Source organism: Schistocerca gregaria, chromosome 1 (genome assembly GCF_023897955.1).
Source record: "Schistocerca gregaria isolate iqSchGreg1 chromosome 1, iqSchGreg1.2, whole genome shotgun sequence".
In the NCBI taxonomy this organism is placed as follows: Eukaryota; Metazoa; Arthropoda; class Insecta; order Orthoptera; family Acrididae; genus Schistocerca; species Schistocerca gregaria.
In genome coordinates this window covers 344,246,042-344,534,399 of record NC_064920.1, presented here as the reverse complement: position 1 = coordinate 344,534,399, position 288,358 = coordinate 344,246,042, and the positions used below count along the sequence as shown (strand labels likewise).

Sequence of the window (288,358 nt, the reverse complement as noted above, 5' to 3'; positions counted from 1 at the left end):
CAGAAAATACAAGCCTAAAGACAGTGTGTGTGGATTTGTTATTCAAACAGACGGTCACTGGACAGCAAGTTATGCAGCTCAGGACCTGCATTATGTGGCTGGCAACTGTAGGACTCTCCTCAATAACTAAGAGGTGTTTTCGACAAAGGGAGCAGCTGCTCGGGTAGCACAGTACTTATGGAGTGCACATGGAGGTTTTTTGGCTAGGCAGTAGGTTGAGATTCTCTGTTGAACACTCGGCAGACGACTTGCAGATAGCTAGATCAGGCCGCGTTGGGAGTAAAGAAACTTACACTGTCGTCTATAAACTGTCGAAGTATTCGTAAAGTTCCAGGATTTATCTCCCTCCAGAACCTTCTCACTCTGAAATTCTTCTCGGGATGAAAATCTGGCTGAAACCCGAAGTAGGAAGTTCTGAGATACTTAGCGATTCATGGAACGTATATCTTTATGACGAAGTAGACACCACAGAAGGGGGTGGGTTCATTGGAGTTGACAAAAATATTGTCACTACTGAGGCCGAATTTGAGTGTGACAATTAAGTTATCTCGTCACGTACAACCGGTCTAGGTGAAATCAAGTTATTGTTTTTACCGGCCAAATACCGCTGTGACGGTTTTAGAGTCATTGATAGAAAGCCTACCGCAACAGTGCAGAAATAGATCATGCAATATTACTTGGAGGCAACTCCCTACCACTCCTCCACTCCCCCTCTCCCCATCTGGAGGTGGTGGGAAAAACACTTGGGATGTGATGAGCTGCTGGAGACCAAGGACATAGAGTGGTTTGTTTTCTTTATTTTGGGTGCTACCCTGTTGGTAGTTAGCAGGAAGAGCTCAGTGCATACCCTCCACCCTGCTCCCCGCTCCCCCAACCACTTTCTCACATAGTGGCTGGGGTGAGCGGTAATGTGGATTGTCCAAGTCTCCACAACCATGTACATAAATACCACTGTGACTATTCTCTCTTCACCTTGATTTCATCTCCAAAAATCTCCATTTAAAAATACAAGTCCTTGTCGCATGAGAAGAAGTTATTAAGATGTAGCTTGGCAGTTGAAAGAAAAGCTTGCGACTCTCACATATTATAATTTTACTTAATTGTTTGTTGTTGTTGTGGTCTTCAGTCCTGAGACTGGTTTGATGCAGCTCTCCATGCTACCCTATCCTGTGCAAGCTTCTTCATTTTCCAGTACCTACTGCAACCTACATTCTTCTGAATCTGTTTAGTGTTTTCATCTCTTGGTCTCCCTCTACGATTTTTACCCTCCACGCTGCCCTCCAATGATAAATTTGTGATCCCTTTATGCCTCACAACATGTCCTACCAACCGGTCCCTTCTCTTGTGAAGTTGTGCGACAAACACCTTTTCTGGCCAATTCTATTCAATACCTCCCAATTAGTTATGTAATCTACCCATCAAATCTCCAGCATTCTTCTGTAGCACCACAATTCGAAAGCTTCTATTCTCTTCTTGTCCAAACTATTTATCGTCCATGTTTCACTTCTATACATGGCTACACTCTATACAAATACTTTCAGAAACGACTTCCTGACACTTAAATCTATACTCGATGTTAACAAATTTCTCTTCTTCAGAGACGCTTTCCTTGCCATTGCCAGTCTACATTTAATATCCACTCTACTTCGACCATCATCAGTTATTTTGCTCCCCAAATAGCAAAACTCCTTTACTACTTTAAGTGCCTCGTTTCCTAATCTAATTCCCTTAGCATCACCCGACTTAATTCGACTACATTCCATTATCCTCGTTTTGCTTTTGTTGATGTTCATCTTATATCCTCCTTTCAAGACACTGTCCATTCCATTCAACTGCTCTTCCAAGTCCTTTGCTGTCTCTGATAGAATTACAATGTCATCGGCAAACCTCAAAGTTTTTATTTCTTCTCCATGGATTTTAATACCTATTCCGAATTATTCTTTTAGCCGGCCGGAGTGGCCGAGCGGTTCTAGGCGCTACAGTCTGGAACCGCGCGACCGCTACGATCGCAGATTCGAATCCTGCCTCGGGGATAGATGTGTGTGATGTCCTTAGGTTAGTTCGGTTTAAGTAGTTCTAAGTTCTAGGGGACTGATGACCTCAGATGTTAAGTCCCATAGTGCTCAGAGCAATTTAAAAAAAAAGTCTTTTTTTGTTTCCTTTACTGCTTGCTCAATATACAGATTTAATAATATCGGGGAGAGGCTACAACCCTGTCTCACTCCCTTCCCAACCACTGCTTCCCTTTCATACCCCTCGACTCTTTTAACTGCCATCTGGTTTCTCTACAAATTGTAAATAGCCTTTCGCTCCCTGTATTTTACCCCTGCCACCTTTAGAATTTGAAAGAGATTATTCCAGTCAACACTGTCAAAAGCTTTCTCAAAATCTACAAATGCTAGAAACGTAGGTTTGCCTTACCTTAATCTTTCTTCTAAGATACGTCGTAAGGTCAGTATTGCCTCAAGTGTTCCAATACTTCTACGGAATCCAAACCGAACTTCCACGAGGTCGGCTTCTACCAGTTTTTAAATTCGTTTGTAAAGAATTCGTGTTAGTATTTTGCAGCTGAGACTTATTAAACTGATAGTTCGGTAATTTTCACATCTGTCAACACCAGCTTTCTTTGGGATTGGAATTATTATATTCTTCTTGAAGTCTGAGGGTATTTTCTCTGTCTCATACATCTTGCTCACCAGATGGTAGAGTTTTGTCAGGACTGGCTCTCCCAAGGCCGTCAGTAGTTCTAATAGAATGTTGTCTACTCCCGGGGCCTTGTTAAGACTCAGGTCTATCTGTGCTCTGTCAAACTCTTCACGCAGTATCGTATCTCCCATTTCATCTTCATCTACATCCTGTTCCATTTCAATAATATTGTCCTTAAGTACATCGCCCTTTTATAGATCCTCTATATACTCCTTCCACCTTTCTGCTTTTCCTTTTTTGCTTAGAACTGAATTTCCATCTGTGCTCTTGATATTCATACAAATGGTTCTCTTTTCTCCAAAGGTCTCTTTAATTATCCTGTAGACAGTACCTATCTTACCCCTAGTGAGATAAGCCTCTACATCCTTACATTTGCCCTCTAGCCATCCCTGCTTAGCCATTTCGCACTTCCTGTCGATCTCATTTTTGAGACGTTTGTATTCCTTTTTCATTTATTGCATTTTTATATTTTCTCCTTTCATCAATTAAATTCAATATATCTTCTGTTACCCAAGGATTTCTACTAGTCTCGTCTTTTTACCTCCTTGATACTCTGCTGCCTTCACTACTTCATCCCTCAGAGCTACCCATTCTTCTTCTATTGTATTTCTTTCCCCCATTCCTGTCAATTGTTCCCTTATGCTCTCCCTGAAACGCTGTACAACCTCCGGATTAGTCAGTTTATCCAGGTCCCATCTCCTTAAATTCCCACCTTTTTGCAGTTTCTTCAGTTTTAATCTACAGTTCATAACCAATAGATTGTGGTCAGAGTCTACATCTGCCCCTGGAAATGTCTTATAATGTAAAACCTGGTTCCTAAATCTGTCCTATCATTATATAATCTATCTGATGCCTTCTAGTATCTCCAGGATTCTTCCATGTATACAACCTTCTTTTATGATTCTTGAACCAAGTGTTAGCTATGATTAAGTTATGCTCTGTGCAAAATTCTACCAGACAGCTTCCTCTTTCATTTCTTACCCCCAATCCATATTCACCTATTATGCTTCCTTCTCTCCCTTTTCCTACTCTCGAATTCCAGTCACCCCTGACTTAAATTTCCGTCTCCCTTCACTGCCTGAATAATTTCTTTTATCTTATCATACATTTCATCAATTTCTTTATCATCTGCAGAGCTAGTTGGCATATAAACTTGTACTACTGTGGTCGGCATGGGCGTCGTGTCTATCTTGTCCACAATAATGCGTTCACTATGCTGTTTATAGTAGCTTACCCGCACTCCTATTTTTTTTATTCATTATTAAACCTACTCCTACATTACCCCTATTTGATTTTGTATTTATGACCGTGTATTCACCTGACCAGAAGTCTTGTTCCTCCTGCCACCGAACTTCCCACTATACCTAAATTTAACCTATCCATTTCCCTTTTTAAATTTTCTTACCTAACTGCCCGAACAAGGGATTCTGACATTCCACGCTCCGATCCGTAGAACGCCACTTTTCTTTCTCCTGATAACGACGTCCTCTTGGGTAGTCCCCCCCCCCCCCCACCCCGGAGATCCGAATGGGGGACTATTTTAACTCTGGAATATTTTTCTCAAGAGGACGCCATCATCATTAAACCAACCAGTAAAGCTGCATGCCGTCGGGAAAAATTACGGCTGTAGTTTCCCCTTGCTGTCAGCCGTTCGCAATACCAGCACAGAAATGCCGTTTTGGTTAATGTTACAAGGCCAGATCAGTCAATCATCCAGACTGTTGCCCCTGCAACTACTGAAAAGGCTGCTGCCCCTCTTCAGAAACCACACGTTTGTCTGGCCTCTCAACCGTTAGTAGGGAGGCTTGCGTGCCTCCGCGATACAGATGGTCGTACCGTAGGTGTAACCACAACAGAGGGATATCTGTTGAGAGCTCAGACATACATGCAGTTCCTGAGGAGGGGCAGCGGCTTTTTCAGTACCTGCAGGAGCAACAGTCTGGATGATTGACTGATCTACCCTTGTAACATTAAGAAAAACGGCCTTGCTGTGCTGGTACTGCGAACGGCTGAAAGCAAGGGGAAACTATAGCCGTAATTTTTCCCGAGGGCATGCAGCTTTACTGTACGAATAAATGATGATGGCGTCCTCTTGGGTAAAATATTCCGGAGGTAAAATAGTCCCACATTCGGGGATTACTCAGGAGGACGTCGTTATCAGGAGAAAGGTGTATGGTACATGGTGGGGTGTATGTATTATATGAAGAGAATATACTTATATTGTACCCAAAGTGGACATATTGGTTTTATAATAAAAGGTCTTTTTTGAGTTGGTGCTGGGCATGTTCTGATAGCCGCGAATAGTAGTTATGAGGTACTTAGTGTTCAATCTGGGTACACCAGCAGCTTTACCTACCAGAAAACATACAAACACCATTTTTGTGAAATGTATGGTGCACTGTTTGTTTTCTTTAGGGTTCGGGTGAATTCTGCATTGTAACGTGATATTAAAAGTACGCTTTTTGCAGTCACATCTGGACACCTGGATTTCCATCCGCCAAAATGTGGTGGTACAAGCGGTGAGCGTGGTGACCGATTTAACCAGGAAATTCCACTGGTGGACCAAAGGAACAAAGCTAAACAGAGTGCTGCCGTATTACGTCATCACTGCTGGAGAGTAGACAAGGACTCTCTTGCAACAATACCAGACGATATGCCGTTGAATATTTTTTCAAATTTTCTTGTTGATCCACACAACAAATATCATCTCAAAAATAAGAAATAATCAACAAACGTCAACTTAGTTTTTGGGGTTTGTGAGACATAAAACATACATAAATAGAATCCTAAACAGCATACAACTCAATTTTTACATCATAAGGGGAGAAATTGCGATGCGGTCAGCTGTTGTGGCTGTGTGTTGACTGGAATGCGGCGAGATACTGACACAGTGTCGCATGCTGGTATCTACCAAAGACCGCGTACTCTTATTACTAACAAATCTTAAGAATTAGTTTAACGTACATTGTTCTGTAAAATAAGAGATTTTCTCGACTAAAGTGATATCTGTAAAGCGAGGGATTACGTTAAAACCTTTGTTATCTTCGATTCAGTTAGAAATTGCGCAGACCAAGGACAGAGATAAGCACAATTTTATCAACCCGCAGTATTCCTTGAGATAGAATTTACTTTTCTTAGAAGTGCCGACGAGAGATGTCGCGGTCAAAACTTTCGTCTCGGGAAAAGATATTGGTAGTGATGCTGTTACTGTAATAGAGGTTTCTGTGCTTTTTTACAAATTTCTTAGCAGCGGCACTGCCCTGGCTACTTCAACAGTGGTACATTTTTTCTCGCCGTATTCTCGTGAATAGTCGTTATCAGGACTGAACTTTTACGGATTTTTGCCAGATTATCCATACACGCTACATAACGTTTAATTAAGGAAGAAGCGGTATCGGATGTTATATAGAACATCCATTTCCGTTTTCGATACTTTCCCTCACAGTAAGCTGCCTCCAGAGTATAAATTCGTAACGTATTAGGGAATGAAAACTCACAGAACATCAAGCCAGTGTGTAGTTAAAACAATGGATTCGCGTTCAAGAGAAGTGTGGCTCAAACTTTCCATCACGTTCATCTTTATTCTAGCTTTCATGACTTTCGTAAATCACTTTTTGTGAATGCCGGTATGATTCCAATATTACGGATGATGCCTTTCCATTTTCCGAAGAACTGCTACGCGGTATTGAACCTTTACAAGATAAGATTCGTAGTGGATACCGGGAAAGTTCAAAGAAGGTCGGCTCGTTTCCTATTATCATGAAATATGTGAGGGGGTGTCACAGAAATAATATGAGGGTTTGGGCGACCGTCATCAAGACAAAGGCAGTTTTCGTTGTGACGACATCTTTTTACCAATTGCTATCACCGCCTTTCTCCTCCGAATGCCTACATATTTTGTTGATATAGACAGGAATGAAAGTTAGTGATGAAAGAAGGTAAATCAGTGCACCCACGGAAAAATTTAAGTTTCCATTTTCTCCAGGTGCTGTTCGGGAATGCAACAGCTGAGAAACAATCTGAAAGCGGCTCTATGAACCTTGTGATGAAACTTGATTGTGAACTGCAGAGTAACATAAACTTTTCTCTCTAAGAACCGCCTACGGTAAATAAGCATGTACGAACACAAATACTAAAGAAACAAAGTATCCGTTGGAAGACGAAAAGCTAGTGTAAAACTATTTCTCCTTTTGTCCTTTTGTCCAAAAGCTCTACACCAGTGTATTAACTGCTTATTAGTCCTGAATCGGTAAAAATCGGCAGACGTCGAAAAGGTTCGGACGACAGTAATTTCGTTTTTGGTCCTGTCAACACTGGGTAGCTGACATATTGTGTTAGGTAGCTACTGTCGTCTGCTTTGTTACTGTTTTGCATTTAACTGTTATGAGTGTTTTCTGTTGCGCAATACGTTGTCAATGTGACGCAGTTTCTGGCCCACCTCGTGAGTCGCCTAAAAACGGGAGGTGCCGCTACATCGCCTACCGGTAGACCTCCTGTTAGAAGGAAATCGGTGCTACGCTGCGATGCTCGCATAATTGTTCTGCGTGCGGCTGGATGCTGTGAAGTGGAGAGGGAGCGGAAAGAATTACTCCACCATACCCACGAATCTTATGTGAGAGTTGCTACATACACAGGACAAAACATGTGTAGCATTGAGAAGCACAGTTAACATCCCTGTGCACATGCTAGTATTCCAAAGTTTTGCAAACCCGAGTTAACAGTCTACGAATTCAATTACCACAAGAAAGTACTTTTAGCTCGACTAATCAATGCTGATGCCCTTCCTACGGTGGTAAAAAAAGATAGAAATGAATCTCTTTTGATTCCTGAATGCTAATTATTATGAAAGAGATATAATACATCCCTTTCACAATTACAACTTTCGCTGGTACAGGCGACCTTACCAACAGCACTTCAAGAGGGCCTTTTCACAGCATTAATACGGAGACATGACTATTTCACCTGTATATGAAGACAGCCTTTGGTATGGCGAGTAAGGTTAGAAAAGCACAAAACAATAAATCCACTCATAACTTCAGTTGTGGTGTCAACTAACTGACCGGTCAACTTCCCATCCAGTATCAAGTCAGTTGTTGGTCAGCTTCTGTTTGTGTAACAGCAAAGCCGGGGGGCTCAGTTACAGTTTCCCAATTCAAGACTTGTGTTGCCCATCTAATAAATAAAGACTGATGCAACACTAACTATCGGTCTAATAATGAACTAGCAGGATTTGGCAGGTGGCAGGAGGGTGTAGGTTGCAAGTGTGAGATGTTTGGCACAAGAAATGAATTCGTGGAGGGTCAGTCCAGTCAGAAGACTGATTCCGAAAAAAAGAGATTGTGGCTGTACTATTGGACATGGGAAGATTGCACTATAAATGAACTTGAATCCCTGAGTTCCATACGTGCTAAATCGTTGGAGCTGCCAGTTATTTTCACCATACCAAAAGATGGACTACCTCGAAGAAAGTAGCGACTGCTACCCGCTGCTTTGCTGAAGTTCCTAGCTGTAGCCCTAAAGCTGACAGTATATCATTCTCTAACAGGACACAGGCCATGAAAAGCACTGTTCCCCAATTTGACCTCGCCTTTTTACTATGTTTTTCCACCTTCGTACATAATATTTTAGACTGACTGCCTTTCGTCCGTGGACTCCACTGCCCAGGTGTCCAGTCCTCTGTTTTCCTACAGATACTGCAAGCAGCCCCCTCCGCTTTTACCTGAATGGCCCTCACCATTTCTTAGAACACCTTGTTCTTTATCTGCGAGATCCTGTTCACTTGCGTTTCTCCCTGAAATTCCAGTCCCCAGCATGTCACAGTTTGTTCTTTGGCAGAAGTCATCATAGTAGCATGCACAAGGTTAATTGCAGTACAGTTAATAAAATAAGATGTAATCACCCATAAAAATCATTTATCACTTTATCCAACACGAAAAATGTGTTCGCTCAATCTACATAAGTTTAATTACGTTGAATCAACTCTACCTGTCAACACAAATGAATTGTGACTAGCCGAAACGGCTTTTTAATAGTATTTTCAGGATATATTATGTAGACACTACAGACAAGCATTTAACATGCTTAGTAGCGGGCTTAATGGGAAGATTATAGGATAAAACAACAGCTTTACTGTTACCAGTCAATGTTTGGTTACATCCGCAACACGCTTCGAAGGTTTAAGCCTCCATCATCAGGTTGATTGACTTGTATTAGTACGACATGTGTGTGTTATGTTACGACTTTGGGATAACGTGTGGCACTGTCTACTGGAGAAATAAAGATGTTATTTCAGGACATGGTTTTGGGGAGGTTTTTGGCTAAAAACTAAACTTATATCTAAATGTGAAAATAAAAAGACTAAAATAGATTAACTCTGGTGCTCACAGGCTCCTTTATCTGACGTAATACATCACACATAAACTGTCATACTCTGTAAACAAAAATGGTGTCTGGAAAACTACTGGGTGCAAAGAACATACAGCCAGAGAGAAACATTATCTCAGAGTACAAAAAATATGTAGCAAAACAAAACTGTTATTTCAGAATAAGTTTTAAAGGATCTGTCTAGAAATTTTAAAGCATAGACAACGTAGTACTTGAACATTTACTTATTTATAACATGTCACAGACAAAATCTTAAGAACTGAGAAACTTTGCTCTCCCCCACTCACACGTTTCAACATTGGTATTTGAATCTCATTCTCTCTTGTCTCTCTCTCTCCCTCTCTCTTTACCTCCATCCCCTTTTTTTTTTGTTCCATTAAATCAATTATTTTATCCCATCCTCCCTCAGCCTTTTCATATTTTCCATGAATTAATTCAGTTATTTGGAAGTTTCCTTTATTTTTCCAAATGAGCAATAACTTGTCTAACTCACTCAACTCAATAGAGCCCCCGAAATGAAACAAACAGTTTGTACCCCATGACAGCCAGATGTTACACATATCTGTTTATATTGTTAAGAGTATATCTATATGTACATTTTCAACTCGATATCAACGTGTTACTACAGCATTTACTCAGCTCTAACACGTAACACCTGTAAGTTTAACAAACCTCCGTTTCTAACATATCCAAAACCTAACTCTATTTTTCGCAATCCTTTCAACATTAATTCTGAATCCCAGTCAAAAGTGTTATTTATGTATAATTTTACTACTGTTGGCAATATGTTTATTGTACTTAATGATTGCGACATGTCACGTGATTATGTAAACGAGTATGAGATTTAAGTGGTATAAATTTGATAGAAAGGGATTTGTATACCACTTGAAAAATTATTCTAATGCGTATATTCATCAACTTAACCAGAGATCTTCACAATCCTTTTAAAACTTATTCTGAAATAACAGTGTTTTTTTGCTAAATATTCTTTGTACTTTGTGAGAATGTCTCTGTCTGGCTATATGTTCTTTGCATCTAGTAGTTTGCAGACACCATCTTTGTTTACAAATTACGACAGTTTATGTGTGATGTATCACGTCAGAGAAAGGAGCCTGCGATCACCCGAGTTATTCTATTTTAGTTGTTTTCTTTTCATATTCAGGTATACGTTTACTTTTTAGTCAACAACCTCCCCAAAACCAAGTTCTGAAATAATGTTTTTGTTTCTCCCCTTGACAGTGCCACAGATTATCCCAATTTCGTAACATCACACACAAGTAGTACAACGCATGTAAATCCACCTGACGATGGAGATTAAAACCTCCGAAACACATTGTGGCTATAATTAACAGTTGACTGGTAACAGTAAATTTGTTTGATTCGATATCAGTGACAGTCACGGTAAAACCTAGCCTAAAATGTTCACAGTTAAAAGAAAGTATGTCACTTTTCACTTAGGAGGCGGCAACAAGTAAAAAGTAATTAAATTTTTTGCCATTATCAACAAAGGTAATAAAAAATCTACACAAACCAGAAACTTTTTGGAAGTACTTGAAGAATGGATATATAAAATTCCTAAGCCAAATATGAAGCTGTTAGTGGTTGACTTGAGCACTCAGTTGGGAAGGTAGAAGCCGGCTGCGGTGGTCTCGCGGTTCTAGGCGCGCAGTCCGGAACCGTGCGAATGCTACGGTCGCAGGTTCGAATCCTGCCTCGGGCATGGATGTGTGTGATGTCCTTAGGTTAGTTAGGTTTAAGTAGTTCTAAGTTCTAGGAGACTGATAACCACGGCAGTTGAGTCCCATAGTGCTCAGAGCCATTTGAACCATTTTTGGGAAGGTAGAAGAATTTCAGAGAAACTATAGATTACTCAGCACACATCTGCATTTGCAGCTATTCTCCTCAAGCCACTGTGAGGTGCATGGCAGAGGGTATGTCCCACTGTACCAGTTACTGGGATTTTTCCAGTTCCATTCAAATATGGACCACGAAGAATGATTGGTTAAATGCCCCGTGCGTGCTGTAATTAATCTAATCTTGTCCTCGCGATTCCTACGGGAGCGATATAGAGGCATTTGCAGTATATTCCTGTATCCATCATTTAAAGCCTATTGCTGAAACTTCTGATGCAAGACGCTTTACTTCTATATTCAAGAATCTGGCACTTAAGTTTCTCTGTGACACTCTCCTACGGACCAAACGTACCTGTGATCATTCGTGCTGCCCTTATCTGTCTACATTATTTGATCAAAAGTTTCCGGACACCTGGCTGGAAATGGCTTACAAGTTCGTGGAGCCCTCCATCGGTAATGCTGGAATTCAGTATGGTGTTACCTCACCCTTAGCCTTGATGGCAGCTTCCTCTCTCGCAGGCATAGGTTCATTCAGATGCTGGAAGGTTTCTTGGGGAATGGCACTCCATTCTTCACGGAGTGCTGCACTGAGGTTTCGATGTCGGTCGGTGAGGCCTGGCACGAAGTCGGCGTTCCAAAACATCCGAAAGATGTTCTACAGGATTCAGGTTAGGACTCTGCGCAGGCCAGTCCATTACAGGGATGTTATTGTTGTGTAACCACTCCGCCACAGGCCGTGCATACGTTCTACAGCAGCATGACCAGTGTCTCATTGTACGCCAGGGATCCACAGAGGACAACAGGGCTCATATGTTATGTATGTCATATCTTCCACAGGCACAGTCATTGAGACATACTGAGCTGGAACAGTTACCCGGTTTCAGCCACGTCACAGGAGTACGACATGAAAGCAGAGGTCCTTTAATGTGCACCTGGATTCAGTCACGTGGGCTGGCAAGAGCTGCACTTTTGCATGGACGATCTGTAGCGTACAGCTGTCGCAGATCTTTTCCACTATAATGCTGGAGTTACCTTGGGTAAAGGCATGTCCAGAGGCTTCTGATGCGCGAGAGATGTAAGAGGGAGAGGGAGGTATCAACAGAGAGCGACAGGCAGATGGAGAACTACAGACAGGGAGGTCGTTCAAGGTCAGGCCTCGCACAAGGAGTGGAAGTAGGTGCGGATACAGAGCAGCAGAGAGTATTATTCATTGTGAGGAAATAGCACTGAAAATAGTGATGACTGTGAAAACAATTTGCTCTCTGTATTAAAGAATGTAATTTGGTTAGAGTATCGTAGAGTTCAACGTTGAAGGACAGAAGTGGATAATTTACAAGGCCGCTGCTCCCAACAGAGGAGAATAGGTTTAATAGTTAGAAGGTTAAGACAGGAACCTAAGAATTAAATCAGAGAGTACTGAAATAACACTGTGGTTTTGTTCTTGACAGTTTAAACCAAGCCGGTGTGTGAGTAATGTAGCCAAGAATAGAGTAATAATTACACTGCTACTATTGCATATAAGGTAGAGAATTCTTAAGCAAATAGTTAGTGGCAGCAGAAGATAAAATTAATACTACAGTTTTGGGTAATATAAGTGTAATAAGCGAAGCCAGTATTATAAAGATTATTACAGAGATAGAATTATAAGAACAACAGGTGAAAGCAGAGATAAAAAGTTAGTATAATTTCAAAGTAACGTTTTAAGTTCAATGGGTGTTATACTAGGTTAGTATTAAGCCAATAGAAGATGTGTTAAGTTTTCTCTTTGGCTTGCGTAGTTTCACTTAATGTTGTTTAGTTCTGTCACATTTGTAAATGCCTTCTTTCAAACTGCGGTCTTGTGAATAACTCTACCATCCTGAGTCCACACATTCTAAAGGCCGAAATGAGGTACGACATTCTTCAGAATCATTAGTCGTTCCCGTGTACGATCATCTCTTCTCTTAAGCCCTGACCTTGCTAATTTTTGCTTGTGTAAAAGATCTCCGCCCGTTTTCGCTATGAGAACTTCACAATTATTGGACGAGGTTTAGTAGCACCTGATAATCTTCGTCCCACCCGATGGCTCCCCTCTATGTCCGCCTTACTTAATTCGGAGCCTAATTTTTTACGTGCAAGCCGTATAAGCAGGTTGACTATCTTCCGCCTGATCTTCTGCTTCGCCTCAGGCTATTTCGCCTACAATACGGTTCTATTTCGTCCGTCATAGCACGCAGTTCTCAACCTTGTGTCTTTCTCACACTCAAGACTTTTCTAGTAGTTTCTACAGTTTTCCCGAATTTTGGTTAAGACCGCTACTAAGTCTGCTAAAGTGCCACGTTATCGTTAAGTGCGGCACTAGCCTCGCTGTACCGGGAGCCGAGGCACCATTTCCAGCCACTAGGCATCTGCTGCTGCCCTGCTGTTGTTCTGCTTCCCGGTCAACGTTTTCCCAACGTGGGTGCAGATAGAGGACAGAAAAGGTAGCACTATTGCGAAGAGTACTGCTGTTTACGCGAGTTCCACTTCTACTGAACACATCTTCGACTGAAACTTTTAACCCGCAACTTAACTGGCTTTGTTACAAACATGACATATTTTGGATATTATAGACGAGAAAGAGTATAGTTTCAAGTCTGGATGATATAATACAAAATGTTACTATTAAAGTGCTTGAGAGGAAAACCATTAATTAACTGAGGATAAGAAGTAGTTGTCGTATACATCTACAACTACATCTATATCTACATGATCACCCTCCAATTCACAATCAAGTGCTTCACGGAAGGTGCATCGAACCACGTTTAAGCTACTTCTCTGCCGTTCCCCCACCGAATAGCGCCCGCATAATACGAACACTTAAATCTTTCCGTGCGAGCTCTCTTATCTTATTATGACGATCATTTGTCGCTACGTAGGTGGGCGCTAAGAAAATATTTTCACACTCTGAGGAGAGTATTGATGACTGAGATTTCATGAGAAGGTCCTGTCGCAGCGCAAAAAGGCTTTGTTTTAATGACTGACACCCCAGTCCGTGTATTACGTCCGTAGCACTCTCTCCTTTATTTCGTGGTAATGCAAAACGAGCTGCCCTTCTTTGGACTTCTTAGATGTCCTCCATCAGACCTGTCTGATGCGGGTCCCACAGCGCACAGTACTTCTCCAGAAGAGGGCGCACAGTCTCTTCAAAAGATCTTTACATTTTCTAAGTACACTGCGAGTAATCTGCAATCTGTGGTTTGCTTTCCCCATAACTTTTTCTGTGCGATCATTTTAGTTTAAGTTATTCGAAATTGTAACTTCTAATTATTTAGTTGAGATAACAAGCTTTAGATTTGTGTGATTTAACATGCAACTGAAATTTAGTAGACTTCTGTTAGTACTCATTTGGATTATTTAGAGTCACAAGCTGCGAAAAAACACAGTGACCCTGTATATGTAATAAGTTTCTTTAATTTACGTCTATGGTCACAATCTTTCTTGTTTCACAGATTACCGTTTTCGGTCTTTAATGACCGTCATCAGATCTGTTTCATAAAAACAAAGTCCTAATGTACTGCAGCCATAGTGGCATCGTCAAATGCTAAATGCGGAATCAGCACCAGCATCGAAGTGACATATAACTCACATCACATGACTCGTGACCATAGACGTAAATTTAAAAAACTTATTTAGAGTCAGTTACCTCTTTTTGCAACATTCACGTATTTTGTCTGAATCATTTTGCAATTCATTTTGATCACCTGAAGATTTTACATGACGGTAAATGACAGCACAGTTTGGAAATAAACTAAGAAGACTGCTCGAATTGTCTCCTAAATCGTTTATGTAGACCAGGAACGGGACGATAACACTTCCTTGGGGAACGCCAGGTATTATTTTTGTTTTACGCGATGACTTCCCGTCAGTTGTTACGAACTGTGAACTTACTTACAGTAAATCACGAATACACAACTGAGACGATACAGTTGTTAAATCTGAGAGCTGGTATGGATTGTATATTAAACGAAAGGGAGGACTGGAGGACATTAGAAAAGATAGAAATAAAAATGCTTCGAAACATTTTGGGACTCAAGACGAAAGGTGAGGATAAGATGCTTAGATCTGAAACAAAAAATTGTACCAGAGGACAGAGGGAATGATTACACTGATGAGAAACGAGACTACTGTTTTCTGACAGTTATTAAGAATGAACGATAAAAGTGTACTGAAAAGAACTTAAATGAAAACTGAGTGATAATGGTCTCAGGAAGTGCCTATTTCTCCATAAGAAAAGAAAAGCTCTTACTGCATAGAAGTTGATCTAAACAACGAGTGAACGTGTTCTCGGGCTTTCAGGGGAACAGGGAAGTTCCAGTAAATAAGAAAGATCTTACACGGGGGCGCAAATGCTACAAATCAGCGAAATGATGAAGATATATAAATGCCGTCAAATGTGGCCTATTCTGGCTAAGTACAGGGTGTTTATAAATGAATATCGGAGTTTTAACGGCGCACGGGGTTCCGGGTTCGATTCCCGGCGGGGTATTGTCTGTTCTTCATCATCATTTCATCGTCATTTACTCGCAAGTCGCCGAAGTGGCGTCAACTATAAAGGACTTGCAACATGGCGGACGAACTTCACCGCATGGGGCCTCCCGGCCAACAATGCCATACGATCATTTAATTTCATTTATTATATTAAACTTACACTTATAAATGATATGTCAAATGAAAGAGCAACTCAAACAGCTTTTTCCAAGTGAGCACACATCAAGTCTATAACCGAGTTCTTTCCAAAAGTTGATAAGTGTGTCTTCAGTGATTGTAGCAACAGCTGCTTCAATCAGGTTTCTTAATTCAGGGAGGTCTGCTGGTAGCGGAGGCACGTACACACCATCCTTGATGAAGCTCCAAAGGAAAAAATCGCATGGCGTTAGTGTGGGTGAACGTGGAGGCCATGCAAAGCAAGCCCTGCCATTGGGCTCCTTGCAGCCTATCAAGCTTTCGGCTATAGATTTGATGTGTGCCGTGTGACAAATGGTGCTCACATTGAACATTTATAAGGTTCTTGGTAAAACTGTTTGAGTTGCTTAGGACCGATACTGTTTACAACGTATTAGGCTGGGGCCTAGTCAGTCTAGCTGAAGGCGGGTGCGTGTTACACTGGAGTATCATCACTTCACGCAGTCTTTCTGGTCGTTGTTCTTCGACTAAGTCTGCAGGATGTCTCAGTTCTTGATCTTGAATGTCAGCAATGATTGTTACACCTCTGGGAAGTGATACGTCATACACTGTACCCTCGCTGTTCCACCAGAAGCATATCATTATCTTTTGTGGGCACACGCAGGTCTTTGTACAAGGAGTTAATGCTTTATCTGAACTCAATCATTCCTTTCTTTACCCTATGGTAGCACACAGACACCATCTGTCGCCACCAGTAACGATACAGGATAGGAATGGTCGGCGCTGTTCATGAGCCAATTAATGACATTGATGCTATATGGCCACCCGCTGATTTTTGTGATTTTGGTTTAGAGCATGCGGTATGCATACACCCGATTTCTGTATCCTCCCCATTGCATGCAAACGTCGCACGATGGTGGAATGATAATAGTTCATCGCATTTGCCAGCTCTCGAGTACACTGAAGTGGGACATTATGGATTAATTTATTTAAATAATTTTTATAAAACCTCTAAGGTCTTCGTGAACGCGGAGAGTCACTAACGCCCAAATTATCCTCTTTAAAACGAGAAAAACCAATGTCTTGCCTTGCTCTGTCCAGTGGCAATATCCCTATATACGGTGCAAACGCTTCTGACTGCCTCCGTTGCTGTCGTACCTCTATTGAACTAAAACCGAAGAATATGGAAGATGTTCCGATTTCTGCACTTGGCACTCAATTTTCTAGCGTCCACAGCTTCGCTCACTATCTTCTAATGACAAAACGTCTATATGTAAACTTAAATAATAACAGTGAAGTTCAGATAAAAAGTAAGTAAACCCATAGGAACCGGAATAATAACACACAAAACAAAAAGGCTACGAATTTATGCACCAACCTAATAGGTACACTGATGAGCCAAAACATTACGACTACCTGCCTAAAAGCGTACTGGTGCTATTTCAAACAGAATACAGCAACGGTGCTATTCGGCATGGATTCGCAAGTCCTCGGTAGGTATTCGGAGTATGCGACATCATACGAGGGATATTTGGATGGTAAGGAATGATATGTCGCGAAATGGAAACACAGTGAAAATCAAAACTGTTTGATTTGAAACAGTTAGCTACACCCTTCCAGCTACTTCTCTACACAGTCGCCGCTCAGGCTTGGACATCTGTCGTAGCATTGTAACAAATTTTCAATTCCCTCGTTACAGACGACAGTCGCCATTGCTTTTCGACCATTTTCTACTATGGACTGCGGCTCGTTGCGTGTGTCGAAATAATGTATTCATAACCAGCGGTTCATCTGAGCAAAGATGAACCTCAGATGTAGCCAATTACGGGCTGTATTTTGGGGGATTAAACACTTCCTATTGAAAACTCTACAGGAGCATCTTCATTGCCCCCGCACAGTGCGGTCGAGAAATGTCATGTAGAACGAACCACATGACAGTTATGTCATGTGAATTCAATAGCTTCAGGCGAAACCTTTCGCCAGGCCCTCATACTTGGCGCGAGACGCTAATTTCTAGCCATCTATACGTTCTCACTGTGAGCTCAGTTCTTCAAAGAGCGACATTATGCGATCGACAAGTGTACTAGACACAGTGCCGAACGCATCTGTGCAAAGCTTCATCAGATTTTCACTGTATTTTCCATTTCGCGACCGAATAACCCTCGTATGTCACCGCTCAGGTCAGGCACTTACCGTAATTTACGGGCCGGTGGTTTGAGTGCGCGCAGCTGGCGCCCGATATACACTCCTGGAAATTGAAATAAGAACACCGTGAATTCATTGTCCCAAGAAGGGGAAACTTTATTGACACATTCCTGGGGTCAGATACATCACATGATCACACTGACAGAACCACAGGCACATAGACACAGGCAACACAGCATGCACAATGTCGGCACTAGTACAGTGTGTATCCACCTTTCGCAGCAATGCAGGGTGCTATTCTCCCATGGAGACGATCGTCGAGATACTGGATGTAGTCCTGTGGAACGGCTTGCCATGCCATTTCCACCTGGCGCCTCAGTTGGACCAGCGTTCGTGCTGGACGTGCAGACCGCGTGAGACGACGCTTCATCCAGTCCCAAACATGCTCAATGGGGGACAGATCCGGAGATCTTGCTGGCCAGGGTAGTTGACTTACACCTTCTAGAGCACGTTGGGTGGCACGGGATACATGTCGACGTGCATTGTCCTGTTGGAACAGCAAGTTCCCTTGCCTGTCTAGGAATGGTAGAACGATGGGTTCGATGACGGTTTGGATGTACCGTGCGCTGTTCAGTGTCCCCTCGACGATCACCAGAGGTGTACGGCCAGTGTAGGAGATCGCTCCCCACACCATGATGCCGGGTGTTGGCCCTGTGTGCCTCGGTCATATGCAGTCCTGATTGTGGCGCTCACCTGCACGGCGCCAAACACGCATACGACCATGATTGGCACCAAGGCAGAAGCGACTATCATCGCTGAAGACGACACGTCTCCATTCGTCCCTCCATTCACGCCTGTCGCTACACCACTGGAGGCGGGCTGCACGATGTTGGGGCGTGAGCGGAAGACGGCCTAACGGTGTGCGGGACCGTAGCGGGACCGTAGCCCAGCTTCATGGAGACGGTTGCGAATGGTCCTCGCCGATACCCCCAGGAGCAACAGTGTCCCTAATTTGCTGGGAAGTGGCGGTGCGGTCCCCTACGGCACTGCGTAGGATCCTACGGTCTTGGCGTGCATCCGTGCGTCGCTGCGGTCCGGTCCCAGGTCGACGGGCACGTGCACCTTCCGCCGACCACTGGCGACAACATCGATGTACTGTGGAGACCTCACGCCCCACGTGTTGAGCAATTCGGCGGTACGTCCACCCGGCCTCCCGCATGCCCACTATACGCCCTCGCTCAAAGTCCGTCAACTGCACATACGGTTCATGTCCACGCTGTCGCGGCATGCTACCAGTGTTAAAGACTGCGATGGAGCTCCGTATGCCACGGCAAACTGGCTGACACTGACGGCGGCGGTGCACAAATGCTGCGCAGCTAGCGCCATTCGACGGCCAACACCGCGGTTCCTGGTGTGTCCGCTGTGCCGTGCGTGTGACCATTGCTTGTACAGCCCTCTCGCAGTGTCCGGAGCAAGTATGGTGGGTCTGACACACCGGTGTCAATGTGTTATTTTTTCCATTTCCAGGAGGGTATGTTCCAACGGGTACAGATTTTTCTGTCCAAGAACTCATTGTTAGTTCACTATCATGCTTTTCAAACTACTTAAGCACCATTCTGACCATGTGAGACGGACAGTTCACATCTACATCTACATTTATACTCCGCAAGCCACCCAACGGTGTGTGGCGGAGGACACTTTACGTGCCACTGTCATTACCTCTCTTTCACGTTCCAGTCTCGTATGGTTCGCGGGAAGAACGACTGTCGGAAAGCCTCCGTGCGCGCTCGAATCTCTCTAATTTTACATTCGTCATCTCCTCGGGAGGTATAAGTAGGGGGAAGCAAAATATTCGATACCATCCAGAAACGCATCCTCTCGAAACCTGGACAGAAAGCTGCACCGCGATGCAGAGCGCCTCTCTTGCAGAGTCTGCCACTTGAGTCTGCTAAACATCTCCGTAACGCTATCACGCTTACCAAATAACCCTGTGACGAAAGGCGCCGCTCTTCTTTGGATCTTCTCTATCTCCTCTGTCAACCCGACCTGGTACGGATCCCACAATGATGAGCAATACTCAAGTATATGTCGAATGAGTGTTTTGTAAGCCACATCCTTTGTTGATGGACTACATTTTCTAAGGACTCTCCCATGAATCTCAACCTGGCACTCTCCTTACCAACAGAACTTTATATGATCATTCCACTTCAAATCGTTCCGTACGCATACTCCCAGATGTTTTACAGAAGTAACTGCTACCAGTGTTTGTTCCACTATCATATAATCAAATAATAAAGGATCCTTCTTTTTATATATTCGCAATACATTACATTTGTCTATGTTAAGGGTCAGTTGCCACTCTCTGCACCAAGTGCCTATCCGCTGCAGATATTCCTGCATTTCACTGCAGTTTTCTATTGCTGCAACTTCTCTGTACACTACATCATAATCCGCGAAAAGGCGCATGAAACTTCCGACACTATCTACTAGGTCATTTATATATACTGTGAAAAGCAATGGTCCCATAACACTCCCATGTGGCACGCCAGAAGTTACTTTAACGTCTGTAGACGTCTCTCCATTGAGAACAACATGCTCTGTTCTGCTTGCTAAAAACTCTTCAGTCCAGCCACACATCTGGTCTGATATTCCGTAGGCTCCTAATTTGTTTATCATGCGACAGTGCGGAACTGTATCGAACGCCTTCCGGAAGTCAAGGAAAATGGCATCTACCCGGGAGCCTGTACCTAATATTTTCTGGGACTCATCAACAAATAAAGCGAGTTGGGTCTCACACGATCGCTGTTTGCGGAATCCGTGTTGATTCCTACGAAGTATATTTTGGGTTTCCAGAAATTACATGATACGCGAGCAGAAAAGATGTTCTAAAATTCTACGACAGATCAATGTCAGAGATATATGCCTATAAGTTTACGCATCTGCTCGACGACCCTTCTTGAAAACTGAAACTACCTGTACTCTTTTCCAATCATTTGAAGCCCTCCATTCCTCTAGAGACTTGCGGTAGACGGCTGTTAGAAGGGGGGCAAGTTCTTTTGGGTACTCTGTGCAGAATCGAATGTGTATCCCGTCAGGTCCAGTGGACTTTCCTCTGTTCGGTGATTTCAGTTGCTTTTATATTCCTTGGACACTTATTTCGATGTCAGATATTTTTTCGTTCGTGCGAAGATTTAGAGAAGGAACTGCAGCGCAGTCTTCCTCTGTGAAACAGCTTTGGAAAAAGGTGTTAGTATTTCAGCTTTACGCGTGTCATTCTCTGTTTCAATGCCATTATCATCCCAGTGTGTCTGGGTATGCTGTTTCGATCCACTTACTGGTTCGACGTAAGACCAGAACTTCTTAGGATTTTCTGTCAAGTCGGTACACAGAATTTTACTTTAGAATTCACTGAATGCTTCACTATAGCCCACCTTACGCTAACTTTGACATCGTTTAGGTTCTGTTTGTCTGAGAGGTTTTGGCTGCGTTTAAATTTGCAGTGAAGCTCTCTTTGCTTTCGCAGTAGCTTCCTAACTTTGTTGTTGAACCACGGTGGGTTTTTCCCGTCCCTCACAGTTTTACTCGGCACGTATCTGTCTGAAACGCATTTTACGATCGCAGTTCTTCAGATGGAAGATGTCATCGCCATAGGAGAAGACATCAATCACGAAGCGATACTGTTGCTCCTCAGAAACATTCACGTATTCGGCAGCTGCCTCGATGCCTTCGATTACTACCATAGGTCCCATGGAAGCCCAACTCATCGTACTGCATATCTGTGGCGCGGTGTATGTTCAGGTAGCCATTCGCCTGGATGTCAGCGTGTAACAACAAAAACATCGATCTGGTGTAACTTGATGCTGCGCCTATTGCAATCGTAATTGACGATGTCGTTGGGTCGACACGGGAACACGTAGGGGTCGTGTGCTGTGGAGCTCCATGTTGAAGAATTGCCTTTGAACGGTGTGCTCCGAAACACCATCACTGTATAGTGTCGTCACATGTGCCAAAGATCGCTGCTGTCCTGAATTACACAGCAAGCAACCCCCCGGTCTCCACGCTTTGTGATGAGGCGTGGATGTTTAATAACACATGCCCTAGTCGTTATTTCATAATCCACCAGTCACTTTCCGTAGATGCTCACGACAGTACTACGCGAACAACCGACTAGTTTCGCCGTTTCAGAGACCTTCGTCCCGGGTTGAGGGCCTCGCTTATACCAGTGGACTTCCGCATTTACGGGCCATATCTTCGCTGTAACGACTACCCATTCGTCTCTGTTCCGCTTATGTTCCTTCCTTATCGCGTCACGCTTCCGCAACACTACGAGAAGGCATTCAATCTCGCTGTGGGCAGCGATCTAATGCTCTTGCCTATCAACACAAATGATCTAGTATAAAGCGTCTGGAGCTCTTTGAGACTCCTCGCAGATGAGTTGATTGTCTATAAGAAAGTAAGACAGTATCTACTTGCAAAATGACCTTCACAGGATTGATGAATGGCGCAGGCTCTGTCAATTGATCGTGAACATAAATACACTACTGACCATTAAAATTGCTACACAAAGAAGAAACGCAGATGCTAAACGGGTATTCATTGGACAAATATATTATATTACAACTGACATGTGATTACATTTTCACGCAATTTCTGTGCATAGATTCTGAGGAATCAGTACCCAGAACACCACCTCTGGTCATAATAACGGCCTTGATACTCCTGGGCATTGAGTCAAACAGAGCTTGGATGGCGTGTACATTTACAGCTGCCCATGCAGCTTCAACACGATACCACAGTTCATCAAGAGTAGTGACTGGCGTATTGTGACGAGCCAGTTGCTCGGCTACCAATGACGAGACGTTTTCAATAGGTGAGAGATCTGGAGAATGTGCTGGCCAGGGCATCAGTCGAACATTTTCTGTATCCAGAAAGGCCTGTACAGGACGTGCAACATGCGGTCGTGCATTATCCTGCTGAACTGTAGTATTTCGCAGGGATCGAATGAAGGGTAGAGCCACGAGTCGTAATACATCTGACATGTAACGTCCACTGTTCAAAGTGCTGTCAATGCGAACAACAGGTGACCGAGACGTGTAACCAATGGCACACCATACCATCAAGCCGGGTGATACGCCAGTATGGCGATGACGAATACACACTTCCAATGTGCGTTTACCGCGATGTCGCCAAACACGGATGCGACCATCATGATGCTGTGAACAGAACCTGGATTCACCGGAAAAAGTGACGTTTTGCAATTTATGCACCAAGGTTCGTCGTTGAGTACACTATCGTAAGTGCTCCTGTCTGTGATGCAGCGTCAAGAGTAACCGCAGCCATGGTCTCCGAGCTGATAGTCCAAGCTGCTGCAAACGTCGTCGAACTGTTCGTGCAGATGGTTGTTGTCTTGCAAACATCCCCATCTGTCGACTCAAGGATCGAGACGTGGCTGCACGATCCGTTACAGCCATGCGGATAAGATGCCTGTCATCTCGACTGCTAGTGAAATGAGGCCGTTGGGATCCAGCACGGCGTTCCATATTACCCTCCTGAACCCACAGATTCCATATTTTGCTAACAGTCATTGGATCTCGACCAACGCGAGGAGCAATGTCGCGACACGATAAACCGCAATCGCGATAGGCTACAATCCGACCTTTATTAAAGTCGGAAACATGATGGTACGCATTTCTCCTCCTTATACGAGGCATCACAACAAATGGCTGGAAACAATATCTATCGTAAGATATGCAGGAGTAACTATCCAGAACGACCGTAAGTGGAACGACGATATAAAATAAAAAGCAGGAAAAGCAGATACCCGACTCAGATTCATAGGAAGAATCTTAAGGAGATGTAACTAGCTTACAAGGCGCTTGTTAGACCGATTCTTGAGTGTTGTTCATGAATGCAGGACCGTTACTAGAGTGGAATAGGGGCCGTAGCGAGGATCCTACGAAGGGAGACGTGTTTCGTCACAAGTTAGCGCAGAGCGTTTCAAAGATGCTTGATAAACTCCAGTGGCAGACATTACAAGAGAGGCGCTGTGCGTCGCGCAGTGTTTTGCTATTCAAATGTTGAGAGAGTACTTTTAGGGAAGAGTCGGACAACATATTGCTTACATCTCGCGAAATGATGCGACTAGAAAATTCGAGAAATTAGAGCTAATACAGGAGTTTACTGACGATCATTCTTCCCACGCACCATTTGCGAGCGGAACAGGTTAGTGGGGCGGGGGGGGGGGGGGGGGTCAGTTACTGGTACCAAATGTACCCTCCGCCTCACACAATTAAGTGGCTTCCACTGTATGATGTAGACGAATCTGTTTACGTAAACCATGCAAAACTTAATCCTGATCGTCCTGCGGGAATTTGAACACCGTTCTTCCATACAGCGAGGCCCTGTCTCAATCAGTGTTCCACTAGGCCTGGTTCTGAGTGAAGACATGCTCGTGTTTACACTTTGCGACTAATCCACAGTTACTAACCCCGGGGCATGTGTGAAACAGTATGTATCAAAGAATTTTTGTTGACTGTTACTATGTTGCAAAATTGCTCGGTTAGTAGAAATCCTGACCGATAATATTTATAAAGCAGTTTTAAAGAGAAGCGTTAGTGACTGCAGATGCTTTCAGTTGCTCTGGATGACACTTCCTGCACAAGGCGTCTAGAAATGTTTTGGAGGGCAGCAATACAGCACAGTTTTTGACAGCTGTGAAGATAATGCGAACAAATATTGCATCTAATGCTACAAATAAAAGTAGCTAAAAAGTACTACTCTAGGGCCACAAGAAATTTGCCTAGTAACGGCTATGGCGAACTGTGGGAATTAACACAACATGATACATGGATGGATAACTTCCAAAACAAATACTACTCGTTCGTTATAGTCTCTCGTCTAATGAAAACGGATGTAAATAATTCTGCAGTAGACTTACAAGCGTAGAGTTTATTGAGCGTGAAAACGAATTAGGGCTCAAATCACTTTTTAAGACAAATATTTAAATGGCTGTCTGTAAAAATAGTGATACACGCATATCTGTGAACAAACTTTTTCGAGCATGAAATTTAAGAAAATAAAAATTCTGATAAGGACATCGATTAAATACATCGAAAACTATATGCCAAAATTATCTGACCGTGGACATTTCATTGAATCGTATTATCCCTTTTAGACTATTGCTTGCATGCGAGTTTGAGTGTTTGCGAAGAAAAGCATGGTCAATTTTTCGTAACACTTTGTCCCGTCTGTCTGTCAGTCTAGGTGCAATCGTGCATTGGTACAAAGGAATTCCTACACACAGCATAGTGGAATGTAACCACACAAAGTAATAGATGGGGTGGTTTGGAATTGCTAGTACGCGGCAAGCGGGGGTTGAATTTGAGCTGCAGCTCTTTATTACTCATGCACTAACTTATTTGGCGGTAAATAAATACTAGGGTTCACCATTTGGTGGATAAAACAGTAATCAAGGTCTCAAATTCTATCCTAGCTGCTAAGCAGTATGACAGTCTATTACTATCGTAGTCAAATTTTACTAAAACCATAACTCGGCTTCATTTGTGGAATTTCTGAGTACATACATGTAGTTGTATGCCGCCCAGAAAACTAATCCAAACGTGTCTTCACTCTAGCGCTAAAAGCCTTCTATAAAAAAAAAATGTATGTGTGAACGCTGAATATCCAAAACTTTCTCCTTTTGTATAATCTACTTTAGATTTCGTGTTCAACCGATGAGCAGCTACGATTCTTAGTTGGCCGTGTGTTGCGCATGTGAACAGCGCTGTAAAAACCATTTAAGCTTAATGAAATGCAGGATTTGACAGAATTAAAATGAATTTAATTAAGTACCAAAAGAAACGAACTGTGTTCTGAACAAAAACTATATAACTGAAGCTCAGAACAGACGTACATTGTGAAAGCAGCGTGATACGACGTGCAATATTTGACCTGGAATAGCGACAAAAGTAAATTACTGCTCTACTTAGAAATAAAATAACTCTATGAAATTATCATCACTGTTCTCTGAAAATTGGTCTGCTTGCTTAGCACAACAGTTGATAATTCTGACCACATACTGTTTTCTCACAAGAAAGCAAGGTGACATCTGCTCTGAAATAAAAGTGACTCACCTACTGCTCAGCATGCTGTTTTGTGTCTGATGCATTGATGTTCTCGAAAGCGAATACAAGTCAGCGGATGCGGCAGCTAAAGAAAAATAATCTACTCTAATTTTTTTTTCTTGTCAGAAATAATCTGTTGCTTGAATGCACACACGACAAAATATTCAAAACTTTACAAATAATGGTGGGTTATACTTTAATAAAAATCGTTCCTGAGAAATTAAACTCTGGTTATTGACAAAAAGGACTGCACGACATAAAAAGACCCTAACAATTGCGAAATTCACTCACTGCTAAAATTACAGACATCCCATTCAACTGCGTAATTTGTGACCTAGTGAAAGCTAAGAGATCAAATTAACAGTAATCATAAACGTTGTTAGTTATTTGAAGGACAAAGATTTCCTTCAATTAATAATTCTGCCCAAAAAATTCTTATTCTCTCTCATGCAACTGTTACATTTAAAAATTCCAACCTAAAATGTTCTCCATTAAGTAAAATAACAGGTTTATGAAGAAGTTTTTATCTATATAAGAAAGTGTTTCAGATAGTTTCTCTCAGATTCACAAATAACATGTATCATCCTCTGAAAAGCCCAACTGTTCGCTACTGTGCTTCGACTAAGAACGCCCCAGCGCTGCACAGTCGGCTGACATTCAAATGAACCAAAGGTTAAACTAAACACAGAGTCAAGGATCTTATTCACTCCTCGTGCCATGCACTCCCAGTACAGTAAAGGTGAATTATTTACCATAGCAGAAAACATGTGAAAATCTCATAAAGCTACCCATATGCTAGTCACTTCCTCATCGATACCAAACCGTCCTCTCTCCGATACAGCTGCCCTCTGTGCTGTGCCACTCTCAGTGCGTTCGCTTCTCTCTGGCTGTAAGTTTCGCTGCATCCATCTAGCAGCTGGAGCTGTGGTTCCCAGCTTTTCGAGGTTATTGCCCCCTGAGTGCGATAAGATATTAGCTAGTACCCTCCTACCCGCTCCGCCAATGTCATCAATATTGACGCCTAGCTAAAGTTCAAAGCGAAAAACAGGTTTTAATATTTTTATTTTAAAAAATGACGATAGATAAATGGCATTTACTTGCAATTTTTTAGGTGTTTTATTAAATCATGAAATAATGAGTCACTGAGACAACTGAGTCTGCTTTTTTCTAACAACCTTTATTTCTGAAAGAAGCGGTTCTCAGTGCATTGCGAGTGCTGCCTACAACTCCTCAGAAAAGTCAGCTAACTATCCACACCGAAGATGAATACTGCTTACAAAATATGATTAATCTGCAACACTTATCTCCCTAGCGACACTTGTGTCACCCACACCCTGAATTCACATTTAAAACCAACCCAATTAGAATGCAAGTACTACACATATTTCTTGGAAATTAGCTTATTACTGGACTCGTTACCTCTGAACTGCTAGAAATTGGAACACTTAAGGCTACAAGTGCTTTCTGTCTCAGCACTACTAACAGTAACAATAACAATAATAGTAATAATAACAATAACAATTTAGAAAGCGTTATGTAGTTACTCTTGTACTGTGCAGCCAACTGGATGAATTATCTATTGCAAAATGAGTAATGAAGCACTTTGCGGTCCATTGCGGGTACAACCTACAACTCGGACAATGCATTTTGATGAGATATTAAGACCTATGTGATATCTACGTCTCAATTTTGATGCAACAGATGCGTGATACAAAGTAAAAAGTTTGTGCTTAGTGAGTGGATTGCGTTATTGTTAGTATTTGAAAAAGATCTGTAATGATTGGTAATGTATGTAATTAGCGTTAAAGTCTTAAGAAATAGTGGTAATCTTTAAAAATAGTTAAATTTCGTGACCGAAATACAATCGAATCCTCTTGTTTTCACCCCTTATATAACTTAATTTTACTGGTAAGAGAATAATTTCCCTCAAGTGTGGAACCAGTGAGCTACAGTCCGTAGTCAGTCGGTGGGTATAAGCTATATAAAATTTACAGCTCTCAAACCAACACGCCGATTTTAAACAATAAACAATCTTGGAGATTTGCGTTAATGCGCTGAACATATTTATATCAAACGTGACATTGCTATTTTAAGTATGTAGAACACAATTCCTTTTTCCCCCTTGGGTATAAAACAGTCATTGTCATTTAGACTGTTTGCCTTTTTCAAGCGTGTAGTCCTACCGATATCAGCTGATGGTTATATAAATAACAATGATGGGGTAATAACCAAAGTGGAAGACGGAATTGCCTTTCAAGAAATTTGTAGCTGGAGCACCTGACAAAATTTACCTAACTTTCACTTACAAGATATTTACGTTTTTCTGCAAATAGATCATCGATGGCAGTTTCTACAAAAATGATCCTAGAAACTTATATAATACATTGTTTCGCATCTGTTCATCAATGAATTTAATTTGGGAATTACCAGATTTTATTATCTTGGACCATTTGCTATTTAATCACTAAAATGTGACAGTTAAACTTAACACAAGTATTATTGCACATAATCCGACATACCTGTAGCCTCTACCGGATGAAGACCAATTTCTACAATGAGGAAGCAGCAGAGGAAACAAGAAGTGTCGCCTGCATAGCACTGCGGACGTTGGGTGTGGTTACCGGTAATGTGGTTGATAATCTGCTGCGATCCGGGAAGGTAACACGTAACTGTCGGTTACACGTCTACTTAGGCACATCTGTAGATAAGGCATGCAGTTTCGAAATCGATCATGCAATACAACTTTTAATACCATAATTGCAACCTGAGACTATTTTACACTCTCCAGTCACATTGCTGTGTCCACCTGTCAAAAACCAGAATAATCACGTTTTTCAGCGCAGTCCGCCACAGGAGTCAGTGAGGTTTCGGAAGGTACCGACGTGGATGTAGAGCCACGCCGACTGTAGTGCCGTAGCCAGCTGCGCAAGACCCGATAGAGATGGTCCCACAGATCTTTAATTGTATTTAAATCTGAGGAGTTTGGTGGCCGGGAGAGTTCGGTTAACTCATCCTGGCACTGATCGAAGCGCGCACGTACACTGCGACCTGTGTGACACGTATGCAGTCGTACAAGGGAGAAACAAACTGCATGTAAGGGTGGACGTGGTTCCCGAGGATCGAGGCACATCTGTGTCGTTCCACTGTGCCCTCCAGAATGACGAGATCGCCCGGGGAATGCCACGAAATCATTTCCCTGGACCATAAAGTTCCCTCCCCTGGCCTGGTCCCTTTCGACAGTTGTTGCAGGTTGTTTGCTTCCAGATGTTTACCGCTCTACACGCCAACGGCTATACTTCTGACTGAGTATGAAACGTGATTCACCTGAAACGTCCACCTGTCGCCACACAATGGGCATGTAGCTGCGATCATCATCATCATCATCATCATCTTGGACAGTTTCCAGCCTCTGGCCGCGTCTGTATGGAACATGGGCCTCTCCATCGTCTTCTGTCTTGCCACCATGTCTCCGTCTTCACCTTGGTCCAGTCGTCTCCTTTCTTCTGGACGCAATCCTCTACTCCTTTCAACCAACTGTCTCTCGGTCTTCCTCTTGGCCTCTTTCCTTCCAGTTTCATCTCATGTATCCTCCTGGCTATCCTCTTCTCCTCCATTCTCTTAATGTGTCCATACCATCTCAGCCTTGATTTCTATATCTCCTCCTTTAATCGTTCCACCTTCATTAACCCTCTGATCCTATCAATTCTTAATCTGTCTATCTTTGTCACTCCAATACTGTTCCTCAAGAATTTCATCTCACTAGCTTTGCTTTTCTCACTTCCTTTCATAACCCAGGTTTCTGATGCATATGTCAGGATCGGGGCATAGTATGACTGATATATAACCTTTTTACTGATTTGGGGTGCATCCTTGCTCCCTTTCAGACTTCTGACACTTTTCCGAAAGCTTCAGCTTTTCTCCCCCTCTCGTTTATTTCTCTGTCGTTTTTTCCATCTTCCTGTATTAGGCTTCCTAGGTAATTGAAACTCTCCATTCTCCTCAATCGTTTCCCACCAACTGTTATTCCCGTTGTTCCTCTCTCCTTCTTTCTTGTTGTGATAATCATCTCACTCTTACTTATTCTAAATTTCATCCCATATTCTTGTACTGTTCGTTCCCATATGTCCAACTGCTCTTGTACTTCCTCCTCCTTATTCCCCCAAATAATCCATCTGAAAACCTCATAGCTTTAATATTCCTTTCAGCAATTACTTGTGATACTGTCCTCATTATATCATCCATCACTACAATGAAGAGTAATGTTGAAAGAGCACTTCTCTGCCTCAAGTCATTCTTCTGTTCAGTCCAAGCTGATCTCTCTCCTCCAACTTTCACACAGCTCATACTTCCATGGTACATTTCCCTTATCCTCCAAATAATCTTTTTTACTACTCTTCTGTTCTCTAGGGCTTTCCACATTTTGCTTCTATGTACACTATCATAAGCTTTTTCAATGTCCAGGAAAGTCATTAGTGTAAGGGTATGGACGTTGAAGGAGGAAGAAAGCAGGTTACAGTATCTACAAGTATAAAGGAAAGCATTCCAAAGGATGAACCAAAAACGGTAAAAGAACTGCTGTACTCTCGTGAAAATTCTAGCCTTCATCGCCGGTGAAGAGCGTGGGTTGATGAACCAGGTGCCTGCTACGGAGACCTGTGTACAGCAACGTTAGCTGAACAGCCGTCGAGGAGACACTGTTGGCTGCCCCTTTCCTCATCTGGGCTGCCAGTTGGTTAACAGCAACACGTCTGTTCGTCGAACATAGGCGGTGGTCACGTTAATGTGATTGAGCCGCATCTGTATTGTTTAAAGCAATAAGAAATTTGGAGAAAGAATTAAAGTTCAGGGAGCGACAGCAAAAGCTATGATTTTTAGCAATGACTTTTCTGTGTGGCCCGATTAGCCCGTCAGGCTACAGATGACGTTGCTAGTCTGTCAGAGAGAACAAATAACTTGTAAGAGTAGCTGAATGGAACGGACAGTATTTTGGAAATCGGTTATAACATGAACACCAACAAATGTATAACAAGGATGGTGGAATGTAATCGAATTATATCAGGTGATTCCGAAGGAACAAGATTAGAAAATGAAACTCTAAGAGCAGAAGGAAAATAATTGACGATGGCTGAAGTAGAGAGAATGTAAAATGCAAACTGTCTATAGCATGGCTCTGAGCACTATAGGACTTAACTCCTGAGGTCATCAGTCCCTTAGAACTACTTAAACCTAACTAACCTAAGGACATCACACACATCCATGCCCGAGGCAGCATTCGAACCTGCGTCCGTAGTGGTCGGGCGGTTCCAGACTGTATGTCTATAGCATGCAAAATATTTCTGAAAAGAGGAATTTGTTAACATTTAATATAAATTTAAGTGTTAAGAAGTCTTCCCTGAAGGACTCTGTCTGTAACATTGTCCGGAAGTGAAACGTAGGCTGTAAATAGTTCAGATAACAATAGGAGCTTGCGGTGCTATCGAAGTATGCTCAAGATTCAAGATTCGACGGGTAGATCAAAAACTGCTGGGGAGGTAGTGAATCGAACGTCGAAAAAAGAAATTTGTGGCACAACTTGTCTAAAAGAGGGGATGTGTTGACAGGACGTGTCCTGAAGCACCAAGGAATCGTCGATTTGGTAACGCTGAGCAGTGTGGGGAGTAAAAATTGTAGAGGGATCTCAAGATGAGACACACGTCCAGATCATCCGCTCTCAAAACTCCGCCATCTCTCTCCCCACATCCACCACTGCTGGCGGCTCACCTCCAACTGTTCAATGCTACGCGCTGTTAACAGCCAACCACAATATCACCCAGTCACAGACTGCACACAGCACAGCCAGTGATTTTCATGCAGAGCGCTACGTGGCGGTGGCGTTACCAATATAAGATCCTAAGCAGCCTACTTACACGTCTTTCAGCTTTCCCTTTAGAAAAATGCCTACAGGAGTCAAATATGGAAAATGAGCCGACCAAGGTACAGGCCTTCTACGTCCAATCCAAAGATTTGGAAAGAATTCGTGAAGACATGGTGTAGTACATCGCGCACTACGCGTTAAAAAGCCATAATATTGGTACCACAGGTTCCTCCTTGTCTTCTAGCGTACATGGAAGATGTCCTGTTAGGAGCCTATGATATTTCTGCGCCTTCACTGTTCCATCTATGAAAAGAGGGCCTATCAGCTGATGGTTCACTATGAGACTCCACACGTTTACATGCCATGTATGCTGACGTTCTACCTGTCGAGGCCAACGGTTGGCGGTGAGATATGTGATAGGGATGGAACCTATGTCAGTGGAGAATGCATAGGACACTTGCTTGATTCATACCAATTCCTCGTGCGATTGTGTGGAAGCTAATGAGTGGACCATCTGCAACTGCAGCAAGAAGATTAATTTCCTCTCTTCGGTGATCACTTTTTTCCATCTGTTAAGTTGTCTAGGTTTTATACTGGTAATTTCATGTAACTGGTTGAAGAAATTGACAAATAACTGCCTAGATGGTGGATGTATATTGGGATATCTTGCCACATAAACCATACAAGAACGAAATGCATTCTTCCTGCACTCTCCATAAACCTTAAGCAAATCGGCAGTAGTAGGGAAAGACTATTTCCAGCAAAATGTATTAGTGCAGGTTTCCCGCATTCAGGGGCAAGTATACATTCAAGGGCAAACCTATTGTTCTTTTTTGACTGACAGGTCTCTAACCTAATGTTGTGCTAAGTCGATCATGACCCCTTGGGGATAATCTGTCCTTCTAAGAAACCTCCCCCTCAGAAAACTATCAACCTCCCTCCCCACCTCCCTCCCTTCCCTCCCTGATACAGTGAACTTTAAGGCCTGAGCTATTCGAATAGCCCTCTCCCACTCAATCAATTTCACTGACTAATTAAGTAAATTGATCAATTAATTAACCCCTTCCCCTCTGTTAAATCCCCATGCCCTCCCATCCCCTCCACTGCTCACCTCTTCCCCTCCCACATGGAAATTGGCCACTCTGTGCTCGAGAGGAGGGATCTCATGACAGGAAATTCGATTACACAGCAGATGGTACATTGTTTATTTATAAAAATTTTAATTTGTAGGTACTGCATGTCTCTTACCCACCATTCTCTGCTGTTTGGGAAGATGATGTTTTGTAAAATACTTCGAAGTAAGCAGTTAAATCGATTGATTTTTTATTTTGATCATGCAAGGAGTAGCACCATGAAACACTCATCAGACACAATTACACAGTTAAAACTCTTTACATTGAGAAGCATGTGTGCTTCTGCTGTGTCCCATCCACTGGCTTACACATAGTGCTGACCCAAACAACTGCACGTGCAGGCCTCTCGGGGTCCCGCAAAGCATTGTGTCCCTCAGCGGACCTGCCTTATGCCGGTGTCCAAGAGGTATCAGCTCGGACCCTGTGACTGAAGAGACCGGATGTTGTGCTAATCCCCGAAGAAAAGCGTCAGGTGGCGGCAAACCTTTGATATTTGATACCCAAGAAATTACTGTTGAAACACCTGTTCTCTTTCTCTCTTTTGTCCTGTAGTGTGCCAATGCAGATCGGATCGAACTGAAAACAAAGCAGAGATTACCTGACACCCCCAGCTGTGGATGTCTTCGAAATATTCCCCAATTCTATCACATTGATTGACTAAATAATTAAATCGATACACTTTGAGTGGGATAATTTTTCCTTCCTTCCTATTGGTGGATACTAGGATTGGAATATTTGGTGGGATTTGATCCAGCAATGACCCGGTTTCCAAACCCTATTGGATTCCTTTCCCCTTTCCTGCCAGTGGATAGCTACATAGTAAGGTCAATCGATAGGAAGTCCATCACATTGAAGGTAGCTGAAAATTTCCAATTTCAGCTGAGTTGCATGCTATGTCCTTAAACAATTTGCGTGAGGGGCAGGACAGATGCGTGCTCGCAATAAAAGTAGCAGAAACAATAAGTTGATCAATCGGGAAGTTGACGTTACGATTGGGTTTTTAAAGCATTACAGAATTCCTAAACGGATCGTCTCCACTACATTCAGAAGGAGGAGAAAGGTTCTACGAAGTGTTGTAAGAACAACCACAAATACCTCTGCAAGGGAGAGTTCTCAGCAACGTATTGAGAAGCACTAAACACAACATACTTAAACCACGTTGCAGTTCGTAGCAATAGATGCCACGGCTAGTTCTCAGAGATTGTTGAAACACTCACATATCCCATGCTCTCAAGTCCCGAGGTCCAGACGCAGTGCGCCACTGTCAGAGATCAATGAAAACTACCGCCGCGATCGCAGCCGCAGTTGTGGCTCCTCGTGTATGCCAGAGCGCACAGCCCCCGGCCATGGAGGGCGTCCAGGGATGATTGGAGCAGTAGGAATTGGCATGTTATCAATACGCCCATTTTGAATCTTCTCTCATGCAACTCACACATCTGCTTCTGTCGCGCTCGCACAACACACTGGTCACTTCGCCAATCCTCGCTGCCGTGGGCAAGATCAGACAGGTCAGCGCAATCTTTGTACCTAACCATACGTCACAGGCTGAGCTAATTCGTTACTCCCGGTTGCCAAAGCCGGCCGGTGTGGCCGTACGGTTCTAGGCGCTTCAGTCTGGAACCGCGTGACCGCTTCGGTCGCAGGCTCGAATCCTGCCTCGGGCATGGATGTGTGTGAAGTCCTTAGATTAGTTAGGTTAAAGTAGTTCTAATTTCTAGGGGACGGATGTTAAGTCCCATAGTGCCCAGAGCCATTTGAACCATTTGAACCAGTTGCCAAGTCCTTGTGACCGCCGCTGCAGCCAGCCACAGTGCACTGTGCTGCAGCTTGGATGTACACAGTAGTTTTAACCAACTCCATCCCGACATAAACCTCCCATTACAAAAGCCTACCTTACCCAATGCGAGACAACGAGGTTGTTGAACATACACCTCGAATTTCTCACACAAAATGTAGATTTATCCATTTTTGAACAAGACGGAAGAAATCAATGCATACACGCTTTTCACGTTGTTGAAGTATCGTTACTTGTTGTGAAGTTCTAGAAAATTAGTTGACGTTTAAGTCTTCCAGTCAGCGCTTCTAGAAGGTGCTGCGTTCTGTCAAAACTCTCTCAAACAAGTGTTGTAAAAGCAGAGGTGTCCGGCACTCCTGCGGATAAAAGGGTTGGAAATACATCACCGATACTGGTTGGTGTACCGTAATCAACGTCGCAGTCGATAGTGCAATACGGAACAAGTGAACTTATGCTTAGGGGAGCCGATGAGGGGACGTTCTATTTATCCACTTTGTTACAGCTATACTGCCTGTCCTGTTTGTACACTGTAACAGATCCAGTTGAACCGTCGCATTGCTATATTGAGCAGCTGTTTACGAAATGAAACTATCATTCCTTACGTTCGGATATACTCCTCAATGCGTTGAAATCACAATTCACCACGTCGAATCTGTCGTCCCCTTATTACTTGACATATCTAATTCTTTTACATCAATAGTAGTCGGATTATTTCCCACAAACTTCTACTGATATTTCGAAACATAAGCTACAGTATCTTTACGTTCAAGCAGCGTAACATTTCTGAATGCCATCTACAGGTGTATTAAAAAAATTAAAAAAAGATATGGTGACATTCGCACCAACTGGGTGTCGTTCTTGCACTGCACAGTAGGATTTCGATTGATTCCTCATAATGCGGTCATGTAGGCGATCACTCTTTCGGTGCTAGCTGTCCCTGGATTGCGTTACGCCCCACCAAGACCTTTTCTCCATCTGAAACAAGTAATGTCAATCATTATGTGGTAATCAACAGCATACCAGTGGACAGATGGGCTGGAAAAGATACTACCCGTGCACTGCAATAAGCAACACAATTGATAATGCAATAAATTTTAGCAATTTATCAGTTTTTTTGCGATGCCGACCAGTGACATGACAGCATGCTTCAAACACTATCCCAGACGTGGTATGCTGTGGATCTGCATCTCCGCATAACTCCAGATATTATACGTGACGGATCCACCTTCAATCCCTATTCAGACGCGCCATATTGTGGACCTGCATGTCAACATCGCTTTGGATATAGCGTGTGGTGGATCCACACTTGAATGGTAACTCGGGTGTACTCTGGGTCATGGGAGCCATCTGCAACGTAGACGTATAGAAAACAGAGCAAACCTACAGAATATGTGGTTGGAGGTAAGTGGATGCATTCGACTAGTGCTATACCACGCCGCCCACCCAGGAAAATAGTGTATTTGCGCTAGATGTTAACAGCTGTACTACACTTACAAGCAAGGTCAGAATATGGAACGAGAAGTGATGTCATGATCACATGGCTAGAAGTGACATAAAATCGATAAAATTATGAAAAAAATGACGGAAAATGCGTATAAATTGAAGGAAAATACGTCAAAATGCGGGGAAATTGAGGGAATACTTTGAAACGTCCCCTTAGAACAATTATACACACAATATTTTTAGCGCAACGCAATCTGACTTTCAATAATCCCTACAAAAGAATGACCCTGACTAACATTAACCTATACCTTTCACAAATCACTTACCTCACAAAAAATCTTCGTTACTCGAACTACTGCAATACAGCGAGCACCACTACTGCCAGCTAAATAGTCATAATATATATATATATATATATATATATATATATATATATATATATATATATCAGTTCATGACATCCATTCTTAAAACAAATTTCAAAACTCCGCCATCTCTCTCCCCACGTCCACCACTGCTGGCGGCTCACCTCCAACTGCGCAACGCTCTACGCGCTGTTAGCATCCAGCTGCCGCTGCCCAACACTACAATGGCAGCCAACAATGCAGACTAAACACAGACTGCACACGGCACAGCCAGTGATTTTTTCATACCGAGCGCTACCAACAAGAAAACCTAAGCAGCCTACTTACAACTTGCATGTCTTCTGCTTGGTGCAGAACAATTCTTGTACATGGGAACGAGTATGCAACAGCAAGAGGGATACTACAAAATATCGACTTGGACAAACCGTAACGAGGGAAACAGTCATCTTCTTAATCGAGGTAACATGCTGCTGTATGTCTACTGAGGTGATAGCGATACACAAGAGTTAATGCTTTGATGCTATCCTGGAAAGGAAACAATCTGTCTCTAAACTTACTTGTATCTGTGTTAAAGGCTGACCGAGAGTGGATGCAGTGATTTGTAAGGTATGGTTTAATGGTAGACTGATTATGCATTCAAGGGGAAGAGAGGGAGATGTTGCTGCAGGTCTTTCGACCACTTTTTCCACTATTCTGTCATGATGCATCACTTGTGTGACATAATCTGTGTTCAATACATACACAACTGCGTGTTCTGTGTGTGACTTAGAGCACTGTCTACTTGTGATCGTTAACATGTAAACAAGCAGGTGAACTCAGTCAAGTCTTGCTCTAGATATTTTTGCTTGCCATAAACAAGGTTGTCCATTACGTAACTCAACGTGTAAAGGTATCGGGCCTGGGTTCGATTCCCGGCGGTGTCAGGGATTTTCTCTGCCTCGTGATGACTGGGTGTTGTGTAATGTTCTTAGGTTAGTTAGGTTTAAGTAATTCTAAGTTCTAGGGGACTGATGACCATAGATGTCAAGTCCCATAGTGCTTAGAGCCATTTGAGCCATTTTGAACAGGTATGGGGAAAAAAGGCCACGTCCAAGCAGTTTGTTTGCAACAGCAGAAAAACGCCAATTTTGCTCACTCTAAGGAAAAACAGGCTCGTCCACATGCAGTGAACGTCGTGTTTTCAAAACCTACAGCAGGTTCTGACAACATTAAGATTATACTTGTGCCTTCTTCTCGCACTAGCTCTGTGCAACGACGTTCTAACAAACTATTTGTCTCATTACGAACTGCTGGCCGTCGTGTGAACTTCCAGTTGCACACGTGCCTGAGCAACTTTGCTTAATTGTGCCACGTACGAACAGTTAGGCTCATCACGCCTTTCTAAATCTAACAAGCACGTCACTGCTTAGAATGGACAGGAAATTGCAGTGTTTGGACAGTGTAGTTTGCCTGCCATAAACAAATCTCACACCAGGACAGTGTATTTTACGGTGTTGATATGAGACAGTGAGAACATTTTCCATTTGGATGCCTTTTATTTGTTTGGCCTTTGCATCTAAGAGCATGTACTTTCCATATCGGCTTTTCATCCGGAATTTACTGAATTATTTTCCGGCGAAATGGGAAAAGCCAATAATTTTGTAGCGTAAGTTCCATTGAAAGACAATGCACAGCCTAAGGTTTTGTGGGCTAGCCCCGTTACAATTGTTTTAAGATACAAAGTATTCAGTGAATTGAAAGAATTGCAAGATAATGGTGTAATTGCTCCCATTCAAGATAGTCTATGCGCTAGTTTTCTAGTATTATTGCCTAAGCCTTCTGGTCTAAGGAACTCATGGACAGGTTTGGTGCAGGACGTTACTTTTCTAAGATAGATTTGCGTGATGCCTATTTGCAAATTCCATTGGACGAAGAACCGCAGAAAGTGTTTGTTGTGAGTAGACATGGCCTGCACCTCAACAGGTATGGAAAGGGGAGGTTGGCAAAGCTTATAGGTGACAGCATAGGTGGGGGTGGTGGGATCACTCATGGGAAAATTCCGGTAGTTGTGGGTGTTAGAGCTGTACCTTTTTTTAGATTGAAGTCAACTGATAGGTATTCCTGCTTAAGGGAAGTCTCTCTAACAAAGAAACCACTTTCGACAAAGCTTAGGTATCCGATTAATGAGAGAATTAGTATATTTCATCAAAATATACGGGGAATTAGAGATAAAGTTAGTGAACTGCTTATAGATGTTGACTCTGAAATTATTTGTATATCTGAACACTTCTTAAAAAAGGAGATAATTCAGAGGCTTCCTTTACCAGGATACAGGTTGGCTGGCAGCTTTTCTAGGAGCTCTTTGCGGTGTGGGGGAGTAGCCATGTATGTGAAAAACGGTATCCCATTTGAGTCTATTAATGTTTCAAAGTACTGCACTGAAAAGGTGTTTGAATGTTGTGCAGGTGTGGTAAAATTTAGTGGAGCTAAATTTCTTACTGTTGTTATTTATAGATCCCCAGACTCCGATTTCACCACATTTTTGCTAAAGCTAGAGGAGGTTCTTGGTTCACTTTATAGGAAATACAAAAAGTTAGTTATATGTGGTGACTTCAATATTAATTTTATAAGTGATTGTGCAAGGAAAAGGATGCTCATAGACCACCTTAATTCATATAATCTTATGCAAACCGTATTCTTTCCAAAGAGAGTGCAAGGGAACAGTAGAACAACCATAGACAATATTTTTGTTCATTCCTCACTACTAGAAGGGCATTCTGTTAGCGAAAAGGTGAATGACCTTTCAGATCATGATGCACAAATTTTAAGTCTAAAAGATTTTTGTGCTGCAACACATGTTAAATATAGTTACCAACTTTTCAGGAAAGCTGATCCAGTTGCTGTAGAGACTTTTGTAAACCTTATCAAGGAACAAGAGTGGCAAGATGTTTATTGTGCTGATACAGTAGACGATAAATATAATGCTTTCCTCAAGACTTTTCTCGTGCTCTTTGAAAGTTGCTTTCCGTTAGAACGTTCAAAACAGGGTACTAGCACAAACAGGCAGCCTGGGTGGCTGACTAAAGGGATAAGAATATCTTGTAGAACAAAGTGGCAATTATATCAAAACGTTAGAAACAGTCACAATCTAAATGCAGCAGCCCATTACAAACAGTATTGTAAGATGCTTTAAAAAGTTATTAGGAAGGCAAAAAGTATGTGGTATGCAGATAGAATAGCTAAGTCTCAGGATAAAATTAAAACCATATGGTCAGTCGTAAAGGAAGTGGCTGGTCTGCAGAGACAGGTCGAGGATATAGAATCAGTGCGTAGTGGGAATGTCCATGTTACTGATAAGTCGCATATATGTACAGTATTTAATAATCACTTTCTGAATATAGCAGGTGAACTAAATAGGAACCTAGTTCCTACAGGGAATCATATAGCGCTCGTAGAAAAAAGTGTTCCGAGACTGTTACCTGAAATGCTCCTCCATGATACTGACAAGAGGGAGATTGAGTTAATAATTAAATCACTAAAGACCAAAAACTCTCATGGATATGATGAGGTATCTAGCAGAATAATGAAGTATTGTTCCATGTATGTTAGCCCAGTACTTAGCCATATCTGTAACTTTTCCTTTAGGAGTGGTCGGTTTCCTGACCGATTAAAGTACTTGGTAGTGAAGTCACTTTATAAAAAGGGAGACAGGGATAACATTGACAATTATAGACCTATTTCTATGCCATCGGTGTTTGCTAAAGTTATCGAGAGGGTTGTATACACAAGGTTACTGGAGCATTAAACTTCACATAATTTTCTGTCAAATGTACAGTTTGGTTTTATAAATGGCTTAACAACTGAAAATGCTATAGTCTCTTTTCTCTGTGAGGTTTTGGACGGATTAAATAAAAGGTTGCGAACGTTAGATGTTTTCTTTGATTTAACGAAGGCTTTTGACTGTGTTGACCACAAAATATTGCTGCATAAGTTGGACCATTATGGAGTAAGGGGAGTAGCTTACAATTGGTTCACCTCTTACTTTAAGAAAAGAAAGCACAAGGTAATTCTCCGCAATATTGAGAGTGGTAGTGATGTTCAGTCCCAGTGGGGCACTGTTAAATGGGGCGTTCCCCAAGGGTCGGTGCTGGGGCCGCTGTTGTTTCTTATTTATATGAAGGATATGCCTTCTAGTAATACAGGTGATTCAAAAATATTTATGTTTGCCGATGACGCCAGCTTGGTAGTGAAGGATCTTGTGTGTAATACTGAAACATTATCAAATAATGTAGTTCATGAAATAAGTTTGTGGCTTGTGGAAAATAATTTAATGCTAAATCACAGTAAGACTCAGTTTTTACAGTTTCTACCTCACAATTCAACAAGAACTGATATTTTAATCACACAGAATGGGCATATTATAAGCGAGACGGAACAGTTCAAGTTCCTAGGTGTTCGGATAGATAGTAAGCTGTTGTGGAAAGCCCATGTTCAGGATCTTGTTCAGAAACTAAATGCCGCTTTATTTACCATTAGAACAGTATCTGAAATAAGTGATATTTCAACACGAAAAATAGTCTACTTCGCACATTTTCATACGCTTATGTCATATGGTATTATTTTTGGGGTAATTCTTCTGATTCAAAAAGGGTATTTTTGGCTCAGAAACGGGCTGTTGGAGCTATGTGTGGTGTAAGTTCGAAAATCTCTTGTCACCCCTATTCAATAGTCTGGGAATTTTGACATTGCCCTCACAGTATATATTTTTTTTAATGTCGTTTGTTGTTAGCTTCTTCCCAAGAGTTAGCAGCTTTCACTCAGTTAATACTAGACAGAAATCAAATCTGCATGTGGAATGCACTTCCTTGACTCTTGTGCAGAAAGGAGTGCAGTATTCTGCTGCATCCATTTTCAATAAACTACCACAAGAACTCAAAAATCTTAGTAGTAGCCCAAACACTTTTAAGTCTAAACTGAAGAGTTTCCTCATGGATCACTCCTTCTATTCTGTCGAGGAGCTCCTGGAAGAGCTAAAAAATTAAGCAAATTCCAGTGTTACATTCTTGGTTTTCTTTATTTAAACTAACGACTGTCGCCTGAATATGTTTCTTATATTTCATTTTATCTGTTTCTACAATCGTGTTATAATTTCATGTATTGACTCGTTCCATGACCATGGAGACTTCTCCTTAATGTGGTCTCGCGGAACAATAAATAAATAAAATATAAAAATAAATACACACTTAGGACTGTTCAAGTATTTATGTTTGCCTTGCAACAGTGGTTGCGCACCCGCTATTTTTCAACGTTACTTGGGACAGTTGACTACAAAAGTGACATTGTGTTCAAATTACGTTGACAATATTGTTGTCTCAGGTCGTACACCAGAGGAGCACGTTGCCAATTTGCGTACTCTCGTTACAATGCTGTCAGAAGTAGGACTCAAATGTCGTCTCGAAAAGTGAGTTTTTTCAAACTGAACTACGAAACTTACGTCATAAACAGTCAGGGTGTGTAACCCCACCAAACTCATTTGTTTGCAATCCGTGACCTACCTGTTCCTCGCAATGTGTCTGAACTGCAGTTAGTAGTTATCAAGGCGACGTATTACATTCGGTTCATTCCGAATGCCGCTCAGATCGCAGCTCCATTGCATCGCTTGCGTCGCAAAAATTTGCCTTTTGTGTGGTCTAAAGATTGTTAAGACGCAAAAATGCTTTGCTTACTGACAGATGTTTAGTGCGTTTCGACCCTGCCAAGCCAGTAGTTGCGCAAGTCGAAGCTTCTGCCTACTTAAGCGACGCTGTGCTGTCGCACAGAATTGGTGCACAAGACAGACCTGTTGGTTTTGCCTCAAAGTTGTTAATTCAAACTCAATGCAATTATTCTCAGTTAGAAAAAGAGGAATATTCCATCATTATTTATATGGTCGTTAGTTCTATTTAGTGACAGATCACAAGCTTTTGTAGCCCTGGTTTCATCCGTCAAGCCTTCCGGAGTGGCCGAGCGGTTCTAGGCGCTACAGTCTGGAACCGCGCGACCGCTACGGTTTCAGGTTCGAATCCTGCCTCGGGCATGGATATGTGTGATGTCCTTAGGTTAGTTAGGTTTAAGTAGTTCTAAGTTCTAGGGGACTGATGACCTCAGAAGGTAAGTCCCATAGTGCGCAAAGCCATTTTTTTCATCCGTCAAAGCCGGATCCTACGTGCAGTACTCAAAAATTGTAATGCTGGGCTTTGTTGCTTTCGCAGTATCAGTATGAAATTTTGTACAGACCTACGGCAAAGCAAGGCAATGGAGATGTTCTATCTCGCCTTCCGATTTGCCACGACACTGATTTTGAGTCATCTGTCGCATGTTGTTGCTAAATCACCCGGAATTGCTGGAAACTTTACCCTTGCACTATAGCAAAAATTGCACAGGCCACGGAAGCAGATTTTGTAGCATTGCATTCGTACGTCTTGGCCTCGTTTATTGAACAGAATACAGAATCCAGAACTCAGTTGTGGACCAGTATTTTGCTCCTTGGCATAGCGTTTCAATTCAACAGGGTGTGATACTTGTTCAAAATGAGTGGACAGCTCGTGTGCCTGTTGCAAACGTGTTACAAAAGGACGTGTTGCGATTGCTCCACCAAGGACAATGAGGCATTGTTCTCACTAAATAGTTAGCGCGCCGGCACTGTACTTGGCAGGGCATGGACGTCAACATTGACCAGATGACGGAACAGTGTCGCGTGTGCGTGGAGAACCATTCTATTCCGCCAGAGACATTTGCAACTTGGCGTAAGACTAAATCGTCAAGGGAACGAGTGCACATAGACTTTGCAGGACCATTTTGGAACATTTGTTAGCTCATAGTGGCAGACCTTTTAACAAGCTTCCATTTGCGGTGCCTATGGCTTTTAGCACGTGATGTAGCACCATTCAAGCACTGTCTTCAGTATTTTGCATAGGTTTTCCAGACGTAGTTGTGTCAGACAACGGACCACAGTTCACTTGACTGTGAACAGTTTTATGAATGCAGCGGCTTTCGTCATCTTACAAGTGCTTCGCTTCACCCGCACTCCTAAGGAGAAGCAGAACGCTTTGTATGCAATTTCAAGCAACAGATGGGCAGGCTTCGCGCAACCCATATGTGGAAACAGGAGTTGCAACTCTTTCCCGCTTCCTATCGCTTCCACCCACGAGACGAACCTCACTGGCGGAACCCCTGCATCCACCATCGGATGCCGCTACACTTCCTCCACCCACCGCACATCCGGCGCCGCCAACGGTCCGCAAGTATCGCTTTGCGCTGCACGATCTTTTCTTTTCATGCTTTATGGCAACCGTGGGCGGTGGGAAAGAGATATAATCCAGGAGCGCGTTGGCTCTTATACAGTGTGTTACAAAAGGTACGGCCAAACTTTCAGGAAACATTTCTCACACACAAATAAAGAAAAGATGTTATGTGGACATGTGTCCGGAAAAGCTGACTTTCCATGTTAGAGCTCATTTTAGTTTCGTCGGTATGTACTGTACTTTGTCGATTCAGCTCCAGTTGTCCCAATTGAAGGAAGGTAATGTTGACTTCGGTGCTTGTGTTGAAATGCGACTCATTGCTCTACAGTACTAGCATCAAGCACATTAGTACGTAGCATCAACAGGTTAGTGTTTATCACGAACGTGGTTTTGCAGTCAGTGCAATGTTTACAAATGCGGAGTTGGCAGATGCCCATTTGATGTATGGATTAGCACGGGGCAATAGCCGTGGCGCGGTACGTTTGTATCGAGACAGATTTCCAGAACGAAGGTGTCCCGACAGGAAGACGTTCGAAGCAATTGATAGGCGTCTTAGGGAGCACGGAACATTCCAGCCTATGACTCGCGACTGGGGAAGACCTAGAACGACGAGGACACCTGCAATTCTTCGTGCAATTGACGATAACCCTAATGTCAGCTTCAGAGAAGTTGGTGCTGTACAAGGTAACGTTGACCACGTCACTGTATGGAGAGTGCTACGAGAGAACCAGTTTTTTCCGTACCATGTACAGCGTGTGCAGGCACTATCAGCAGCTGACTGGCCTCCACGGGTACACTTCTGCGAATGGTTCATCCAACAATGTGTTAATCCTCATTTCAGTGCAAATGTTCTCTTTACGGATGAGGCTTCATTCCAATGTGATCAAATTGTAAATTTTCACAATCAACATGTGTAGGCTTACGAGAATGCGCACACAATTTGTCATCAACACAGATTTTCTGTGAACGTTTGGGCAGGCATTGTTGGTGGTGTCTTGATTGGGCCCCATGTTCTACCACCTACGCTCAATGGAGCACGTTATCATGATTTCATACGAGATACTCTACCTGTGCTGCTAGAACATGTGCCTTTACAAGTACGACTCAACATGTGGTTCATGCGCGATGGAGCTCCTGCACATTTCAGTCGAAGTGTTCGTACGCTTCTCAACAACAGATTCGGTGACCGATGGATTGGTAGAGGCGGACCAATTCCATAGCCTCCACGCTCTCCAGACCTCACTATCTTGACTTTTATTTATGGGAGCATTGAAAGCTCTTGTCTACGCAACCCCGGTATCAAATGTAGAGACTCTTCGTGCTCGTATTGTGGACGGCTGTGATACAATACGCCACTCTCCAGGGCTGCATCAGCGCATCAGGGATTCCATGCGACGGAGGGTGGATGCATGTATCCTCGCTAACGGAGGACGTTTTGAACATTTCCTGTAACAAAGTATTTGAAGTCACGCTGGTACGTTCTGTTGCTGTGTATTTCCACTCCATGATTAATGTGATTTGAAGAGAAGTAATAAAATGAGCTTTCACATGAAAAGTAAGCGTTTCCGGACAGATTTTCCTTCTTTGTGTGTGAGGAATGTTCCCAGAAAGTTTGGCCGTACTTTTTTGTAACACCCTGTATGTACTTAACTGCAGGTCCGGATGGTTTTGCACTGCCACCACCAGGACCAAATTCGCACACGTGCTTGCCCCGTGATTTTGCTGCTTTTCGTCCCCCAGATTCAAGGCTTCATGAGTCCGCGCGGCCTTCCCGGACACCCCAAGAGGAGCGGGTGGTCGGTGGGAGCCGCCCCCGCTGTCTCCACTCGCCGATCCCATGGACCTGGACCCGCCTTCACCGTCGCCGTCACCATCATCGCCCCAGCACACACACTCAGGCCTGGACATGAGCCCTGGCAGAAAACTTTCCGGAGCATTTTTCTGTTGCCTGGCAAGCCAGATGGCAGGGTACAGTCAAGAGCCCAGTCACGGCTTCCGTCCCATCATGACATCCAGTGTGCTGCCTCCCTCCCCATTGTCGTTCGTAGCCTCACTACACAAGTGCCGCATTTCCAGGGGGAGGAATATGCGGCCGTACGATGGTGCCAGCACACCATGCACCATAGAGGTTACGAGAGTATCGATAGAGACCAATGACAAGACTCCCTGGAAACATGCTGCCAGCATCCCCACAGCCGCCAGTATTTAGGATCAGTCCTAAGTGTGTACTCGCAACAAACACTTTCTATGGTTCTTCGTCCAATGGAATTTGCAAATATGCATCACGCAAATCTTACCCAGACGCATGGATAACATCACAGCCCGCATCCTGTGACTCCTGATTCAAAAACTAACATGTTTCACGGAGGTGACAGCAGAACGTTTGGTTTGGTCACCACGTTGGTGTGGGCTTGGAGGGGCCCCATCCAGTAGTGAGGTTGATTGTTTCACTGTCACTCGTGCTTCTCTTTCGCGTGCGTGTTGCCAGTTTAGATAAAAAACGGAGCATTCAGCTGTATGAAGCACAATCGGTAGCGCCAGTGGCGGCTAACGAAAGAGTCCGTTAGAGCAAGATGGGGAATTGCCTGTTAAGCACAGATTCAGAATTGTAACTGTAACTTTTCTCTTGCACTAAGAATTTCATAGTATTGAATACACATCTTTTTATTGTTTCAGAGCATATTCACCAACACCAGATCTTCAATGACATGAATGCAGTGGTGCAACAGCAGAGACAGTGGCACCAGATGCTGCTGCTGCAGCAGCAGCAGGCAATGTCTAGGACGTTGTACTTTTTTATGTTATTCATTCTCTTTTCTACAGCGGTTGTGTCAGGAGAACAATCCTCGCAATACGCTGTGGATCTCGTACCGGGCGTGGCGTAGCCTAGGACATCAAGATGAGGTCCTGTGTTTTACGCTTCACCAGTAAGGGCGCCACTACGAGTACTCAACACGCAGAAGCTGCTTCTGTCGCCGCCGCCACTCACGTCGCCACCCCCACACCAACTCTGGCGTCCACGGGCGTCCTCTGGCAAACGGGTCAGGAATGCAGCAGCAGGGCTACTCGCATTGGTCCGAGTCCACAGCGTCTCCTCCTCCTGCTCCTCCACCATCACGTCCTCGCCAATCTCGAGAGGTATGGCACATGTCTCTCAACACATCACTGCCAGCAGTTTCGTCACCTAGATATAGTTATAGAACTAGTAATAGTAAAGATACTGTGGCTAGCAACAGTTTCCTCTCCCGTCCTCATAGGACATCAGGTCAGTGGCACCGTACCACGTTTAGAATACTCGATGACTGCACATGCTTCTGAGCAGCGAATCTCTTACACAAGGATTAAGAATCCAGCAGGAGGGTACCGAGACCTTGATGGCTTTCTAAGGGCATGCCTTCCTGTCATGGAAATGGAGCTCCTCATGGTAGTCAATGATCTGCGGCGTCCTGCTGTTAAATGACGTGCAGTGCTCTGCACCGAGCTGTCGCATCCCCCTCCCCTCCCCCAAAGGTGCCTCTGGTATTGAAGAGACAAGGCTTCATTATATTTGAGGGGGGGGGGGGGCAGCATGATAACACAGCACGTCAATCGCCGATTAGTTTCCTGAATCCATCTTGAGTGCTCTAACAGACCGGTTTTCCGAGATGGAAGTTATGGGGTCAGCTAAAGCACTCAACCTAATACCATGCCTGGACATCAGTACACATGTCTATGATGTGGTAAGTGGAGGGTCTTATATCAAGTTCCCTACGGATATAACTAATACGAAGGCATGGATTAATGTCGAAAATAGAAATGATCAGGCTTGTTTTGCTTGGTCAATACTGGCTTCTGAGAGAAATTACAATTACAGAGATCGTACTGAGCGTCCCAGTACATACAATGTAGGTGATAATACTCGTGTGTGGTATGACTTTGACGGCATCGAGTTACTGCCAGGGCCCAGGACTTACCTAAACTTGAGGTGCAGAATGCCGCAACATCGGTTCATATTTATGCCATGAAGAAGAAAAGCAGTCAGGTGAGTATGACAGGCATATTGTCATCGGCAGCCTCCATTTCTCAAAGTTTTCAGGTAAGCGTGAGATGCATCTAACCATGCCGCTTTTCTCTGAAATTATGTTTGGATGAAAGACATGTCCCGACTCCTTTCTGTCCAACTGAGCAAACATGCACGTAAACAGCATATTTGCCTAAAATGCCTCAATGCCTTCTCCTCAGGTAAGTTATTAGCAGAGCATCTAGCAGGTTGTGCTTCTGAGGACCCGATACGATTAGCCCTACTGAGGAAGACAAATCCATAATTTAAAAATTCTCACTGCCAGGAGCGATGCCCGCCTGTAGCGTACGCTGACTTTGAATGCCTCCTCGCTCCTGTGACCCACGGTGAAGGTGTCCCCATGACCTCAAATACCACCTTTACAGAAAAACGTGTACCATATACGGCAGTGTACCAAACTGTATCGTCTATGATTTAAGTTTTAACCACAACAACTCTTATGTTGGGAATAATCCTGCGGTTTGGCTGTTGACTGCGCTCGAAAAACTTTCAAGGGTGGTTGATAAACTTTTCAGAAACAATATTCCCATGACCAGATCTAAGTAGAAAGAAGGTTTGCGCAATAAAGCAGTTGACTGTCATATTTGTGGGCTGCTGTCAAAATAGCGGAAACTACTCTTACGGATCACTGTCATCTAACAGGGATGTTCCGTGGCACAGCTCACGGCAATTTGAAGTACCAGCTACCAAGGCACACACCCACTTTCTTCCATAATTTATGCGGGTATGACGCTCACTTTCTAGTTGAGCACTTGGCTGATTACTGTTGAGAGAGAAATAGGGTCAGTGTCCCACCTGAGAGCAGCGAGAATTACATTTCATTCTCCAAATGGACGACACCAAGAATTAGTTCCACTTCCTTGACACGCTACATTTTATGTAGGCGCCACTCTACCTCGGAGGAACATATCATTCGAACTGCATTTGCTGATGAGGACTAGGAAAGGGGTTTTCCCATACAAGTATGGGAACAGTATTGCAAAAGTCAATGAAACCAGGCTACCCGACGTAACTGCACTCTCCAGCACCTCACAGGCTATGTCACACTGGATGCAGAGTATAAGCATGCTGCGAATGCACTTGTTTGCTGAAGTTATAGAGAAATTCCGGAGTATATTCATGACCACAAATTCTCTGGATCCCGCCGTTTATTACATGGCACCTGGGGTCTTGGGATGCAATGCTCAATCGAATTATTGACCGAAGCTGACATGCTTCTTTTCTTTGAGGTCAACGCATCCCTTGAATCAAGTTACGTAATGTACTTTGATGTAAATAATTTATACGGGCACACCATGCAAGAATCACTGCCGATTGGTGAGTTTATATGTGTGCCAAAAGACGAATGCAAGAGATTAGGTGGAAAAAACATGGGGGGGGGGGGGGAGGGGTATGGTACCTGAATCTGATGTAGGGCATGTGGTGGAGGCAGAATTAACATTTTCAAATAGTTCTCATGATGCAGAAAACGATTTGTCACTGTATTCAGAGCAACTACTTCCGCGAGGATACTCCACCCCAAAACTGATGACAAATCTGGGCAGTAAGCAGAGATACATTATTCACTGTCATAATCTCCGGCCATATATCAGCTTAGGGAGGAACTGGTGAGAATTACCCGGGCTACCTCCATCAGTAGTCTCTCTGGTTGAAGGAGTACACTGATTCGAATGCAAGACAGCTTCCACGACAAGTGACTTGGAGAAAGATTCAATTTTTGGAAAAACAATGGAGAATTTGAGAGAACAACAGAAAATTTTTAATAGAACCGAATGGGATGGACGTTATGGCGTAAGAAAATGCATTGCCTGACCAAATTTTGAGCGAGTCACCATATTTAATAAAAACTTTGTTGCTGTGGAGATGGAAAAGACTGTGGTAGAGTTTACGAAACCTATTTATGTGAGGATCTGCTCACTAGACCTATCCAATCTCCACATGTACCGCTTTCATTATGTTTTCGAAAGCTCATTTGGCAGATCCTAAATTACTTTATATGGGTACAGATAGCTTCATCTACTGCGTGAAGAACTGCAATCCATATACAGTACTGAGGTACCACGGTAATGAATTCGACAGGTTCTCATACACTGCCAATAATTCTTACGATAGTGTTCCTCTGAACAAGAATGTTATCTGCCTTGTGAAAGGCGAGGCGGATGGATTGCCGAGAGTGGAGTTTGTAAATCTGCAATCAAAAATGCATGCGTATCGCAAAGGCTATTTACGATGCATGTATAGCGGTGTTCGCGATGCTGCGCCACTACCTCCACATACGGTACAGAAAACTAGTATTCGATCGAGAGTACGCGAGGTGTACACTGTTTTCCAGTCTAAAATCGGCCTGTTGCCTCATGACGATAAAGAGTCATTTGTGATGACGGGATTGAAACTGTGCCGTACTCATACTACCCACTTGTAGCGAGAGAAGCGTTGGGGTACTGAGTGAGAGGGAGAGGGTGAAAGCGAGTGCGTGTGTGTGTGTGTGTGTGTGTGTGTGTGTGTGTGTGTGTGTGTGTGAGAGAGAGAGAGAGAGAGAGAGCAGGTGTTTCGACAGGAATTTCTTGGGTATCAAATATCAGTTGTTGCCACTAACTGACGCTTTTGTTTGGGGATCTGGTTTGTCGTGGGGCCGAGACGACACCTCTTGGACACCGGGGTGGGAGTGGAGGGGACGAGAGAGGAGGGGAGGGGAAAGGTGAGGAGGGGAAGGGAGGTGACAAATGAAATATATTATCAATGTGAATAAAATTCACCAACAGCCTTGTACTTTAAGATATTATGCCTGCGATTGTGGAAGCTGTCATCAAGTCTAAGGGTGGGCCAACACCATATCGAAATCCAGCATTGCCGATGGAGGGTGCCACGAACTTGTAAGTCATATTCAGCTAGGTGTCCGGATACTTTAGATCATATAGTGTATGTTTATATTAGTCTGGGAACAAAGAAACTAAAACAGGAAATACCTTCGTCTCTTTTTCTGGGCTGCCGATTTCAACGTGTGTGGTGTACAGTTACCGAGTTCTTCCAAACAACTGTCAAATGTCCCGACCATAAGAAAAGTTCAATTTTAACGCAGTATTTTCTCTGCTTCTTCACAACCGAACACCGATATTCTTCTGCTAGAAACATAACCATTGTCAATTTTCAAAAAGCTTCTACTTCCCAGCCGACCGGAGTGCGGTTCTAGGCGCTGCAGTCTGGAACCGAGCGACCGCTACGGTCGCAGGTTCGAATCCTGCCTCGGGCATGGATGTGTGTGATGTCCTTAGGTTAGTTGGATTTAATTAGTTCTAAGTTCTAGGCGACTGATGACCTCAGAAGATAAGTCGCATAGTGCTCAGAGCCATTTGAGCCATTTCTACTTGCAGTTAGTTCCAAAATGTATTCATTCAGCTGAATCTCCAAGCTACAGAACTACTTCTAGGGTTCAGAGTCATCATAATGGCTTCCCTAATTGCTTCTCGCAATACTGTGTTAGAATTCTCATAACTTGACATCTTTTCGTCGTAATCTAAATCCTTATCATTCGAACGCTGAAATTCCTGTTTAAAACCTGGAAAACAGGCACTATCTTACCTTCGTGGACTCTTTTCTTGTGGTTATACATTCGTTTCTTAATCAGTATATTTGCTTCGTCTTACTTTTCATCCATGATTCTGCCAAACGTAATTCTGAAATGGGAGTGGCATTTAACCAGTTTAGAATTTATGCACAGTCATTTACATTCTCGTCACATTTTCTGTACTCCCAGTAGCGATGACAATCCTTGAGAAGACATTGTTTTACTTTCGTTATTGTAATTATTTCCAGTAGTCACAGAGGATAGAACTCAAGTAACTTAGGCATAAGAGGCGATATTGAAACAAAGGCTGTCAGCGAGGACACTGCCTTACTGATAGTGACAAAACATCTGCTACAGCTGAAGGACTGGTGTAAATCAGCAGCTGAGGAGCCTCTGGCTGAAAAATCCACGGTGCTTGCTTGGCTGGAAATCCCATGGTACCTGCAGAATCTAAAAAAGACTCATATAGCGTCTACACAGGCGTGACAACGCCGGCACAGATTGTTCAAGGGTTAGTAGTGGCCTGATAATAGCTGGGGAACAGAATGCCATGACAGGGAAACAAACTAACTGTACGTTTCGGTCTACAGGAAGCAGAGAGTCGGAGCTCAAATTGAGACGTGTAGAGGAAGAACTCAGCATGTGGCTGATGTAGACAGCTAACGACTAACTACTCAGTACAACACGTAACACTATTCGTTCGGTGTGCTGCATACAAGAAAACATCTCTACCAGTAGGTCTGATCATACCACATGTCGCATGCACCCTCCATGGCAGGTTTCTACTCTCCCTTGCTATGCTACCCACGACAGCTTATCTGCCTCCACCGTTAAGTCTACTGCTGGGGATACTTAGTCCGAAAATGACCAGGCTTGGGTGAAGACCCCTGGAGCACAGCTGCAGAGGCCCCTGGAGAACCAGACATCAGGCCAACCACTAAAGAACGCAACACCAGAGCCGATGACTCCACTGGAAGGGTTGAAGGGCATGGAGGCTGCAGCAATGGGAGATTCACTGGCGGCAGTGTAGACGATGCCATCTCCATCAGCCAGGAGGGCAGGCGGAAAAGGAGGAGGGTGGATCAAAATCCAGAGTTAGAAGCCAGGTGAAACTGAGTGTTAAGCACAGGCTAGGTTCTACTGGAAACTCAAAAGGCCTCAAACAATTGTGACAAAAACGATCGTCCATTATGAGACGCAGGGTGCTGTGACATCGTTCAATGCAAAATAACTGGCAATGCACAAACCACAGGTGTCGATGATGTGGAGGACAGCTTGCCTCTGTATGAGGAACTGGAGAATGCATGGACTACCAATAACCACATGCTGCACAAAAAGGGACCAGCGAAGTCAAAGTACACCCGTTTCCAAGGATGCGCCGGTATGGGTGCAGGAGAGAACTGGCATGGCAATGCAGCTTGGTTCTGTGCATAAGCTACACAAGAAGGCACGAGATGTTCGATGTCATGATCAATCGCCAGCTGGTAGATGTGTCATCGCACCAAGGCCTTTAGATGAATCATACCCTAGTGCGACGCAAGCAGCAACTGGAGTATGCGAAGACACAAAACCAGGGAAATGATCCCATGACAGTATTTCTCCTCTGTGGCAAGCGTGAGTACCCCCCTTGACGACGTTGAGCCTGAGCATTTAGGAGGAAACACCTACTCCACACCTGATATACAACCAAAGAGACATGATCCAGCCAACCCATCTGGATAACTGAAACGATATTATGAAAAATCGGGTCAGCAACTGTGGTGGTCTTCACGTGCCATCAGTGGAAGGTGTGACAGAGTTTGCTGCAAGACATCATTGAACACAATCGCGAGAGCTTCCTGCTGATCGAACTTGGGATCAAGCCACAACTGTAGTCTCAATAGTGCAGCAGCATTAGTATGCTGAGTGGATTAGTGGTAATGACAGTCATGAAAGTATTTACTGAGAAAGAGGGCCCACCACAGCAACTGGTGGACAGTCTCGTTCAGCAGCTTAGAACAAGGGCCAAATTCGGAAAACAACAACTTGTGCTTGGTGAAATGCATCCTGGAACTTTATAACATCAAAAATAACAGCTAGTACCTTCTTTTCCACCAGTGAATAATTACACCGCAGAGAGAAAAGCGTCTTTGATGTGCAAACGATGGGCTATTTGATGCTGTCTCAGTTCTAATGAGACAGTACGGCATCAGTGCCATATTGGGACTATCATAGGGCAGGGTTAAAGGTTTACCCAGCGTAAAGGAAGGCGGATAGGGGGAAAAGCACAAACAGTCACTGACACAGCCCACAAACCAGGCAAACGTAACGCCCGTCTAGTGAAGTTTGTTAAAAGGATTGCAGATGTGTGTGGCCTGGGAAGTGAAATCATAATACGAAATCTTAATTGAAAAAGCCTGGAGCTCCTTCAGATTCTTGGGCGCCTTGACGTAGTCGTCCGTGAAGGAAAGACCATCTTTACTAAGCATATTGCCAAAAAACTGCGGCTTTGAGGAGAAAAAACTGCACTTCTCCATGTTGCAGTGATGGCCACTCTCCGGGAGGCTTGGAAAAACGGCTGAAGTTCACGTAATGCTCCTCTTGAGTTGCGCTCGTGATCCAGAAGTCATCAAGATAACTTACGCAATATTTGAATCCTCTGCTCCAAATACCATTGGTAAACGCCCAGACGAGATTGTAAAAGGCAATCGACTAAACTAGTAAAGCCCAAACGAGGTGTTTAAGGCCAGGAAAGTCCAAGAAATCGCATCCAGAGGAATCGGCAGGTAAGAAATGCGAAAGTCGGTGCTGGAAAAATACTGGACACTCTACAACTTGGCCAACAGTTCTGCCTTTTGTGGAATGGAATACGAATCTGCGACATACTGGTCGTTGACCGTCTGTTTAAAATCGCCACAAAGGCGCAAGGGGCCGTCGGGTTTCTGAATCACCACCAAAGTTGTTGCGACCCACTAACCGGAAGAAATAGGAGAAACAAGGCCTTGATGCTACCAACGCTGTTAGCGTTTGATTTTTCACACATGGCGAAGGGAATGGGGAGGGGACGATATAATTTAGGTATCGGCGATGGCTTATGAAAAAGAGAGGCATGGAAATTTTCTGGTCAGCCCAAGACATATTCAAGCAGCAGGCTATAGGACCACAGTAACGAATCCAGGTCGTGAAGATGAACGGACTGAGACACTAAATGCACTTCCTCAACGACATGGAAGCCAGAATTAGAAAATGCGCCGAGCCCAAAGATATTTTGCGCCAAAAGAGAAGTGACCACTGTTGCCGTTCGACATTCTTATAAAGTGCATAGATGTAGAATTGGCCCCACAAAGGAACGCGCCCTTTTCTATAAGACACATCCTGACGAAATGGCCGTTGCAGTTCCTGTCACCTCAAGAGACTGCACGTGTCTAAGATAATGAGGGTAATCGTCTCTCCAGTGTCTATATGAATTTCGACAGGCCATCCGTCACCTACCAACATCAGCAAAATACGCCTGGGCGACATGCGCTGGAGACAGCCCTAGAGTGCAATGAGAAGTCTGGATGTCTGATGAGTGACTCAAGGGCTGATAACTTTGCCAAACAGCTGGAAAATGACCTACTCTTTGTCACACCTTACACCCGGAATCCAGATGTGTTCAGTCGCTCCAAATAAATGACAACTTGGGCAGAACCACTGGCTCGTCCAAAGAGCGGAGGGAGAACGACGACCCGAAAAACGCTGCTGCTTGGAATTACGACAGCGCTAACGGCGCGAAACTGCCAAGCTCGGCGTAGTCGACGATGTACAGCGCCGCGACACCACTGCACCGGAATCGTCAACAACGCAAACAGGCAGCAACTCCGCGGAAGGCGAGGCCTTCTGGGGTATCCTGTGGAGCACCAGGGGCTGTTCACCACCCAGACCCAATGTACCCAATCGTCAGTTATCAGAAAGGATTTCGCAACCGTAAGCTCTTGCATTTCTGCTGTTAGGGCAAGGCTAAATAAGCATCAGACACGGACAATCCCCTAGTCTGAACCTCGTGATGGGGAAGTAGTCTCACAACCACGTCCAGACTTAGCGAGTCTGCGTCAAATGTTGCACGCTTGAGACACTCATAACGACACTTGTACGAGGGGACCTACAAATCGGCGATCCAGACCGCATACGACTGCCCAGGGCGCTCGTGGTTTTGGTTAAGCTACATAAACAACAGAGAAAGCTTATCAAAGGGAAGTTTTTCGGCCTCAATGGAGGACTTCAACTTCTTAGAAACCTGCGCTGCTTCAACAACAAGGCAGCGTTATCGGCTGAATCTGTGATACGCCTTACTTGGCCGTGCTCCAAAAACCGGAACAGGTAGTTCTCCCACCTTCGGTCGACTCATGGAACCGGCAAACGGCGTCGGTGGTGGGGGTGGAAGCGAAAAACGGAACACCATCTGCTATATTCTCGTAATCAACTGGTACTACTTCTTCCAGTCTGGATAGGTTGTCAGCCACACTATTTTCTTTTCCGGAAAAGTGTCTGGTATCTGTCGTAAATTGTGATACCAACTATAGGTGACGCAATTGCATAGGAGTTGCTTCATTGTTTCGTTGTTTAAAGGAATGTGTCAAAAGACCATGGTCAATATACACTGCAAATGAACGTCCTTCAAGGAGGTACTTGTAACACGGTTGGTTGTTAGAAAGCTAGTGATACTGCCTGCACCCCGTCCAGCCCCGCAATATAAGAACAAAAAACATTTTGCTGTTAATTATAATCTGTAATGACCTAAATATGTTTGTTGTAACATCCTTAACATCGTTGATGTAGTATATATGCGGTTTAGTGGATGAAGTATCCCACTCCTCTAGCAACAAGTAACTCAGAAAAAAAATTACTGGATTTAGATCGTTATTTAACAACACAGTTCCCTCGTCGTTAACAGATTGCCATTTAAGGACGTCGTACCCACAAGCCATTTTGGCTCATTAAACAGACATGTATCTTCAACTACTATTGACCACGTGTCAACGGTTCAGATTCTTTTCAACATGTAACAGTACGACAGAAAATCTCTGTTTTTCCTTTTCAGCAGATTGTCGGACACATATTAAACTGCTGTAACTATTCTGAAAGTAACCATTACATCACGTTAATATATTTACTCCATAGGATATAGATAAATTTTTCAAGTTATTATTAAGTATGATGAGAAATAATAATTATTATATTTCTCTTATCACATAGTTCAAAGGAAGCAACGTTTTTTCTCCCGTAAGGTGGTTATGTAAGCCTAAATTTCTCACTATGGGGAAAATCTGAGGTTGTCAGTCGCACGTGCAGCTTCTAGGTACTTATCCTGGTACTGAGGTGGGAAACGGCAGCGTTCTCATCAGGCAGTGTTAAAAGTATTTGTCGCGGATTATCTCAACAATAGTATCTGCAGATTATCGCGTTATATCAGCGCTCAGTGTATCTGAGATTATAGGGATAACACACAGACGGCCGGCAAACGGCAAAGGACAAAGATTTTATCTACCTCAGATTTTATCATGCTGAATTACGACAAGAATTCTTTACGTATGTTTTTGACACACCGAGGAGAAAAATAAATACATAATCGCTGTGCGGTAACGTGATATCATCAGGCACTTCTGTTTCACCTCTTACCATTTCAATAACAGGAGAGGCCCTACCTAGGTATCTCTCCCATGTCAGATCATTATAGTGTGTACATTATGTAACACTCCTATAGCGATGGAATGAATGTAGACAGTTACCAAGAAGGATTAATCCTGCCAGTAGTGTGACATTACCTCGTGCTCTGTTTTCGAAATACAAAATAACAAAAAATTCTGTGCTACATGTTCTAAGCGTTCCATGACTATTCCCCCTTTGTACAGCTACGAGTATGTCTACTGTATACTCTGCAATCCATATGAAGTGCGTCGTAGACGCTACTTACCATTGTACCGCTTATTAGCGTGTCTTCCCTTTTCAGACACCTATAGACCGAGTGAAGAATGACTGTCTAAACAGCTCTGTGTGCTTCACTGACCCTATGAAAAGGATGCTTATGGGATCACGGTATATTCTTAGGTTCCCCGCGTGAAACTTTGTAAGATTTCACGGGAGTTAGTCAACAATGAAGCGTCTGTCAGTGCATTTTAATAAGGATCTCAGTGGCTCTCTCTAATGGGTCAAAGAAATATGTGAGGCTTCGTGCTGTCATCTTTCGTATCCGTTCGACATCTTCTGTACGCCCTACACTGAGGTAACAGAAGTCATCGGATTACAACATGCACATAAACAGATGACAGTAGTATTGGTTACACTAGGTACAAAAGGGAAGTGCATTGGTGGATCTGTTATTTGTTCTCAGGTGATTCATTTGAAAATGTTTCCGACGTGATTATGCTGCACGACGGGATTTAACAGACTTAGATTCCGAATGGCAGTTGGAGCTAGACGCATGGGACACTGATTTCGGGAATCGTTAGGAATTCAATATTCCGGGAGTGTTAAGAGAGTGTAAAGGATACCAAATGTCAGGTATTACCTCTCAACACGGACAACGCAGTGGGCGAAGGCAAAAAGTTAACGACGGAGAGCACCGGCGTTTGCGGAGTTTTCAGTGCTAACACGAAAGCAACACTGCATGAAATAACCGCAGAAATCAATATGGGACGTACGGCAAACGTATTGTCACGACAGTGCGGTAAAATCTGAAGTGAATTTGCTATGGCAGCAGACGACCGACGCGAGAGCCTTTGCGAACAGTACGACATGGCTTCCAGCGCCTCTCCTGAGCACGTGACCCTATCGACTGGACCCTACGAACGGTAGCTTTCAGAAATTTCAGAAGGGACTGGACCAGGAGCTTATAAACCTTCATTCACCTTTTTATTACACAGCTTTATTGACCATTAAATTTAAAAATTCACTCAAGGATTAAATATCTGTGGTGGAATGGCCACCAAACAATTTTACAATATTAAGAAATATGAACAGAGAGTTTGCGTGCCGTAAGTAAATAAACAATGAATTAACACGAAAGACACTTAAGTCTCCAAGAAAACAAACCCAATTAGTTAACTATAGTTATAGTATTAATTTAATCTTAGACAAGAACCTGAAACAAAATTTTATCATAAAAACAAATCTTAAGGCTAGAACCCAATTACGGAATAAAGCAAGGTCTAAACGTACAATAGCATAAGCACCAAGGCGGAAAAATGTCCGGTATACAAAGATTCAGCAGTACATGAATATTACATTGCCATTAATTAGCACGATAATAAGGTCGACAATACAGCTCCCACAAAGGGAATTTTAACACAAAAGTAAATAGTGGCCTAGTTGTTTATTGATCTCTTGATACGTTAGGGCTAGCAAATTCTTGGGGTGCTTGGACAACAGTGCCCAATGCCGAAATATATGAAAAAGATCCGGTTCGTAACTAACTACTATGCCGGAACAGCCGGGCTATATGGCTGTTTCAGTCCCAAGCTGTGCTACAGAACACTGGGCCACGGAATCTCTGGCGCGCGGACGAGTCGTCCCCGTACTAAGTAAATTCCATACGGGCTGCGACGAAAGACCAAACAGGAAACGAAGTGCATAAAGCTGGTCACGCGATGGCAACCACCAGCCCGGACTAGGACCAATGTAATCGTGAGACGGCTACGTGGCGATTCAGTACTTTGAAATAGTAAGGTTAAAGACAGCATACAAAGGTCAGATGTAGCAAATAAGAAATTCTAGACACTTTATCATAGGATTCATACTATGACCAACTGGTATTCAAAATGAAACCTCAGAAGAAATATGTGCTTACACTTGAACACACAAGAACCGTATTATAGTTAATAACAAGGCCTGCTTCCACGCTAAAGCGAACGAAATAAAATATTAAGTATAACCACAGGTTGATCTAGTAAAGTGCAAATTAGCAGTCATTTAAAAATACAAAAATAAATTTAAGACCCAACTTTGAAACACTTAAATGATCACATTTCATTATTATCCTGGTTACTGTAGAATCACGCGAATGTCAAGATTTATGAACTTTAAGTAATTGGATCCATACAGCACTTAAACTTTTTAGATGTTATATACGATAATTGTCCACAAGGGGAGAGAGCATAGTCAAATATTTTAAGCTTCTGGGTAGGAGAAACAGACTAACAAATATGTCATCTCTTTCTCGGCACACAAAATAGCCTGCAACGGACTAACTCAAGTCTACAGAAAAAAAACTAACAAACAAATTCGTAAAATATAATATGTAAATGGCAGCAAACAACGAAAAAATTTAATTGCTCGACATATCACTTGACGTCACTGTTCGGGAACAGGCTAACGGACCAATCACTTCCTTTTCCCGTCGCAAGATACGAGTAACGGTCTATACAGAATGTTGCGATTATGTTAAGAGATATGTCCAATGCGGTTGTATTATGGAAGTGAGAATATGTGTCACTAGAAACAGAAGCAATCACCATCACCTAAACATATGACATCGGCTCCACATGAGGCAATCTTAATCGAAACAACAGCATTTCTTCAGTGACGTAAGGCACCAACCGCAGAAGATACCATGCTCAACTCCAGGCAAACAAGCAGCTCCGCTTCCTCTCTCCCCTCTCTTAAACACGGCGATCAACTTCACTTCCGTGCCGATTGCCAACTCTTCTTCATCACGACGAGGCCCAACTCTTAGCCCCCCCCCCCCCCCTCTCCAAATTCCAGACAGGGTGCCCCAACACCCGTCTAACACGCCCTCATGGACGAACCATCCTCTTAAGTAAAGAGTCGACAACTAGACAGTGGGAATGACTCACCCTAGAAGACTGTAAAACTGTGATATGGTCAGATAAGTTCCGATTTCAGTTGGTAATAGCTGATGGTAGAGCTTGAGTGTGCCGCAGACGTAGAGAAGCCTTGGACCCTACTCGTCAACAAGGCACTGTGCAACATGGTGGTGGCTCCAGAATGGTGTGGGCTGTGTTAACATGGAATGAACTGGGTCCCCAGGCCCAAATGAACCATCATGAAGGGTAATGGTTATGTTCGCCTACTTGGAGAAAATTTGCAGCCATTCATGAATATATATATAGTTAAGGCTCACCGGCCAGTTGACCATCTTCTTCTGTGCAGATGCACAAACAGTACCCGAACTCTTACGGGAATCGGCAGTAAAGCCCCGAGTAACGAGTATGATAGGCAGGGGCACTATGAATATAGTGCGGGACAATAAGTTTCGAATGTGGGTCTCACGGGAGAGTGCCAGAGATACGTCCCTGCAGCCACACTATTCTCTGTGTCCCCGGTGACTCAGATGAATAGAGCGTCTGCCATGTAAACAGGAGATCCTGGGTTTTGGTTCTGGTCGGGGTACACATTTTCAGCTGTCCCCATTGACACATCAACGTCTGTATGCAGCCAGGGCTTCATTGTAATTTCATTCATGAACATCATGTTCCAAAGTAACAATGGAATTTTTATCTATGAGTATGTGCCATGTCACCGGGCCACAATTGTTCGCTATTGATCTGAAGAATATACTGAACAGCCGGCCGCTGTGTTCGAGCGATTCTAGGGGCTTCAGTCCGGAACCGCTACGGTCGCAGGTTCGAATTCTGCCTTGGTCATGGATGTGTGTGATGTCCTTAGGTTAGTTAGGTTTAAGTAGTTCTGAGTCTAGGGGAATGATGACCTCAGACGGTAAGTCCCATAGAGCTTGGACCCATTTTAACAATTTTTTTTATACTGAACAGTTCTAGCAAATGATTTGGTCACCCAGATCGCCCGACGTCAATGCTATCGAATGTTTATGGGATGTGGTCGAGAGGTCAGTTTATGAACAAAATTCTGCACCACTAACATATTCGCAATTGTGGACGGATAGAGAGGCAGCGATGCTCTTTGTTGCTGCAGGGGACCTCCAACGACACGTTGAGTGATGCCACGATGAGTTGTTGCACTGCGATGGACAAAAGGAGGTCCGAAACGATATTAGGAGATACCCAATGACTTTCGCTCCTCAGTGTGTTTTGTACAGCTTCCATACACTTGAGCAACGTTCTAGAATGGATCGCAAGAGTCTTTTGCAAGCAAATTCCTTTACATACTGACTGCCTTGTCCTGGTGTTCTGCCAGTGACCTTAGTGTCTGAGAACCTACAAAAAATCCCATCTTTCTGTACTGATTCTCACCATAAATTAACAACATTTTGTTACTGATATCTGCAAGTGCATAACGAGATTCCGCTCGTGTAGTTTCTTGTCTATATCCTGCTAACTGATTTCCCGTGCAGCAAATACATTTCAGTGATGACCTTATAAAATGTATTAATAAAATTTTGGCATGCAACAAAATAGTACTTCGTTTCATATATTTTTCAGGAGAATCAAATTCTTAACGTTGCTTCAGATTTGCAAATAAGAACTGTACTGAAAATTCTACTGTAACTTTTACTCCGTAAGCCACACTATCCACCCAGCATCTGATCGAGATATTGGTTTCAGTATAACGCCACATCTTATCTCGTCTGTGGTCGAAGATCTAAAACATTTCCATTATTTAGCTAGGTAGGTATTACCAGTGGTCGAAATTAAGCGACATGAAGCCGTACATGTTTATTTCGTCTGAGATGTTTCAAAAATGGCTCTGAGCACTATGGGACTTAACATCTATGGTCGTCAGTCCCCTAGAACTTAGAACTACTTAAACCTAGCTAACCTAAGGACATCACACAACACCCAGTCATCACGAGGCAGAGACGTCTGAGACGTTCATCACCTTGGTGAGGCCTCAGCACATCATAATATCATGTATCAGGATATCACACTATTCGTGAAAGCGTATAAGACTAAACATCGGATAGCGAAGCACGTTGTAGCTCTGTGATGTCCTAGTAGGCTAAACCCTGTGACTGGTCCCGTCCTGCCATACAGTCATGTACATAATATGAGAAGCTTTAGCCTCGTGATGACTGGGTGTTGTGTGGTGTCCTTAGGTTAGTTAGGTTTAAGTAGTTCTAAGTTCTAGGGGACTGATGACCACAGATGTTAAGTCCCATAGTGCTCAGAGCCACTTGAACTTTTTTTTTTTGAGAAGCTTTAGTCGGCGCAGCCGCAACGTGTAGAAAGGAAACAAAAATGGTTCAAATGGCTGTGAGCACTATGGGACTTAACAACTAAGGTCATCTGTCCCCCAGAACTTAGAACTACTTAAACCTAACTAACCTAATGACATCAAACACATCCATGCTCGAGGCAGGAGTCGAACCTGTGACCGTAGCAGTCGCGCGGTTCCGGACTGAAACGCCTAGAACCGCTCTACCACAGCGGCCGGCAGAAAGGAAACAATTAGGACCATCTTGTAAAGGTAAAGGCAGGAGAAGACCATTCCTAAACTGACGGTTGGTTGTAAAAAGAGGATGTTATCTACAGAGTGCCATCATGACGTTTCTGAATTAAGCAATTAGCATAGTAAAGTACGTTGTTACCGATTTTCTGTCGCATATAGTGAAGAAATTAGTAACTCAGTGTACTAAAAATAGTTGACAATAATAGAAATCCCAACAGGCCTTGAAGGTTCCACGTCACCGACCGAGTGCCGTGTCATCGTCAGCCCGTAGGCGTCGCTGGATGCGGACATGGAGGAGCATGTGGTCAGCACACCGCTCTCCCTCTCGTTGTCAGTTTCCGTGACAGGAAAATAATAGTAACGCTTATTTAAAAAATTGGAAATCAAGAGACTAACACTAGGTAGCAACACTTTAATACTGGGTTACAGTGTTTTTTGCAACTTATTTTTACAGTGTGCGTCAGAAAGTAAATATAAACTTCAACAGAACGGGAAGTTTAGGCTGGGTACATGCATAATCGATGTGATTGGCATGCAAAAGAGAAAAAGTTAGAGAGCAGCGATAAATCAACTGGCACACCATCAGCTGCAAAAGACATAGCATATTTTTTGTCGCATGTTCCACAACACTATAGGAACGAGTAATTTAAATAAGTATAAAAACTGACAATACAGATAACAGACGATCCCACAAGCAAGGATGATATTTGCATTAAAAGTAGTTTTTCTAGAATTCGCGTGCATAGTTTGTTCCCTATTACAATGATTGATGAGGTTTTACAAACTTGAATTATAATTTTTTTAAAAAAATTAAAACATTTTGGTACTGTTTCCATGAATTGACGTTGTGCATCTTTCAGATTCAACGAATTTGTCAAATGTTTCCTTCTAGCTAATGAACTCTGTTCGTCATTCCACTACCATGAAGAAGGCTGGAGAATTTACAGGTAAACATGTTGTCTACTAACGCTCATCACTAAGGCTAAGAGCAAATATTTTCATCAAGTCATGACTATGAGCTATTTGATAAGGAATACTGCAAACGGATGTATTCTAACTCTTCCTCATAGTGCCACTGTTTCCGATAGCGTTGGATACATCAAATTCTAACACGTAAGACAAAACAGTTGAACGCTAACATGCCATCTAATCTTATAAACAAAAACTAAAGAACGATTCTTCAGTGGTAAACATCCATTATGATATTAAAAATTCGCAGTGGTCATGAATTTCTAGAATTTCCGGAGAAAATCATATTGCGTTGAATACGTTCTTCCAGGTAAGAAGGTAAAGAAAAGAAACTTTGCAAGAGCCAGACGGAAATCAAAATGAAATTATGTTATCAAACCATAAGGAAATGCTCAAGACAGTTTTTGTCGGAGCCAAAAGAACTTTGTGCAGACATGATCATCTAAGCGACAAATATTACTAAACAAAAAGATTTTAAAAACATAACATTGTCTTAGGCAAAAAGATTAGTAAGTTAACTTGCTTCAAGTAGCAATTTTAGTGCAATGTGAATGGAATTTCGATGGAGATTTATTTAGCGCCCTCTGTTGGTAAATCTGAGAATTGAGGCAGGGCTGTTATGTTGGCAATGTACAAGCATAAAATTAGCATCTTCCCGTTATAGGCCTATGACATGATTCTTTTATCGTCTAGTGAACAGATTTTTAAATACATTCCTCGCCAATTTGAGACAGCGTAAGTTACAATCACTTGCTTTCTGTGCTTCTTGGTTTCCTAAATTATTGCATGCCGGTGCCCAGGCCGTTCCTTAAAAAGAGCAGAGCGACTGCTTTGCAACTGAGCTAGTGGCCATCGTCCTGTAACTGAGACGTTGGCATTTTTAACTTTGACATGCAGAACCGAATGCACTCATCAATTCTTCATTATCTCATACGAACATATGACAAACTGAAAGACATGTTGAAGACTCCGTCTTTCCATGCCCTCCTTGACGTTGAACTCTAAGATGATACCTAACCGTCTGGAGCAGCTGGTTCATATAGTTGATGGTTGAACGTAAGGCGTGGTATACAGGGTGATTTTTTCCACCGTGCGAAAACTCTAGGGATTGATCGATGGGAGGATTCGGAATAAAAAAAGCTCTAATGAACTTATGTCCGGAAATGCACGGTTTCCATGCTAGAGACCATTTATTCAATCACCCTTTGTTACAAAGACTGCGGTCTAATAAGCGCTGTATCATGCAGCCTGTTACAGTACTCATGGTTTCCTCCTAGCGTGAGGTACTGTTCCTCGTACGTCATGCCCTAGCGCTCTCTACTGTCATAATAACTGGTAATGTTGTGTCCGATTCACTTCTCTTGCTGACTCACCTTGTAATGGATATGATACAGCGTTCAACACAGTGGTTCTGTATTCGAATCGAGAGCTTGCCGATATGACATTTACATACGGGAAGGCAAATGGTAATGAGAAGCGGGCAGCAAGGTTGTATCAGGAGACTTATCCCCACAGACAACAACCACAGCATTCAATGTTTGAAACAGTGTTTCGCTGTTTGTCTCGTTTCAGGAATCAGGAAATAATGAAGGACGTACCCGAAATATTCGGACACCAGACTTGGAGGAAAATGTGATCAAAGCAATGGAAGGCGACCGCCATGTCCGTACTTCGCAGTTGGCCCATCAGTACAGGGTAAGCCAGGCGGCCGTGTGGAACATTCTCCATGACAATTGTTACTATCCTTATCATTTACAGCGTGTGCAGGGCTTACTAGCGACAGACTTTCCACATCGGGAGCAGTTTTGTCACTGGTTTCTTCACCAGGCAACCACGATTCCGGGATGTGTGTCATCCATCCTATTTGCAGATGAGCCCACCTTCACGTGGATTAGTATCTTCAACTTCCATAACAGTCAACTGTAGGATAGCATCAGAACCCCCGTGGTATGATGACAGGAAATCATCAGCATCGGTGCAACCGGAATGCGAGGACCGTATTTTGGGACCAACCTTCCTTCCAATCACCTAACATTCAGGAAGTATCGGTGTTTCTTCTGGGTGACTTTGCCTCCCCTGCTAGAAGAAGTGCCATTGATGATTCGAAGGTTTATGTGGCTGTAACATTATGGTGCTCCGACCCAATTCGCCGTTAACTCCGGACGCATCTTAATCGTGTCTACAGTGGTCGATGGATCGGACTAGGGGGTACAGTTGCATGGCTTGCTCGATCACCGTATCTCAACCCGTGCGATTTCTAGTTATGGGGCCATCTGAAAACTATCGTGTATGCAGAGTCCATTCCAGTTCTGGAGACACTGGAGCAGCTAATTCATGCTGCCTTTGATACTGATCGAATGCAGCCTGGCCGATGTGAGCCTTTGAGACACCAACGGCGCATACACTCATGGGTAGAGGCACGGGGAAACCACTTTTAACACATACTGTAACTACGGCTGCATGATACAGCGTGAATTAGACCGCAGTCTCTGTAAAAATGTATGACTGAATTTCCGGATATAAGTGCGTAAGACAGTTGTTGTTTTGTATCCTCTCATCGATCAATCCCTATAGTTTGTACACGGCGAAAAAATCACCCTGTAGTGATTCGCATTCGCTCCACTACGACTCATATGTTGCCGTAAAGACGGTGCCAATCACATTTTTATTTGCCTGTCCTAACAGATGTGATACTACAAGTCTGTTATAACAATGTTCGATCGACATGGACTGCCCCCTGCTGCCGGCCGGGGTGGCCGAGCGGTTCTAGGCGCTACAGTCTGGAACCGCGAGACCGCTACGGTCGCAGGTTCGAATACTGCCTCGGGCATGGATGTGTGTGATGTCCTTAGGTTAGTTAGGTTTAAGTAGTTCTAAGTTCTAGGGGACTGATGACCACAGCAGTTAAGTCCCGTAGTGCTCAGAGCCATTTGCCCCCTGCTGACTTCTGTAATAGCGCTACTCTGCATGAAAGCATTTAGAGTATGTCTCCTGGTACATTTTAAAAAATTAACGTAACGTAAATGGATTGGTATGTGCATTCTGTATGCATTGAAGAGCCAAAGAAACTGGTACACCTGCCTAATATCGTGAAGGGCCCCCGCGAGCACGCAGAAATTCCGCAACACGTCTTGGCCTGAACTCACCTAATGCATGAGGTAGTGCTGAAGGGAATTGACACCATGTATCCTGCAGGGCTGTCCATAAATCCGTAAGAGTATGAAGGGGTCGAGATTTCTTCTGAAAAGCACGTTGCAAGGCATCGCAGATATGCTCAATAATGTCCATCACTGGGGAGTTTGGTGACCAGCGGAAGTGTTTAAACACAGAAGAGTGTTCCTGCAGCTGCTCTGTAGCAAGTATGGACGTGTGGGATGTCGCATTGTCCTGCTGGAATTGCCGCAATGCACAATGGACATGAATGGATGCACGTGATCAAATAGGATGCTTACGTACGTGGCACCTATCAGACTCGTATCTAGACTTATCATGGGTCCCATAGCACTTCAATTGCACACGCCGCTTACCATTACAGTCTCCACCAGCTTGAACAGTTCCCTGCCGACATCCAGGATCTATGGATTGATGAGGTTATCTTCTCACCTGTAAACTTCATCCGCTCGATACAATTTGAAACGAGACTCGTCCAACCAGGCAACATTTTTACAGGCATCAACAATTCAATGTCGGTGTTGACGGGCCCAGGTGAGGCGTAAGGCTTTGTGTCATGTAGTCATCAAGAGTACATGAATTGACATTAGGCTCCGAAAGCCCTTGTCGATTCTGTTTCGTTGAATGGTTTGCACGCTGACATTTGTTGATGGTCCAACATTGAAATTTGCAGCAATTTGCAGAAGGGTTGCGCTTCTGTCACATTGAACGATTCTCCCTCGGTTGTCGGTGGTTCCGTTCTTGCAGGATGTTTTTCCGGCCGCAGCGATGTCCGAAATTTGATGTTTTACCGGAGTCATGATATTCACGGTACACTCGTGAAATGGTCGTACGGGAAAATCCTCATTTCTTCGCTACCTCGGAGATACTGTGTCCCATCATTCGTGCGCCAACTACAACACCACGTTCAGACTAACTTCATGGCTACCTCGGAGATGCTGTGTCCCGTCCTTCGTGCGCCAACTATTATTCCACGTTTAAACTCACTAAGTCTTGATAACTTGTCATTGTAACAGCGGTAACCGATCTAACAAGTGCGCCAGGCACTTGTTGTGTTATATAGGCGTTGCCGACCGTAGCGCCGTATTCTGCCTGTTTACATATCTCTGTATTTGAGTACGCATGTGTAAAGCAGTTTCTTAGCGCTTCAGTGTATATTGTTTCAAGTTCATGTACAGTACGTCGATGACTGAGTCAGTCTCTGTTCAGATGCCATATATTTACTCTTTAACTTCATAAACTTGTATAACGTTTCACGTTCCTGAAGTAGAAGATATTAGGAAAGATTATATTGATTTTCAAATTTTAGAAAGAAAGATTATTTTTACGTCCACAAACAATAAATTTGATTGGGCCACTATGGGGAAAGGAACCATCCGTGGCCTTCGACAAGAAACCATCCAGATAATTGTCTCAAGTAAGTTCAGTGCCATATTCATAGGTCAACCTCACACAGTGTTTAAATATTTATGTAAAGATAAACGTGGAATATGGTAAATAATTTCTTTTTTAATGTTACTGATATTCTGTTATCGTTAAAATCTGCAGAAATATTCTCAAATCACCTTCTTCGTCCAGTAAGCTGAATCGATTTCTCATGTGTTCGAAAAGTAGTTAGCGGATGTTAGTGAAATCTCAAGCTTAAGTTACGCCGATTTTTCGAGGTTCCACGGGACAATAACCGGTAACTTTTTAAAGAAACGCATAAGGTAAGACTACTGTGACTATATAATCCAATGAAGCTACCGAGCGAGGTGGTGCAGTGATTAGCTCACTGGACTCGCATTCGGAAGGACGACGGTTCAATTAAGCGTCCGGCCATCCTGATTTACGTTTTCCGTTCAAAAATGGCTCTGAGCGCTATGGGGCTTAACATATTAGGTCATCAGTCCCCTAGAACGTAAAACTACTTAAACCTTGTAACACCATAGCTCTAATGCCGTACGGATTTATTTTGCTTTTGTTTCATTTAATGTTGCCTCATTGAGCTTCTGTAAGTGTGTTTGATAGAATAGATAGCACAAAATTGTATACTCCTTTCTTTGTAAGAACTCTGATGTCTTGATTTGAGTCTATGCAATGTAGTATATATGTCATTTAAATTCTTTGTCCCATTTGGAGGGAACAAAACTTACTATATATAAAAGTAATTTCTGAATGAATAATTTTTTGTAGAAATTTCAATATGTGCAAATGTTCTGTTTTATTTAATGTATTTGGTTACTGTTATGTAAACCGCTGATCCTCACTTAGGGTTTTTAGTTATTCTGTATGTAAAAGTTGTTGTGGTTCCCCTCGGGAACGGAACTGTGTAGCGCGCGCAAATTGTGGTTGGCCTAGGTAGAAAAGGTGGAACAAGAGTCAGTCGGGGACGAGCTACCAGTCAGGGACGAACTACCAAACTGTGCACTACCATGTAAATGTTGCATATTGTGATGGTCCCGACAGGGGATTTTTCTGCTCCTTTCCAGTGCCTCGGATGGATGGATAAATAGCTGGAACTATTCTGGAATTCGTATCTATCATCGCCACCAAGAAATGACAGAGTCCAGCAATTCCACCTACCAACATGCAATCGCCACCACATTGCGCAATCACTGTAATGGAGCACCATAGTAATGTACAGTGAAGGATCAGCTTAATGGATGTGTTAGTGTGCTCAAATATAAGGTAATTCATATCTGAATTTATGTACCTACCTTGATTTTTCTCCTTATCATAACACCTCTCAGGTTCCTCTGCGTTTGAACTAAAGTGATTACCGAGTGTCCCTACTGAAATAACATTAAAGACCAGTGTTTTTGCTAATTAATGCCTCTTGAACATAGTAAAAAGAAAATTAAAGTTAATGATGCTTGCTAAAAATAATTTTCCTAGTAAAACTGTTTATTAATGTGTTGTTGCCAACTTCAAATTAAGGGTTCGTAAGACTGAGGCTTATAAAGTTTTGCTTCGTAAATGATCTCATTACTGCCTGTTGTAAATCACAGAATGTGAGTCAGTATCTTACATATATGTTAATTTTGTCTCTCAATGTAGTAAGAGTGAAAACTGCGGTATGAAACTTTATATACTCATGTTTGCTAAGTGTTTGTCTCTCTTGTGTATTGGAAGTGCATATTAATAATATAACAGGATCCACAGTTTGCCGATTGTGTTAATGCTAGGTAACAAGTAATGGGAAAACCACTAATTATGAAAAACATTATTTCTTTATTCAAATGATAGTGAGAAGCAACCTGTTAGTGGATTCCAATTAACTTTCATTTTAAATAGTAAAGTATTTAACTGAGAGAGACTTAACCTGTATCCAATTAATGATTCTGCAGTGAATAGTAATAATAACGTTATAAAGACCATTCAGTTGGTGTAAGCCCTGAAAGTAATAGTGTGTTTCGGTATCTGTTATAATTTTGCAAATAGTTTGTGCTGCTCTAACTGTTAGTTTCAATCATATAAACATATGTATGTGTCAAGAGTTCACTGCACTCGCGTGTAACAAAGTATAGGTTGTGTTTATCCATTCAAGTTACTAATAACTATTTTCTTGAACGAGAATGTTAATCATTCTCTTGCCTAGTTAGGCTGTCGACCGTTTTCGTTATCCGTTGAACAGTGCAGATAGGCAAAATTTTTATTGTTACTGTTCAAATATTTACGTAATTCTGACTTTCATTTCCGATAAGCCACCTCCGTTATGTACAACACGATCAACATAACAAAATTCCTCTCAGAGGGTAACACTGCTCTGTTGCTTTAAAACATAACTGCTTCAACAAGATTGTTTTATTTCAGGACCTTCTTTCAACTTTAAGGTTATGGTATAGCAGTAGCAGACAGACAGAAGTGTTATAACCTAACTAACCTAAGGACATCACACACATCCATGCCCGAGACAGGATTCGAACTTGCGACCGTAGCAGTCCCGCGGTTCCGGACTGAAACGCCTAGAACCGCACCCCCAACGGGGCCTGCAGGTTTTCCGTGATTTCCCTAAATCGCTCCAGGCAAATACCGGGCTCTTTCCTTTGAAAGGGCAAGGCTGACTTCCTTCCCCGTCCTTTCCTAATCCGATGAGACCGATGAACTTTCTGTCTGATCCCCTCCCCCAAAAACAACCCCAACCCCCAAGGAAGTTATAGCGACTTTCAGCATCGACTGTTTTGCATTGTTACTGTGCTTTAATAGCTCGCAGGGATTCGCAAGTTATTGCCTATAGAATCTCAGACAGGTAAAATAATTGCTATTTTCCACGATAACAGTCGAAGCCTACGAAGCTATGAGCCGAATGGGCAGGCAATGGATCCGACGGAATCGTATGGAGCAGGACCTAGATACGACAATCCAGATATATGAGTTTCACGCTCTCCCTAACACATTTAACGGGTATGCCAGCGTGGTTGCTCAACCAGGCTGTAATTCATTCCTACCACAAACCTCGTTCATCCGTACTCCACTCTTAAATTAGCTGGCATCTGACTTGTAAGGTCCAAATGTGCGAAGCTGTCGAAAGCAGCTGCCGCAATTCCACAGCACCGCGCTCTTCGTGACCACTGAAAATCGCTTTACCTGTAAAAAATTTGATATACACATATGGCATAAATCTCGTGTCGAAAAATTTCTTTTGATTTTTCCTTAGGACAGAGATTTTTTTAAGGATTATGTACCTCAATCGATAAAAACGAAACCCATCTAGGGTCACTTTGTGTCTATCTGTCAGTCTGTCCGAAAGACCCCATTTTCTCAGGAACACGCGTAGATATCAACTTGATATTTACGATAATAGTAAATGTAAATGTCGTGCACCCAGGGCCTCCCGGTGGGTAGACCGTTCGCCGGGTGCACGTCTTTAGATTTGACGCCAATTCGGTGACTTGCACGTCGATTGGAATGAAATGATGATGATTAAGACAACACAACACCCCGTCCCTGAGAGGAGAAAATCTCCGACCCAGCTGGTAATCGAACCCGTGCCCTTACGACTTACATTCTGTCGCGCTGACTACTCAGCTACTGGAGGCAGACGATATTTACGTTAGGTACTAAGGTCTACGATCCCTTGGCGTTGTGAAAAATTTAAGCTTAAAATTGTAAATTTGTGGTAAGTTCCCATGGGACCAAACTGCTGAGGTCATCGTTGCCTAGGCTTACACGCTACTTAATTTAACTTAAACTAACTTACGCTAAGGACAACACACACACACACACACACACACACACACACACACACACACACACACACACACACACACACACACCGTACCCGAGGAAGGATTCGAACCTCCGATGGGGGAAGCCGTGGCAAGGCGCCTCAGACTGCGCGGCTAAGTCACTGTGACCGAAAGATACGGGGATATACGTTACATCTATTGACACTCATAAACTCTTTCATTAAAATCTATAGAAGAACTATCTACATCGGGTGCGCTAAAGCTTATGCCTGGCAGCCTAGAGCTCTTGGGGTCGAATTTACAGATATTTTTCTCTTATTACAAGTATATAAAGACAAAGAAGACGGCGACATATAAGCAGATTTACCAAAGTCTTTATTAGCAAGTTCTGCTATATGGTAGGTTCGAAAGGCAATAATGTCTCTATCAACAAAACTTTCAAGTCCACCAACATTAGGTACTCCTGTACGTCCACGTACAATAGCTACTGTAAACTATCCGTTACCATGACCAAATGAATCATTAATATCTAAACTAGAATTAAGACGACAACCATAAAAAACAGACGGTCCGTCCAGCAACGCTTGAGCAGCAACAGATTTGACTGGTATACTGGTATTCGTTTCAAACTAGCCTTCAGTTCTCCTCGATGTGAGAAGTCGCCAAAAACAACACGCGCTTATTCCACGTTAAACTGTAGGTACTCTTTTCCCGGTTTGTTAACTGGTGAGTCGCCGAAGTTGTGGGCACCAGGCTGATGAGTCACGCGAAATTATTATCCGTATTCATTATCGAGTTTCTACAGGACCGGCAGAGCACAAGCACCATTCGCCCTCGTCAGGCTTTTATTTAACAGGTTTAACTTATTACGCCATGTTTTGAAAATTATAGCACTCTCAGAAATACACTGACGGAAAAAAATCACAACGTCACAAAAGCATTAACGCAGAGTAATGAAATTTCGGGATTTTATTTATCTAGGTAACATATTTAAGCGATTAACGTTGCAAGATCGCAGGGCAATCTAAACGGTACATTAATAACCGGTATAACCGCAGAATGTTGAATGCAAGAGCGGTGTTCTAGAGGTATCAGATGTAAGTTTGGAAGGGGGGGGGGGGGGGGGAGGGTGGAGTTCAAGTCTGTTGCACTTGGTCGGTCAGTACAGAATGGATGACGCTTGAGTTCTCATCTGACGGTGTCCAATATGTGCTCTACTGGAGACAAATCTACTCATGGAGCAGGCCAACGTAACATGCCAACAATGTGTAGAGGATGTCAGGTTACAACAACGGTTTGTGGACGAGCGTCATCTCATTGGGAAACACCCCCTGGAACTCTGTTCGTGCATGGTGACCCAACAGATCGAATCACCAGACTTACGCACAAATTTGCAGTCAGAGTGCGTGGGACACCCAGACAGTGCTCAAATACACCAGGCAAAGCAACAGATCTTCACCCTGCCCTCGAACGAGCTCTTGCTTGACACCACTGTCGTCGCCAATGGAGGTCGTTTGGGATCAGTGGAACGCACGCTGCTAGGTGTCTGGCTCGGAGCTGTCCTTGAAGAAACCGATCTGTATCAGTTGTGACTGCGGTGCCACCTGCTGCTCAAATTGCTGCTGCAGATGCAGTACGGTGCGCCAAAGCAATACGCCGATCACGGCGGCCTTCCCCCTCTGTAGTGTCATGTGGCCATCCGGAGTCCGGTCTTCTTGCCACCATAGACTTTCGTGTTCACCGCTGCCAGAAATCATGTACAGTGGTTATATTCCTGTCAAGTGTTTCTGCAGTATTGCAGAGGGAACGTTAAACTTATCGTAAACCCTATTACACGACCTCATTCATACTCAGTGTGGTGTTGATAATGGCGCCTTAAAGATATTCTCGACTAACATCAACTAACCACGTCCAATCTCAAGAATAACTAACGCTCTGGACCGTTACAGCGTGTATTTGAAGTAAGCCTGATCTGTATCCTCCTAGCAGCGCCACTATTGAACAGACGTCATATTTAAGATTTAGAAAACACTAGCCAACTTTCGTTTATGTCACACAACCACTCCTTGGTGTTGCGACTTTCTTTCCACTAGTGTGCTATTCATTGTTGATTGTAAAAACACCTTATTTGGCAATGTGTCTTTTCAAAGTAATGAATTGCATTGCATTTGACACGTACCAACGGCTACGATGGCGTTTTTACGGCAGTTTTGTCAAATGGTTCAAATGGCTCTGAGCACTATGGGACTTAACATCTGAGGTCATCAGTCCTAAAAATGTTCAAATGTGTCTGACATCTTATGGGACTTAACTGCTAAGGTCACCAGTCCCTAAGCTTACACACTACTTAACCCAAATTATGCTAAGGACGAACACACACACTCATGCCCGAGGGAGGACTCGAACCTCCGCCAGGACCAGCCGCTCATGAGTCTCCTAGAACTTAGAACTACTTAAACCTACCTAACCTAAGAACATCACACACATCCATGCCCGAGGCAGGATTCAAACCTGCGACCGTAGCGGTCGCGCGGTTCCAGACTGATACGCTTACAACCGCTCGGCCACACCGGCCAGTGCAGTTTTGTCAATAATTTACTCGTAACAAGTATTAAGTGCAAAGCCTCATGGATCGCTATAGTGTCTCCTTTATGCCACCCCTACGACTATTTCTCTTGTAGGTTTTAAGCGACTAAATGTCCCACAATAATATGAAAACTTTTAAGAATTCACAAAAGCATTCTTAGAAAAGTGCCTGTCTGAGTAAAAGCTAAAGGACATACCACGTCTTGGAAACCTACAAAAAATAGTGTGACTATCTACACAATGGATTCAATATTTGGATCAACTATCTGATGATACCAGTATGATAGACACTTTATGGAAAAATTATCAGTGAGCAAAAGGTGTTACTTGCTATAAAGTAACAGAAAAATTGATTATCTTATGAAAAAAAGTGGTAGAAATTGCTAGATGGGATGTAGATAATTATGGATATGGTTTCAAAAGAATGAAGGTAGTTATAATAGGACACATATAAATAGAATGGGATCTAGTAGAAACAGCAGGGGTATTGGGGCTTTCAGAGGAGGTCGACTATTGAGAGCCACCGTTGGAGAAGCAGAAATAATGCTGGAAGATCCGGACACAAAATATAGCTGAGTTAGCAAAGGGCAGAAGAAAATAATGACATAGTCATCCTGAAAAAAAAAGGGATAGCAAACCATCTGTCCAGGTGCTGTGGTCAAATAGAAAGGTGTGTTCAGAAAAACGTGGAAGATTTTTAAATTTTGAATCTAAATTGGATATCAAGTCACCCAAACCATTTTCTGTCAAACCTTACCCAATACCAGTTTCTTGCAGAGAGGCAGTAGCAATGGAACTTGACAGAATGAAGCAGTGGGATGTGACAGAGAGGTTTGAGAATTACTATAATCCGCATACAGTATTGAAGAAACAAGATGGTCGGGTAATGGTGGTCATACATGATAGGACACTGGGCATCACTGTCAAAGGACAAACAGATAGGCCTGAAAATACCCCACCTCGACTTGACTTACCTTCTGGCTACTGGCAGGTTCCCTTAGCTAGAATATGGAAAATACACAGCTTCTCTTTTTCGATAAGTGGCAAGCACCATGTCCTACACGCTGGAAGGAGCCGACAAGGCCCTTACATCTCCCACAGGAGATTTGGTGGAGAGAGCAGGCAACCCCGTTAGGGGCCGAATGCGGGCTATCGGACTATAGAAGCCCGCCTTCAGTCGACCGAAGTCGATTTCGCTGAGACGATAAATTCTAAGCCATGAAGCCCACCATGTCGTCCATCGTTACATCATAACAGCTTTTAACTAAGTGAAATGCACGTTACAGGTAGTTGAACCTTTGGCCCCACGTTGTCCTACCTTGGTGTTCCTCAAGACACGTGCCGCTACTAACGAGTTTCCAATGGCTGGCAGATAAGAGTCACAGTATCGGCGCACGCAATATAAGCGGGCAGCGACCGCAGATCCCTCAGTGCGAACTCCACGATGGCCCCACAGACGACTCTGCTGCTGGCACTGCTGCTCGCCACGGCTGGCCACGCCTCCCCAGTGCCTCGTGCAGGTACGGTGCTCCCCTACACGTGCCACACCTCGTCCCTCAAACCACACGTTTGCGTTGTCCACTTATCTTTGCCATAATTCCAATCTGATAATATACGCTCACTGTAAACTTGCATTTTAGAACCCGGTTTCGCTTAACCGATTTTGTTTCACTTGAGCCCCACTCATGTTCTACATGTAAATTTGCATCTGTACCCCACAAGCGACCGTATCGAGTACGGCGGGGGGTACTTTGTGTACCACTACCCCTTCCCCTTTCCTGTTACAGTCTCAGATAGTACGCGGGAAGAACAATAATTCTTGGTAAGCTTTAGTGTGAGGTTCGATGCCTCTAATTTTATTTTCATGGCCTTTTTTTGTAATATGAGTAGGAAGAAGTAATACATAGTATGGGGTAGTACAGTTTCCCATGTCATCTTAAATGAAGAAATGTGCTGTCTGTTAACTTAACTTTCCGTTTTATTTTATTCGTATTTCGCATTGTCTTCATACTTCATATAGCCTTAAATTCTTTCTGTTATTAAATTGTCATTTTATTTTCTCGTTTTCACAGAGACTTTTCATAAAAGTTCTGTTTAATTCAATATGTAGTATCGAGTTCCTATTATTGTAAGCTCGCCATATTCCTGCCTCCTCCTTTAATAGCTACATCATTACATTCAAGATAATAATTATTTTTACTTTCTTGGTAATTACAACGTTTGGCTACTTCCAATGAAGTAGTTATCCCGTTCTTCTGTCAGTACATACTTCAGTCCCAAATATGCGGAGCTTCTTGCTTAGTTTGTTCTCGTATACTTCCCTACACTTAATGGGGGTAGGGCGTCAAACGGGCCGACTTGGAACAGGAGAGCCATCACAGGACATTTTAGTATCCAGTGTCTATAATTTTACAAATAAATTCATGAAACTTTGTCAGAAACACCAGGAAGGATTCAGGATTCACACTCATTGCAGTGGAAGTTCGAAAACATAATAAAATAATTTTTTTACGTGCGTAATTTCATCATTTTTTCACTTACTAATGGCTGCATTTGTTGCTATAGGTACAGTTTTCTTCATAAGTTAGAGAGATTCTTCGATGAATTTTGCACAGCACTCATATCATACTCACAGGTGTATGAAACTCTACAATTAATTTATTAAATTTATGAAAAAAAACGAATGAACTGCTATATTTTAAACTCCATGTTTAGAAAAACAGCAATTTTATAGTTAATTACTTCAATTATTATCACAGTTTTTAATAGATTTAAAAAATTCTACAGTTTCATACACCTTTAAGTATGGTTTGTGTGCTGTGCAAAATTCATCGAAGAATCTCTCTTACTTATGAAGAAAAGTGTACCTATAGCAACAAATACTGCCATTAGTAAGTGAAAAAAATTATGAATTTCACATGCAAAAAAAATCATTTCGTTATGTTTTCGAACTTCCACTCCTATGAGTGTGAATTGTGAATCCTTCCTGGTCATGCTGACAAAGTTTTATGAATGTATTTGTAAAAGTATAGACAGTGGAAGTTAAATTGTCCTGTGGTGCCTCTCCTGTTCCAAGTCGGCTCGTTTGACATCCTACCCCCCTTAAACAAATAGTCTAAATATCTGGTTTGGTATGTTATGAATATTTATTTATTGCATCGTGCACTATATCTTTATTAATCTATTATTTTTATACATTTTTCTGTTATTTCTCCATAAACTATTTCTCATTTAGTACATTTAATTATTGAGTCTGGTCTTCAAAGAGAGAGTTTTTGTAGAACTGTGGAGTGACGCGTAGACTTAAGGTGTATTCTGAGCATTTTGTGTACTAGTCTTCCAGGTGAAGTCTGCCCCCTTTAATTAGCTCATCACTGAAGTCCTTCCTCAGACGGATGAGTAGTAGCATGCACTAGAGAAGTGGCGGTTACACCATAAAATCACATGTCACATTTTACCAGACATAAACGTTTTGCATGACAGATTCGGAAAGCGATGTACGCTGTTTTCCTTGATGTGGCAATCATTCAGAATTGATGATGAGTACCAGTAGCTTATATGTAACAGTGTAAAAAGCACAGATTCACGTGGAAGGTTTTGCGAGAGAGCCTGCAAATCGTCCCCCAGTCTTGCTAGTACAGCAATAACCACAAAAGATGATTTGTGTATGAAAAATAGCCAGATTTATTTGCCCCTATTTCTAACTTACTTTAAATAAAATATGTGAACTTTCATGTTCACGAATATTTACATTTCAGAAATGATACATGGATTAAAAATAATGATGACATGTCTAAACATTATGGAATAAGGCACCAGTATTGTGACTAATATTGCATTTATCCACTTAATTTGAAGATCAACAAAAAATATTAACCTAACTAAAGCAGTCAACGGTAATACTTGGTCCCAAGAAACTCCTTGCACGTCAGTGTCCAAAGCAGAAATGTAATTATCTGCTTTTGTTGGTAGAACAATTGGTACCAACATTTACCATCTATTACATTTAGTCTTTCTATATTATAGGTCCTAGACGTCACAGGAAAGTAAAATTATAGTGATGAAGCAAAACAGCTTGATTAATTACTGAAAAAGTTCAATGATTCGATTCTAAGTTTACAATGCGTGAAAAAAGTACACTAATTGTTAAAGAAACTATGAAAGAACTTTCGGCCTTCCATTGTTAGCTTCTAAGTCACTGTCTTTTTAGTTTTCAGGGTCTTATTTCTGGTTTTCATCTTCTTCATTTCTGATGTTATTTACTCCATTTACACCTTCCACTATGTTTGTCCTGGGTCCGTGTGGTTTCATGCTCAAGCCCTTAAGCCATATATTTCTTGATATTTGTTAAATCAGATAAACGCATTTGGACTTAGATTACCTGTTACCTCATAAGACCCTTCATAAACATTAAAGAATTTGGAACTGTCTTTTCCATCGTGGCTGTTTCCTAGCTATGCCATTCTTATTTCATATCGTTCTTATTTCTAATTCGTCTTCAGATTTCATGTCTGTCTTTGGAAGGTAGGAAATAACCTCTCCAATTAAACTCTGAGTTTTCCAGTGCAACATTATTTCACATGGCGTAAACTTAGTGGTTTCATTTGTAACACTGATAAGCACATCTGTATTTTATACAACTTTTATCCGCAAGCTATGCTTCTTATAAGAATATGTTGTACATAGGTGCCCTGTCTTGCGCATATTTCTGAGATATTTTAAGAGTAATAAGGTTTATTATATATCAGATTTACCCCAAGTGTGTCCATACCTTCTCTCCATACTTAAGATACAATCTGAGGATCATTGTCTATAACGTGCTATTTGGTTTTCGATGTTTCACAAAAAAATGTCCCAGTTTGTAAATATTGCACTCCCAGTTGCATTTCGCAATGAGTACAACTTACATATTTTAAGAAACACATGATTAAAATTTGCCTTGGACTTAGGTAAAGGTACACTGACATATACTGACAACAGTTCCATGAATTCAGTAGGTTTCACAATTTGCACAGATAGACAGCAGGTCTTATTGATAACTATAGCCTTTTGACACTTCTCACTAGTCCATTTTCTATTTTGTACTTTAGCGGCCTTATTATCGAAACACACACTTTCTTTAAGTTTTTTTACACATTTTTTATCCCTACATAGCCATAACTCAAGTGAACATAGTCAAAGATTTGAACGGTGTGCTCTTTCGGCCAAAACGCTCTCCAAACGTCTACAATTTCGTCAGTTCTCCTAAACAGTACCCCATCATGTACCACATCGTATTAGGATATTTATTGTTTCCCCTCTTCCCCAGGTTTGCCTTGACTTCTTTCCAGACTTCATCTACACCTACTCCCAGCACATAATCTTACAGATCATTCTGAATTCTCTTTCCTCTTCTACTTCTTTTATGTCAAGATTTTCAGACTTGCATCCCTATATTTTAAATCACTATTTGATTGTTCTCCAGTTGATAATCTCGGCAAAGCATCTAGTACAATATTTTCTACCCCTTTCACATATTTTATGTCAAATTCAAATTGCTGGGAGAACAGAGCCCAAGTAGTTAGTCTACTATGTAGCAGTCAACACTTTTTCGGGAAAGTAAATGCCTGAAAGTCAGTGTAAACGACAGTATAGTGCCGCCATAGATAATTTTTGAATTTCTGAAACAACCAGACAATAGCAAGCGCTTCCTTTTCTTTTATTCCATAGGTGTTTTCATATTTACTGAGGGCCCTACTTGCAAAAGCAATGTTCTATGCTCACTGTTGATCACTCCCAAGAACTAAAATATTGCAGTGCTAAGTTCATACTAGCTACAGCCAGTCTTTTGGATCTGACTCACTTACCCATTTAAAATCCTCCTTTGATTTGAATAAAATTATTGAACAACGAATATTAAAACGCTGCCCGTGAAAAATTTGTAATGAAACCCACATCATTCCAAAAATGACTTCAGTCATTTTTATTTCCAGGAGGTGGACAATTTTGAATAGCTTAAATCTTCTCTGGTTCCTTAAGTTCATAGGGTGTGTCCCGAAACTGTGAGTTCTGTCTTTACAAATTCAGATTTCTTTAACGTGAGAGAAATGTCCATTTATTGAAAGCTAAATACATCATTCAACAACTGAAAATGTTCCTCCCAGTTTTCAGTTGCAGTTAATATCCACTTAGACTTACTTTAGAGCTCAGTTCTGCTCCCAGTGCCTGATTTGAGGCTCGTATGACTACCGAGGCTGAAATATTCAGCTCAAACTTCACTACTTTGTACTAATATCTTCAACTACCTGTAACGTGAATTTCACTTAGGTAAAAGCTGTTATGATATAACGACAGAAGCTATGGTGGGCTTCATGGCTTAGAATTTGTCGACTTCGGCTGACTGAAGGCGGGCTTCTATAGTCCGATAGCTCGCATTTGGTCACTAATGGGGTTGCCTGCTCTCTCCACCAACTCTCCTGTGGGATATGTAAAGGCCTTGTCGGCTCCTTCCAGCGTGTAGGTGCTTGCCACTTATCTTAAAAGAGAAGCTGTGTATTTTCCATACTCTAGCTAAGGGAACCTGCCAGTAGCCAGAAGGTAAGTCAAGTCAAGGTGGGGTATTTTCAGGCCTATCTGTTTGTCCTTTGACAGTGATGCCCAGTGTCCTATCATGTATGACCACCATTACCCGACCATCTTGTTTCTTCAATACTGTATGAGGATTATAGTAATTCTCAAACCTCTCTGTAACATCACATTGTTTCATTCTGTCAAGTTCCATTGCTACTGCCTCTCTGCAAGAAACTGGTATTGGGTAAGGTTTGACAGAAAATGGTTTGGGTGACTTGATATCCAATTTGGATTCAAAATTTAAAAATCTTCCAGGTTTTTCTGAAAACGTCTTTCTATTCGACCTGGTCAGATGGTTTGTTATCCCTTTTTTTCAGGATTGCCAAATCATTATTTTCTCCTGCTATTTGCTGGGTCAGCTATATTTTGTGTCTGGATCTTCCAGCATTATTTCTGCATCTCCAAAGATGGTTCTGTCATCATGCCAATGGCTCATCTTCAATCAATTTTTTGAAATTTTTCTTTTACAATTCCCCCTTCAATTTTTAATTAAAATAACATCTCTCACAGCTGATCTCTGCTTTATATTCAATTGACCAATTCAATCCAAGAATAATTTTCATACACAGGCTAATAAGCACCTAAAAATCTCTTTTTTCTTGCGTTCCTGTTATGGAAAACTGCCACCACTTGCTTACTAATGGGTGTATTCAGCTTTCTCAAAGCTCCAGTATAGTCAAACTTGAAACAGAGATCTTTGATATTCTTTAACCAAATAAACTTCTACAAAAGCACTGATTAGGTATCTAGTGTCCATCAAAGCTTCCAATTTTTCCCTATACATATGCACCCATACTAATGGTTGTCCAATAAATCAATTTCCTTCATCACCCTCTTCCTGCAGTAGGTTATTTTCTATAGCTTCTTGGGTCTATTCACCATCTTCCCCACTTTGTACATGTGAATCTTCAGCCTTCTTCACCATAGTATTCAGTTCTTTTAATTTTAATTCACTATTTTTTCTTTCTTCCTGCTCTCCTACTACATTATCCTTTTCCACAACTATAAAAACGTCAACTTTATTCTCCTCTCTTAACAATTATTATTTGAGAGATGGAATATTTTAGCAATGCTCTAATTCTTCTCTGGCGCTTTATTATTTATCTCCTCTTCAGCCACACTCTCTTGGATCATAGGTTCATTCCACCCATGTGATCCAGTCTCTACTTTGTAACCTTTGTAATTATTTTCTTTGTCACTATCATCATCACTAACCTCACGTCTACCCTGCCTCCTCTCTTCATTATTCATCATATTTTCTTCCTCTTCATCTGCATTATTTACCCTTCCTTTTACTTTGCCTTCATTTTCTTCCATTCATTTTTTTTATTCTACCTTCTTTCAACCCCTCACAGCTGTCAGCTAATTCTATAATACATTCTTTTCTGACCTTTGTTCCTTCCATTTCACGACAACTCCTGTGTTTTCTCATACCTCAGAATACATATGTGCCTTCACATCTTCCTCAACTAGGTCTTCTGTTTTTCACTTGCACTCATTGACTGTTCCTTTTTATATAATTTGAATTTGAATCATATCACAGCTGGGTCCTCTATGCTGATCTGCTTACCTAAGGACCCTTAGTGAAAAGTAGAGCCTCATTTCCTTCTCTCAGTTCCTGCATTTGCTGTGGCATCATCCTCTGAAAGACCCAAGACCTCTGCTATTTTAACCTGTATAGTTACTAGATCCCATTCTATTTATATGTCTCCTATTATAAGTACCTTCATTCTTCTTAAAATCATAACTATAATTATCTACATCTCATCTATCAATTTTTATCACTTTTTTCAGAAAATAATCAATTTTTTCTGTTACTTTATAGCAAGTAACACCTTTTGTTCACTGATAATTCTTCCATAAAATTGTCTATAATACTGGTATTATCAAACCGTTCATCCAAATATTGAATTCATTGTCTAGATATTCACAATATTTTTTTTTTGTAGGTTTCCAAGCCTGCCTATTATAACGTGGTATGCCCTTTAGCTTTTACTCAGACAGGTACTTTTCTAAGAATGCTTTTGTGAATTCATAAAAGTTTTCATATTTTCCCAGTAGATATCAAATCCACTCAAAACTGTCATCTTTTAATAAAGCACTTGAAATTTCATGTCATGAATTTTTACATATAAGAAATGATATATAGATTATCAATAATGATGATCTGTATTATATTTATACACCTAATTTCAAGGAAAACAATGTTAATCCAAACTGAACATTTAACAGTAGTGTTTGGTCCTAAAAAGTTCCTTTTAGGTCAGCATCCACAGCAAAAATACAGCTACCTACTTTCGTTGGTAGAACAACTGGTGGTGTGTAACGTTTACTACTACTAGGTTTTGTCTTTATGATTTACAAGTCCTTTCACATCACTAAAAATACAATTTTAGTAATCTAGCAAAACAACTTGACTGTTGTTGTTGTGGTCTTCAATACAGAGACTGTTTTGATGCAGCTCTCCATGCTACTTTATCCTTCTAACTAGTGAGAAGTTTAGTAATTCAATTCTAAGTTCAGCCCGAGACTGTGGAGACACCGGAAGATAAGAATCATCAATAGTTTTGGCGTTAGAATAATAGGTGATAGCAGTGTTGTCTATATTCAGCAGCTCTATCATCAGTTTAAAAGACAATCGAAAACTGTTACTCAAGCCACTGAGCAAGAACTAAGTTAGTGGATGCTTAACATAAATAACTGACGATTATCAATGCCAGGGACCCTCCTGCTTCCTCATAACAGTACCACTCCTTCACTCTGTATGTATACTACACAATTCAGCATACAGTAAGTGGAACTACCTGTAGCTCAGCTGACTGCACATTTCTCTCTCTCTCTCTCTCTCTCTCTCTCTCTCTCTCTGTGTGTGTGTGTGTGTGTGTGTGTGTGTGTGTGTGTGTGTGTGTGTTACAGTAGGCATTCTCCTCCCGTGATTAACATTTAACAACGACCCTTCAATATACGTACAAGTAGGAAAACTGGAAACAGTTTCAGTTCCCAATAGACAAAAAATTATAACGAAATCTTATGCACTGAGACAGCACTTACTTTTTGTACTGCCCTAAGACTTGAGAGAACAATTACAAATACTTCATACAGAATAATAAACTAACATATACCCTTTCTGAAAAATCAGTTCACTGCTGGAAAGTTGGTCCACACTTGATATATGACGTGACGCATACCGAATTTTTCCCAGGCAAAAAGGCGAATTCATCAAGAATTATCTCCAGGTTTCTCTGAATTTAATCGAATCGCATTATTGGATTCTTTTTCTTAGATTTTCTGCACATTTATTCCCAGCCAAAATATCCGAGCAAAGTAATTACATTACTAGTAGCTAGCCACAAACATCCACTGGAACATAATTACTTTTTATACCATATCAATACAGTTCGGCTGTATGTACCGCCCAAAACTACAGACTTGTCTCCTTTGAAAGTGTTCTTTCTTGGAACAATGTTTGTGTATAATTAATTTATTAGAATACAGTTGGGGATCATAGTTTATACGACAGTACAGTGACATTTACAACTGACCTTTACAAGTATTAGAAATACTTAAACAGGAAATTTTCATATTTGAGTAATTTTCATACAACAGTAACACATGCTAACAACGCTGCGACACGGATAATCCTCATACAGTACTAAAATTTACTTCTCAAGCAACCCTTACACATGAAACTAACATTAACTGTAATTTGTCAGTACAGATGACGGTGGCAAATAGCTTAAGGGCATTCCATTCTGTTAATCTTACCGAAAAACAAAATAAATCTTGACTGCTAGATATGTTACGAAATGTACAGTGCCTATGAGACTTCTGCTTGCCAACGCGGTATCCGAGAAACATCGTTCCTTCAGCTTTGTCTTCCTCTACAATTTTTCCCGCGTCTACCGCCTGTTCCAGAGTCACATTTACGATTGCTAGAGGCCTCAGCAGCTGCCCCGTTAATCTGTGCCTTCTTATGGTTTAGAGTTGTTCGTAGACATCTTTCCTCACTGTTCTCACTGATCTTGCTTTGTACTCCATCTCGTACTTGGCTGTGCAGTTTATTTAACATTCTTCGATATACATATCACATGCCTGCAATTCCCATAGTCTACATTTGATTCACACGCTACTGCGTTTTACGCAACTTTCGCCTCAGTTTTTTTATTAACAGATGCGTTCTTCACTTATGACCATCTACTTCTGATATCTTCCTTACTTCGGGCATCCTGACTTCATACGCAGGATTTTCAGTTAAATACTTCTACTCATTCCATCAGCACACCTGTTAATGGTGGAACTGCTGTCCGCCGAAGTATCACGGAATCTTGACGATCGGATCCGGCAGTAGACCCGGGAACCGTAGAGGCAGACTGTAAGCCAGGAAAGCCTTAGATCACATAACGAATAATATTCTTGTGAACTTTAATACTGATGGGCTGCAACCTTTTCTTAGTCCATTACGAAATTCACTTACACAGGTTTTACAGCTTACTGAATCGTCTTCAATAGATTATGCTAAACATAAACCTTCACCAAAGGTGTATGGGTCTCGCTATGATGTTGTCATCTGTATCAACCTTAATCAGCATTTCGTATAGAAACTGGCACATCTTTACATACAGATTTTACAGCCTTCTAAGTAAATCACCAACAGATTTTAGGCATATCTTAAAGTTTTTATTCAGGACAATCACAGAAAGGAGCACTGGAGAATGTGTCACTAACAGTTCTTAATTCACTGTATTTACAGTAATCTGCTATATACACTACTTAAGATTTTTACCGATTTCCCCTAGCTATATTAACTGATTTTTCCAATTACGATTTAAAGTTATGTGATGAATAACATTCATCATTGGTATTGTGCTTAGGCAAATAATAAATGATATACCTACGTAGTAACGCATGGAAAATCAGGTATATCCTTGCTTCAAACAAGATAATTCATTTCACATTAGTTATTTCGGTTCCGATTACATCCTCACGAACCTGAGATCTACGTACGCTAAGAATAAGATAGGCAGCACCAGCGTCACTACTTCATATGGATTATAGAAGTGCTTTGACGTTTGCTAATTCAAACCATTAACTCATGGATATTATATTGACAAAATGTCACTCCTAGTTTCAGTCATCCCCCCTTTGACCTTCGAATTTTATCAAAGACGGGTGCAGCTGTTACAGTTTTGCTTCAGATATTTCCAAATTATTAATTACTGGAGTGTGAGAGTGTACATCCCGGAAATGGCTACGAGAAACAGCGTCAATAGACGCGACCGTTCGCGTACGCAGTAGCAGCTCAATTAGTGAATACGATGACAGACAAGAGAACATGTTTTGCCTGCTGGGGGAAGGGGAGGAGGGTGGGGGGGGGGGTGGGGGGGGGGGGGGGGGGAAGCGGCGGGCAAGCAGAGGCAGGCGATCCTTACGGCTTTCTCAATATGTGGAGGGACCTTTGACGCATGGCAATTAGACCTCAAAGTATGAGAAGTCCTGAGTACTGGTGAGGTAGCCGGAGACACGGAGCGTGTGGCGGGAAAAACCCGATCGTTTGAATGGACTTGCCAACAAGGGCAAGTTGACTGAACGAAGAAAATACGAAATAAGTAAAACTATAAATAAAAACTAAACCAAACCAGTGACAGAGAAGCCATTCACACAGTTTTAAAGACTGAAAGTAGGTAAGCGTTCAAAAGAACGCACTCTCACTACGAGATGTAGTTTTCAAATTAGTTAATGTTAAATGTTTTGTATTTAAAACGATCTTTAAAAGTAAATAGCTTACTAAATCATTTAGCGATTTATACAAATGTAGTATCAATGGATAGGTCTCAGTGGGCATTATAGAACTGTTTTGGTAGATTTTTTAGTGAGTAGTACGTATTTTAAATTATAGACCAGTAAGTATATTCCACACCTAAAAATGTGAATTCCCTTGTAAATAAAACACAAAATGGAGAATGTAGTGACAGCATTAGTAAATAGACGAAATAAACGATGTATGATTAATTAGTTCCATTGTTTAATATTTACTATTTTAAGAAAAACCATGAAAATTACACGAAAACTACGAATAACATTGAAAACCTGTTGCTTTCAAATACATGTGCAGTATGTGTATATAACATTAAATTTATAGTTTATGTATGCTTTAGGAAGTTGAAAGTGCTTGGTCTTGTTTCATCAGTGCGAGATCATTTTCGTGCAGACGACTGGCTGTCCAGCAGGCAGTTGGGGCAGAGTTCGTCAAAAGATACTACGTATGTGTGGCTGGACGTTACCTCATTTGTGCAACGGAAACATTTTCTAAGTACTCGATCGTGTAATTGTACAAATTTTACGTATGACGAGCATAAGAACTCTGAAATATTTCTAACTCAGACGGATGTAGGAAAATTAGCATCGGGTTACACGAACATTTAGTATTTTTCTTGTGACGGTTTCAAAGACGGAAGAAAATAGCAGATAGTAAAGCCATGTCATTCTGTACAAAAATAATAGATCACGGAGTGGGTGTCCCGTTCAGAAATGGCTCGACACTTCAGGACGTCATGTATCTTGAGCGAAGAAATGGCCTTGTTTACACCAAGAGCAGTACCAACATGGGCAGTGCGACGCCGACTAGAGCACCACGGACCGTCAGCGTTGTGGCGTTTGTGGTAGCCAATTGTCACTGTGAACGAAATTCACCAATAACCGTGTAACTTAAGATGTTATTTTATTTTTTTGAAGGCTATCAGTTTCAGCATTTCACTATGCCATCTGCAGGCCCCATATGCATCTCCCCAAATAAACGAAAATGTCATAAACACCTATAAATCTCTGGAGGTCGTGAATTTCTGGCTCTAAATGACATTTTCGTTTATTTGGAGAGACAAATATGGGGCATGAAGATGGCATAGTGAAATACTGAAACTGGTAGCCTTCTAAATGAAATATAATCTTAAGTTACACGGCTGTTGGTGAACTTCAGTAACATTGACAATTAAATAACCAGATGACGTCCCTGTCCATGATGGATTAACAGTGATTGTGGTAACTTTCCTCGACGAGACATTGATGCGCCCAGCCACGATACTAGACAAACAAGTGGCTCAAATGTAAGTCTGCAGGCTTTCGTGGCCAAATAACCCGGAAGATTTTAACTTTCCTCGACGAGACATTGATGCGCCCAGCCACGATACTGGACAAACAAGTGGCTCAAATGTAAGTCTGCAGGCTTTCGTGGCCAAATAACCCGGAAGATTTTAACTTAAGTGGCTCAAAGTCGTATTTTCAGAAGAGTCCTTGTTCTGTGTATAGTATCATCAAGGATGTATCCATATATAGGCACTCCGAGGAGAATGGAAGTTGCCATATATAACTTGTCATTATCGTTCAGTTCTAACTCCTGGGTAACGGTTTGAGGTGCCGTTGGGTACACATCACGATCGTCTCTGGTTCGCATAGCCATTAACTTGAGCGACTGACATGTTCGCCGAAGGCGTCACAGGATGAAACATCTAGGCAGAAAATGAGTATGAAAATAATTGTACACAAATAAACAGTGTTCTCCGAGGGGAATTAGAGTCGAACATAATAATTTAAAACAAATAACTTCTAGAATATTTAATGAACAACAGAAATAACAGATGGCCGAAGTCCTGTAACTGACTACGACATAAGCTGGTGTGTCACAGTGACTGAACACAAATCCCTTCTTGCAGAACATAGGAACAAGGAGAAGATTTACAAGCTGAAACTGTCACATCATACTGAATTGCGGAACTTATTCATCACTAAGCGCACCATCAACAAAGTCTGTAGGATATGTGCCCAAGTTAAATTCGTGAGAGACTCAACAAACGTTAAGACCCCAATGGACATGCAGAAGTCGAAGTCCGCTGTAGTACCAACGAATAACAGTAGAACCATTACGGAGTCCAAGTGCTGGTCACTGCTTTGGTGATCACGTTCCTTTGGTGTAAGGCCAAGCTGGAGGGGGACGGTTGACACCGACGGCGACGTCATCGTGGTGGTGGCTCCAGAAAAAGATTATGATTGTGGGATACTTTTTGAATTGATGTCTCGCCCAGGAAGCTCAGGGTGGACTGGTCCACCTGGCCTGAATGCCAGCTTAAATACTGGATCCGCACCAGGACACTGCTGGTAGTATTTTTGGTCACACGGCCGACGGAGGGGAAACGTCCTTGTTGGGACCAGCGACCTCTGGCGACGCCTGGGCTGCCGCCTGGTGGCAGGGCGAAATGCGGCCCTCTCGTATGTGTCGTCATCAGAGCGGTCCATTGCCTTCATAGCCTTTATGTGTTGTTGGATGCTGGCTAAGGAGGAACACGGCCTCGTCACAGCACAGCCGTCAATTATCTGACATGTTATAGCTGGTGGCTGTGTCATATCCTCCTCGACTCAGTGACGTTATCTTTCAACAAGATACTGTAAGACCGCACGTCAGCTGTGCAGTCCTGATCTACTTAGGCGTGGACGGTGGTCGACTGTTGCCCTGGGCAGCACATTCTCCAGATTTCACTCCCACTGAAAACTTCTGACTGTCGGTTTCTGAAGGGCGAGCATGTAAGACTCCAAGACTGATAACCTCTGGTACAGAGATGAAGCAGCAAGAAATAATGTACCTCAATTTGCCATCCAAGCTCAGTTTCACTCGATGCTGAGCTGGGATGGAGCCTGTTGTATTAACCAAATGCTCTTCATGCCAAACATAAACATAGGACAGGAAGAGAACTCCTTGTCACCAAAAGTAGCTGCAGTTACCAGGTGGCTTGCTTGGCATGGAGCAGCTATACAGCGTCGTCACACGGACAAACATGGATGTAATAATAATGGACAACGTATAGAATGGCAACAATTCACAATAATTTTTTTGTAGATGCCATACGTTACTTAACTGTAGTATGTACGTGATACGTGGCGATACATAAATAAATGTTTGCTTGCACTGATATGTCATTACCTCAGATCTAGTCCTGAATCTCGTGATCAATAACAATAACTTATGTGATGTACACCTTGTTCTTCTTGGCGACGACCACAGACACAGTCCTCTTGCTGCTTCGAGGTACTGTTGACACTGTTCTATGATACTATTGATGCTGAGTGGAGCCATCCATCGGCTTATTTCCATATTTGACCGATAGACGTCCTGATGAGGACTATTTGAGTAACGTATAGTGGAAGCATAAAATAGGCCTTGTCGAGTGGTGTCCTCTCTGGATGCTGGCGTTAACTCTGTTGCACCTGAGTACTAGACAACTTGGCGTTCTTCTCTGTAGTGCTATGTACCGTATCTTGCAGAGGTCACAACAGAGCTTTTTTTGCTCTCAGACGTGGCAGCTCTGTGTACTATACTTCGCACCCTGCAGATTCCGAGACACAAACCAGTATAATGAAGCGTTCTTCCTACTAGGCTAATTACGTACTGTAAGTTAAAATTCCTTTTATTTTGTATCCTGCAAAGTGTTCTAACTGCAAAGGTCAGCAGTGTATTACTCTCTGTTTGAATGTTGTTTTTGTGGTCTTCAGTCCAGTGACTGGTTTGATGCAGCTCTCCATGCAAGCTCTCCTGTGCAAGCTTCTTCATCTTCTAGTACCTACTGCAACCTACATCGTTCTGAATCTGTTTAGTGTATTCATCTCTTGGTCTCCCTCTACGGTTTTTAGCCTCCGCGCTGCCCTCTAATACTAATTTTGTGATCCCTTGATGCCTCAGAATATGTCCTACGAAGCGATAGCTACTTCTAGTCAAGTTGTGCCACAAATTTCTCTTCTCCCCAATCCTATTCAATACCTCGCAATTAGTTATGTGATCTACCCATCTAACCTTCAGCATTCTTCTGTACCACCACATTTCGAAAGATTCTATTCTCTTCTTGACCAAACTATTTATCGTCCATGTTTCACTTCCATACATGGCTACATTCCATACAAATACTTTCAGAAAAGACTTCCTGACACTTAAATCTATACTCGATGTTAACAAATTTCTCTTCTTCAGAAACGCTTTCCTTGCCATTGCCAGTCTACATTTTATATCTTCTCTACTTCGACCATCCTCAGTTATTTTGCTCCCCAAACAGCAAAACTCGTTTACTAGTTTTAGTGTCTCATTTCCTAATCTTCCCTCAGCATGACCCGACTACATTCCATTATCCTCGTTTTGCTTTTGTAGATGTTCAACTTATATCCTCCTTTCAAGACACTGCCCATTCCGTTCAGCTGCTCTTCCAAGTCTTTTGCTGTCTCTGAGAGAATTATAATGTCATTGGCGAACCTCAAAGTTTTTATTTCTTCTCCATGGATTTTAATACCTACTCCGAATTGTTCTTTTGTTTCCTTTACTGCTTGCTCAATATACACATTGAATAACATCGGGGAGAGGCTACAACACTGTCTCACTGCCTTCCCAACCTTTCATACCCCTCGACTCTTATAACTGCCATCTGATTTCTGTACAAACTGTAAATAGCCTTTCGCTCCCTGTATTTTACCCCTGCCAAATTCAGAATTTGAAAGAGAGTATTCCAATCAACATTGTCAAAAGCTTTCTTTAAGTCTACAAATGCTAGAAACGTAGGTTTGCTATCGTGTGCAAGCTTCTTCATCTCCCACTACTTACTGCAAACCACATCCTTCTGAATCTGCTTAGTGTATTCATCTCTTGGTATCCCTCTACGATTTTTACCCTCCACGTTGCCCTCCAACGCTAAATTTGTGATCCCTTGATGCCTCAGAACACGACCTACTAACCGGTCCCTTCTTTTTGTCAAGTTGTGCCACATACTCCTCTTCTCCCCAATTCTATTCAATACTTCATCATTAGTTATCTGATCTACCGTTGCCATTGCCAGTCTACATTTTATATCTTTTCTACTCCGGCCATCGTCAGCTATTTTGCTTCCCACATAGAAAACCTCCTTTACTACTTTAAGTGTCTCATTTCCTAATCTAATTCCCTCAGCATCACCCGATTTATTTCGACTACATTCCATTATCACGTTTTGCTTTTGTTGATGTTCATCTTATATCCTGCTTTCAAGACACTGTCCATTCCGTTCAACTGCTCTTCCAAGTCCTTTGCTGTCTATGACACAATTACAGTGTCATCGGCGAACCTCAGAGCTTTAATTTCCTCTCCATGGATCTTAATTCCTACTCCGAATTTTTCTTTTGTTTCCTTTACTGCTTGCTCAGTATACAGACTGAATAACATATTTCCCTCTCTCTCTCTCCACAGGATAAAAATTTTTGTAATTGCAGATGAAACAACACCAGACTGTTGCTCTGACTGATACTAATCTATAGTAAATGGATACTTATCGCTGATAACATTTCACACGCCGGCCGCGGTGGTCTCGCGGTTCTAGGCGATAAGTCCGGAACCGCGCGACTGCTACGGTCACAGGTTCGAATCCTGCTTCGGGCATGGATGTGTGTGATGTCCTTAGGTTAGTTATGTTTAATTAGTTCTAAGTTCTAGGCGACTAGTGACCACAGATGTTAAGTCGCATAGTGCTCAGAGCCATTTGAACCAACATTTCAGACTTGTGAATTATTTGTGTGTAAACATTTTGACAGTGTTGTTTATTGCAGTCTGTTGCGAAAGTAACGTCTCAGTGCAATCAGTGCGAATTGTTTATTCAAATTTGCAGGTTGCTCGGTGGACGTGAACGGGTCCAAGATGCCTGACCCACAGCCGCTGCTGTTGAAGCCCGGCGGCAGCAAAGACGTGCACGGCTTCGTGACGCCGGACTCCTCGGGGGTGATCTCGCTCGCCCAGAACGAGCAGATCATCGTCGCTTGTCCCGACAACAGCCTCCAGGTCACCGGGCAGTCGCAAGTGACGGCCTCCTGCGTGTCTGGTTCCACCTTCTCGATCAACGGGCAGTCGTACGACTTCGCTGACCTCAGATGCAGGTCCCAGCCGAAGCCGTCAGGCGTGAAGACAGGCGGCTCGTGTGGTGGCAGCGGACAGTACCAGGTGGTCCAGCTGGGCTTCCAGGTCGGCTCCGACTTCTACACGCTCATCGACGCCTGCTTCGACGATCGGTCCTACAACACGGTGTACGACCACTTCACGATGGTCGCCGAAATGGGGGGCAAGCAGAGCGGCTTCGACCGACCCGACTGGCTGGACGGCGGCTTCTACGGCAACATCGACATGGATAAGCAGTACAAACGCGCCACGCAGATCCAGACAGTAGGCGCACTGCTGGGGTCCAGCGAGCTGGGCTCCAAGTACATTTCCGAGACCAACGACTACTTCCTTTCCAAGGGACACCTCGCTGCTAAGTCTGATTTCATGCTCGGCGCGCAGGAGTACGCCACGTTTTTGTATGTGAACGCTGCGCCGCAGTGGCAGACGTTCAACGGTGCCAACTGGAACACCATGGAGAACAATGTGCGTTCGTACGCTGCGAACAACCGGGTCGAACTCGAAATCTACACGGGTACACAAGGCATCACGACGCTGCCCAACGTCAACAACGTCGAGACGGAGCTGTACCTTTATGCTGATGGCAGCAAGTATATTCCAGTTCCGAAGATCTTCTGGAAAATCGTGTATAACGCTAACACTAAGGCAGCCGTTGTGTTCGTGGGCGTCAACAATCCGTACATCGCGAACCCCGGATCTGACTACAATGTGTGCACAGACATATGTAGCAAGATCAGTTGGATATCCTGGAAGGCCACGGATCAGGTGAAGGGCTACTCGTACTGTTGCGAGTATGCAGACTTCAAGAACTCCGTGGCCGACGCACCCAGCCTCAGCGTTAACTCTTTGCTTACCTAATCTCCCAGATGGGAAATACTTTTGTCTGAAGATATCAGGTGGAAGCCACACCAGACGAACACATTACTCAGCACTTACAGTGAATCCAATAAGAAATCTAGAACGTTCATACATTTGTAACTCTGAATACCAGATACACCATAGTCCAGTAAATTGAAATCCATATTTGAACTGTATCGTTTTTGTTCCTTCTTTGTACATCTATGCTTTAAGTGATTATACTGGCTTTTGATTGACGCAGTCTACCTCTATCTGAAAGTTATTTCTACCAATAACAGTAAACCTGTCCAATGCGTTTATTCCACTTGCGACATTTATTTCACATGAATCTGGTGATTATATGACATCACTGGACTACTTAAAACCTGCCTATATGCGATATCAAACACAAGTAATTTCACACTTTTGTCCAGTCTTAGTTGTGTCTGGGCTACAGTCGGACTTTTGAATGCTCGGTATGAAAGTCTAAAACGCTTAAACCACGATTTCTCAGAAAAATTCGGTTCTTTTCTAATATTCTAAATTATATTGGAACATTGCAAGACAATGAGTAAATAAAACAGGGTGAATTGATGCACACGCATATTTTAAAGACATTGAGGCTCTGAGAACTACGAGAGCCTAAAACACACTGTCATCAATTTTGAGATTCTGGCATGTATGTATGCTCCTGATATCTGTTGATCTTATGATGAAATAACGTTATCTATATCTGCAGTCCCACATCATACAGGGTGAGTCACCTAACATTACCGCTGGATATATTTCGTAAACCACATCAAATACTTCCACAGACCGAACGTGAGGAGAGTGGCTAGTGTAATTGGTTAATACAAACCATACAAAAATGGACGGAAGTATGTTTTTTAACGCAAACCTACGTTTTTTTAAAAAATGGAACCACGTTAATTTTGTTAGCACATCTGAACATAAAAACAAATACGTAATCAGTGCCATTTGTTGCATTGTAAAATGTTAAATTACATCCGGAGATATTGTAACCTAAAGTTGACGCTTGAGTACCACTCCTCCACTGTCCGATCGTGTGCATCGGAGAGCACCGAATTACGTAGGGATCCAAAGGGAACGGTGATGGACCTTAGGTACAGAAGAGACTGGAACAGCACTTTACGTCCACATGCTAACACCTTTTTACTGGTCTTTTTCACTGACGCACATGTACATTACCATGAGGGGTGAGGTATACATACACACGTGGTTTCCGTCTTCAATTACGGAGTGGAATAGAGTGTGTCCCGACATGTCAGGACAATAGATGTTCAATGTGGTGGTCATCATTTGCTGCACACAATTGCAATCTCTGGCGTAACGAATGTCGTACACGCCGCAGTAAATCTGGTGTAGTGTCGCTGCAGGTTGCCACAATACGTTGTTTCATATCCTCTGGGGTTGTAGGCACATCACGGTACACATTCTCCTTTAACGTACACCACAGAAAAAAGTCCAGAGGTGTAAGATCAGGAGAACGGGCTGGCCAATTTATGCGTCCTCCGTGGCCTGTGTTTGTTACAACACGCAACTCAACGTCGGAGGTTTCAAGCGTCAACTTTAGGTTACAATATCTCCGGATGTAATTAACATTTTACAATGCAACAAACGGCACTGATTACGTATTTGTTTATATGTTCAGATGCGCTAGCAAAACTAAAGTGGTTCCATTAAAAAAAAAAAACGTAGACTTGTGTTAAAAAACATACTTCCGTGCATTTTTGTATGGTTTGTATTAAACAATTACACTAGCCCCTCTCCTCACGTTCGGTCTGTGGAATCGGTTCGTCAGTATTTGATGTGGTTTACGAAATATATCCAGCGGTAACGTTAGGTGACTCACCCTGTAAATGCGAACGTTCACAAAAAGGTATCTCCCAAGATTTTTAGATTAATTTCCACATGGGTCCAAAGCACACAGGATAATTTTGTTGCTCTGCACTGTTTAATTGTTATCTTGGGTCGGCAACATAATTTAGTGTCTACACTAAGTACGTAGTACTAATACTTCGTAATCCGAGGTACATCAGTAGTTTTATATGGACCTCAAGGCGCAAAATGTGTTCAAAGAAAATGATGATAACGGGGACAATGAAGTGTTGGAATCAGTCATAACTGTGTGTTTAGAGCCTATACTATCTGTCCTTTATGTTCTGGTTCTTGTATCACATTAATTACAAAATTTACAACAGCCAAAAGACACTATTGTCACTAATCTATACATGGAAATTTTGTGGCTTAGCATTGATAATAGGTATAATCTTAAATTTTAATTAATATTTCGTAACATAGTGTGTACAATATTTTTTCATAGGACGTTTGCTGAGCTTTGATTTTTAAAAAAAGTTCAGGCCCGTGTGACATGTAGTTTGTCTATATACTTGGCTTTTAAAAACCCCTATTCGTCTCCAAACATTTTTCCTGTGCTTTGGACTCTTATGGTTCTCTATGCCTCATTTATTCTGTGCATCTTCAAGTTCTTCAAAGTATCCTCATAGCGTGTCAGTCCCAGAGACTAAGTCTCTCTTCTGCGTGTAGAACAAACTGTATAGCGATTGGGTAAAAGAAAATAATGTGATATTTGCGGCAGTCTTCGATTTACTCTTCCATAGGGAGATCACCTACGTGGCGAGAGATTACGTGATACAGTGCTGTGAGTGAAATAGGAAACAAACGCTGACATTTAGTGCCACGAATTGTCAAACGTACAAGATGTATTCAGTAGGATAGTTGTCGCAGTATTGCGAAACGCTGCAGTCCCTGATATTTCTGCGATTTCTTAAAAGTATTTTACTCTTCTTACGGAAAAATGCATGTAGACGTGGACAGTTACAAACATTCTGAAACTAGACAGCGATTAAATACTTAGTAGCGCCCTATATGTCAACGGGCCACCGACCAGTGTTGCCTAGAATACAAAGTTCTTCCTACTCAGGCGTCAAACTACTTTAATATTCACTAAAATATCTCCCAACCACTCATATCGATCATATCAGGCAAGGACCTAGCGTATTTCCAACCGTCTGCTTGTGTTTTGAAACGAAGATAGCAGTATAGTAATAACACCGCTAAAAGAATTTGTGGCATCTCTCGTTAACTTTTGAACAAACTACTGAAAACGTGTAAAATATTCGTTAATTTGTTCTTCTTCAGGGACATTTCAGGAGTTCCTGTAATGAAACTGTTAAAACTTCCTGGAGTTATCCAGTTGTTTACTAAAGGATCTGCCTTGCCACTGTAGCTGTTCTAATCTTTTTTCATGTACCTTTCTTCGCAATTTTGGTGTCCCATGCTCTGTATTTTGGTGTCCCATGTTCTGTGCCAGTCTTCTATGATTCTTTCCGAAAATTTTACCATCGAAAATGTTTTAAAGTTTGTAATATACTTTATAATATGTCCGAAGAGGAATAATTTTCTTCAACCGTTGGTTTTGAGAATTTTTTTTGTTTTCCCCCTTCCGTTTAATACCGCTGAATTTATCTTCCTTTCCGTCCAACTGGATTGATCATCAGCCTTCATAACCTCATTTCCAACGCTGCTAGATATTTTACATCATCCTTTAAGAGTTTCCAGCTTTGGAAGCCGTATAATGCCCTATTCCAGGTTTATATTACGACAAAAATCTTCCTTAAGGTTATATCATCTAGGTTGTAAGCCCTCTTCAGTCTCGACCCTTCTCCTTGTAGCTTCTTCAGTATCTTCCGGTGTCCTCGGTTAGATGAACACTGTCAGAGACCAGTTTCATGTTCACTTACAAAAATAATAAGTGGGGTTATGAGTGACATTTTTCGGGCTACTATTAAAGGACCATCGTGATTGAATACGTAGCGAAATATGCAGTGCAATAGAAGGAAAATCTTTATCAAAGTACCGCAGACGTGGCATCCTCGTAATTGCCTGTCTTGCTTGCGCACTGTAGCCGCGTTATTTACTTCCTTGATGGCGGGAAGCCACGAAGCAGGAAGCCTTCAGCCGTCTTATCTATTCAAATTACTTTTGTTCCTACTAGCCTCAGCCGTTCTCCGACTTCCTTCTATAAACGTTGCTTTCCTTGGCCATCACGCGTACGTTGTTGAAACATATATCTTGGGAGCAATTCTTCTGAATTTCCGTTACCGCAGATTTTACACCTTGTTATAACTGCGCGTAGCTTTCGTGCTGTTTAATACTTTCTTCTACACATCTTCCAGCTTCTCATATCTATGGATTATATGGCTACGATTGAACTTTTTTTTAAATATAAAGGAGAATTTTACGAACAATTTGATGGTGCTGCTATGGGTTTACCTCTGTTGCGAAGAGCAGCTGACTTTTTATGGAATATATTGAGTAACAGGCATTTAGTAGTGTGCCACCAGCGCCTCCTTGTTTGTTCCGCTATGTGGATGACACGTTCGTTGTATGGCTGCAAGTAAAGAAGAGCTTCATATTTTCCACAATATCGTAAATGATATTCATCCCAAAATCAGCAGACTTAGAGTGACGTTTGTGTCCCTCTCCTAGAAGTGTTAGTCTATAGAAGGTTTGACAGACCTCTAGGACGCAAAGCGTCTAGAAAGCTAACAAACGCAAATAGGTATTTAGATGCCTCTTCGCACCGCCATACAGCCGCAGACGCAAGCAATGCTCAACACATTATCTTCCTGTGCCTTTGTTATCAACAACAATAAGCCGGCCGGAGTGGCCGAGCGGTTCTAGGCGCTAAAGTCTGGAACCGCGCTACCGCTACGGTCGCAGATTCGAATCCTGCCTCGGGCATGGATGTGTATGATGTCCTTAGGTTAGTTAGGTTTAAGTAGTTCTGAGTTCTAGGGGACTGATGACCTCAGAACTTACGTCCCATAGTGCTCAGAGCCATTTGAACCATTTGGGCCATCAGCAACAATACTAGCTTGGTATCGGAGTTGAATTTCTTAAAGGAGACATTGAAGAACAATTGATAGGATGGTTTGTCCATAGATATGGTTTTCAAACGAAGTGGTATTAATTGTGACAGTAAGATCGACGAGGAACCGTGTTATCACTTTTGTAGATCACCTTTTGTTTTAGAGTCACAGACTGCATAAGCAAAATATATGGAAAAAGCGGTGTGAAACACACTATTTTCAGTCGGAGCAAAGTGAGACTTTTCCATCCTGATCACCTCGGCACTACGGGAATCTATGAAGTTAACTGTGGATGTAACAAAGTGTATGTTGGCTGCCTATGCAATGACGACGGCTGAATAGTAGCAGTTGGAAGAAATTCACCCTACAACCCCACCTCTTCGAAAGAAGCGTGGGAAATCCATTTTATAAGTGAGTGCGACACGCGTCTTTGACAATGTTCATTGTGACCCGGGACATCAGAACATTCTGAAGATGATCCCACCAGAGGGGTGAGAATGTCGATTGTATAAGAAAAAACTGAAAGGAACATGAGGCGTCCCAACTAAGAAGATTCGACCTTCAATGGCAACAACCGAGAAAACCAGCAATATTCGATAAAATTCTTCCTATTCTCGTTGTTGGAAACTGTTAAAAGCTGACGGCAAATGCTCCTACAGCTGAAGCAGTCCCTCCTATTTCTACGGAGCAGCTGCTATCTTCTGTATTGACCTAACTTATAAGAGATCTTATTGATCGGCTTTGTTTGTTCTCCCAATTGTAGCATGTGCTATTCGATTTTGTTTCATAAAGACTACGATATTAGTATTGTTCACATTAATTAAATACCAAAAAGCTTCTGAAGAATCTGTTGGTTCTATATACCCTCATTCGCAGTGTATGTCATTCGAAGGTTTGTTTTGAACTTTGATAATGAGGCTGAATAAGTATTCTGATCAGGAACATCCTTGCCTTACTCCTTTCCCGTGGGTTCCCGGGTTCGATTCCCGGCGGGGTCAGGGATTTTCTCTGCCTCGTGATGGCTGGGTGTTGTGTGCTGTCCTTAGGTTAGTTAGGTTTAAGTAGTTCTAAGTTCTAGGGGACTGATGATCATAGATGTTAAGTCCCATAGCGCTCAGAGCCATTTGAACCATTTGAACCATCCTTTCCCGACAACTTTAAAAATATAGCGCCGAGGAAGTAGTGGGTGCATGTAGTGTTTAATGTTTTGTTTTCGGTGGTGTTGAGAGAAGAAGCATGACGACGGCACATTACACCCTGCTTTCTAACAACTTACGATTGCGTCCAGTGAATGGATCATCATTTTTACTTTTTAAATCACCAGTCTTTTGAGCAGTTGATGAACCCCTTCACGAATTCCTCTCTTTGGTCGACCTATTCATCTCAGAGTACTTGCGCACTTGCGCACTACGACCTCAGTTGTTTGTTGGATATATTTCGATCTATGTATGTTTTACCCTACAGTTCTTATTCCTACAGTTTTTATCCTCTACAGCTCCATCTAGTGCCACAGAAGCTATTCCTTGATGTCTTAACACGTCGCCTATCATCGTGTTCCTCCTATCTCATCAGTGTTTTCCACGTGTGGTTGCTAGAAGAGTTAAGGTTATCATAAACAGCATCCATTTTCTCTACCAGGTTTTTGAACTCACAGACCAAGTATATCTGAAATTTCCAGAATGAAATTTTCGCTATGCAACGGAGTGCGCGCTGATACTTTCTAAAACTTCCTGGCAAATTGAAACTGTGTGCAAACCAGGATTCGATCACGGGACCTCTGCCTTCCCGGGCGCACGGGCTCTACCGACTGAAGCTACCGAAGCACAACTCACGAACCTTCCTCACACTTTTACTTCCCCCAACACTTCATTTAGCTTCCATATTTGACAGAACCTCATCTGGGATCCTAGCAAGACCAGCGCTCTCTACAGAGTCGGAGCTTGTTCTCTTCCTTGAGGAAATACTGAATATTTTACCAGCCTAAAGGAATACGTAAGCAAAAACGATATCTTCCTACAGATCAGCCCATCCCTTTTTGCAACGGGGGAACCATATGGTCTGAAATTCACCTGAAGATACAGTACCCCTTATAGAAACAACACGTCGTGCGTGCAAATGCACACCTATGACAGATGACAATGGCTTAGACGCAGGATAATGAGTTACAGATCCCCTCAAACAATAATCTTAGACCATTGGCACACTTAGATAGCGCGTGCCCGTATCTCTGTCGCGCTAAACTTTCGAACAGACTTCAAAGTCACATGACACGGAGTAAGACGGCGTCCCTGACATCAGGTGCTGTGCCAAGTAGAGCAGACGCTATGATGTACAGCTGGAACATGGAACTGGTATAACGCCTGTCCTATTTACTGTATAATTACCCTACTGGCCATTAAAATTGCTACACGAAAAAGAAATGTAGATGATAAACAGGTATTCATTGGACAAATATATTATACTAGAACTGACATGTGAGTACATTTTCACGCAATTTGGATGCATAGGTAAGGAGAAAACAGCACACAGAACAACCACCTCTGGCCGTAATAACGCCCTTGATACGCCTGGGCATTGAGTCTAACAGAGCTTGGATGGCGTGTACAGGCACAGCTGCCCATGCAGCTTCAACACAATACCACAGTTTATCAAGACTAGTGACTGGCGTATTGTGACGGCCCAGTTGCTCGGCCACCATTGACCAGACGTTTTCAATTGGTGAGAGATTTGGAGACTATGCTCGCCAGGACAGCAGTCAAACATTTTCTGTATCCAGAAAGGCCCGTACAGGACCTGCAACATGCTGTCGTGCATTATTCTGCTGAAATGTAGGGTTTCGTAGGGATCGAATGAAGGGTAGAGCAACGGGTCGTACCACATCTCAAAAGTAACGTCCACTGTTGTAAGTGCCGTCAATGCGAACAAGAGGTTTGGACACAAACTAATACGTGTTCTCGACTCTGTTAAAACAGAATATGAACAGTGTAGCAAAAATTGAAATTCAGCGGAGGAAAAAGAAATCAGATGCATGTTTCACATGAAACCAACTGTCAATAGGTTTCAATATTTTATAGAATTCTTTTACTTGATATATGTTAACACAATATCCAGCTCTAAATTATCTTGCAAACGTAATACGCTACTGGCCATTAAAATTGCTACACCACGAAGATGATGTGGTACAGACGCGAAATTTAACCAACAGGAAGAAGATGCTGTGTTATGCAAATTATTAGCTTTTCAGGGCATTCACACAAGGCTGGCGACGGTGGCGACACCTACAACGTGCTGACATGAGGAAAGTCTCCAACCGATTTCTCATACACAAACAGCAGTTGATCGGCGTTGCCTGGTGAAACATTGTTGTGATGCCTCGTGTAATGAGGAGAAATGTGTACTATCACGTTACCGACTTTGATAAAGGTCGGACTGTAGCCTATCGCGATTGCGGTTTATCGTATCGCGACATTGCTGCTCGCGTTGGTCGAGATCCAATGACTGTTAGCAGAATACGGAATCGGTGGGTCCAGGAGGCTAATACGGAACGCCTGCTGGATCCCAACGGCCTCGTATCACTAGCAGTCGAAATGACAGGCATCTTACTCGCATGGCTGTAACGGACCGTGCAGCCACGTCTCGATCCTTGAGTCGACAGATGGGGATGTTTGCAAAACAACAACCATCTGCACGAACAGTTCGACGACGTTTGCAGCAGCATGGACTATCAGCTCGGAGACCATGGCTGCGGTTACCCTTGACGCTGTATCACAGACTGGAGCGCCTGCGATGGTGTACTCAACGACGAACCTCGGTGCACGATTGGCAAAACGTCATTTTTTCGGATGAATCCTGGTTCTCTTTACAGCATCATGATGGTCGCATCCGTGTTTGGCGACATCGCAGTGAACGCACATTGGAAGCGTGTATTCGTCATTGCCATACTGGCGTATCACCCAGTGTGATGGTATGGGGTGCAATTGGTTACACGTTTCGGTCACCTCTTGTTCATATTGACGGCACTTTGAACAGTGGACATTACATTTCAGATGTATTACGACCCGTGACTCTACCTTTCATTCGATCCCTGCGAATCCCTACATTTCAGCAGGATAATGCACTACCGCATGTTGCAGGTCCTGTACGGGCCTTTCTGGATACAGAAAATGTTCGACTACTACCCTGGCGAGCACATTCTCCAGATCTCTTACCAATTGAAAACGTCTGGTCAATGGTGGCCGAGCAACTGGCTCGTCACAATACGTCAGTCACTACTCTTGATGAACTGTGGTATCGTGTTGAAGTTGCATGGTCAGCTGTACCTATACATGCCATCCAAGCTCTGTTTGACGCAATGCCCAGGCGTATCAGGGCCGTTATTAAGACCAGAGGTGGTTGTTCTGGCTACTGATTTCTGAGGATCTATGCACCCAAATTAAATGAAAATGTAATGACATGTCGGTTGTTGTATAATATATTTGTCCAATGAATACCCGATTATCATTTCTTCTTGGTGTAGCAATTGTAATGGCCAATAGTGTATATCTGCTGCACATTCTTGTATGGTTGTTTGACTTAAATACTTTTCCTTTTTAAGGAAAGGCTGAAGACCTTTCTTTATAGATCTGTGAGAAAACATTACAATTACGATAAACACGTAAAAAACTTACGACTAACCTCCGCACATACGATCTACGATTGTAACAATATTCATACCAATATAAGCATATCAGTATTAATACAATTCCTGTTATCGTGGTAATGAAAGCACTCATTGGCTTCAGTAAATACCATTCAGTGACGAATTAAGAATTTGCTAACAATTTTTTAATGTTTTAGGACCAATTGTAGAACGAAATTCTACTTTATTTGATATACTTTCATTACAATGAAATTCTGAACATCATTCACAAACAGTCAAGATCTCTGTACTGAAAACACTACTAAAACATTTACTTCAGAAACCACCGGCAACCAACCTACACCGAGCAGCTGATAGAGTTATTGGTTTCAACATAATGCCATTCTTTATCATTTACGTTTCACTGGGTAAGCCATCACTGATCTGGAGTTCAGCGTTCGACTTGGTGTATGCATTTCAAACGCTACTTCCTGTGGCGCGAGGTAAGTGATATGCACTTGTATATGTTTGCTAGTCTGGGACATACTTCCCTTCTTGAGGTCTCAGCACATTATACAGGGAGCTCCACTGATCGTGACCGGGCCAAATATCTCTTGAAATAAGCGTCAAACCGAAAAACTACAAAGAACGAAACTCGTCTAGCTTGAAGAGGGAAACCAGATGGCGCAACGGTTAGCCCGCTAGATGGCGCTGCCATACGTCAAACGGATAACACCTGTTTTTTTTAAGTAGTAACTCCCATTTTTTATTACATATTCGTGTAGTACGTGGAGAAATATGAATGTTTTAGTTAGACCACTTTTTCCGCTTTGTGATGGATGGTGCTGTAATAGTCACAAACATATGGCTCACAGTTTTAGACGAATAGTTGGTAACAGGTAGGTTTTTAAAATTAAAATACAGAACGTTGGTACGTTTGAACATTTTATTTCGGTTGTTCCAATTTGATACATGTACCTTTATGAAGTTATCATTTCTGAGAACGCATGCTGTTACAGCGTGATTATCTGTAAATTCCACATTAATGCAATAAATGCTCAAAATTATGTCCGTCAACCTCAATGCATTTGACAATACCTGTAGCGGCATCCCTGTCAACAGCGATTAGTTCGCCTTCCGTAACGTTCGCACATGCATTGACAATGCGCTGACGCATGTTGTGAGGCGTTGTCGGTGGATTATGATAGCAAATATCCTTCCCCACAGAAAGAAATCCCGGGGCGTCAGATCGGATGAACGTGTGGGCCATGGTATGGTGCTTCGTCGACCATTCCACCTGTCATAAAATACGCTATTCAATACCGCTTTAACCGCACGCGAACTATGTGCCAGACATCCCTCATGTTGGAAGTACATCACCATTCTGTCATGCAGTGAAACATCTTGTAGTAACATCGGTAGATCATTACGTAGGAAATCAGCATACATTGTACCATTTAGATTGCCATCGATAAAATGGAGGCCAATTATCCTTCCTCTCATAATGCTGCACCATACATTAACCCGCCAAGGTCGCTGATGTTCCACTTGTCGCAGCCATCGTGGATTTTGCGTTGCCCAATAGTGCATGTAATGCCGGTTTACGTTACCGCTGTTGGCGAATGACGCTTCGTCGCTAAATAGAACGCGTCCAAAATACCTGTCATCGTCGCTTAATTTCTCTTGTGCCCAGTGGCAGATCTGTACACGACGTTCAGAGTCGTCGCCATGCAATTCCTGGTGCATAGAAATATGGTACGGGTGCAGTCGATGTTGATGTAGCATTCTCAACACCTACGTTTTTGAGATTCCCGTTTCTGTCGCAATCTGTCTGCTACTGATGTGCGGATTAGCCGCAACAGCAGCTAAAACACCTACTTGGGCATCATCGTTTGTTGCAGGTCGTGGTTGACGTTTCACATGTGGCTGAACACTTCCTGCTTCCTTAAATAATGTAACTATCCGGCGAACAGTCCGGAAATTTGGATGATGTCGTCCAGCATACATAACACACGCCCGTTGGACATTTTGATCACAATAGCCCTACATAAACACGATGTCGACCTTTTCCGCAATTGGTAAACGGTCCATTTTAACACGAAGCAAATAGCGTCCGCACTGGCGGAATGTTACGTGTTACCACGTACTTATACGTTTGTGACTATTACAGCGCCATCTGTGACAAAGTGAAAAAAGTGGTTCAACTAAAACATTCATATTTCTTTACGTACTACACGAATATGTAATAAAAATAGGGGTTCTCATTTTAAAAAACGCAGTTGATATCCCTTTGACCTATGACAGCACCATGTAGCGGGCCAACCATAGCGCCATCTGGTTTCCCCCTTCATACTAGACGAGTTGCGTTCTTTGTAGTTTTTTCGTTTGATGCTTATTTCGTGAGATGGACCACCCTGTAGTATTACTCTTACACTTGCCACAGCAAGATCAGATTCTGTTCCTGAAAGCGCGTAACACTAAACATCAGATAACGATGCACGCTGTAGCTCTGTGAAGCCCTCGTAGGCCAAACCCTATGATTGTTCCTGTCGTGTCGTACAGCATGCTCTCAAAATATTAGAAACTTTAGTCGGCACAGCTGTGAGGTATAGAAAGGAAGCAAGTAGGACCATCATGAGGGTGAAGGTAGGATCAGAGCTGTCCTAAGGGGAAGTTATCTATAAAATACCTTCATAAAATTCGTGAACCTAGCTATTAGCAAAGTAAAGCACATTATTACCTATTTTCTGAGGTATAGTGAAGAAATTAGTAATTTAATGTGCTGAAAGCAGTTAATAAGAACAATAATGCCGAGAAATGAAAAATCGGGAATGAGCAACTCGAGTTAGAGATTGCGTAACACAGGCTTACAGCTTTTGGCAATTCGTCGAATTTTTAATTGTTCGCTTAGCAAATGAAATCTTTTCGTCATTCCATTACCGTCAAACATGGTTGGCGAAGTTACAGGTAAAGCTATGATTATCATTGAGACTAAGACCAATATTTTTATCAGTTCATACCCACGAGGTCGTATGTAAGGAATTCCGCAAAAAGGGTACGTTCTGAAGCCTCCAAATGGTGGACCACTGAGTTCATGATATTTTGAAACATACCGCAAAGTATTTGAGAATCCTAACAAGCCATCTAACCTTAGAGAATTACAACCTTTGTGAAAGTACACTGGTGTCCAAAATTAAAGGAACAAAAGGAAATTTTGCAAGGATGCGTTTATTTTGCGACAAAACAGTACAAACAGGTGTTAGTAAAGGAGAAAATGTAGAAGTACAGAACGTAAACAACTGGAACATGCGTACCGGTAGACAAAAATGTTCTTCGTTTTTTCCCAGCTTAACGGATTTGTACACACATTCCGACATCTTGTTAATGTGCTCAGTATGGGGTTTGACCAGCTCTGGCAGCAATACAGCCCTCACAACGACGGGGCACGGTGTGAACGATGTCATCAGTCTCACGTTGCGGCAGTAACGCCCATTCTGCTTGCAATCTTTGGAGTGTGGTGGGTGAATGCTGACGTGATTCAAGCCGTCGCCCTAGTGCATCCCAGATGTGTTCTAGGGGATTCAAATCTTGCCGATTCACCCACATAATTTCATGAAGAGGAGTTAGGGTGGTAAACATAATCCCCTCCCTCACCTTTAGGGATCCTCCTCGATATCGGTCTCTTTCCACAACGTTTGGGCCATGAATTCGTTTTCCACTTCCCTCCAGATGCGAATTCATCGAGAATCACTCTCCAGACTAAATCGGGACTCGCAATTGACATACTGTCCGACAGTCCGGGTGGCGTTCTAGATGTTCCCTTCTACGAAGACGCGTCAGAGGTAGACGTACAGCAGGTCTCCAACAATAAAGACCACTACGACGAAGCCTTCTGCGCACCGTTTGCCTCGATACAACACGTCAAGGACATGCTGCGAGCTCACATGCAAAGTTGCCGTGCAGCACTGAGGCGGTAATGTGATGCTCATGCAGCCAAATAGCGGTCCTCTCTTCTGAAGTCGTAGTCGGCACTGCCCTGGTCTTCGGGATGCACTTTCGTTTTCTATAAACAACAGAACGACTCACATTAAGCCATCGAGTCAAAACAGTTTGCTACTGTTCCGCTTCCTTTCTTTCTATAGCCGTTCACTGCAGAGAGTCTGGTAGGCATCTTATCTATGCCATACTGCACAGTATGTGACCGCGTACACAGTGGTTGTGGATATATGGCTCCTTAGCAAACAGTACCTCATTTCATAGTTTTTTTACCGTATGGCATACCATCAGCACATATATAAAGTTGTCATTAGAATGCAAAGGAATATACACTCCTGGAAATTGAAATAAGAACACCGTGAATTCATTGTCCCAGGAAGGGGAAACTTTATTGACACATTCCTGGGGTCAGATACATCACATGATCACACTGACAGAACCACAGGCACATAGACACAGGCAACAGAACATGCACAATGTCGGCACTAGTACAGTGTATATCCACCTTTCGTAGCAATGCAGGCTGCTATTCTCCCATGGAGACGATCGTAGAGATGCTGGATGTAGTCCTGTGGAACGGCTTGCCATGCCATTTCCATCTGGCGCCTCAGTTGGACCAGCGTTCGTGCTGGACGTGCAGACCGCGTGAGACGACGCTTCATCCAGTCCCAAACATGCTCAATGGGGGACAGATCCGGAGATCTTGCTGGCCAGGGTAGTTGACTTACACCTTCTAGAGCACGTTGGGTGGCACGGGGTATATGCGGACGTGCATTGTCGTGTTGGAACAGCAAGTTCTCTTGCCGGTCTAGGAATGGTAGAACGATGGGTTCGATGACGGTTTGGATGTACCGTGCACTATTCAGTGTCCCCTCGACGATCACCAGAGGTGTACGGCCAGTGTAGGAGATCGCTCCCCACACCATGATGCCGGGTGTTGGCCCTGTGTGCCTCGGTCGTATGCAGTCCTGATTGTGGCGCTCACCTGCACGGCGCCAAACACGCATACGACCATCATTGGCACCAAGGCAGAAGCGACTCTCATCGCTGAAGACGACACGTCTCCATTCGTCCCTCCATTCACGCCTGTCGCGACACCACTGGAGGCGGGCTGCACGATGTTGGGGCGTGAGCGGAAGACGGCCTAACGGTGTGCGGGACCGTAGCCCAGCTTCATGGAGACGGTTGCGAATGGTCCTCGCCGATACCCCAGGAGCAACAGTGTCCCTAATTTGCTGGGAAGTGGCGGTGCGCTCCCCTACGGCACTGCGTAGGATCCTACGGTCTTGGCGTGCATCCGTGCGTCGCTGTGGTCCGGTCCCAGGTCGACGGGCACGTGCACTTTCCGCCGACCACTGGCGATGTACTGTGGAGACCGCACGCCCCACGTGTTGAGCAATTCGGCGGTACGTCCACCCGGCCTCCCGCATGCCCACTATACGCCCTCGCTCAAAGTCCGTCAACTGCACATACGGTTCACGTCCACGCTGTCGCGGCATGCTACCAGTGTTAAAGACTGCGATGGAGCTCCGTATGCCACGGCAAATTGGCTGACACTGACGGCGGCGGTGCACAAATGCTGCGCAGCTAGCGCCATTCGACGGCCAACACCGCGGTTCCTGGTGTGTCCGCTGTGCTGTGCGTGTGATCATTGCTTGTACAGCCCTCTCGCAGTGTCCGGAGCAAGTATGGTGGGTCTGACACACCGGTGTCAATGTGTTCTTTTTTCCATTTCCAGGAGTGTATATACAAATATATTTAAAATAATGAATTAGTGGATAAAATATTTCTTATACCTGTGAATGTAATATACAGAAATATGCCATGTATCGTGAGAGACTAGAAGCTATTGGTTACACATCGATGTCCAGATCTTGGAACCAACTCATAGCTCATTGCGTGGCTTCGATGAAGTCCTCTTCTAATCCACTGAATTTCCTAGTAGGGCACACTTTTGTAATGTCATCCAGGGTTTGCTCAGGCGCTCCACAGTCACAGCTTGGGTTATCTACGAATCCCCATTTATAGAGCGTGGCCTTGCATCTACTGTGGCCACTTCGGATAGGGTTTAGCTAAACGCAATCTTTTCTAGCAAAGTCAAATCCTTGTAGCGCTTTTGAGGGGTCAGTTATAAGGTGATAGTTACTGGTTGAGTTCTCCCATTCCTTTTTCCAAGCGTGTGTATGGTTGAAGCTATCCTCTCCTCTTAATTAGCTGTTACTCCATGTCGGGTTTCGTGACTTCAGTCGGTGATTTGGTAAATTTCTAATGACGTCTTGAATAGGTAAGGATTTTACGTCTTCTATTTGTGTGGTATTGGGATAGATTTTAAGCTCCCACTGTGTAAGGCATTTAGCTGGTGTACAGGCTGAATAGTAGTGGTGCTATTACTGAACCTTGAGGTAGACCATTCTTGATCTTAAAAGAGTTACTGACGTCTATTCCGCTTCTCACTTTAAAGTTGCGATTGGTGAGCATGTTATTCAAGAGAGACGTGAGCCGAAGGCATGGGATCGCTTTCTTCGGCTTTAGCATGAGTCCATCCAGCCAAACAGTATCGTAGGCCGCTGTTAAGTCTACGAATGCCACTGATGTTTTCAGTCCTCTTTGAAAGCCAGCTTCTTTGTATGATGTCAAAGCCAGTACTATCTCGCAGTAGCCACGGTTATTGCGGAAGCCTGCTTGGAATGGTGGTATGACTTCATCTTTAGCCTTATACGGTTGCATAAGAGTCGTTCGAGCATTTTGTAGCTTACACTCAGTAATGCTACCCGGTGATAGCTTGCTGGATCTTTGGGTGGTTTACCTGGTTTGAGTATTGCTGTAGTGTGAGCTATTTTAAACTGTTGTGGGATCTTCCCGGTGTTGAGGACGTTGTTGTAGGAAGCTCTTAGCCAAGTTGTGCTGTTCGTCCTTAGGTACTTGACGAATTCTGGTAAAACCCCTTCCGTGCCAGCGGCTTTCCTATTTTTGAGGTTCCTAACAGCTTCTTTTATTTCTAGCTCTGCGAAGGTGTTCGAGTAATCGGGGTGAGGTTGCAGATATTTGACAATTTCGTCTAACTCTTTCTTTACTTCATCTGCAGTTGTTCTGTCCAGAGGAACATTTTCAGCTCGTTGTTTAATGTGCTGCGCTATCTGTGAGGCCCGTAAGGTTGGATCACTAATGGTTTTAGAAGAATCTGAGCCCAATTACGTTACTAGTGATCATGCCTTTCTGCTGGAGTGGTAAAGTTCAGCTCTGATGTTAATGTTTTTCATCCTTGTTTCCGTTTTTGGTTTAACGATTCTAGTGTTTGTTTTACTTTTCGTTATCAACGCTCTCGCTTTGATCTTGGTATAAAATTTTCAAATGTGTGTGAAATCTTATGGGACTTAACTGCTAAGGTCATCAGTCCCTAAGCTTACACACTACTTAACCAAAATTATCCTTAGGACAAACACACACACCCATGCCCGAGGGAGGACTCGAACTTCCGTCGGGACCAGCCGCACAGTCCATGACTGCAGCGCCTAAGACCGCTTGGATCTTGGTATAGCTTTTCAGTTACTTCATCCCAGCAAGTTATATATTCCTTATGATGGCCTCGAGATATGTTTCTCTTAGCAGGACTGATTATCATCCCGATAAATCGTTTATAGTTTTCTACTTTAGGTTTGTGCCATTGAATATTGTCTTCGCTTTCTTTGGTATACTGCGGCCAGTTTGCTGTTTTTAGTTCCATAGTGGCTTCCTGATGCTGTTTGATAGGGAGAATTCTATACCCATGGTGACTAACGTAGGCCTGTGTTGACTGTCTGGGAAGTTCTTTAATACTTCCTTTGTATGGGGTAGGGGGACGTTATTAATATCCTTGCTAAACGTACACAAGTATGTATTGGTATTTGTGTTCCATCTTGCGGATCGGAATGTTTTCAAGTCCTTGGCATCGTAGTTCACATATGTATCTTCTTTTCCTATCCACTAGGCTAACTTTTCACCGTTTTCAGCAGTGTTGCTGTATCCCCAATTAGTGTGACGGCTGTTAAAGTCTACTACATATATGCAAGGGTGAGGGAAGGTGGGAAATACAGAATTTACCCATGTTGTTTAGGGTGGTTTGTAAGTAGTCATGATAGTTACACCGTTAACTCCGATGGCAATTGTTTCAACGTCATGTTGCTGTTCTTGTTCAATTATTCTATAGAGACTGAGAGCGTTCCTGATATACACAGTTGACCCATGGTTAGCAGATGGTATGTGTGCTACCAGCTTATATTCTGTAATGTAAATTCTGCTTCAGGAGCTTCTGGTGGGTGGTGAGTTTCTTGAAGAGCCATTACGTCGATGGCATTATCAGGTGCCAATCTGCTTAGGTATTCGCATTAGTCTCTGGAGATTCCTTCTACATTGATTTGCAAGATATTTCATTTGGGGCCAAAGTGCCTTGTCAGTTGGCTTTTATAAATGCCATTTTTGTTTTGTTCTCTCTGCTGCCGGTTGTGACCGTGAGAGACAGCAGATCCAATAGGGTCGTCGTATGTATAGACTTTTCGCCGTCATTTTCTTGAAGTACGTCGCCCGGGTTGCACCATCTTGGTCATCTACACGTCGCACCCTGTTTCATAGGTGTCCTAACGTCATTGCTGGCATGGTTGTCCGTTGACCGGAATGCAATCTTCCGTGCAGAACACGATCGTACGGACATCTGTTTGACAGTTTGTATGATTATATCGTGAATTGGACACCTAACGGCGAAACATCGGTTTTTGCTTTAATTTTGGAAATCAAAGTATGATAAAAAGCTAAGAAACGGGTCTTAGTGGAAAACATCGAATATGGTACTAAAAATGCCAGTGAACATGCCTTACTAAAATTTTCAGAGATACATTTTGTCTTAATACAAAAGAATAAACTGGAAATGAAATTGTGTTATTAAACGATAGGCAAATTACTCTAGATGTGACTATCAAAAACCACTTGAGATTTGCAAGTAAGCATATACTAATCTGTACGAATGAACAGCTTCAACACCTAAGAAATAAGGCACAAGCATCATGCCGTCGAACATTGCGAAGCACAAAATGCACCAATAGTACAAACTCAGGCAATAGGAAACAAAGTTTTATACGTAAAACAGAATCAAAGCTGAGTATAAAAGCTTTTCTGAAACATTCGGCCAACACATGTACATCTAGCACAGTCAGAAAATAAAAATAGCCCAGAAAAGCTAGGTCGTTTCATGAAAAAAGTAGTTACCGTATACAACATAATGGAATAAGGAAACTGAAACGATATTTCTTCGCATACTGAGGTGCAGTGACAACCGACGAGTGTACAATATGGCGCACTAGCCGTCTCTGTTGCACGCCCAGCTTACACGAAATATACAGTGACGACGCAGTGAGCAAGTTCTCCCCCGGGCGAAGAGGTTGACCCAAGAGAGGAAGTTATGCCTGGTCGCATGAGATCAGTCAGGAGCCTGATGACACAAGAAATGTAAAAATACGTAAACTGCAACTAGCCATTTACTGAATAAAACTAATGTTCAAGAAATTTCTATGGTTTGTGAAAACATAACATCGCATCATTTAAAACAATTAGCTTAAAATAACAATTTTAATATGATTCCAACAAAATTTCAAGGATGTTTTGTTTAGCACCCGCTGCAGGTAAGCCTGAAAAGTGTTCTGTCGACATATGTACACTATGTGATCAAAAGTATCCGGGCTCCTGACTGAAAATTACTTACAAGTTCGTGGCGCCCTCCATCGGTAATGCTGGAATTCAGTATGGTGTTGGCCCACCCTTAGCCTTGATGATAGTTTCCACTCTCGCAGGCATACTTTCAATCTGGTGCTGGAAGGTTTCTTGGGGAATGGCAACCCATTTTTCACGGAGTGCTGCACTGAGGCGAGGTATCGATGTCGGTCGGTGAAGCTTGGCACGAAGTCGGCGTTCCAAATCATCCCAAAGGTGTTCTATAGGATTCAGGTCTGGACTCTGTGCAGGCCAGTCCATTACGGGAATGTTATTGTCGTGCAACCACTCCGCCACAGGCCGTGCATTATGAACAGGTGCTCGATCGTGTTGAAAATTGCAATAGCCATCTCCTAATTGCTCTTCAACATGGGAAGCAATAAGGTGCTTAAAACATCAATGTAAGCCTGTGCTGTGATAGTGCGTCGCAAAACAACACGGGGTGAAAGACCCCACCATTAAAAACACGACCACACCATAACACCACCGCCTCCGGTTACTGTCGGCACTACAGACGCTGGCAGACGACGTTCACCGAGCATTCGCCATACCCACACCCTGCCATAGGATCGCCACAGTGTGTACCATGATTCGTCACTCCGCCCAAAGTTTTTCCACTGTTCAATCGTCCATTGTTTACTCTCCTTACTCCAAGCGAGGCGTCGCTTGGCATTTACCGGTGTGATGTGTGGTTTATGAACAGTCACTCGACCATGAAATTCAAGTTTTGTCCCATCCCACCTAACTGTCATAGTACATGCAGTGGTTCCTGCTGTAGTTTCGTATTCCTGTGTGATTGTCTGGATAGATGTCTGCCTACTGCAAATTACGACCCTCTTCAACTGCTGGCAGTCTCTGTCAGTCAACAGATGAGATCGGCCTGAACGCTTTTGTGCTGTACATGTCCCTTCACGTTTCCAATTCACTATCACATCGTAAGTAGTGGACCTAGGGATGTTTAGCAGTGTGGAAATTCCTGGTACAGACGTGTGACACAAGTGACACCCAATCACCTGACCACATTCGAAGTCCGTGAGTTCCCCGAGCTCTCTCTCTCACGATGTCTAATGATATGGAGTACCTGGCAGTAGGTGGCAGCACAATGCACCTCATATGAAAAACGTATGTTTTTGGGTGTGTCCGGATACTTTTTATCACACAGTGTATTTACATAAAATAACATCTAGCCATTTTATATTATGGGCGGAAGTACTCAAAATAAATCGCACACCCATTTAGGATGTATCAAGTTTCAAGTCACTTGCTTTACGTGATTCTTCGTTTCCTAAATCATTGCAGGTGAATGTCTGGATGGCCACGGCGTCTTCTTTCTAACTGAGATAGTAGTGCCCAGTGTCTAAGAATTAAGACGTTGACGAGATTTTATATTTTTTCCTGCGAAATGAAATGCACTCGTGACTCTCTTCATCACGTCAAACAAATCTAAAACAAACTGAAAGACCTGTTGAAAACTCCGCATTTCCATGTCTATAGTGGTGTTCAACTAGGGGATGCCATCTAACGGATGAGATGGACTAACAGATGTTCCCTGTAGGAGCCGTGTTTGAATGTAAGGCGCATTGTAGTGTAACATTTTACAGTGGCTCCTTCGTATCAGAAAAGAATGTGCAAATCATATATTGTTTGGCCACCTGAACAGATACGATACTAAAAGTCAGTTACAACATCTGATTGACATGGGCTGCCATCTGCAGACTTCTATAAACATGCTGCTGTGCCTAAAAGAATATAGAATATTCCCTGCACTATCCTTATTTTTAATTTAAGTGCACATCATAGTTTAGCGTAACACAAATTGGTTGTATGCATTGTTTCAAGTAATTGTATGTTGATGGCTGCATCAGTCCCTGTTTAAATGCCATATGTAAACTTTTGCTCTTGGAAACTTCTATAATGTTCCAAGTTCCTTAAGAAGAACATAATTTATTAACAAAGACTTCATTGATTTAGAAATTTAGAATGAACAATTGGTTTTGCAGGTCGCGTCCACAAACAAAACATTTGACTAAACCAAGAGGAAAATGAAATAGGCGGTAGTCTTTAGGAAGGGACCACACTGCTAGTTAAGTAAGTCCAATGCCATACACATTGCGTAATCTCGCTCTGCTTTTAATATTTATCTAAAGATAAACGTGAAATATGGTAAATTGTTGCTTTCTCATGGTACTGACATTTTTACTTCGACAAAATCTGCGCGCGTTATTAGAAACGTGCTTATTTGTCGAATACATTCAACTGATTTTTCGTTGTGTTGGAAAATGGGCTAAGGGCAGTTAGTGAATTCTCAAGCCTAAGTCCAACGGCTGATTTTAGAGGACCCGGAAGATAAAAAACCGGTAACCGATTCAAGAAACGCGTCAGTTAAGTCTCCAGTGACCATATTACCTGATGGAGTTACGGGAGCCGTCGACGTTCAGCTTCGGCAGTTTTTTACGTTTGTACTATGTTGTAAAAGCTCACCACACTTCAGTATTAGCATAGTAGAGAGTCTCCATAAAATGATGTCCCAGTTTCAATGGTATATTGTAACACTCTAATTTAGGCTATTTCAAACGAATCATACATCAAATTGAAGGTAAACTAACCTAGTCTTTGTTAGGTTATATGGCGCACATCCAACGTAAAATCGAAATCTTGCCACAGTTTGGTTTAACGAGTCCTGAGTAATGGTAGTGGCGGAACATACCACAGTCTTTTATAAAGTCTGTGTCGTATTGACCATTATGAAAATCCAACGTCAGGGACATCGACGTTCAACCACTCTCGTACAAAGGGATGTCAATGGTGAAGCACTTCATATTATGGCCAAATAACGTTGTCAGGTACACCATTCAATTGGGGAAATAGCCATCCTTGCGTCGTAACCAGATAAGTCACCCTTGTTACGGTTGCTTCAGCGAAAAAAAATTGTCCATAAGTTGACATTAGGACACAGCGCAGAAAACGTTGGTTTTAAAGAACCTCTGTTATTGTACAAGTTCATAAAGACCTGAAACGTAAGCACTTAAAGTTGCTTGCCATGCGTCGGGCCCCGAAACCACTTAGGGCAAGCCTGATTCGTTGCTCAACACACTTGTCTTCTAAGCAACGAGTGGAGGATACACACCCCGAGGCACAAAAAACCATGATAGCCTGATGAACAGAGAAGTAAGAAACGAGTAAAAATTTAAGTCTCAGATGACACGCTGGCAGCGTAGACAACACAGTTGTGATAAGTCACTAAAAAATAATGTAACTGGCCAAGGCAACCACCCACACTTACACCTAATTGTAAAGAAGTTCAATAGTCAACTGAGGTTCAGCTTCAAATCACCACCGAGAGACAAACGAAAAATACTTAACCGTTGCGTGTGACGGAAAGTAGGGGGCACGGAGAAGCGAACGGCTATGTTAAATTCAAACTTGGCTTGGAACTATAACCCACCAAAATACATGCAACAAGATTTGCCCTCATAAGGGACATGAGCTTGCAGGTTCCAAGCAACTTGGCGATTTTGTACGCAATGTACCAGGGCAAAAAAAGCCCACAGTACTTAGGAATGAAGCGTCGTCTTGACATCGAACTAAAAGTAGCTCATCGAGCACCCGAAGCCGCTATCCAGTGACAAACCGTGGGCAGTGAAAAAACATGCAGTCCCCAGCATATATGTATGATAATGTCCCACCACCAACCTCAAGATCTGGTCAGCCAAAGAATAATGTTTAGACCTATTCTGGTGCACATCCCTTATGTACGGAAAACGCTCACCCAGACAAACTTTGAAATCACACGGGTGGTAGAGCAGCCAGCCCGTTGCCCCACAGACCTGCACTGGCTGTGCTGCTTCACTCTTCCTGGAGAACAGCCTCAATTCAACTTGCGGCAAACGTGCCTCCCCCTTTCACCACGCAAAAAAATTATGTTCCAGGAGGCGTGGCGCGATCGTGCAATGATTCAGCTTCTCACCCCCCCCCCCCCAAAAAAAAAAAGAAAGACAGGAATTCCTGGGAGGGGGGCAGGGCTCAAAAGGGAGACTTCATTAACGCTACCTCTCTTAACTTGACTAAGTGACACCCACAACTCACTTCCACTCTCTTCCTAATGGAGTGTAAGCGTGTTTGGAGTGGGTAGCTCCCATACCTTATAAAGGGTCCTAAAGCGGGGTGACAGTTTTCCTGATGCCTTACTTGCAGAGTCTCTACTTCCAAAATTTCTCACGAAGACTAAATTCCTGACCTGAATGTTCCCCGAACATTAGCCTTGGATATACCGCGTTGCTCCCGTGTCACGGGCGCTTTGAATATTTGTCCTGATTATACAACTGTTATCCTTGATTAACTCAGGACTAATATCATTGTGCAACAAATTATGTATGGACCAGATATTTGATGAAGGGGCATTAAAGGAATAGGCAAACATGAGAGAAGCAAGGGTAGCTCCATGTGCCTCATTTTTGCAGTATTAAAGGCGAGGTTCAGGTATGGTAAAGAAAGAGCCCATTTAGTTTTAACCTCAGAGTGGAAAACAATCAGAGAGGACTTCTGGTTACGATTAACCCACTCTAAAACCGAAGGTTTGGGTAGTAAGGTGTCGTACTGACGTGTTTAACTCTTGATCGGAAACAGAAGTTCCCAACCACTCTCGAAGAGAAACAAAGCACATTATCACTGACAATGATCTCCGGGGGACGAACCAAGAGAAAATCATACTCAAATGCCTAATACTTTGTCCAGCTGTAATATCACTAATGGAGAGCAACCAGCTGATCCGAGTAAAACCATAAATTACTACGAACATATAGCGCTTCCCACCTTAGGTCTATGGGAGAGGACCGATATAATCAATAAAAAGACTCTGCCTGAGTGGAATGAAGCAACCCCGTACGCCCATCTTGTATTCCCGACACTACTTTTTGACATCGCAATACAGGGTAGACAAGGTTAGGGACCCGTGGATCTTGTGAATGGTTTCATATTCCCCAGATGACCCCCAACAACAGAATTATGATAATATTTAAAGACAGCCAGGACAAATGCTGCAGGCAGACAGATTTTAAGCTCTTCATCCTGATGCCTGTTGCAGCAGAGAATGTCCTTCCGCAATTCATCCTTTGGAACTTGCTGGCCGGCTCTCAACTATCCCCTAATGGAACCCATTTTGGGGTCATATTCTTGTTGTTGCGCGAGGTCATCAAACAATATCTGAATCTCGGTAAGTACTGAATTAACATGACCTACCACCTCTTAAGTCTCAGATGACACGCTGGATGCGTAAACAACACAGTCCCTCTTAGCACATTTTGCTCAAAGTATCCGGTACGACGTTATCGCTCCTCCTAATGTGCTGCACATTGAAGCAGAAGGCAGAAATTCGGATAGCCCACGTGATAACACACCTAGTATTATGTGGGCAACCCCGAACTCAACTATTGGCCTGGTTTTCCACTTCCAGTGTGAATTCGGACAAAAAATTCCTCGACGCAAAGAGGACAGCCAGCGCCTGAAACACGTATTTCTTTTTAGCTGGAGACAGGTACCTAGCGGCGTAAGCTAAGGGCTTGTGCTCATCATCTTGCTCCTGAAACAATGCTGTGGCAGCCGCTGAGTTTGAGGCAACGGTCTGGACCGTAAAGGGTTGACTGAAGTCAGGAATGGCCAGAACAGGGGCGTTACTTAAAACAATCACAAGAACATCAAACGCAGCCTCCTGGCATTCGGTCCAGACAAATGGCTCGCCCTTCTTTCACAACAGGTCTAATGGAGCCACTAGCTCAGCAAACTACGGAACTAACTTTCGGAGGAAGTTAGGCATTCCAACGAAACTGGCTACCTCTTTCTTAGTCTTAGGAGAGCGGAAACTGTAAATATCTTGTGTCGTAGGCTGATCAATCCTGACCCCCTGAGCCAAGACTAGATGCCCGAGAAAAGATCTCACGCTGAGCTAATGTAATTTTAGATAGTTTGAGAGTCCTGCTTGTCTCAGATGCTCCAAAACCAGTCACAAATGCTCCAAACGCTCGGAGTAGGTGGCACTGTAAATGACAACAAGGTCCACGTAGGTAAACACACACTTCAACTTAGGATCTCCAAGTAAGAAATCGAATAACCTAGGAATAACTGCCACTACAGTAGAAAGGTCAAAGAGCACCTTGTTAAATTCATATAAGTTCTAGTCAGTGCAAAATGCAGTGGCCTCCTTGGATTCTTCACCAAAGGGGAATGTGGTAATATGCCTGATTAAGATGGAAAACGAAATAATCGTGGGCCCCATGAAAAATGCCCACGTAGGTCAGGAAGAAGGAGAGACTCCAAGATTACTTTATGATTAAGGAAGCCGTAGCCGACAACAGGTCTGAATTCGATCCACTTCAAGTTATTCACTGGCGCCAGAAATATCTGATGCATACGGCGAGGTGGACAGCCTTATAACTCGCTCAGAGAGCATTTTAACTCACGCAATACCTTCATCATAGGTGGAGATAGCCAGCAGGGTGATTGCCTGCCTGGAAGATGGTCAGAAAAATATCTGATGTTCAGTACAATTAGTCATTCCTGTCAATACTTCCAGTAAATCACGCAATACCTGAAGGAGAGCTCAGCCTGATCAGGAGGTAAGTGCACAACATAGGACTCTGCCACAGAGATCTGCCCTAGGAGGTCTCTGTAAGTGAAGTTTCACCTTAGGCACAAATCTAAAATAAAAGTTTCTGAGGATATAATCCAAATTAATCCCGTTTTACTAATAAAATGATACCCAAAGAGAAGATCGGTGCTTAAACCCACCACCACCAACATCTCCATGGGTCAAAAATTCACTGGCGTGGCAAGAAAACAGCATGGATTCAATCAAAGGAAGAGCTTGACCATTAATAATTCTACAACTACGCAATGGCTTTAAATTCGGAAAATTACAAAGAATCCAGTATCTGGAGAATCACCTAAGACTCAAGGAAAGACTGCTGCCCACAAACTGAAGAGAATTATGGGTCACCCCTTTTACGTTATTACTTGTACTCAGCAACTTGAAAAGGTGACCCGTCGTCCCTGCTTATGACATCAGCTGTCCAAACCCCTTTTTCCATTGACTTCGCACTTGCGAATAAAACGCCCGTGTCGACCACAGCGACAAAACCTGCCATGGGAGAACCTCATCCTGCTAGCGGAAACCGCGCCCGAAACGGATTTGGTGTAGGCTTGAGATGACGCCTTTGCGCTGTGGCCAGCTCGCTTTGATGCCGTTTGTTCTCTGGCATTTTGCCACAATTGAGTGGCGTCTTATTTCTCCCTGAGTTACTACCATAACAAGTTGCTGATTTGGCTCTGTCAGTGGCAGAAGCAATGCTTATCGATACTAGTACTGCTGTACCATCTTTGGTGTGACCGCTATATTTCCGTGTGGTGGTGTGTTTGACAGTCGGTCGGTTGGGACAGAGCAGCGAGGAAGTCTCTGCAGCATGAGGTCAGGCTGGGACCGCTGGCCGTATGCATGTGCGGTCAGATTGTGAGGCACTAGCTGCGAGAGCTACAAAATTCGTTGCCCACCGAACCTGGACACTGAAGTTGAGTGATCAGTTAACCTTTTATGAAACTGCTGTGCTGCTGTGACATCTCTTGCTGCTGTGCAGCGCCTTCTGGATGATAGCATATCTGAGAGGTGCGAGTTCAAGTTTCTGCTGTCTTTAGTTAACCCTTTTCCTTTTTGTTGTGACCCAACAACTACATAATGAGTACGTCGGATTAAACATTAGTTACATTGCTTTAGTGAAAGAATACCGTGGACATAATGTCACACAAAATGAAACAAAGTGATTTCCATTATTGCGAGAAACAAAATTGAAATCGTGCATTTGGAAGAGAGTTGGTTACGTATTTAATCATAAGGGGAAAATCACAGATACAGTGACTTGTTCTGTAGGTAAAAAAGATTGTTCTTACACTGGACAAAAATCTGGGACTTCAAAAGTATTAAAAACATACTTATGAAGCTGGAGAAAGTAGTGTCATTAAGTTTTTAAATACTGAGAGAGACGTAAAGTTCCTGAAGTGGCACCGAATTTGAATGTAGCCATGACATAAAATCATCAGTCTTGCCAGCAAAAACAACTGGACTTCTCGAGAGGGCACAGTTCCTCATTGCTGTGTTGTGAGTTCCAAGGAATTGCTACCTTACCCAAACACCATAGTGCGAAATTTGAGGGAAACTGCCGATCGTCTGCGAGAAGCTGTTTCGAAAGAGATGAGAAATGTTTTAGTGATGTAGGTGCGGCAGTAACAAGTCAATCTATGGTGAGATTCATTAAAAAAAATACATTGGGGGTGACTGCACATTATAGTAAAAATGAGGAAGGAAAACTCGATGATTCAAAAATGGTTCAAATGGCTCGGAGCAGTATGCGACTTAACTTCTGAGGTCATCAGTCGCCTAGAACTTAGAACTAGTTAAACCTAACTAACCTAAGGACATCACACACATCCATTCCCGAGGCAGGATTGGAACCTGTGACCGTAGCGGTCGCTCGGCTGCAGACTGGAGCGCCTAGAACCGCACGGCCACTCCGGCCGGCTGAAAACTTCATGATCGAGTGTTGCGCACCAGAGAATTCGAGTGTGATTTATGCAGCACTGTACAAAACGTCGTTTTTGCCACCGACAAAGGTCCAACAATTGTAGCAGAACTTCGTCGTGCAATGGTGATTGACACACAGCGCACATACTCAGTACTGGGCTGAAGCGCACTGCCAGAGCCGATATCATTGATGATAAGAGCAATTAACAGAGGTTCACGAACCCTTATCGAGTTAACACAATTTTTTGTTAAGATCTGGCCTTCGGAATCGCCTGCAGGACTCACTGAAAGGTGATGTGCACACATGATGGAAGAGCAAACTAGACAGTCCCTTCTGCCCTCACCCCCCACCTCTTCGCCCTCTGGCTGGAAAGGCCAATAGTCCCTTTTGCATTCATGTATTAATTTGTTTTTCTTTTCGTAATTCAACATGTAAATAGGTCATAATTTACCATTTCATTTCTGTTATAGAATCGGTGATTGGTACCTGCATATCTGGGGAATTTCATCGGTGAGGGGATGGATTTCTTTTCTCAGTACTAGGTTTCGTCGGCTTTAAGTAGACCCGCGAGTGCGGCCTTCCCAGAAAGGAGGGAGGACAATACGCAAAAGCGACAAATGACCTGACAGTCACAATGCGTCTTTATGTTGCCGCTTCGTTGACCCGACTGGTGGCCGACCAAATCGTTTTACAGCTTGCTGTCTGTGTTACTGGTTGCTTTGTTTTGTTTCCGCACGGCAGACTGCAGGGCTTGGTATCTTAGAAGTCACAGAAATTGCACTCTGGTCCTGTGAGACGCCTGCTGGAATGGCACTACACGTGGACCGGCAAATTTAAACTTGGCAGGGCCTGTGATTGGTGTGTTGATTGTGACATCTGTCTACATTGAAAGCCACTTTTTGCATTTGGCGGGATACCTTCAGATTGGTGCAGGGTGTTTTTCTGTTTTTGCAGTGGGAGCAGAGGAGCGCCTGTTTGGTGGTTGTGACTGGTGCGAATTTTGTTGCTGTGTGAGGAGTGCCAATTTTCGAGTGCAACGGGATGAGTGTCAGTGGTGCGAAAAACAGAAAATATGGCTCTCGCCTCTGGACGAATGTACAGTAAAGTCGTTTTATTTCTTCTGTATCCACAGAGACTAGCTCGAAAATTAACTTTTCTCGCAGCCGCGAATTAATCGTACTCCACTCCGCAGTTAAGTAGATGGGGCGCGGGCACCTGACGGCTCTTGCATCTACGACATCGCCACTGTTCATATGTTGACTGTCCATCATGCATCTGCGGCTTAGGTGAAATGCCACAGCATTGGCAGACGGGGAATTCTGAGCTACGTTACCGCCACGTGCTACCTCGTCTTTTCTATGTGTGGTCAATCACCACTTTGAGCTAGCCAAGTTCTACGTTGCGACCAACGGTTCTCCTCTAAGAGTAGAGTTCATAGCACGTTTGCTGTAGTCAAACTAAGAATAGAGGCGTGTATTGTCAGCAGTCCATCAACAATTCTTGCTCCTGTTCGTGATTTTTGTACAATCTGCCATTCTAATCTTCTGTCTCAAGATCCATGTTTTAATTTTTCGTCACAGAAATAAATCTGTTTGTTACAGGTTGGCAAATTGTCTTCTTGGCTAGTGATTCCTTTCCCAGCTCTCGTACTTAGGCTAGATTATCACGTAATTTCTTTAGCAATTGTATACATGAGAAATTAGCCATCTCATTACTACACGTACAAGAAAAAAAGTAAATTAGCGTTCGGTAACCCTTGCGCCACAGTATCAATGTGGATCCTTTTGAGAGTGGTGTGCATCAAAATACTTCCCTTTTCATATTGACGAATATAAATCAGTCAACTTAAATAGGACCCAGCTAACTACGATACTGGCGATCCTTGCTCTAGGATGGAACGCCTCTCGGTATCTTCTAATACCTGTTACATTTAATCACGCTTAGGAGTTTTGTCTTTCCTTTTAGTTTTGCGGTTGTATTTTAGAACAGGCAGGTATTTTTTTTATTATCTCTTCGTCTAACACATAAAGCTTCATCCCATTCTACATTTCTAGCATGTTGTTGATTTTTGTTTGTGTCTTGGTATTGTGAGCTCTGAACCACATCCATGAATTTGGACACCGGCGTTGTTATCATCGTTGCAAACATTTGTTGTTGGAGTGGTTTAATGGAGTGTTAATGCTTAGTCAGTGTAGTGCGGAAGCTGTCCAGGTGAAATTCCTTGCAATTTTTTCCCCTGTCTTGAGATGCCAGTAATGCATGAATGCTGCCAAGAAATAGAACAAGGCTGCTGCAAAGACTAGGCCAAGCAGAATCTTGCAGCAACATGGAGCACGTAAATGACGTAGACGAGGACTTTTCTGGGGATGAATCGGCTTGTTTTCCCACCGGCCAGCCTGGAACTTGTTATAACCAATCGATGATGACGATCGGCCTACAACAGAAGAGAGGAGGCCCACCATGGCGACGATAGTAGGCATGGTGGAGGTGTTGTTAGAATCAAAAATCTAGAAAAAGAGACAGAAGGTGGATCAACAATACGACTTCAGTGATGTAGCACCAATTACAGGCACGCTTCACGAACAGCAACCTGATCCAGTGTTCGCCCATCTCGCTCCGCTAAAGAAGCAGATTGGGGAAGCCGAAAAGACACGTACCCATGACGCAGATGAATCAGAAAAGAAACAGCTGGGTGAGATGAAACAATTAATGAAAGAAATCACCCAATGCAGGGATGAGTTTCGGGGAGAAGGTTGCATAAGTACGAAGAGTTAGTGCACTGGTAAACAAACAAGCACGTCTCGCGCCGAATAGAAGCAGCATGGCTAAGAAAATCGATGTTTTAAGCAGAAAGTCGCGCAGATCTGTCGAGGTTCACGGCAGACAAGTGCTTCAAAGCCTCCCCACAGGGACAGAGAGGGTGGATTCGACAGCCACAGGAGGTATGAGATGTCCCGTCACGTGGAATAAATACGTATGACGGACTCAGTAAGAAGTACAACCGTGAGGGACGAACCGACATTTGAGCAGATACATTTTCTCTCAATATTTAAGTTTCAAAATTTTAGAGAGAATAGCAACAAGCTCGAGCTTCAAATTTGAACAGGGCTTTTCAGTCGGTTGTTACCTTCTTCACTTCCTATCAACACAAAGCTGAGTTTATCTGTGGGCTCATACAAGGGTAGGCCGCAGAAAATATAAGGGACCTCGCAGTTCACTGCACAAATTTCGAAGAATTTAAAGAAGCATTTCTCGGTATCTACTGGATATGAGAAAAGCAAAACCGCATGAAACAAGAGTTTTGATGTAGGCAGAACTCGAACCAAGGAATCACTTAAGATGTTTGAGGCTCTCATCAAATAGAATTAGTTCCTGGATGTGCCACATAGCCCATATGGGATAATCCGTCTCTGTTTCTCTAAGCTCCCGCTGTTGTACCAGGAGACGCTCTTGGGAAGGTCCGGAGAATGTATGCAGGCCTTTAACAGTTATCTCTATGAGTTAGTATTGATATATGAGAAACAAGGAACAAATGGTAACAGAAGAAACAATGAGGGGAACAGTCAGCAACCCCATAAGAATAATGAGAGACCGACCAAAATGAGCAAAATGGCTGGATCCCCACCCGACACCGGAAATTAGGATAACTAATTTTTTTTTTTTTTTTTTTTGCAACCTACGTCCTAAATTATTAGCTGGATGTATCCCAATCTCTCTCTTCCTCTACATTTTCTGCCTTCTACAGCTCTCTCTCGTACCATGGAAGTCATTCCATTCCCTGATGTCTTAACAGATGTCCTGTCATCCCGTTCCTTCTCCTTCTCAGTGTTTTCCACATATTCCTTTCCACACCGTTTCTGCAAAGCGTCTCCTCATGCGTCACCTTATTAGTCTATTAGTTCTATTAGACTACCTGAATGTTCAACATTCGTGTGTAGCACCACATCTCAAATGTTTTGATTCTCTACTGTTCCAGTTTCCCAACAGCCCATGTCTCACTGCTATACTATACTGTGCCTCCAAACGTACATTCTCAGAAATTTCTTCCTCAAATTAAGAACTATGTTAGCTTGCTCCCCCCCCCCCCCGCCGTCACAGGTCATCAGCCCTGATGTTACTTTCGTCTTTCTTCGATTTACTCTCCATCCGTATTCTGCACCCATTAGACTCTTCATTCCATTCAGCAGTTCATGTAATTCTTCTTCACTTCCAATCAGGACGGCAATGTCATCGGCGAATCATTGATATCCTTTCACCTTGAATTCCAGAGATAGAGTCTTTAGTCTTTTGTGTTGAATTTCAAAGCCTTTACATACGCTATACATACCTTTTAAAGCAGTTTGAATAATATTATATACTTTTACAGCCTTCATTCCTTCTTTTGAGTCGGTGTCTTCTCTATACGGATTAGGGATATGTAAAATTTCAGCGTATGTTTGTTTTTATTTAGGTAGGTGCTTTTCAGGTCTTGAAGTTTGGAAGAATATTAGGTCTAGTAAACCTGGCGTTCTCTCAATTTTCGGATTCTCAACCTCTGCTGCATCCTTAGTTAAATGTATAGGATGGGCAGCTAACATATATAGTGGCTCATCGTTGCTGAGCCCAGACTGGGTATCTAACGTACTGTCACCATGTTTGTTAATGTAATGTTTGCTTGTTCTTCAACCCTTCTGCCTTCATCCGCAGTTTGTGAGAGCCTCTCCAGAGTCTCATTTACTGATTTAAACGTTCCTGAGAAATATTTGACCTGGTAGACTGTCCTAATTTTAGGATATTGTAATGTTCCTCAAGTAGTCTTCCACAACTTGATAACTTTATGCTTTGTCGCTGACATCACATTCTATGCTATACAGTTTTCTGCGTATGACTTATGTGTACTGTCAAGCTACTGGTGGTGATGGGATACAACATGCATATCTATTTCCTGGGTAAATCTGAGCATCTATTTAAGTCTTCTATTGGCTTCTTCAATTCTGTCATTCAGCATCTCACCTTTTGTAGCTAATCCCTTGATAATGCCTTCCAGTAACATTAACTTTGCACTGTGTAAGGTGTCAGGCAAATCCAACACCTTCCATGAAAACCCTGACAGTAGTATGTCACATAGTTTCGAATAAATCGTGACATTAAATTAACCAAAGTAATACGAGTAACGAGTGAGCAAATGGAATACCACAGACTAACACAAGAATGCCTAAATGCATGTGGTACCTTCCCACCGTGAGACAGGCGCAGTTCCGAGGGGAGAAACGAGAACAGAAGCCGATCGCAGAACCGTGTTAAGCTAGAAGACCCTACGATAAGGGGCGGACTGGACGTCCACGTCGCCAGCTAACCACTAGGACAACGCCAGCTGTAAGTTTTAGCATGAGACTTTTTCGCGTTTCTGTTATGTCAAGGACCATCCCCCAGCCCATGTTAAAAGCTAGAGCCCTCCAGAAAAACAGTATAGATCTTACGATAACACAAATAGGGCCACACCACCCGCAAGTTCTCGCATGAGCCTTTTTCGCGTCTCTGTTACGTTAGGACCCCCCCCCCCCCCCAGCCCATGGAAAAGATAGAGCCCTCTAGAAGAACAGTATAGATCTTACGATAACGCTAAAAGACCACACTAGCTGCAAGTTTTAGCGTGAGACTTTTTCGCGTCTGTGTTACGTTGCAAACTTTAAAAACATTGCACCACCACGAAAAGTATAACGTTTCTCATTGGATAGACAGAATTTTTGTAGGCGGAGCTTAAGGTTAACATTGAGACCCTGATTGGTCAGATGAAAACACAGCCAGACAGTTTGTTTTTTAAACCAACTTCGGTAAACTGTAGTAAAGAGAAGTTCGGAGAAGTTAGTTAGTTCTGAGACGGCGGGCTGGATGGCTGCTGCGCCGGTCGCTGCCCCCCTGAAGCTGTCTAACCAACGACAAGGTACTGAACGCACGCGAGTCCGCATATCAGCGCATAAAGCTTCACTCAGAACTGCAGAAGTCTCACCTGTTACACCCCCTTTTTGTATAATACTAGTGACGATCGTAAATTAAAGCTCATGGTGTTCACATTTGCCACTTGAAGTAAAAATATGAAACACGATGATTTCTCTGTTACATAATTATTGAGAAGCCACACCAGCCATTGTAATTTACGACAAGTAATTAAAGATATTTGAGGGTCACTGTAAACCATTTTCATAGTTTTCTCTTTTGCGAAACTTAATTTAAACCTAGATTATAGATGTGATATGGCATAGGTCATCCTTCGATCCATTGTAGAACTTGGAAACCCATTCAGGGAATATTCGTTCACATTTTTGTTGAACGCAGTTTTTACCATCCTGTATTAAAACACTTCCTTTTATCAATAGTGCAATTTATAAACAATGTTTTGTGAGTAGAATATAAATCCAATGGTAAACTTGACTGCTTTTTTCGGCGTTATTTTACCAGCTAACTAAAAATAGGAAAGCCTTGAACCCCTTCCACTAAATTTAGTTAGTATTAAGATTCTTTTACAGGGAGTGCAGTGACGCTGACGCTGAGATCATTACGAATTGGTTATATCATCTCTAGTCTCACTGAACTCTTCTGAATTCTACATGTCATGTGTGGTCTGGCGTCTCCTTACCAGCAACAGGTCCCAGGTTCAAGCTAGTCAATTCCCTAAAAAACACGCTCAGAGCGTCGTTGCGCGAAAGTGGTAGGGAGACACGATATAGAACAAACAGACACCACCCAGAATGTTAGAACTGGTTGCCTCCGTTTTCTGCCAATGTATAGGGGCATGTGCTTCATACCGCCTGACTGAATGTATGACACGTATGTAAATTTGTCCATTGTCTACAGGTTGTTGATTTAGTTTCATTTGCTACATGGTATTTAAAGAGAATCTTCGTCTATTTTGAGCTTGGTACAGTTTCCTTTTAATGATAACTCTGAGTCCAGCAGTCCCCATATGCTCTGACAAATTCACTGAACATCATTTCCATTCATTCATGTGCTCGGTAGATATGTTTTAAATACATATGGTCTTGTTAGAATGTGATAATCAGGTATGCATTATCCATAACAACTGCTTTGGAATCTATTTTGTATTCAAGAAATCTGTTTTCAGATAATGGACAAAACAAAAGTATTTGCCTACCTGATTTTCGTGTTCCACTACGACATTATAAAATGTGAGAAAACTGCTTCGCGTTACTTTCTCAGGTTGTTGAATATCGCTGTTTTCGCTAAATACGTGGTATGTTACTCATCAACACTGTGCAAGATCTCCTATAATATCTGGTATTTGAGCTGATAATAGGGTTTATGAAAATGCGTATAAGTTCTCGAAGTGAATCCCTTGAGGGTGTGGTAACGGTAATAGAACGAGGTTAGTCTCCCACAATGAAAATGTCCTATATTAAAAACATGTATATTGCCAAGAGGTAGCGAATATTCCTCTTTTTCTCCCATTTTCAGTGTCATTGTATGACCAATCAGCTATGAGAAGGCTGTTGTCATGCTGGTGCTTCATCCACTAGCACGGTAATAACTACAGAATTACAGCAGCAGGCAGCAAATTTTTATCGCTATATTTATTTATTTATAAACACTTAAATATAACAAGGTATATGAAGATAACTAAGATAGTAGTTCTAAGCCTACATTTAGTTCACCCATTTTCTTCTTCTTGCGCGATCAGTGAGGAGTTTTGCACGCTTCCATTAGTTCCTGCCACAATCTGTTGTAGAATCGATAGACATATGGTTCCCAGGGTACCAGTCGTGTGTAGCATCTTGAACTGCATCACTGGAGTACGCTAAATTCTTAAAAGGGTGCTCCTATAGATGACTGCACTCTCTCTCATTAAATAGGCTCTCTGAGTACTATGGGACTTAACATCTATGGTCATCAGTCCCCTAGAACTACTTAAAACTAACTAACCTAAGGACATCACACAACACCCAGCCATTACGAGGCAGAGAAAATCCCTGACCCCCCGGGAATCGAACCCGGGAACCCGGGCGTGGGAAGCGAGAACGCTACCGCAAGACCACGAGATGCGGGCGTCTCATTAAATAGTTTAATTGCTAGTCGGTAGTCTCTTATTCTGTTAGTATGATCATCTAGTACCACTAATGGGGAAAGAATACTTCTGTGGAATAAAACAAAAAACTGCTTTGAGACAATACAAAGAGGTTTCCGCTCATGTAGGGATAATATTACTTTGACTTCACTACGTCATGGATTTTAGAAATACACCAATGGGTAAAACTCGCAGTCCAATATCACTCTAGCACTGACAGATTTACAGGCGCCCTCGTTTAAGCTGTAACTTACTGTAAACAGCATTATTTGTGATGACATGGTTAGCCTTTGAAAGTTTCCACATGAATATGTGTACGATTTATCAATAACTGATAATAAATACCTAGTAACTTAATTATAATTTTGATCACCTTTTTATTATTAATATAGAATAATTTTTTCTTCTCACTGAAGCTGATACACACTCAACACAAATTCCTGGTGTGCTGCGACACCTGGACCAGGGGCACCTAGGGAAGATGTACAGTGCAGCAGTCTTATGCCTACCCTGCCTTGTGCCACACATGTATTTTGCTGACAGGCACGTGTCGGATATCACACACGTGTCATGGCTGTCAGGCGCCAACTGCCACTCTATGCATGCAGTTCTCATCTCGGTATGTTTGAGCTAGTAGTGTGAAATATACATATATGCACATAATTATGTTGGATGTGTTTGGATATTTACTATTCATTATGAGTTTTGGGTGGTGCTTTTACACATGTCATATGCCATTTCTTGGCATATTATTGTGGAGGTGTTTGAATACATCCCACACATTATGCATTTTAAGTGGCGTATTTACACACGTCATTTTTTATTCATTGACATATTTACACATTGTATGCTGCTGGTCGACATATTACTATGGAGGAGTTTGAACATATGTTATTAGTTACACATTTTTAGTTCGTGTATTTACACAAGTCACTTTGGACGTTACGTTACCATGACAACGGCGTCCTATTCAGTGCACATTTGTATGATATGACGGCGGCCACCTTAACCTTCACGTTGCCTAGGCAACGGCGTCGTTTTTAAATTCATACCAGGGAGCACTAATTATACAACGGCGTGTATGCGTTTTAATGGTCATGTATTTTAATGTAATTTTACCTCTCATTATCTCTTGATGTAATAACTGTGTGCATATAATTATCATTCTCTCGTTTATTCGTATCTACGAAACATTAGTAAGAACGATGTGTTTGTCTTTCACACCAGTGTAAATAGGTTGCACTGATTGTTTTGTTGTTTTGTTTCTTTATTTTATTTTAACGTAAATTATGCTTGATAATGTGCTAACATTTTATGTACGCGTATGTGGGCTACGAGAACTTACTGTGCAAATTTCGTACAGCTCTTGTGAAGTGTTTAAACTGTGACTCCACAGGCATCAGTCAGTGCATGACTGTGGTATCACAAGACAACTGAGGAGCAGCCAGCTCCAGCCATAGGGGTAAACGCTATAACGCTTCTCTGCTTTTTAATACAACGGTACTGTTTGTAATTTTCACTACAGCCTTTCTCTAACTTAATTTAAAGCCATATATAATAATACTATTTTTAACTTTGCTGTCCCTACCCCTGCAGGGCCAAGAACTCTGAAGATGGCTTTTACATAAGCCGAAACCAGTAAATAAACAGATATTATTGAGGTCTTGAATGTTCATTCTAACTTAAATACCGACAAGAAGACAGTTGGCTGCTGAAATTGCATTTTCGAAAGCTATAAAGGTATCCCAGGAACAAACACTTCAAAAAGCATGACTGAATTTACCAAATCCCATCACCACTCACGGACGACTGTACATAGTCTTTCCAAAGGTACCTAAATCACGTAACAAGTCTGTATCCTTAAAGAAAACTAAAAACAAAAGATACACTAAGATTACATTCTTACGTGAAATATCGTTTAGATCTGGTATTGTAGGGCTCTGTAAGTAGTTTTGCTGAAAATTATGTGCGTGGAAATGTAAAATTATAGAAGGATGTACTATAAATTCGTGATTATTATTTCATGGTGTTCGGTTCATTTTTAAAGTCGGTTTCTGTTCATTCCCACAACTTCCGTTACTCCAGCTACTACACTTATTTAAAATATTGTCATTATTTAAAACTATAAAAGTGTGAATGTTCCCTACAGGTCCCCCGACTGACAAAATTTTCGAACATTTCCCGGCGAAAGGATTTGCTGCGCTTAGGGCTGCGGGTGAAAACAATACAAAACATAGTAAGCATTAAAGTTATACACTTTATTGCTAGTTACAGACCGCAACTTCTAGTTGTTCGATGAAAATTGTAGCATTTGGAAAACATGGTGTAGGTTCCCGTAGTCATGTCCTAGTTCATGAACCACGGGCAACGTATGAGTGGCAAAGTAAGTGGTCCCGACTGTCGGGATACCAGTTACTTTGGAATAAGGCTGGGCATCTCGGACATATTCTGAGTCGTGGTCACCTTTGTGCTCATACGGCAAAGACAATCAAATCCACCGGTTAGTCGCTCAACCGTTAGGGGTAAAACCCAATGGGACTCGGGGCAAGTAAGGCTAGCAACCTGCTTCCCTGGCACTTTAAATATGATGCTGGCAACATTCAGAGCAAAATGCCTCGGATCTTTGGAGGTGACGGAGTCCCACCTCTAACTGACAAATCAGGGACTCCTAAGATACGACTTGGCAAACAATTGGTAATGAGATGGGGAGCTATTTAAATCAATGGGGGCTACTCTGGGAAGAAGGTAGAGCTGGCAGAGGCTGCAAGTAAGATGGGGCTGGACGTTTTAGCCGTCAGTGACATTCGGGTAAGGGGTGAGAAAGAAGAGGAAGTGGGAAAATACAAGGTCTACCTGTCAGGAGTCAAAGCAGGAATAGCACAGTGGAGTGTAGGGCTTTACATCAGGAAAGAAATGGAATCCAGCGTAGTTGCAATAAGGTATGTAAACGAACGAATGATGTGGATAGATTTGACTGTGTCTAGCAAGAAAAATAAGATTGTGTCAGTATATTCGCATTGTGAAGGGACAGATCAAGATAAGATGGATAGTTTTTATGCGGCACTCAGTGATGTAGTTGTTAGAGTAAAGGACAAGGACAGTGTTCTGCTCATGGGTGATTTTAACGCCAGGATTGGAAATCGAACAGAAGGGTATGAAAAGGTTATGGGTAAATTTGGAGAGGATATGGAGGCCAACAGGAACGGTAAACAACTCTTGGATTTCTGTGCCAGTATGGGCTTAGTAATCACAAACTCTTTTTTTTAAAATAAGAACATTCACCGGTATACTTGGGAAAGCAGGGGAACCAGATGTCATTGACTACATAATAACAGATCAGGAATTCAGGAAGGCTGTGAGGGACACACGTGTATTCAGGGGATTCTTTGATGACATTGATCATTATTTAATCTGCAGTGAAATTGAGATTGTGAGGCCGAAAGTGCAGGAGGTCAGGTCCATATGTAGCAGTATAAGAGTGGAGAAACTTCAGGATAAGGAAATCAGGCACAAGTACATAACAGCGATCTCAGAAAGGTACCAGTTAGTTGAATGTAGTCAATTACAGTAATTGAAAAATGAATGGACAAGGTACAGGGACACAGTACCTTTTTTTTGGTCATCAGTCTACTGACTGGTTTGATGCGGCCCGCCACGAATTCCTTTCCTGTGCTAACCTCTTCATCTCAGAGTAGCACTTGCAACCTACGTCCTCAATTATTTGCTTGGCGTATTCCAATCTCTGTCTTCCTCTACAGTTTTTGCCCTCTACAGCTCCCTCTAGTACCATGGAAGTCATTCCCTCATGTCTTAGCAGATGTCCTAGCATCCTGTCCCTTCTCCTTATCAGTGTTTTCCACATATTCCTTTCTTCTCCGATTCTGCGTAGAACCTCCTCATTCCTTACCTTATCAGTCCACCTAATTTTCAACATTCGTCTATAGCACCACATCTCAAATGCTTCGATTCTCTTCTGTTCCGGTTTTCCCACAGTCCATGTTTCACTACCATACAATGCTGTACTCCAGACGTACATCTTCAGAAATTTCTTCCTCAAATTAAGGCCGGTATTTGATATTAGTAGACTTCTCTTGGGCAGAATTGCCTTTTTTGCCATAGCGAGTCTGCTTTTGATGTCCTCCTTGCTCCGTCCGTCATTGGTTATTTTACTGCCTAGGTAGCAGAATTCCTTAACTTCATTGACTTCGTGACCATCAATCCTGATGTTAAGTTTCTCGCTGTTCTCATTTCTACTACTTCTCATTACCTTCGTCTCTCTCCGATTTACTCTCAAACCATACTGTTCATTCCGTTCAGCAGATCATTTAATTCTTCTTCACTTTCGCTCAGGATAGCAATGTCATCAGCGAATCGTATCATTGATATCCTTTCATCTTGTATTTTAATTCCACTCCTGGACCTTTCTTTTATTTCCATCATTGCTTCCTTGATCTACAGATTGAAGAGTAGGGGCGAAAGGTTACAGCCTTGTCTTACTCCCTTCTTAATACGAGCACTTCGTTCTTGATCGTCCACTCTTATTATTCCCTCTTGGTTGTTGTACATATTGTATATGACCCGTCTCTCCCTATAGCTTACCCCTACTTTTTTCAGAATCTTGAAGAGCTTGCACCATTTTATATTGACGAACGCTTTTTCCAGGTCGACAAATCCTATGAACGTGTCTTGATTTTTCTTTAGCCTTTCTTCCATTATTAGCCGTAACGTCAGAATTGCCTCTCTCGTGCCTTTACTTTTCCTAAAGCCAAACTGATCGTCATCTAGCGCATTCTTAATTTTCTTTTCCATTTTTCTGTATATTATTCTTGTAAGCAGCTTCGATGCATGAGCTGTTAAGCTGATTGTGCGATAATTCTCGCACTTGTCAGCTCTTGCCGTCTTCGGAATTGTGTGGATGATGCTTTTCCGTAAGTCAGATGGTATGTCGCCAGACTCATATATTCTACACACTAACGTGAATTGTCGTTTTGTTGCCACTTCCCCTAACGATTTTAGAAATTCTGATGGAATGTTATCTATCCCTTCTGCCTTATTTGACCGTAAGTCCTCCAAAGCTCTTTTAAATTCCGATTCTAATACTGGATCCCCTATCTCTTCTAAATTGACTTCTGTTTCTTCCTTTATCACATCAGACAAATCTTCACCCTCATAGAGGCTTTCAATGTATTCTTTCCACCTATCTGCTCTCTCCTCTGCATTTAACCGTGGAATTCCCGTTGCACTCTTAATGTTACCACCGTTGCTTTTAATGTCACCAAAGGTTGTTTTGACTTTCCTGTATGCTGAGTCTGTCCTTCCGACAATTATATCTTTTTCGATGTCTTCACATTTTTCCTGCAGCCATTTCGTCTTCGCTTCTCTGAACTTCCTATTTATTTCATTCCTCAGCGACTTGTATTTCTGTATTCCTGATTTTCCCGGAACATGTTTGTACTTCCTCCTTTCATCAATCAACTGAAGTATTTCTTCTGTTACCCATGGTTTCTTCGCAGCTACCTTCTTTGTACCTATGTTTTCCTTCCCAACTTCTGTGATGGCCCATTTCAGAGACGTCCATTCCTCTTCAACTGTGTTGCCTACTGCGCGATTCCTTATTGATGTATCTATAGCGTCAGAGAACTTCAAACGTACCTCATCATTCCTTAGAACTTCCGTATTCCACTTCTTAGCGTATTGATTCTTCCTGACTAATGTCTTGAACTTCAGCTTACTCTTCATTACTACTATATTGTGATCTGAGTCTATATCTGCCCCTGGGTACGCCTTACAATCCAGTATCTGATTTCGGAATCTCTGTCTGACCATTATGTGATCTAATTGAAATCTTCCCGTAACTCCCGGCCTTTTCCAAGTATGACATTCCACTGTATTTGATGAGTTCCGACTTAATTTCATCCACCCCAGCTGCTTTATTGCACTGCAATCTATTGACTATTTTCGCAAATGTGATCCTATTTCCATCATCATTCCTATCCCATTCTACCTCGAAATCTGAAACATTACTGATCGTATTTTCACCTACATTGAGCAACTCTTCAATATACTCCCTCCATCTGCCCAAGGAACCCACAGGATTTACCAACAGTACTAGAAGTGGCTAAAGAGTGCCTTAGAATAGTAGTGTGTAAAAGCAGGATGAAGCAAACAGCTTGGTGGAATGACACAGTCAAGGCAGCCTGTAAAACGAAAAAGAAGGCGTATCAAAAATGGCTACATACTAGAACTCAGATAGACAGAGAAAGTTATTTTGAAGAAAGAAACAAAGCCAAACAGATAATTGCAGCATCCAAAAAGAAATCTTGGGAAGACTTTGGAAACAGGTTGGAGACTGTGGGTCAAGCTGATGGAAAACCATTCTGGAGTGTAATTAGCAGTCTTCGAAAGGGAGGTAAGAAGGAAATGACAAGTATTTCGGACAGGTCAGAAAAACTGTTGGTGTTTCCTGTGGATGCCTTGGGCAGATGGAGGTAATATATTGAAGAGTTGCTCAATGTAGGTGAAAATACGATCAGTAATGTTGCAGATTTCGAGGTAGAATGGGATATGAATGATGATGGAAATAGGATCACATTTGAGGAAGTGGAGAAAATGGTCAATATATTGCAGTGCAATAAAGCTGCTGGGGTGGATGAAATTAAGTCGGAACTCATCAAATACAGTGGAATGTTAGGTCTTAAATGGCTACACAGGATAATTGAAATGGCCTGGGAGTCGGGACAGATTCCATCAGACTGGACAAAAGCAGTAATCACACCAATCTTTAAACATGGAAACAGAAAAGATTGTAACAACTACAGAGGGATCTCTTTAATCAGCGTTGTGGGTAAAATCTTCTCAGGTATTGTTGAAAGGAAAGTGCGAGTATTAGTTGAGGACCAATCGGATGAAAATCAGTGTGGGTTTAAGCCTTTTAGAGGTTGTCAGGACCAGATCTTTAGCTTCCGGCAAATAATGGAGAATTGTTATGAGTGGAACAGGGAAATGTATCTATGTTTTATAGGTCTAGAAAAGGCATATGACTGGGTTCCTAGGAGCTAGTTATTGTCTGTTCTACGAGATTATGGAATAGGAGGCAAACTTTTGCAAGCAATTAAAGGTCTTTACATGGATAGTCAGGCAGCAGTTAGAGTTGACGGTAAAATGAGTTCATGGTTCAGAGTAGTTTCAGGGGTAAGACAAGGTTGCAACCTGTCTCCACTGTTGTTCATATTATTTATGGATCATATGTTTAAAACAATAGACTGGCTGGGTGAGAATAAGATATGTGAACACAAAATAAGCAGTCTTGCATATGCGGATGACTTAGTTGTGATGGCAGGTTCGATTGAATGTTTGCAAAGTAATATTGCAGAGCTAGATCAGAAATGTAAGGACTATGTATGGTATGAAGATTAGCATCTCCAAAACGAAAGTAATGTCTGTGGGAAAGAAATATAAACGGATTGAGTGCCAAATAGGAGAAACAAAGTTAGAACAGGTGGACGGTTTCAAGTACTTAGGATGTATATTCTCACAGGATGGCAACATAGTGAAAGAACTGGAAGCGAGGTATAGCAAAGCTAATGCAGTGAGCGCTCAGCTACGATCTACTCTCTTCTGCAAGAAGGAAGTCAGTACCAAGACTAAGTTATCTGTGCACCGTTCAATCCTTAAACCAACTTTGTTGTATGGGAGCGAAAGCTGGGTGGATTCAGGTTACCTTATCAACAAGGTTGAGGTTACGGATATGAAAGTAGCTAGGATGATTGCGGGTACTAGTGGATGGGAACAATGGCAGGAGGGTGTGCACAATGAGGAAATCAAAGAAAAACTGGGAATGAACTCTATAGATGTAGCAGTCAGGGCGAACAGGTTTAGATGGTAGGGTCATGTTACACGCATAGGAGAAGCAAGGTTACCCAAGAGACACATGTGTTCAGCAGTAGAGTGTAGGAGGAGTCGGGGTAGACCAAGGAGAAGGTACCTGGATTCGGTTAAGAATGATTTTGAAGTAATAGGTTTAACATCAGAAGAGGCACCAATGTTAGCACTGAATAGGGGATCTTGGAGGAATTTTATAAGGGGGCTATGCTCCAGACTGAACGCTGAAAGGCATAATCAGTCTTAAATGATGATGATGATGATTGGCAAACTTCTGCTTTTACCACATCGGCACTCAAATTGTTTCTAGCGTGAGACCATAAGTGTTTCATTTGACTGAAGACTCTTTTCACACAGACATTGTTACATGAGGCCGCATTTTGTTGTAAAACTTTATTTTGTATACGAATCTATTTCTACGAACTATGTTTATCAATTTTGGTTTGGTGCTTTTTAAATATGCAGGACCTACATTCCATACATCCATATAACTGCAGATCTTAAAAGAAGAGTTTTCGCAGTTAAACCAGTTTTTAAGATAAATTTTGGCTCTTTGTTAGGTTACAAGAGCTTCATTCTTGAATTTGTTTCGCTCAATCTCATTTTGTTTTTTCATTTCTTGATTAGCTTTGGCTCCAAAGAAACAATGTTCATACTTGGATCAATAACCTCTTTTAATTTAATCATAATATTACACTATTCTACAGGATGTAGTGTTTGGATAACAGAACTTCAATACGTTTCTGAAATAACTTTAATAAATAATGTACAAAATAAACGCAGACTCTGGCACTCCACTTTTCTCACTAGCGACAAAAGACCAAATAAGCCTATGGCACTAATTACACCTTCTTGGCAGAAATACATTTTGATCACTTTCCAGCTCTTTCCACAGTTGGCAGTAAAGTTGCGCACCTGACTGTTATATGGCGAAGAACGGCATGATATCTTGATTAACAAAAGCAAAGTGTTCTATAATCGCCTCCACCCTATCAGCATTCAATGAAAATTCACCAAAGATCTTTAGCACGAGACTTTCAACATCCAAAGACAATAATTTCACACAGTATATCACTGTATTATGCGAGACATGACAACTGTAGTTAGCTTTAAGGATATTTCAATTCAGGTTTTGCAACTTCTGAAACACGGAGCAGGTGTGACCATAACTGACCAAAGCACTGAGAGAAGTATATGCAACAACATTAATTAGCTCCAAACGCAATATTTCAAATGTTTTGATAGTAATATTCGTATCAGACTCTGATGTGTCATCCAGTTCTTCAAAAAATTGTAATAGGTAATTTGCTGTTCCATCTTCGTCATCACAGAGAGTTACTACAAGTGGGAAGTATTTTATATTCCATTTTTTGTAGGCATCAGTATGTACCCAAAATAGACTGTTTGGATTTTTTATTTTTGTACAGCTGTTTCTATAGAATATGGCGCCAAAACATTACTCAGCCTCCAGCATTGTTCCACCTAACAGCTCGTTCGAAGAGGACTGCCATTATAGAGTACGGAATCTAATTTATTGCCACAGTCAAAGGAATTGAAATTGTGTCCGTGTTGTAATACCCAAAAACCTGATGCCGATCACTTGCGCTGTCCATTGTTTCAGTTGGCCTGTTAAGAACAGGGTCGGTATTTCCATCGTTTTTTTCTTTCCTTTCACAGTTTACCTTATTTCTTCTGTGTCACTGAGTATGTTTTCCGGAACAGAATGTTAACAAACCACTACTGGTTTTGAAAATATATGGTATTTTCCAAAAAGTGTAGATAGTGTGTACGGAGATCATACCGTTATAGACACTCACAAGAAAAAAGTCAGCGTCTACGTCATCCCGCTTGGGATGCAGGATTTCAAGTTTTCTGTAGTTTCTACATATTTTTATTTGATGTAAACTATTACTTCAATCTTCTCTTAAGAAATGCTAACAAGCTGCACAAAAAATTTTTCAATATCCTTGAGAATTGATGGTTACCCACTTAGTAAATAAAATTTCTCAGTCCAGATTCCAGACGCGGCGTTGGAAGGGGAGAAAATTGTTCGCTCTTGCCCCACACATATATAGATGTTTGCGCCAGTCTCTTCGAGTTTGTAAATCTTGACAATTAAGCGGGTAATAAATGGAATTTTTACTCTCGTCTGTTACTAGAAAGATTTGCACAGCACAAATCGCTTTGACAATTTCTGGGTTTAAAATAATTTGCGTTCTTTGATAAAAAGTGTATACGTCCGGAAATTTTCAAACATGTTTTAAACACTGTATTTTGCGTTGTTTGACCCCTTAAAAAGGTTAGGACTTCATAAATGTGTATTTTAAGGGGTCAAACAATGCAAAATCGAAGGTTTTAAATACGTTTAAAAATTTTGGAACTTATATACACACGTTTTCAATACTAACGCAAATTCTTCTAAGCCCATAAATTTTCAGAGCGGTTTGTGCTCTCCAGAATATTTTAGTAACAGAGGAGAGTAGGAATTCCATTTATGCTCCACTTGGCACGCTTGATTGTCAAGATTTACGAACTCAAAGAGTATAGGTCAAACACACATGGATGGAAACATATATACAACATGAACTCGGAAACATACATAACTGACCACAATCAGCCAAGGAAGAGCGAAATGAATTTACAGATTATTTTACCTCACAATATGGAGGACCGGAAAGGCGGAATTTCAGATGATTTATTATGTGGCTGTAAACATAAATACATTTGTAAAATTAAGCATTTTCGGTGAACATTAATTCTACTTCACTCATCCAGTTTTCGTCTCTTTCCCTTGGTGTGTAGTCGTGAAACATAAGTATAATGGAATCAAATAAATCCCATTTAGCTCTATGCACATCATCTGCACTTTGTATAGTTTTCCGTTTCAACACTTTTTCAGTTGCCTGGAGATACTGAGTAGCAAATTGTGAATTTTTTTACCTGTTTCCGGATGTGTGGTTTCAAACTCCACAGCAATATTTTACAATGTGTCGTGTTCTTAATCCTACTTCTGAAAACCATGCATTGTGTGTTTCACACAGTATATGGATGGATTAACCACTACGTTTCTTCACTGGTCCACACGTGCTACAATACTGGAAGTACGTGGAGTCCACACAAAACTTCTGCAAGTGTCTCAAAAACTTGCAGCAACAAGGAACTAGGAACCGTTTTGTCTAACTTGCGAAAGCTGCTTCTACAATGTGACGAAATTTGAGGAAGTCAGCTTCCGTGGGTCCTTCCAGGTCCACTCAGCATCCAGAAGTGGTTTCTTCAGGCCACTTGCGGAAATTTTACCCGACAGCAGGCACGCGCCGCAATATAAGCGGGTGGCGACGGGTGGCCTCTCCAGTCCGAAGAACTCCACGATGGCCGCCCTGCTGCTGCTGGCACTTCTCGCCATGGCTGGACACGCCTCCCCGCAGACACACGCAGGTACAGTGCTGACCCCAACATTTTCCATTACCGTCCGTGTCTATATGCCTTAAGTCCAAACTGGGAACCGAAGCTCAATGTAAACTTACTTTTGAAACACCAGTTTAGATTACTCTTCCATTTTTTTCTCCTGTCCATCTATTCCTCATTTACATCTACATTTGCGGTTGTACTCCAGAAGCTACCTTATGGTGTACGGCGCTGGTACTTTGTGTACCATTAACTCTTCCCGCTTTCCTGTTGTAGTCGCAAATAGTAAGCGGGAAGAACGATTGTTACCAAGCTTCCGTGTGAGTTTGGATGCCTCTAACTCGATATTCAAGCCATTTTCGAGTGATACAGGTAGCAAGAAGTAGTACGTAGGTTGACTCTTCTAAGAAACTGTTGTTGTTGTTGTTGTGGTCTTCAGTCCAGAGACTGGTTTGATGCAGCTCTCCATGCTACTCAATCCTGTGCAAGCTTTTTCATCTCCCAGTACCTACTGCAACCTACATTCTTCTGAATCTGTTTAGTTTATTCATCTCTTGGTCTCCATCTACGATTTTTACCATCTACGCTGCCCTCCAATACGAAATTGGTTATCCCTTGATGCCTCAGAAAATGTCCTACCAACCGATCCCTTCTTCTAGTCAAGTTGTGCCACAAATTTCTCTTCTCCACAATTCTATTCACTACCTCCTCACTAGTTATGTGATCTACCAATCTAATCCTCAGCATTCTTTTGTAGCACCACATTTAGAAAGCTTCACTTCCATACATGGCTACACTCCATACAAATACTTTCGAAAACGACTTCCTGACACTTAAATTTATACCCGATGTTAACAAATTTCTCTTCTTCAGAAATGCGTTCCTTACCATTGCCAGTCTAAAATTTATATCCTCTCTACTTCGACCATCATCAGTTATTTTGCTTCCCAAATAGCAAAAGTCATCTCCCACTTTAAGTGTCTCATTTCCTAATCTAATTCCCTCAGCAGACCTGCGTAGGATCGTTACTTGGTACGGGGACTGGCAGTTGATCCTCAACGTAAACAAATGTAAAGTAATGAGCATTATTATCAGATTACAAGACTGCCTAACACGCGTTGGAAGCAGTCACATCCAACCAATGTCTAGGAAGATACGAATCAGGTTAAAGTGTAACAACCACATGAAACTAATCTAGGTAAGGTAGATACCACACTGACACATTGGGCTACGTCTAGGAGCTGTGGTTCCGCCAGGAAGGAAGTTATTTACTTGACTGACACTTCAATATTTCTCGACACTGTGGGACCCAGCACATGTACAGTATGACAGTAATACAGAGAACACCTACAGAAGAGCAGTGCTTTTCGTAACAGATTCGTTTAACAATCGCAATGAATCGCGGAGATGTTCAACTACAGCGGCTGTAACTAAGACAAAGCCTAGCATGGATTACTGTTGAAATTACGTGAGCGTAGTTTCTTGGCTAGAGCACAGATGTAAGGATGTAGAGGCATAAATCACTAGGGGTAAGATAGGTACTGCCTACAGCAAAATTAAAGAGACCTTTGGAGAAAAGAGAGCCACTTGTCTGAATATCAAGAGCTCAGATGGAAACCCAAAAGCATAGTAAAGTAAGCAGAAAGGTGGAAGGAATATATAAAGAGTCTATACAAGGGTGATGTACTTGAGGACAATATTATGGAGATGGAAGAGGATGTAGATGAAAATGAAGTGAGAGATATGATACTGCGTGAAGAGTTTGACAGAGTACTGAAAGACCTAAGTCGAAACACGGCCCCGGAAGTAGACAAAATTCCATTAGAACTACTGATAGTCGCGGGAGAGCTAGACCTCTCAAAACTCTTGCATCTGGTGAGCAAGATGTATGAGACAGGCTGTATGAGACAGGCGAAATATCCCCAGACGGCAAGAAGAATATAATAGTTCCAATCCCAAAGGAAGCAGGTGTTGAGAAATGTGAAAATTACCGAACTATCAGTTTAATAAGTCACGGCTGCAAATTACTAACACAAATTCTATACAGACGAATGGAAAAGCTGGCAGAAGCCGAACTTGGGAAAGATCAGTTTGGATTCCATTTCAAACTGCGAATTACTCTGTGCAAATACTTTGACAGCATTGTACGAGTATATTGTAATCTTTTTCCAGCCTGTTGTGAAGCTAACTTATCAGTGCAATTAAAATGACATTTCTATTCAAATTACAGGCTGTTCGGTGGACGTAAAGAACTCCAAGATGCCCTACCCTCAGCCGCTGCTGCTCAAGCCCGGAGGCAGCAAAGACGTGCATGGCTTCGTGACGCCGGACTCCTCGGGGAAGATCTTGCTCAGAAAGAACCAGCAGATCATCGTCGCATGTCCCGACAGCGTCATCGAGAACAGGAAACAGCGGCTGGCGACAGCGACCTGCTTCTCCGGCACCACCTTCACCATCGGCGGTACGGCCTTCAACTTCAGTGATTTAGGATGCGTGTCCCAGCCGATGCCATCGGAGAGGAATCCGGAAAGATCGTGCGGCAGCAGAAGTCAGTATCAGGAGATCCAGCTGGGCTTTCAGGTCGGCCCCGACTTCTACACGCTCATCGACGCCTGCTTCGACACTCGCTCCTACAGGACGGTGTACGACCACTTCACGATGGTCCGCGAAATAGGGGGCAGCCAGGCCGGTTTCCCCAGGCCAAAAAAGTGGTTGAACGGCAGGTTCTTCGGCACTATTGACATGGACAAACAGTACGAAAGAGCGACGCAGATGGTGACGGTCGGCAAACTGCTGGGGGACCCTAAGCTGGGGTCCGAGTACATTTCTCGAAACACCGACTACTTCCTTTCCAAAGGACACCTCGCTGCTAAATCTGATTTTTCTCTCGGCGCGCAGGAGTACGCCACGTTTTTGTATGTGAACGCTGCGCCGCAGTGGCAGACGTTCAACGGTGGCAACTGGAACACCATGGAGGGAGATGTACGTTCCTATGCTGCAACAAACAGCGTCAACCTGGAAATATACACGGGTACGCACGGCATCACAACGCTGCCCAACGTGAACAAAGTCGAGACTTATTTATATCTTTATACTAAAGGCAGAAACTACATCCCAGTACCGAAGCTCTTCTGGAAGATTGTGTACAGAGAGGACACTAAGAGAGCTGTTGTGTTCCTGGGTGTAAACAATCCGTACATTGAGAGGCCTGGCTCTGACTACTACATCTGCAGAGACGTATGCTCCAGGATCAGCTGGATAAGCTGGACGGCCAATGACCGGAGGGACAAAAAGAAGGGTTACTCCTACTGTTGCCAGTATGCGGACTTCAAGAACGCTGTGGCCGACGCACCCAGCCTCAACGTTACCTCTCTCCTTACTTAACAGTCTCAACCGAAAAGCAGATCGAATTACCTGCAGTAATCCCAAGGAAGCCACAGCAAACGAAAACCGTATTCGGAACTTTTACGGGATCGAGCAAGGAATGTAAATACTTTTGTAGTTCTTTATTTTCTTTAGTTCATAGTCTTTCAACTTTTTTGATATTCATATTTCATTTGCAGCGTCTTTGTGCCTTCTTTGCGCATATAAGTCTAAAGTTAAGAGATGATGGTGGCGTTTGGTTTACACATTCCGAGTCTCTCTCTGGAAGTTACAATAAATCTATCCAGTACAAGCAATTTCATTCCATTTCTGAAATATTTATTTTACAGTAAGTACGACTAATAGGTGACAACATGGGCACATTAGAAATTATGCATCCATCATAGATGGAACATACTTAATTTCACACTTTCATACTTTATGTCATAGGCGTATAATTACAGGACAAGGTTAGAGTGGAAAAACATGATGAATGTAAATAACAACAAAATCCAATGTAACATATTTCCTAGCTTAAATACACTCCTGGAAATTGAAATAAGAACACCGTGAATTCATTGTCCCAGGAAGGGGAAACTTTATTGACACATTCCTGGGGTCAGATACATCACATGATCACACTGACAGAACCACAGGCACATAGACACAGGCAACAGAGCATGCACAATGTCGGCACTAGTACAGTGTATATCCACCTTTCGCAGCAATGCAGGCTGCTATTCTCCCATGGAGACGATCGTAGAGATGCTGGATGTAGTCCTGCGGAACGGCTTGCCATGCCATTTCCACCTGGCGCCTCAGTTGGACCAGCGTTCGTGCTGGACGTGCAGACCGCGTGAGACGACGCTTCATCCAGTCCCAAACATGCTCAATGGGGGACAGATCCGGAGATCTTGCTAGCAAGGGTAGTTGACTTACACCTTCTAGAGCACGTTCGGTGGCACGGGATACATGCGGACGTGCATTGTCCTGTTGGAACAGCAAGTTCCCTTGCCGGTCTAGGAATGGTAGAACGATGGATTCAATGACGGTTTGGATGTACCGTGCACTATTCAGTGCCCCCTCGACGATCACCAGAGGTGTACGGCCAGTGTAGGAGATCGCTCCCGACACCATGATGCCGGGTATTGGCTCTGTGTGCGTCGGTCGTATGCAGTCCTGATTGTGGCGCTCACCTGCACGGCGCCAAACACGCATACGATCATCACTGGCACCAAGGCAGAAGCGACTCTCATCGCTGAAGACGACACGTCTCCATTCGTCCCTCCATTCACGCCTGTCGCGACACCACTGGAGGCGGGCTGCACGATGTTGGGGCGTGAGCGGAAGACGGCCTAACGATGTGCGGGACCGTAGCCCAGCTTCATGGAGACGGTTGTGAATGGTCCTCGCCGATACCCCAGGAGCAACAGTGTCCCTAATTTGCTGGGAAGTGGCGGTGCGGTCCCCTACGGCACTGCGTAGGATCCTACGGTCTTGGCGTGCATCCGTGCGTCGCTGCGGTCCGGTCCCAGGTCGACGGGCAGGTGCACCTTCCGCCGACCACTGGCGACAACATTGATGTACTGTGGAGACCTCACGCCCCACGTGTTGAGCAATTCGGCGGTACGTCCACCCGGCCTCCCGCATGCCCACTATACGCCCTCGCTCAAAGTCCGTCAACTTCACATACGGTTCACGTCCACGCTGTCGCGGCATGCTACCAGTGTTAAAGACTGCGATGGAGCTCCGTATGCCACGGCAAACTGGCTGACACTGACGGCGGCGGTGCACAAATGCTACGCAGCTAGCGCCATTCGACGGCCAACACCGCGGTTCCTGGTGTGTCCGCTGTGTCTTGCGTGTGATCATTGCTTGTACAGCCCTCTCGCAGTGTCCGGAGCAAGTATGGTGGGTCTGACACACCAGTGTCAATGTGTTCTTTTTTCCATTTCCAGGAGTGTATAATCTGTATGTATACATTTATGAAAAATAAAAGAAAATCCACTTAGGATGCCACAACTCTGATGAAACATATTTGTGTGTAAAAACAATATTTTGTGCTCAGAACTACAACATGAATGAAAAGATATGGATTTTTTCAGTTTTGAATTTAAATCATTAAGTTAATTAAAGTACTTTCGTTAGACGTCAGTCCTTGGCACTAAGCGTTTCTTCCGCGTACAGAACTAATTGTACAGCGTCTTGGTAAGAGAAAATTCAGTGACATTTGAGACTGAATCATCCATTTACTCCCTCTCTTAGGGAAAGCGGTTGCAAGGAGAAAGATTACGCGAGAATGTGCTATAGATGGAACAAGGAACAAATAGAGCCAGTTTGTGCCTGGAATTATTAAGCCCACACGACTTCTTGAATAGGAGAGTTGGCGCAGTCTTGTGAAATGTTGCTGCGCTTCGTATTTCTGAGATTTTTTTATATCTTACTCTTATGAAGCCAAAACGCATATACATGTTACTAATGAACGTCATCCTGAAAATCAACAGCGGTTACATACTCTGTAGCGTCCTGTGTGCTCAATTTAGTAAGTTGGCAATCCACCAATTCGTTCTACTTACAAAGGCGTTAGAATCCTCAGTAATTCACTAATACTTTTTTCCATATGCCTAGGTCTATGATACCAAGCATCGACTTAGCGTAGTAAGTATTGCGCGTTTTTTGTGTTTTAAAGTTGCTGTTTTGCCTTAGAATGAGGCCGAAAAGGGATAATTACTTCCTGTGCTGATTTTGAGATGATTTTTCTGTGTACTTTCCCTTTTAATGCTACCTAATTTGTTTTCGTTTCTGTCCCTCTGGTTTGGTCACCCTCCCTCAGATGCACATTTTCTTTGCTTCTAAACGTTTGACATCATCTGTTAAGAGTTTATAGCTTTGACAGTCAAACAGTAACCAAGTCTAGATTTATATTTCTAAAAATTCTCTCCGTAGGTGGATATTCTTTAAGGACCTATGGTGCTCAAGTTTAGCTGAACACTGCCGATGACCAGTGTCGCTTTCACTTATATAAGGGGACGTTTACTGCGCTTGTTCTCAAGAAGTAGGATTATTAGATGAAATTTTTTCGGCTACTATTAGAGGGTCATCGCCAATAGACAGATAACAAAACAGCCAGCTCAAGAGAGGAGACATGTTTATCAAAATACCACATACATGAACTCCTCATATTTGTTTGTATTTCTCACATACCGTTGCCGCGTATCTACTTCCTTTCTGGTGGGAAACAACGAAGCTGGAAGCCCATTGATGTCATCTATATTAACAATTGATTTCTAAATACTCGTAAAATTTAAGGTTGCAAAGGGGTATAGACATGAGTTTTGTAAATTTGTCATATATACCGACTGAGAACTAATAATTGTAATTAACTAACGCAAAAAGTATAAATTATGAATTATGAATTCGTATGAATTTCTATACAACATTTTGAATAACAAACAGTTTGCATTGCGCCACCAACACCTTCTTGTTTGCTCCGCCATGTGTATGAGAGGTATGTTTATTATACCGCTGCACAATAAACAGGAGCGTCATGTATTCCATAAGGTCTTATATGGCATTAATTCGAAATCAGTTTCACCTCAGGGTAGAAGATAACGTTTGTTTCCCGTTCCTACATCTGTTGATCTGTAGAACGTCTGACAGTACTCTAGGAAGCAAAAATGTATAGAAAACCGACAACCGCAAACTGGTAATTAGATGCCACTTCGCACCACCTTCCAGCTCCAGAAGCAAGCAGTGCTCAACACTCTGCCTCCGCGTGCCATTCATACCAATGACAGTAACAGCTTGGAATCGTAGGTGAATTTTTTTAAGGAAATGCTGAAGGGCGAAGGATGTGATGGTTTGCCTATAGATACCGTTTTCAAACGATGTAGTATTAAAGAGAAGGACTAGAAACCATCATTTCACTTAGCCAAGTCACCGTTTGTTTCTAGCCTTACAGGCTGAATAAGTAGTAAATTTCGATAAAATGGTAAGAACACAGCATCTTTCAGTCAGAACAAAATAAAACTTTTTCCGACGCTCCTGATCACATCGGCATTGTGTGAGTCTACGAAATGGCGTGAGACTGTAGCAAAGCGGATATCGGCAACCTATTCAAGGTAATGGTTGGGAAAATTTCAACTAATAACACTGGTCGTTGAGGTAACCCGGGACACCAGTACATCCTGATGATGATCCCAACAGACGGGTAGAAATGTCGACTGCATAAAGAAAAACTGAAGACAAACATGAGGTGGCCAAAGAAGGTTTGGCCTCTAGCGACAAAGGCCAGCAGTCTTCCATAAACTTCTTCCAATTCTCGTTGTTAGAAACTCCATTAAAAGCTGTCAGCAAATGCTCCTACAGCCGAAGCAGTTCCTCCTATTTTTACGGAGCAGCTGCTGCCATTAATATCGATTTAACTTGGGTAGAAGTAGTTGATGGTGTGCTTTACTTTGTTTCTTTCAATAGTAACATGTGTTGCTACTTCTTGTTTTTCTTTCGTAAGTACAGTGGTATTAGTGTTCTGAACATTAATAAGTAATGGCTACTCCTCCGAGATATTTGACATGTTATTAAATGTTTTCCGCATGTTGTTTTCGGTGTTAGCAATGCCAAATGTCAAACACAAAATTGATGCACTGTAAGTTGGTTATATTGACCCTTCTTTGTGATTCAGGGTTTTGTATTGCACTTAAAATATATAAGGCTGATTAAGTATGGCGGTCAGGAACATCCTTGACGTTTCCCTCTCCTGATATTTGCTTTGCTTATGCTTCCAGAAGATTCCGTAGTTTTTGCTTGGTGCATGAATAAGTTTAATAGCACTCTCCTTTCTTTCGAATCACTGCGAATAACCTCAGTGCTTTAGAAGGTTTTTTCCACTGAATGTTACCATATGTTTTATTTAGATCAACACTTCCATTCTATTCTATTTCACATTCTACTTCATCTCTTACATAGTCGTGATTTACGGTTTTCAACGTCGACTGCAAGCTGAAGCCTTCTACGTACACTATTTTTTGTTTGTACACCAAAAGGCTGCAAATGTCGTAGAGTGTTAACAGTTTGTATACCTTGGCATTGCATATTCATAGCAAGTCTATATTTGCTTTGCACTGTTCCACTGGCAGCAATACCAGCCAATATCTTCAGCCAAAGGAAATATTCTAATCAAAAATACATCAACCATTTACACTGATTTAGAAGTATAGCTCCAAAGACGTAATACTGACGGGTGCATGTAGTGTGCAGTGTTTTGTTGCAGGTGATGTTGAGAGAAGATGAGACCTGATGCCGCGACATTATACCCTGTTTTCGAACAGCACTAAAGAGTTACCGAACTTACCATTCCATTCAACGATTGGATCATCATTTTTATTTTGGCAATCTTCAATCTTCTGAAAGGTTGATGAGATCCGCCATGAATTTCTCTCTTTATTTCAGAATAGCACTTGTACCCTGCGTCCACAACTATTTGTTGGGTATATTCCAGTTTTCTTAACACTTGGAATATTAGCTTGTTCCCTAACAGTCACCAGTATTTTCCATGTATTGGTCTTTTTGTGCTGAAAACCTCGTCGTCCTTATTATATACCCATCTTATGTTGTATCCATAGAATATTTCATGCGAACTCACACTTGGCCATATTGTTTGGATTTTGGCTTTGGACACTGGAATAAAGCTCGATAGTCAGGAACATTACACAACACATTTTTTCTTCATTTTCCGGACAAATATTCCTTATCAGTAAGATATTAACCGTTCATTTCCAAAGCGAGGGTCACCACACGTAGCGTAAAAAAAGCATAATAACTATATTTTGAGTATTCTGTATCAGCATTGCTTTGTTCCACACTTCTGTTCCGACAGTCTTGGCTATAATTAACACTTGAACTAAATATCGTGCTTCGTGAACGTTACTTCAATTTCATTACGTCGATCAGTGTTTAGAATGTGCACTATAACGATAAAAACTTGTGGGCAGTTCAAGGAATATCTCTTATGAATTCCCAAATTCAGCACCGTAAAGTATTTCCAGTATTTATTTAATTTGTGGAGAGTAAAATTGTTTAGTGAAATCGCCGCAGAAACCACTTCATTGAGCCGCGCGGAGAGGCCGCGTGGTTTAGGGCGTCATGTCACGAACTGCGTGGCCCTCCCGCCGGAGATTAGATTCCTCCCTCGGGCATAGGTGTGTGTGTTGTTCCTAGCATAAGTTAGTTTAAGTCGTTTGTAAGCCTAGGGACCGATGACATAAGCAGGTTGGTCCCTTAGGAATTCACGCAGATTTGAACATTTGAACCTTTTTTTAAAAAATCTCTGAAATTTTCTTCACAATACTATGCAACGTTTCCGAACGACATACGGTAAGTGTAAGACGTAATTTACAAGACAAACATTTTAATATTGGTTTTTGTGCGTACGCTCCTCTATGATATGTTTGGAGGGTTTTCAGCTGGATCCCAAAACCAATTTTACTCAATATTTCGCCTCTTCAAATCATCAACATCTTCAGATGCGAAGCTCAATTGCTGAGACCTCTGAAACATCACCCTTATATGGATCACAGGACATCCACAGCTCGTACACCTGAAGCCGCCCATGGTGGCCTTGGTACGTAGTAAAACGGGGTCCCACGTCTTGCCTCACAATGCTAGTGGCGCAGTCGGAGCGGCCTGAGAGACAGTCGTCTCGAATGCGGTATGTCGCTTTTCCAGGTTTCACCAGCGGAGGCGCTGCTTGTGTATTCGACTACGGGCAACCAAAATGAGTACGCTACAAATGGCGTTCAGCTGGGTCAACAGTCCAAACGCTACAAATGAGTTTGTTACCACAACTTTGGCTTTCCACTCGCAAACAAATTATCATGTCTCAACCTAACCTTGACCTCGGACTATGCTACGAACCAGTCTGTCACCACAACCGAATCGATCGATTTTAGCCAAACGCCAGTCATCCCGTACTTACTTTAGCTACTCATGAACCTGCTAAGGGGCAACGCCTACGGCTTCTGGACCACTCGTCATGGTTATTGTGCGGCCTACATGGGGCGACCAGTCTGTCTTCTCAGAGGTTCAGCTGCGAGGTGCAGGGGCTAGCAGTGTATTTTCTTCTAGAATCTTCATATGGAAATGATGCTCTAAGTCCCCCCCCCCCCTTTTTCTAACTCCGACTTTTGCTGTTGCACATGGATTAAGAAGAAACGCGAGCTGACTTAGAGCATCATTTCCATATGAAGATTCTAGAAGAAAATACACTGCTAGCCCCTGCAAGTGGAGTAGAAAACAGTTTGGCACCTGCCATAATTTAATGTGATAGAAATTAATTTGATAAACGAAAGTTTCATTACCGTAGTGGGAAATGAAAGGGTTGCTTTACCGATCGGCAGAATAAAAGTTCTGTCGAAAATAACAATTTGATTTATTATGACTAAACTCAAAGTAATAAACAAAACACATGAAACATTAACAATACGTCAAATTGGATACTCAGATAAATGCTGTGAAGGTGAAGTTGTCTATAAACTAGATTGTGACATTTATGACCAAGTGGTATGTGGAGCCAATTCCTTGCAACTCAAATCTTAAGAGAAACACCCAGCCAACCCAACATTCATTGCTGCTACAGTAGTGAGAACTCAGACAATGAACACCCAAGACAGAACCATGTTAGAAAAGACGGGAACAGGCGCGCTCTGCTGAGCTCTGATTGTCACAAAGCAATTTCCCTGACTTGCCAGTGCTCCAGACATACATTACCAAGCTAGACTTCCTAGCAACACAAATACGCCTCTGAGGGAGACGAAGAAGGCTCGCTACGCAATCACTGACGGTACAGTGATTGATTTTAACAAGCGAAGTCACACAGTAACTCCGATACAGTCGACTTTAGCCAAAAATGCTCAAGATGGACAACATAGGCCGTTTGTACGCAGAACGCTCAATTGTCAACTGTACTTGGAAAGTTACGTTGAAGTCGAAACTTCACCAGCTTCGTCAAACAGTTACAATTAAATGAAAGTAGACAGCCAATGGAAGGCAGGCTGTCCAGAGCAGCGAGAGCTCAGTCTTGTAACCTACCCCGACCGAAAGGCGAGAGCCGACTCCTTCAAGAGCACACGTACAAGCCGAACACAGAACATTCCCGCCCCCCATGACAGTGGCCGTGGTTAAACCTTCCAATCAGCAACTCGAAAACCGGCGGAAAATTCCACTCTATTGCCGACGCACTACTACTCCACCAATGGAGATACTTGACGCCAATTTCTGCGCCGATTTTGCTACGTCACAGAGCTATCCCCTGAGCAAGCCAATCACAGTTATGATTTTACAGAAAACGCGGGAATTTTCCCGCCAAGACTGCCTGGGAACACAAGTCATGCCCACGCCTCGCTGGTAGCCCACCAGAAAGTGTTTTCACTAAGTTTCTGCGAAGTAACGGAATCTCTAGCCCAGCCGCTTCGTCAGGCCCCTGTGGGCGTTTCGCCCCTACTCTTATGACAATGTCGGCGTCTGGAAAGCATCCACTCGATTCCCTCACACCCGTCGGCTTAACCCTTTCAAGATCAGCAGAACCCGCTTGTCACCGGACCACCCGGGTGACTAGAGACGCTGCGTGGGAAGTCTGCGTGTGAAGGAATAGCAACTTTTCACCGCATGCAATTAGAGAGGAAAATCGAATTACTCAGAGTCAGATAGAAATATGAGAGGGGGCTCATGCCACCTCTATCAGCTTCGCACCTGAAGGTGGCCACCAATTGCAAAGTCGAAGTACTGCTTAAGTTTGATTACAGGATCCGACTGCACATCCGACAAACATACCAAGGAATGATAAGCTTGAGATGACTGCATGAATGAAACTGACATGCGCCTGTTGTTCGGACGACTTTATTGCAATCCCCATAGGCATACAATGTAGTCACATGACATGGTTCCATCCATTGAGACGTAACCGCTTACCCTATGACGTCCGCAGTCCCTATCATCAATGGGTCTTCGTCCATGTCAAAAGGGATACAGTTTCATTCAAACATGGAATATAAGCGTAATTAATACATCTTAAAGCAAAAAATCACTTTCATCTGTTACTAATAGACTTTTGGTAGAGGGCTGTCCTTGGCTGTAGCTTGTACTCGTAATTTACCAAAATAGTTTTTAACAGTATGCTGTCTTCTGTTAGAATTCTTACTTTTAACCGTATATTAGTTGTATCTGTTAGACAGATGAGGAGGATGCTCGCTAATCGCCATATAATAATTTAAGTTACACATGCATATTCACGCTACCGACATATAGAGCAAAGAGTCGGTGAAAGGTTACAGAAACACACAGAATTTTCTTCGAAGACGCTTATCACACACTCTCAATACTCCTTTGGAAATAGTGCGACTAATGAAAGGTTCCTATTAAATTTTAGCAATCACAAAGTCTCAGCGAGTTTCGGAAATGATAGTTAAGTGACTCTGCCTGAGTCGAAGATATACAGCCTAATACTTTAGCACACTTTATTTGAAGAAGTATTGTATCTGTCTGTGCCTACAGACAGGATGTTAACAACTGAGTCGCCAAGTCTTTAATTATGAAATGTACACTATTGGTCATTAAAATTGCTACACCAAGAAGAAATGCAGATGCTAAACGGGTATTCACTGGACAAATATACTATACTAGAACTGACATGTGATTACATTTTCACTCAATTTGGGTGCGTAGATCCTGAGAAATCAGTACCCAGAACAACCACCTCTGGCCGTAATAACGGCCTTGATACGCCTGGGCATTGAGTCAAGCAGAGCTTGGATGGCATGTATAGGTATAGCTGCCCATGCAGCTTCAACACGATACCACAGTTCATCAAGAGTAGTGACCGGCGTATTGTGACGAACCAGTTGCTCGGTCACCATTGACCAGACGTTTTCAATTGGTGAGAGATCTGGAGAATGTGCTGGCCAGGACAGCAGTCGAACATTTTCTGCATCCAGAAAGGCCCGTACAAGACCTGCAACATGCGGTCGTGCGTTATCCTGCTGAAATTTAGGGTTTCGCAGGGATCGAATGAAGGGTAGAGCCATGGGTAGTAACACATCTGAAATGTAACGTCCACTGTTCAAAGTGCCGTCAATGTGAACAAGAAGTGACCGAGACGTGTAACCAATGGCACCACATATCATCACGCCGGGTGATACGCCAGTGTGGCGATAACGAATACACGTGGCCAATATGCGTTCAACACGATGTCATCAAATACGGATGCGACCATCATGATGCTGTAAACAGAACCTGGATTCTTCCGAGAAAATGACGTTTTTCCATTCGAACACCCAGGTTCGTCGTTGAGTACGCCATCGCAAACGCTCCTGTTTGTGATGCAGCGTCAAGGGTAACCACAACGATAGTCTCCGAGCTGATACTCCATGCTGCTGAAAACGTTGTCGGCTGGCCGGCGTGGTCTCGCGGTTCTAGGCGCGCAGTCCGGAACCGTGCGACTGCTACGGTCGCAGGTTCGAATCCTGCCTCGGGCATGGATATGTGTGATGTCCTTAGTTAGGTTTAAATAGTTCTAAGTTCTAGGGGACTGGTGACCACAGCAGTTGAGTCCCATAGTGCTCAGAGCCATTTGAACCACTTTTGAAAACGTTGTGGAAATGTTCTTGCAGATGGTGGTTGTTTTGCAAACGTCCCCATCTGTTGACTCATGGATCGAGACGTGGCTAGATAGCATTAACAAGGCTAGTGGCGACCCGTCAAGACAAATAAAAATTCACCTATAACGAGGAAGCGGTTGACTGAAGCCATACTGTGTGACGTAGAAGAGACACGGTGGGGAGAGTAATATAAAAGCATTTTTGAGAAAGAACTCTCTCCTCTTTCAGTGGGCCACACCTATGTGTGGAAAAATAGCGAAGACGTTGAGACCTTTACGTCTGCGAAGTGAGGGCGATACACTTCACATATTGTGGCAACAGATATAAAGCGGTAGTTCATATTCCTATGCGAATTTTTGCGGGCAGAGCATTGTGCACGTCGCTCCATCCCTTGGCGAGTGGGCAATAGCCATTATTTGGACTAGGGGTCCGCAGCTCGTGATCGTGCGGTAGCATTCTCGCTTTCCACGCCCGAGTTCCCGGGTTCAGTTCCCGGCGGAGTCAGGGATTCTCTCTGCCTCGTGATGACTGCGTGTTGAATGATGTCCTTAGGTTATTTAGGTTTAAGTAGTTCTAAGGTCTAGGGGACTGATAACCATAGCTGTTAAGTCCCATAGTGCTCAGAGCCATTTGATGGTTCAAATGGCTCTGAGCACTATGGGACTTAACTTCTAAGGTCATCAGTCCCCTAGAACTTAGAACTACTTAAACCTAACTAACCTAAGGACATCACACACATCCATGCCCGAGGCAGGATTCGAACCTGCGACCGTAGCGGTCACGCGGTTCCGGACTGTAGCGCCTAGAACCGCTCGGCCACACCGGCCAGCAGAGCCATTTGAACCTTTTTTCTTTTTTGGACTAGGGAAAATGAACGTTCTACGGAACGCAGGAAAGTTGAAACTGAATGACTGAGTCAAGGCCAGAGTAGGAAATTAGCGTTTCAGATCCAGCACGGAAACAATGCCGCTGCAGTTCCTGATTGGTATTGTACCAACGCGCATTAGACGACATTAAATTTTGAGTCGAGAGTTTGCTCACTCCAACCTGCATACACTTTGAATATAGAATTTCAAGAGTGAATACTAACATACCCTCCATTGAGTACATGTGAGTTTGATTAGTTTAAAAGATAAAATTTCATTCTGCACCAACTTAGTCCATCGAACAGCTATGATAATGTAGATGTAAATTTCACTCATGATGATTTAATTGTTTTGCTAGTTACAACATTCTCATATATGGAGATAAAGGTTTAATAATCACATATGCAATGTCTAAATGTTAATTATTTTGTTGAGAGTTTAAAGTAATTGAACTTGTTTGTTATGAATCAAAAATAGTTCAAATGGCTCTGAGCACTATGGGACTTAACATCTGAGGTCATCAGTCCCCTAGAACTTAGAACTATTTAAACCTAACTAACCTAATGACATCAAACACATCCATGCTCGAGGCAGGAGTCGAACCTGTGACCGTAGCGGTCGCGCGGTTCCAGACTGAAGTGCCTAGAACCGCTCGGCCACGGAGGCCGGCTTGTTATGTATCACTAGAACCATGAAAGCCGGCTGTGGGGGGCGTGCGGTTCTAGGCGCTTCAGTCCAGAAACGCGATGCTGCTACGGTCGCACGTCTGAATCCTGCCTCGGGCATGGATGCGTGATGTCCTTAGGTTAATTAGGTTTAAGTAGTTCTAAGTTCTAGGGGACTGATGACCTCAGATGTTCATCTAAGTCCCATAGTGCTCAGAGCCATTTGAACCATTTTGAGCCCGGAAAGCAATGATAAATTAAATGTTTCATTCTACATTTAATTTATCACTGCTTTCAGGGCTCAAAATGGTTCAACAGGAGACAAACTACCTCTGTAACTCTCCATAGCCCAAATCTCTCGAGTAAGGACATTGCGTGACACTTGTTTAGCGATGGAATAAACACGGACAGTTACCACGAAAGACTAACGCTGTCAGCAGTCTGCTATGAACTCGTGCTTTTCTCGAACTGCATAAACCACTAAAATTTTGTGGTACATGTTCTCCTGAGCGTTCCATGACTGTCTGTTCCACCTTTGTGCAGCTACGGTATATTCTACAATCCCTGTGAAGTGCTTCGTGGAGGGTACTTCCCTTTGTATCGGTTGTAAGAGCTTCTTCCCGTTCCATTCACGTGTGGACCGCTTGAATAATGACTGCTTAAACAGCTCTGTGCGCAGTGCCTTTTCTAATCATAGCTTCTCTTCGCCATCGCTATGAAAAGGATGCGTATTGGATCACAGAATCTTCCTAGAGTCCTTCCATGAAATTTTGTAAGCTTTCACGGAATTGCATCAGTCCTCAGGCATCTGTCAGTACTGTTTATTCAGCTTCTCCGTTACTTTCTATTATGGGTTTAACAAGCATGTGACCTTAGGTGCTGTCTTCCTTTGTATATCTTCAATATTCCCTGTAAGCCCTCATTTGCACAGGTTCCACGCACTATAGTTTTAGAATGGATCGCACGAGTGATTTGCAAACAATTTCGTTTCTGTGCTGATTACATTATACCAGTCTTCTGCCAACGAAATGACACCTGCGACCTGATTACATATGACAGAACCTGTGAATATTCTGTTTCACATCCCTGCAAACCGTTCCACGCAGGTGCTTGTATTAATCGTTTGAGTTCTGATGTATCTTATTGTAATTTTATGTGTGCAACTTTTTTCGCACAGTACTTCATTATAAATATCTGCTTCACGTTCGGAAAGTTTGAAGTTACTATTAATAATGTCAGTCAGGTCATTAATACACAAAATTACTGTACGACATACTTTCATGGGTATGCCTAAAGTTAGTTGTATATCAGCCGATGACTGTCCATCAAGGTTAACATGCTGCGTTCTCCCTGCCAAGAAATTTTCAAACCAGTCGAATTCCTCTTGATGCCCAATATTGTCGTACTTTCAGTAATAAGCTTAGGTGTGGTACTGAGTCAAATGCTCACCAGAAATAAAGAAATGCCACACTAAATTGCATGGATCCATGGCTTTCAGGAAATTATGATAGATAAACAAGAGTTGGATTTCACATGGTCGATGTTTCTGGAATCAGTGCTGGTTGGCATGGAGGAGGTCATTCTGTTCGAGATACATTATTACGTTTGAGCTTAGAATATGTTATAAGATTTTACAAGAAATGGGTGTTTGGAATACTGAACAGTATTTTAGTGTATCACTTCTGCTACACTACTTGTAAATGGATGTGACCTGTGCTTTCTTGTAACTAGTGGAGACAGTTCTTTGTTTCCAGAAATTTTATTTCATCCTATCGCAACCAGACTACCCACGTAGCCGCCTCCTGTTTGTAGGTGGACTCCTGACGTATTAAGCGCAACGTGGAAACCCGCCACTCAATGGCGCAAGTCAAGGAATCTGCAGCCTACACGGTCACAGAACCGTCTGAGCCTCTAATTCAGATCCTCCACTCGGATCTGCACCGTAGGACCACAGTCGGTTCTATAGACGATGCTGCAGATGGTGAACTCCTCCTTAATCTCACAAGCAAGACTGGCAGTCTTTGCCACTTCCGCTAGACGCCCAAAACCAGATAGAATCTCCTCCGATTCAAAGTGATACACATCATTGGTACCGACATAAGTCACCACCTGCAGGTGGCTGCACCCTATACTCATCATAGCATCTGGAAGTAGCCTTTCCACTTCCGGAATGACTTCCCCTAGTACGCACGTTATGAAGTGCACGCTGGCTTCCCTCCCCTCCTTGGCAGCCATGTTCCTAAGGAGCTTAAGTTGGAGCTCCCAACTGCCATCAAACCACCCTCTGTGAAAGACCAGACCCTGTGGACTAAGAAGCTTCCTCTGGAACAGAGTGGACGGCTGTTTCTGGCATAGAGCCATTGTCAGCCACAGATAACACACGAAAACTGTTCCTCAAACGAACCGGGGATGCCCTACAATCGGCCCCTCGGAAAGTTTTTCGTCGCCTGATAGATTGTAGAATGATCTCCCTCTCGATCGTGGGTGAGGGGTCAACCTCAGTGTAGGCAGTGTCTGGAACAGCAGAAGCAGTGGGACATGTAGGACGTGCCCGAAGTCCCTCGCATCCCCGTGTCCAACCCCCCAGAAAGATGCCCCTGGGCAGTATCTTCAAGCTTTGTGACGGAAACTAACACAGCCTGGAACTGTGAGCAAAGGGGCGCCAACTCATATCGCAACTGTTCACAGCAATCACATTTCCTATCCGTTACTACAGTCACTCCTGTTTGAAGCTCATAAAAATATGTAACAAACGAACGGTGTACTCAGCTTATTAGCAGCAAGAACTCGAAGTGCTCCTTCACTGGTGGTCCAACCGACACTGAGCTACATTAACCCAAACAAACAAAAGCCTGTGTGATATGAGGGTCAATAACAACGGTGGTATGTAAGCTATGCTGTTTCTAAAATAAAAGGTTGTGCCTAATAAGGATTGGAACATACAAGAAATTACAAAAATAACCGCTCCTGTTGAAGGCTCTTAAAAATATATAACAAACGAACGGTGTAGTCACCTTATTAGTAGCAGGAACATAAAACGCTCTGCCTCTGACGGTCTATCCGACAATGAGCAACACTAACCAGAACTAACAAACGCCTATACGGCATGAGGGTCAATAACAATGGCGGTATTGTTCAACCACCACCTCTTCGCTGGAATTGGCGGGAAAATGAGTCAGCCTGTGCTGGGCTGCTGGGTAGGATAGATGGAAATCTTCTGCATGCAGTGTTTATTTAAACAATTTGAAGTGTCGTAAGCAGTAGCTCTATTCAGTGTGTTCACCATAAGGTCCAGAGTCCAACTGACATAATACACAGTACAGCAACCAGAGGGTGCTCTCATCCAATCGTAGTCTGGGGAAAAATGGTGAAAAGAGAACCCTGTGTCCAGCTGCTGGAGAGAGGAAGGAGTGTACTTTTATTTATTTTTTCAGTGGGATGCTGGAACTATTTGCTAAGGGATGGATTTCACATAGTATATTTATTACACTGAAACAGAACATTCGCCCTGCCGTGTTCGGGGTGGCAGTAAATTGCCTACAAACCTGCAAACGACTCGTAAATCACCTATTTAAAATTATAATCAGAAAGCACCCTCTAAATATCAAGTTACAATTTATTCAGAAGCAGAAAGAACGAATTTTTGACAGTATGAGCTTTTGGGCTGAGAACCTTGCCGCTTCCATTTGACACGCCCGTAATCACGACCGCTCACAACGACCTCTGAAAGACTACACTGCTGCAAATCTGTAACAGGGTTACTTTAAACTAAAATTTTTAAGAACTCACACAAGCACATAAACTATGCACCCCGTAGAAGGGATGGAAATGGTACAAAACACTAACATCAAAAGATTAACTTGCCACCGAACGTGCAACTTGATTTTTTTTTAAATCTTACGGTGGAAGGGTGGCAACTTAATATACTAAAATGACCGTTTAAATAAAAACCCTTGAAATGCAGTCTTACATAAAATATACAAGGTTGGCCAAACATGCTCTGCATTACATATATACCGCCGCTCAAGATGAAAGGCAAGATAAAAACATATTTCAGGAATTCGGCGGTTACACTTCAAGCAATAAATTCGTTAACACTGAATCCGACAAACATGACAGAAGCAGCTTTTAATGTACGGCAGACAGACAGACAGACACTAACTGTCTAAAAAATGCGGAAGAGAGACAGGCGAGCAAGTTGGGAACAAGAGACGGACCAAGAAAACAAGTAGAAAGTAAATGAAACAACATATCACGAATTACTTCTAATAAACTGCGATATCTGGCGAAAACCTGGCGCAGCACCCCAAAACGCTCTCCCGAATCGTCCGCTGCCACTCGCTTCAACGGACGCAGGAAGGCGCGCCGATCTCCCGTCTCACGGCGTCGCAGCACGTACCGGCCAGACCGATGTCGTGGGTTGACTCCTTTTGCTCTCGTGTCGGCCACGAAGCTACTACCCCTCGATATACGGCGTGGCCCACAGGTACTGACGTGGTGACCTCACATGCGCCGACGCTCAAGGCGGACAAGTCATCTTGTGTCCCATTTCGCGACCGCCAACCGACCGATCCAACCGCCAATGCCCATTGCCTGAACAAACTCGAGCAGACTGGCGGCCTAACACATACTAGCACTCCGGACGACAGACAGACACTGACTGCCCCACACTGACCCGGGTGACCAACTGACCAGACTCGCCTGGCGAGCTCATAGCGCCCCTTAAATGCACGTTAACAGGCAACCTTTCCCCTTTTCCACCAGAGGGAGACACCGAAGCTGTGACTGCCAAAGCGGCGCCACCGCCAGAAACGGAGGGCGACTGCTTCACACAACGCGCTGCGGCGCGCTCTTCAAAATAGCAGTTATTCCACGGCTCAGTATAGACTGGTAATTATTTCTCTAGAAACCTGAAACTTTAGCGAGGTGCAGCGGGCTGTAAACGGCTGAGTTAATAGAAACTTATCCAGTCTGTGAAGATCTTTAAGTGACAACTCGAAAAAAGAAACTGTATTTCCAGTCGCGAATACCGATGTCGGTGATAAAACAATTTCCAAACTATCCCTACAATTTACAAAGTCAACTTAGGTGCTTCTCATGAGTAGAGAACCAGCAAACGTGTCTTCCACACATCTTTCCCCTGCTACATTCACACACCACAGTCGATCTTCTCTCAACCAGATAAAGATGGGAAACGTGCACAAGCAGTCCATCGGACGATTTACGTGGGAGGGAATAATGGCCCAGCGCAAGCACACGTCAGTAGTCAATTTCTGAAATTTCCTTGGGCAACACACAATATCACGAAGACTGTCCAACGCATACTGAGTATTAGTTCGCCATTCAGCCGTCTAGAAGACGACACGGCTAGGCCAGGTACATTCCTGGACCCCAACAGACCTTTCCATTCAGACAGCTCCTGCTCTTAGCCGGAAATGTGAATCATTCCCGCCAAAGGGCACCGCCGCTGCGCGCCACGCATCCCCAGACAGATTTCAGAGAACTTGAGGGTTCAAGTGCAGATAGTGATGAGGATCAGTGGACAAAGTTCAAAACCATCGTACAATATGAATTAGATCAGTATGTGACAAGCAAGATGATAAGAGATGGAAAAGAGCCACCGCGGTACAACAAACGAGTTAGAAAACTGCTGCAGAAGCAAAGGAACTTCACAGCAAACATAAAAATAGCCAAAACCTTGCAGACAAACAAAAATTACACGAAGCGAAATGTAGTGTGAGAAGGGCTATACGAGAGGCGTTCAACGAATTCGAAAGTCAACTCCTATGTACTGACTTGGCAGAAAATCCTAAGAAATTTTGGTCTTATGCCAAAGTGGTAGGTGGATCAAAACAAAATGTCCAGACACTCTGTGGCCAAAGTGGTACTGAAACAGAGGATGACAGACTAAAGGCCGAAATACTAAATGTCTTTTTCCAAAGCTGTTTCACAGAGGAAGACTGCACTGTAGTTCCTTCTCTAGATTGTAGCACAGATGACAAAATGGTAGATGCCGAAATAGATGACAGAGGGATAGAAAAACAATTAAAATCGCTCAAAAGAGGAAAGGCCGCTGGACCTGATGGGATACCAGTTCGATTTTACACAGAGTACACGAAGGAACTTGCCCCCCCCCCCCCCCCTTCTTGCAGCGGTGTACCGTAGGTCTCTAGAAGAGCGTAGCGTTCCAAAGGATTGGAAAAGGGCACAGTTCATCCCCGTTTTCAAGAAGGGACGTCGAACAGATGTGCAGAACTATAGACCTATATCTCTAACGTAGATCAGTTGTAGAATTTATTATTATTATTTTCGAGTATAATAACTTTTCTGGAGACTAGAAATCTACTCTGTAGGAATCAGCATCGGTTTCGAGAAAGACGATCGTGTGAAACCGCGCTCGCGCTATCTTATGCATCAATGGGAAGAGGAGTGGCTGGCAGTTTCTGACAATAAGCTGCGTCTGGTAAAGGCCACTACGCGACCATGGCGTACGTCCTACCAGTCATACAGGCGGGATGAGGTTCTCCTCACTCGCCTCTGCATTGGGCACAGTCCCTTAACGCATGGTTTTTTACTCCGGCGGGAGGACCCCCCAATCTGCAGTGCTTGTGGCGTCCAGATTACTGTCCGCCACATTTTACTTGACTGTCTTTTATTCTCTGACCAGAGGGCGGTGGTTTCTTTGCCACCGGATTTGCCCTCTATTTTGCAAGACAACGCAGCGACTGTGGTTAAGGTCTTACGGTTTTGTGTCCTGTCCAATCTGTTGCCTCGGATTTTAGGGAGAGGGTTTTAATGTGCTGCTGGGTGACTGGCTCACCCAGGTTTTAGGTAAGAGGTCCGCCAGTCACGATTACCTCCTTGTTTCCCTTCGGTATCTGTTCTCTTTTCCTTGTGTTTCCTTTCCTTTTTACTGTGTTTCTTCTCCTCTTGTTTTGCCTCTGTATGTGAGCATTTGGAACTGCGTCAGGCCTGTGTCTTTTAGCCGTTCTCTTGTTTGGTGTCCGTCTTCGTGCCTTCACCGCATGTGTTCCTGTTTCTATGCGTTTGGGTGCTGATGACCACGCTGTTTAGGGCCCGTAAACCTCAAACACACACACACACACACACACGCACACACACACACACACACACACACACACACACTCGCGCTATTCGTCCACGAGACTCAGAGGGCCATAGACACGGGTTCCAAGGTAGATGCCGTATTTCTTGACTTCCGCAAGGCGTTTGATACAGTTCCCCACAGTCGTTTAATGAACAAAGTAAGAGCATATGGACTATCAGACAAATTGTGTGATTGGATTGAAGAGTTCCTAGATAACAGAACGCAGCATGTCATTCTCAATGGAGAGAAGTCTTCCGAAGTAAGAGTGATTTCAGGTGTGCCGCAGGGGAGTGTCGTAGGACCGTTGCTATTCACAATATATATAAATGACCTTGTGGATGACATCGGAAGTTCACTGAGGCTTTTTGCGGATGATGCTGTAGTATATCGAGAGGTTTTAACAATGGAAAATTGTACTGAAATGTGGGAGGATCTGCAACGAATTGACGCATGGTGCAGGGAATGTCACTTGAACCTCAATGATGACAAGTGTAATGTGCTGCGAATTCACAGAAAGAGATACCCTTTATCATTTAACTACAATATAGCAGGTCAGCAACTGGGAGCAGTTAATTCCATAAATTATCTGGGAGAAGGCATTAGGAGTGATTTAAAATGGAATGACCATATAAAATTAATCGTCGGTAAAGCAGATGCCAGACTGAGATTCATTGCACGAATCCTAAGTAAATACAGTCTGAAAACAAAGGAAGTAGGTTACAGTACACTTGTTCATCCACTGCTTGAATGGGTGTAGGATCCGTACCAAATCAAATGGCTCTGAGCACTATGGTACTTAACATCTGAGGTCATCAGTCCCCTAGAACTTAGAACTACTTAAACCTAACTAACTTAAGGACATCACACACATCCATGCCCGAGGCAGGATTCGAACCTGCGACCGTAGCGGTCGCGTGGTTCCATACTGTAGCACCTAGAAGCGCTCGGCCACACAGGCCGGAGGATCCGTACCAGATATGGTTGGTAGAAGAAGTAGAGAAGATCCAACGAAGAGCAGCGCGCTTCGTTACAAGATCATTTAGTAATCGCGAAAGTGTTACGGAGATGATAGATCAACTGCAGTGGAAGACTCTGCAGGAGAGTCGCTCAGTAGCTCGATACGGGCTTTTGTTGAAGTTTCGAGAAAATACATTCACCGAGGAGTCAAGGAGTATATTGCTCCCTCCTACGTGTATCTCGCGAAGAGACCATGAGGATAAAATCGGAGAGATTAGAGCCCACGCAGAGGCATACCGACAATCTTTCTTTCCACAAACAATACGGGACTGGAATAGAAGGGAGAACCTATAGAGGTACTCAAGGTATCCGCCGCCACACACCGTCCGATGGCTAGCGGAGTATGGACGTAGATGTAGATTTGGATGTATAATCTTCCTAGGAAACCAGTCATATATATCTTATCACTGTACTTACAATTGAATATTACGATCGCGCTATCAATTGGACGACATTCCACACTGAGCAAAGTATCAGAAATACCCCCTGCTGATGGCGGTGGCTGTGGAAATAGAAATATCTGTACTATTCTTATGACTGGACGTACTTTTCCAATTAAAAAAAAAGTCTTTCATTCCCTTTGCGGCTACCGCAGTATTCCAAATCAAATCCATACCTTCCTTACGACTGGACATAGTCATTTTCTTTGCACATGTCGGAATGCACACACACTTTATCAGCCTGATCCTCCAGGCGATCCTATCACGTATCCCCTAATACTAAGTATAAAACTTCATCAATAACTGATTGCTAGCGATACGTAACAATACTGAACGAAAATCAGGGCTCGGTGGACGTGTCTCATAAGTTTTTCTTGCGAGTGGTACCACAGGAAGAGAAATGTAACCGCCAGATGTTAAAAACACGATCGCATTGACTGTATTACTGTCACAAGCTGCGTTCGTTCTACAGGTCCTCACAAGTATCGCTGACGATATCCACGTTAAAAATTATAGAAGCCTCATAAACACAGGTTGACATTACCTCCGAATGAAGTGGTTTTTCCGTACAAATACCGTGACACTGAATATAGACAGTGATCGCCGGAGTGTGCTATATTAACAGACCGAAAGTGCGGTTACACATCGCGGACGGTGTAAGCCCGTTATAAAATCATCGAATTTAGAAAGTGATTCGGCTGAGAAACGTGGTATATGAAGCCGGTATTTGCAACTCCCTCATGCTGTCGCTAGATATTTTTCCAGCACTTGTAACGCATTTGCCTCGACGCCACATCGGAGGTTCTGGGATATATCAACTGCGTTATAGGCGATGGTTGATTGAAAATGAACACATACAGTATATGATATGCTGATTGAGGTTGTAAGAAATGTGCACTAGCTTTTCAGATCTCTAGTGTGAGGTTTTCCTGTAGAAATGCTGTCTGCGATTTAGAATCAAGTCTTTCCATTCAACCACATACCGACGTTGAATCCTATGGAGAAATCCTTTTTAATGGGAAAAAGCACACCAGGAGATTGTCTGACACAGATTTTTTTTGGATTCTCCTTGGGTGGGCAGAATTATTTAGAATTTAATCAAACTTTGACATCATTCATTCATATTTCGAACAGTTACGCTGTGTCCTCTGAAGCTTATGAGTATATTTCTCCAATTGCGTGCAGTGTAGCCATTTCGATTTTCATTTGAAATAAAAAAGGTTTTGATTTTACATTAATAACTTATTTTCTAAGAATACGAATCTCAGTGCAGTTGGAACTAATGAAAATTAAAATTGTTGCAGGCGTTGGAACAATGTACTTCGATTTTCACGATTTTTTCTTTAATTATGCAAAGAAAAATGCCCTTAAAATCTGGTTCATATAATTCGTAAAATTTTAAATAATCACACTATCTATTTTCAAAACGATCGATTCTATACTTTTTGAGTTTGACTACAGGAAAAAGTAAAAAAAATGTCATTTCGAGATAAACGCGTTTGTAAAATAAATTCTTGGAAACTAGAAATTCAAGGACGTTAACAGTAATGTAAAACGCTTACGGCGTAATCTGCGATTCCCGCACTATACAGCACTATCTTCCTTATAGGCTCCGTTTTGCGCTTGCAGTAGTGCTTTCGAAGCTTTCCGACCTTCCTTCGATTTCAATGAACTACGTCGATTCTGCCGGCTCACGCTCTTTTATCCATTTGTTCGGCATAATTGAAGCTTTGCGTGCCTACTACAATCCCTGGCTCATTCATGACAATCAGAAGGTATGAATTTCCGTCATTGAACAAGCCCACTTCTAAATAGACGACAGAACAACGATTTTTAATCCGGAGCGCAAGTGTTTAGGAGCTAATCGCCAAATAGTGGAATTAAAACTTTCATTCGCATTTTGTTTGTGGCCACTTAAACATCTCTCCAGTTATTGATCCCTTCATAAATCTTCATAAAATGAAAGAATTTTCTTCTATAAACTCGGTTCTATGCTCATGAAATCTAAACGAATGCAAATTTCGCTTTGAAATTTTGACAGCGTTTTATTGAATATTTAAGCTAACGATTTATTGGATTTTATGAACCTCCTACTGTGGTTCCCGCCCTTAATGATTACATCCACTAGTAAATCATATTTCTTGTACTCTCATATATCGAAACGAGTCACCTTTTTCGAACCTTTCTGTTACAGTCAGATTCCAACGTGGTTTTAGAGAGTCCCTATGCATCCTGTAACTGCTCTGCCATCCCTGCAGCCTTTGCTCATGTGATCGTCCCAATTTAAGACGGAAATGAACAGAAGTCGGAGAGAGCAATATCTACCACATTCTGCAACCCGTGTAGAAACAGGCTGAGCTGAGTTACTGCGACAGGACCGTGTTTTGACCATTCGATGGAATTTGGACCATATTGTCCACCAACTGTGTACGTTGTGTAAAGTCAGTGCCAAACGAGGCCCGTTCCAGCAACACGAGATAGTATAGAGACAGTACAAACAGTTATGGTGGTGTTTCTTATCAGGAAATTAGAGGTACGGCAGTTCGAAGCAGATCCCTATCCCTCAGTATCAAATCACATCTATAACCCCAACATTCTATCGTCGTTATTATGTACCATCCAACAAAGAAAAATTATGAACTATAAAAGCTCCGCTAACTTCACCCGACAGAGAACTCGATAGGATTTTTACCGTATCTCCCTCTTTCCATATATCGAAAACAATAACCGTCTCTGTGCCGGCATCCAGCACATGTGGCCATCCTGCTAAATATACAGGTATTGATCCATTGCACGGACCAGTGTAAAGTTTAATTACCTGTACTATAGGAAGATGATCGCATCTCACAGACTGTACTATCAGTCGCACGAGAGGCTCCTTGTGACCATGTGTCATTGTTTGAAACATTGATTTTTTTTCTGCTGTAAGATGCTTTGTACACTGCCATACAATTTGTTTTCTCCGCCGTGACTTTGAGGACTGTGTCAGACTCTAAACTGACATTAAAATGTTCTGATCCATTGCCTCTTGCAGAAAACTAGACGTCGCACAGTGTAAATTATGTTGTTGCTGCTGATACCATAACACACACACACACACACACACACACACACACACACACACACACGATGATATTAAATAAAAGACAATCACAACATAATCAAACTGGAAGAGTTTTGCGGCGTTGTGGAGCGTTTCCAAACTGCTGTTCGAAGGTGACTGATTGCCTCTACACTCACGAATCATCTGTCACAGTGATGGAATAACTGAAATCACAGTGTTCCATTTTGATTGATTCCTCATTTTGCAGTCATGTACGGCAGCGATCTACATATTTCTTGCACCTCAAGCATAGTGTGTAATTTACGATCTTTCTCTATGCTGATCGGAGTCACAGAGCATTCTCGCATTCTTAGGATAAAGTCAGAGACTGAAAGATCCCCTCGCACTGTCTTTGAACAACCCGCCCTGCAGCACCGTTACCGCTTTATTCTGCAGCTGACCAGGAATAGACCACTACATTCCGCGTGTCGTGAATGAATGGAGCTTGTTGCACCCATGCAAGTCCATAAGATTTTTCCAGACGCGCGCATGTCAAGGAGGTTACCACTCCTTATCAGTGTATAGTAGTAGATTTGAAAGTGTTGTGATGTAATAGCAGACGGTTAAGAAAAGTAAGAAGGGGTGGTTTTTATGCATGATGGAGCTCCAGACAGATGGAGCTCAGGGCACTTTATGTGAATCAACTACGCTATCAATTCAAAAGCATTGTTCTAGTGTCTGCGATCAGTATCATGAAGGTATTGGTAAGAAAGAACATAAACACACGCACTCCTAAGGCTACACGGTTATGTACATAAAACAGGCTATATTGTTACATCGCAGCAGTTTCCGATCTATTAGTCATGTGGAATGCAATACTGTCAATATTCCAATGAAACACATATATTTCCAGAGCATCTCATACAACCTTCTTGCAGGTTTCTCTACGATAAACTATGGTAACAAATTGTAAAATAATAAAAAAAACTACTTCCTTAAAACATCGATTCTGTGTGATACATGCACAATATAGCTTTCCAGAGGTGTATGGCGTGCACTGTTCACATCTGATCACGGTTCAGAAATTATACTATGAACCCATCAGTCCCTTATAAAATGGTCGTTAATGGAGAATACATCTTAGAAGGAAACAGATACAGGCGTAGCAGCGGCGTTTGACATGTGAATCTACACGTCATGCCGCTACTACCTCTGTAAACAGGACATCTGTAAAGCAGCTGTATACACTGGCGTTGCAGTGTCTCACGAAGACACTAAGAGAAATAATTTCCAGCCTATATCTTCGGAATTATACTGTGAAAGCGATCGGTAGCACATTGCTATGTGCTTCATATCAAGAAGTATCCCTTAAATGGTATGATATTCTGGCAAACCATGTGAAAATACGTGTGCTCTTTTAATCCCAGAGTGTGGAGAGGGGTGCAGAAAGCAAGCAAGCAAGGTGGTCGGGACCAGAAACAGTAACGCCTATGTGTCGAGGGGAACCGACACAGCCTTTGCACAACAGCTTGGAGACTGATCTCAGTTCACTGAGGGTGTTCTGGTCACGCATCGGGCCAGTGTGTGTGCGAGGCAGATGGCTTGTGACCGTCGGCTGCTGTGGATGACGGACCGACCTCGCGGGAAATACACAGTATCCGTACACCCCGAAATTCATACTTTTTCATATTAGGTGCAGTGTGCTGCCACCTACTGCCAGGTACTCCATATTAGCGACCTCAGTTGTCATTAGACATCGTGAGAGAGCAAAATGGGGCTCTCCGTGGAACTCACGGTCTTCGAACGTGGTCAGATGATTGGGTATCACTTCTGTCATACGTCTGTACGCGAGATTTCCACACTCCTAAACATCCCTAGGTGCACTGTTTCCTATGCGATAGTGAAGTGGAAACATGAAGGGACATGTACAGCACAAAATAATTCAGACCGACCTTGTCTGATGGCTGTCAGAGACCGCCAACAGTGGAAGAGAGTTGTAATGTGTAATAGGCAGACATCTATCCAGACAATCACACAGAAATTCCAAACCGAATCAGGATCCACTGCATGTACTATGACAGCTAGGCGGGAGGTGAGAAAACTTGGATTTCATGGTCGAACCGCTGCTCATAAACCACACATCACACCGATAAATGCCAAACGACTCCTCGCTTGGAGTAAGGAGCGTAAACAATGGACGATTGAACAAAGGAAAAACGTTGTGGTGTGCAGTGAAGAATCACGGTACCCATTGTGGCGTTCCGATAGCAGGGTGTGGGTATGGTGAAAGCCCAGTGAACGTTATCTGTCAATGTGTATAGTGCCAACAGTAAAATCCTGAATTCTGAGTCCGTGGTTTTATCGTATGGTCGTGTGTTTCACGGGGCGGAGGGGGGGGGGGGGGGGGAGTTCAAAAAGATTCAGATGGGTCTGAGCACTATGGGACTTAACTTCTGAGGCAGGATTCGAACCTGCGACAGTAGCGGTCGCGCGGTTCCGGACTGTAGCGCCTAGAACCGCTCGGCCACTCCGCGGCTCAGAGGGGGGGGGGGGGGTCTTGCATCCCTTGTTGTTTTGCGTGGGACTATCACAGGACAGGCCTACGTTACTGTTTCAAGCAAATAAGCAAATTGCCCATAAGGCCCCCCCCCCCCCCCCCCTCAAGCAAATTCTTGCTTCCCACTATTGAAGAGCAATTTTGGAACGGCGATTGCCTCTTTCAGCACAATCGAGCACCTGGCCATAATGCACGGCCTGTGGTGTAGTGGTTACACGACAATAACATCCCTGTAATGGACTGGCCTGCGCAGAGCCCTGACCTGAATCGTATAGAACATCTTTGGGATACTGTTTTCAACAATTTATTTAGGTATGGATTTCACATTTTATACAGGCTGTTTATAAATGAATATCGGGTTTTAACGCTTTATAATATATATTACATTAAACTTACAGTTATAAATGATATGTAAAATGAAAGAGCAACTCAAACAGTCATGTTTTGTCACCAGTGAACATGCGCAGTGCGCAGTATTTCCACCGCAATCCATGCCAACTTCGGTAGTAGCGACGATGGCGACTAGCGAACAGAAAGCGTTCTGTGTTTTGCAGTTTGCAAAGACCGAATCTGTAGTTACTGTCCAACGTGTGTTCCGGCTGAAGTTCGGCTGTGATCCTCCAAAGTGATAATAACATTCGTAGATGGTATCATCAGTTTGAAGATACCGGCTGCCTTTGTAAAGGGAAGAGCACAGGACGACCAAGAGTTAGTGAAGAGTCTGTTGAGAGAGTCGTTCACTCATAGCCCAAAGAAATCAGTCCAGGAAGCTAGTCGTGAATTACAAGTTCCCGTGTCGACTGTTTGCAAAGTTTTAAGAAAACGTGTACCACTACGTCCTTACTGTTTACAGTTATTACAGGCTCTAAAGCCGGCACACAATTGATTACATCCCAACTTCGCAAACGAAATGTTGTTTCATGACGATGAAGATTTTCTGGCTCATGTTGTCTTCAGTGGTAGAGCACTTGCCCGCGAAAGGCAAAGGTCCCGAGTTCGAGTCTCGGTCGGGCACACAGTTTTAATCTGCCAGGAAGTCTCATATCAGCGCACACTCCGCTGCAGAGTGAAAATCTCATTCTAGATAACCAAATGGTTACAATGTCGGCTGTCGCCTTTCTCACTCAGTTTTACACTTACTGAAAAGGTAAAATTAATTTGATGCTACCTGACCTGAAGGGTACTATTAATTGTTCTGCTTACACTTAGCATTCTACTACACTCAACGTCCCGAAGATTCTACACTTTATGCAAGCTTAAGGCAAAACGTCAATTTGATGAACATGCGATGGATCCGAGCAAACGTTAATCTATTACAATTTCACAAACACACTATCCAAAGAGTGAACCTATACTCAACTTAGGGCAATACGAAATCTTCTGCCTAAATCAAGCCTCTCGTTGAATGGAATAGAGAAATCGCGCGTTAACAGGGTCCGGACGGCCCTGAATTCAAATCCTTAAATTTCCGTCACACTGCGAGCTTGCGGGGCGAGATTTGCTCGCGTCGACCACTATACACGTTTCTGAAAACAGGAAAACATGAGCGGCATGCACACCGTAGTATATACAAGTTACACAAATATATATATAGAAAAGCAATAGCGTAATATAAACATAAACATATTACAAGTTAACCAATGAACAGAACTAAGGAGCTTAGTTTCCTTTGATAATATATATATATACTACGTGAAAAATGTGTCAGTCCACACCCAATGACTTAAGGTCCACCTTACAAGATAATCTGTCTTTGCTGAATGGCTGACACAACATAAATCAAACGTGCAGTACCTAACATGACAATCGACCTTCAGATAGGTATTTGAAATTGCAATAGAAAATTAATGTCACGTCAATAGGTCGCTAATGCAACAAGCACGGCCCCTAAGGCCACAGACCAAAATACACACATCCTCTATCCGACCATAAAACACAACGTGACCTATATTTATCATGGCCACCTGCCTTCCATACACATAAGACATTATTAAGAAACTAATTCATAAAACCAGAAAATAGCCTACAGACCTGAAAACTACTCGTAAATCACCGCCATCTTGGATCCGTCATTTTGAATAAGTTTGGTAAGTTTGGTAGCAATGAAGAGTGGGATGACACAAAGGTAATCCCACTAACGTCGGGGAGCTTCCCATAAGCAAGCGAGGGTAATACGTGACTGCGACAGAAGATCTCACAGCCTTCTAATTTGCCGCCGCATTAGCCTGGTTCTGTCCCAGGCATATAGCTTTACCGATTGCTTTCTGCGTCGCTGGAAGTCTTGTTTTGTTTCTATATGGCAGAGAGGTGGGTTGCTGTGCTGGGACCGCTTGGTGTGTTAGAACTCACAGAAATTGCCCTCTAGGGGTGCGGGATATGTGTTGGATTGGCATCGTATATAGACCAGCAGGTTTACATGTGTTGTGTACATACACTCCTGGAAATGGAAAACAGAACACATTGACACCGGTGTGTCTGACCCACAATACTTGCTCCGGACACTGCGAGAGGGCTGTAAAAGCAATGATCACACGCACGGCACAGCGGTCACACCAGGAACCGCGGTGTTGGCCGTCGAATGGCGCTAGCTGCGCAGCATTTGTGCACCGCCGCCGTCAGTGTCAGCCAGTTTGCCGTGGCATACGGAGCTCCATCGCAGTCTTTAACACTGGTAGCATGCCGCGACAGCGTGGACGTGAACCGTATGTGCAGTTGACGGACTTTGAGCGAGGGCGTATAGTGGGCATGCGGGAGGCCGGGTGGACGTACCGCCGAATTGCTCAACACGTGGGGCGTGAGGTCTCCACAGTACATCGATGTTGTCGCCAGTGGTCGGCGGAAGGTGCACGTGCCCGTCGACCTGGGACCGGACCGCAGCGACGCACGGATGCACGCCAAGACCGTAGGATCCTACGCATTGCCGTAGGGGACCGCACCGCCACTTCCCAGCAAATTAGGGACACTGTTGCTCCTGGGGTATCGGCGAGGACCATTCGCAACCGTCTCCATGAAGCTGGGCTACGGTCCCGCACACCGTTAGGCCGTCTTCCGCTCACGCCCCAACATCGTGCAGCCCGCCTCCAGTGGTGTCGCGACAGGCGTGAATGGAGGGACGAATGGAGACGTGTCGTCTTCAGCGATGAGAGTCGCTTCTGCCTTGGTGCCAATGATGGTCGTATGCGTGTTTGGCGCCGTGCAGGTGAGCGCCACAATCAGGACTGCATACGACCGAGGCACACAGGGCCAACACCCGGCATCATGGTGTGGGGAGCGATCTCCTACACTGGCCGTACACCTCTGGTGATCGTCGAGGGGACACTGAATAGTGCACGGTACATCCAAACCGTCATCGAACCCATCATTCTACCATTCCTAGACCGGCAAGGGAACTTGCTGTTCCAACAGGACAATGCACGTCCGCATGTATCCCGTGGCACCCAACGTGCTCTAGAAGGTGTAAGTCAACTACCCTGGCCAGCAAGATCTTCGGATCTGTCCCCCATTGAGCATGTTTGGGACTGGATGAAGCGTCGTCTCACGCGGTCTGCACGTCCAGCACGAACGCTGGTCCAACTGAGGCGCCAGGTGGAAATGGCATGGCAAGCCGTTCCACAGGACTACATCCGGCATCTCTACGATCGTCTCCATGGGAGAATAGCAGCCTGCATTGCTGCGAAAGGTGAATATACACTGTACTAGTGCCGAAATTGTACATGCTCTGTTGCCTGTGTCTATGTGCCTGTGGTTCTGTCAGTGTGATCATGTGATGTATCCGACCCCAGGAATGTGTCAATAAAGTTTCCCCTTCCTGGGAGAATGAATTCATGGTGTTCTTATTTCAATTTCCAGGAGTGTAGTTCCACGTAGTCAGCGCGTACACAAGTTTCCCACTAGAGCACGCCCCGCTAAGCACAACAGCGCAGGCGCAGCGCTCGTCCGTCTCCACACTACGTGATGGCGCTGTCTTAGAGACGGACGAAATTCTGCTTCCGCCAATCCAAGTATTAATATGTAACGCAGCCAATGACATTGCTGGTAACTTATAAACCTTTTCTCCTCACGCATCACACTCGCGCTGTGATACCTGAATGCTCGAGGTATTACAATGAGTGTACAGACCTCCGATTAGTCAATCTGCGTTTGTCTGTACCAGTCTATAGTCAAGTTTCAGTCTGCGCCTAATAATATTATCATATTCCTGTACATAGCCATGAAGAGAAATGTATAGACATTTTGTCAAGTATCAGAGATACGTGAGAATAAGATTAACGTACCAAGACCAAAGGAACTTCAGATTGCCATTTGTAAACAGCATCCAGAACCAAGTTAAGTATTTTTATGCTTGTTATTATTTTAATAAATGTGTGTGAAAATTAATCAAGTTCTGTTTATAGTTGGTCACCGTCAATCTGCTACTCTAAGCGTGCAAGTGGCATTTCTATCGTCTGACCTAAGATAAACACGCCACGATAAGGCCACGAGACATATTGCTGACACTCGCCTACTTTGTTAGAGCGCCAAGTCAAATAATCTTATGGTGTGTGTACCGAAGGTCTCACAGTACGCACACCACAACATGTTTGGTCATTGCATTCCACGCCTGAGTTGCCATGCATGTGGACTTGGGGGTACCTCTAATTGCTGGGCAGACTGAAACGTCTGCCTATGTTCAGAGCTGCCTTTTAGTTTGGAAGGATGCCTTCAGATTCGCGCTGGACATTTTTCTGTTTTTGTGGTGGAAGCAGAGAGCATCTGGTTCAGGGTCATGATTGGTGCCTGTTTTGTTGCCATGCCTAGATTGTCAATTTTCGAGAGGAACTGGATGGACCTCCATGTTGTTGTGCAAAAGATAGAAAATCGGGCACTCGCCTCTGGACGGTCGTAGAGTAACGTCGTTTAATTTCTTCCATATCCAGAGACATTCACGCAGTTTTGTACTTCTACTTGGACACCCTGCTGCTCTCCGGAGTATGCCAAATGGGAGGCCAGGCAGCTGACAACACTTGGATCTTCGACATCGACCTGTCTGCTTCCGTCATATGTCTATGGCTTTGGTAAAATGCCGCAGAACTAGGACAAAGAACTCTGAGCTGCACTACTACCACGTGTTATCTTGTTGTCATCTGCAGCACCCACAATCAGCGACACTCTGTTTGCACGGAAAGACACATCTTTTGTGTGTGGTCAATCACCATTTTGAGTTATTGAAGTTCTACCTTAGTATTAACAGTCCTCCACTCACAGTGCAGTCCACAGCATGTTTGTTGTAGTCAAACTAGGCATACAGGTGTGTACTGTTAGCAATCCAGCAGCACTTCTTGCTCATGTTCGTCATTTTTGTACAGTCTACCATTCCAATGTTATGTGCCAAGATCCCTGCCTTAATTTTGCTCTTACGGAAATAGCTTAGCACATTGTTTTGTTGACGTATGATGGTAACTCAACTTCTTTTCGCAACTCACGTAATTTCTTTAGCGATTGTGTTTACGAAAATTAGCCTCCTCATAAGTGTGTGGCAAATCGATCTCCGTACAAAATGGTTGCAGGACCTCGCGTTTTCAAAATAAAATATCAGATCAAAACACCTTCAACTGTTCCAATATCCAGTTTTATTTCATTTATTCCAACAGGTTCAGTACTACAGTATACCATTTCCAGGCACCCTGGCTGACGTGTAGGAAGATTCGCACTCCTGCTCCAGTCTAAACAGGGGCCAGCACTCCGTGACTAATATCAGCAGAAGAAATCTATGGATAGCAATCACTGAACTCTGCTTCCTATTTGCACTGGACCAGAGGTGCGACTCTACCTATACATCGGTGGGTAGGCCCTGCAAATGGCGTATTGTAGCGCTGAAACCGGTTGCACAAACAAAATAAAAAAAAAACTAGTAATTTGAACGACTGAAGGTGTTTTGATTTGACATTTTCATTAGCACATGCCCAAGGGACAAAGTAAATTAGCGTTCAGTAACCCTGGCGCTACAGTATCAATGTTATCTCTCTAGAGGGTGGCGGATATCAAAATTCTTCCCTTTTGATATTGAGGAACGTACATCAGTCAGCCCTAAATGGGACCCTTTGAAGGCTAACTACCAACATGACTAAATTAATCAACTTGAATTGATTCCAAATATAGGAATTTTATCCGAGAAAAATCAAGACAACTTAATTCAGTCTCTTGACAGAAAGATACTGGAGGACGTAATAAGTTATCTGACATCTTTTGAAAACGCCTACTGTGATCCTGAATCATCAAAAACATGCTGTATGTGTGTTGTGGAGGTTGCGGCTGCTTTCCTTTCTAGAAATGAAACGAGGCCGAAGTCCTTTACCTAATAAAATTAAAGAACAAAGCAAAATCACTTTTAATCAATAAATGGGAAGTTACAACGACTTACAAATGCACTATTTTTTTAAAATACAAAACGTTAAAATTTGTTAGTAGTGCCGATAAAGATGAAATAATAGAGGATGCTAGGAAATATGTTGCAAGAAAACAAAGAGATCACAAAAATGGTTCAAATAGGTCTAAGCACTATGTGATCATCAGTCCCCTAGACTTAGAACTACTTAAACCTAACTAATCTAACGACCTCACACACATCCATGCTCGAGGCAGCACTCGAACTTGCGACCATAGCAGCAGCGCGGTTCCGGACTGAAGCGCCTAGAGCCGCTCGGTCATAGAGGCCGACCAAAGAGATCACAACTGAAGTTCCTGCTAAGGAACGGAACGTGATGGATTTTTCAACGAATTCGAATATCCGTCAGAAGAGACTTCGGCGTTACTGCAGATAAAATTTCGGAATATATCAACGTCAATGTCCAATTTGGGGAAGGTAGCGCCCTGATAGCAAGGTGGAGCGAATGTGGAAGCATATATACACAGTTCTCCTAACTGGTTTACTTTGAGCACTACATTCCAACATCCATCGCACCATCCGAGAGGAGCTTCTCCACTACGGAGCAAATAATGATATTATTGTAGTCAGTTAGTAATGGGTGATTAATATACAGAGTGTTTCAAAAATGACCGGTATATTTGAAACGGCAATACAAACTAAACGAGCAGCGATAGAAATACACCGTTGGTTGCAATATGCTTGGGAGAACAGTACATTTTCAGGCAGACAAACTTTCGAAATTACAGTAGTTACAATTGTCAACAACAGATGGCGCTGCGGTCTGGGAAACTCTATAGTACGATATTTTCCACATATCCACCATGCGTAGCAATAATATGGCGTAGTCTCTGAATGAAATTACCCGAAACCTTTGACAACGTGTCTGACGGAATGGCTTCACATGCAGATGAGATGTACTGCTTCAGCTGTTCAATTGTTTCTGGATTCTGGCGGTACACCTGGTCTTTCAAGTGTCCCCACAGAAAGAAGTCACAGGGGTTCATCTCTGGCGAATAGGGAGGCCATTCCATGCCGCCTCCTGTATGTTTCGGATAGCCCAAAGCAATCACACGATCATCGAAATATTCATTCAGGAAATTAAAGACGTCGGCCGTGCGATGTGGCTGGGCACCATCTTGCATAAACCACGAGGTGTTCGCATTGTCGTCTAAGGCAGTTTGTACCGCCACAAATTCACGAAGAATGTCCAGATAGCGTGATGCAGTAATCGTTTCGGATCTGAAAAATGGGCCAATGATTCCTTTGGAGGAAATGGCGGCCCAGACCAGTACTTTTTGAGAATGCAGGGACGATGGGACTGCAACATGGGGCTTTTCGGTTCCCCATATGCGCCAGTTCTGTTTATTGACGAAGCCGTCCAGGTAAAAATAAGCTTCGTCAATAAACCAAATGCTGCCCACATGCATATCGCTGTCATCAGTCCTGTGCACTATATCGTTAGCGAATGTCTCTCGTGCAGCAATGGTAGCGGCGTTGAGGGGTTGCCGCGTTTGAATTTTGTATGGATAGAGGTGTAAAATCTGGCGCATGAGACGATACGTGGAAGTTGGCGTCATTTGGACCGAAGCTGCAACACGGCGAACGGAAACCCGAGGCCGCTGTTGGATCACCTGCTGCACTAGCTGCGCGTTGCCCTCTGTGGTTGCCGTACGCGGTCGCCCTACCTTTCCAGCACGTTCATCTGTCACGTTCCCAGTCCATTGAAATTTTTCAATCAGATCCTTTATTGTATCGCTTTTCGGTCCTTTGGTTACATTAAACCTCCGTTGAAAACTTCGTCTTGTTGCAACAACACTGTGTTCTAGGCGGTGGAATTCCAACACCAGAAAAATCCTCTGTTCTAAGGAATAAATCATGTTGTCCACAGCACACTTGCACGTTGTGAACAGCACACGCTTACAGCAGAAAAACGACGTACAGAATGGCGCACCCACAGACTGCGTTGTCTTCTATATCTTTCACATCACTTGCAGCGCCATCTGTTGTTGAAAATTGTAAATACTGTAATTTCGAAAGTTTGTCCGCCTGAAAATGTACTGTTGTCCCAAGCATATTGCAACAAACGGTGTATTTCTATCGCTGCTCGTTTAGTTTTTATTGTCGTTTCAAATATACCGGTCATTTCTGAAACACCCTGTACCAACATGGGATTAATCTTTCATAAACATGCAAGAGTTTATTGACCATGAAATAGGACAAACAACGCAAGTTAAGTGGCATGACAAGTAATTCATGAACTTTTGGCAACACAAATAAAAGCAACAAATAATTCGCTATCCGCTGTGTGGCATTTGGTTGGCAAAGACGAAGGTTTACCCGCTTAATCTCAATGAACATGGATAACACAATCTGAAATTATCTAACGCTGACACCACTTTGATGGATTTATTCTACACTGAAGTTACACTGCATTGGTGTTGCTGAGAACAAGTAGCGAGGTTGAGAGTCTGTTTGTCCTAACAAGTCAGAGCAGCAATACTATCCACCTTTCTCGATGCACAGCGCTCTCTCATGTGACGTTCGTTGTGCTAGCGTCTGGAGAGTAGCGACACGCGGGTCTGTAATTCGTTATCGTGGGCGCGGAATCGCTGGCAGGCGATCTGTCAGATGGATCGCAATTATTCCCTAATAGAGCCCTTAGATCTCTGCAGATTCCACTGTGTGACACTGCTTTTCGCTGGTCATACTGGGGGCCAGTTTGAATCTTTTACACGGCAGTCCCCACAAGGAAATTAAACGTCAAGGTGGCGGATCAGATACGAATAAGATTATACTTGAAACAACGAGATGTCTGAGATGATTCAAATCCAACCTATTGGTACAGTCTAGTCTTCACCACAGGCTCTCCAGTCAAGACCAGTGCCAGAGCGAAATCATGCTCAGAACGAGTATCCTAAGTGCAACTCACTCATAATAACAAGCGTCAAGACTAGAATTTCCTCTCCAGGGCAAAGTCTGAAACAGAAGCCGAATTTTTCCACTCCCTTTCTATGAAAAGTACGTAAACTAGTAAACTGCATCAACAGAACTGCCCCCGCAAGGGTGTTGTGCCAGTTCAAATGGCTCTGAGCACTGTGCGACTTAACTTCTGAGGTCATCAGTCGCCTAGAACTTAGAACTAATTAAAGCTAACTAACCTAAGGACATCACACACATCCATGCCCGAGGAGGATTCGAACCTGCGACCGCAGCGGTCGTTCGGCTCCAGACTGTAGCGTATAGAACCGCACGGCCACTCAGGCCGACTTCTGTGCCAGTCACAGGACTATATGACTGCCCCATCACCGCTCCAGCTCATGCCTGTCAATCCTAACCGAAGTTAAGAATAATCATCTTGGGGTTGAAGCTCTTTTTTCCGTGTTTGTTTTAACAATACATATGCTTTTGGATAATGTCTGCCTTTAGCAAAACAAAATTTTGGTATTTAACTCAAACATGTTTCACTGCAGTTGCAGCATCTTCAGTGGGCTTTTATTTTATGGCTGTTAAAGATAAAGAATGATCTTTACTGTTTGTATACATGTAACTATTAGGTTTTAAATCGTAATTACAAATATTTGAAAAAACACATAAAACTATGAATTCGTACATTTTTACCGCATGGCGCGGTTTTTCTGATGTATTGTGTTTCTACAGTGACTGTTTTGTTCCACAGTTTGTCATCTTCAACCACTTACACCTTAAAGTAGATGAGTTGTTTAAGCCAAAATTACGATTTGAAAATTGTTATTTCTATGCCTGAAATTAAATAATACAGTTGAAGGTGTAAAAAAAGGATGGCTGACAGTGGAACAATTGAGGGTGTTCCTGGCGGTTGTTCTCAATCTTTCAGAGGTGTCTGTGCACCTTTTGTGTGTGTGTGCGTGTGTGTGTGTGTGTGTGTGTGTGTGTGTGTGTGTGTGTGTGTGTGTGAAAGAGAGAGAGAGAGAGAGAGAGAGAGAGAGAGAGAGGGGGGGGGGGGGTGAGTGTGACAGTAGGCTGGAGAAGCAACCAATCCCTGACTTGTAGATTTCCACTCAGGAAGGAGTTTCCCACAGCTACTATTGTAAGCATATTTTGAGAGTTTTCGTTTAGACCAAAAGTGAAAAACACTTTTATCACAGAGATAATTGATAATTACCTTGATGGGCCATACGTTACCGCATGTCTGACCACGGGCCCCAGCTAAAGAAGTTCTTTTCTGACAAAACATAGATCATTTCAGAGCCGCCATAAATGTTGCATTCCATCATAGAATTCTTCCAAACGCTTCCCAAGAAATTAGGCAGGTAGAGGGATGATACTATGTGATGGATCCATCTACAATGTCCGGTCCAAGGCGAACATGGACACACCAGCTCTTTACATAATGGGAATTTACAACGCTATCAAAAGGCCTTGACTATGTGACCTTCTTCCTGTACTGCGTCCCTGTCCCTGCACACTGGCACGAGAAACTCTTGGGACTAACATTCTGTCTCCCCTGTGAGATTCGATATGTTCCTGCACGTGGCTTCCAAGCCCCAAATGTCCATTGCAAGATTTGCCTTTAAATAACCTAACCGCCTACTTGTTCCCCACCCTAGAAAATGCTATTAGAGCTATCATAAGGATCCCACATGCATTAACAATCAACATGCGCCCAGCAACGCCTGCCTATGTTAGTAACTTCCTGTAGTCTCACAGAAAATACCGAAGTATAGCACTGAATATGAAAATAAGTGTGAGTGTGACTTGTCTTCTCTGAATCTACTGCAATTTTCATACGAACCCAATGCTATTTTTTTTATCGTTTACATTGGAATAAAGTTACAAAATCAGTATAGCCACAATTATTTTGACATTATATCGATGCCATTGTGATTGTTATATACATTCTCTGACGTAAATTTGGTAAGAATTTTAGAACATGGCTCCATTAATTACAGCCCTCATTTTTCCAACAGTACCACACTTTAACTGTGTGACCTGCTGTTCTTGTGTGGTGTGCCTTGTACTTCTCAGCATGGTATTACACATCGATACCACCCACTGGCAATCTACAGTTGGCACTGGAATAGCAAGTTTCTGTCTAATGCAAACAGCAGTCGTGCATGGTCTGGTGGACCTAGTTGCGCATGCCCGCTGGCCACGCCTCCAGTGACTCTAGGCCTCTGCCGCTGTCATACAGGAATGTCAGCGGCAACGAGGCAGCCCACATGCACTTGGCCTCTCAGAGCTACAACACCACGTTAATGCCTAGTACAGTGAACCTCCTACTTGTCGACTTTGTAATAGCTGGACTCCGTTTCTTACTGTATTACTTGTAATGGGTCTTCATACACTTAGAGGAAGCAAGTTAAATAAGTCTTCTGTTTGTTGTGTTAACTTATTCGCTAATCATTTCTGCTCTTGTCCAGCTTTCCTATGACCACAGTTGCTGCACCACTTTCCTTCCCGTTGTCTGCGAAGTCGTACACAACTATTTATTTTTTTCCACATACATTATGCAGAATACTCTCTGCACACTGGAATTCTAAAATGGCAGACTCTAAAGTCCTGTCATCACCCTGCTGAGAGTCGACAAATTCCGCTCACTAACAGGTCCTTCAAAAGCTGCCGATTCTCCCAAAATGCCTCTACTGATGAATTTTGTTCCATTGTGACAAAGTCAGAACTTGCCGGTCCTCCAGAGCACTGGCAACACAGTCGGCTACAAGCAATTCTTTAAACTGACCATTATATCCCCCACATCAAGGGAGAAGCAGGGAAATGAAACTTCTTGCCAGATTAAAACTGTGTGCCGGACCGAGACTCGAACTCTACTCGAGTTCGAGTCTCGGTCCGGCACACAGTTTTAATCTGCCAGGAAGTTTCATATCAACGCACACTCCGCTGCAGAGTGAAAATCTCATTCTGGAAACATCCCCCAGGCTGTGGCTATGCCATGTCTCCGCAATATCCTTTCTTTCAGGAGTGCTAGTTCTGCAAGGTTGGCAAGAGAGCTTCTGTAAGGTTTGGAAGGTATGAGACGAGGTACTGGCAGAAGTAAGGCTGTGAGGACGTAGCGTAGGTCGTGCTTGGGTAGCTCAGTTCGTAGAGCACTTGCCCGCGAAAGGCAAAGGTCCCGAGTTCGAGTCTCGGTCCGCCAAACAGTTTTAATCAGCCAGAACGTTTCATATCAGCGCACACTCCGCTGCAGAGTGAAAATCTCATTCTGGAAGCAGGAAAATGTTTCCAGAGGCTTTAGATTTCTTCTAAAATTTCTCTTCAGAATCGGGCAACTACCTTGCAATGACTGTAAAATTGGTTCCCGTCAGATCACCGAAATCAAGGACTATTAGACTTGGCTAGCTCTTGCATGGGTCAACGTCCAGGTCTGCCGAGCACTGTAGGCCAGCGATTTGTAGTCAGTCCACGTGAGGCGAAATGAGGAGCTGCCTGAGTGACAAGTGGCAGCTCTGCCCTCGGAAACTGGCAACAGCTGGGGAAGCGGCGTACTGACCACACGGCCCTCCATATCCGCGCCCAGTGATGTCTATTGGCAGAAGATGGCACAACGGCCGGTCTGTACTGTTCGGCATTGCAAGGGCAGGTCGGACGGAATAAGTAAGTCTCTCGTGAATTTCTTGGCATAACTGACAAAAACTTTGAGGTTCGCCGATGACATTGTAATTCTGTCAGAGACAGCAAACGACGTGGAAGAGCAGTTGAACGGAATGGACAGTGTCTTGAAAGGAGAAAGCAAAACGAGGATAATGGAATGTGGTCAAATTAAGTTGGGTGATGCTGAGGGAATTAGATTAGGAAATGAGACACTTAAAGTAGTAAAGGAGTTTTGCTATTTGGGGAGCAAAATAACTGATGATGGTCGAAGTAGAGAGGATATAAAATGTAGACTGGCAATGGCAAGGAAGGCGTTTCTGAAGAAGAGAAATTTGTTAACATCGAGTATAGATTTAAGTGTCAGGAAGTCATTTCTGAAAGTATTTGTATGGAGTGTAGCCATGTATGGAAGTGAAATATGGACAGTAAATAGTTTGGACAAGAAGAGAATAGAAGCTTTCGGAATGTGGTGCTACAGAAGAATGCTGAAGATAAGGTGGGTAGATCACGTAACTAATGAGCAGGTATTGAATAGAATTGGGGAGAAGAGAAGTTTGTGGCACAACTTGACTAAAAGAAGGGATCGGTTGGCAGGACATGTTTTGAGGCATCAAGGGATCACAAATGTAGCATTGGAGGGCAGCGCGGAGGGTAAAAACTGTAGAGGGAAACCAAGAGATGAATACACTAAGCAGATTCAGAAGGATGTAGGTTGCAGTAGATACTGGAAGATGAAAAAGCTTGCACAGGACAGAACAGCATGGAGAACTGACAAAGAAATGACACATATCGTTCTATTATGATCTTTCAATCGTTTTGGCCAATACCACGCGTCGCTTCATTGAAAATAAATCCTAATTCAATTCATTCAGTATCCATCACATAACTTCTGACTCTCACATAACTTCTGAACTCTGCCAAATCTTATCTCTTGAGATTATTTACACGCTCAGAGGGACTAAAACTGACATACAGTTCAGCAGCAGTAGTTTTCATAGCAGCTGGAGAGGTTCAACATACACACATAAAAAAAAAGTTTTGCATCACTTCGGTTCCGCGAATTCCAGAACCTTACAGAAAATTGGAATAGAGATCAACGTAAACATCATTTCAGCTCGTTTTATTGCTCATGAAAACCACACATTCTATGTTGTACCACCATACAGCGGGACCTTCAGAGGTGATGGTCCAGATAGCTGTAGACACCGGTATCCCTACCCAGTAGCACGTCCTCTTGCATCGATGCATGCCTGTATTCGTCGCGGCATTCTATCCACTAGTTCATCAAGGCACTGTTGGTCCAGATTGCCCTCAATGGCGATTCGGAGTAGATCCACCAGGGTGGTTGGTGGGTCGCGTCGTCCATAAACAGCCCTTTTCAATCTATGCCAGGCATGTTCGATAGGGCTCATGTCTGGAGTACAATCTGGCTACTCGAGTCGAGTGATGTCGTTATTCTCAAGGAAGTCATTCACAGGATGTGCACGATGGGGGCGCGAATTTTTGTCCATGAAGACGAATGCCTCGCTTAGATATGGTTGCACTATCGGTCGGAGGATGGCATTCACGTATCTTACAGCCGTTACGGCGCCTTCCACGACCACCAGCGGCGTACGTCAGCTCCACATAATGCCACCCCAAAACAGCAGGGAACCTCCACCTTGCTGCACCAGCTGGACAGTGTGTCTAAGGCGTTTAGACTGACCGGGTGCCTCCAAAAACGTCTCCGACGATTGTCTGGGTGAAGGGATATGCGACACTCATCTGTGAAGAGATTCTGAGTGGTTCATTCCGTATGTTGTTGGGCCCATCTGTGCCACGCTGCATGGCGTCGTGGTTGCAAAGATGGACCTCGCCATGGACGTCGGGAGTGAAGTTGCGCATCATGCAGCCTATTGCGCACAGTTTGAGTCGTAACACGACGTCCTGTGGCTGCACGAAAAGCACCATTCAACATAGTGGCGTTGCTGTCAGGGTTCCTCCGAGCCATAATCCGTAGGTAGCGGTCATCCACTGCAGTATCAGCCCTTGGGCGGCTGGAGCGAGGCATATCATCAACAATTCCTGTCTCTCTGTGTCTCCTCCATGTCCGAACAACATCGCTTTGGTTTACTCCGAGTCGCCTGGACATTTCCCTTGTTGAGAGCTCTTTCTGACACAAAGTCATCGCTCTTCAGGAGTTTTGAGAACTGGGGTGATGCAAAACCTTTTTTGATTTGTGTCTTAGCTTGAAATATGCGATTACAATCAATGATTGTTTTAATGACTATTTCAAACATAGACTAGATGAGATTAACAGAATACGTAGATAAAATTCAAAGGAAGGCTGTACGTTTTGTAGAAATATGGGAGAGAGTGCCATGGATGTGATACAGGATTTGGTGTGGACATCATTAAATCAAAGGCGTTTCTTTCTTCTGCAAATGCAAAAATATTATATTGAGCCGACCCACAAAGCGAGAAAGTATCATCGTAATAAAATCTGGGCTCGGAAGGATAGATGTAAATGTTCGTTTTTTGTACACGCTGTTCGAGAATGGAATAATAGAGAATTATTGCGAAGTTGGTTCGACTGTTCGTCTGTCACTCACTTAAGTTTGATTTGCAGAGTAGCCATGTAGCTGTAGCTGTAGATGAATTGCATGGGTCATGATAAAAGCACAAGATCCAATTGTCCACCATTCTAGCAGCATCTTTCTTTATCCTTAGCTAATTTCAAGTTCAGTTTTGAAGCATTCCATTTGTCTAACCAACATTTTGGTAATGGATCTTATGCGAGACAACTATCGCATACTTTACAACGTGTCTATTTCGATCGCTTTCTTTCAGGTCAGTGTTTCATCCGGCAGAGAATATTGTCGCTTGGTACTGCACTAAAACCAGGTAAGATCTTCTCTGTCCATGTATTCAGAAGGCGAAGGTACTGCTCTGCAAGACTTTTCTCTTAGCTAGGTGCAATAACTGTGACACACGTGTGACACTAGTAAGGTGAAGTAGAGATTGTTTCCGAACAGAAGGTAATGAATGATGTTATCATAACATTAGCACCTATACCTATCGACTTATTTAAATCCAGGCCATCTTTAGCTAGCTAATTTTTTAAACGGGTTACTTAAAGAGTCCTACTGGCCGCCATGTAGGAAGTACGATGATGTCAACGTGTACTTAAACAGTCCCACAATTGTGCTATCAAATAACTGGGAGAGATCTATACAGTCTTTGACCGGAACACGTATAAACAGGTAGACCACATCAAAACTAACGATGTCAACGTGTACTTAAACGCAGTTGTTTAATTCTGTTGATAAAGTCGTCGGCGTTCTTGAAGTGAAGCACGCAACGACCCACATGCAGTGCAAGGAGGTTGACCAGTTGCCAATCTATAAGTGGGTGACCCAATGGTGTTCACAATGGGACGAAGAGAAGAATCCAGTTCGTATATTTTTGGTAGTCCATAAAGCGTAGGTGGTCTCGGCGCCTGAGGGAGGAGATTCTTAATAACACGCTCTTCCATTGTTGACTCTTTTAGAAGCTCTGATGTCTTCCTCATTACTCTTGAAATCGGATCCCGTGGTAGTTTCCGGTATGTATACTCTTCAAGAATCAACTGAATGTTGGCGTCTTAGTCAGCTTTATTCAGAATGACGGATGCATTGCTTTTGACAGCTGGCAAAAGCACGATGAGAGGCTCGTTGCGGAGTGCGTGAAGACCATTGTGTTCAGCCCTACCCAAGTTATACCTCGGTGGTTTAGATTTTGAAATGATGCGACACGTTTCGCGACGAATTTAGTTAGCACTCTCACTAGGCATCTCACAAATTGCTTGTTCAACCACACTTATAATGTCACAGACAGGGATGCTCCGAGGTGCTGGTACCAAGTTAAGACCTTTCTTCTGCGCCAAAATGGCACCCGCGTCGGTCTCTTTCTCCGTCATGTTGGTGACAGTTCGTTCTGTTGATTTCCGTTCTGCACCGTGTTGTTGTTGAGATAGCCGCGTGAACTCCCCTTTCTGTTTCTGTGTGGTCTTATTTTGCGATGACGCCTGTTGTGCCGTGGTGGCCGCGTCGACCCACTCCTAATCTACTCCCGAGAGTACATCTGTCAATTGGAGATGGATAGCCAGCAGCTCGCGACCATTTAAATCCAGCTGCCTCCTAGTGAAGTGTAACCTTTCCCGAAACAGAGTAGAGCTGGCACGACGGTAGATTCTTCTGGCTGCCGAGGTGCTGATGTGATGACTCACCGTGGCATATCGTGGAATCGTTTTCTCATCTCGACTGCGTAGCGGGAAGGCTAAAGAGCTTAACAGATTAGCCTTCTTAACTTGCAGGTTCCCTAGGCGATTAATGCTGCGCCACGTTTCCTCCCTGTAGAGGTACGTCGTGTATGAAAGCATGGTATCGCAGCAATATGAATTAATAAAATTTTCTCGGGCTTCTAGCAGCGTCAGGTGATTAAAATCCCACGAGCTTTCGGCCGAGCTCTCCCCGGTCATGGTCGAGTGGTACGACTGACTGCTTTGTCGGTGGGTCACCCACTTATAGATTGGCAAAACACCTGGCCAGCCTCCTTACACCGTATGTGCGTCGTTGTGTGCATGACACCACGTTCACCGACGACTTTATCGACACTATTAAACAACTGCGTCTTAGTCAAGGAGATGTAATGGTTAGTTTTGATGTGGTCTCCCTGTTTACAAGTGTTCCGGTCAAAGACTGCATAGATCTCCTCTCCCAGTTACACTCCTGGAAATTGAAATAAGAACACCGTGAATTCATTGTCCCAGGAAGGGGAAACTTTATTGACACATTCCTGGGGTCAGATACATCACATGATCACACTGACAGAACCACAGGCACATAGAAACAGGCAACAGAGCATGCACAATGTCGGTACTAGTACAGTGTATATCCACCTTTCGCAGCAATGCACGCTGCTATTCTCCCATGGAGACGATCGTAGAGAAGTTGGATGTAGTCCTGTGGAACGGATTACCATGCCATTTCCACCTGGCGCCTCAGTTGGACCAGCGTTCGTGCTGGACGTACAGACCGCGTGAGACGACGCTTCATCCAGTCCCAAACATGCTCAATGGGGGACAGATCCGGAGATCTTGCTGGCCAGGGTAGTTGACTTACACCTTCTAGAGCACGTTGGGTGCCACGGGATACATGCGGACGTGCATTGTCCTGTTGGAACAGCAAGTTCCCTTGCCGGTCTAGGAATGGTAGAACGATGGGTTCGATGACGGTTTGGATGTACCGTGCACTATTCAGTGTCCCCTCGACGATCACCAGAGGTGTACAGCCAGTGTAGGAGATCGCTTCCCACACCATGATGCCGGGTGTTGGCCCTGTGTGCCTCGGTCGTATGCAGTCCTGATTGTGGCGCTCACCTGCACGGCGCCAAACACGCATACGACCATCATTGGCACCAAGGCAGAAGCGACTCTCATCGCTGAAGACGACACGTCTCCATTCGTCCCTCCATTCACGCCTGTCGTGACACCACTGGAGGCGGGCTGCACGATGTTGGGGCGTGAGCGGAAGACGGCCTAACGGTGTGCGGGACCGTAGCGCAGTTTCATGGAGACGGTTGCGAATGGTCCTCGCCGATACCCCAGGAGCAACAGTGTCCCTAATTTGCTGGGAAGTGGCGGTGCGGTCCCCTAAGGCACTGCGTAGGATCCTATGGTCTTGGCGTGCATCCGTGCGTCGCTGCGGTCCGGTCCCAGGTCGACGGGCACGTGCACCTTCCGCCGACTACTGGCGACAACAGCGATGTACTGTGGAGACCTCACGCCCCACGTGTTGAGCAATTCGGCGGTACGTCCACCCGGCCTCCCGCCTGCCCACTATACGCCCTCGCTCAAAGTCCGTCAACTGCACATACGGTTCACGTCCACGCTGTCGCGGCATGCTACCAGTGTTAAAGACTGCGATGGAGCTCCGTATGCCACGGCAAACTGGCTGACACTGACGGCGGCGGTGCACAAATGCTGCAGAGCTAGCGCCATTCGACGGCCAACACCGCGGTTCCTGGTGTGTTCGCCGTGCCGTGCGTGTGATCATTGATTGTACAGCCCTCTCGCAGTGTCCGGAGCAAGTATGGTGGGTCAGACACACCGGTGTCAATGTGTTCTTTTTTCCATTTCCAGGAGTGTATTTGATAGCACAATTGTGGGACTGTTTAAGCACACGTTGACAGCGTCGTATTTCCTACATGGCGGCCAGTATTTCGACCAGTTGGACGGCGTGGCTATGGGAAGCCCATTAGCTCCATCCTTAGCCAACCATTTTGTGGAAAAATTTGAAGACAGCGTCTTGGACAAGGCTCCATCTAAGCCAAGTTGCTTTTATCGTTACATCGATGATACTTTTATCAACTGACCCCATGGTCGTGAAAAACTGGGAGAATTTTTTACAACACCTGAACAGCATTCACGGCCACATTAAGTTTACGATGGAAGCTGAGACAGACGGTGCATTGCCCTTCCTTGACGTCCTCGTTCGACGAAAAACCAATGGGCACCTCAACCATAGTGTCTACAGGTAACTGACACACACAGATCGTTATATGCACGCCCTCAGCCACCACCATCCGGCACAAAAACGTGGCGTTCCATCGTGATAAAGTCGTTTCAGACGCAGAAAGTCTGCCACTAGAACTGAGCCACCTCATGGAAGTTTTCCGGGAAAACGGGTACAGCGACGGACAAGTATCACAGGCTATATCTGGTGTGACACGCAAGAGACACTCCCACATAGAAAGAACGCCACCGAGGAAGAAAGCAAGGAACTTGTGTTTTTGCCTTTGAGTGGTACCGTGTCGGGAAAGATTAGCCGGCTTCTGAAGAGATATAACATTTCATGGGTGTTCATCCCCCCAGCAAAAATTCGGCAGCCCATGAGACCTGTGAAGGACGATCTAGGGCTTAGAACGCCTGGAGTGTGCAAGCTACCATGTCGGTGTGGGTGTTACTACGTCGGCCAAACAGTACGCTCTGTGGAGCTACGCCGGACGGAACACGAGAGGTGCTTACGTCTACGTTATCGAGAAAAATCATCCGTGGCAGAATACGCTTTAAAAAATGGACACCGAATTCCATTCGACGAAACATCTGTCATTATGTGGAAGAATGGATTTTGGTATAGCGTCATAAAAGAAGCTATTGAAATAAAAACCTGTTAAAACAATACCAACAAGGATGGCGGTTTAGAGTTCAGCACAGCCTGGGACTCGGCTATTGCGATGTTAAAACGGGCGAGACGGACGCCGGATGAAAACATTACCATACCATATACGGCGAGGAAGAGAGCTCTAGTGACATCACAGCCAGCAGTGCGTCTGTATAACGACGCGTCCACGGCGACACAGCAGTCAGTCTTACCACTTCACAGTGACCGGGGAGAGCACGATCGAAAGCTCGTGGGATTTTAACCACCTGACGCGGCTGGAAGCGCGAGAAATTTTTTTTGAAATATTTCAAATGTTTTGTTGGTAGTATTCTTGGAAGACTCTGATGTTTCATCCGTTCTTCAAAACATGTAATGGGTAATTTACTATTCCATCTTTGCCATCATAGAAAGATACTACAAATGGGAAATATTTTCTGTTCCGCTTATTGGAACCATCAGTATGGGCCGGAAATGAACTGTTCTGATCTTTTATTTTTTACTACTGTTTCAATAAAATATGTCACCAAAACATTACTTGTGAGACTCTCCGGCATTGCTCCAAGTCACTGTTCGTTTGAAGAGAAATGTCATTATAGATTACGGAATCCAATTTATTGCCACAGTCAGAGGAATTGCAATTGTGTCCGTGTTGTACCGTGTGAAAGGTCTTAGTGAGTTCAAGTGCAGCTAGTTTCTCTTTTAAATCTCCAGAAGGTGAAACAAAAAAATGAATAAATTAATAGGCTGAGCTACTTTTTATTTTAATGGCAGACAAACGACCCAGAAAATACACAAAGCCAACTCAAGATTAGTAAAACATAATCTGTCAACCAAACTCACACATATTTCGTTACTCTACTAAATACCCATTAATCTCACTCAATCAGAACATATCCAAATGGCATGATTTCATATGGCGGGATTACGCTATAATTGTATTTCTTCTAAAAATAAAAATAAAATCGTTTATTTGCACCTTTTTAGCATTCCTTTAAAAAAAGGTTGAAGCTCTAGTTCATATCAGATAAAGCATGTAGAAACTACAGTAATCTTGTGACTTGGCGTCCTAAGCATGCCTGATATCTTCACATAATTATCAGAGTAGGTAATAGATACCTATTTCCTCACAAAAGTAGAAGTGACAAAAAAAGCAAACACAACAATAAACAAAAGACCCACAAAACGTACATGCAGACCCGTAACTTTCAGTAGCTGTCTTCAGAATAAATTACTTCTTTCCTGCAGCAAGAGATGAGCCATAAATGGACGCTATGTACAACAATGAAGCTTCAACTTTGTTGTACCATAATTTGCAGAAATGACAACCACTTGTCAATTGTGGGCAGAAATCATTGTTTACCATCTTCCAAGCACACAAAGCAATAAATCACATAAACACACATCTCTCTTTGACTCCGTAAGGAGCAGTAAAACTGTGTACCAGGCATTCCATGGACTGTCAGTTTTTAATATCTACTGAGAACAATGTGACTGTCGACTACTTTTCAGTTTCTCTCTCTTCGCTTAAATTAAACAGCACTGGTGTCTGTCCGTTTTTCAGTAGTTTTTTGCAGTACTGCCCTTTCCATTATCTGCACAATATAGTCTGCTGCAACCTTCTAGTTACGATTACTATGAAAGTAACAGCAATTAGTGTCAATTACGATACAATGCTAATTCCATAGGCGAAAAAAAGGAAAGGCGTATCCACTAATTTGGAGAGAGAGAGAGAGAGAGAGAGAGAGAGAGAGAGAGAGAGAGAGAGAGAGAGAGAGAGAGAGAGAGAGAGAGAGAGACATCTAGTGAATATCGAGATAACTAAGTAAGTGTTCTTTGAAGTAAAATATCAAAGATGATATTAGTAGTAAGGTTAGGCAGATAAAATAGTCCCCAATTTCCCCTGTAACAAAATTGTGATCCCAAACAGTTGCCCACCAAAATTGCCCCCCGAAATTGCGAGAAAAAGCCAATCTGGAGTCACTGAGCCAGTTGTAGGTTACAAAAACGAGAGCAGCCGCTACCGTTGTTGCATTGTTATTGCTAAAGAAAAAGCGCTTCGAAAAACAGTAACTTAAGTATAGAAGAAGTATTGGTTGAATAAATGGATATTGAAGGCTTATGTATTTAAGTCTACAAGGAACTGTGTTGATTAAAAGACAAGCAAAATGCTAGTCAGTTTAAAAACTTTCTGAGAATGTCATATACAAGGCTGTCAATTCTAGAATCAAGTATTCGTACTATAGAACTCGAAAATGCGACAAGCTATGCCATCGTGTTTCAATTATTCTTCGGTTTTCGGACACAGATAACAGAATAAAACACTTAAATATGAACTAAAAAAATATTTATTGTCCATGACAATACACTCGAGCATATTTAACTAATTTATTTTTTACTTTACTCGCTTCTGTCTATTTTACGAGCCCAGGCGTTCGCAATCTGTTGAACTCCTGTGAACTGCTGTGTGGTTCTACAGGTATTTGAATGTTTGAAAAGAGAGTATTTGAAGGTTTGTATTCTGATATTTCATAACTCACTCGCATAATTAGCTTAATCAGAGAAATTACAAAACAGTTGCCTTCTGAATCATGCACTTCGTCGGTATCAGAAAAAATAATAACTTCTTTGAAAGGCATGCACATCAAATTTGCTACACCTCACGTCCACTAAGCAATTATTTAGCCATATTCTGCAGAAACGTACGGTACCACACATTGTATCAACCGTTTTAATTTGGGTTTGACTTTATGGTCGCGATGATCAATACAGTTCAGATGCCACGTAATACCTGTCGTAGCGGCCCCTCTTTGTTAGAGGGCCTGCAGAACCGATACGTAAGATGGGTTGCTAAATCCAGTAGCGTGGAGAGAAACATCGCCAGCGGACAGAAACAGTAACAGACTTTACAAATAAACATGGAACTACTTGGTCAGTCAACATGTGACAGTGTTCCACCGATCAGAACTCATATTACTGCTGCAGCAGTCCGCCGTCCTGGCTTTATAAGCACTCCTAGACAGTCAGACCAGCAGTTCACGCCGGGTGCCGACCTCTTGTACTGCGAGCGTTGAAGATTACGTCTTCGTCTCTGTATTGGACTGTTACAAGTGAGCCAGCCAGCCAGCCAGCGGAGCATCCGAGCAGCAGCGGCAGGAGCGGTCCCTACCAGCATCAGCGGTCCAGCCTGTAGCAGCCAGCCACCCCTCCTGCAGCAGCGGTCCAGCCAGCCAGCCCGCCCTCCAGCAGCGGCAGCAGCAGCAGCAGCGGTCCCGACCAGCATCAGCGGTCCAGCCTGTAGCAGCCAGCCACCCCTCCTGCAGCAGCGGTCCAGCCAGCCAGCCCGCCCTCCAGCAGCGGCAGCAGCAGCAGCAGCGGTCCCGACCAGCATCAGCGGTCCAGCCTGTAGCAGCCAGCCACCCCTCCTGCAGCAGCGGTCCAGCCAGCCAGCCCGCCCTCCAGCAGCGGCAGCAGCAGCAGCAGCGGTCCCGACCAGCATCAGCGGTCCAGCCTGTAGCAGCCAGCCACCCCTCCTGCAGCAGCGGTCCAGCCAGCCAGCCCGCCCTCCAGCAGCGGCAGCAGCAGCAGCAGCGGTCCCGACCAGCATCAGCGGTCCAGCCTGTAGCAGCCAGCCACCCCTCCTGCAGCAGCGGTCCAGCCAGCCAGCCCGCCCTCCAGCAGCGGCAGCAGCAGCAGCAGCGGTCCCGACCAGCATCAGCGGTCCAGCCTGTAGCAGCCAGCCACCCCTCCTGCAGCAGCGGTCCAGCCAGCCCGCCCGCCCTCCAGCAGCGGCAGCAGCAGCAGCAGCAGCGGTCCCGACCAGCATCAGCGGTCCAGCCTGTAGCAGCCAGCCACCCCTCCTGCAGCAGCGGTCCAGCCAGCCCGCCCGCCCTCCAGCAGCGGCAGCAGCAGCAGCAGCTCCAGCGGCAGCCCCGTCCGCGGCCGCGGCACCAGCTGCGTCATTCCTGCCAGTCGGCGTCAGCTTCTGCTTCCGCGCCAGCAGCGTGGGACTCTGGTCGTCGTCCGTCTTCTTCCGTCTTCGTCGTCGTCCGTCTCCGTCTGTCCCCAGTTTTCTTCTTCTTCCCCTTTCCTTTTTGTCCTGTGTACGTTTCTATATCCTTGTCATCATGTCAGCCCTCACCACCACTACGACCACTACTACCACAGCCATAGTCTACACGTCCCGCCACCTCCCTGTAGCTCCCATCCCTCATGTCACCACCCACCCTTCTGCCGCCGTTAAACGCCCTAGTGGCACCGCCACCTCCTCTGCTCCCAAAAAGGCCCCGCCCAGTCCTCCTTCCCCCTCCCAAGATGCCATGGATGTCGCCCCACCTGCCCCTGCTCCCTCCGCATCCTCCTGCTCCTCCCCCCCTTCTTTATACAAATACTTCCTCTCCTGTCTGGATCCTTCCCTTCTCGAGGCCCGGAATCTCTCCCTCCTCCTCCGTCAACACGTCCCTGGTGCCCCCGTCTCTCTCCTCACTCCCAGATGGGATTCCGTTCTCATCTCCTCCCCCAGCCCTACCCTCCATACTGACATACTCTCCCGCCTCCCCATCACCCGTTTTGGCCCCAATGCTTCCCTCAGCCCTGCTCCTTCTCCATCTCCCACCCACCAACCCCAACCCCCGTGTCGCCCGCCGACCCTCACCGCTGTGATCACTCGGCTCAGTCTGACGATCACGGAGGAGGAGGTGTTAGGGGAGCTCAAGGTGCATCCCACACTGGAGGTGCGGGTGGTCCGCCGCATTTTCAACTCGTCTGGCCCCACCCGCCTTATGCGGGTTTTCTCCGAGGATGCCCCCTCCATTGACCGTCTATTGAAGGAGGGTGCCCTCCTCTTCCACCAGCGCTATAAGGTCGACCCCTCAATCCCTGCGCTGCCAGAGGTGTCTGCGCTATAACACACACCCAACAGCTGAGTGCCGCGAGGCCCCCACATGCCCGCATTGTAAACAAACGCACTTCCTCTGGCAGTGCCCTAACCTACACTCCCCTCCCTCCTGCAATATCTGCAATCTCCCCCATCCCACCTACTCCCAAAAGTGTAAAGCCCGACCCCCTCTGACCACTCCTGAACTCACTGTACCTGTCCGTCCTCTGGACGCTCCCACCCCTCCTTGCAATTCCCTTCGTCCCCCCCCCCCCCACCGCTGACGACATCATCAGGTTCCTCACCATTGTCTTACAAAACTTCCACCCTTTTCAGCGCCATCACACCCTTCAACAGGTCTCCCTCGCTGCCCGATCCATTTTCCACTTGAAAATGTATGCCACCTACTCCAACAACCAGGCCCATTTCACCTTCTCCCATCTTGACACCCTTGTCTAAATCCCTGTCATGGCGCGAGAGCACCGTATCCTTTTCAACAACATCCGCTCCCTTCCCACCAACAAGAACCTCTTCCTGCACACCCTTGCCACCCACCGTGTGGATGCCTTCCTCCTCAATGAAACTTTCCTCCAACCCCACCACACCGTCCACACGTCGCCCTACCTCCTTCACCGCTCCGATAATCCCCTCCCGATTGCGCGTGGCTGAGTTGCCATTGGTCACCACCGCCAGATCCCAGTGCCGCTCCAACCTCTCATTCCCGACCCCACCGAACACCTGATCCTTAGCCTCTTCTTCCCTGGCCTTACCGTCACCTGTGCCACCATCTAGGTCCGCCCTAACGTCCCTGTTCCCTTCGACTTCCTCTCCCACATTGACTGTACCTTCTCCTCCTACGTGATCGCGCCGACCTCAACATCCATAGTCGTTCCGCCGCCCAGTTACGGCGGTGGCATCGATTTCTCTCCTACCTTCAAGGGGACCTCATCCCCATCCCCCAGCACACCCGTCCCGAATCCAACTCCACTCCCGATGTTATCCTTTCCTCCCCTAACCTCCTTGGCCGCATAACGGTGGATGTCCTGGGGCCTATTGGTAGCGACCATCTCCCTGTCCTCCTCACCATTTCCGACGGTCGTCGCCCCCTCCCCGACCCTCGTAATGACCCTCCCCCAAAGTATATCCATGACTATTCCCGTGCCAACTGGAATGCCTACCGGGATACCCTCTCCACCCAGGTCGATAGCCACCCCTTCACCTACCGCCACCCTGACGATGTAACCCATGCCGCCTCCTTTCTCCAGCAGACCTTGTCTGAGGCCGTGGAGGCCCACGTCCCTACTGTCGCCATCCACCCCCACCGTCCTACCTTACCCCCACAGGCCGTCCTCCTCCTTCGTGAATCCCGTCGTCTCTACCATGCCTTCCTCCACACGCGTGACCCGGGCACACTACTATGCCACCGGCAACTCCAGCGATACATTCGTAATTTGCTCGGGCCAAGAAACGCCGGGACTGGCGACAGACATGCACCCGTTTGAATGCTAACCTACCTATCAACTGGTCCAACTTCTGGTCTGCCTTCCGTCGCCTTACTGGAACTAAACCGTCCCCCCACTATCCTCTCCTCCATAATGATCACACATTCCCTGACACCCTTAGTAAGGCCAATCACTTTGCCTCCTACCTCTCCACTGTATTTTCCATCCCCGACGATCCCCAGTTCGATTACTCCCTCTTCCTCGATGTCCGCGATCGAACTGACACCTCTGTCCCTCCCCTAGCGCCTGGTTTCCAGTACTTGGACAACATTGCACACACAGAACTCAATTCCCCCATCACTACACAGGATCTCATTGCTACACTCCGCACAAAACGCAACACCGCTCCTGGTCACGATCGTGTCACCTACCGTCACCTTCGTGAAACTCATGTCTCTTTCCTCTCCACCCTGGCCAGGCTCTACAATGTCGTCCTGTCCACCGGTTACTACCCCGACCTGTGGAAAACCTCACGTATCCTGATGTTCCTTAAACCTGGTAAACCGCCATCCGCTGTCTCCTCCTACCATCCCATCAGCCTTACCTCGGTCTTCAGCAAGGTCCTGGAATTTATCCTCACCCGCCGCATCCACCAGCATCTCCGTCAGCACCGCCTCCTTCCCATCACCCAGTGTGGCTTTCGGCCATCCTTCTCTTCCAACGACGTTCTCCTTCACCTCCCTCATCTCCTTTCTGAACAGCTTAATTCCCGTCGCTCTGCAATCTTCCTCTCCCTGGACCTCGAACGTGTTTATGACCGCGTATGGCATTCCGGTCTCCTTTTCAAGCTCCAAACCTTCGCCCTTCCCATTAATTACGTCCGTCTGATCGGCTCCTTTCTCTCCCGCCGTCCTTCCTACGTCAACATCCATAACACAGATTCCTACACCTTTTTCCCCTCCGCCGGTGTGCCACAAGGCTCCGTCCTCTCCCCCCTTCTGTACCTTTTGTATACGGCGGACATGCCGCCGCCGTCACCCCCCATCCACCTTCTCCAGTTTGCCGATGACACCGCCTTCCTTGCCCTTGCCCCCACCCTGCAGCGCTTCCAACACCTTCTCCAATCCCATCCTGACCGGTTCACCGCTTGGTGCAACCAGTGGTTGCTCAAGGTCAATCCCTCCAAAACCCAGGTGATCATTGTAGGCAAAACCACCCCTTCCTTCCGCCTCCTTGATTTCTATCTCACCGTCTATGGGCGTCCTATCGCCCTCACCCCCACCCTCAAGTATCTTGGCGTCACACTCAACCGTTGTCTCTCCTGGACCCCACATCTCCGGACAATCCAAGCCAAGGCACGCTCCCGTCTCCATCACCTCAAGCTCCTTTCCGGTCGTACGTGGGGTCTGGACCCCTCCACCCTACTCCACACCTATAAGTCCCTCATCCGCCCTATCCTTTGTTACACCCATCCGGCCTGGATTTCCGCCCCCGCTACCTTTTACAAATCCCTCCAAATCCTTGAACGCCATGCTCTCCATCTCCCCTCCCCCACGTGGATCCTGTACGATCTCATTCCATTCCCCCACCTCCTCCTTTCCCTTGAGAGGATACGGATCCAGTACACCTCACGCAAACTCGATCCTCCTCACCCGCTTGTCTCGCCCATCCTCTCCCGCCGCCGCCCGCTGCTGCGCCTGTATTCCCATGTCCCACCCGGTCTTCATCTCTCTACCCTCCTTACCCTCTCCCAAGGTGGCTTCCGCCAGCTCCCCCTCCCTGATGATGTCCTCCTTCCCTCCATATACCCCTCCTACCAACTTTGATCCTCCTTCCCCCTTCCTGTCTCTGTTCCTTTGGGCATCCTCCTTCCCTCATACCTTTCTCCCCACTCCTCCCCCGGGCTTCCCCTCCCCCATCCCTCTACTCCTCCTCCCATCTCCTCAGCCATTGGCGTCTTTTTTCTCCCCTCTCCACCCCCACCCCCCACCCTTCTTCCCCTCTTGGCAGGTCCACGCTACGTGGACTTTCGCGCGCTGGAGATCTTCGCCATCAGTGTCTCGTGTGTGCTGTCGTGTTTAGTGTTCAGTGTTCACTGTCGCACTCCATCGTTCACCTTTGCCATCGCCGTCTTCCGTGTTTGTGCGTCGTGTCAACAGTTTCAGGTGTGGACTATCGTCGAGTGTGAACGGCTCCGTGTTTGCCTTTCTGTGTCAACTGCCTTCTTGCCCACCGTTCTGTAACCTATGTGTAATCTTTCTGTTTTTTCTCATCATGTATCCTCTGGCTGAAGAGCAGCATAGAACTCTGCTGACAGCCTGCCTGTTGTACAGGTTTTAAAATTACAATAAAGAAAAAAAAAAGTCAGACCAGCAGTGTTTACCAACCGCTAGGAACAGCTCCGGACCGTACTGACGCCGTCCCTAGCATTGTATTCACTCTCCGTGGTCTTGTAGTAGCACGTTGTACTTGGTAGAGTAGTTTTAGTAGGTATTTTCTTCCATTGCATTCTTTTATTATCTGTTTGCTACCACGGAGTAGTGGGTGTTCTTTTTTCTTTTCTTTTTTTTTGGTTATTCTGCGTTTAAAACTTAGAGTAAGCCAAGAAGGTTGCTTTTCTTTAATTGTAAAAACAAGTGTGAGTTCAAATTGACTGTCAGTTCTTTCTTGCTAACCACTGGACACTTTAATACCCAAAACCTGACGCTGATCAGTAGGCTTGTACATTGTTTCAGTTGGCCTTTTAAGAACAGCGTCAGTATTTCCTTCATTTCTTTTCTTTTCTTTCTGGTCATTTTCTTTCTTCTGTATGACTGAGTGTGTTTTCCAGAACAGAATGGTTACAGACCGCTAATGGTTTTGAAAATATATTCTATTTTCCAAACTGTGTTGGTGCTGCATATAATCCTAGATTCTACCAAGGAAGAAGTCAACGTCTACATCAATCATAAAGACATCCATTCGTGGGTGTCAGTAGAAATTGTTGTAGGGGAACTGTGCTCTAAAACTTACATTTTTGGTACGACTCTTACAACATGTGTCATGCCACAATAACTAATTCTTATAAGTGACACAAAAATTTTTTCAACATCCTTGACAATTGATGATTGGCCACTCAGTAAGTGAATAAAATTTTCTTAGCTCCGATTCCAGAAGTGGCATTGAAGGGGGAAGGAGCGCCCCCTCTTACCCCCATCCTGTTTATATATATTATTACAAACCTATACAGGGTGTTACTAAAACGTACGGCCAAACTTTCAGGAAACATTCCTCACACACAAATAAAGAAAGATTTTATGTGGACATGTGTCCGGAAACGCTTCATTTCCATGTTAGAGCTCATTTTAGTTTCGTCACCTACGCTTCCACCTACGCTCAATGGACCACGTTATCATGATTGCATACGGGATACTCTACCTGTGCTGCTAGAACATGTGCCATTACAAGTACGACACAACATGTGGTTCATGCACGATGGAGCTCCTGCATATTTCAGTCCAAGTATATATATATATATATTGATAGAGTTTGTGCCAGTCTCCTTGCATTTGTAAATCTTGAGAATCAAGTGTGTAAAGAGGGGAGTAAATGGCATTTCTGCTCTCGTCTATTACTATAAAGTTTTGGAGAGCACAAACCGCTTTGACAATTTCCTGTTTTATAAAAATTTGCGTTCACAGTTAAAACGTGTGCATGTAAGTCCCAAAATTTTCAACAGCCGACTTTGCGTTGAGGGCTTCCTAAGGGTGGGGCTTCATTTTATACACTAAAGAGCCAAAGAGACTGGTACACCTGCCTAATATCTCGTAGGGCTCACGCTAGCACAGCAGGCACAAGTGTCGCAACACAACGTGGCATGAACTCGACTAATGTCTGAAGTAGTACTGGAGGGAATAGAAACATGAATACTGCAAGGCTGTCCATAAATTCGTAAGAGAACGAGGGGCTGGAGATCTCTTCCGAACAGAACGTTGCAAAGCATACCACATATGCTGAATAATGTTCATGTCAGGGAAGTTTGGTGGCCAGCAGAAGGGTTTAAACTCAGAAGAGTGTTCCTGGAGCCACTCTGTAGCTATTCTGGACGTATAGGGTGTCGCACTGCCGTGCTGGATTTGCCGAAGTCGGTCGGAATGCACAATGGATGTATTAGGGGTCCCATTCACTCGAACTGCACACGGCGCACGCTATTACAGAGCCTCCACCTGCTTACTCACTCCCCTGCTGACATGCAAGGTGCAAGGTTTCATGAGGTTGTCCCCATACCCGTACACGTGCAACCGCTCGATACAATTTGAAACGAGACTCGTCGGCCAGACAACACGTTTCCAGTCGTCAACAGTGCAACGTCGGTGTTGACGGGCCCAGACAAAAAAAAGAGGGCATATCGATGATGTTTCGTTAAATGGTTCGTATGCTGACATTTCTCATGGCTCAGCACTGAAATGTGCAGCAAACTGCGGTAGGGTTGCAGTTCTGTCATGTTGAACGATTCTCTTGAGTCGTCATTGGTCCCGTTCTTGCAGGATCTTTTTCCAACCACAGCAATATCGTAGATTTCTTGTTTTGCCGGATTCCTGATATTCACGGTACACTCGTGAAATGATGGCATCGGAAAATCCATACTTGATCACTACTTCGGTGATGCTGTTTCCGATCGCTCGTACGTCCACTATAACGTCAAATTCAAACTTGCTTAATTTTTGATGATCTGCCATTGTAGCAGTAGTAACAGATCTAACAACTGCGCCAGACACTTGTCTTATATAGGCGTTGTCGACCGCAACGCTGTATTCTGTCTGTTTACACATGTCTGTGTTTGAATACGTATGTCTATACCAGTTTCTTTGGCACTTTAGTGTTTATATCCTTCTTTAAAGCGGTCAGACAACGCAAAATCGTTGTATTTGAAAATTATGGGACTTACATGCAGATGTTTTGACTATGAACGCTAATTCTTCCACGCCAAAAATTTTCAGAGCGGTCTGTGCACTCCAAAATTTCTAGTAAAATACGACAGCACCAATTCCATTCATTCCCCGCATGATACGTTTGATTTTCAACATTTAAAAACTCCAGGAGGCTGGCGCAGATACAAAAAGAGCAAAAAGAAATATACCGCTGGAGCTCATAAACATACATAACTGACCCGTGAGCCAAGGAAGTGCGAAACGAATTTACAGATTACTCTTTATCACTAGAAGGAGAACAAGAAAGGCGATACAGATGACATTAAATTTCAGATGATTTCTTATCTCAGCGTAAACTTATACGGGGTGTTACAAAAACGTACGGCTAAACTTTCAGGAAACATTCCTCACACACAAAGAAAGAAAATATGTTACGTGGACATGTGTCCGGAAACGCTTACTTTCCATGTTAGAGCTCATTTTATTACTTCTCTTCAAATCACATTAATCATGGAATGGAAACACACAGCAACAGAACGTACCAGCGTGACTTCAAACACTTTGTTACAGGAAATGTTCAAAATGTCCTCCGTTAGCGAGGATACATGCATTCACCCTCCGTCGCATGGAATCCCTGATGCGCTGATGCAGTCCTGGAGAATGGCGTATTGTATCACAGCCGTCCACAATACGAGTACGAACAGTCTCTCTATATGGTACCGGGCTTGCGTAGACAAGAGATTTCAAATGCCCTCATAAATGAAAGTCAAGAGGGTTGAGGTCAGGAGAGCGTGGAGGCCATGGACTTGGTCCGCCTCTACCAATCCATCGGTCGCCGAATCTGTTGTTGAGAAGCGTAGGAACACTTGGACTGAAATATGCAGGAGCTCCATCGTGCATGAACCACATGTTGTGTAGTAGTTGTAAAGTCACATGTTCTAGCAGCACAGGTATAGTATCCCGTATGCAATCATGATAACTTGGTCCATTGAGAGTAGGTGGTAGCGTAGGTGACGAAACTAAAATGAGCTCTAACATGGAAATGAAGCGTTTCCGGACACATGTCCACATAATATCTTTTCTTTATTTGTGTGTGAGGAATGTTTCCTGAAAGTTTGGCCGTACCTTTTAGTAACACCCTGTATACGTTTGTAATAATATACATTGTTGCTTCACTCATCCAATTGTCGTCTCTTTCCTTTGTTGAGTAGGCGTGAAACGTAAATATCAAATAAATCCCATTTACTTTTACACAAATCATCTCCAATTTGTATAGTTTTTCGTGTCAATGCTTAATTAATTACCTGGAGATACTGAGTGCGCAAATTGTGAAATTTTTACGTGTCTCCTCTTCTCTAATTTAATACTTCGCAGAATATTTTACAGTGCGCCCTGTTCTTCCTCCTATTTTTGAAAAACACATATTGTGTGTGTCACACAACACAGGAACACACTCGACTCTTTAAATTAACTGCTGCGTTTTGTAGTGCTCAACAAGTACTTCAGCTCCGACATTTCGTACTGTCCACGAAAAGCTTCTGTGAGCGTCTCAAAAACTTGCAGCAACTGTCAAGTTCGGCGAGCAGTTGCAGAATGGTTCAAGGAACTAGGAAACGTTTTCTCTAGCTTGCGAAAGCAGCTTCTACAACGTTACGAAATTAAAGGAAGTCACCTTCCGTGGGTGCTTCCATGTCCAATCGACTTCCAGAAGTGGTTTCTTCAGGCCACTTGCGGAAATTTACCTGATAGTGGAGACGCGCCGCAATATAAACGTGCGGCGACGGCGGCCTCTCCAGTCCGAAGAACTCCACGATGGCCGCCCTGCTGCTGCTGGCTCTTCTCGCCATGGCTGGACACGCCTCCCCACAGCCCCACGCAGGTACTGTGCTGACCCCAACACATAGCACACCTGTCCCTCACGGTGAACTTCTTCATTTTCCATTATAGTCCGTGTCAATTTGCCAGTCCAAACCGGGAACCGAAGATCAGTGTAAACTTACTTTTGAAACTCCAGTTTTGCTTATTCTTCCATTTTTTCTCTTGCCCGTCGATTCCTGATTTACATCTACATTTGTGGCTGTATTCCACAAGCTACCTCATGGTGTACGGCGGTTGTACTTTGTGTACCAGTAACTCTTCCAGCTTTCTCGTTGTAGCAGCAAATAGTACGCGGGAAGAACGATTGTTACCAAGCTTCCGTGTGAGTTTGGATACCTCTAACTATATATTCGAGCCATTTTCGCGTGATATAGATAGTAAGTAGTAGTACGTAGGTTGACTCAAATGGTTCAAATGGCTCTGAGCACTATGGGACTTAACATCTACAGTCATCAGTCCCCTAGAACTTAGAACTACTTAAACCTAACTAACCTAAGGACATCACACAACACCCAGTCATTAGGTTGATTCTTCCAAGAAACTACACTCATGGAATCCTAAGAGGAATCCATACTGTGCTTGGCAAAGCCTTTGTTGTAGCTACAGCTTTTGGAGTTGAACACATCCGCGACTCTTTGGCGATTGTTAAACGAACCTGTCACGAAAGGCCCTGCTCTTCTGTAGATCCTAACCGCCGTCTGCTTCACGTCTGCTATGCAGCGAGCAACCTTAATTTAAGTATTAACTGTATTTTCACTACTTGTCACTTCTTTTTGCTTTTGTTGTTGTTGTGGTCTTCAGTCCTGAGACTGGTTTGATGCAGCTCTTCATGCTACTCTATCCTGCGCAAGCTTCTTCATCTCCCAGTACCTACTGCAACCTACATCCTTCTGAATCTGCTTAGTGTATTCATTTCTTCGTCTCCCTCTATGATTTTTACCCTCCACAATACCCTCCAATACTAAATTGGTGATCCCTTGATGCCTCAGAATATGTCCTACCAACCGATCCCTTCTTCTGGTCCAGTTGTCCCACAAACTTCTCTTCTCCCCAATCCTATTCAATACTTCCTCATTAGTTATGTCATCTACCCATCTAATCTTCAGCATTCTTCTGTAGCACCACATTTCGAAAGCTTCTATTCTCTTCTTGTCCAAACTATTATTCGTCCATGTTTCACTTCAATACATGGCTACACTCCATACAAATACTTTCAGAAATGACTTCGTGACGCTTAAATCTCTACTCGATGTTAACAAATTTCTCTTCTTCAGAAACGCTTTCCTTGCCATTGCCAGTCTACATTTTATATCCTCTCTACTTCGACCATCATCAGTTATTTTACTTTCTAAATAGCAAAACTCCTTTACTACTTTAAGTGTCTCATTTCCTAATCTAATTCCCTCAGCATCACCCGGTTTAATTTGACTACATTCCATTATCCTCATTTTGCTTTTGTTGATGTTCATCTTATATCCTCCTTTCAAGACACTGTCCATTCCGTTCAACTGCTCTTCCAAGTCGTTTGCTGTCTCTGACAGAATTACAATGTCATCGGCGAACCTCAAAGTTTTTATTTCTCCTCCATGGATTTTAATACCCACTCCGAATTATTCTTTTGTTTCCTTTACTGCTTGCTCAATATACAGATTGACTAACATCGGGGAGAGGCTACAACCGTGTCTTACTCCCTTCCCAACCACTGCTTCTCTTTCATGTCCCTCGACTCTTATAACTGCCATCTGGTTTCTCTACAAATTGTAAATAGCGTTTCGCTCCCTGTATTTTACCTCTGCCACCTTTAGAATTTGAAAGTGGGTATTCCAGTCAACAATGTCAAAAGCTTTCTCTAAGTCTACAAATGCTAGAAACGTATGTTTGCCTTCCCTTAATCTTTCTTCTAAGATAAGACGTAAGGTCAGTATTGCCTCACGTGTTCCAGTATTTCTACGGAATCCAAACTGATCTTCCCCGAGGTCGGCTTCTACTAGTTTTTCCATTCGTCTGTAACGAATTCGTGTTAGTATTTTGCAGCTGTGGCTTATTAAACTGATTGTTCGGCAATTTTCACATCTGCCAACACCTTGTTTCTTTGGGATCGGAATTATTACAATCTTCTTGAAGTCTGAGGGTATTTCGCCCGTTTCATACATCTTGCTTACAAGTTGGTACAGTTTTGTCAGGACTGGCTCTCCCAAGGCCGTCAGTAGTTCCAATGGAATGTTGTTTACTCCTGGGGCCTTGTTTCGACTCAGGTCCTTCAGTGCTCTGTCAAACTCTTCACGCAGTATCGCATCTCCCATTTCATCCTCATCTACATCCTCTCCCATTTCCATAATAGTCCTCAAGTACATCGCCCTTGTATAGACCCTCTGTATACTCCTTCCACCTTTCTGCTTTCTCTTCTTTGCTTAGAACTGGGTTTCCATCTGAGCTCTTGATGTTCATAAAAGTGGTTCTCTTATCTCCAAAGGTCTCTTTTATTTTCCTGAAGGCAGTATCTATCTTACCCCTAGTGAGATAAGCCTCTATATCCTTACGTTTGTCCTCTAGCCATCCCTGCTTAGCCATTTTGCACACCCTGTCGATCTCATTTTTGAGACGTTTGTATTCCTTTTTGCCTGCATCATTTGCTGCATTTTTATATTTTCTCCTTTCATCAATCAAATTCAATATTTCTTCTGTTACCCAAGGATTTCTATTAGCCCTCGTCTTTTTACCTACTTGATCCTCTGCTGCCTTCACTACTTCATCCTTCAGAGCTACCCATTCTTCTTCTGCTGTATTTCTTTCCCCCATTTGTGACAATTGTTCCCTTATGATCTCCTTGAAACTCTGTACAACCTCTGGTTTAGTCAGTTTGTCCAGATCCCATCTGCTTAAATTCCCACCTCTTTGCAGTTTCTTCAGTTTTAATCTACAGTTCATAACCAATAGATTGTGGTCCGAGTCCACATCTGCCCCTGGAAATGTCTTACAATTTAAAACCTGGTTCCTAAATCTCTGTCTTACCATTATATAATCTATCTGATACCGTTTATTATTTCCAGGGTTCTTCCATGTATACAACCTTCTTTCATGATTCTTAAACCAAGTGTTAGCTATGATTAAGTTGTGCTCTGTGCAAAATTCTACCAGGCGGCTTCCTGTTTCATTTCTTAGCTTCAATCCATAGTCACCTACTACATTTCCTTCTCTCCCTTTTCCTGCACTCGAATTCCAGTCACCCATGACTATTAAATTTTCGTCTCCCTTCACTATCTGAATAATTTCTTTTATTTCATCGAACATTTCTTCAATTTCTTCATCATCTGCAGAGCTAGTTGGCATATAAACTTGTACTACTGTAGTAGGTGTGGGCTTCGTATCTATCTTGGCCACAATAATGCGTTCACTATGCTGTTTGTAGTAGCTTACCCGCATTCCTATTTTCCTATTCATTATTAAACCTACTCCTGCATTACCCCTATTTGATTTTGTGTTTATACCCCTGTAGTCACCTGACCAGAAGTCTTGTTCCTCCTACCACCGAACTTCACTAATGCCTACTATATCTAACCTTAACTTATCCATTTCCCTTTTTAAATTTTCTAATTTACCTGCCCGATTAAGGGATCTGACATTCCACGCTCCGATCCGTAGAACGCCAGTTTTCTTTCTCCTGATAACGACATCCTCTTGAGTAGTCCCCGCCCAGGGATCCGAATGGGGGACTTGCTTTTAGGAAGCTTTAATTGTCGAGTGCTATTAATAGTGTTCCATAGATTTCGTGTTTGTTTTGAATACAGTCAGAGAGAGTCCCTTTAGTCAACCATAGTGCCAGTAGTGCTAGTGTTTGTTTTGAATACAGTCCAGACACAGGTAGTGCTATTTTCATTGTCTTCTACAAGAAGTGGCTAGCAATCACAGTTTAGTCAATAATCAGCCGCCTTTAGTGAATTAGCAGAGTAGTTAAAAGTTGATTAAGTCTCTTCAGTAAATTGATTCATTAGGATGGATAGGATGTGTGACTGCTGTGTACGGACGCAGGAGGAGCTGACCACTCTTCGCGAGCAGCTGAACGTGTTGATGGCCGCGGTCAGCCGTCTTCAGGCTGCTGCCTCGGAGTGTAGCGGCAGTGGGGAGTCTGGTGCGTCGCAAGGTACACCGCAGGTGTTACATGCTTCACCCACTGTCCCTGCTGTCGAGACATCTTCGCGGGTACCGGGCGCGGTTGGGCCACCCTCTCCCCAAGGGGAGAGGCGGGTTTAGCGGCGTTCGCGGCGCACGAGGCGGAGGGTAAATGTGGAGGCTGTCCGTGTGGCATCGCCTGCTCTGCCTATGAGTGGACATGTGGCTGCTCCTTCAGCAAGGTCCGAGCAGGCACGCGGGGGAAGGGGTTTATTAATTATTGGGAGCTCCAACGTTAGGCGGGCGATGGAGCCCCTGAGGGAAATAGCGGAAAGGTCGGGGAAGAAGGCCAGTGTTCACTCTGTCTGCTTGCCAGGGGGTCCGAAATGTTGAGGAGGCCCTACCGGCGGCGATAGAGAGCACTGGGTGCACCCGACTGCAAATTGTTGCTCATGTCGGCACCAATGGCTCCTGCCGTCTGGGTTCAGAGGTCATCCTCAGTTCGTACAGGCGGTTGCCGGGATTGGTGAAGGCGGAAAGCCTCGCTCGCTGGGTGGAATCAGACCTAACTATTTGTAGTATCGTTCCCAGAACCGATCGCGGTCCTCTGGTTTGGAGCCGAGTGGAAGGCTTAAACCAGAGACTCAGACGATTCTGCGGAGATCTCCTCGACCTCCGGTATCGGGTGGAGAAGTGTAGGGTCCCCCTGAATAGGTCGGGCGTGCACTACACGCCGGAAGCAGCTACAAGGGGAGCAGAGTACGTGTGGAGTGCACATGGATTTTTTTAGGTTACAGAATTACCTCCCTAGGCCCGACAAGACGCCTCCTACGACGCGGCAAGGAAGGAGTAGGCAAAATGCAACAGGGAATAACAATATTAATGTGCTAATAGTAAACTGCAGGAGCGTCTATAGAACGGTCCCAGAACTGCTCTCATTAATAAACGGTCACAACGCCCATATAGTACTAGGGACAGAAAGTTGGCTGAAGCCAGACGTAAACAGTAATGAAATCCTAAACTCAGATTGGAATGTATACCGCAGAGACAGGCTGGACAGTGAAGGGGGAAGCGTGTTTATAGCGATAAGAAGTGCAATAGTATCGAAGGAAATTGACGGAGATCCGAAATGTGAAATGATTTGGGTGAAGGTCACGGTTAAAGCAGGCACAGACATGGTAATTGGATGTCTCTATAGGCCCCCGGACTCAGCAGCAGCTGTTGTGGATGAGCACCTGAAGGAATATTTGCAAAATATTTCGAGTAGATTTCCCCACCATGTTATAGTTCTGGGTGGAGATTTTAATTTGCCGGATATAGACTGGGAGACTCAAACATTCATAACGGGTGGCAGGGACAAAGTATCCAGTGAAATTTTTTAAAGTGCTTTATCTGAAAACTACCTTGACCAGTTAAACAGAGAACCGACTCGTGGCGATAACATATTAGACCTTCTAGTGACAAACAGACCCGAACTATTTGAAACAGTTAATGCAGAACAGGGAATCAGCGATCATAAAGCGGTTACTGCATCGATGATTTCAGCCGTAAATAGAAATATTGAAAAAGGTAGGAAGATTTTTCTGTTTAGCAAAAGTGACAAAAAGCAGATTACAGAGTACCTGACGGCTCAACACAAAAGTTTTGGCTCAAGTACAGATAGTGTTGAGGATCAGTGGACAAAGTTCAAAACCATCGTACAATATGCGTAAGATGAGTATGTGGCAAGCAAGATCGTAAGAGATGGAAAAGAGTCACCGTGGTGCAACAACCGAGTTAGAAAACTGCTGCGGAAGCAAAGGGAACTTCACAGCAAACATAAACATAGCCAAATCCTTGCAGACAAACAAAAATTACACGAAGCGAAATGTAGTGTGGGGAGGGCTAAGCGAGAGGCGTTCAATGAATTCGAAAGCAAAGTTCTATGTACTGACATGGCAGAAAATCCTAAGAAATTTTGGTCTTATGTCAAAGCGGTAGGTGGATCAAAACAAAATGTCCAGACACTCTGTGACCAAAACGGTACTGAAACAGAGGATGACAAGACTAAAGGCCGAAATACTAAATGTCTTTTTCCAAAGCTGTTTCACAGAGGAAGACTGCACTGTAGTTCCTTCTCTAGATTGTCACACAGATGAAAAAATGGTAGATATCGAAATAGACGACAGAGAGAAATAGAAACAATTAAAATAGCTCAAAAGAGGAAAGGCCGCTGGACCTGATGGGATACCAGTTCGAATTACACAGAGTACACGAAGGAACTTGCCCGCCTTCTTGCAGCGTTGTACCGTAGGTCTCTAGAAGAGCGTAGCGTTCCAAAGGATTGGAAAACGGCACCGGTCATCCCCGTTTTCTAGAAGGGACGTCGAACAGCTGTGCTGAACTATAGACCTATATCTCTAACGTCGATCAGTTGTAGAATTTTGGAACACGTATTATGTTCGAGTATAATGACTTTTCTGGAGACTAGAAATCTACTCTGTAGGAATCAGCTTGGGTTTCGAAAAAGACGGTCGTGTGAAACCCAACTCGCGCTATTCGTCCACGAGACTCAGAGGGCCATAGACACGGGTTCACAGGTAGATGCCGTGTTTCTTGACTTCCGCAAGGCGTTCGATACAGTTCCCCACAGTCTTTGAATCAACAAAGTAAGAGGATATGGACTATCAGACCAATTGTGTAATTGGATTGGGGAGTTCCTAGATAACAGAACGCAGCATGTCATTCTCAATGGAGAAGTAAGAGTGATTTCAGGTGTGCCGCAGGGGAGTGTTATAGGACCGTTGCTATTCACAGTATACATGAATGACCTGGTGAATGACATCTGAAGTTCACTGAGGCTTTTTGCAGATGATGCTGTGGTGTATCGAGAGGTTGAAACAATGGAACATTGAACTGAAATGCAGGAGGATCTGAAGCGAATTGACGCATGGTGCAAGGAATGACAATTGAATCTAAATGTAGACAAGTGTAATGGGCTGCGAATACATAGAAAGATAGATCGCTTACCATTTAGCTACAAAATAGGTCAGCAACTGGAAGCAGTTAATTCCATAAATTATCTGGGAGTACGCGTTAGGAGCGATTTAAAATGGAATGATCATATAAAGTTGGTCGTCGGTAAAGTATATGCCAGACTGAGATTCATTGGAAAAATCCTAAAGAAATGCAATCCGAAAACAAAAGAAGTAGGTTACAGTAAGCTTTTTAGCCCACTGCTTGAATACTGCTCAGCAGTGTGGGATCCGTACCAGATAGGGTTGATGGAAGAGGTAGAGAAGATCCAACGGAGAGCACCGCGCTTCGTTACAGGATCATTTAGTAATCGCGAAAGCGTTACGGAGATGATAGATAAACTCCAGTGGAAGACTCTGCAGGAGAGACGCTCAGTTGCTCGGTAAGGGCTTTTGTTAAAGTTTTGAGAACATACCTTCACCGATGAGTCAAGCAGTATATTGCTCCCTCCTACGTACATCTCGCGAAGAGACCATGAGGATAAAATCAAAGAGATTAGAGCCCACACAGAAGGATACCGACAATCCTTCTTTACACAAACAATACGAGACTGGAATAGAAGGGAGAACCGATAGAGGTACTCAGGGTACCCTCCGCCACACACCGTCAGGTGGCTTGCGGAGTATGGATGTAAATGTATATGTAGATGTATTCTCTATTTTCACCATCAGTACTGTACGTGTGCGAGTCCCAAAATGCCGAGCAATATTGAGGTGTCAGTCGAGAAAGGATTTCGTTATCTCCTTCCTGTCCGCCGCTTGTGGTCTCGCCGTAGCGTTCTCGCTTCCCGAGCACGAGGTCTCGGGTTCGATTCCTGGCGCGGTCAGGGATTTTCACCTGCCTCCAGATAAATGGGTGTTGTTGTTTCGCCTTGCCTAGCGCGGCGGTGCGGGTCTCTCACATCGTTCTCCTACCCTCTGTGAAGGAGTATGAGACTCCATCATATCCTTCCAGGCGGGAACACGGTTCCTCAGACGTAGCCCAATGAGTCAGTTTGGAACCTGCCACACCTACGACTTGTTTCATGTGGTCGTTACATTTTAAACGGCTTCGTAAGCACATTTCTAGACATGTTGAATGTTATTGCTTCCAACGCGTGTTTAGCAGTCTTGTAACCATATAATAACGCGCAATACTTTACATTTGTGTATGTTGAGGGTCAACTGCCGCTCCCTGTGCCAAGTAACGATCTTACGCAGGTCTTCTTGCATTTCGCTACAACTTTCTAGCCAAGTCTTCTTTGTGTACAACGGCATTATCCAACATATGTCTTGGAGCTTCCCACGTTATCCAATAGCCTATTTGCACATGTCATCACGCATTATCCAAAATACTAAAATAATGAACTGTTTCTATGACATCACTATTGATTTTCACAATTTTCTTTTCAATATGACATTAGTTTTTATCATTGTACTTTTTTTACATAAAATTACAAATCTCAAGGCCGATTTAACTCGGCGTGCATACGACTCACTTATTTAGGGGGAAGAAGGGGAGTGGGGAATAGGGGGGGGGGGGGCAGGGGAATGAATCATCTCACCATCGTTCACGGTCGTTCGTCGTGTGGTGACATCGGCAGCAGACGCTGAGCCGTTACGGCGTGTCGACTCGTAGCGGTGACGTTGAGTTCGCAGCACTCATTAACGAGCCTCCTATGGCCAGGTACGGAATCCGCGTTGTCGCTGTGTGTTGCCGCGGCCGAAACAGAGATATCGCGGTGTCGGGAGACAGATGTAGGCGATGGATGGAGGAGCCCCACGTCCTCTTGCTTCCACGCTGTCTCCCCAACTGTGCTCTTCGCTTTTCATTACTCTCTAAGCTCACAGACGCGTCGAATATTTCCACCTCTTGGCGCTGTCGTTGGCGGACTAAATTTGCAAGGCCGCCTGATGACTGATCGCCGTTCCATGATTACGCCTCTTGTGCACGGTGGCAATTTTCTATCTTGAGTGAGATGATGTGTGATTGATAAACTGGTGTCTTTCTCACGTTTTCATTGTCGCGCTGCTATCAGCTTTGGTAGCATATTGTTCCAATGTTTCTCTTCGTTCCTTAGTTGCTGTGAAAGCAACCACGCAAAACTTCTTTCTAACGCCTGTCTCTGCCTGAGGCCTAGATAGTCTCATGTTTCGGGTTTGTCTAAGAATTTTCTGGAATTTTTGATTTATAAGCAACCACTCTACCGCACAGGAAACTTTTATTGTTTTCTTGTCTAAGCCGGCTGACTTCTTCCGCAGTTCTTTAGTTTCACGCGCCTCTCTGTGGCAAATCTTGGTGCTTTGTATCTGCGCTTCATCTCAGTGTTTGAATGGGACCGTCGGTTATCTCAACGTTTTACAATGTTCGCCACATTCTTCCCTTTCGTAAGCGAGGCTAGGGCATCCGCTGGACTATCCCACGCGAGTTTGCACAATGCGCCTCTGGCGCTCACTCGATGTGGACCGACATTCCCTTCACGCTGGGCTGCTCGCGCTATGAATGTGGCCAGTAGCGGATGTACCACAAGGGATTCAACGTAGATGCTAACTGCGATTACGAAACTAACAGACCACTTTAGTCGTTTGCTCCCCCTAATACAATAAAATGTCAGAAATATTGGAACAGGTGAGGTAGTACTGACCCTACGACTTACGTTAGAAGCTAGATTAAGGAAAGGCAAACCTACGTTCCTAGCATTTGTAGACTTGGAGAAAGCTTTTGACAATGTTGACAGGAATACTCTCTTTCAAATTCCGAAGGTGGCAGTGGTAAAATACAAGGAGCGAAAGGCTATTTACAATTTGTACAGAAACCAGATGGCAGTTATAAGAGTCGAGGGGTTTGAAAGGGAAGAAGTGGTTGGGAATGGAGTGAGACAGGGTTGTAGCCTCTCCCCGATGTTATTCAGTCTGTATATTGAGCAAGCAGTAAAGAAAACAAAAGAAAAAAATGGAGTAGGTATTAAAATCCAGGGAGAAGAAATAAAAACTTTGAGGTTCGCCGATGACATTGTAATTCTGTCAGAGACAGCAAACGACTTGGAAGAGCAGTTGAACGGAATGGACAGTGTCTTGAAAGGAGGATATAAGATGAACATCAACAAAAGCAAAACGAGGATAATGGAATGTAGTCGAATTAAGTCGGGTGATGCTGAGGGAATTAGATTAGGAAATGAGAAACTTAAAGTAGTAAAGGAGTTTTGGTATTTGGGGAGCAAAATAACTGATGATGGTCGAAGTAGAGAGGACATAAAATATAGACTGGCAATGGCAAGGAAAGCGTTTCTGAAGAAGAGAAATTTGTTAACATCGAGTATAGATTTAAGCGTGAGGAAGTCGTTTCTGAAAGTATTTAATGGAGCGAAGCCATGTATGGAAGTGAAACATGGACGATAACTAGTTTGGACAAGAAGAGAATAGAAGCTTTCGAAATGTGGTGCTACAGAAGAATGCTGAAGATTAGATGGGTAGACCTTATAACTAATAAGGAGGTATAGAATAGGATTGGGGAGAAGAGAACATGTGCTGAGGCATCAAGGGATCACCAATTTAGTATTGGAGGGAAGCGTGGAGGGTAAAAATCGTAGAGGGAGACCAAGAGATGATTACACTAAACAGATTCAGGAGGTTGTAGGTTGCAGTAGGTACTGGGCGATGAAGAAGCTTGCACAGGATAGAGTAGCATGGAGAGCTGCATCGAACCAGTCTCAGGACTAAAGACCACAACAACAACAATATCCTTTCGGTGTTGCAACTTGGATGGCCAGCAGTGTACTACATTCATTTTGAAATCTTAGTGTATTTCACTCTCTCTTGGGTAGGTTAATTTGTTTTGCGATTTTGGATGAAGCAACAGCAAACTCTTGCTCTGACTTTGATAAAAATTTCAAGTAAATGAATTACTCTCGGTGAGTAAATGTCAGACTTACTGTGTGCAAATTCTTTGGCAGCATTCTATATTCTAATCTTTTTGCATCCTAAAAGGTTTCTGGGTATGGTACCGCGTCATAATGTAAAAAAAAACTACTGCTACTGGAGAAAAACCAACGTTTCGGCCACGATTGCAGAGGCCTTCTTCTGGGAAGACCCAGCCCGGATCTCTCACCTTCGACTTTCATCTCTCTGGCTCCTCGAAAGATGCACTCCCCAGGAATGGTGGGTATGGCTACCGGTAAGAGGACGTAATTCACGTAGGTCATACTGGTTAAAGTGCCCTGATACAGCAAGATGTCGACCAATAGAGTGGTATTATGAGGGTATACAGGACCTGCCAGTAAGGTGATGTAAAGCCGCCGCGCTGAACGACAATATGCGTTGAAAAAATAGAATTTTGTAGCCAAAAAGAAAGGAGAATGGTATGGTGTACTGGAATTCTGAATAAAACCAAGCTGCTTTTAGAAAAAAAAAAATGTGTTGCATTACTTATTGATTTCCCCTCGTACATTGCCTATTATATACTCGTGTTCAGACATAACAGAGCACCTTGAACAGTTAGAGATACTTTACTACTTCTCCTCCCGAACAGGCCATGAAGGCCCAAAGGTACCGGCCGGCCGCTGTGTTATTCTCAGCCCACATGCGTCACTGGATGAGGATATGGAGGGACATGTGGTGAGCACACCGCTCTCCCGGCTATGTCAGTTTCCGAGACCAGAACCGCTACTCCTCAATGAAGTAACTCCTCAGTCTGCCTCACAAGGACTGAGTACTCCCCGCTTGCCAACAGCACTCGGAAGATCGGATGGTCACCCATCCTAGTGCTAGGCCAGCCCGACAACGCTTAACTTCAGTGATCTGACGGGAACCGGTGTTACCACTGCGGCGAGGCCGTTGGCAAACAATTACAGATAGGACGTTCATATTCAGAAGACATGCACAGTAGTATGTGCTGCAGAAATGATTAACATTTCAGTCTCTTCGATTTAGCAAGTGTCCTGTTGCCTGCTAGGCACAGGATCCACTATGGGCCCTGATTACTTGTTGCATGCGTGACGGAATGGACGCGTTTGAGGAGCGAATGGCGTCCTGTTATATAGATATCGAAGATACATTCACCTGGTTCCAAAGTTCATCTGAGGTGGTTAGCAAGACCCAGAAGAAGGCCGCTGCAATCGTGGCCGAAACGTTGGTTTTTCTCCAGTAGCAGTGTTTTTTTTACATTATGACGCTGTACCATACCCAGAAAACTTTTTTGTCGACTGACTCTGGCCGCCGAAGCCTACGCAATTATATTTTTGCAGCCTGTTGTGAAACTAAGTTATCAGTGCAGTTATAGTGACTTTTCTATTCAAATTTCAGGCTGCTCTGTGGACGTAAACAAATCCAAGATGCCCTACCCTCAGCCGCTGCTGCTGAAGCCCGGCGGCAGCAAAGACGTGCACGGCTTCTTCACGCCGGACTCCTCGGGGAAAATCGTGCTCAGGCAGAACGAGCAGATCATCGTCGCGTGTCCCGACAACGCCCTCGTGGTGACGAAACAGCCGCTGGCGACAGCCACCTGCTTCTCCGGCACCACCTTCACCATCGGCAGTACGCCCTACAACTTCGCAGATCTCGGATGCGTGTCCCAGCCGAAACCATCGGAGCGGAATCCGGCCAAAACGTGCGGCAGCAGAAGTCAGTATCAGGAGATCCAGCTGGGCTTCCAGGTCGGCCCCGACTTCTACACGCTCATCGACGCCTGCTTCGACACGCACTCCTACAGCACGGTGTACGACCACTTCACGATGGTCCGCGATATAGGGGGCAGCCAGACCGGTTTCCCCCGGCCCGACTGGTTGAATGGCACCTTCTTCCCCAACATTGACATGGATAATCAATACAGAAGGACCACGCAGATCGACACGGTCGGCAAACTGCTGGGGGACCCTAAGCTGGGGTCCAAGTACATTTCTCAAAAGACCGACTACTTCCTTTCCAAAGGACATCTCACTGCTAAGTCTGATTTCAGTCTTGGCGCGCAGGAATACGTCACATTCTTCTACATGAATGCTGCGCCGCAGTGGCAAACATTCAATGGTGGCAACTGGAAAATCATGGAGGACAACGTACATTCCTATGCTGCAACAAACCGCGTCGAGCTGCAAATCTACACGGGTACGCACGGAATCACAACGCTGCCCAACGTGAAAAATGACGAGACGGGGTTGTATCTTTATACTAACGGCAGAAACTACATCCCAGTGCCGAAGCTTTTCTGGAAGATTCTGTATAGAGAGGATACTAAAGCAGCTGTAGTGTTCCTGGGTGTAAACAATCCCTATATTGGGACACCAGGCACTGACTACTTCATCTGCAAAGACGTATGCACCAAGATCAGCTGGGTAACCTGGAAGGCCAATAACCAAAAGATGGGCTACTCGTACTGCTGCGAATATGCAGACTTCAAGAGAGCCGTGGCCGACGCACCCAACCTCAACGTTACCTCTCTGCTTACCTAAGCCTCTCAACTGGAAGGCACTTCGAATTAAATTCATAAATCACAAGGGAGCCACACCAGACGAAAACCGTATTCCGGACTGCTATGGGATCCAACAAAGAATGTAAATACATCTGTAACTCTTTATATCGGTTAGTTCACAGTCCTCGAATTTTACTGATATCAGTATTTCACTTGAAGCTTCTTTGTGCCTTCTTTGAACGCATATTCCTAAAGTTAAGAGATTATGGCGACTTTTGATTTACACATTCCGATTCTCTCTTCAAACTTATGTCTACCAATTAGAGTAAATCTATCCAGTACAAGTAATTTTGCTATATTCGAGACATCTTTATTTTAGAGAAAGTTTGGTTATTGGAAGGCAACATGGGAATACTAGAAATTATGTTTATATGTTATACGGAGCACAGTTAATTTCTCACTTTTTTCCGACTTTACTGCTTAGGCGCATAATTATAGAACAAAGTTACAGTGGAGAAAACATGATGAATGTAAATGACAACAAAATCCGATGTAATGTATTTCCTAACTTAAACATAATTTGTATGTATGCATTTCTGAAAAATAAAATAAAATTTGGATGTAAAAACAATATTTTGTGCTCAAAAATTCAATGTGAATGAAGACGCATGCATATTTTAAATTTTATCTTTACGTTATTAAGTTATGCGAAGTATTCTCATTACAAATCAGTCATTCAGACTAAGCGTTTGTTCTGCATGTATAACTTTTTGTATAACGAACCGGTAAGACAAAATTCAGCGACATTTGAGACTGTATCATCAATATACTCCGTCTCTTACGGAAAGCGGTTGCAAGAAGAGATATTAAACGAGAATGTGCTGTACACGGAACAAGCAACAAAAGGTGTAATTTTATGTTTGGAATTACGAAATGTACAAGACTTCTTCAGTAGGAGAGTTGTCGCACTATTGTGTAGTGTTGCTCCGCTTCGAATCTCTGCTATTTTTGTGTATTTTACTCTGATGAAGCCAAATCGCATGTATGTGTTACTACTGGACATCATACTGAAAGTCAACAGCGAATGCATACTCTGCAGCGTCCTGTATGTAGAATTTTGTCAATGGGCTATCGACCAATTCTTCTCACTTAGACGTCACAATCTTCGCTAATTCAGTAATACTTTCTTTCATGTCTATGATACCAAGCATCGACTTAGAGTACTAAATAGTGTGTGTGTGTGTGTGTGTGTGTGTGTGTGTGTGCGTGTGTGTGTGTGTGTGTGTGTGTGTGTGTAATAGTATTGCAAAAGCACATCTTAAGCGAATCTTTCACTGTATTTCGCACTCACATTTGCACCGACATTTGAAGACGTGTCAGATATTCGTAAATATATTGTTCAGGAACATTTCAGGAGTTACTATAATACAACAGCTGACGTAATCCTGGCATTATCCAGCTATCGTTTGTTAAAGGCTATGCCTCGTCACTGTCACTATTCACATCTTTTGTCTGTACTTTTTTCTCAATTTCGGTGCCCCATTCTCTGCATCAGTTCTTGGATCTTTTGGTTCGGCGCAGAGAGGATGGCGCTTTGGGACATGAAGTTTATAGGAAGCCGACCCACACCGATCTGTATTTACGTGCAAATAGCTGCCACCATCCTGCCCAGACAATGAGTGTTCTCCGAACTTTGACTCACAGAGCGCATATTATTTCTGACGAAAGCAGACTGCAAGATGAACTTTCCCACTTACAAAGAGTGTTTGAAGACAATGGGTACTCTCCACAACAAATACAGAGGGCACTGAAAATGAAACCGAAAGAGGCCACATAGAAAGCAGAAGATGCAGAAACCTTTAAATCCTGCCAAATGTGGGTAGGACTCATTCTCGGGAGATACAAAGTAAAAGTGATTTTTCGTCCGCCACCCAAGACAGCTGCACTCCTGGGCTCTGTCAAAGATGATTTGCTGCTCCGAAAATCTAGAGTTCACAAAATTCCATGTGAATGTGGCCTTTCTTACATCGGACAAACAACTCGTACTGTCCAAGAAAGATGTACAGAACACCGGAGGTACACACGACTCTTACAACCTAAAAGTTGGCAGTGGCAGAGCACTGTATTGATAATGGTCACAGTATGTTGTATGACAAAGTCGAAATTTTGCCAACTACATCATCCTTTTGGGACTCGATAGTAAAGGAGGCAGTTGAAAATCGCTTGACGACGAATTTAATTAACAGAGATAGTGGTTTCAATTTTGATAAATCCTGGAATCCGGCACTTGCTGTAATAAACTTGCAAAGACGTCGTCACAGTGCATCTCACAATGATATATCGATATGCCAACACAGATCAACTGCGTAGTCATAGATACAACTCGCGCATTATGCACGTCTCTGCCGCCCAACGTCTCTGGCGCATTTGCATCTGTGGCCGCATGCGCAGCCGCGCGGTGAAACAGTATAAAGGGACGAAGCGAGCACTGGAGAGGCCCGCCTCCGACTCCTCAAACTCCTCTCTGGCCGGACATGGGGGTTGCACCCCTCTACCATCCTCCACACCTACAAATCCTTAATCCGTCCCATCCTCTGTTATGCAAGTCCTGCCTGGATATCTGTCCCCCCCAAATTCTATAAGTCACTCCAGATCCTTGAGAGTCATGCACTCCACCTCGCTTTCGGTATACGCCTCCCGTCCCCCACGCAGATCCTCATTCCTTTCCCCCATCTGCCCCTATTCCTCGAACATATCCGCATCCTCTACACCTCCCGCCGCCTTGAACCCCGTCACCCCCTGGTTGCTCCTCTCCTCTCCCATCCCCGCCCCCTGCCACGTCTTCACTGTTGTGCCCCCCCTACCCTCCATCTCTACACCCTACATCTCCTTTCCCAAGGTGGCTTCCATCAACTCCCCCTTCCGGATGATGCCCTCTCTCCCTCCATTTATCCCTCCTATCAACTCTGATCCTCACTCCCACTCCTTTCCTCTGTCCTTTTCTCGGGCTCCCTCTCCTCCTCTTCCATCCTCTTTCTTCCCCATCTCCCCTCTCTTTGCCCCCTTCTCTCCCCCAACTCCTTTTGCATTTCCCTCCTCTGCCTCCTCTCATTCCCTCTCGCGTCTGCCCTTCTCCCCCTTTATTAGTCCTCTCCCTCCTTAGTTCCCTCCTTTCTCGTTTTTTTCCTTCCACCCTCCTTGTTCTTCCCCCTCCTCCAGGTCCCCCCACCCCCCATCTGCCTCTGGCTCGGGAGTGTCATCTTTGTTCCGCCACTTTCGTGCAGTGTTCTACAGTGAGTGTATTACAGTGAGTGTTCCGTGTTGTGTGTGTGTTTTTTTTTTTTTTTAAGTGTTGCGAATGGCCATCATACTGTGGCTGGGTGTGCTTTTTATCTCTTGCGAACAGAAACCAGACTGTCGCCGTGTTTTTTTAATTGTGTGTGTACTATGTTACTTGTCTGATTCCTGTGTCTTTTATTAATGTTGCCAACCCTTTTTGCTTTCTGTTTTAACTTTCCGCCTTTTTCCGCCATTTTACACTTGACATCGCCGTTTTATCGCCTGTTTTTCTTGTTTCTTTTCTTCTTCCATTTTTTAAAATAAACGTCTGTAGGCTGTAGAGCAGCGAACTAAGCTGCTGCCAGCTTGCCCCCTTCGAGGGGAATTGAAAATCAAAAGGAAAAGAAAAATGGAGCGGCAGTCTTGCGGCTCACTCTGAAGATGCCTGAACGTTACACATCCGAAATGTTAGATGAAGAAGATTTCTTGCGGCTGCACACCCGAAACTTAATGGAACATGTATAATCTTGTTTCTTGATTTTCTTCTGCCTTTATTTCCAAGTCTCTCTACATCGAAAACGTTTCAGAGTTGCAATTATACCTTAGGTGACCCCTAAAAGGGATAATTTACTTTCACTGGTGACTCTGAGGTGATTTTTCTGTGTACTTTTTCCTTTTAATACTACTAAATTTATTTTCCATTCCATCCATCTGCTTTGATCATCCTTTTTCAGAAGCACATTTTCTTTGCTTCTAGACGTTTGACTTGATATGTTGAGAGCTTCCAGCTTTCGAAGTCATGCAGTACCCTATGTTTTTAAAAATTCTCTCCGTAGGTAAAATCTTCAATTTCGAGCCCTATGCTGCGATATTCTTCAAGGACCTATGATGTTCACGTGTAGCGTGGCACTGTCTACGACCAGTGATCCTTTCAGTTACAAAATGGGAAGTTTCCTGTGCTTGTTCTAAAGAAGTAGGATTACTGGATGAAATTTTTTGGGCTACTATTAGAGGGTCATCACCAATAGACAGGTAGCGAAACACGCAGCTAAAGTGAAGGGGAATGTTTATCAAAATACCGCATACATGACTTCATCTCGTTTATTTGTATTTCTCACGCACCATTACCGCTTATTTACTTCGTTGCTGGTGGGAAACAACGAAGCTGGAATCCTATTGAAATCATCTCTATTAACACTTGATTACTAAATCATAAAATTTAAGGCTGCAGAAGGGTATAAAACAGGATATTTTGTACTTAATTTGGCATGTAGAACAACTGAGAACTAATAATTGTAATTAACTAAGGCACAAAGTATGAATTATGAATCCGTGTGAATAAAACTGAAGTAGTAAACTGTACGTTAGTTTAGCAGTAATGTAACATTTCCCTCCCTTGATTTTCTAGGTTTAAAATTACTTTCGTTCTAAGATGGCTCAGCTGCATATCTACATCCCCGAAGGCGGAAGCCACGAACCTGGAAGCCTGTATCATCTTTATTGAACTTGTATTCGCTCTCAGAAAGTCTACCGGTTCTCGGACTTTCTATCTATAAATGTTGCAGTTGCGTCCCTTGGCCAGGATACGTATGTTGTAGAAAATCTGTATTTTGGCTGCAAAGCTCGTAATGTTCCGCTAGCGCGGATTTCACACTTCGTGTTAACAGCACGTGGCGTTCGTGTTGTTTGATGCATACCGAACAATAACCCTGGGTTCGGCGTGGGGCGGCGGTGGGGTGGGTGGACTGCTGTGGCCTGTTTTGTGTGTGTGTGTGTGTGTGTGTGTGTGTGTGTGTGTGTGTGTGTGAAGCACTGAGGGCTACGGCGGGACGAAGCCTCTCCGTCGTTTCTAGGTCCTCGGTTTCAATACACACAATACACAAGTATGGCGATCAGGAACATCCTTGCCGTTCCCCCTCTTCTGATTTTTCCGTGCTTATGCTTCCATAAGTTTCTATAGTTTTTGTTTGGTACAAGTATAAGTTTAATAGCACTCTCCATTCCTTCGAATCTCAGCATATATCGTTCTTACTTTAGAAGAGTCATTTCCACTGAATGTTATCATATGTTTTATCGATATCAAGACTTCTGTTCTATTCTATTTCACATTCTACTTCATCTCTTAGGTAATCATAATTTACATTCTTCCACGTTGACTGCAAGCCGAAACCTTTCAGGCACAGTATTTCTATTGTTTGTAGACCAAAAGACTTCATATGTCGTAGAGTGTCAAAACATTTCTGTCCCTTGGCATTGCTCAGACACCGCATATTCATAGCTAGTCGACATTTGCTATGCACTGATCTTCCGGTACCAAAATCAGCCAATTTCTTCTGTCAAAGTAAACACTCTAATTTAAAATACAAGAATCATTTATACTAATTTAAAAATGTAGATCCAAAGATGTAATATTGACGGGTGCATGTAGCATTCAGTATTATGTTGCTGGTAATGCTGAGAGAAGATGAGGCCTGATGCTGCTACATTATACTTTGCTTTCGTAAAGCACTAAGGAGTTCCTTCGAACGTATCTCCACTTTTATTTTTGGAATCAATAGTCTTCTGTATGGTTGATGAGATCCGCCATGTACTTCTCTCTGTATCTCAGAGCAGCACTTACAGCGTCAGTCCACAATTATTTGCTGGATATATTCCAGCCGCTACCTCACCCTACAGTTCTTACCCTCTAAAGCTCCCTCTAGTGCCATGAAAATTATTCCCTGATGTCGCCATCATCGTGTTCCTTATTGTTGTTGTATTTTCCATGTGTTGCTCTTTTTCTGTGGGAAACCTCCTCACTCTTACGATACAACCATCTTATATTATAACCACAGACTGTTTCATAAGTCCTCGCACTTGTGGCTCTACAAAATAGTTTAAAATTTGGCTTTTTGCAAATTGAAATAAAGTCCGACAGTCAGGAACGTAACACAACACCTTTTCTTCACTCCGTCCAAATATTCCTTATCAGAAGGCTATGAGCCATCCATTTCCAAAGCTCGAGTCACTATACTTCCGTCACAAAAAGGATAATAAATATAGTTTGTGTATTCTGTACCAGTTGTGCTTTATTTCACCTTTCATCGCTATAGCTGTTGCGACATTCTTCATTTTAATTTACATTTGACATTGAATATAGTTTTTCATGAATATTACTTCAATTTCATTACGTCGGTCAGGATTTAGAATGACCATTATAACGGCAAAAACATCGAGAGAATTCAAAGAATATCTCTTATCAATTCCGAAATTCAGGATGTACATTATTTCCTGAATTAATATGATTTGTGGAGAAAATATCGTTTAGTGAAATAGCCGCAGAAGACACTTCATTTAAAATATGTTAAATATTCGTGACAGTTCAATGCAGCGTTGCCGAATGATACAAGGTAACCGTAAGATATATTTTACAGCAAGACAGACATTCTAACGTTGGTTTTTGAATATACGCTCCTTCATGCTTGTTTGGAGGGCTTGCAGCTGGATCCCAAAACCAGTTTTACGCAATTTCTCGCCTCTTCAAATCATCAACATCTTTAGATGAGAAACTCGATTGCTGAGACGTCTGAGACATCACCCTTATGTAGAACGCAGGACGTCCACAGCGCGTAGACCTGAAGCCGCCAATGGTGGAGTGCTACGTAGTAAAACGGGGTTCCACGTCTTGCCTCAGAATGCTAGATGCGCAGTCTGAGAGGCCTTAGAGACAGTTGTCTCGAACGCGATGTATCGCTTGTTCAGCTTTCACCAACGGAGGCGCTGCTTGTGTGCTATGAGCAGCCGAAACGGGTACAGTAGCAGTGGCGTTCAGCTGATTCAACAGGCTCGGGCTACACTACATACCAGTCTGTTACCACAACGTAATCGAATAATTTTAGCCGAAAGCCAGTCGTCCCATATTCGCTTCAGAGACTCATCACTCTGCTAAGGGGCAACACTGACAACTTCTTGACCGCGCGTCATGGGCATTGTATGGCCTGCAAGGGGCGACCAGTCTCGCTTCTCAGCAGTTCAGCTTCGCTCCTGAGGGTGTCCGCCAGTTGGAAAGTCGAGGTACTGTTTCATTCCAGAAGCTGACTGCAAATCTGACAAACATACCAAGTGATGATGTGCTTGAGATGACTGCATGAAGTACACTGGCATCCACCTGTTTTTGGAACGACTTTACTGCGATCTCTTTAGTCCCACAATGTAGTCTTGTGGCACAGTTCCGTACATTGTGACGTAATCCCTAAACCTACGATGTCCGTAGTCCCCGCCATCTAGGCGCTTCGTCAATTTATGGCAAAATGTATACAGTTTCAGTTAAACATAGAACAGAAGCGTAATTACTAAATGTTAACGCAAAGAAATCACTTTTATCTGTTATCTTATATTAGAATTTTTAATTTTAATGATTTATTCGTTCTACTTGTTAAAAAGATGAGGAGGATGGTTGCTAACCGTTGTAAAATATTTTAAATCACACATCCATATTCACGCTACCTACATGCAGAGCAAAAAGTCCTGAAACAGTTACATAGACGCACAGAATTTTGTTGGTAAACGCTTATGACACTGTTGTGTACATAGTTCCGCATAATCAGCGCGTACACAACTTTCCCACTAGAGCGCGCCCTGCTAAGCACAACAGCGCAGGCGCAGCGCACGTCAGTCTCCACACTACGAGGTGGTGCTGCCATAGAGACGACCAAATTCTGCTTCCGCCGATCCGCATATTAATATGTAACGCAGCCAACGAGATTGCTGCTAACGTAGAACCTTTTCTCCTCGCGGATAGCACTCGCGCAGTGGTACATGAACACGCGAGGTATTATAATGTGTGTACAGACCTCTGGTTAGTCAGTCTGCATTTGTCTGCACCAGTCTGCATTAGTCTGTACAGGGTCTGTACCAGTCTGTACCAGTCTGCATTAGTGTACCACTCTATAGTCAAGTTTCAGTCTGCATCTAATAAGATTACCATATTCCTGTATATAGCCAGGAAGATAAATGCATAGACCCTTTTCTCAAGTATCAGAGATATATGTGAGAATAAGATTAACGTACCAATACCAAAGGAACTTCAGATTGTCAATTTTGGTCACCGTCAATCGGCTACTCTAAGCATGCAAGTGGCATTTCTATCGTCTGACCATACGGCAGAAGATAAACACGCCACAATAAGACCACGAGACATATTGCTGACACTCGCCTACTTCGTCAGAGCGACAAGTCAAATAATCTGATGGTGTGTGTACTGAAGGTCTTACAGTACGCTCACCACAGACACACTTACACACCCACTCAATACTGTTTATGAAAGGTTCCTATTAAATTTTAGCAATCACAAAATCTCAGCGAGATTCGGAAATGGTAGTTAAGTAAGTCAGGGTGAGTCTACGATATACAGCGTAATATTTTGGCACACTTTATTTAAAAAAATTATCGTATCTATCTGTGCTTGCAGACAGGATGTTAACAACTCAGTCGCCTAGACTTTAATAATGAAATATACGTCATACGCAGGCAATATGCGAGAAAAGAAAGAGGTATGTGGCTCGTCAATTACAATAACAGTGAAACACCTCGAACTTTATTTGTTGGAAAGCACCAACTATTCAATAACAGGACAGACGGCATGCTTCGTCCTACTGTGTCTTTTTAAATCCCGAGACCAACCATTTCTGACTAACTAAGGCGGACGTGTGAGGGAGGCATGGGGGGAGGCAAAGACCAGAGTCAAACGTAAAAGTTATGCCAACGTAATTCATCCTCTCTTTGCCTCGAGTGACAAGCCACTCTCACCCACTCTCTTACAAAGGCAAACAGCTGCTGCTGCCCTCATGCGTTGCATGTATTAGAACAATATTCAACAAACTGCGCATACGTAATAGCCCTATGTTGTCGAAATATTTTTGATCTGGAAACACTGTGGATGTGTTGTACACAGAAAAGGACTCCCTGATTTCAGAATTAAGTATCTCGAAAACAAATATCGATACAGGAACGCAGTAAACGGTATGTTTATTGTGAAAGCTGTAAGACGTTTATACAGCAGTTTCAAATAATAGTTACAAAAGCTCCTAACAGATGGCGCTGTAATCTCCATACGTAATGCCTAGTATAAATAGTGATCTGAAGCCCAGAGCGATCAGTTCCGGTATTGAAACATGAAAGGATATTAGCGTACCGAAGGAAGAGATTAAAACCATGTACTCCATTGAACAACACGTTTTTCTAGTGCTAGAGTACCACAGGTTAGAAGAGAGTCCTACGGAAACAAGGCGAAGTTTTCAAGTACGATATAATGTTCCAAAAGGATCCGATGCGAAAACCATTCGTACGCTCTTCGCAAAATTTCAACGAACAGGCAGCGTAACTGATGATCTAGTGGGGCATGTTGGCCGCAAGCAAACCGCAGAACGCCTGAAAATACCGCCACAGTTTCTGGAATTATTCCGCAAAATCCAACGTCATCCGTCCGTAGAATTGCATCTGAGACTGGTTCGAAGCATTCCAGCACGCATAAAATACTGAGAAAGAGCCTACACATATTTCCATTCAAAATTCAAACGCACCAGGCCATACTCGTACGAGCTGTGCAACAAAGGGTTGCCTTTGCTAATCAGATGCTCACAATGATTGATAGTGAAGGATTTGATGTTGGCTGCATCTGGTTTACGGATGAAGCACATTTCCACCTGAATCGATAGCGTGAATAAGCAGAACTGGCGATTTTGGGGTTCCGAAAAGCCATATTGGTGTGAAGCGAAACCCCTGTATTCTCAGTAAAGTTACTGTGTGGGCTGCAGTATGCAGCAGAGGCACATTGGCCCTTTTTTCATTCGAGAAACGGTCACTGGTGCACGTTACGTTGCAATTTTGGAGCAATTTGTCGCCAGACAGCAAGCGTTAGAGGATCGACCAGGTACTGAATGGTTTATGCAAGATGGAGCCCGACCACATCGGACCGAACAAGTGTTTCGCTTTCTTGAGGAATACTTCGGGAATCGAGTCATTGCTTTGGAATATCCCAAATTTACTGATGCAGGCATGGATTGGCATCCATATTCGCCAGATTTGACTCCCTGTGACATTTTTTTGTGGGGCACAGTGAAAGGCATGGTCTACCCGAAGCATCCCGCCACGCTGGACGAGCTTGAATCGGCGATCTCTGTGGCATGTGAATCCATTTCGGTTGAGACACTACGATATGTGATGGCGAATTTCATTCTTCATTTGCGCCACCTCTGTAGTGCGAATGGTGAACATTTTGAAAACATTGTAATGTGATTGTTTGCAAAGATTGTTTTCATACGATTATTTCACTTACGTATGGTGATATGAGCTGTACAGCGTACAGCGCTATCTGTTAGCAGCTTTTGTAACTATTATTTCAAACTGCTGTATAAACTTCTTACAGCTTTCACAATAAACATACCGTTTACTGCATTCCTCTATTGATCTTTGTTTTCGAGATATTTAATTTTGAAATCAGGGAGTCCTTTTCTGGACACCCTGTATAAGCCAAAACATTATGACCACTGCCCACTACGACTTTGGATGCCGCCTCGTGGTGTTGCGGGCACGTGACACGGTAACGAAAGTACGTAAGCGTAGCTGATACGGACCGTGTATCATCCTAGCGAAGAGAAGGGTTGCAAATGGGGAAATCAATTAAGATAAGCGATTTGAAAAGGTCAGTTTATTATTTCGCAGAGCCTGTGAATGAGTATCTCGAAAACGGCGAAGCTGGTCGAATGTTCATGTGATTTCGTGAGCATCTACGGAAAGAGGCAGAATGCTGTACGTCCACTGCTCTTCACATAACGTGGCGTTCGGAGGCTTGTGTAGACTGTAAAACAGGATAGATGGTGTGGCCGAGCGGTTCTAGGCCCTTCAGTCTGGAATCGCGCGACCGCTACGGTCGCAGGTTCGAATCCTGCCTCGGGCATCGATGTGTGTGATGTCCTTAGGTTAGTTAGGTTTAAGTAGTTCTAAGTTCTGGGGGACTGATGACCTCAGATGTTAAGTCCCATAGTGCTCAGAGCCATTTAAACCATTTTTTGATAGATGGTGATCTGTGTCACAATGCTTTGAACGCACAATGTTGAACATGGAGCAGCGCAGCAGACCACGCCTACGTATTCACATGTTGACACAACAGCATGCTCAGTTACGATTGCACTGGGCACGGGTCATCGAGATTCCACCCTCGAGCAATTGAAACGTGTCAGCTCTCAGAGTGAATCACAGGTCGTCAAACGCCGTCATCGGCGTGAACGGCGGCGCTAAACGTGCAACGCTCCGAGGACGCTCGCTAGGGGCAGCAGTATTATGCTATGGAAGATATTATCCTGCGCTTGCATGGGACCTGTGATAGTAATTGAAGACACGCTGACAGCTGCGAACCGCTTGCATCCCTTCGTGCTTGATGTTTTCCCTATCGGCGATTTCATCTTTCAGCAGTATAACTGTTCGCATCTCGGGGCCAGAACCGTGCTACCGTTGGCTGAGAAGTATTTTAATGAACTTACGTTGACGTATGCAAATCAACAGTCCGTTATTTACGCGAAATATGATACGATACCAATGTGTAGACATCTAATGCCACACATCTTCACAAAAGTACCAACAAACTGTCGGATCCCTGGCAGGTGGTCACAATTTTTTGGCTGATCAGTGTATATTCTTCGCTTTACAACTTACGTGGCAGTGATCGCTCCTTGATGTGATGCAGGATAATAGAGAGGTCGTAGATAGCTTTCGTCCTGCTTCTCACAGTTAACCGCCTGTCAGTAACTGACTAGAAACATTACTTTCGAGAAACGAGCAAAGAAAATATTTAAACACGAAGTCTAAGCGAACAAAGTTACTATTAAACATGTCTTATAGCTATGATTTTTGTCAAGACTTTATGAATTCTTAGTCACTTCACATATAACAGCAACTCAAAAATTGTTTTCATCTTTTCTCCTTGTAGTGGCGCATGTAAAACGTTCAACTTACGTTATTGAAATAATAATAAATATATTTATCGTGGAATATTGTTAAACGAAAAGAAACGCCGTTTTCTCCGGTAATGCTTTGACTTCCGTTAACGTAAACTGAAATTTCCCAAAATGGAAGATATTCGGTCACTTGACTACGTAGATAGTAGGTACGCATTGTGATACTGCAGTGGGAAAACGGTAGAATTTTCGTCAGACAGTGTCAACAGTATTTGTTTCGGATTACTCCAACAGTTATCGTCTTTCTCAGATTGTAGGGATAATACACAAATGATCGGCTGAGAGCAGGTGCCAAGATATTATCGGCATCAGTTTTTACCATGTCAGATTATGGCAAGCTTCACTTAGCTGTGTTGAGGCGGAAACAAAACCCAAGTAATTAGTCATACTGGCCGTGAACGCAATTTCACAATAGCACGTTATCATCAGACATGCCAGTGTATCATCTTTATCATGTTGGCCACGCGGAGTAGCCGTGCGGTCTAAGGCGCCTTGTCACTTTTCGAGTCCTCCCTCGGATGTGTGTGTTGTCCTTAGCGTAAGTTAGATTAAGTAGTGCGCAAGCCTAGGGATCGATGACATCAGCAGTTTGGTCCCATAGTCCTTACCACAAATTTCCAAAATTTTATCACGTCAAAAGCAGGAGACAAACTACCGCCGTGACACCCTGTTCCACCTCTGTACAGCTACGGTATATTCTACAATCCCCGTAAAGTGCTTCGTCGAGGGTACTTCCCTTTGCACTGGTTATAAGGGCTTCTTCCCGTTCCATTCACGTGTGGATCGCTTGACGAATGATTGCTTAAACAACTCTGTGAACTGTAACTGATCTAACATTGTCTTACCTTCGTAATCAGTACGAAAAGGACGCTTATGAAGTCACAGTATATTCCTAGAATCCTCCCTTTAATTTCTTAACCTTTCATGGAATGGCGTCAGTCAGTTCTCAAGCGACTGTCAGTACTGTTTCTTTGGCGTCTCCGTTGCTTTCTCTTGTGGATCTAACAAGCATAAGACCTTACGTGCTGTCCTCCTTAGTACAGCTTAAATATTCCCTGTAAGACCTCTTTACCACAGATTTCACGCAGTTGAACGTTTTAGAATGGATCGCGCGAGTGGTTTGTAACCAATTTCACTTCCATACTGATTACATTATCCTAGTCTTCTACCTATGAAAGATACCTGCCACCCGATTAGCTTCGACAGAATATGTGATCATTCTGTTTCATATCGCTACAAACCGTTCCACGTAAATACTTGTATTAGTTGACTGAGTTCAGATGGATATTATTGTTTTTTGGTCATAGTGTACACCATTTTTCTTTTTGTGAAGTGCACAATTATATATTTTTGAAGATTTAGCAGCTTGCTGCCCAACTTCCCGCTAATTTGAAGTCTTATCAAGATTTGTTGGAATATGTGTGCAACTTTTTTCGCACAGTGCATCATTATAGACATCTGCATCACCTTCCGAATGTTTGAAGTTACTATTCATAATGACGGTCAGGTCATTAATACACGAGATTACTGTACGACATACTTTCATGGCTACACCTTAATTTACTTTTATATCAGCCGATGACTCTCCATCCAGGTTAACATACTGCGCCTTTCTGCCAAGAAATTTTCAGATCCGTCGAATTCCTCTTGATACCAAATATTGTCGTACTTTCGATAATAAGTGCAGGTGTGGTTATGAGTCAGATACACAGATACAGATAATGAAGAAATGCAGCACAAAACTGCATGGAGTCACTGCTTTCAGGAAGTTATGAGAGATAAACACGAGTTGGATTTCTCATGATCGATGTTTCTGGAATCAATGTTAGTTGGCATAGAGGAGGTCATTCTGTTCGAAATACGGTATGACGTTTCAGCTCAGAATATGTTTTAAGAATCTAAAAGAAATGGGTGTTAAGAATACTGAACAGTATTTTAGTGCCCCACTTCTACTACTTGTAAATGGATGTGACCTGTGCTTTCTTGTAACTAGTGGACAGAGTTCTTTGTTTCTAGAAATTTTATTTCATCCTATCAGCAACCAGGACGAAGTATTGGCACACATCTTTATTAATTAAATCGATTATCATTTCCCATTTACAAGATAAGCGGCACCAAAAGTCAGTGAGCCATTAGGGGAATATACAGATGAAACGTGCAATTTAGGCAACTGAAACTGTCATGGGCACCTACAGCATCGAGTGCAAGCTCTGTGGAATTCATGCTGAGCGATGGAGATGATCTCTCGTTCCACTGAGATACTTGCTTTTGAATGTATTTACCAGTACGACAGTTACAGCCACACTACTGGCATGCTCAAAGAAGTAAGGGCCAATAATCCCAAACGATGCAACTCCACACCACACGGTGACACAAGAACTATGCAAGGGCTTGATGTGGAGTTCATGCGGGTTTACATCACTCAACTAACCCCTATTCTGTTTATTCACTGAACCAAACAACTCGAAATGAGCTTCATCTGACATCAGGAGGGTGTGCAACTTTTGTGGATTTTGGCGAAGGAGATCACGCATGGTTAAGCAGAAACCCAAACGCGAGGCCTAATTTCCTGAACAATCTGCAGCTTATGTGAGTGGAAATGGAGATCTTCGTGCAATATTCTCCTGAATGAGCGATCGGACATACGCACATTTTGCGCATGACGACGAGCAGATCTTTTTGGGCTACACAATAGTGCACCACGAGCATTTTCCACGACCTCTGGTGTCCGCACAGTTCTTTCACTTCTTCCCGGTTTGCCATTGCAAACAGAACCTGTTGTTCGAAATGCACGTACCCACCTCACAATGGTCTGTCCATCTGGAACTTTCCCATGACATCCCAAGTTGAAATGTTGCCGAAATACGCGTTGTGTAGCAATAACAGAGTCGTTATTCTTGAAATAGCTTTCAACAGCAAAGGCGAGATGCTGTGCACTCCGCCGCTCCATACCGCTGTCACACTCGAAATGGCAGCTCATTAGTACACGAATGCGGCACGAGCTGGCACGCATTCCTGCAGTACGTGATTGTACTACGCAAGTCAAACTACACTATGAACGCTGCCGCACCCTGTGTATGTAACCCAAGATTCCTTTTGTCCATTCCTTAAAATTCCACAAGAGTAATAAAAGCAGTATGGATGAAAAAGGGTCTGGTTGAATGATATGCGATGATGTGAGTAAAATCAGATTGAAATAACATCTGTAGATAAGCAATGTAATATCGATTTGCCGACAAGTGAGAAAGTTCTTATGCAGAAGTGGGTCTTTGACATCGGAGAGGCCTGTAGGAACTCGTCGCCAGGCGGCCAGAGAACACTCGCGCTGGGGAAATTGGACTGGATCAAGGCAGGACAACTGCTCACAAAGAGGAGATAGGAATGAAATACTTAAGACAACAATAAGTGATTACCGTCTTTCTCAGCTTACATTAGAAATGCTGTTAGTAAATTTTCGACGGGAGATAATCTGTGTAGGCAGGTGGAACCTGTGCGTGTGAAAAATTTGTGTCGGTAATTTGCTAATTAAGTTTCATTATGTCGAAAATTAAGTTTTCGAAACAGTTAGTATTTAAATAAAAGTTTGATGCTATTATTTTGCTCGGTGTAAAGAATGCGTGTGACGAACATGGGTAATTTTGTTACCTTGCACATACCACATGGGGCAGACACGTGGTTTGAAAACTACTTGGTACTGTTAACATTAAGCAGGAACTAACAAATCTTTTTCGAATGCTTTTCAAGTAAATCCTCATTAGTTATGTCATCTACAGTTCAAGTAAATAAAGTAGTTAAATTCGATCTTGAATTTGTAGGAGTAATTTCGGAATTTTGAGCAACGGGAGATTGCAGGGGATAACGTTACTTTTGTGTAACAGTAAATTCGCGAATGGAAGTAATACCAGCAATACGTGGGAATAACGTACCGGAAGACAAATTTTTGAATGTGGGAAACTTTTAAAAATAATCCACGAGAATTAGAGGATCGACGACTCGTATGAAAACTGTAAGTACACTGTAGAATAAAAATGTGATATTGTGCAATGAAGCACGCTGTTGTAAAATTTCGCGTACTATTTTGGAGGCAAAGAGCAATTGAATCCATTCAGCCTCAGCTACAATAATTTTGTGGTTCCATAAGAGAGTCAATCTAAACGTATTTTTAAAGTCTTTACTAGATCCCAATTGAATAGTGAGAGTCATAGCAATTTGTCAACCACGTGAGCGAAAAGTAAAAAACCAGGGGTGATACTAAAAAATAGGCTAGATATGAAAATTGATTTAGAAGGTAGCAATATAGATGCTAAACTTCACTTGGCTCTGTAGCTAAAACGTATGTGTGAGTAAATGCGAGAGATCGGATGTTTACGCTTGTGGAAACCATCTCACCTTGTCCTTTGGTCTAGTGTTGAGAATTACGAGACCAAAGTAGTTTAATTTAAAGTTTAGAAACCGTAACATTCGTCACAGTCAAAGAACTCAGTTGCAATTGTGAATTACTCGTCAACAACCTTATGTGACAATATAGTGAAACGAATAAAAGAAAATTTTGTAAACTCATATAATATCACTCATTACAATCATTGTTAGGGCACCCGTACTACCGCCCAATGAGGTGGAAATATATACAGAATGAGTAAAAGCCTAATTCTGCAAATTCTAGTAAGATGAGTTACTGTTCTCCTTACAATGGGTTACAATGTTAGAGCACCCGCATTATTGACAGAATTGAATAGATATTCCTTATATGAAGAACCTAGAGTACATGGGACAAACAATGTCTAAGAGAAAAGAGGTGGATCTATTATGTTGGGGGTTATAAAGAATATAGTTGCTTACAGTCGTTATAGCTGCGGTCGGGTGAACTTAAATAATTATCCGTTGGAACACGAGAGGCAATACTGACCCTACGACTTATCTTAGAAGAAAGATTAAGGAAAGGCAAACCTACGTTTCTAGCATTTGTAGACTTAGAGAAAGCTTTTGACAATGTTAACTGGAATGCTCTGTTTCAAATTCTAAAGGTGGCAAGGGTACATTACAGGGAGCGAAAGGCTATTTACAGTTTGTACAGAAACCAGATGGCAGTTATAACAGTCGAGGGGCATGAAAGGGAAGCAGAGCAGTGGTTGGGAAGGGAGTGAGACAGGATTGTAGCCTATCCCCGATGGTATTCAATCTATATATTGAGCAAGCAGTAACGGAAACAAAAGAAAAATTCGGTGTAGGTATTAAAATCCATGGAGAAGAAATAAAAACTTTGAGGTTCGCCGATGACATTGTAATTCTGTCAGAGACAGCAAAGGTTGGAAGAGCGGTTGAACGGAATGGACAGTGTCTTGAAAGGAGGATATAAGATGAAGATCAACAAAAGCAAAACGAGGATCATGGAATGTAGTCGAATTAAATCGGGTGATGCTGAGGGAATTAGATTAGGAAATGAGACACTTAAAGCAGTAAAGGAGTTTCGCTATTTGAGGAGCAAATAACTGATGATGGTCGAAGTAGAGAGGATATAAAATGTAGACTGGCAATGGCAAGGAAAGCGTTTCTGAAGAAGAGAAATTTGTTAAAATCGAGTATAGATTTAAGTGTCAGGAAGTCGTTTCTGAGTGGAGTGTAGCCATGTATGGAAGTGAAACACGGACGATAAATAGTTTGGACAAGAAGAGAATAGACGCTTTCGAAATGTGGTACTACAGAAGAATGCTGAAAATTAGATGGGTAGACCACATAACTAATGAGGAGGTATTGAAGAGAATTGGGGAGAAGAGGAGCTTGTGGCACAACTTGACTAGAAGACGGGATCGGTTGGATAAATAGTTTGGACAAGAAGAGAATAGACGCTTTCGAAAGGTAGTGCTACAGAAGAATGCTGAAGATTAGATGGGTAGACCACATAACTAATGAGGAGGTATTGAAGAGAATTGGGGAGAAGAGGAGTTTGTGGCACAACTTGACTAGAAGACGGGATTGGTTGGTAGGACATGTTCTGAGACATCGAGGAATCACAAATTTAGCACTGGAGGGCAACGTGGAGGGTAAAAATCGTAGAGGGAGACCAAGAGATGAATACAATAAACAGATTCAGAAGGATGTAGGTTGCAGTAAGTACTGGGAGATGAAGAAGCTTGCACAGGATAGAGTAGCATGGAGAGCTGCATCAAACCAGTCTCAGGACTGAAGACCACAACAACAACAACAATTATCCGTTGCGCAAACTTTTGGCTATTTCAGTTTCGTGGAGACGTTGTTTCTCCCACGATAGAAGAAATTTCTTTCTTACTCTGAAGAGTTTTCGCAGAGCTTACACAGCAAGTGTAGGTAATGCTTCTATCTTCAATTCTTATTCAAAAGAGAGACCGAAAGGTTTTGGGAGAGGCGTCTTGTCATCATCGCAACGAGGTTACGCAAACCTGTCCGATCTGTCGCGTGCTGGCCGGTCACACACAGCTCTGAGTCCTGTAATGTTGGAACGTGCGGACAGTCTCATTCGAGATGAAGAACGGATCACAATCAGACACCTCGCTGCTCATCTGGACGTCTCTGGTGGTAGTGCTGTCACACTCGTCCACCACTAGAGGTACTCAAAAGGTGCGTGTCCAATAGATTGATTACTCGCCGCCTGAAACCTTGTCTCCGACGTAGGCCAGTGGCGTGGTTCCATGTGGGCTTACAGAGCTTTGCAGTAAGATGGCGTCAGGCCGTCACATCGAACAGAGATTACGTTGAAAAGTAAGGCTTGTGCATCCAAAGACTAAGGAATAATATAGTGTATTGCGATCCTGAATACATCCAACCTTCTTTCAGGAAGAAATGTCTTGTATTACTTGTTGAACGCCCTTCGTACTTTCAGATGCTAGTTAAATTTTTGTTAATATCTGTTCATATTGAGTACAGAAAGTGTGGATTTGTGTAGGTGCTCAGATCCAAGGCTCGTTGAAAAATGAGGATTGCGAGGCAACAAAAAGTTAATATTCCTATTATTTGACGCGCTTCTGCACTTTTGTTACTGGCAATGTCTATTCAAGACACTTTTCTTCCCATTTTAATGTTATTTTAGTATGTGCACTGCAATTATGAAGTGATGCATCTCTGTAAAGACAGAAACAGTTGTTACTATACAGGGTGAAAAGTATTTAAACCGACAAACTCTGGGAGGTTGTAGGGGAAATCAAAAAAAATATTTTTCCCTAATGTCATTCTTTCCTGTGAGGATTATTTAAATCGGTGGAGGCGGTGTTACGCTCTTCAGTTGTTAGAGGCCGTAGTACGCTCTTCAGTTGTAGGCAACTGCTGTCCACCAGTGTAGTAGTGCATTGTCTGTTTATTAATGGAGCGATACACATGGAATGAGTGCACTGACGGGCTGCACAGCGCGTTTATCAACAACAATATCCTAATCGCCGTATCGCGCATCATACGACCTTTGCTGCTGTGTACCAACGTCTGCGTTGGAGGATACACATGGAATGAGTGCACTGACGGGCTGCACAGCGGGTTTATCAACAACAATATCCTAATCGCCGTATCGCGCATCATACGACCTTTGCTGCTGTGTACCAACGTCTGCGTGAGACCGGGTCATTTAGCAGATTGCCGTCGCACGGTAAGAACGCTGCATTTGTGGAAGCTGTCTTGCAGCATGTGGAGCGGGATCCTTCAATCAGCACTCGTGCAATTGCACGTAACATGGAGACGAATCAGACGAATGTAATAACAGTCCTTCGAGAGCAGTTCTTACGTCCATTTCACTTACAGCGTGTCCACGACCTGGAACCAGTTGATTATCCACCCAGAGCACAGTTTTCACAGTGGTACCTGGAACAATGTGAAATGGATCCTACATTTCCATCCTCTGTGTTGTTTACCGATGAAGCAACGTTCGGGCGCGATGGAGTCTTCAGGATGCACACTTCGCATGTTTGGAGTGAGGATAACCCACATGCCACAATTACTAGCGCTTATCAAATACGGTTCTTCGATAATGTGTGGGTCGGTGTTGTTAGGGACTGTTTAATTGAGCCGTATCTGCTACCTAGGCCATTAAATGGCAGGCACTATCACAATTTTCTCGCCAGAGCATTGCCGGAATTGCTGGAAGTCGCCCGGCTCCCTACAAGACAACGCATGTGGTTCCAACATGACGGGGCGCCGGCACATTTCAGTCGTCGTGTGCGTCGATTCCTGGTTCGACGGTTCAAAGAGTGTTCAAATGTGTGTGAAATCTTATGGGACAACTGCTAAGGTCATCAGTTCCTAAGCTTACACACTACTTAACCTAAATTATGCTAAGGACAAACACACACACCCGTGCCCGAGGGAGGACTCGAACCTCCGCCGGGACCAGCCGCACAGTTTCCGACGGTTACCAGAAACGTGGACTGGCAGAGGTGGTCCTATGCCATGGCCTGCTCGATCCCCAAATATGTCCCCTCTGGACTCTTTTCTGTGGGGAGAGTTCTTTACGCAACTCCTGTTGCATTAGAAGAGGATCTGGTTGCCCGGATAGTAGCAGCAGCAGGAACAATCCAGGATACTCCTGGGGTTTGTGCACGTGTCAGACAGAACATGATTCGACGGTGTAACCTTGTTCACGAGTCAATGGAGGATTTTTGAAAATCTACTGTAATTGAAATTGGTTTGTGTTAATGAGTTGTCTCTTGGTCATAAAAAATGGAAAACTGTTTGTTAGTTTAATTAACTTTCCGCCAGAGAAATCTTCCTCTACCGGTTTAAATACTCCTCATAGGAAAAAATGACATTAGGAAAAAATATTTGTTTCGATGTCCCCTACAACCTCCCAGAGTTTGTCGGTTTAAATACTTTTCACCCTACCGGTTTAAATACTTTTGACCCTATAGGCAAGAGGATAAGAACATTTTACACGTACTTTAGAGAATACGTCTGAAAATGAAGCTTTTGGTTGCAAACTATGTTACCTGTTCTAATGAAACAAAATATGAACAATGCAGAAAAACATTATCAAAGCAAAAGTTAATTTGGCGCGTGTGAAAGGGTCACTCCAAAATAACTGTCAGTACTATAAATACAGTGTTTCAAATATTGTATGGTATGCATTTACCATCGTTTGCGCTTGGATATATCGTTATGCTGGAAACATATTCGGTATTTCCTGTTGCGAAACGGGAATCCCCACCAATGTAGAGATGTTTCAATGGAAAATATTTTCAACACCAAGTATCTCAGTGGAAAGAGTGATCATCTCCATCTGTCGGCATGAATTCCATAGAGTACAGATTGCATGCTCTAGCGAGGTATGACAGTAAGATTCAGTTCTCTAATCTAGGGCCTGGAAAGTAATATCATAAATTGCACCTTTGATCTGTATAATCTCCTGTTGTTTCATGGTCTTCTTGGTGTCACTTATCCTGTAAATGGGAAATGTTAATCGATTTATTTAATACAGATGTGGGCCAAAGACTTTCTCCTGGTTGCGGATAGGAAGAAATAAAATTTCTAGAAACAAAGAACTGTGTCCATTAATTACAAGAAAGAAGAAGTCACACCCATTTGCAAGAAGTGTAGCAGAGGTGATACATTAAACTGCAGTTCAGTACTCTTAACATCCATTCTGAGCTCAAACGTAATAATCTATCTTCTACAGGATGACCTTCATGCCAACCAGCATTGATTCCTGAAACGTAGATCATGCGAAATCCCACTCTTATCTCACACAATTTCCTGAAAGTCATGGATCGATGCAGTTTAGTGTAGTATTTCTCCATTTCAGGCGAACAGTTAACTCAGTAACGCGCCTACGTTTATTATCGAAAGTACGGGTATCAACAGAAATTCGAATTGTTTGAAAAAATACTTGGCAGGGAGGACGCAGCATGTTAACCTTGACGGAGAGCCATCGGCTGACAGACAACTAACTTAGGGCGTACTTGTGAAAGTGTGCCGTGCAGTAGTGCTCTGCATTAATGACCTGACTGACACTACTAGTAGTAACCTCAAACTATCCGAAGGTGATGCCGATATCTCCAATGAAGTACTGTGCGAAAAAAGTTGCACACATATTCAAACTAATGTTGATATGACTTAAAATTAGTGCAAAGTCTAGTATCAAGCTGTTAAATGTTCAGAAATATGTAATTGTGCATTTCACAAAACGAAGAGTATCGTGTACTATGACTAAAATAACAATAAGATTCATCAGAACTCAGTCAGCTAATTCAATGGTTTGTAGGCATATAAAACAGAATGACCACAGAGTCTGTCGTAGGTAATCAGGTGGCAAGTATCATTTCATTGCTAGAAGGCTAGGATAGTGTAATCAGTACGCAAACTGAATTATTTACAAATTACTCGTGCGATCCATTCTAAAACGTTACTCAAGTGCGTGGATCGCACGCCACACAGGACCTACATGGAATACTGAAGGGCCGGCCGTAGTGGCCGTGCGGTTCTAGGCTCCACAGTCTGGAACCGCACGAACGCTGCGGTCGCATATTCGAATCCTGCCTCGGGCATGGATGTGTGTGATGTCCTTAGGTTAGTTAGGTTTAAGTAGTTCTAAGTTCTAGGGGACTGATGACCTCAGAAGTTAAGTCCTACAGTGCTCAGAGCCATTTGAACCATTGAATACTGAAGGTATACTAACAAGGGAACCTCCCCATCGCACCCCCTTCAGGTTTAGTTATAAGTTGGCACAGTGGATAGGCCTTGAAAAACTGAACACAGATCAACCGAGAAAACAAAAAGGTGCGGAACTATGAAAAAATAAGCAAAATATACAAACTGAGTAGTCCATGCGCAACATAAGCAACATTTAGGGGAATGTGGGCTTAGGAGCGCCGTGGTCCCGTGGTTCGCGTGAGCAGCTGCGGAAGGAGAGGTCCTTGGTTCAAATCTTCCCTCGAGTGAGAAGTTTAATTTTTTATATAATCAACTTCGCTCTCCAAAATTCCAGGACATATTCAGATTTGCTTGGACATATGCAGGATTTGAAAACGTTAAAAACATATTTTTTGACAGAGCACAGGGAAAACTGTGCGACTGTGAAACTGTTGCATTCATTTGTTGCAGTTTACGTGACAAACTCTTACATTTTCATCACTTTTTTGGGAGTGATTATCACATCCATAAGAAAACCTGGATCGGCCAAGGTAGAAGAATCTTTTTACCCATTCACCAAGTGTACAAGTTAGGTGGGTCTACAACATATTCCTGTCATGTGACGAACATGCCGTCACCAGTGTCGTATAGAATATATAAGACGTGTTTTTCTGTGGAGGAATCGGTTGACCTATGACCTTCCGATCACATGTTTTCGGTTCCCATTGGAGAGGCACGTCCTTTCGTCTACTAATCGCACGGTTTTACGGTGCGGTCGCAAAACAAAGGCACTTAACTTATTACAGTAACTGGGACGTCAATGAACGAACGGACAGATCATAACTTTGCGAAAATAAACTTTTCACTCGAGGGAAGACTTGAACCATGGACCTCTCCTTCAGCAGCTGCTCATGCTAACCACGGGACCAGGGCGCTCCTGAGCTTACCCTATCCTTGATGTTGCCTATCTTGCACATGGACTGCTCAGTTTGTATATTTTCTTATTTTTTTTTCATAGTTCCACACAACTTCTTCCTGTTTTCTCGATTGATCTGTCTTCAGTTTTTCAAGACCTATCCACTATGCCACCTTATAACTAAATCTCAGGGGGGTGTGATGGGGAGGTTCCCTTGTAAGGAGGACAGCACGTAAGGTCACATGCTTGTTAGGCCCATGAGAGAAAGCAACGGAGACGCTGAAGAAATGGTACTGACAGGCGTCTGAGGACTGACGGAATTCCATGAAAGCTTACAAACTTGCAAGGGAAGAATCTAGGAATACACTAAGACCTCACAAGTAACCTTTTCGCAGGTATTACGAAGACAAGGTAAGGTTAGGAAAGGCACAACTCACGGACCTGTTTAAGCAGTCATTCTTCAATCGGTACGATGTGAATGAAACGGGAAGAAGTCCTAATACCCGGTTCAACGGAAAGTGGCTTCCACGATGCACTTCACAGGGATTGCATAATATGCAGTAGCTGTACAAACGTGGAACAGAGAGTCATGGAACGCTTAAGAGAACATTAGCTCAAAATTTTAGTGGTTTATGCAGTTCGAAAACAGCACGAGTTAATACAAGACTGCTGACAGGGTTCGTCCTTCGTGGTAACTGCCCGAATTCGGTCCATCGCCAAACGAGTGTCACGCAGAGATTTGGCCTATGCAGAGTTACAGCACAACGGTAGGGTGTTCCCTATTATTGACGTATTAACAGATGAAATACTGGCATGTCTGATATTAACATGATGTTGTGAAACCAGTGTGACTAAGTGAACCGATTTTTTTCTGTCTCAGTGCCTCAACACAGTTAAGGGAGGCTTGACACAATTCGACATGATAAAAACTGTTGCCGAAAAAATCTTGTCACCTGCACTCAGCCAATCGTTTGTGTATTACCCGCACAATTTGAGGAAGGCTACTATTGTTGGGGTAATCCGCGGTAAGGAATGTTGCCACCGCTGATGAAAATGCTGCCGTTTCCCCACTACAGTATCACGATACGTACCTAGGATCTGCGTAGTCGTGTGTCCTAAAATCTTTCATTTTGGGGGATTTCACTTTATGTTAACATAAGTAAAAGCATGACTGGAGAATGAAGCGTTGTTTTCTTTTAATCATATTCAAAGATAAGTATATTAATGATTATTTCAGTAACGAAAGTTTAAAGTTTTTTCACACACTGCTACAAGAAGAAAAATTAGAAAAACTTTCTGGTTGCTGTTATATGTGAAGTGAATAAGAATTCATAATATCTTTACAAAATCATAGCTAGCAGATGTCTTTAATGTTCACTTTGTATCCTTCGACTTGGTGTTTAAATATTTTCTTTGGCCCTTTCTCGAAACTGTCATGAGTCAGTTACTGACAGAATCAGGACGGAAGCGAACTAAATTACCTTACATAACGTCGAGGAGCGATCACTGCCACATAAGTTGTACAACACAGAACAGTATGACCACATGCTTAATAACGTGCTGTCCGTATTGGGAACGAAATACATCACGGATTATGCGAATCGAAATACGACAGTTTGTTGATAGGTTTGTGAACGTTTTGGCGTTAGATGTCTACGTGCAGGTCACATATTTTGAGGAAATGCAAATTTAAGTCCGTTGATTTGCGTACGCTTTGATGACGTCCGATAGCGACCCACTTGTGATCCGTAGGATTTACGTCAGGCAAGTCTGTTTGCCAAAACATCAACATGAGTTCTCTATAATGCTCCTCAAACGACTGTAGTATGGTTATGACTCCGAGACACGGATAATTTTACTGCTGAGAGATGACATCGCCGTTGGGTAAGACGTCAAGCATGAATGGATGCAGACGGTGTGTGTGTCTTTGATTACTGTCACAGGTCACGTACAAGATTAGATTAGATTAATACTTGTTCCATAGATCATGAATACGACATTTCGTAATGATGTGGAACGTGTCAGGTTAATAAAAGATGTCTGTACAAGATATTACATTTCTCAAAATATTGCATGACACTAATGTTTAAGTTGGTTCTTTTTTTCCCCCTCCCTTAATTTATATCTAAAAATTCAGCCACTGAATAGAAGGAATTGTCATCTAGAAATTCTTTTAATTTATTTTTAAATGTTGGTTGGCTATCTGTCAGGCTTTTGATGCTGTTTGGTAGGTGACCAAAGACTTTTGTGGCAGCATAATTAACCCCTTTCTGTGCCAAAGTCAGATTTAACGCTGCGTAGTGAAGATCATAGTTTCTCCTGGTGTTATAGCTATGCACACTGCTATTACTTTTGAACTGGGTTGGATTATTAACAACAAATTTCATAAGTGAATATTTATACTGTGAGGTTACTGTGAGGATCCCTAGATCCTTAAATAGATGTCTGCAGGATGACCGTGGGTGGGCTGCAGCAATTATTCTGATTACACGTTTTTGAGCAATGAATACTTTTCTACTCAACGATGAATTACCCCAGAATATGATGCCATACGAAAGCAGTGAATGAAAGTAGGCGCAGTAAGTTAATTTACTGACATTCGTATCACCAAAATTTGCAATAACCCTAATAGCATACATAGCTGAACTCAGACGTTGCAGCAGACCATCAATGTGCTGCTTCCAGTTTAACCTCTCATCAGTGGACACGACTAAAAATTTTGAAAATTCTACCTTAGCTACAGACTTCTGTTCAAAGTCTATATTTATTACTGGAGTTGTGCCATTTACTGTACGGAACTGTATGTACTGTGTTTTAAAGAGAGTCCATTTGCTGAGAACCACTTAATAATTTTGTGAAAAACATCATTTACAATTACATCACTTAGTTCTTGGTTTTCGGATGTTATTACTATACTTGTATCATCAGAAAAAAGAACTAACTTTGCATCTTCATCAATGTGGAATGGTAAGTCATTAATGTATATCAAGAACAGTAAAGGACCTAAGACCGAACCCTGTGGGACCCCGTACTTGATACCCCCCCCCCCAAGTTTGAGGAATCAGCTGTTGTTTTAACATTACATGAACCACTTGTTTCAACTTTCTGCATTTTTCCAGTTAAATATGAATTAAACCATTTGTGCACTGTCCCCGTCAAACCATAATGATTTAGCTTATCTAAAAGAATTCCATGATTTACACAAGAGCAGGAGAATGTGTCCCATTACACAATACTATTCCCACCAGCCTGCATCCGTGGCGCGGTGCACGTTTCGAGCCGCCTTCATCTCGATGAGGACGTTTGTGGAGACGACCATCGACCTAATGAAGTAAAAATGTGATTCACCCGAAGAGCTCACGTGTTACCATTGAGCGACGGTCGAATCCCGATGGTCCCGTGCACACTGCAGTCGTAATTGACGATGACGTTGGGTCAACGTGTGAACACGTAAGTGTGGTCTGCTGCGGAGCTCCATGTTCAACAGTGTACAATGAACGGTCTGCTCCGAAACACTTGTGCTCCACCCAGCATTGTGCTCTTGCGGCAGAGAGACCACAAATTACTGTCTATTCTACGTAATAGAGAAGACAAACGTCCGAATACTTCAAAGGCTCTAGATAATACTAATTTGCCCTTTGTGGAAGACGCTTATCTCAATAGATTTTTACGTTTACAACCCAAATTTTCGTTAGAGGATCTCCTGTCCGTGTCTGCTAGACTTACACAGTTACGCTAATGCGTCACGTTCCCACAATGTCATCAGACGAGCATCCGACGTCTCGGTTGGCAGCGGTCATAATGTTTTGTCTTGTCAGTGTACAAAAAATCTGATTAATAAGACCTAGTAAGCATGCAGAATTTGCAGAATATTGCTCTAATACGTGCAACGCATGAGGGCAGCAGCAGCAGCAGCAGTTCGTTTTTGTAAGAGGGTGGATGAGTGTGGCTTGTTACTCGAGGCACGGAGCTGATGACTTTTTGTTGGGTCATTAGTCTTCGGACTGATTTGATGAGCCACGAATTCCTCTTCAGCTCCGAGTAGCACTTGCGACACAAACCGGTCGCTGTGGCCGAGCGGTTCAAGGCGCTTCAATCCGGCACCGCCCTGATGCTACGGTCGCAGGTTCGAATCCTGACTCTTGCATGCATGTGTGTGATGTCATTACCTTAGTTAGGTTTAAGTAGCTCAATGTCTGAATGTGGCAGGGGTAACATGCAGGGAGCGGAACGCTATTTACAATTTGTACAGAAAGCAGATGGCAATTATAAGAGTCGAGGGGTATGAAAGGGAAGCAGTGGTTAGGAAGGGAGTGAGACAGGGCTGTAGCCTATCCCCGATGTTATCCAATCTGTATATTGGGCAATCAATAAAGGAAACAAAAGAAAAGTTCGGAGTAGGTATTAAAATCCATGGAGAAGAAATAAAAACTTTGAGGTTCCCCGATGACATTGTAATTCTGTCAGAGACAGCAAAGGACTTGGAAGAGCAGTTGAACGGAATGGACAGCGTCTTGAAAGGAGGGTATAAGATGAACATCAACAAAAGCAAAACGTCGAATTAAGTCAGGTAATGCTGAGGGAATTAGGAAATGAGACACTTAAAGTAGTAATGGAGTTTTGCTATTTGGGGAGCAAAATAACTAATGATGGTCGGAGAGGATATAAAATGTAGACTGGCAATGGCAAGGAAAGCATTTCTGAAGAAGAAAAATTTGTGAACATCGAGAAGAGATTTAAAGGTCAGGAAGTCGTTTCTGAAAGTATTTGTATGGAGTGTAGCCATGTATGGAAGTGAAACGTGGACGATAACTAGTTTAGACAAGAAGAAAATAGAAGCCTTCGAAATGTGGTGCTACAGAATAATGCTGAAGATTAGATGGGTAGACCACATAACTAATGAGGAGGTATTGAATAGAATTGGGGAGAAGAGGAGCTTGTGGCACAACTTGACTAGAAGAAGGGATCGGTTGGTGGTAGGACATGTTCTGAGACATCGAGGGATCACCAATTTAGTATTGGAGGGCAGCGTGGACGGTAAAAATCATGAAGGGAGACCAAGAGATGAATACACTAAGCAGTTTCAGAAGGATGTAGGCTGCATAAGGTACTGGGAGATGAAGAAGCTTGCACAGGATAGAGTAGCATGAAGAGCTGCATCAAACCAGTCTCAGGACTGAAGACAACAACAACAACAACATGTCTAGAGCACTGATGACCTCAGATTTTGAATCATTTGTGAATTTGCGACACACGTCTTCAGTTATCTGCCGTATTTATTCCAGTCTCTGTCGTCGTCAACAGTTTTTTCCCTCTACAGTTCCCTCCAGTACAATGGAAGTCATTCCCTGATGTCCTATCATCGTGTTCCTTCTCCGTGTCATGTTTTCCACATATTCCTTTCCTCTCCGGTTGCGTGCAGAACCCCCTCATTCCTTACCTTATCAGTCTATCTAATTTTTAACTTCGCCTGTACCACCATTTCTTCAATGCTTCGATTCTCATCTGTTTCGGTTTTCCTGCAATCCGTGTTTCACTACCATACAATGCTGTGCTGCTTATGTACGTTCTCAGAAATTTCTTTTTCAAATTAAGGCCTATGTTTGATAATGCTTTTGATGTCCTCCTTGCTCCGTCCGTCACTGGTTATTTTGTCGCCAAGGCAGCAGAATTCCTTAACTTCACCTACCTCGTGACCATCAATACTAAAGCTAAGTTTCTCACCGTTCTCTTACTTTCATCTTTCTTCGATTTACTCTCAATCCATATTCTGTACACATTTTTTTCATTCCATTCAGCACATCGTGTAATTCTTCTTCACTTTCATTCACGTTATCAACGTCGTCTTCGAATCGTATCACTGATATCCTTGCACATTGAATTAAATTCCACTCCTGAAGATTTCTTTTATTTTCATCCCTGTTTCTTCGATGTACAGATTGAGCAGTAGAGGCGAAAGACCACACCCTGTCTTACACCCTTTTCAATCCGAGCACTCCTCTCTTGGTAGTCCACACTTAATATTCCTTCTTGGCTCTTGTGAAGTGTATTACCCGTCTCTCCCTATAGCTTACCCCTATTTTTCTCAGAATTTCGAATATTTTGCACCTTTTTACATTGTCGAACGCTTTTTCCAGGTCGACAAATCCTATGAACTTGTCTTGATTTTTCTTTAGTCTTGCTTCCATTATCAACCGAAATGTCAGTATTGCCTCTCTGGTGCCTTTATCTTTCCTAAAACAAACTGATCGTCATCTAGCAAATGGTAAATGCTCAGTTTCCTTTCCCATTCGGCATACTATTCTTGTCAGCAACTTGGATGCATGAGCTGTTAAGCTGATTGTGTGACAATTATCGCACTTGGCAGCTCTTACAGTCTTCGGAATTGTATGCAAATTTTCCCGAAATTCAAATTGTGCGTCTCCAGACTCATACATTCTACACACTATAATATCATTTCATAACGTGTAATTCAAGCTAAGACAAAAGCCTTATGACTGCGGCTCGTAAGGCGTTAACCAGTATGCGTTCTCTGTACTTGTCCAGTAAAATACTGAATAGAGATTAACGTAATACTGTAAGTCGCTAATTTAATTTAGAAGCTATATCTTGCGTACATGACGGAAAAACAGTCGGTTATAAATAAACTGAATTATCGCTTTCGCCCGCGAGAGCACAGCATTGTAAATATCATCGTTGGTTTGTTAGAGTTCCATGATTTGTAACAAACTTTTATTCGTGACGTAAATAATAATTTTTTTTCTGACAGTAGACTGGACTACGGAATGACGTATTTTCAAAAGAGGTGTACTTCTATTGTTACAAAAATAAACGACAGCCCCCATTCCTGCAAGATATCAGAAGATATTAATTTTTGTCAATATACGCTCTTGTAAGAAGCTGAATATATACTGTAATAGTTGAGCATTGAGAAGAAATTTTTTATGAAATAATAATTGTTATATTAAAAGGTAGCAAGATCTATGAGACAGGTGAAATACCCGCAGACTTCAAGAAGAATATAATAATTCCAATCCCAAAAAAACAAGGTGCTGGCAGATGTGAAAATTACCAAACTATCAGTTTAATAAGTCACAGCTGCAAAATACTAAGCGAATTCTTTACAGACGAATGGAAAAACTGATAGAAGCCGACCTCGGGAAAGATGATTCCGTAGAAATGTTGGAACACGTGAGGCAATACTGACCCTACGACTTACCTTAGAAGAAAGATTAAGGAAAGGAAAACCTACGTTTCTAGCATTCGTAGACTTAGATAAAGCTTTTGACAATGTTGATTGGAATACTCTTGTTCAAATTCTGAAGGTGGCAGGGGTAATATACAGGGAACGAAAGGCTATTTATAATTTGTACAGAAACCAGATGGCAATTATAAGAGTCGAGGGTCATGAAAGGGAAGCAGTAGTTGAGAAGGGAGTGAGACAGGGTTGTAGCCTCTCCCCAATGTTATTCAATCTATATATTGAGCAAGCAATAAAGGAAACAAAAGAAAAGTTCGGAGTAGGTATTAAAATCCATGAAGAAGAAACAAAAACTTTGAGGTTGGCCTATGACATTGTAATTCTGTCAGAGACAGCAAACGACTTGGAAGAGCAGCTGAACGGAATGGACAGTGTCTTGAAAGGAGGGTATAAGATGAACATCAACAAGAGCAAAACGAGGATAATGGAATGTAGTCGAATTAAGTGGGGTGATGCTGTGGGAATTAGATTAGGAAATGAGACACTTAAAGTAGTAAATGAGTTTTGATACGTGGGGAGCAAAGTAACTGACGATGGTCTAAGTATAGAGGATATAAAATGTAGACTGGCAATGGCAAGGAAAGCGTTTCTGAAGAAGAAAAATTTGTTAACATCGAGTATAGATTTAAATGTCAGGAATTCGTTTCTGAAAGTATTTGTGTGGAGTGTAGCCATGTATGGAAGTGAAACGTGGACGATAAATAGTTTAGACAAGAAGAAAATAGAAGCTTTCGAAATGTGGTGCTACAGAAGAATGCTGAAGATTAGATGGGTAGATCACATAACTAATGAGGAGGTATTGAATAGAATTGGGGAGAAGAGGAGCTTGTGGCACAACTTGACTAGAAGAAGGGATCGGTTGGTAGGACATGTTCTGCGACATCGAGGGATCACCAATTTAGTATTGGAGGGCAGCGTGGAGGGTAAAAATCGTAGAGGGAGACCAAGAGATGAATACACTAAGCAAATTCAGAAGGATGTAGGCTGCAGTAGGTACTGGGAGATGAAGAAGCTTGCACAGGATAGAGTAGCATGGAGAGCTGTATCAAACCAGTCTCAGGACTGAAGACCACAACAACAACAACAACATATGTAAAAGGTAATGTTTTTCTCATTTCTGAAGTGAATATTATGCTCATCTGTCCTCTACTAGTAACTACGATACAAAGTGTAAGCAAGAAGTCTCAGGATTTTGAATTCGAGGTAATAGTGTGTGAGTCCCGTTTAATAACGAGGTCTTTTGGAATAAAAAGATTCTTTTTTGTGAAAAGCGAAAATTTGTGTGTCTTGCCCTACCGACACAGACTATCATAGTTGTTCAGAATCGTATCCGTGTGACTTGCTCTTCAATAACAGCGTCAAGAATTTTTCAGAGCTGCATTACGACGCAGATCTTGAAAAGCTGTTCTTACGCTGCACTCTGGGGACGCCACGCATTACTGCAAGATTAATAATTTACCCTTTTTCAGCCAAAAAGACAGTAATTGAGATCCACAACACTAGATATTTTATTTTTTAAGAAGAAGTTAGTTTCAATTTTCATATTAAAAAGTAACACCGAAGGACAGATTTATTTAAATCATTTAATACTATGAAGGAAAGAGGACCTGGTAAGAGTAGGGAATAATAGTTACAATCTATTTTACATGGAAAAGTTTCGAGGCTGTCTGTCTGTGTCTTCTTTTGGTTTATCAGGAATACTTAACACTCGTAATTTTTCTATTGGCCAAGCGAAGGTCATTAGAACACAAACGTGAATAGTCGTATTGTTGCCACTTCTCCCAATGATTTTAGAAATTCTGATGGAATGTCATCTATGCCTTCTGCCTTGTTTGATCTTAAGTACTCCAAAGCGCTCCTAAATCCTGATTCTAATACTGGATCCCTTCTCTCTTCTAAATCGACTCCTATTCTATCACATCTGACAAATCTTCTCCCTCATAGGGGCCTTCAATGTGTTCTCTCCGCCTACCCGCTCTCTCCTCTGCATTTAACAGTGAAATTCCCGTAGCACTCTTTATGTTACCACCCTTGTTTTTTATGTCACCGAAGGTTGTTGTGACTTTCCTCAATGTTGAGTCAGTCCTTCCGACAATCTTTTCTTTTTCGCTTTATTCACATTTTTCAAGAGGCCACTTCGTCTTAGCTTCCTTGCACTTCCTATTTACTTCATTCGTCAGCGACTTGTATTTCTCTATTCCTGAATTTTCCTGAACATTTTTATGTTTCCTTCTTTCATTGATCAACTGAAATGTTTCTTCGGTTACCCATACCCATGGTTTTTTCGCAGTTAACTTCTTTGTACCTATATTTCTTCAACAGTACCGCCTACTGAGCTATTCCTTACTACTGTATCTATAATCTCAGAGAACTTCAAGTGTGTCTCGTCATCCCTTAGTACCTCTGTATCCCACTTCTTTGCGTATTGGTTCTTCCTGACTAATGTCTTAAACTTCAGCCTCGTCTTCTTGTGATGTGATTGTATATCTGCTCCTGGGCACGCCTTACACCAGTATCTGATTTCAAAATCTGTCGGAGCGTATCACCTCTCTCTTACCTCCTCCTCTTGTGATTCCTGGACAGAGTATTCGCTATTACTAGCTGAAATTTATTACAGACCGTAATTAATCTTTCTCCTCTCTCATTCCTTGTCGCAAGAGACAAATTCTCCTGTAACCTTTCCTTCTACTCCTTCCCCTACAACTGCATTCCAGTCCCCATGACTATTAGATTTTCATCTCCCTTTACATACTGTATTACCCTTTTTATATCCCCATACACCTTTTCTATCTCTTCATCTTCAGCTTGCGACGTCGGTATATGTGGCTGAACTACCGCTGTCGGTGTTGGTTTGCTTTCGGTGCTGATAAGAACAACCCTATCACTGAACTGTTCGCAGTAACACACTCTCTGTCCTACCTTCCTATTCATAACGAATCCTACTCGCGTTATACAATTTTCTGCTGCTGTAGATATTACCCTATACTCATCTGACCAGAAATCCTTGTCTTCTTTCCTCTTCACTACACTGGCCCCTACTATTTCTAGCGGCAGTCAAAGGAAATCCTCCTCGAATGTTTTAAACTCATAATGCAGACAGGAGTGTTCCCCACCTCGTGGAGGGAGGCAATCCTCATCCCTCTCCTCAAACCAGGAAAGGACCGCACATGTCCCAGTAGTTATCGTAGCATCACGTTGACAAGCTCTGTCGGAAAGACCCTGGAACGGATGGTTAACCGGCGTCTGGTCTGGCTGTTAGAGACCAGACAGCTCCTTAGCCGCTTTCAGTGTGGATTCCGAAAATTTCAGTCCACGGTCGACAACCTGACCCTCCTAAAGGCGGCTATTCAGCAGGCTTTCCTCCGTCAGCATCACTGTATCGGTATCTTCTTTGATATCAGTAAGGCTTATGATACTACTTGGAGACACTGTATTCTTGCACAATTGCATTCGTGGCCGCCTCCACATTTTCATTCGCTCTTTCCTGTCTCAGCGGTTTTTTCGGACCCGCGTTGATAACACACTGTCAGATCGCTTTGAGCAAGAGAACGGTGTCCCCCAGAGCAGTGTTTTAAGCGTTACCCTCTTTGCCATAGCCATCAACAGTATAACGTCTACAGTGAGGAGTCCAGTACAGTGCTCCTTATTTGTGGACGACATTGTTGTTTTCTGTTCCTCCTCCAGTGTTGCAACCGTGAGCCGTAAGTTGCAGCTAACGGTGCGGCGGTTAGAGGAGTGGGCTGCAAAGACGGGTTTTCGGTTTTCTGCCGATAAATGTGTTTGTGTTCATTTTAATCGTTCTCGTTGTCTTTTTACCATGCTTGCCTAGGATATGGGGGATACTGTCGTGCATTTTAGAGACACAGTGCGGTTTCTGGGCCTAATTTTTGACTCCAGGTTGCCATGGCTGCCACACCTAAATGACTTGAAAGCCAGAACCCTGAAGGCACTGAACATCCTCAAGCGCCTCAGCCACAGGTCTTGGGGAGCGGACAGGGCGCGACTCCTTCAGTTTTATCGAGCTTTTGTGCGTTCACTGCTCTACTATGGGTGCACAGTATATGGGTCAGCAAGGCCGTCTTATTTGCGGGTCCTTGACGCTGTTCACCATGCTGGGATTCGACTGGCCACGGGTGCATATCGGACCAGTCCCGTACCCAGCCTCTGTGCTGAGGCTGGCGAACCGCCACTTACCATCCGGCGGCAGCTCCTGCTGGTGCGCCAGGCTTCTAAGTTTCTTGTAGCTCCCAGCTCGCTTGCTCGCCATCTTGTTGCCCATCCACCTCTGGACCGCCCTTTTCCGGCCGTCCCCGGGCTACGTTGCCGTTTGGGATCCGTGTGCAACGTGTGCTAGAGTCCCACGGTGTGGAGTCTGTTCAACCTCAAATCCAGGGTTTTAACCGCCTGCCACCCTGGTTACTGAAGAGACCCGGACTGATTTTAGATTTATTGCAGTACAAGAGAGATTGCACTCCTGCCACCGTTTTAATGCAGTATTTTCTGCCATTTTATCTGAGCACAACGACTGTGTAGTTGTTTTTACGGATGGGTCGAAACAAGGGGATTCCGTTGGTTGCTCAATTGTTTTTCCGGATCGTGTCCTCTAGCTCCGACTGCCTCAGACTTTTACTGTCTTTGATGCAGAATTGTCTGCGATCTTGCGGGCACTCGAGCAGATGAGACATTCTTCCTCTCCTAAATTTCTTGTCTGTTCCGATTCACTCAGTGCCCTTCACTCGTTTCAACCTTTGTATCCGGCAGACAAAATGGTCCAGACCATCCAGGATGCCCTCCTCCACAAGTATCTCAGTGTGCTATCCCCTTGCACGCACTCACCTCGCTGTTGAGCTCACGGGTCATGCGTCGGTGGGAGGGTGAGTAGCTGGAAGTGACTGACAATAAGCTCCGTACAGTCAAGGCCACAACGCGTGTGTGGTGTACTTCCTTTCAGCCCCATCGACGGGACGAGGTTCTCCTCACTCGGCTTCGAATAGGCCACAGCCCTATGACGCATGGCTTCCTGCTCCGGCGGGACGACCCTCAAATGTGTGGTGCTTGCGGCGTCCAGGTCACTGTGCGCCACGTTTTATTGGACTGCGTTTTATTTTCTGACCAGCGGGCCGCAGCTGACTTGCCAGCGGACCTGCCATCTCTTTTAGGCAACATTCGGACGAATGTGGCTAAAGTTTTAAAGTTCAGTGCCATGTCAAATGTTTTTACAAAGATTTTAGGGAGATGATTTTAATTTGCTCACTGTGTGACAAGCTCGCCCATATTTTATGTAAGTGGCCAGCCAATCACAATTTCCTGTGACATTCTTGTTGCTATGTTTCTCCTTTCCTTAGGTTTTACATTCTTATGTAGCATTTTCCTTCTTTTCCTGCTTTCTTTGAGTGTGTGCTTTAATTTTATTAGGTCTGTCCACATTCGTTCCTTTTAATGTGTGTCAGGGCGCTGATGACCTCGATGTTGAGCGCCCATAAGCCCCAACACACACACACACACACACACACACACACACACACACGCTCCTTTGAATTTCCCTTTTCAGATTTTATAGTTTCCCTACCAGATTAAAGCTTCTGGAATTCCAAGCCCCGCCTCGTAGAGCGTTATCCTTTCGTTGATTATTCAGTGTTTTTCTCATGGTTACCTCCGCCTTGGCAGCCCTCTCCAAAGATGCGAATGGGGTAGTGTTCCCGAATCATTTGCCAATGGAGAGATTATCATGACACTTCTTATTTACAGACTACATGTCCTTTGGATACAGGTTATGCGTCTTTAATGCAGTGGTTCCCATTGCCTTCCGCATCCTCATGCCGTTGATCATTGCTGATGTTTCCACCTTTAGGGGCAGTTTCCCACGCCAAGAATAGGAGAGTGCCCTGAACCTCTGTCCGCTCCACCACCGTCTTTGACAAGGCCGTTGGCAGAATGCGGGTGTCTTTTTATGCCGGTAGTCTTCGGCCGCCAAATGCTGCTTACATTCGTATAACTATTACATTTGTCCCTGGTCATTGCGTCCTTTCAATGCGTTACCCTGAATACTTCAGAAATAGTTGGTCCTGAAATTTAAAAATCTAGTAGAGGAAACTGGTGCTATTTGCGATTACATTACTTTTCTTATCCTTTCGTTGATTGTTCAGCGTTTTTCTCATGGTTACCTCCCCCTTGGCAGCCCCCTCCAAAGATGCGATAGGAGGACCAAATATACTGTGTGTCCCATTATTAAATAGTTAGTGCTTTTCAAGAAATGAAGTTCGAGGTGTTTCACAGTTATTGTAACTGACGATCCAAGTACCACTATTTTCTCACAGACTGACTGTGTATGACATACATTTCATAATTAAAGACTTGGTGACTCTGGTGTTAACTTCCTACCTGTGGGCACAAGTAGATACAACATTTTTTTCAAATGAAGTTACAAAAATATTATGTCGTATATCTTATATTCATATAGAGTCATTTAAGTATTACTTCCGAAACTGGTTGAGATTTTGTGATTGCCAAAATTTAATCGGAACCTTTCATTATTCAGACTATTTCATAAGCAGTCTTGAGTGTGTATGTGTGTGATAAGCGTTTACCAAGAATATTCTGTGTGTCTCTGTGACCGTTCAGGGACTCTTTGCTCTGTATGTAGGTAACGTGAATATCATCTTATATCCTCCTTTCAAGACACTGTCCATTCCATTCAACTGCTCTTCCAAGTCCTTTGCTGTCTCTGATAGAATTACAATTTCATCGGCAAACCTGGAAGTTTTTATTTCTTCTCCATGGATTTTAATACCTACTCCGAAGTTTTCTTTTGTTTCCTTTATTGCTTGCTCAATATACAGATTGAATAACATCGGGGAGAGGCTACAACCCTGTCTCACTCCCTGCCCAACCGCTGCTTCCCTTACATGTCCCTCGACTCTTACAACTGCCATCTGGTTTCTGTACAAATTGTAAATAGCTTTTGGCTCCCTGTATTTTAGCCCTGCCACCTTTAGAATTTGGAAGAGAGTATTCCAGTCAACATTGACAAAAGCTTTATCTAAGTGTACAAAAGCTAGAAACGTAGGTTTGCCTTTCCTTAATCTTTCTTCTAAGTTAAGTCGTAAGGTCAGTATTGCCTCACGTGTTGCAATATTTCTACGGAATCCAAACTGATCTTCCCCAAGGTTGGCTTCTACTAGTTTTTCCATTCGTCTGTAAAGAATTCGCATTAATATTTTGCAGCTGTGGCTTATTAAACTGATTGTTCTATAATTTTCACATATGTCAACGCCTGCTTTCTTTGGGATTGGAATTATTATATTCTTCTTGAAGTCTGCGGGTATTTCGGCTGTCTCATACATCTTGCGCAGTAGATGGCAGAGTTTTGTCAGGACTGGCTCTCCCAAGGCCGCCAATACTTCTAATGAAATTTTGTATACTCCAGGGGCCTTGTTTCGACTCAGGTCTTTCAGTGCTCTGTCAAACTCTTCACGCAGTATTGTATCTCCCATTTCGTCTTCATATAAATTTTCTTCCATTTTCCAGAATATTGTCCTCAAGTACGTCGCCCTTGTATAGACCCTCTATATACTCCTTCCACCTTTCTGCTTTCCCTTCTTTGCTTATAACTGCGTTTCCATCTGAGCTCTTGGTATTCATACAAGTGGTTCTCTTTTCTCCAAAGGTCTCTTTAATTTTCCGTAGGCAGTATCTATCTTACCCCTAGTGAGATAAGCCTCTACATCCTTACATTTGTCCTCTAGCCAAACCAGCTTAGCCATTTTGCACTTCCTGTCGATCACATTTTTGAGACGTTAGTATCCCTGTTTGCCTGCTTCATTTATTGCATTTTTATATTTTCTCCTTTCATCAATTAAATTCAGTATGTCTTCTGTTACCCAAGGATTTCTATTAGCCCTCGTCTTTTTACCTACTTGATCCTCTGCTGCCTTCACTACTTCATCCTTCAGAGCTATCCATTCTTCTTCTGCTGTATTTCTTTCCCCCATTTGTGACAATTGTTCCCTTATGATCTCCTTGAAACTCTGTACAACCTCTGGTTTAGTCAGTTTGTCCAGATCCCATCTGCTTAAATTCCCATCTTTTTGCAGTTTCTTCAGTTTTAATCTACAGTTCATAACCAATAGATTGTGGTCAGAGTCCACATCTGCCCGTGGAAACGTCTTACAATTTAATAACTGGTTCCTAAATCTCTGTCTTACCATTATATAATCTGTCTGATACCTTCTAGCCGGCCGCGGTGGTCTAGCGGTTCTAGGCGCTCGGTCCGGAACCGCGCGAGTGCTACGGTCGCAGATTAGAATCCTACCTCGGGCATGGATGTGTGTGCTGTCCTTAGGTGTAAATAGTTTTAAGTTCTAGGGGACTGATGACCACAGATGTTAAGTCCCAAAGTGCTCAGAGCCATTTGAACCATTTTTTGATACCTTCTAGTATTTCCAGGATTCTTCCATGTGTACAACCTTCTTTTATGGTTCTTGAACCAAGTGTTAGTTATGATTAAGTTATGCTCTGTGCAAAATTCTACCAGACGGCTTCCTCTTTCATTTCTTTCCCCAATCCATTGAGAAGTGGGATTATTGGGAGTAATTTTTCCAGGTACTGTTGATGAACCATCGGCAGTGGCCGGTTGCCAATATACAATTTGCTACAGCCACTCGTCGCTTCGTATACTCTCGCAATGCTGAGGTGATCAGGAGCGTCGGCTTTGCGTCGTAAAAATGTCTACTTTGTTCTGACCAAAAAATGAAGTTTTCTGGCCATTTTATCGAAATATTCTGCTTATGTTGTCCGTTACTCAAGAAACGAACGGTGACCTGACTGAGTGAGAAGGCGATTACTCGTCCTTCTAATTACCACAATCAATACCACTTCGTTTAAATACCCTATCTGTAAACAAACTATCACATCGTTTACCGTTCTGCGTCTCCTTTAAGAAATTCACCTCCGGTTCCATGATGTTACTGTCACTGATACGAAAGGCACGCGTAGACGGAGTTTTGAGTACTACTTGCGTCTGGAGCTGGAAGGTGGTTGGAAGTGGAATCTAAATACCAGTTTTACATCTACATCTATTTCTACATTTATACTCCGCAAGCCACCCAACGGTGTGTGGCGGAGGGCACTTTTCGTGCCACTGTCATTACCTCCCTTTCCTGTTCCAGTCGCGTATGGTTCGCGGGAAGAACGACTGCCTGAAAGCCTCCGTGCGCACTCTTGTCTCTCTAATTTTACATTCGTGATCTCCTCGGGAGGTATAAGTAGGGGGAAGCAATATATTCTATACCTCATCCAGAAACGCACCCTCTCGAAACCTGGACAGCAAGCTACATCGCGAAACAGAGCGCTTCTCTTGCAGAGTCTGCCACGCGCCACTCTTCTTTGGATATTCTCTATTTCCTCTGTCAACCTGACCTGGTACGGATCGCACGCTGTTGAGGAATACTCAAATATTGGTCGAACGAGTGTTTTGTAAGCCACCTCCTTTTTTGATGGGCTACATTTTCTAAGGACTCTCCCAATGAATCTCAACCTGGCACCCGCATTAGCAACAATTAATTTTATATGATCATTCCACCTCAAATCGTTCCATACGCATACTCCCAGATATTTTACAGAAGTAATTGCTACCAGTGTTTGTTCTTCTATCATATAATCATACAATAAAGGATCCTTCTTTCTATGTATTCGCAATACATAACATTTGTCTATGTTAAGGGTCAGTTGCCACTCCCTGCACCAAGTGCCTATCCACTGCAGATCTTCCTACATTTCGCTGCAATTTTCTAATGATGCAACTTCTCTGTATACTACAGCTTCAACCGCGAAAAGCCGCATGGAACTTCCGACACTATCTACTAGGTCATTTAAATATTGTGAAAAGCAATGGTCCCATAACGCTCCCCTGTGGCAGGCTAGAGGTCACTCTAACGTCTGTAGACGTCTCTCCATTGAGAACAACATGCTGTGTTCTGTTTGCTAAACACTCTTCAATCCAGCCACACAGCTGGTCTGATATTCCGCAGGCTCTTACTTTGTTTATCAGGCGACAGTGCGGAACTACTTCCACCTAGGAGCCTGTAACTAATATTTTCTGGGTCTCATGAACAAATAAAGCGAGTTGGGTCACACACGATCGCTTTTTCCGGAATCAATGTTGATTCCTACAGAGTAGAATCTGGGTTTCCAGAAATGACATGATACGCGAGCAAAAAACCTGTTCTAAGATTCTACAACAGATCGGTGCCAGAGATATAGGCCTATGGTTTTGAGCATCTGCTCGACGACCCTTCTTGAAAAGTTGAACTACCTGTGTTCTTATCCAATCATTTGGAACCTTCCGTTTCTCCAGAGACTTGCTGTTCACGGCTGTTAGAAGAAGGGCAAGTTCTTTCGCGTACTCTGTGCAGAATCGAATTGGTATCCCGTCAGGTCCAGTGGACTTTCCTCTGTTGAGTGATTTCAGTTGCTTTTCTGTTCCTTGTACACTTATTTCGATGTCAGCCATTTTTTCGTTCGTGCGAGGATTTAGAGAAGGCACTGCAGTGCGGCCTTCCTCTGTGAAACAGCTTTAGAAAAAGGTGTTTATTATTTCAGCTTTAAGCGTATCATCCTCTGTTTCAATGCCATTATCATCCCAGAGTGCCTGGATATGCTGTTTCGATCCCCTTACTGATTTAACATAAGACTAGAACTTCCAAGGATTTTCTGTCAAGTCGGTACATACAATTTTACTTTCGAATTCACTGAACGCTTCACGCATAGTCCTCCTTACGCTAACTTTGACATCGTTTAGCTTCTGTTTGTCTGAGAGGTTTTGGCTACTTTTAAATCTGCAGTGAAGCTCTCTTCGCTTTCGCAGTAGTTTCCTAACTTGGTTGTTGAACCACGGTGGGTTTTTTCCGTCCCTCACAGTTTTACTCGGTACGTACCTGTCTAAAACGCATTTTACGATTGCCCTAAACTTTTTCCATAAACGCCCAACATTTTCAGTGTCGGAACAGAAATTTTCGTTTTGATCTGATAGGTATTCTGAAATCTGCATCCTATTACTCTTGCTAAACAGATAAACCTTCCTCCCTTTTTTTAATATTCCTATTAACTTGCATATTCATGGATGCTGCAACGGCCTTATGATAACTGATTCCCTGTTCTGCACATACAGAGTCGAAAAGTTCGGGTCTGTTTGTTATCACTAGGTCCAAGATGTTATCCCCCTGAGTCGGTTCTCTGTTTAATTGTTGGAGCTAATTTTCGAATAGTGCACTCAGCATAATGTCACTCGATGCTCTGTCCCTACCACCCGTCCTAAACATCTGAGGGTCCCAGTCTACATCTGGTACATTGAAATCTCCACCTAAGACTATAACATGCTGAGAAGATTTATGTGAAATGTATTCCAAATTTTCTCTCAGTTGTTCTGCCACTAATGCTGCTGAGTCGAGAGGTCGGTGAAAGGAGCCAATTATTAACCTAGCTCGGTTGTTGAGTGTAACCTCCACCCATACAAATTCACAGGAACTATCCACTTTTACTTCACTACAGCGACTTTTACTAACAGCGACGAACACTCCACCACCGGTTGCATGCAATCTATCCTTTCTAAACACCGTCTGTGCCTTTGTAAAAATTTCGGCAGAATTTATCTCTGGCTTCAGCCAGCTTTCTGTACCTATAACAACTTCAGCTTCGGTGCTTTCTACCAGCGCTTGAATTTCCGGTACTTTACCAATGCAGCTTCGACAGTTTACAATTACAATACCGATTGATGCTTGGTCCCCGCATGTCCTGACTTTGCCCCGCACCCGTTGAGGCTGTTGCCCTTTCTGTACTTGCCCGAGGCCATCTAACCGCCCACTCCACGCCACACTACACCTGCTACGCGTGTAGCCGCCTGCTGTGTGTAGTGGACTCCTGACCTACCCAGCGGAACCCGAAACCCCACCACGCTATGGCGCTAGTCGAGGAATCTGCAGCCCACACGGTCGCAGAACCGTCTCGGCCTCTGATTCAGACCCTTCACTCGGCTCTGCACCAAAGGTCCGTAGTCAGTACTGTCGACGATGCTGCAGATGGTGAGCTGTGCTTTCATCCCGCTAGCGAGACTGGCAGTCTTCCCAAATCAGATAGCCTCCGGAAACCAGAGAGGATTTCCTCCGATCCATAGCGAAACACATCATAGGTGCCGACATGAGCGACCACCTGCAGATGGGTGCACCCTGTACCCTTCATGGCATCCAGAAGGACCCTTTCCGCACCTGGAATGACTGCCCCCGGTATGTACACGGAGTGCACATTGGTTTTGTTCCCCTCTTTTGCAGCCATATCCCTAAGGGGCCCCATTACGCGCCTGACGTTGGAGCTCACAACTGCCAGTAAGCCCACCCTCTGCGACGGCCCGGATCTTGCGTTTGTTGGCTTTCCACACATTTTTGCTTTCGATAGGACTGCCAGATCTATAGACCAACATCTGTAGGAACGGGAAACCAACGTTAATCCGTACACCTGACGTGAAACTGATTTTCGGATTAACGTCATGTAAGAATTGGTGTAATTCATGAAACTCCTGTTTACTGTTTAACCACGAACAAACAAACGTGTTATTCACGTAGCAGAGCTAACAATAAGGTCTTGGTGCTGCAATGTAAACTAAGTGTTGTTCAAAATGTTCTATAAAAATGTCAGCTGCTCTTCAAGACAAAGGTAAACCAATAGGAACACCGACAAACCCTCCTTTCTATTTAAAATAGCTCTATCCAAGCATATAATGCATCCATGGGTGCAAATGGAAGGAGAGTAAAAGTATGCATTAAAGAGCACCAACGTCAAGTGCTGATAAAACCAAACGTGAAGTCCGTGTTTGCGGAACATCACTGCTGCAGCACTGCTGCCAAGATACAGATTTCAAAAACGCATGTATGCTGTCAAAGGAACGCAAAGTTTATAGATAGAAAGAACCGGTAAAAAGTTCTGAAAACGAATGTAATTTCAATAAAGATGAAATAGGCGTCCGGGTTCGTGGCTTCTGAAATCAAGGAAGTAAATATGCAGTTGAGACTTCTAAGGACGAAAGTAATTTTAAACGTAGAACATGAAAGAGGAGAAGACGTTATATTACTTCTAAGCCATAGCTAAGTTTACTAATTCAATTTCATTCACACGAATTCATAATTATTAGTTTATGCCTAGTTAATTACAATTATTAGATCGTAAATGATATACATGCCAAATCAAGTACAAAATGTCCTGTTTTATACCCTTCTGCAACCTTAAATTGTATTAGGATTTAGTGTTAATACAGATGACAACAATAAGCTTATTCTTTGATTCCTACCAGCAGGGAAGGACACTACTGGCCATTAAAATTGCAACACCAAGAAGAAATGCAGATGATAAACAGGTATTCATTGGACGAATATATTATACTAAAACTGAAATGTGATGACTTTTCACGCTATTTGGGTGCATAGATCCTGAATAATCAGTACCCAGAACAAATTCTGGCCGTAATAAAGGCCTTGATATGTCTGGGCATTCAGTCAAACAGAGCTTGCATGCCGTGTGCAGGTACAGCTGCCCATGCAGCTTCAACACGATACCACAGTTCATCAAGATTAGTGACTGGCGTATTGCGACGAGCCAGTTGCTCGGCCACCATTCACCACACGTTTTAAATTGGAGAGATCTGGAGAATGTGCTGGCCAGTTCGCCAGTCCAACATTTTCTATATCCAGAAAGGCCCGTACAGAACCTGCAGAATGCGGTCGTGCATTATCCTGCTGAACTGGAGGGTTTCGCAGGGATCGAATGAAGGATAGAGCCACGGATCGTAACACATCTGAAATGTAACGTCCACTGTTCAAAGTGCCGTCAATGCGAACAAGAGGTGACCGAGACGTGTAACCAATGGCACCCCATACCATCAGGCCGGGTGATACGCCAGTATGGCGATGGCGATTATACGCTTCCAATGTGCGCTCACCCTGATGTCGCCAAACACGGATGCGACCATCATGATGCTGTAAACAGAACCTGGATTCATTCGAAAAAATGACGTTTTACCATTCGTGCACCCAGGTTCGTCGTTGAGTACACCATCGCAGGCGCTCCTGTATGTGATGCAGCGTCAAGTGTAACCGCAGCCATGGTTTCCGAACTGATATTCTATGCTGCTGTAGACGTCGTCGAACTGTTCGTGCAGATGTTTGTTGTCTTGCAAACGTCCCCATCTGTTGACTCAGGGATCGAGACTTGGCTGCATGATCCGTTACAGCCATGCGGATAAGATGCCTGTCATCTCGGATGCTAGTGATACGAGGCCGTTGGGATCCAGCATGGCGTTCCGTGTTACCTTTCTGAACACACCGATTCCATATTCTGCTAACAGTCATTGGATCTGGACCAACGCGAGCAGCAGTGTCGCGATACGATAAACAACAATTGCGATAGGCTACAATCCGACTTTTACCAAAGTCGGAAACGTGATGGTACGCATTTCTCCTCCCTATACGAGGCATCACAACAACGTTTCACCAGGCAACGCCAGTCAACTGCTGTTTGTGTATGAGAAATCGGCTGGAAACTTTCCTGATGTCAGCACGTTGTAGGTGTTGCCACCGGCGCCAACGTTGTGTGAATGCTCTGAAAAGCTAATCATTTGCATAGCACAGCATCTTCTTCCTGTCGGTTAAGTTTTGCATCTGTAGCACGTCATCTTCGTGGTGTTGCAATTTTAATGGCCAGTAGTGTAAATACGAGAAACGGTTCGAAGTGAATGCACACAATTACGAGGAGGTCGTTATTTTGATGAACATTCGCCCTTTCTTGCGCACCTCTATCGCTCTTGGCAATGAACCTTTAATAAAAGCCAGAAAAATTTCACATAATAATCCTACTTATTAAGACGACGGGCACGAAATCTCCCCTTCTATAACTGAAAGCAACGCTGGTCTTGAATAATATCATTCCATAGAGGTCGAAATTGTAGATTTTACCTAAAGAAAAAAGTTTTGGAAACATAAATCTATACTAGGATTGTGTACGGCTGCCAAAGCTGGAAACTGTTAGCAGATGATGTAAAACTTCTGGAAGCAATGATTATTTGTTTATGGAGGAGGATAACGAAATCTGTTGACTGGAAACGAAGATAAATTCACTGGTATTAAGAGCAGAAAGTAAACAGAAACATCACCGGAGGACGAAAATTATCCCTTTTTCGACACATTCTAAGGCATAGCAACAAATTTTAAACATTTTCTACCATGAGATTCTTGGAAAGAAAGGAGGGAGAAAGTCAAAAAGAAATTGAAATATAAACTGATGTACAGCATGTGGCTACAGTAAAAAGTACAGACAAAAGATATGAATAATGACAGTGACAAAGCATAGCCTTTAGTAAAACGATAACATTTATAACGCCAGGAATACGTCAGCTATTCAATTACAGTAACTCCTGAAATGTTCCTGAATAATATATTAACGAATATTAGACAGGCTTCCAAATGTTTGTGCAAATGTTAATGCAAAATATAGCAAAACATTTATTTAGATATTCTGTTTCGATACTATTATCATTTAAGCACACACACAAACACACACACACACACACACACACACACACACACACACACACACGCACGCACAGAGAGAGAGAGACTATTGAATGCGCTAGGTCGACGTTTCGTGTCATAGACCTGACTATATGGGAGACAGTAGTAGCGGATTATTGAGGAGTGTGACGCGTAAGTAAGTAGAAAGAAATGGTCGACGGCCCATTGACTAAATTCGACATACAGGATGATATACGGTATGTAACCGACGTTGACTTTCCGGATGACTTCCACTAGTAACAAGCAGACATGTTTCGGCTTCATAAAAGTAAAATACCCAAAATACGGAGAAATACGAAGCGCAGCAACGCCTCACAATACCGCGACAACTCTCCTACTCAAGAGGTCCTGTTCGCTTAATAATACCAGGCATAAAATCACATTCTTTGTTTCCTGTTCTATCTACAGCACATCCTCGCGTAATCTGTCTTCCGGCAACCGTTTACCCTAAGAGAGGGAGTAAATGGAAGATTCAGACTCAAGTGTCACTGAATTTTCTCTTACCCAGTCGCTGTACAATTAATTCAATACGCAGGAGAAACACTTAGTCTCAAAGACTGACATTTAATGAGAGTACTTTGTGTAGCATGATGATGTAAATTAAAATTTAAAATATGCATATATTTTCATTCATATTGTAGTTTTGAGCTCAATTTCCGTACTTGCAGGAAATAATAATGAATTAAAGATGGGCTCGCCTTTCTGCAAAGTGCACAAAATATGGTTTTTTACACAAAAATATGTTTCACGACATTTGTGGCATAATCAATGGATATTTTCTTTTATTTTTCTGAAATGCATACATACACATAATGTTTAGGTTAAGAATAACTTTACATAGATTTTGCTGTTATTTACACTCATCTTGTTTTTTCCACTCTAACCTTGTCCTGTAATTATGCAACTAAGACGTAAAATCGGATAAAACTGTGAAATTTGCTGTGTTTCATATATCATATATACATAAAGTCTAGCATTCCCATGCTGTCATCTAAAAATAAAACGTATCATAAATGGAACAAAATTATTCGTACTGGACAGCTTTACTTGAACTGGTAGAAATAAATTTCAGAGAGAGAGGCGGAATATGTAAATCAAAAGCCACAATTACCTCTTAACTTTAGGCTTATGTCTTCAAAGAAGGCACAAAGAAGATACAATTAAAATATGGATATCGCCAAAGTTCAAAGACTGTGAACTAACCGAAATAAAGAGTTGCAGATATATTTACATTCCTTGTTGGATCCCGTAGAAGTTTTGAATACGATTTTCGTTTGGTGTGACTTCCATGATGTTTCTGAAGATAATTCAAACTCCCATCCAGTTGAGACTATTTCGTAAGGAGAGAGGTAACGTTGAGTCTGGGTGCGTCGACAACAGATTTCTTGAAGTCATCATATTCACAGCAGTACGAGTACCCCATCGTTTGGTTATTGGCCTCCCATTCTATCCAGGTGATGTTGGGGCATACGTCTTTGCAGATGTAGTAGTCAGAGCCAGGTTTATTGATGTACGGGTTGTTTACACCCAGGAACACTACAGCTGCCTGAGTAACTGCCTTATACACAATCTTCCAGAAGAGCTTCGCCACTGGGATGTAGTTGCCGCCGTCAACACAAAGAAACAACCCCGTCTGGTAATTCGTGACGTTGGGCAGCGTTGTGATGCCGTGCGTACCCGTGTAGATTTCCAGCTCGGTTTCGTTACTCGCAGCGTAGGAACGTACATTCTCTTCCATGGTCTTCCAGTTACCGTTATTGAATGTTTGCCACTGCGGCGCAGAGTTCATGTAGAAGAACGTGACGTACCTCTGCGCGATGAGACTGAAATCAGCGTTAGCAGTGAGGTGTCCTTTGGAGAGGAAGTAGTTTTTCCTTGCAGAAGTGGAGTTTCTTTCATAAATGTACTTTGACCCGAGCTTAGGGTCCCCCAGCAGCCTGCCGACCGTGTTGACTTGGGTGGTTCTATTATAATAATACGCCATGTCAATGTTGCTGAAGAAGGTGCCACATAACCATTCGGACCTGCGGGAATAGTTCTGTTTTCCCCCTATTTCGGCGACCATCGTGAAGTGGTCGTACACCGTGCTGTAGGAGCGATTGTCGAAGCAGGCGTCGATGAGCGTGTAGAAGTCGGGGCCGACCTCGAAGCCCAGCTGGACCACCTGGTACTGTCCTCTGCTCCCGCACGATTGGCCCGGAATCCGCTCCGACGGCTTCGGCTTGGACTTGCATGCGAGATCCGTGAAGTTGTACGACGTCCCATTGATGGAAAAAGTGGAGCCGGAGACACAGGAGGCTGTCGCTTGCGGCTGTTTCGTGGCCTGGATGATGTTGCCGGGACACGCGACGATGATCTGCTGGTTCTGGCTGAGCGAGATCTCCCCCGAAGAGTCCGGCGTCACGAAGCCGTGCACGTCTTTGCTTCCGCCGGGCTTCAGCAGCAGCGGCTGTGGGGAGGGCATCTTGGATCTGTTCACGTCCACCGAGCAGCCTGAAATTTGAATAGAAATGTCATTCTAATTGCACTGATAAGTTAGTTTCACAATAAGCTTGAAAAAGATTACAATACTGAATACTGTGAAAGTATTTGCAGACTCTACTTCACTGTTTCAAATTCGTCTACTTCAGATTTGTACCAAAGTCAAAGCAAGTGTTTGCTGTTGTTTCACCTAAAATCACGAAACAGGTTAACCTACACAAGAGAGAATCAAAGACACTTAGATGTCAAGAAGAATGCAATACACAGCTGGCCACCAAAGTTGTAAACCAGGAAGGATATCGAATATCGAAGTTGTACTTTAGTAGGACGACTATACGATGAAACTGTTTTGTTAGTTTCGTGATCGTTGCAGTGACGTTCAGTCACTTGTGAGACGCCCACTGCTGGCCAAGTTCACAGACTCACAGCGCCAGCGGACCAGCACATGAGGGAAATTCGAACCCCATAGAGTAAGCGCCAAAGACGCCTTCTGCACACACGCAGGGGACAGCTCCGTGGATGCCCTAGCCTCGGTTAAGAAAGGGCGCATTGTGAAGAACCTGTCAGAAAATGCAAAACGCACTGACAGTTGAGAGGATCCTGCATACTATGGGATGTAGCGTGTGATATTATTGGATTTCAGACAATTTGCAGATGAGAAAAGGACAGCCATCGAGCTGTAGTTTGTAATGATGCTAAGCATGACAACGCGAGAGTAAAGAAACGAAATCTGTTTATAACGTGCGCCTCTACCAAGACGCACAGCCAGCGTTTAAAAGGTACTTTTCAACACTATGGCTCGCTGCGAGCAGATATTTAAAATCATTGCCGTAGCGCCTGATAGCAAGAAGCTGCGAAACAGAAGAATGAACAATTTATAATTTGTTAGGAAAATTCTAGAGTCTTTATAGTTAGTTGTACTTCTGGTCGCCGATATGTTAACATGTACTTCATTACCTTTGATGTTTGGTCGCCGACTTGTTAAGACGTGTTGTGTAGCAGCGCTACAAGTTATATTTCATTTAGTGTGAAAAACCACGTTATCACCAAGAAAAACAACGCTTTTGTAAACCTTGTGACGATAAAAAAATACTTACGCGCACGCCAGGACATTTAATTTTTACAAAATATCACACATACAAAAGCAGCGATTGTTGGACTGCTCCATGTATGAGAAAAACATAAAAATGTAAGTTTTGTATTCATTGAAAATTTGTTAATGTTTATAGTTTAACGCCTTTGTTTTTCGAGAATATATTGATGACCCACTGTATAGAAAATCTATGCTTATTCTTTTCTTTAAATTAACCACAAATAATGTTTATGTTTAAATGAACATTGTTACAGGTTCGCTCTTTGTCGCGGTGTCTCGATTGTATTTGGGAGACCATTAATGTGTTCAATTTGCCATCTGACAACTTTTTTTACAAAATTTCACCGTTTTGCATTCATTTCTAATTTTTTTAAAAATTATTATTCAAATAGGTCCCTTAGGTAATTTCATTGAAGAGTCTGATTGCGTGAAAGCAATCCGGGTTAAGAGGTCATTTGAGAAACTATTTTCGCGCATTCAATCTGTACGTCTCCTGAACACAATCGAGAGCCGACGCATCGGCGATCATTCATTAATGTTTCTCTCTTTCCAAGTCGTACCAAAAAACAGCCAAGGAGAACTGCCGTGAGTACGCAATCTAGTGTTAAAGGTTGCATTCTTTATCTTGTCGGCAAACATTGCCATAAATTATCATCATCAATGTTGATGATGATGAGTCCCATACTCCGTTTACCGAGCGTAGGGGAGCGACGCGGGAGACCCGCGCCGCCATACTAGGCAAGGTCCTAGTGGAGGTGGTTTGCCATTGCCTTCCTCCGACCGTAATGGGGATGATTGATGATGATGATGAAGACGACACAAACACCCAGTCATCACGAGGCAGGTGAAAAATCCCTGACCCCGCCGGGAATCGAACCCGGGACCCCGTGCTCGGGAAGCGAGAACGCTACCGCGAGACCACGAGCTGCGGACATCATCAATGTTATATATGGGATATATGGTTAAATGTGAAAAGTAAAATCTTTTAACGCTACAAGCGCAGATACAAAGTGCTAAGGATTCACAGATGGAGGCGTGTGAAATTAAAGAAAGGCGGAAGAAGTGAGCCTGCTGAAAAACAAAACAAAATAACAACAACAACAAAAAATATGCTGCACAGTAAAGTGGCTGCTTATAGATTATGAAAGTCAGCAGACTCTTAGACGAAGCACGAACATGAGGCTATCGAGGCCTCATGCAGATATAGCCGTCACAAAGAAGTGTTGTGTGGCAACTAATGCAGACAAACGTCGGAACAATATGCGACCAACGCAGGGAGCGGCCTGACAGTGAAAAAGTGAGATTGATTCCAATTCCTGTGTCACACACCACTTCACATCGGATACAAAATTCCGAACCTGCATTGGAAGCGTGGTCTTGGAACAGCGTTTAGTCATAGAGAGGCAATGCAGATTTAGTCGGCCAATGAGAGGAAGAAAATTTCAAGGTGTCGTTGAGCTTAGAGAGTGGTTAGAAGGGTAGAGGACAACACCGGAGGCAGCGCGGGGCAGCAAGATGACTTGGTGCTCCCCCACTCGTTGTTTAGATCTGCCTCCCGTCACCGCGATACCTGTGTTCCGGCCACGGCAACACGGATACCGTACCCGAGCCTGGGCTGCCGACTCGACGCCGCCGCTACGAAGCGACCCGCCGTGACGAACCAGCGCGTCTGCTGCCGACGTCACCACAGGAAGAGCGACCTTGAGGAGTGGCGAGATTATTCAGTTCCCCCACCCCCTTCCCCTAAATAACTGCGTCGTGTCCATGCCCACTCAAATCGGCCCTGAGTTTTGTAATTTTATGTAACAAAAATATAATAATACATATTATTATCATGTAAACAATGTATCACATTCGCTTATCAATCCCTTAATCTTGCAATCTTCTGCTGTCTCAACTTCCTTGATTACTGACAACACTTAATCATTGCCACCCTACGTGGGGCAATAAACCTGCATGTTATTTTGTGCAAGATATCAGAAGAATTCTCGATTACTAACAATATTTTAAAAAAATTAAAAACCAGTCCTCATCGCATATACACTTTTATTTAAAAATGTCTCAATGAGTTTTAGATCGTCGTAACCATGCTCTACAATACATTAAAGACTGAGAGGGATGTGTAAATATTTTTAGTTACCAACTTCTGTGCTTCCATGGTGTTGTTGGCCCTAGATCGATGGATGATCTTTCGTTTTCATGCAGTCACGACGCGGCCCATACGGCCATTTCAACATTTTCTGGAGATTCATTGCGCATGGTCAGCACCTTTTTCGGATAACTCTATCAAACTGATGCACCATGCGCTCTACGCATTTTCCGTTCCATGTCCGCGAAATACAGCACATGACCACTGTTGTCTCTGTAGATGGAAAGTATCAATATTGTACCCGCCGTCGCCTTGGTTACCGATGACTGCTCTTTCGACTCGCGTAACAGAATCATGTACCCATAGAGGGCAGCTATTGTTCGTCGAACCTGTTTTCACTATTTCACTGTTATAATTTTAATTGTAGCGTTTCTGCTAAAATACATTATACAGCAGTAACTTATTGTTGTCATTATACAAAGAATTATGCTCTTTGCATTCATTTATCTTTTTTTATAATCTTGTGGGTCGAGTGATTTTGCGACGCTTCTCTGCATTTTGTATCCTAGCGGCTGACATTGACGGCAGGCCGGAGTGGGGGCCAGTCTCCTCTGTTTAGCTCATAGCTTCCTGTCGCTAACTGCACTTGACATCCATGTCTCCCACATACTGTTCCAGCATCTGAACTCTTTTTTTCCGTGGTTGTGAAATCTGAGGAATGTATTGCCGAGGCCAACAGTAGAATACCGACGGTACCTAAGTAGGTCAGGATTGCACATGCAACATACGCTCTTGCATTATCTTACTGAAAGATAATGTCACTGAGACGTGGGACATAGGGTAGATCCATTAGCCTTAATTCTCACCAACGTAATGCCTGCTGTCCATATGGCTGGCTATGCGAACCAGAGATAATTGTGATGTGCTCGCAATGGAACCCCGATACCATTACGCCAGCAGTTAGGATAGTATGAGGTTGAGAAATTTTACCTGGCAACATCCGTTCTCGTAGGAGCCGGCGCAAAGGAATACATCCTTGGTGATACGGTATGCAGAACCGGAGACGACGTCGAGCTACTTCTGTGTTCATTACCGTCGCTGGACAAGACACGTGACGTGGCAGTACGATACTGCACAGTCGGGCAAAAATTATATGTCTGTCTTCTCCGCCTCTAGTCGCACGGGACTATAGATTTTGCGTGGCATTGACTGTGGCACTCTTCAATACATTGATTGCCAACTCGTATGGCAGTCGATGGGTGCCGATCAGTGCGAACAGCGATATCACAGAACATTGAGAAGTTCACAAGCGGCAAGACGCATTAAATACCTTCGCTGCGCAGTGGCGAGGTACTGTTATCGACGACTGTGCTGCTAAAGCGGAGTTATTGAACGCAGTTTTCCGAAATTCTTTCACCAGGGAAGACGAATGGAATATTCCAGAATTTGAAACACCAACAGCTGCTAGCACGAGTTTCTTAGAAGTAGATACCTTAGGGGTTGCGAAGCAACTCAACTCGCTTGATACGGGCAAGTCTTCAGGTCCAGATTGTATACCGATTAGGTTCCTTTCCGATTACGCTGATACAATAGCTTGCTACTTAGCAATCATATACAATCGCTCGCTCACCGATAGATCAGTACCTACAGATTGGAAAATTGCGCAGGTCTCTCCAGTGTTTAAGAAGGGTAGTAGAAGTAATCCATCGGACTACAGACCTATATCATTGACGCGGTTTGCAGTAGGGATTTGGAGCATATACTGTATTCAAACATTATCAATCACCTCGAAGGGAACGATCTATTGATACGTAATCAGCATGGTTTCAGAAAACGTCGTTCTTGTGCAACGCAGCTAGCTCTTTATTCACACGAAGTAATGGCCGCTATCGACAGAGGATCTCAAGTTGATTCCGTATTTCTAGATTTCCGGAAAGCTTTTGACACCGTTCCTCACAAGCGACTTCTAATCAAGCTGCGGGCCTATGGGGTATCGTCTCAGTTGTGCGACGGGATTCGTTATTTCCTGTCAGGAAGGTCGTAGTTCGTATAAATAGACGACAATCATCGAGTAAAACTGAAGTGATATCAGATGATCCCCAGGGAAGCGTCCTGGGACCTCTGCTGTTCCTGATCTAGGTTGTTCGCTGATGATGCTGTAATTTACCGTCTAGTAAGGTCATCCGAAGACCAGTATCAGTTACAAAGCGATTTAGAAAAGATTGCTGTATGGTGTGACAGGTGGCAGTTGACGCTAAATAACCAAAAGTGTGAGGTGGTCCACATGAGTTCCAAAAGAAATCCTTTGGAATTCGATTGCTCGATAAATAGTACAATTCTCAGGGCTGTCAATTCAACTAAGTACCTGGGTGTTAACATTACGAACAACTTCAGTTGCAAAGACCACATAGATAATATTGTTGGGAAGGCGAGCCAAAGGTTGCGTTTCATTGGCAGGACACTTAGAAGACGCAACAAGTCTACTAAAGAGACAGCTTACACTACACTCGTTCGTCCTCTGTTAGAATATTGCTGCGTGGTGTGGGATCCTTACCAGGCGGGATTGACGGAGGACATCGAAAGGGTGCAAAAAAGGGCAGCTCGTTTTGTATTGTCGCGTAGTAGGGGAGAGAGTGTGGCAGATATGATACGCGAGTTGGGATGGAAGTCTTTAAAGCAAAGATGTTTTTCGTCGCGGCGAGATCTATTTACGAAATTTCAGTCACCAACTTTCCCTTCCGAATGCGAAAATATTTTGTTGAGCCCAACCTACATAGATAGGAATGATCATCAAAATAAAATAAGAGAAATCAGAGCTCGAACAAAAAGGTTTAGGTGTTCGTTTTTCCCGCGAGCTGTTCGGAGTGGAATGGTAGAGAGATAGTGTGATTGTGGTTCGGAGAACCCACTGCCAAGCACTTCAATGTGAATTGCAGAGTAATCATGTAGATGTAGATGTAGATGTAGAATAAACCTCATACATGAAAGGACACTTCCGTGCCACTGTGCAGTTCCCATAACTTCTAGTATATATGTCACTTTACGAGAGGCATAACGCGACCTCGGTCAAGTAAACAGCATTCAAACGCGAGTTCTGACTGAGAAACTCACTGTCCAACATTTTAATTTTATAAAGAGTGTAGATGGCGTTGCTAATGTCTACTTCCTGTAACTGAGCTGAGATGCTGACTATTTACATACCAGTTGCAAGACCACGTTACTGGAAGTTGTGATATACGTGGCCTGATTTATGTGACCTCACAGATAAGTGAAACTGAGAAGCACTATAAAACAGTGACTAATATTTGATATGCGTCTGTGTATAATGAGCAACCATTAAATTTATTCAGCAGTTTATGGCATTCAAGTTACAAAAAATCGGTTTCAATCTAATACGTAAGTGGAGTGTTGCTACGATTTCATAAACGCATACTTTAAACACTTCCAATAGTTAAATGATCAGTAATATACTTTGTTTTATTTTGTAAACGGTTTGTTCACAATCGTTAAGAAACCTTCAGCAATCGGCTGTTGTTATTGGCAATCGTGTAAAAGAAACGATCAGCGAACGCATCTTTGTAGCTTTGCTACACATGCATAAACATCACCAGAAACACTGCTACTGGGACCATAGTTTTCATGTTATTTTATGTGAATTTTGCGTTGTGCTACACACAGACATAGAAATTTCCTTACTTAGTTTTATGTATGTGAGAGTCAGGATCATTGAACACTGAACACCCCCATATCGGTCCCAAATCCATAAGCTTCAGTACATATAGATGCAGAGATACAGAAATCCAAGCACTACTCATGAAACACTTTTGAACGTTACCGCAAACGACTAGGGAAACATTTCGACCCATCCACTAAAAACGTTATGCTTGGCGTGTTTCGTAACAATGAATATCAGAATTGTTACCGTAACTGAGTAGAAAATCATTTACACATATTCTAGCCTCCATTGCAAAGTTGTGTTGACAGTGAATTTAATCTTCATTGCAGGAATGACGAGCCTTTTTCGTAGCGAACTCGTAATTACCAAGACCGATTGTAAACTTTGGCACTACTATTTCAGAATTCTGTTCCGATTGCTGAATTCTATAACCAATAGGAAAGGACCACGTTGTACAGTGGCTGACCAGGACCAATCGGCAGGCCGTTGTAGTATTGTGGACAGAGTTGCGCACAGCATCCATAGGATGGGGTACAGATCACCACGTACATCGCGGACACGCAAACTGTGACTAACATCGACTTCCACAATGAGCACATCACTCAGTACCCACCGTTTGGCAGCGATTTACCTGTAGACACCGCTGCTGCCAGAGCTGTCTCTCCAGAAACTTTAAATTTTGAAATATTTGAAGTAAAATTTTACAAGCTACAAATGCACTGGATACATTCGAAGGATAAACATCTGTACATAATGACTGGAACTGCGAGAGGAACTTTCGTAAAGAAATGTCAGTTAGACAATGGTATGAATTAAAGAGCGTCCAGTCATGTCCATAATCGCTTTGATGTAGGGACTCTGGTGCTATCCGTCGCATTTACAAACTATGCTGGACACCACGTCAGCAAGCAGAAGATTCACGATCACCATTCACTTGTTTATTACTGAACTGGATGAGCAGACTGCGTTGTTTGGCGAGTAATTGAGGACATGCACAACTGATCGCGACTCTCACAAAATTCTCCACATGAATTGTTACATATACACTGAGGGGACAGTGTCATATAATAGCGATACGAACATAGGCAGAGGACGCTAGTATCGCTTACACGAGGAATAAAAGAACAGTGCATTGGCGGGGTATCACACGCACACACTTGATTCATGTGAAAAGGATTCCGACGTGTTTACGGCTGTACAGCGGGAAGTAACAGACTCCTAACGTCGGATGGTAGTTGGAGCTAGACGCACGAGAAATGTGCCATTGCGGAAATCGTTCAGGAATTCAATTCTTCCAGATCCACAGAGTCAAGAGTGTGCCTTGAAACCAGACTTCAGGCATTACCTCTCATCACAGAATAACGCAATAGCCGACGGCCTTTGCAGAGAGTTGTCAGTGCTAAAAGACAAGCTACACTGTTTGAAATAACCGCATAGATCAATGTGGGAAGTCAGAAGTACGTAACCGTTAAGACAGTGTGGCAGCATTTGGCGGTAACAGCACGACATCGTCTCCTGTGCTCGTCGCTTTATCAGTTGTACCCTAGACCAATGGAAACCGTGATCTGATTAGGTGAGCCCAGATTTCAGTTGGTAAGACTGATGGTTGGGTTTGACTGTACCGCACACCCCACTAACCCATCGATCCAACTTTTCAAGAACGCGCTGTACAAGCTGGCGGTGGCTCCATGATGGTGTGGGCTGCGTTCGCATGGAATACACTGGGTCCTCGGCTCCAACTGAACTGATCATTGACTCTAAATTCTGATGTTCCGTTACTCGGAGACCATTTACAGCCATTCAGGGACTTAATATTCCCAAACAACTATGCAATTTTTATCGATGTCGAGGCGCTATGTCACGGGCCACTATTATTCACGACTGGTTGGAAGAACATTCTGGACAATTGGGGCGAATGGTTTGGCTACCCATACCTATCGAAATGAATCCCATAGAAAATTTATGGAACGTAATCGAGAGTTTAGTTCGTGCGAAAAATTCTGCAGCGGTAACACTTTCGCAATTTTTGCCGGCTGTAGAGGAAGCATGGCTCAGTATTTCTGAAGGGGACATCCAGCGACTTGTTGAGTCCACGTCACGCAGAGTTGGGGCATTGTGTCGGGCAAAAGGGAGTCCGACACGAGGTTAGGAGGTGTCCCGTGACGTCTGTCTCCTCGGTGTACACTTGCTTGTGCTGAACATTAATTTTGAACGAGTACTCCATCAAACAGTGGTGCAAAACATTTACGTCTTTTCAAATGTGACATGTGATTTTATGGTGTTGCGTTGACTCCCCTCTTGCATGCTACCATTCATGAAAAATCCGTCTGAGTAAGAACTTCAGGGATGCGACTAGTTAGAGCAAGCATCACCTCGTAGACTAGTAGACAAATCGTCCTAGATACACGTTAAGTCTAACACGCCAGTCGATATTTCTACAAAACTGCCAGTTTTAAGACCAGCGTCAATAGTTAAATGTATGACGTGAGACATGGTTTCTGTTGCAAAATAATAAAAAAGCGTGTAAAAATAATCGAAAAATAGGGATTCTGTAGGATGTGACGTTTTGTCGTCACTTTATAACTGATACTGATTATAGCCAATTATTGGACAGTGTATACATAGACAAATGTGCAAAAAAAAAAACAGACTCATGACATAGTAGACCAAATATGGATATTATGACAATTTGTTAAGAACAGGGAAGTGTACGAGATCAAACTAAGTGACACGTTCAGTGTATTAGGAACTGAAGCAAATACGAACATAGCGGAATGGGCTAATTAATGGTTCAAATGGCTCTGAGCACTATGAGACTTAACATCTATGGTCATTAGTCCCCTAGAACTTAAACCTAACTAACCTAACGACATCACACAACACCCAGTCATCACAAGGCAGAGAAAATCCCTGACCCTGCCGGGAATCGAACCCGGGAACCCGGGCGCGAGAAGCGAGAACTCTACCGCACGGCCACGAGCTGGGGACTGGGGTAATTATCTAATCTCAAACATCAAATATGTAGCAGATACGAAGAATGTAAAGGAATATAGTGATATTAACTTGATATCATTTGCTTAAACAAAACTAAATGTCCCCATGAATGAGAGAAGAAATGGTTCAAATGGCTCTGAGCACTATGGGACTTAAGGTCTGAGGTCATCAGTCCCCTAGAACTTAGAACTACTTAAACCTAACTATCCTAAGGACATCACACACATCAATGCCCGAGACAGGATTCAAACCTGCGACCGTAGCGGTCGCACGAATCGAGGCTGAAGCGCCTAGAACCGCTCGGCACACCGGCTGGCATGAATAAGAGAAGATAAAATGAAAAATTATAAAGAGAACTAATTTAAGGTAACATGAAGTATCAGAAACTTTAGCTAATCCTTAGAGATAGAACATTTCATCAGTTAACGCGGCGGAGGCAATAATATGAACACTCCAAGATTGCTTTAATTGTTCATAAAATTAAGGTATGAGTTTGATACCCAGGTAAGTACTAATGAAAACTATAACATTCCTGAAGTAGTGGCAGATGAGTTGTATAAAAACGATCGATCTACGAAGGAAGGTCCTCTACAGGTCCAACCCATCGTCCAAGTCGTGGGAGATGCACAACGGCAAGAAGCAGGGGATTGACTTGGGGTCAAAGTGCTGCGGGATCTGCGTTTGTTGCGAGACCGTACCTGTGGAGGTCCTACAAGAGCACAGAAAGATAGAGTCATTGTGACTACGATGAAGCTACCATAAGCTCAACCATTCATTAGTGTGCAATCCATTTGCCTTGAAGAAGCAATCGAATCTCGGATCGAAACCAATACAGCAAGTGACAAAGCGTTTGACCAGACCTGCCAGTTATGACTGCACACACGGTTCATGAAGACAAATTTGTCCAAAAAATGTAAATATTGGGACTTTTAATATTGTATCCATCTGAAAGGATGCAAGACTCCTGGAAATCACAGAGATAATGACAGAAAGGAACGTACTAATAATGGTACTAAATGTAGTAAGAAAAAGAGGTGATTACGAAGAGACAAAAGAAGTAATGATGTCGCAATAATAGCAGCTACAGACCTGGAGAAAGGGGTACTTAAAGTGGGAGGGACAGAATAATTAAACTTAAGATAATATTATAAGGAAATGTTCTTGATGTAGACCAGGTTCACCCTCCTCTGATAAAATATGAAACAGACGAGAAGGGTGTGTTTTTCACTAAACTGGATTATTCTCTAAAATATAACACGACTGTGGTTGTAGAAGACTCAATTGGCAATGACAGAATAAGGTATGTAACAGTCACAGAAAAGATTGCAGAAATGTGGATATTGCTAGACGCATGTCTGAGAAATTAATGAATAATTGGTACTGGACGATATAAGAAATGAGGTAGTCACATGTCTACCAGATACAGTTAGAGCTTGGAACAGAAATCCATAGTACCCAATATAATAATAAATGAAGGAAGAGAAAAATGAACACTGAAGAAATTTAGAAAAGATACATAGGGAGGAAAGAGAAAGGCTAAAGTAAAGCTCTCGGAACTGAAAGATAAAGAAATACAGAACATATATGAGGAGAAGATTAAGGCACTGCTTCCTAAAGATGAGAGGAAGGATGAAGCGCAGAAGAATGGAGGAGATTGGAACGGGCCTTAGTCAAGGAAGTACATCAACAAAAATCAGACACATGGAAACTCCACGATGGAATGAAGCAGCTGCAGAAGTCAAGAAGGAGAATAACGCAAGGAGAGGACGGTTCAAAGACAGAATGGAACATAATGGAGATAAATAGGAACGAGTAAGCAGAGCATCGAGAAAAATGAGGGCACTGGCCAAGAAGATGTCTCGGGAATAATTCACAAAAGATGTAGTAGAGAATTTACAGATGACAACAACATGTTACGCTGCATGTTAGGTAACAGAAAGATCCTGAAACAAAATACTTCAAAAGGCATCAACATAAAAGGAAAACTCGTGCCATCATTGAGGAAATAGAAAGAGAAAATCTGTAGATGTTGGATGCAGAGGAAATGCTGTGGGACAAAAGAGATGCTCGGTAGAGGCTCTGTGGACGGCCTGCATAAGCAGAGTCGTTTCAGCAAGAGGAAGAAGAAGAAGTCTATGAAGGGAAGGAGAACAGCGTGAAATGATAGTGTTTGACCAGAAATGTTTAAAGCTGAGCTGAAAATTGACACGGAAAGAAGTTGCAAGACTTGTGTATATTATCTGCGGAGTAACACAATTTCTTGCAGCGTGAACAATGTTCTATCTCTCACGGAAAGAAGTTGCAAGACTTGTGTATATTATCTGCGGAGTAACACAATTCCTTGCAGCGTGAACAATGTTCTATCTCTCAAGAGAGGAAGGAGGTAAGAAAGGAGATATCGGCACGGAAAAGAATATGTGTAGTCACTACATAGAAGATAAAACAGTTTCAATTAAAAATGTAGTCATACAACTAATTTATAATAATTTTCCGTTTCGGATGGTTGAAAGCAGTGGACAAAATAAACGATATCTTCAAAACTAGGCTTCCGATATGTCGAAATGTAAAGTCTATAACGAATGGGTGTCACTACTTTTGATCTATATTAGTAAATAATAAGTGACGAAGTAGGTATCTATTAGCTACTCTAATTATTATGTGAAGATATCGGCCTTCTTGGCTAGACGGGTTTCAAAATTTCTGTTATTTCTAGGTACTTTATTTGATGCGAAAGAGTTTCAGTCCCTCCTGAAGGAAAGCTAAAAAGTTGCAAATAAACGATTTTCGTTTTACTTTTACAATAAATACAATTACGGCGTAATCATACCACACAAAATCAAGCCATTGCGATACAATCTCATTGAGTGAGATTAGTGGGCACTTACAACGGAATGGTCCTACAAGACATATCGAAAGCTACTATCAAATATTTTACACAGGAAGAAGTCAACGAAAGAAATTCACTGCCAAGATTTTGGCTGCTAAGAAGCACTGCAAGTGTTTTATAAAAAATGTTGAAGTTGCACATTTTTGCCGCCCGAAAAACAGCTTGTACCAGACGTTTGTACAGACTTGCCCGCCTAGCGCGCGACGCGGCCAACCACTCACACAGCACCGCGTAGCGGAATTATCCGGAATTCACAGGCAGCAATTTTAAGCACATAAGGCCTAGTACACAATGGAGTGAATGGAAGCGAACACAGGCAAATGAGCTTTGCACAAAATTCACTAACATTCGCTTGCATATGGGTAGAATCATTTATACTAGAGGAAACAGAAGACAATAAGAGGTAGCGAACATTGCCTTTGAATGCTGTGTTATTAGTTTTTAGTTTTTGGAGCTAATACTCGGTATACAGGATACATCTCTATCTTTTTGCAGCCACAATGCGAAACTTTGGTGTTTAGAGAAAATTATTTTTCGTAACGAGCGCACTATTCTTGACGGAGTATGCAAAAGGCACAGGGAAGGAAGAATTTAAGTGTCTTAAATAATATGTAAGCGTGACATGCGTGGAGATCGTGCACTTTACACGGAGTTACAGCTCCATCTCTCCTTAGCACTGGTCCAAAATTTTCCTTGTATGTCAGCTGCCATTTTCACTGGATTCTCATTACCATTGAGGGGAAATTTGTAAACAGAACACTAATTACCAAAACTGGTAATGCACAGACTGGAGCTTAAGAATACTTTTCCGCCGATAAACGTGAAGTGGGAGAGTTGTATCGGAAATTATGTCGTTTGGTATTTTCGTAAAAAATGCTTTCCACTGTATTGCAGTAAGTGTAGGCGTTGGTAAACAGTAGCTGTGGGAATGAACAGAAAACATTTTTAAAAATGAACCGTACAATGTGAAATAATAATCACGAACTGATGATACATCCTTGTGAAGTAATATATTTCCATGTACATAATTTTCAACAAAACTCCTAACAGAGCCTTACGGTATCACGGTCTCAACGAAATGTAATCTTCTTGTTCCTTTTGTTTCTCATTTTCTTACAGGGTATAGAATTGTTAGGTGATTTATGTACCCTTGAAAATACTATGTACAGTTGTCTGTAAGTAAAGATGGGCTTTGGTAAATACAACCCGGCTCTTTGAAGCGTTTGTCCCTGCGAATCAATTACAGTGATCGTAATTCCAATTTCAATAGGAAACTGTCTTCTTGTCAGTTCAAAACGATTTCACGATCAGATGATGTTTCCGTCGTGTTCAACATGACACTAGCGTTTTCTTTTAATATAACTTTATGTGACGTAACCTTGACGGATCCAATGAATATACAAATTCTACAAGATCAGACCACTCGTCGTACAGTACAGTGTCACAACTGTAGTAAACGCGAAGCGTATAGTCTACAATGTCGCGCTCGCTTCTTACTTGGTAAATCACTAAGGCCACAGTAACCTCTAACCGTATCCTAGTCCTGATTGTAATAAGTAAATCACAATTCAAGGCGGCCATGACAAATCTGTTCTTTCTTTTTTTCGTTCCAGTAAGTACATTCGTTTATAAAAGACAACTTTTCGGACGGGAAAAGATAATGGACTACCGCAGCGGTCACGAATGTAATCAGTGTACAAATTATGAAGCTAATAAGTACTTTAAAACAAATAAATTTGTTTGCTATGTTTTTGAACATCCACTGCTATAAGTGTGAATCCTAAATCCTTCCTGGTCATGCTGACAAAGTTTTATGAATTTATTTGTAAAACTATAGACAGTGGGAATTAAAATGTCCTGTGGTGCCTCTCCTGCTCCAAATAGGCTCATTTGACGTCCTACCCCCTTAAATGTAATGACCAGTAGCTATTAAAGCAGGAAGAGAGAACAGAGAAAGAATACAATAATAGGAACTTCATACCATGTACCAAATTTAAAAGAATTTCTCGGTAATGTCTTTGTCAAACAGAGAAAGTAAAATGACAAATTAATAACAGAAATACACATATCAAAAAAACTTTTGCATCATCCCGTTTTCCAGAACTCCTGAAGATAGACGTTGAGTATAGATATTGTATCAGTCCCTTTGACTATTCAGAGATGTCACTAAACCCGCGCAAAGATGAACAACCATGCATGTGCAGCGTCTATTACACGGAGGGGGCTCGACAGCCGATCAGTTCCAGTCATTCCACCAGGAAGGAGGTACACGGCTCGTGTTGTCTGTAGTTCAGCCATGCCTAGACGGTCAATACCGCGGTTCGATCGCGTCCACATTGTTACACTCCTGGAAATTGAAATAAGAACACCGCGAATTCATTGTCCCAGGAAGGGGAAACTTTATTGACACATTCCTGGGGTCAGATACATCACATGATCACACTGACAGAACCACAGGCACATAGACACAGGCAACAGAGCATGCACAATGTCGGCACTAGTACAATGTATATCCACCTTTCGCAGCAATGCACGCTGCTATTCTCCCATGGAGACGATCGTAGAGATGCCGGATGTAGTCCTGTGGAACGGCTTGCCATGCCATTTCCACCTGGCGCCTCAGTTGGACCAGCGTTCGTGCTGGACGTGCAGACCGCGTGAGACGACGCTTCATCCAGTCCCAAACATGCTCAATGGGGGACAGATCCGGAGATCTTGCTGGCCAGGGTAGCTGACTTACACCTTCTAGAGCACGTTGGGTGGCACGGGATACATGCGGACGTGCATTGTCCTGTTGGAACAGCAAGTTCCCTTGCCGGTCTAGGAATGGTAGAACGATGGGTTCGATGACGGTTTGGATGTACCGTGCACTATTCAGTGTCCCCTCGACGATCACCAGAGGTGTACGGCAGGTGTAGGAGATCGCTCCCCACACCATGATGCTGGGTGTTGGCCCTGTGTGCCACGGTCGTATGCAGTCCTGATTGTGGCGCTCACCTGCACGGAGCCAAACACGCATACGACCATCATTGGCACCAAGGCTGAAGCGACTCTCATCGCTGAAGACGACACGTCTCCATTCGTCCCTCCATTCACGCCTGTCGCGATACCACTGGATGCGGGCTGCACGATGCTGGGGCGTGAGCGGAAGACGGCCTAACGGTGTGCGGGACCGTAGCCCAGCTTCATGGAGACGGTTGCGAATGGTCCTCGCCGATACCCCAGGAGCAACAGTGTCCCTAATTTGCTGGGAAGTGGCGGTGCGGTCTCCTACGGCACTGCGTAGGATCCTACGGTCTTGGCGTGCATCCGTGCGTCGCTGCGGTCCGGTCCCAGGTCGACGGGCACGTGCACCTTCCACCGACCACTGGCGACAACATCGATGTACTGTGGAGACCTCACGCCCCACGTGTTGAGCAATTCGGCGTTACGTCCACCCGGCCTCCCGCATGCCCACTATACGCCCTCGCTCAAAGTCCGTCAACTGCACATACGGTTCACGTCCACGCTGTCGCGGCATGCTACCAGTGTTAAAGACTGCGATGGAGCTCCGTATGCCACGGCAAACTGGCTGACACTGACGGCGGCGGTGCACAAATGCTGCGCAGCTAGCGCCATTCGACGGCCAACACCGCGGTTCCTGGTGTGTCCGCTGTGCCGTGCGTGTGATCATTGCTTGTACAGCCCTCTCGCAGTGTCCTGAGCAAGTATGGTGGGTCTGACACACCGGTGTCAATGTGTTCTTTTTTCCATTTCCAGGAGTGTATTTTGTGGCAGGAAGGGCGCTCAACAAGTAAATCGTCCAGGTGTCTCGGGGTGAATCAAAGTGATGTTGTTCGGTCATGGAGGAGAAACAGAGAGACAGGAACTGCCGATGACGTGCATCGCTACTGCAATGGATGACCGCTACCTACGGATTACGGCAAGGAGGAAACCTGACAGCAAAACCGCCATGTTGAATAATGCTTTATGTGCAGCCACAGGACGTCTTGTAACTGTGCACAGTAGGCTGACGAACTCCATCTTTAACCACGATACCATGCAGCGCGGTACAGATGGGCCCAACAACATGCCGATTGGACCGCTCAGGATTGGAATCGCCGATTAGTGTCTCATATGACTTCAACTAGACAATCGTCGGAGACGTATTTGGAGGCAACCCGATAAGGCTGATCGCCTTAGATACACTGTCCAGTGACTGCAGCAAGGTGGAGGTTCCCTGCTGTTTTGGGGTGGCATTATGTGGGGCCGACGTACGCCGCTGGTGGTCATGGAAGGCGCCGCAACGGCTGTACAATACGTGAATATCATCCTCTAACCGGTATTGCAACTATCAACTATATCGGCTACATATTGACGAGGCATTCCTCTTCATGCATGACAATTCGTGCCCCCCTCGTGCACATCTTGTGAATGACATCCTTCAGGATAACGACATCGCTCGACGATAGTGGCTAGCATCTTCTCCTGACCTGAACACTATCGAACATGCCTGGGATAGATTGAAAAGGGATGTTTGTGGACGACTTGACCCACCAACTATTCTGAGGGATCTACGCCGAATCGCCGTTGAGAAGTGGGACTATCTGGAACAACGGTGCCTTGATGAACATGAACAGTGCCACGACAAATACAGGCACGCATCAACGAAAGAGAACGTGATACTGGGTGTTAGAGATACCGGTGCATACAGCAATCTGGACCACAACCTCTGAAGTTCTCGCTGTATGGTGGTACAATATGCAATGTGTGGTTTTCATGAACAATAAAAAGGGCGGAAATGATGTTTATGTTGATCTCTACTTTTTTGATGTGTGTAATTGAAAAGAATGTGTAGTATGAGGACTGTGCGAAATGCTGTATGCATAAAATAAGACAGTATCTTAAGTTAATAGACACCACGTTTCATCATGTAAGTCGACATGGGAAACAGTAACAGTATTAGAAGATTTTTTTAAAGGCTTACGACGTCCAAGAGATGAATTAGATATACAGATAAATATAAATCAGTATAATGGCGTTTCAGAAGTAGCGGCAGAAGAAGTGTATAAAGCCGTTCAGTCTATGAAAGAAAGGATGACAATGAGAAATGGCAGTATTTGAACAGAAGTGTTCAAAGTTGTATGCAACTGATACAGAAAGAACTTGCAAAAATAGATACTGAGTATCTGCAGCGGTAGACATTTCGCTGCAGTGAGAACAATATTCTTTCTGCCAAGACAGGAAATAGGCAAGATATAACAATAAGATGTCGTCATCCGTTCCGTAAACTACATGGAAGAGAAAATAGTAGAAATTAAAAATGTATTCATAGAACCAGTGTAAAAGATTTTATATTTGCGGTAGCTGAAAACAGTGGATGTGCGAAAAATTGCGATGAAAAAATAATTTCCTTATGACTAAAATTCCAATAAGTCTTAAGCGGAAGACCTATAATGTTGTAGAATAATTGAACTTTTTCTTCCTCAAGAGTTATGACACTCTTAGAGAAGGAAAGTCTCATCTATAAGAATCAACTGCATTCCGCAAATAGAGGTCTGTTCCTCCATGAGATCCACAGGAGCGTATAAAATGGCGCTCAGGTTGATGTCGTGTTCCTTGACTTCAGGAAGGCATTTGAAACCTTACCACACTGCCGTTTAGTGAAAAAAATACGACTTTACCGAGTATCGGAGCGGATTTGCGAGTGGATTCAAGACTTCTTTGCAGGCAGAACTCAACACGTCGCTCTTAACGGAACAGATTTGACAGATGTAAAAGTAAATTTTTGAATAAGCCAAGGAAGCGCGTTAGGACCGTTATGTCTGTAATATAAGTTGACCCTGAACGTAAATAAATGTAACATATTGCGGCTGCACAGGAAAAGAAATCCACTACTGTATAGCTACACTATTGATGACAAAGCGCTGGAAAAAAGTATCTACCGTAAAATATCTAGGAGTAGCTAGCCTCAGCGAGCTTAAGTGGAACGACCACATACAACAAATAGCGGGAAAACCAGATGACAGACTCAGATTCATAGGAAGAATATTAAGGTAATGTAACAATAGCTACTAATAATAATGACGATGATGACGGCGATAAGATTAAAACAAAATTGGTAAACAGCATCAAATCACTCAGACAGAGACTTATTCCTTCCCTCACTCAGAATGGCATTGGGTCCAAGAAATTTTTTTATGTCTTTCTTTGTGCATACGTATCCTTTGTGTTGGGTTAGACCTTTGAAGATGATTGGATTACTGAATTTACAGTCTGAATAAAAAAAGTCAGTTACATGTAATGGTCACCAGGAGTTACGCAGGCTAAAATCGTATCGAAAAGAAAACATTGCAGAATGGCTTTTATATTTAGGGCAATCGGTGATAAGATATGCAAATGACCAGGTGGAAAACGTCGGAAGCTGGTGAGACTTCGTTGATGGTGCTGTTCTATACATGGAAGGTATATCTTATCTATATAAACGATTTTGGAGACAATCTGAGCAGCCGTCTTCGGTTGTTTGCAGATAACGCCGTCGTTTACCGACTAATAAAATCATAAGAAGATCAAAACAAACTGCAAAACGATTTAGAAAAGATATCTGAATAGTTCGAAAATTGGCAATTTACCCTAAATAACTAAAAGTGGGAGGTCTTCCACACGAGTGCTAAAAGGAATTCGTTTAACTTCGGTTACACGATACATCAGTCTAACCTAAAAGCCGTAAATTCAACTGAATACCTAATTGTAAAACAACGAACAACTTAAATTGGAAGGAACACATAGAAAATGTTTTGGAGAATAAGCTAACCAAACACTGTGTTTTATTGGCAGGACACTTAGAAAATGTAACGGATCTACTAAGGAGACTGCCTACACTACGCTTGTCCGTCCTCTTTTAGAATACTGCTGCGCGACGTAGGATCCTTACCTGGTAGGACGGACGGACTACATCTAAAAAGTTCAAAGAAAGGCAGCACGTTTTGTATTATCGTGAAGTATGGGAGAGAGTGTCGCAGAAATGATACACGATTTGGGCTGGAAATCATTAAAAGAAAGGCTTTTTTCGTAGCGACGGAATCTTCTCACGAAATTCCAATCACTAACCTTTTCCTCCGAATGCGAAAATATTTTGTTGACACCGACCTTCATAGGGCGGAACGATCACAATGATAAAATAAGGGAAATCAGAACTCGTACGGGAAGATATAGGTGTTCATTCTTTCCACGCGCTATACGAAATTGGAATAATAGAGAATTGTGAAGGTGGTTCGATGAACCCTCTGCCAGGCACTTGAATGTGATTTGCAGAGTATCCATGTAGATGTAGATGTAGATGTAGATGAAGGCAAGCTTAGGACACTGTAGCGAGATGCAGGAAGCCTTGCATAGGATTGGCAGTTGAGCTTCAATAAAAACAAATGTAAGGTACTGTGCACAAACAGGCGCAATGACCATAATTATATGATTACAAGATTGATGAACACGCAGTGAAAGCATTCACATCCCGTCAGTATTTGGATGTGTGTACACAAAGCAATTCAGTGTGGAACAACCACATGCAACCAATCCCAGGAAAGACAGATTATGGGGGCTATAGGGCTAATTCTGTGTAAGAGTAGTCCCGTCTGGCAGGAGGCAACTTACGAAATCCTTGCTTAAATGACATATTAATATTGTATAGTACTGATGGTGGACACATAGGATATTCAGAGAAGAGCACTCTGTTTCGTCACAGGTTAGTTTAACATTCGCCAAAGTGTCGCGAGGTATTCTCCAGCGGATATGGCTGCAACAAAGGCTTGCCAAACACAGTGCGGCTTACTGTTAAAATTCGGTGAACGTACTTTCCTGGAAGAGTCAGCGAACGTATTGTTTCTTCCTACTCATATGTCCGCCCCTGGTAGCTGAGTGGTCAGCGCGGCCGAATGTCATACCTAGAGGCCCTGGTTCGATACCCGGCTGGGTTGGAGATTTTCTCCGCTCAGGGACTGGGTATTTTGTTGTCCTTATCATCATCTTTTCATTCCCATCGACACGTAAGTCGTTGAAGTGGCGTCAAATCGAAAGACTTGCACCATGCGAACGGTCTACGCGACGGGAGGCCCTAGCCACACGGCATTTCCTATTCATATCACACGAAAAGGCCATGAAGATAAAATTAGATGCATTCAAGATCGAACAGAAGCTTACCAACCATTATTGTTCTTCCCGATTACTATTTGCAACTGCAGTCGGAAAACGGGAAGGGGCAGTGGTACACAAAGTACCCCCCGCTGTATATAGTACGGTCGGTTGTGGCGTACAGATGCAAATTTAGATGTAGAAAATGAGTGGGGCTACAGGTGAAAAAAAATCGATTAAGCCAAACCAGGCCTTCAAATGGAAGTGTACAATGAACGTGTGTTATCAGTATGGACTTACGGCAAAGATACGTGGACGTTTGATGGAAAATAGAAATGTGTGGTTTGAGGGACGAGTTGTGGTACGTGTAAGGGAGCACCGTACCTGCACGAGGCAGCGAGGAGGCGTGGCCAGCCGTGGCGAACAGCAATGCCAGCAGCAGAGTCTGCAGGGGAGCCATCGTGGAGTTCGCACTGAGGGATCTGCGGCCGCCGCCAGCTTATATTGCGTGCGCCGATACTGTCGCTCTTATCTTCCAGCCAATGGAAGCTCGTTAGTAGCGTCACGTGTCTTGAGGAGCACCGAGGTAGGACAGTGTGGGGCGATAGGTTCAACTAGCTGTAACGTGTATTTCACTTAGGTAAAAGCTCTTGCATTATAACGTCACGCGCTGCGGTGGGGTTCACAAACACACGATTTAGAATCTATCGTCTCGGCGACGTACTTTGGTTGACTGAAGGCGGGCTTCTATAGCCACTA

General features: G+C 43.4%; 2 protein-coding genes and 1 pseudogene across 2 annotated transcripts; 1 reads left to right on the top strand and 2 right to left on the bottom strand.

Annotated features, from left to right (window-relative positions):
* Positions 1 to 76,007: 76,007 nt before the first annotated feature.
* LOC126346362 (uncharacterized) lies at positions 76,008 to 218,252 on the top strand. Its single transcript, XM_050002183.1, has 7 exons — positions 76,008 to 76,089; positions 92,842 to 93,973; positions 141,043 to 141,173; positions 143,374 to 144,526; positions 194,140 to 195,123; positions 204,045 to 204,127; positions 216,531 to 218,252. The coding sequence occupies exons 1-7, from the start codon at positions 76,014 to 76,016 to the stop codon at positions 217,670 to 217,672; spliced, it is 4,701 nt and encodes a 1,566-aa protein (XP_049858140.1). The 5' UTR covers positions 76,008 to 76,013; the 3' UTR covers positions 217,673 to 218,252.
* Positions 215,950 to 216,067, bottom strand: LOC126288755 (5S ribosomal RNA; annotated as a pseudogene).
* Positions 218,253 to 265,026: 46,774 nt separating the features above from the next.
* Positions 265,027 to 288,068, bottom strand: LOC126299209 (uncharacterized). The gene is made up of 2 exons (XM_049991361.1): positions 287,984 to 288,068; positions 265,027 to 266,766 (listed from the first exon to the last, which is right to left on the bottom strand). Exons 1-2 carry the CDS (start codon positions 288,057 to 288,059, stop codon positions 265,604 to 265,606), a joined length of 1,239 nt encoding a protein of 412 aa, XP_049847318.1. The 5' UTR covers positions 288,060 to 288,068; the 3' UTR covers positions 265,027 to 265,603.
* Positions 288,069 to 288,358: the final 290 nt, after the last annotated feature.

Excerpts from the sequence above, each read along its gene's own strand:
- LOC126346362 (XM_050002183.1), top strand. The coding sequence starts at position 76,014 with ATGGCCCCACAGACGACTCTGCTGCTGGCACTGCTGCTCGCCACGGCT. Across the intron at positions 93,974-141,042 it reads AGCCTCAGCGTTAACTCTTT|CAGGCACGCGCCGCAATATA; the intron begins GCTTACCTAATC and ends TTTACCCGACAG. Across the intron at positions 141,174-143,373 it reads CTCCCCGCAGACACACGCAG|GCTGTTCGGTGGACGTAAAG; the intron begins GTACAGTGCTGA and ends TTCAAATTACAG.
- LOC126299209 (XM_049991361.1), bottom strand. The coding sequence starts at position 288,059 with ATGGCTCCCCTGCAGACTCTGCTGCTGGCATTGCTGTTCGCCACGGCT. Across the intron at positions 266,767-287,983 it reads CTCCTCGCTGCCTCGTGCAG|GCTGCTCGGTGGACGTGAAC; the intron begins GTACGGTGCTCC and ends TTCAAATTTCAG.